General features: G+C 42.3%; 7 protein-coding genes across 16 annotated transcripts in view; 5 read left to right on the top strand and 2 right to left on the bottom strand.

The window, feature by feature from the left end:
• Positions 1–5,178: 5,178 nt before the first annotated feature.
• ube2v1 (ubiquitin-conjugating enzyme E2 variant 1) lies at positions 5,179–11,240 on the bottom strand. Its single transcript, XM_070958833.1, has 4 exons — positions 11,126–11,240; positions 9,334–9,479; positions 7,495–7,620; positions 5,179–6,496 (listed from the first exon to the last, which is right to left on the bottom strand). The coding sequence occupies exons 1-4, from the start codon at positions 11,145–11,147 to the stop codon at positions 6,350–6,352; spliced, it is 441 nt and encodes a 146-aa protein (XP_070814934.1). The 5' UTR covers positions 11,148–11,240; the 3' UTR covers positions 5,179–6,349.
• Positions 11,241–16,918: 5,678 nt separating this feature from the next.
• On the top strand, positions 16,919–128,821 carry plxnb1b (plexin b1b). Of its 3 annotated transcripts, XM_070958631.1 has the most exons (39): positions 16,919–17,284; positions 40,976–41,046; positions 84,779–84,866; positions 86,796–87,963; positions 92,203–92,385; positions 99,113–99,241; positions 99,492–99,592; positions 103,203–103,335; positions 106,360–106,516; positions 108,048–108,156; positions 110,264–110,372; positions 112,351–113,301; positions 114,782–114,916; positions 115,022–115,144; positions 115,339–115,432; positions 115,631–115,797; positions 115,939–116,090; positions 116,347–116,452; positions 116,682–116,818; positions 117,176–117,352; positions 117,462–117,696; positions 117,794–118,036; positions 118,549–118,728; positions 118,958–119,106; positions 120,375–120,475; positions 120,855–121,072; positions 121,165–121,343; positions 121,427–121,493; positions 122,052–122,198; positions 122,314–122,479; positions 122,862–122,965; positions 123,072–123,156; positions 123,457–123,623; positions 124,202–124,362; positions 124,553–124,700; positions 124,898–124,962; positions 125,075–125,150; positions 125,233–125,307; positions 126,213–128,821. In XM_070958631.1, the coding sequence occupies exons 4-39, from the start codon at positions 86,806–86,808 to the stop codon at positions 126,315–126,317; spliced, it is 6,792 nt and encodes a 2,263-aa protein (XP_070814732.1). In that variant the 5' UTR covers positions 16,919–17,284; positions 40,976–41,046; positions 84,779–84,866; positions 86,796–86,805; the 3' UTR covers positions 126,318–128,821. The 3 variants fall into 3 exon arrangements, with proteins under 3 accessions (XP_070814732.1, XP_070814735.1, XP_070814734.1); XM_070958634.1 differs by lacking the exon at positions 112,351–113,301; XM_070958633.1 differs by lacking the exons at positions 16,919–17,284; positions 40,976–41,046 and adding an exon at positions 58,155–58,229.
• Positions 128,822–129,322: 501 nt separating this feature from the next.
• LOC139329233 (probable peptidyl-tRNA hydrolase 2) lies at positions 129,323–135,317 on the top strand. 2 transcript variants are annotated; one of them, XM_070959424.1, is made up of 7 exons: positions 129,323–129,562; positions 130,365–130,478; positions 130,831–130,902; positions 131,014–131,088; positions 132,796–132,893; positions 133,645–133,759; positions 133,946–135,317. In XM_070959424.1, the coding sequence occupies exons 2-7, from the start codon at positions 130,371–130,373 to the stop codon at positions 134,030–134,032; spliced, it is 555 nt and encodes a 184-aa protein (XP_070815525.1). In that variant the 5' UTR covers positions 129,323–129,562; positions 130,365–130,370; the 3' UTR covers positions 134,033–135,317. The 2 variants fall into 2 exon arrangements, with proteins under 2 accessions (XP_070815525.1, XP_070815527.1); XM_070959426.1 differs by having other exon boundaries at positions 129,334–129,469.
• Positions 135,318–137,306: 1,989 nt separating this feature from the next.
• On the top strand, positions 137,307–170,257 carry setd5 (SET domain containing 5). 5 transcript variants are annotated; one of them, XM_070958460.1, is made up of 25 exons: positions 137,307–137,742; positions 154,145–154,404; positions 156,533–156,635; positions 157,064–157,296; positions 157,818–157,876; positions 157,978–158,165; positions 158,345–158,383; positions 158,481–158,771; positions 159,034–159,182; positions 159,314–159,431; positions 159,520–159,629; positions 159,962–160,211; positions 160,560–160,643; positions 160,755–160,916; positions 161,003–161,365; positions 161,466–161,726; positions 161,912–162,029; positions 162,275–162,504; positions 162,800–162,856; positions 162,971–163,456; positions 163,875–163,967; positions 166,209–166,489; positions 166,643–166,764; positions 166,875–166,963; positions 167,555–170,257. In XM_070958460.1, the coding sequence occupies exons 2-25, from the start codon at positions 154,334–154,336 to the stop codon at positions 168,125–168,127; spliced, it is 4,530 nt and encodes a 1,509-aa protein (XP_070814561.1). In that variant the 5' UTR covers positions 137,307–137,742; positions 154,145–154,333; the 3' UTR covers positions 168,128–170,257. The 5 variants fall into 5 exon arrangements, with proteins under 5 accessions (XP_070814561.1, XP_070814564.1, XP_070814559.1 ...); XM_070958458.1 differs by having other exon boundaries at positions 137,328–137,742; positions 157,034–157,296; XM_070958463.1 differs by lacking the exon at positions 163,875–163,967.
• Positions 170,258–180,825: 10,568 nt separating this feature from the next.
• On the bottom strand, positions 180,826–219,090 carry lhfpl4a (LHFPL tetraspan subfamily member 4a). 3 transcript variants are annotated; one of them, XM_070959838.1, is made up of 5 exons: positions 217,895–219,090; positions 188,615–188,851; positions 186,484–186,500; positions 184,150–184,182; positions 180,827–181,381 (listed from the first exon to the last, which is right to left on the bottom strand). In XM_070959838.1, exons 1-5 carry the CDS (start codon positions 218,298–218,300, stop codon positions 181,328–181,330), a joined length of 747 nt encoding a protein of 248 aa, XP_070815939.1. In that variant the 5' UTR covers positions 218,301–219,090; the 3' UTR covers positions 180,827–181,327. The 3 variants fall into 3 exon arrangements, with proteins under 3 accessions (XP_070815940.1, XP_070815939.1, XP_070815938.1); XM_070959839.1 differs by lacking the exon at positions 184,150–184,182 and having other exon boundaries at positions 180,826–181,381; positions 217,895–219,074; XM_070959837.1 differs by lacking the exons at positions 180,827–181,381; positions 184,150–184,182 and having other exon boundaries at positions 186,247–186,500; positions 217,895–219,074.
• A 6,245-nt stretch (positions 219,091–225,335) lies between these two features.
• mtmr14 (myotubularin related protein 14) lies at positions 225,336–252,165 on the top strand. Its single transcript, XM_070959836.1, has 19 exons — positions 225,336–226,174; positions 227,220–227,368; positions 228,892–229,000; positions 230,667–230,742; positions 234,970–235,030; positions 235,330–235,452; positions 236,059–236,132; positions 237,053–237,123; positions 237,217–237,291; positions 237,825–237,891; positions 239,216–239,301; positions 239,784–239,860; positions 241,190–241,226; positions 242,584–242,654; positions 242,892–242,950; positions 244,082–244,214; positions 245,247–245,423; positions 246,570–246,776; positions 248,543–252,165. The coding sequence occupies exons 1-19, from the start codon at positions 226,040–226,042 to the stop codon at positions 248,721–248,723; spliced, it is 1,968 nt and encodes a 655-aa protein (XP_070815937.1). The 5' UTR covers positions 225,336–226,039; the 3' UTR covers positions 248,724–252,165.
• Positions 252,166–254,384: 2,219 nt separating this feature from the next.
• The window catches only part of LOC139329489 (copine-9-like), a 183,627-nt gene continuing 181,125 nt past the window's right edge, over positions 254,385–256,886 (top strand). Inside the window, exon 1 of the mRNA XM_070959834.1 lies at positions 254,385–254,663. Coding sequence (XP_070815935.1) covers positions 254,587–254,663 — 77 coding nt within the window. The 5' untranslated portion in view covers positions 254,385–254,586. The remainder of the gene's footprint in view (positions 254,664–256,886) is intronic.

The raw sequence follows: 256,886 nt of genomic DNA, 5'->3' as shown, positions 1-256,886 counted from the left end.
TTATCATCCGCTGAGCAGGTTAGGCTGGGTTGACAGCCTGTCACTGGCATTTATGGCATAACCGGTGTTACTGGAGGATTTGTGAAGAAACACACCTACACCACTGTTAAAGACGCCCAATGTTTTAATAGACTGACAGCAACGCAAGAAGTAAAACGACATTTGTTGGACTGCTATGTTCACACATGGGTATCGTTCTTTAATTTTACATGTTCAAAATGTGTAAAATTCAAAGTGTGTCAAAAGTCATAATAAAACCAATAAAGTGATCAAAAGTAAGATTGTACTTGATTGTTACTGTAGTTAGTGCGAGGTTACACAAAGATCCCAACTGTCATGGATGCTTACTTAAATTTGAACTACAAATAGACAAATGGTGACCATATATTCATCAGAATTATTTTCTGTGGCGCATCATGTATGAATCTGTATATAAATGATCTTGCTTTAATTCAAAAGCAGCATTTTTATTTCATCCCATTAATGTGGGTATTAAAATCATGTGCTCACCATAAAAAATGAAAATCAACACTGAGGAAAAATCTGTCTCATTTAGCTAATTGGCACACTCAGCATGGGTCTGTGTTTGTGTGTGTGTGTGGGGGGGGGGGGCAGAGAGAGAGAGAGAGAGAGAGAGAGAGAGAGAGTGAGAGAGAGAGAGAGAGAGAGAGAGAGAGAGAGAGAGAGAGAGAGAGAGAGAGTGAGAGAGAGAGAGAGAGAGAGAGAGAGAGAGAGAGTGAGAGAGAGAGAGAGTGAGAGAGAGAGAGAGAGAGAGAGAGAGAGAGAGTGAAGAGAGAGAGAGAGAGAGAGAGAGAGAGAGAGAGAGAGAGTGAAAGAGAGAGAGAGAGAGAGAGAGAGAGAGAGTGAGAGAGAGAGAGAGAGTGAAAGAGAGAGAGAGAGAGAGTGAAAGAGAGAGAGAGAGAGTGGTATTGACCCTGTGAGCAGATGGGCTCCTCCACACTGCTCTGCTCAGTCCTGAACACACACCAGGTCGCACAGTAGAATGGATGTGGGAGTGTATGTGTCAGCGGCCATCTGACACCTCCCACAACTGGTCTATACCCCACCCCCCGTGCTTTACATGTGAATGTAGCAAATGGAGTGCAATCCAGCCAACACAGTTAATTGAGATGGCGTGTGAATGCAGATTTTCATGTGATAATCAGGAATGTTGAAGGCAAAACATGCAGGTATGCCTAATTTTACATTTCAGGCATTCAACAAATGCTCTTACAATAAATACAGCGCCAAGTCTGGTCCATTCACTAAACATTACAAGGAACTCGTTTAGTGTAAAGGTCACAGCATGAAAAGGAAAGAAACCCTCTCTTAGATCATCTTAAACAGTTTCACTTAACCTTCCTTGTCTACCTCTGCTTCACTCAGTTGATATCATAAATTACCTGCAGAATGGGTCTGAGCTTGAAGGTGGGGGTAAGAGCAGAGGGGAAAAATGAAATGAAACCTGTCATGTGGTTGCACTGACTTCTGGTCAAAGGAAAAACTGGTGTATCTGCCTCTTCACTGTAAGTTTCCCTCTGACTCATGACTGAACTGTTGAACACTGGGGCCTTGTCCGTTATCCATTTGTCCATGGATGTAAGTAAAGAGAGATTCACAGCCATCATGAAATACTGGCCAAGAAACACTAGATGCATCATCTGCATTATTTTACAGTAACATAATAATAATGTTATGTTTTCTTGTGGAAACAAGTTAACAAGTTAATGGAATCATTTCTGTAGTTTCTTTTCGTGAGAGCAAGATCTGTTTGGGCAAATGACACTGATGGCCTGTCCAGGGTGAACCCCGGCTGCAGCCCCTGCAACCCCAAAAATGATAAGCAGGTATACACTATGGGTGGATGGACTGATGGATGGAACAAGACCCATATTTTGTATTTAGAAGTTGTCAAATGTAAACAAAGCTATATACATCTATACTGTATTGGTAAAGAGACATTACATTGTGGGAACGAGATCTCTGTGCATGTGCATGTGCATGTGCATGTGCATGTGCATGTGCATGTGCATGTGCATGTGCATGTGCATGTGCATGTGCATGTGCAGAGCAGGTTGTTATTCTGAAGGAACAAGATATTTCAGGACAAAGATCAATTTATGTGAAAATAGGTCACCATTTTGAGGGAACAATATGATAATAGATGTTAAACTGTGGGATCCATACACTTAAATCTCTACACACTTAAATATGCAGTGTAAGTGTGTAGAGATTTAAGTGTAGTGTGTAGTGTTACATATTGGGTAACCAGGGTGTTATTCTGAGGGAACAAGATGTATTGTAGGAGCAAGATCTCTGTGAATGTAGATGTGTTGTATGTTTCAACAGAAAAAGTCAAGCTTTTTAATGCAGGTTTGCATCTTTTGAGACTTGAGGGGCTCTTTATTCTTGATAGCATCAAAGCATTTTGGGTAGATAAATTCTTTATTGCCTGTGCAATTCTGTGGAAATGATCAGGAAAACACAGGAATGACAATTTTCATATCAATTCCTCAATGAGGCTCTGAATACTCCTAAATTCTAATGTAACTCAGTAAAAGCTGGGTGGTTTTTCCGGGGACAGAGGGGAAAAACTGGTTGCTTCGCTTTTATAAATCAGCTTGTTAGTTCTTTGTACACAGAGTAGATGATTGTTCACATACAATTGTGCTGATTGAGTGGCACACCATGTTGTCTTCTCTTTCACTCTTGGGCCGACGGAGAGCTTGTCCATCACAGCAGATACGATTAGAGTGATTGAAGGCTTGTCCATTTATTTTTGTCTATTCCTCCCACACACTGGCCGAGCTGACGAGCTGACATTAGGGCTGTTAGAAGGATGGGATGTAGAACTCTGACAGGGTTCCCTTCTAAGGTGGTCCCAGTCAGCCTGGACGTCACATCAATCTGACAAAAAAGATAAAAGTTTTAAGATACTGGTCATCATAGTTCTGTAGCTCAATTGCTTCATTGAATCAGATTTTTAAAGGACAGTAGAGTCAATCTAACTGTATCAAGAACTTCTCTTCGTCTCTTGGTCTTTTGTTCTTGAATCAAATCTCCACTATTTAACTCACTTTAGAATCGATGAGGCACCATCCATTGTCAGATGAATTCTTTTGCCTCAGGCGTTCAGGAGTTTCTTTAGTTGTAAACAGCATTGCACCTAGCTGATTTTGTGTCTTCAGAAGTCATAAGGAGCTTCTGTGTATGCTGTATAAGGGACTGAAGGGCACCCAGCTGTATCACCCACTGTGATTGATTCACCAGTCTTTTCTCCCCCAACCTCAGGTCACATGCCACTTTTTGTCCTGGTTGCCTGCAGCAGAGAAGATGCAAATAGAAGTGAGAGCAGCTGTTGAATAGGGATGCTGTCTGGTTTGACTTAGAGAAGCATCTTGGTGTCAGCCCACTAAGACGGACGAGAAGGGCTGTGTGCCGGGCACACCGGCCTCCAGCTAAGCTCCAAAACTTACTTTTACCATCGATGCCTTTCCAAATGTGACGGATGAGACTGTATTGTTCTGCTGTAACATGAATGTGCAAAATACAGTTCAGAAACCTGTACAAGACATGTAGGCTTAATGCAGAGGCTTGACAGAAGCATGAGGGATAGTTGCTATAGCTTTGCCAACATGAGAAATCTCACCGCTCTTTGGTATGGATTAGGTTTCCAGACACCTTATTGTCTGTTTAGAATAAACAGAGTATCTTAGCATCATGGGCACCAAGGTTTGTGTTTATTTACTCATCATTCTGTATATAAAATGACTGCTATGAAGCGTTTTTCAGAAACAAACACTTGGCCCAGCAGAGCTGAAAGGTGGCGTGGTGCTGGGAACTCCACAGATTTTCTGCGTTATGTCAGGATAGTTGCCATGAGGAGCACACTTCAGCCTGGTACAACATCCTCTGTGGCTGTGAAGCTTTGTCATATCATTTCATATCTGAAAAAAGCATTAAATGCCAACATTACAAACAGAGGGGCAGAATTTAAAAGATGTCAGCATATGCCTGGCAGGAGTGTCCATTATGCTATTCACTGCATTGTGGGAAACACAGTGTCCAGTATTTCTGACCTGGACAATTACATACATGCAATCACCCGCCATGCAAATTGGTGAAATTTGTCCTCTGCCTTTAACCCATCCTGGTCATCCTGGTCGTCCTTCCTCCGCGGCAGACCAAGAGCGGTGGGCTGCCATCCGACCGGACCCCGGGGACCCAATCTTTTTCGTCACCATTGGTCAGGTGGTGATCTTCTTGCATGTTTTTAGTGGGGGTATTTTTATGGAGGATACCCCAGGACAACATGCAAAGTCCACACAGAAAGGCCCCTTTTTCCTCAAGCAGCAGGCACTGAAGACATGGTGGAGGACACGCCCCCAGCGCCCACAGCAGGATTCGAACCGGGACCTTCCAGCTGTGAGGCAACAGTGTCACCACTTGTTCCACCGTTCCACCGAACAGGTTTTTGTCCTCTATTGTCACTCCTCCTTTTCATACAGGCCATTAAAAACAATCCCCTCCTAACACACTGATAATGTTGGTGATAGGGGACAATGTCCAGTCCTCTTATGCACAACTCTTTGAGTCTAACTGAAACCAATATGAGGACTCAGCAGTCTGAGCTAGTCAAATGGAGATACTCCAAAGTGTCTTCAGTACAACTGAAGCAGACCTATCATTTCAAAGGTGACCTACTCAGGTTGACTGATGATTACTTTTATTTGTCATGAGAAAGCAAAAAAAATGAAAGTGCTTACCATGCAAGGTAGCTATACTTTACTAAGAACAGGAAGAACATAATAATCATTGTGAGGGGAAAAAAAAAAAAACTATTACCATTAAAATCCATTGTAGGTGCCATAATTTAACTCACCAATGGCACTTTGTAAACAAGACTCCCAACCTTTAACTGCCACATTGCAAGTAGCCTATACAGTGGGCAAAAATATACTGAGAAGATACATTTTTGATGGAAAGCACTTTCATCGATGACCAACAGTCAAGAAACAGGGTATTAAAAGGTTTGGCGCTTCTAATTTATGAATGACTTAAGTTGTAAGTCTGCTACAGGAAGTCACCAATTGCTTTTCTGTTTGTTTTCAAGTTGTATTTCCATATCTCTGGAAAACAGAGTGCTGAAATTTGCCTTAGAGAATCATGACACAAAGGTGTGCAAAAGTAATAACGTTTAATTCAAATAAAACCATGCAACAGGTAACCATCACCCTGATTAGATTCAACCTATTATAAAATAAACATCCAAAGCCGTACATTGCGTTAAGTGGGCATTCACTGTATGAGAGAAGAGACGACTCCATGGAGTATACAAAGGTCAGCCCAGAGACTAAAGAACCAAAACAAGGACCCAAAAACAGCAAACAAAAAAATCACAGCTCCTCCTGCTCTGCACAGGCCACAGTACAGTGGTGATCCTGAAAAGGTGCTAAGCACACAGACTATGTTCTCTGAAGAGAGAAAGTACAAGGATCTGTAGCCCCCCCCCCACTGGCTGCTAATAATCAATCACTATCACAAAGCGCTATGAACCATATGGCACACAGAAGACAAGTCTGAGAACATGAGTGATGAGCCAGCAGTGCCCCGTTGATACATATGTCGCTGAATGTCTAGTAGCAGTATTTTTCATGTACCAGACATGCACTTGTTTCAGGAAGGCCCGTCAAATTCACATCGTTGGGATTGTGGAAGCTGGGGAATTTGAGGATATGATGGCCTGGGAAACCAAGCAAAGCATTGTGTGGGGTACCATTCAGCATACTGCAAGATGTTGAGGTTTCAAAAAAAAAAAAATCAGATGATCTGAACAGTTCAATCAGGGTTACAGAAGTAAATTTGTTTTGAAGAGTAGCAAGTTGATTCAGATCCCTCACTACAATACCAGAACAGGGACGGCCAACTCTTGTGAAGAATCCAGCGCACACACCCATAATTGGTACACTCAATCAGGTCATTTGTTACTTTACAATCTGGATGTAGAACACAAAGATAAGAAAAAATAACATCAGTTAAGATGGACAGTATTCTTGTTTTGTAACGTCTGGTCTGCGCTTTGAACTTTAATGGATGACTGGGCACTGGGTGAGGAGGTCAGGTTCACCTGCACATCCCTCCCTCTGTCCAATGGGAGGAACGAAGTGGGACGAGAGAGTCTTGGATTACATGATGGTTGTGTAGTCTGAAAGTGGTAGAGCCAGTGTTAAGTGTTTAGGATGCTGTGTGTGTGTGTGTGTGTGTGTGTGTGTGTGTGTGTGTGTGTGTGTGTGTGTGTGTGTGTGTGTGTGTGTGTGGATGATACGGAGGGACAGCAGCAGCAGGGGCCTCAGTTGCTATACACCTGGCCTTCGGGCGGCTGGGACAGCCTGTTGTTCTCTTTCATCATCATGTGCTGTCTCAGCTCCTGCAGCACCATCCGGATGTTGTAGGAGTTTTTCCACCTGGACAGCACTGCCACCGCCTTTATGTCCACCTGGAAGGGGAGGAGGACGGGGGAAGAACGGGGGGATCTTTTTATCATGTCTGGCAATAAGGTTAAATATGTAGAATGCCGCTTTAGGCTAAAGGAGTATGTTGGCACAAATGGTGTAATTAAATTATTGTCAGAGCTTTAAAAATCAAAATCCAAACTAAAAAAAAAAAAAAAGATTTTTATAGGCTAAGTGTCCTAACTGGTCAGGTTTGGAGAAATTCCTAAAACTAAGGAGTCTGCCCGTCCTAGACTTACACTGCTGAGCTTTTGGTCTAAAAGCAATTCCCAAGGAAAGGCTAAAACTAGCTCCTGAGCCTGAGAACATTTTTAGGACGTCCAGAGGACTCCTCAGTCTCAGAGACCTGCTTGTAATCAGTCAGCGGCTGCACGTAATGCACTTGCTAGTGTTCGTGTTTTGAAAAAATACACCTAGAATGAAATTTTGAAAGCACATTTTGGTGGTGGGGTTAATAAGACTCTGAACAGCTCACTAACAATCCAAAGCAAATCCAGCGATACCAGAGACAATGATTTACACAGCTCTTCACTCCTCCATCAAACCAAAAAATTAAGTACACTGATTTCAATGCCATGGAAGTATTACTGGTAAAATAGTGACTTTACATGGAATCACCCCGTCAAAAAGATGTAGATTTGTTTGGGCAAGTGGAAAAAAAAGTCAATATTGTACTTTCATGGCACTACTGTATATGGATGAATATTTGATTTAACAGTCACTGACACACACCAGTCACTGTAGACACAGTGAGTCAGTTCAGTCATAAACATGAAGTCTTCACATAGCAACAGGGTCAACTCCACCTCTTTTCTTAGCTCTCGAATTCTTTCAGTTCCTTTCTAAAAGTTGCTCTCAGCAGCTTTGTGGAAAGATGTTCAGAGGAAACTCTTAGCTCAGGTTTTTTTGGAATCATTCAGGAGGACTCGAAAATAAAATACTTTGGAAATACAGCCCCTGAATCTCCAATTTGGATACTCACCACACCGTTTGAACTCTGTACGCCAGTCAGGTTGATCTTGTTCACAAAGCGCACAAGAGGGGGATGTTCTGGGTATCTGAGTCCACATTCGATTTTCAGACTGTATATCCTGCCATCATAGACAGTCTGCAAAGAAAGAAAGGACGGCAGGGTAGCTCAAAGTGTGACAGACAAGGAAATGTGTTGGTGTGTGGTGTTCAGCAATTTGACAGTGCATTCTTGACCTTGGAACAGCTGCAGACAAAACAGTCTCAACTCAACATTCTTTTACTTGCTGGTTCTGAAGCTTTTGATCATATCATAGAAAATCACCAAACATCTACAGTTTAGTGATAAAGGAGCAAACAATGGCTCAGAAACCGAGGACATCTTATCAATGATGAAACATTAATGGACGGTGTGGTTAGGTGAAGAGATGTACAGACATGTAATGAAGCTGAACGAAGCCTCGACTCTGATTACGGCTGCTTACAGCAGCTCCGTGCTGCTCTGTGTCTGCACACAACTACAGTAATCCTTTTGCTGGACCAGTGTGTCTTTTTCAGTCAGTTTGTGACAGGGAGGCTGAAAACTGTAATGCCTGTGTGAACAGCACAGAAAAGGCTGAGTGCATTGAGAAGCAGATGCTGGTCCCTGGAAACAGACATACCTGCTCTTGTCACCTTGGGGTCTCACACTCTAACTTACTACCATTGCAACCAGTCTGCCAACATCTTTGCATGCTTGTAAATTTGTTTCTATACTACAGTGGTAAAGGTTGCTACTTCAAGTGTTGCAAAAACACACGCTAACTGGTGCATGCATGCACCTCTCTTTACTTCTTAAACCACACAAGAAGTGCTTCACCATCTTAACTCTCTAGAGGGGAGGCAGAAATGAAAGTGCCACCAAAGGAAACACAACCACCCACGATGTTGGCTCTTCCATCTCAAATCTTCTTGCACACTGCAACAGATACACAACCTAAAACATATGCTGCTCATCAGAGTGCAATGACTAGTCTGAAATGTCTATTTCAAGAACAGAACACTACTACTACTTACTTTGCATTTATAATGTAGCTATTGGGGCAGAGTGTTTTGGTTGGACAATAGTTTCATTCTAAAAACATGCACCCAAGGCCTGAGAAAATAGTGGCCAAGTAGTGTTTGATTATTCCTTCTAAAAAAACACATAGGTTTGAACCATCTTGTGAATTATGTCCATTAAAGGGAAAATTAATACAAGAGACATACGTATATACTTTCAACATAAACATGTCTTTTAAATGATCTACATACTTAGACATTACAATTATTTGCATGTTTCAGCTTGACCTACATTACATTTTCCATCAATGACTGACATGTTGATAGTTTCCAATCGGGTTCCAGTCCAGCTGTCCTGGAAGATTTCAATGTCCCTTACATATGGCAGACAGATATTACCTGATAACAGACCAAACTTTCCTTTTTTATGTGTCTACAAGTGTCCAATGGAGACAACAGTTTTTGAAGTTTTCCAGGATTGAGCAAGAGTGCTGCAGCTGGCAATCACAAAACAGGCTGCAATGTAATGCCTCTGGGCATTTGTGTGCAGCCCTCGTGCTGAATTTTAACACAGTTGAGATACCCAGGCCGTGACTGGCTTGAAATGGAGTAAGACGAGTAAACTGCACCCAATGTTTTCTATTTTTCAACTTTGTACAATCCAAAACTGTATTAGATGCGCCCTTTTGTCTTACCGGCACATTTGTTCAAAGCAAATGTTTCAATCCAATGCAATGCTCGAAGCCTACTGGTCAACTGAAGAAGAGCAGTATGATGTATCAAAGTGCTGGAGGCCCTGGGGGTGGCTCACCTTGGCGGGGCCGATGATCATGCCATTCCAGTGAGTTAGCGTCATGTCATCATCATCTGCAAGGCCCCAGCTCACTGTACCATCGCCACCTCCCTTCTGGCCTTCATCCAGTTCCTCCAGCAGCCGAAAGCTGCGGGGAATTACAACTGCACAAACACAGAGAAAAAAACAATTAAATGATGTTCTGATCACACACTGGGAGAAAATTCAGTCTAATCACACTCAATCATTTTTTTGAACAGAAGCCCCAGACAAAAACCTAGGCTGAGCTAAAAGAGACTGGTTCTAATTTTAAAACGTACACATATTACAATATCACTAAATTTAAGATATATACTTTCAAATTTGCTAAATCTGTCAGTGATTCCTTCTGTAACATGGCATCATCTAGCAACCTCCAAATCATAACAAAATGACTGAGTTTTACATTAATGTTGGAGGGCAAAATCTGGATGTTATATAGGTGACTCCATTTTTGAACTCTAATTTATGACTCTTCTTATGACCTGCTGCAGGTCTGGTGACTAACTGCATCAGGTGTAATCAGTGGTAGAATCTCAGTCTTGAACGGCTGCTTGCAACACACCTGTTCTTCAAGATTTTATGGAAGTGCACAGGAATAATCTGACTAGGTTTCATTATTGAATAATGAAAATAACGGTGTTTACTGCTGGCAAATAACTGTAAACACTGAATGCAACTGCAGAAGCAAGGAAGTCAAAGCATTTTTTAATAAGTTTGTACACAAGGCTCATTTTATTTAAATGCAGCATGGCCCTGCACGTACCTGCCTGGTCACTGCAGGTACATTTAAATGGAGAGAACTTTTCTACAGCTGTGAGATCTGATTTACAACACATGAAGGACCAAGCATCTGAATCACAGTTGCCTGCATGTCTCTTAAAACACCCTCAGCAATGCTGACTGTCAACTGTGGATGGCCAAAAGAAGCTGTGACATCCTGACCAAACGGGTGTAAAGCTCAGTGCTATTAAGTGGAACTTATACCATCAAACGGTTGTGAGTATGTCAATAGGCGTATCTCATGAGCCTTCATTTAGAAAAGCAGGGTGATCGTAAGCCAGGTATCATTTTAATAGTTTATCCTTCACGCCATCGGATGAAGTTATTATCTTTGGTGTCGCCACCAAAGAAACGACATGGCGTGGTTAGCTGTTTAAGGAGTTGCCCCACTTCACTATAAAACGTTATACCATTGAGGACAGATATCCTCATTAAATAAGCAGTGAGACCATGTTTCAAGCTGTCAAACGGAACGTGAATAAAATAGCTTGCGTTCAGTTTTTACTGACGAGCTTGTTTTGCGCATTTCCAGCGGAATGTCAGGACTCTCCAGCGGCTGAACAGGGCTGTGCTGCCAGCTAACGTCAGCGAAACAAACAACTTATCTTCCCATCAGGCGAGTCACGGGCGTCACCGCCTTCCTAACAAAGTAATCCATCGAAACCCTAGACAAATGTGGTCTGTGGTGTACAATCAATGAGACTGTGGACTTTTCTTAGACCAGCAGGCTTCATAATGGTCCATCAATGTTGTTGGAGATGGCCGATTGCTGCTCAAAGACTGTGGGCCAGCTTAGCTAGCCAATGAGCTAGCTAACAGCGTTAATGGCAGAGCCTTCTTTCACACAGAGTCCAAAGTTATAGATAAAAACCCACTGCAGCTGGGCTCTTTCAAACTGTAAACCTATTGCGCAGTTAATATGATATGTTGGAAATTACACATCACAAGCAAAATCAACGGAAAAACACTGTCTGAACTGTCGGCTTACCTGATCCGGCGGGGGCCGCCATCTTTGTCACTGCTTTGCGGAAGCGCGCACGTACGATGTTCACAGGCGCGTGTCCGTCGTCAGAAAAAAGGCATTCTTATCCTAAATTAGTTTTGTTTTGTTTTTTCAATACTTAATACTTTGACTTCTTTGCTTCATGATATTGGTCCATTTATTTTTTAAGAGCAGCGTTCCTCATTCACTGTCCCTCTCCTTATCCACTGTGACAGCAAACTATATGAAGACTCGGAGCAGCTGTTGGTGTCGCCTTTGCTGGGAATTGTTCTTAAAGCTAATAGTCGGGTAGTCGGGTTCAGGAAAGGGAGAACATAGCAGAAACTCAAATGGACGTGTTACCACAGATTCCTACAATGCTAAATATGGTTGTAACAACCAACGAGAAAATAAGTGTTCTTCCTCAGTGTGGGCACGGACGCACTGACGGCGGTGCGGGTTCGCCGCCTACTGGACCACACGAACAGTGTCAGAAGGGTTTTAATCCCTGACATGGATCAAGAGTCAGCTGCTCATAATAACACTGAAACAGGCTTCGCTTGCTGTAAATTTTCCTTGTGTTTACACTGATAAGAAAAAAAAATGTGAACCTATCCTTAACAACAAATGAAAAAAAAAACTGTAGCTATATATACACACAGAGACACACACAGAGGCACATAGCAATGACCAAAGTAAGAGAAAAGACAAAACAAACAAACAAACAAAAAAAACAGGTGAAACATGAAATAGTCAAGTTTACATTCAAAAACTGGGCTGGGCTCTTTCTGAGATCTTCTGCCAACTTCACTGTCATTAGTGCTGAGCTCCAAGTTGTTCTGATCGCGCAGGTCACCACCTCATCAGACTTTATTTACATTTTTGGAGTTATCCTTCTAACAAGCAAACAAATTTGTGGATCAAGACGTAATATAATTTCCATTAAAAAGATTCCAATTAAATCAGATGCTGATTTTTCCCTAAAAAACTACATTGCAGACATTAGAGAGGTTCTTTAACATTAAGAGAAAGAACACCAAAGTCTTTTTCCTGTTCTTTTTGGATTATTTTATTAGCAGTCTGTTCTGACTGATAATTTTCAGTACTTTTTTCATGTGAATTCACAGAAAAATGGCAGTGTGTTTGCCGATCAGGGGACTGCAGTGACTTCCATGTCGGCGACATCACATGCAGCCTATTGATTACCCTGATTAAGTGTCAAATAAACACACAATTAAATAGATAATGAAAAAATAAATAGATAAATTCTAGTGGACTCAGTAGAATGCCAATCTCTGCCAGGTGTGTCTGGGGACATGTGGGTGGGGACCAGGGAGCGCAGGGTGGGCTGTTTGTCCAGTGTGTAGCCATGCATGAGAGGATATTGGAATGAAGACAATATGCAGCAGGTTCAAAAACACCAGAGATGAAAAATGTCAGTTTCAAAATGAAAATGACAATAAAATCTATCGCCAACACGAATGTGACCACCACGACCAGAGACAAGAGTCCAAACAGAAGCACTTGGTGATCACTGGCGACCCCTGCTGACCAGAGGAGTGACAAGTCAGCAGTCAATGACAGCATGAAACAAAACAGTCAATCAGATAATTTTTTCAAAAATAGTAACTCACCACAAAGAGGTCCTTGAGCATACAGTTATAAATGTGCACAAAAACATACTAGGCTGATGGCCCACTAGACTGCAAGATTTGCAGCAGATAAATAGGTTACAAATACAGACACACACACACACGCACACTTGACCAAAAGCATGATCCTCCTCAGGCTTATGCCTGGCTGAAATAATAAGCTGTTCAGCTGCACTAAATTTAGAAATATCTGCCATACTGTTGCAGGCACTTTTCTTCTCAGGGGTGCTGCTAGAAATGCCCCTGACAAAAACAGCTCTGGCAAAATGATATCTACAGTATACACCCTGCCATGTTTTTAGTAGCCTTTAATAATTCGGCCCCTCTAAAGGGAGACTGGGGCTAAATCAAATAAAAACTTAAGCTGTGGATAACCATGAAAACTTCAAATATAAATACTGAGTCATTGCATGTACATTTTTCCCCAAAATATCCCCCATCAACCTTCAGTGATGGAAGAATATAAAGAGTAAAGCTTATGAGAGATGTTTGATACACAGCTGAGTTTGTCTTGATTCCCATCAGTGATTTTTTAAAATGCATTAGAGCTGAGACCGGAGAGCCTGTCACTGTGTTTGGGGTCTGTGATAATGAACATACTGAGAGGGGGAGGTTGCCCTCTGACCCTCTCCTACCGACACCTCCCCCAGCCATCCATCCTCCACAGCCAGCCTCCCACCCTCCTTCCCCCATCCCAGCCAGCCCGCCCGCCCAGCTCCTCTCTCCTCTCTAAAGACAAGTTGGTTCTCAGAATGACGAGACCAAGATCTGTGTGTGTGTGTGTGTGTGTGTGTGTGTGTGTGCAGGAACTTTGGGATGAATGGCTCAGTGTTTCTCACAGGGACATGAATACAGTGTGTTGCTCCTGACGGACAGGCATGCTCATTCACACTCTGCTTTTTCACTTTTCAAACTCACTTCTATGTCCGCCTGCTATGAATACAGGCCTGTGCTGAGAAACGTACACACAAATCCACACAAATAGCCCCACAGTCTGAGGGTCCCCTAGAATTCCTGGATATGACGGTAATATCAGCTTTAAAAAATGGGTCTAACCCACATACAATGTTTTGTACATAGCTTGTGGTTTTAAGTGTTAATTCTGACATGGTCCAAACTGTCTCCATCCTGCTGTATTAATAGCTAAAAAAAAATAAATAAAAAAAAGCTCATAGTGTTAGTTCACTGGCATAATTCCTACTCTGACACTAACCTGTCAGTCAAGCAGTGTGTCTGCTAATGGTAACTTCATTTACCTTAGCTTTTCTGACAATGGGACTTTTAGGAGATTCTGCTGATGGTTTTGTAGTCTTTATTCCACTTGTTTTAGGTTCTCTGGTGTGCACCAAACTAGAAATAGAAAGAAATCTTTTAATGTGTGTCAGACAATGTTTCCCAAAAGAGTCCCATCCAAACGCAGGCACTGAGTTTAGAACAAGAATTATTAAAACTGTCATGTACTTGCAATATATTGAATCATCAGTCACCAGATTGCCACCCAATGAGACTCCAGTGGGTGATTTTGTAGCGACATGTCAGACAGCACAGTCTGCCACCACCATCAAATGAGAGATCTTATGTCTTTTGCAAGAATGATCTCTGCATTTGAGTTCCACAGACTGGGAGAATCAATGCCAAGGAGCACTAAAACTTTTCTCAGGGCTCAGGGTGGAGTAACAGCTCACTGAAGAGCAATTAGGACATAAGAAAAAGCTGGTCTCTGCATGTCCTGCATGAAATTTCAGTTGGGTGCTATCTCTGTCTTGAAAAATAGCCATACTTGTCTCCCTACAACAATACCATGAAAAGACTGCTCCAGAGGTAAAGGAGGCGAAGAACTGAATTATACTCTCAACTAATGGACTGACAAATAACTGCAAAACTGTCTTGAATGCTTCATGCCAAAAACAAACCAGCAGTTTTGTGAACAAACATCTTTTAATTATTATGTTGTTTTCTCTCACTTCTCACCTGTCTGTATGTAGCCTACAAATAGAAATTTCTTTATCAGTAAGCCTTACCTATACTGAGACAGCATCTTTTTTATTAGTAATATATAAAATTTAGATGTATACATCATGTAAAAGATCACTTCATAAACACAGACACTACCTCATATGATGCATATAAATATCTATGATGTGTTCAGTTATTCAGGACAAACTGTGTTATATTTGGACTTCAATATGTGCTGATATGTACAGTATGTATACATAGCAGGTAGTGCGCATGCCTCACAGCAAGAAGGTTGCCGGTTCGATCCCCGGGCGGGGCCCTTCTTCCCGTGCTTGCTTGGGTTCTCTACTCTGGCTTCCCACAGACCAAAAACATGCTCATTAGGTGAATTGGTGACTGTAAAATTGCCCTTAGGTGTGAATGGTTTGCATGTTGCCCTGCAATCGGCTGGGTGTACCCCGCCTCTCGCCCGTCGAAGCTGGAATAGGCTCCAGCCCCCCCGCAACCCCGGAAGAGATAGACGGTATCGAAAATGGATGGATGGATGGATAAGAGCAGTGTAGATCAAACTGTTATTGCCGTGTCTTGTCAGAGGGGCTTGGTTTTTAAGGAGTGGCATGGTGAGAGGGGTTGAGTGATCTTTAAAATGAGTGTAGCTTATCTAGCTTCAGTCCTCATTACAGGAGAATTAAGAGAGGAGGGATTAAAAGTTTCTTTTCACAAGTGGGGACAGATAAAGAGGAGCGAGAGCGGGAGAGAGACCCTCCTTAAAGATGACTGCAGGGGGTGTTGTGATCTCTGTGTGGTCTCCATTGATATGCATGTGATGTCTCAGAGCGCGATATGTCCTCTGTAAATGGAGTACCGTACCCTGAGCAACATCACTGAGCACAGGAAACATTCACAGCTTCGATTCCAGTCATACCAACTCAAGGCTAAATGAATAGTTGTTTTATCATAGCTGAAGACTGGTGTTTGAATATAGCAATGAAATCACTGAATTTTTTCATCTCTTTCATTTCCTTGTATTATCTGACTTAACAGTTTATAGAGATTAGAATCTGAAAAGTAGTTGTCTTTAAAATGGGGACATGCAAGTCAGGGGTCCTTGTGAGAGATGTTAGTGTCAGACAAACTTAAATTAATTCATTTATATCATAGCTTTCATCCTTTAAAGTAGTATCAGCTTCATTTCTATAAATAAATGCTATTGTTGTTCTGTGGTTTAGCAGAAAACTGTGAGCTTGTTAATTGAGATGGCGGTCTGTGAAGTGAGCAAGCCATGCCAGCTGTGTGGGATGCATGTCTCCAGGTGGCCAGAAGGGGTCTGCCGTGCACCAGTCATTTCTCTGGCAGCAAACGCTGCCTTCAAGTCTGGGGGAAATAATGCACTAATGGTTCATCGCAGCACACATTGGCAACAGCACAGTGGAATCCGAAATATGACAGGATTTAGGGAAACGCTATGATTACCAACCTGAGCCATCAGTGACCCTGTATACTATATCCTTTTATAGTCTATCAAGCGATATGAGAGCTGAGAGAGCTAAAACTCTGATGAGCCCCATTCCCTGGACAGCGTTCACCTGCTGCTGTTCAGGATACAGTTTAGTTTTTCTCTGCGAATAGCCTGCTCGCTTTATTAGACCCGGTATAGTAATTTTAGTTAATCAATTCAGCGTGATAAAGTCGATCAAAGTTTCGCATCGCCCCTTGGGATACTGTTGTTCTGGTTTGGTGGTCACTTCTTGATTGAGAACCAATACATCCATTGCAAAAACATCCATTTCTTTATGTATGAACAGTGGGGTTGTATCTTAAACCGTTGCATTTATTTTCACACACTTTTCGCTGAAAAACGATGATCAACGTTTATTTGCACGCTCCGTTACTACACTTTGCATGAGGATGTCAAATACAACACAGTTTCCATGGTATTTCTATGGAAAGTAAATCTTGATCAACTTATTTAAATCTGTTATGCGACCAAAACCGAGTATCACAAATTAGACTTTTTTTTAAAAGCGTAGGCATACTGTGAGCCGGCTTTATCGTCTAGCTTGGTTGTGGAAAATACGAGGTGCACTGGAAGGCAGCGTGATATCGCCCTTTGCCAAACCCCCTTTTACTTCTGCGGAGAGCTGGGCGCTGAACGCAGCATCATATCATTCCCACAACTGCTCACCGGGCGACTACATGTGGGCGAAGAAACCTGCTGAGTGAAGCCAAGCAGAGGAAAGAGACTAAACTAAGCAGCACTTTCTCCTGCATGGAATAACCGCACTGATTTATTGTTTGTAACTAAAGCGATAGGTGTGCAAACTGGTGAAAGTTGGATGCCTGAGAGGGAATTTGCAAGTCTGGACTGAACGACAATGGAATTTTAGGTCTAGTAACCTCGTGAAACAACGTTATGAGTGTCGGCTGATTTGTCGGCCTAGACAAGCACCGGCCGCGGACAAATTGGATACAGTCAGTGAAGCCAGAGGAAACTTCGCTGTGAGAGAAGTAAAGAGGCGCTTTGAACAAGTGATTGAAGAGTCGTACTCAGGACGAGGTGAGTGGCACTCTGGGCAGTGTAGTCCGCCTCTGCTGAACCATCTACTCTTATTTATCTAAGTTAAAATTATAACTGCGTATGTTTTCCCACTTGTGTTTCCCTCTAAATGGCCGAGCTTCTGTGTTGTGTGAAGCAGTTTCAGTGAAGTCGTAACGTTACTGGAAGAACTTTTCTCTTTGAACATCTCTGTATCCGTGGTTTAACCCGTGTCCACTTTTTCATTCAGGCTTTTGGTCATTAACCATTTTAGCCACGGTAGCTAACGAAGTTAGCCGCTAAAGCGCACTGACTGGTCAACAGTGTGCTTATCTGGTGTGCGCCGTCTATCCAATATACATCCTACAGGCGTCGTCGGTGCGAGTCTCTACGCTACCACAAAAGTTCATTTTTTTGTAGGAGGTGTGACCGCCATTTAACGGTAATTAAAGGCGAAGTGCGAGTGTTCCCGCAGCCGGTGTTCCTCGTTCTTTGAAGCAGGGATATTTCTTCACTTTGCTTTGACTTTTTCTCTGCACCAAAAACTGTTTAATTTTACACCAGAGTACTCAGACTTCTTGGCTGTAACACCTACCATGATTTACTATGTAGAGGATTGTGTTATTAACATGTCAGCCATGTCTAAAAAAAGTCGTTTTTAATCAATGTGTGTTGTTATTTCTGTGTCGCGTGTGCTGAGTTTGTCAGACAAGCCTGATAATAGTGCTTTTCCACACACATGATAAAAGCAGAACAGGTCATCAGTGGTATTCAGCTCATGGATCATACAGTGGGACTCAGAACATCAGTTGATGGCGAAGACAATGCATCAGATAACTTTATCACACCTCCAGACTTCTTTGTTTGAGCAAGTTTCATCTGAACAAAGTGCTGTATTGCAATCAAGAATAGTTATTCTTCCATTGATGCATCACGCAAAAATGATCAAACATGCCGCCGTCATACACATTAATTTGCATGAAGTGCAGAAAGCCAGTGTCTGTGAAAACAAGCAATCAGAAATCAGCAGGAGAGATTCGTGCTGTGGTTAGTAACATACTGGTTAAGGTCAAAGGTCAGATGCAGGTCTTTGTGTGATTTTCTCAGCACACTAACTTGTACAATATTAATTGTGCTTACTAATGACACTTGGGGTTGCAAGTGTTGGGCTGACAGTCGATCAGAGCGGCTGCCAGTGAGAGTGTGTGACCTCTGTGTTTTTGTCCCATGGGTGATGGTCTCCTTTCACAGTTTAGTGGCTTCCTAAACGATGGCCATCTGCTCCCATTGCCTCATAACAGAATTGATGGCTTAGTATAAGCCCGGAAATGAGATGGAATATCCCCTCCTGATGATGATGATGATGATGATGATGATTGCTCATTTATTTTAGATTGTCGGTAGCAGTGCCTGTGCCTGCTAGTTGCCATGCACCCTCACAATTGGAAACTCATTTTCAGATTTTTTTTTTTTTTTTTTTTTAAATTTGCTTCTGTGTTCTGTGATAAAACACGACACTTAATGCCACATATATATATATATATATATATTTATATTTATCTTGATATAGTTAGTTAGGAATCAAGTTCTTTTTGTAGCTGCATTGAAGTCGAGAGTCCTTTGGAGCATTTTGAATGTTGTGTTGGACTGTGTTGTATTGAGTTTTCAAGTTCTAAAACAAAGTGAAGCCCAGTCAAAGCTGTGGTTCCTGTCAAGCTTGTGAGGGTGTGCAATTAGTAAAGATGTGTAAGTGGGGTCTCAATGGCTGTTTATGGGCAGAACTAGTAGCCGGCACGTTCTTGTACTTGCACCTGGATAAAGTCAGACACCAGGACCCAGAGCTGTCTGGACTAGTATAAAGACCTTTGGCCCTGTGTATAAATACCATCATTATGGTGTACACGTTTGACCTTTTAAAGGCTTGACCTCAGATAAAAAAAAAAAGAAAAAAAAAACCCAAAAGGGTGCCAGATAAGTGAATATACATATTTGTTGTTTCCATCATTTCACTTTATAAAACCTGCAGGAAAAAAACCTTCCTGACATTTCAAGGAAAATGGTGATAATGATGAGTAAGGAAGAATTTCAGTGCCACTTGTTTATATTCTTCTGCTGTGTTGTACCAGTGGTCAGACTTGAGATGAAGACATTAAAAGATATCACCACATTTTTTGATTTCTAAATCCTGAACTAAATAGATTTCTTGTATGGAAATAATTTCACTTAACTGATATGTAAGCATCTTTACTGATGTCAGGACTTACAGAGAGGGTTTGTAACTGCAGAGGTGGTAAAGCACCTCTCCAATAAACAAGATTCACCTCACAAATTCTGTTGCAGTCAAGGTGCCAAAGGTCAAAAGGTGAAGGGGGGTTGGGTGTTGACTGCTGTTGTTTTCTGTGTCTGGCAGCTGGAGGGACTGCAGGGAGCACGTGGTGTCGAAACCCTTCATTACCCTGTTTCCAATTAACCAAATGTCTTTAATGCAGACTGAACCACTCAACCTGTGTCGTCAGCCAAAATGAGGTTGCAGGGGCAAACATTGTTTGAGAGAATAAGGGAACGCTCCTGTGTTTTGTCTTGTTGAGCATCCGTTGTGGCACGTATGCTTTAATTATGGTGATGAACAGGTGGGGAGACGTCAGGGATGGACAAGGCTTTGATAAACTGCGGTTGGCTGGTGATGGCACAAGCTCTTCTACGTGGGCCTTGATGAAATAACTGCAGTGCACAGCCAGGACAGTGGTGTCACTGCAAGGTGCCAAGTCAGATCTGATACAGAGAATAGTAAGGGTCAGGTTATGCTCAAACTGAATTACTTTGTAAGACTTGTTGTCTGACCTTGTGTTAATCGCTGTTCTGAACGGCCTCACTAGAAGGGACTGAGAGCAGGGACAGGGCCTTGTTTAAATATTGGGGTAACTTTGCATAGTTTCTGGAGGACATCGATAGCGTTGCACTTGGTTGTGAAAAGTGTTAAATAGTTGTGTAAATGAACAAAGGGAGCTTAATGGAGAACAACCAACCCTCACTTCTTTCTCACCTCTGTACAGCTGACCAGTCAGAGAGGCAAAGGAGCATGAATGTCGGAATGGTGGTTTTGGAAAATTGCAGAAATAGTCAGATCCAGCACCCTAATTCTGATGTCGGAAAGGTGTGTGTGTGTGTGTGTGTGTGTGTGTGTGTGTGTGGTGTGGGGGGTTTCTAAAGCTATTCAACCAGCACCTGACAAGCAGTGCTGATGAGGCATACTGGCAGCTTAAACCTCCTTTGACTGTGATAAACTTAATTCTAACTGTATTATGAAAAGAAAATCCACATTCTTGAAAAGTGAAGACGTTAGTATGCTTCTGATAAAATTCTTGTCCGATCATCAAGCAGCGTCCGATGCTCTCTTCCACCACATCTTTCTGATTTCAGATTTGCATCCCATAGTTTTAGCAACATTCTGAAACATAGAATCTGACAAGCATGCCTACTTTTCACAGTGACTAGCCAAGTGTGTAGAGGTGTAAAAGTATGGAATGTCTGTCAAGCTCTTTTTTCCTTCTTTACTTGACCACTTAAGTGACTTGTGCGCACAGACTTGAATGCTTTTGAGGAGAGACTGAAACAAAGTGTGCAACTTATCCTGTGTTAGCAGTTTTGGAGTTTTTCCTCTTGCCCTGACGTGAGCTTTCTTGCCCCACTTTAAATGCGGACAGTTGTAACAGCTATAAATACAAGGTCCAAAGACATTTCAGATGGACTAGTTTGTTCCACCTTTTAAGCGTAATCAAACCTTCACACCTAAGAATAATAGAATCTCAATTCATTCCATGTTCTTAATGGATTTGTACGGACCACAAAGCAACAGAGGGAAGTCAGCTAACAGGAAATTTATGGAGTGCATGTTCTCTGCAACCAGTTGTTATCTTGCCCATAGGAGAGCATGACCATCTCAAAGGGGATCAACGTACAAGTTATATAGAAGGGCAGCTGAGACTCAACGTGTGAACGCTCGGCTTGCCCGGTAGGGGTTGTGGGCTCTAGAGTTGGGCAGTATCCAAATTTTGATACCGTCAAACCTTCCCCACATTTTCCCGGGGTATACGGTATTACCATGACTAATTAAAAATCACTTTGCAGGGCAGCGTGACATGCGCGCAGTTCAAACGGTCAATGCTCAAGCTAAGAAGCACTAATCCTAACTTGTAACATACGAGAATGACGTGGAGAAACTCAGCTAAAAGCCTCTACCAAGCATTGGCATCCGAACAAACATAATTCACACCCCAAGAAATTATATGAGCATGTAAAACGAAAACACGAAAATAGTGCACGTCAAAGGTACAGCATCTGCTGATTTCACCACTCAACGCAAACCACACAAGCCTGGTATCATATGAAAGCAGAGTCTGATGATCACGAAGATGTCTGCCTCCACATTGTGCGACAAAAACTTGGTGAGCTAGCAACCAAAGAGCAGCAGAAAAAAACTTTGCTAAATGTCTTACCTTTGCTGTTTTGTAGTCAAAAGTGATATTTATGGTGTAAGATCGCTGTCAAAAAGACGTGTCCATAATTTAAGTTTCGTATTTGTAAAGTTAACAATTTGTGCGTCAAAAGTTGTTTTACACTAAATTCTGCTGTCATATATGTGAGTCTGTAAAATTGGGTTCGGGTTACGATTGTTTTTATATGAGTATGAGTTGTTTATATTGTATGAATATGACAACTCACTTTTCTACGACTATGAAGTCTTCACTGTGAATATGAATTCAAGTTTACGGGTACAACTTGTGCTGAAATGACGTCACTGAGGTCACAGTCAAGTCGCAGGGGAAAGTAATCGATCAGCGATTCCTCCAACTGTGCATGCGCAGCAGTTGGTTTCACCGCTCCGTCTCATGAATGAGCAGAGCGCTCACAGAGGACTCTGCTGAGCTGCCCGAAGTGTTATTTTACTGTTTTATTTGCATTTCGTCCTTTTATGAGAGCTAAGGACAATAGCAAGCAGAAAAAGGCTGAAAAAGCGTTTTCAGCAGAGGAGTTTCTCCGTCTGCTTGGACGAGATAATGATACTCTGCCCAGATGCCCCTAAATGAGCGCCTGGACACACCTGTATTAAAACATATAACAGGGGTTCCCAAACTTTTCCATGCCATGGCCCCCCAAACAGCATTAGCTTCTGGCCGGGGACCCCCTTTGCAAACCCACCAACAATGCTACAAAATATGTAAAGAAACATCAACTTTTAGAATGATTTTCTTACTTTTGTTCACTATTCAATAATTACTACATTTGTTTAGCTTAAGAATATTAACGAACATGTTTTCAACATTGTATTATATTCCCACTAAATAATAAACTTTTCAACAAACTGTTGACAGATAAGAACAGAACAAAAGAAATCAAACCTCTCTCAATTTTGTGTGTTCACTATTCAATAATTATTACATTTGTTTAGCATAAGAATATTATTAACATGTTTTGCTTTTTAACTTTTTTCCTTAACTTCCCTCCAATTTTCTGAGGCCCCCCTAGTGCCCCCTGGCTGCCCCCCAGGGGGCCCCGGCCCCCACTTTGAAAACCACTGGCATATAAAACTGCTCAGGTTCATTTTTTAGCATGTACTTTTGTACAGTCACCTTTTTCTCGAGTAAAAATTCAACCAGATACATTGAACGGAGTGGACTCCATTTTTGTTATGACGATGCTGCAATTATGTTAGCCCCCTGTAGACCTATATGCGCAGCATTTTTTATGTAATGAAACTGATACCGTTGCTATTTTTAGATACCTCGGGATACCTTATTACCAGATTACCGCCCAACCCTAGTGGGCTCCTCCACTCCCATGGCCAGATTAAATACTCAATTTAATTATGTCACTGAGCATTAACTCAGTAACCTTATCAGAGTGGTCTGGCTGTTTAATGGGGCTTTGTGAGCCAACAGATGCACCAAGATTAGGGACAATATGCTGGTAGTGCAAACCCTGAGCGAAGGGATAAATGACGGGCACGGAATCTGATATGAGATGCCCCTCCTACTAGATACCACCACCACACTGTAGCACCTCAAGATAGCAGACATTAAATATAGCCTCAGCCAAGGACAGTATGGTATGCATATCTCACAGTGTTAGTGTAGTGAGGAAAATGATTTAACGCATCATTAAATCAAATTGCTAGTTTCATGCTAGTTGTATACTGTACACTTGTTCTGTGCTGTAGTGAAGTTCCACAACATATTCAAGCAGTGATTATGCACGTTTGTACATGCAAACGATGAGATGAAAGTAAAAAGCCACCTTGGGGGGGAGGTTGTGATTTTGTTATTTTGCATATTGATGTCGAGTTTCAGGCTGATTAAAGAAATCCCCTGAAGTCACAGCAGCATGAATATATGATGGTTTCCTGTCTTTCTGCTGCTGGGCAGGCCTGTGTGAGGAGTGCTGCTGTGCCTGGAGACGCAGACTTGACTGGCTGCCCTCTCCAGTTACTGTTAGTTGCATTTGGGCTCACTCACATCTCTCTGCATATTGCTTACGGTGAACATTACAACTTTAAGCCCTAAGCTGGACAGGATGAAGTGCCTGTCTTTCCGTGGGTGTTCATTACATGAATCAGCAAAGCCCTCTTTTTTTCCCTTTTTTTGTTGGCGGAGGATTTTCTTTGATAACAAGAGCAGTGATAACACTCTCAGGATTCTCTGAGGATTTAATTAGACAGGGTAGCCTGTTCATTATGCAGATATGTAAATGGAGACCCAGATACATGCAGTGCTGTGGATTGTAAAATAGATTCAAGTGTTGAAATCCCTTTGAAGCAGCAAGTGAAGTGCTCTGTAAGAGTGTGAATTATTAACTCATCAGGGTACACTGCACGCTTCCACCACATGCAGCTCAGTGTGTGTGTGTGTGTGTGGGCGCACTACAATTGTTCCGTCATGAATGAAGCTGGTGTGTTTGCCTAAGGTCAGTGTTGAACCAGGAGTACACGTGATGAGGTGGTTTACCTGAGCACAGTCTGCCTCCTGAGCTTGAACTGCACTGACGGAGAAGTACAACAGAACGCTTTTACTCTCTAGTATCACTGTCATTCATGATGCGTGAAGGGATTAGTATGTCAAACATTGAACTGAACATGAATTGAAATGAAGAACTCCATTTAGAGTTATGAATCAAAACTCAAGTTGGTATACTGGACATTTTTTTAGTCCTTTTTGTTGCTGTTAGTGTTAAGGCAGCATTAGGGTGGGTTAGGGTTAGGGTTAGGGTGTCATTGAGGAGTTTGGCTCATTTTGAGAAAAGGTTTGGTAGAAAGACGCGCGGCTCCTCTATCCTCACTACTCTCATCTACCAGAAGGCGTGATCTGATCTGTGTCTCATATCCTCCTTACAGGCTCACTCCCTCCCAGATCCCTCTACAACATCCATACATCACTCTCTCTTGTAAAACCCAAACAATTTCATCCTATCCTTTCTGTCCACAATTCAGCGCTCCTAACTCAGTGCTGTCTGCAGGTGTCATTTTCTCAGTATTCCCCTGTGGCTGCATTCATGCATACCTGTTCTCCCGTATCATTTCTCATCTTTCTGTGCAGCTGAAGCAGCCGTCTGTAGAAGGCCCTCAGAGGAAGAGGCCTGGCTAGTGAGATAGGGTGACATGGATGAGAAGGGCTTTGTCACTGCACATGCAATGAGAAGGCGAGACCTCCACCTGGGGTGGGTGAGGGTGGAGGGAGCACTGAAATACACCAACATACACTCCTTTGTTCTTCTGTACTTATGAGGTCCTCCACTTGAGGTCATGAATTCCTCTACTCTCAAAGTAAGCATTAATCCTCTCTACTGCCTTAAAGCATAGCCTAATCTAATTCTCATCCTGATGGACCCTAATTTTAGACCGAGGTCAGTGCAGACAAAAGATTAGACAAAGGGCTTGTGTTATCATTTTTCTTTCAGCGCAGGTCTTGCTGCTGTTCAGCAGGCTTTATGTGTGTGCCAGAATGATCGAATGAACAGAGAAAGAATCAAAACCGGGCAAAGATCTGATGGGAGTTTATCGGGGCACATCTGATGAGAGAATAAGTCGATACAAAGTTTGGCTAAGCATTCAGCTGCCACTTTTCAATTTTCATTCTGTAACTTGGCTCTGTGAACACAGGCTGCCACAAGTATTTAGGTTCAACACATCAGTCCATATTGTGGCAGTCTTATTACTGATATATAATATAAACATCAATTTCAGTGTCTCGTATGTGTAAACCCTAGATGAACACAACAGGTTCTAACCTGTCCCTCAGGCATTGCTCAGTGTTGTACTTAGTAATACAGAACATGGAGCAAAGAGATCATTTAAAACATTTCATCACATCATTTTTAATTGCACTGATCATCATGGGCTCATGAAAGCTAATAGCATAGGAGTATTTGAGGTTTGTTTTTAACCCCCTGGTTTTCAGCCCTACCCCCCACAGCCCTGCTTTAATAGTGATTTAGGATTGGATTGGGTTGGAGTGGAGTAGAGGAGTAAAGTGAATCGCTGGAAGTAATGCTGAGGGCACCACTATTAAAGCAGCTCTGTAAGCAGTTCACAATTGACAATACCTCCTTGTAATTCCACAAACATGGAAGAGTTTGGATGTTGCAAAATGCTTTTTTCTTTGACTTGATTTTGATTTTGATGGCACCCTTTGATATTCAAATAGAGATGGGATGAGCCCCTTTGATGAGAAATGTACATTACCATGAGCTGTGGCCTAATTTTGGCCAGCTACACTTCATCATAACTATTGTTTTACTGCACTGGGTGCTAGGCGAGTGAATTTTAGTGTCTATGGGACAGACCACAATGATAGGAGCTGATACTCATTTGTTTTTACATTTACACTGGCTGGGTTGATGTGCCCAACAGTGTTTTGAACTTCGAGTCACTTCATATTGTTTCTCTTTCCTCCACTGTGCAGCTTGTGAGCCTTTGCTTTTCTGTAAGCTTGTTTCATCTGGGTTTTGCATCCCCATTTGTGTCAGACGCTCAGAAGACTTTTATTTTCCAACCACTGACTCATTCTGAACGGCCTCTTCTGATTACAGTCTGGACTGTTTCGTTTGACCAGCAAGAGTTGTCCATTTTCTAAAGTAGCTTTTCTGCTGGTTGATAGAGACACCGTAGTGAAAATGGTGATTACTGTTGTTTTTGTTGTAGATGTGATTGATGTGATGTGAGAACACAGCTGCTCGACCAGTCATAACCAACAGTTCTGCCAGCAGCCCCTGAAAGTAGCTGGAACTTGTGTGTAGTATCACCCTCAGAGCAGTGCCCAAATGTAGTTCCTCGAACCCGTCCTCAAAACGGACGGAGAACTGTGGAAACAAAAGCAGAACCAGCGACAATGGCGACATGTTTTGTAATGTGTCATTAAGATCCTCCAGTGGAAAAGGACTGGTTGGCAGCATGGCACAGCACCACACTGGAAAATGGCAACATGAGAAAAGCTGCCAATAGCTCCACCCCACAAAAACATCCTCGCTCCACAGTCTAAAACTCCTACTAGTTCTCACAGCTTTAGAGGCACGTGAACACACCACACACATGCATGCTCACACACATTTTTCATTCACTTCGGGCTGCACACGCCTTAGTTTTTGTAGAACTGATCCAGAATATGTAAACAACTTGGCAGTAGACAAAATAAACGGGGGTTTGATGGTTTCTGCTTTTGCATTTTCTGTTGCCGTATGCACCTGCACACTCTGCACAGATGATGGGAGATCCTCATTTGCATGTTTTTTTTCTACGCGTTGGTGGAAGAATTTTGCTTGCGCACACTGTTTGCTGTGCTTGTGCTTTGCTGCTTTGGAAGGGGTGGTCTGCAGGTCTTGCACCCTCTTCTTCTCTCTGCAGGGGGGAAACAGGGAAAGTGGCCCTGCCTCCTTTGTTCCTTTTGTTGAAGAGGAGGCTGAAAAGACCAGCCAACCAGAGAGGGGGATTGTGAGGAAAAAGTGGGGGTTAGAGAGGTGAAGGCGTACCTCGAGGAGAGAGGGCGAAGAGGGGAGAGGCAGAGGAGGATGTGAGCGTGTCTCCTCCCCTGTCTGTCAGTTGGAAAACAGCTGGTGTTTACTGCAGACTCCTTCTCTGTCTCCTCAGAGGAAGGGCAGGTGAGTGGGTGTGGCTGAGGAGGAGTGTCCACCATCTGGAGGATAACGTCAAGCATTCAGGCTTCAGCATCCAAACAACTCCTTTGAAAATAAACTTTGAGAAGTTAGCTTGAGTCAGTCAAACATTTGTTTGGAACATGTTCATTTTTAAACTGAGTCTGATAATCTGTGTGAAATTGCTTTTACTCTGGCTGAATTGTTCTTTGCATTGCATGGCTGCAGTCAGACAGGTGGCCATTCATTGTGGCTTATGATTTGAAATGAAGGAACTTAGACGTGTGCGTGAAATTAAATATCATTTGCATGACGTCAGGCAGCTAGCAATGGTTTTTGACTCCAGAGGCAACAATACAAGAGGCATCTGCTGTGGTGACACTAGCCGGGCTTTTTCCTCACTTTGTGCTGTGTGTGTGTGTGTGTGTGTGTGTGTGTGTGTGTGTGTGTGTGTGTGTGTGTGTGTGTGTGTGTGTGTGTGTGTGTGTGTGTGTGTGTGTGTGTGTGTGTGTGTGGGTGTGTGGTGGTGGTGGGGGCTTTTCGTTGCACGCAGGCAAGCGTGAAAAGCAGCATTTTGAAATACCGACAGCCGACTGTTGCCAAGTGGCAACCATGAAAGCTCTTGGAGAACAGTGAGTGCTCAGTTTCCCCAGAAACGCCCTTTTTCTCAAGACAACTCCCTCTAAATCGACTCACCCCCCACCCCTAAACTCCCTTTAAACGCCTTGGGGGGAGGGACCCTCTGTCCTGGGAAAAGGGGGGTTTCTATGGAAAGCCAAAGACGAATGTTGGACAGGCGTGTTAAAAGTTCAGGACCTTGGCCGGCTGCTGGTGGACTCCACTAGTCCCGAACAATGTTCTGGGATGTCTGAAATTACCTAGCTGTAGGTATGCAAGCTGAATATCTGTTGGTTGAAAAGAAGCTCTGCCCTTTGAAATGATACATTGAGCTTTAAAATGGTCTCATTAGCAATGGTCATAAATTTTAGTGGGTCATGTAAAAAGCAAGTAAAAGCAAAAAAATCAGAATCACCTGAGTTTGGAATTACAACAGTTAAAAGCCTTTAGCTGTGCATGTTTCAGATCGGTTTATTAAGCACTGCAGTGATTTAAATGCTCACCTAATGCATTTCATACTTTACATTTCAAAAGTGCTCAAGTTACAGAGCTCAAAGTCATATAAATGAACTAAAATCTTCAGGTAAAGCACAGGGTTCATGCAAAGTCTTAAGAGTTCTGAAAACTTTAACCATTGTGTAGTCAAGGTTAGCAATATGCTTGAATTAGAATATACTCCTTGAAAAATGCTTGATTTTCAACAGAATCACTCTTGTAAAGCAAAACTCGTTTAATATTTGAAATGTGATTGTTTCCTGGTGTTGAAATCAGAAAGTATTAAATAATCATGATCAAAGCATAGTCAGAGCTAATATGAACAGCTGGCTGAATAAACAAAGGGACAATAATGTCCATTGACTGATGTGTGTATAACAGATGTCTGTAAACATGTTTAGCAGTTACATTTACAGTAACAATTTACATGTGATGATAAAGTCTGGAAATGTTTGGAAAGTGCTCGAACTTTAAAAAGCTGTACCAACCCTGAACATTTTCACTTCCATCCAGTAATGATAACCAGGAGATGCTGTTGTGAGAACTTGAAAATGCTAGTAAGTGGACCTTGAGTTAAGACATGTTTAATTAAATGCATTCAGCTTACATCGGTATGAAATGGAGAAAAGCAGTGAGTTTTCACATCCAAGAAGACACAACCAGTAAGTCTTGGGATTTTTAACGTGATGCAGAGTCACTACAGTTGTCTTCATATGTTTCTCTGATCATTGCTGTTGCTAGCAGGAGCTATTGGTAACCTTATGTTATCACATTAACGTGTCACTTACTGGTCATACAGACAGTAGACATGTTGCCTCAGAGGAGCAGTATTTTTATAACCTGCCTATCATACGTCTTCTTACCATGACACTTCCTGTTGGTTCACACTGCCACAGGGGTCAGAGGTCGCAGGGCTCTGTATTCCTTGCTATGACACCATCCTCCCCCAGCAGGACTTTTTTCCTCCCTCAAGCTTCCAGCAGCACAGAGGTGCTCAGACTCATGTTGAAATGTTTGTATGAATATGTGACTGCATCTGTGTGTTTGGGCATTTGTGTGTGAATGTGAACGCCCTGTGGGCCACAGTGTTTCCTGGCAACCTTTGCCACTTGCTGGTAAGCTGAGCTGCGACACAGTGTTGCAGTGTACAGGCTGCTCTGTTGCCCTCACTGGGTTGGATTTACAAGGCTATGATTTAGGCATTCCTTAAGCCGATCTAAAATTTTGGTTGCATTTCTCATTTACTGTACTGTAATCCCGTGGAATAAAAACAGAAACACACTGTGCGATTAACTCACAGTCCAGAATATATGTTGTGTGTCTGCACATGCTGCTGGGCTTGTGTTGGTGTAATGTAATAGCTCAGCTTACAACATACTAGACTTATGTGTGTATACCAATGGACATTGAGACAGCTTTCATAAGTAACACTCTCTTCGTGTTATTAATGGAGAGCTTAAGGGTGTTTTCTTGCTTACTAGGAATAATCTTTTCCACTCGCTCCACCTCAGTAGCCTTAATCTGGCTGCAAATGAACCAGGCCTCTGTTTTCAGGGTTATGGAGCACTCTGAGGGGGGTTTGTGAGTGTGTGTATGTGTGTGTGTGTTGGTTTGTTTTTCACCCCACCTCCCAAGTTCATATAACTCAAACAGCAGGTCAGTACTGACATTTGTAGTTGAGCCATTAGGGCAAATACCCAAGAAAGTGTGTCCACATCAAACTGTTGCAAACTCTCTGCTGCTTCACTTTGTAAAACAATGTTATGGCTATTAGTCTCCACGACGGCGTGCTGTTTGGTTTCCCTCTCTGTCTTTCTCTGTGGGAACTTGTAGCATAGACTAACATATGGAGTAGCTGGAGATGTAAATGTTAGTTGTATTTTTGTTCACATTTTCTTTCTGTTACTTTGATTCTCAATTGTGTCCGTTTGCTGCTGTTTGTTGATGCTGCGCTGCAGTTTCCCACAAAGATGTTTGAAATAATGTTGTGGACATTAATATGTTAGTAAAACCAAACATTGTGCATGTGTTCTAGGCAGGTTCCAAAATTAACTTTTGGTCTATCTGCCAGTGGTGGTAAACTAATAAAAAATATTTTTCAGCCGGCCTTAAAATTGCACACGGTACTATGTCCTTAAAACACTTTAATTACTTATTGAATAACAATACAAGGAGTTCGCCTGCTATGAGCAGGTCCTGTTTATCGAGTACATGTTTTGGGCATTGCTGTCGTAAAGAAAGCAATCCCTCTTCCACCCCTCATCCTTGAAGCACCACTTCTTGGTAAATTTTCTCTTAACCTCCACCGTGCTCTTTATTTTTCCTTTCAGGTTGATGTTAGCACAAGCTTCCTCTGTGGCAGCTAGATAAAATAAGCTTATAGCAACGGCAGACAGCGAGGGTCAGTCAAAGAGTTACGATACTATCAGTTATTGACGGTCATATGTTTCATGCTGCCACCAGTGAGCAGAGTCGATACAAACGAAACATAGTCAATAAGCATTGTAGTGGAGTGTGTCTATTTCAGCAACCCTCCAATGACGGCTGACCTAATTTATTCACCAAATTAGATTTTTACCCACATTTGACGAGTATACATATCAAATAATAAAAACTTGATTGACTCAATACATTTTGTGTTATTAAACTTTCCATGCAACTTTCCAAAGAAATTTAAAGTACTGATGTCAATATATTTGTCAGGTACAGTGATGCAAATGGCTGTGAAACTCATCCAATGTGAACACAGCACAGCCTGGCACAAATACATGACTTTTCTTTGAAAATTATGGGCGGAACAGAAAAACCAACCACTTTATTAGCTACAGTCCAGCATTTAAGCTTGACCTTTATTTGATCTATTTTTCTTTTTTCAAACGTTTTTCTCCTCCTGTGCTGTTTTGTTCTCAGATACTCAGACCGTCTTCCATTAACATTCCTTCCTTTGAAATGTCAACACAACTCAAGTCCTGGGACCTACAGGGATCCTGCTGATAAAACAGGACCCCCTCAGGCTGGTAGAGATCCACATTGGACTGTTGTGACCACAGTATATTGATAAGGTGTGAACGAAACACTTTTGTGGATGTAGACAGGGAGCAGAATGTCCCCTTTTAATAATTCCAGTGTTTTAACCTGAGTCAGCAGATAGTTCAATGATTCACTGGCCAAGATAAGAATTATTATAATGGAATTTGCTATTATTTGTCTGCATTTCCTTTGGTTATTGCAGACATTTGGGAACAGTAAAGGGTTTAGTGATACATAAATCAGCAGGGCTAATAAAACTGTGTCTACAGGCGAACTCGACCAGTGGAAACCAAACGCATGCTGCTGCAATAAAATTAAAAATATCATTATTATTGGCTGAAATAAACATAAAACAAAGTTTTACATTGCTAAAATCTGCCCAACCTGGCTTCCCATCATTTAGTTTGTCTTCATGTAGACAATGAGCAGGGCAGTGAAGTGTTGGTGGTTTACCTCATGCGTTACTCAGCAGGAGTGATGATCAGTGAGGGCATCTGTAAACGTTTTATAGCACAAACTGCCCCTCCTATTCGGACATTATTACTGTGTTTTACAGAAACGCATTACACGTTGTTTCCACTGGAGTAGCTCAGGCTCATTGTTACAGTAAGTATCATGTGCATGCACATTCACTTTTTTGAGAATGAGCTAATCTTATGGTCATCTGCACATTTCCTACTGTTGTTATCTTGGTTTCGTACACAGCAGACATATTGGAATAAGGTGTGGAATGATGCTTTAACATTAATGTGTAAGTGATACATCTTATAAGTACCTGGGTGTTCATCTGAACAGCAAACTAGACTGGACTCATAACACCACTGCACTTTATAAAAAAGGACCGAGCAGACTCTATCTGCTCAGGAGGCTGAGGTCTTTTGGGGTGCAGGGGGCACTCCTGAAGACCTTCTATGACTCTGTTGTGGCCTCTGCCTTGTTCTATGGAGTAGTCTGCTGGGGGGGCAGCATCACAGCAGCTGACAGGAAGAGGCTGGACAAACTCATCAGGAAGGCCAGCTCTGTCCAGGGATGTCCTCTGGAACAGGTGGAGGAGCTGTCCTCCATGACAGACAATGACTCCCACCCCCTCCAACACACACTCACTGCACTGAGGAGCTCCATCAGTGACAGGATGCTACATCCAAAGTGTGTGAAGGAGCGGTATCGCAGTTCATTCCTTCCTGCAGCCGTCAGACTGCACAACAGAAACTGCTCAAAGTAATCAGTGCTATAACCTGTGCAATAATCAGTGCATAACAATCTGTAAATACTATTTACAATTTCTTAGGATGACGTTATTCTTTTATCCCACTCTTGTATATATACTTGTTTTGAATTTGCATTGCACTTGTTCAAAACTCTATCCACTTTATTGGTGCTGCTGTAAATTGGAATTTCCCCTCGTGGGACTAATAAAGGTATATTGAATTGAATTGAATACGACATACATGACTTCTTGTTCGACACTTTGCAAACTGTAAGTAGTGTTTTTGCAGATCCTCAAAGGCCCTGCACTCCCCCACAGGTGCTTTGAGTTATTAGATGAAACCTCTGCTCAGGTTGAAGGTACTGTAGGCTGAGCCATGCTGGAATGTCATTTCCAGTCAAGCAAACAGTTTGTGCACTCCCACATAGTTTTGAGAACACTTATTAGCCTTAATAAGAAATTCTGATCTCTTCAGTTGAGAAATCACCTAGAAATGTACCTTAATCTTAGAGTTCTTACACCAAGACCTTACACTAAGACCTTGTCTTATCACAAATGGGTGTCATGGGAGACATAATGTTTATGGAGTTGAACGTAGCAGAACAGGTAGGAACATATGTAAGCTGTTAAACTTCCCCTCTCGCCATAGCTTCTCTGAATCTATAACTTGTATACAAATCCTAGGACTGCCTACTTCAAACACCTATCAATCTACAACTTCTTGGCTGATATATGCAGAAATCCTAAACTTTTGTTTTTTGGGTATTGAACAGGTGTGATGTTATGCTGTGAGCACATAGTTGCACAAGACTTTCCAAAACCAGTTTGTACCCAAACTCTGGTCCTTTTCTCTGAAACTCATTTAGTGTTATCATATGTGTACTTTTTTTTTTAGATATCCATTTGATACCTTGATCACAAACATTCTGAGGAGCTCACATAATTAGCAGGTGTATGTCTTCAGCACAGATGTTCCAGTGGGATCCAGCCAGAGTGGACTTCAGTAGCCTGGACACAGTGTCAGGACGTCCACGTGCAATAAGGCACTCAGATGAAAAACACACACACACACACACACTGCGCCATCCAGGCACCTGAGCAGATGGTTTCAGTGCAGCTCATCCCCTGCATCAGAGGGCGACCCAAAATATGTTAAGCTGCAAGTCCAAAACAAAATCACTATCGACCACACTGTCATGCCGAGAGAACGTGGGAGATCTTTGGGACTGAAGCACAGCTGCAGTCACTCCCCACAGACATCATCTCAGATGTCATATTACCTCTCAATGTGTGATGATATGAGGCAGGGGGAAACCACATAGAAAGCTTTCCATCTTCATCATGCTAATTTCCTTTTTTCCAAGTAAGCTGTTGAATTAATCAGACAGTTCAGCCATGGAGTCGTACCAATCAGCATTCCAAATGTTTATCTGACAATATAACTCTCTAAAAATCTTCACGAATGTGACCTGTGCTTCAGACTGGGATGTTCAACAGAAATGTCCCCCCCCAGGAACTCCCCCCTTATTGATTACACATGTTCAGTCTGCTGCTTATTGACCGTGGACAGCCAACTGATTACTATAACGACCCCATGACCTGATATCCTGCATAGTGGAAAGCAATGAAAAAGCAATGGCCTCATTTAGAAGTCGTACTCGTTAATGTTTCTTCACTCTAATCTCCTGAATATTTGCTTTTCAAATCTTTTAATGGAAACTGATGCAGAAATCCTGAGCTTTAAGGAGCGGAATTCTTCTGTCTCATATGTTTTGATGCTTTGAATTTAATCTCTCTGATGTTATGGGTTGCTGTTTTGGAAAAACTCTTACTAGCAGTGTTTGGTTTGGTGGTGACCCGCAGAGTCTTCTGCTTTGTGTTATTTTCAGAATGGGAAGAATTAGGGGAAAGAGCTTCATCCATTGATTGCCATCTCCCAAAATGCAATGGAAGACTTCCAACGTGCTTGTTGTTGTCATGTTTGGTCTTGTACTGGCTTTAGGGATGGGTGGTCTTTTGTGCAGTTTTTATATGCCTAATTTATTTAACCTGCTGATGTAGTGTGTGGGTTACTAATTCATTTTTGAGTTAATCAAATCTTTCAATCTTCTCTTCAAAGTGGGCCATGTCACATTTCATCATTAAAATTGACAAAATGTGCTTCTGGGGGGCATCCCCCAGGACTGCTCTCTCACCTGTCTTACGCTGAACCTGTTTGTGTGCCAGTTTTATTGAGATCCTTTTAAACCAAAATGCTTTCATGGTTGGGTGACAGCATAATGTTGGTGACAGTGTTGTGGTGGCTGCCACCACTGATTGAATGTAGTGGAAATACTGCATGTACATGATGTGATTTTCTTCCCATAATTTGAAAGAAATGAAAATGAAACAACCATGCCCTGTAGTGAATTAGGCGTCAGCCTGGCTGTGTGTTACAAAATCAGACAGATTAAGATGCAAGTCATCTCTGGGCGGATTTACAGAACAGGAACAGTTTTATAATTTCAGTAATGTAATATAATCATATCATTTCAAGCAGGAAAACCTTTTTGGCCTTTGCAATGAGCGGTGTTTTGTAAAAGTCACTGACACTGCTCTGTCAAACTGATTTGTCCTGATTTTGTGGAAGGGGTCTGGACAAGATGCTGTGGGCTTCAGAGTTTGGCACAGTGTCAGTGGGGGATATCCTCATTGACTGCCCCTGGGCCTCTGCTGTTGCTGCATATCCAACTTGTTATCCAGCGCCTTTTGAATGCAAAAGAACAAGTTCACACTTGATTCCTTGCCCTACTTCTTCTAATTTCAAGAGGAATTTTTGCAACACAGCGTTTGGTGCTGCAGGTGAATATTTGGCTGGATGCTGTTGATGATTTAAGTATGACAAACTGATTGTTGGTGTCTGGGGGCCACGCAAACCTGCTCTAAATCAGACTGACTCAGAGCACTGTTGTAGTCTTTGACTTTGTGTGTGCTTGGGAGATGTGTGAAAGTGCCTGACAGGCGTGGCAGGGACACACCAGGTGACTGAGCCTGGGGAGAGGGGGGCAGTGCAACCACGAGGCAGAGAGGATGGAAACAGGGGTGACAGCCAGGAAGAATGTGACTCTTTCCACTGATGCGCTCTTCATACAAGAGAGGCTTGTTCAGCCCTCATTTAAGTTCTTTATATGAGATTGGTGTCACAGGTTAATTTCTTCTCATTCTTCTGCATAAACATTCAATTGCAGGTTTAGCTCAGCTTTTCACAAACTTTCTGTCTATGGCCCACCCAAACATGTTTCCATCTTCCTGTCTTTCTTTAAGTGACTGTTAAATGTTTAACCTCAATAACATTAAATTAAACTCCCATGTGTAATGACAAAGCCTGCTCATTTAAACCAAATATTGGTCACTGGCAGCAAGGATGTCACAAAGCCAGTTCAGATGGTGTGCGGTGACCCATTCAGGTCAGGCAATGCAGGATTAACCCGTGCCACTGTGTCAGTGTGAAAGGGCCGTGAGTGTTACCACGTTACAAAACGTCGGGATTTTAAAGTAAAAAAAAATAAAATAAAATAAATAAAAATAAGATAAAGATGCTCAGGACAGGTAACTTTTAAAGCAATGTTCAGTTTTCTCATAGCTTGGGTCTTAGTTGGCAGTGGCATGGTCCAACACTGTGGTTTACGATCAAATATCTGCAAAACTAATGATGGTCCTGTCAACTTCAGCTGGACTTTGGACGTTCTAATTAGCAAATGTTGTCATGATGAAAGCATGTTGACATTGTTATGGTGTCAGTTGCCATGTAGCTTGAAGCACCGCCTCGCAGGGCTTCTAGCATGGATGAGACACCCATCATTTCCATCAGTAATAATAACATTGTTCTCATTAAGTTACTTGCTGAGTTTTGGAAACACAGCTACATTGTCAAAAGAAGTAAAGATACATTATAATCAGACAAAGCATCCATCATAGCTAGCACATCAACATACTGGTGCAACTTTTATCTAAATTTACTGCAGTTGGTTGCAGTGAGGAATTATTGCTGACATTTTCTCTGAGCTAATTTTTTGTTTTGCCTCCAAGTCAAGTAGTTAAGATAATCTGAGTAATCTGTTTTGCCTTGTTGGGCTTCATTATAGCGATGTCACCATGTTCCCAGATCTGAGCAATTACTATGGTGAGTTAAGGATTATTATAACCAACATCATAAAAACAGCAAAAATAAAATCAAAGTGTAATAAGCTACGACTGTCCATTCAGGGATTACATATTTTCACTGACAATGAGTCAGACTGTGAAATCCCTGTGTGAAATGAAGGTGTATTGAAGAAAATGGCTTGCAACAGGATTTAGCCATTAAATTCAGCTTAAGTTTATATTTATATTATAATCAACACATTTGAAGCGTTGTTCCTGTAAGGAATGTTTGTCACATATTATAAAAACTCACCGCTGTAGTGAAAGCTTGAGGCTGATGACCCCTGTGTGTGTTTCCCCCACTGACTTAAAAAAATCAATCATGGCTAATACGGGTTGGGGGCATTGGAACACATGCCATATGTTGTTTTCAGATTACGATGATGAGCTTATCCTTTTTTGCATTCCATTAGAAAACATGGTACAGTAAATGAATGAATTGGCCGTAGAGGCAGCACACTGCTAGTCGAGTTTAGTGTGAGAACACAATTAGACTTAATGACCGAGCTGTCGCTGCAAAACGCTCATCCTCTATCTCATCTCATTAAGGCTTAGAGATAGATGCTCAGTCTCTCATTAATTCACTCTAAAGTTTAAAGATTAATCCTTGTGCTTACTCTCCCAAAGAAGATTTCTGCTGTTTGGGTTCATTGACAGATTTACCTCTGGCTCGCAGGAATTCAACCACAACACTATTTCAGTTTCAGTTTGACACCAAGCCTACCTTTTCTCCCTTATTTCTGGTGGAATTTGTTGGTATAACCTTTGTTCGTTCTGAGGTTGAATGACCAGATGTGGGTTCAGGGATGAAGCAAGATGGCATCAACCCTGTGCCAACAAGCCTGAGAGGGCAGGGCAGGAGTTGTATTTAGACCCTGTGTATATTTTCCAAGGAACAGAGGGGAAAAAGCTGAAACTTCTGGCATTTAATTACAGAGCGCCCGTGGCCAAAGGCATACTGTCAATGGTAGTTTTAAGCCTGACAGCTTAACAACCTCAGGAATGGTGGCACTGTTGGTTTTGGTGACGCTGTGTCATTTCCTCCTGTGAAGAGCCGGCTTTTTTGATGTGTTCGGGATATGTATGTGTCCCAGCTCCACTGAACAGACAAAATGAAAAAGCCAGTTAAAAAATAAAACATTATGGTGCTTTCACGTGTACCAAAATTCGCCACCATTGCCAAGTCAACAGTGAAGGCTCAGACTAATTTTAGGACTTTATAATGCCTGGAAATGGCCTCTTTTTGAAGTCTGTTTTCTCATGAGAACCCTTTCTGTGACAGTTTTAGTTGCTTTGGGGGACGTGTCTCCTGTTTACAGAAAATATGCCCCCTGCCTCTGCTGTGCTGCAGCAGTGATATTTTTCTTTCCCATGTTAATCTGACCTGATTTGAGTTCAGTCCGCTCCCTCTTGGCTCTGTCAAAAGTAGTGGTAGATTAATCGTCCGACTAATTAATCATGCCGATATCTGGCATTTTGGGATGACCCGCATTGTCCAATGCCTTTGACTACGAGGCCAATTGAACAGAAAATGGCAGCTGACACATTTTTTATTTTCAAATGTTTTTCTGCATTCATGCGAATGATAAATGAGCATTAAATAAATGTTCATTGGGACCAAAAACAAAGAGATGCTGCTGGGTGCTACAGTGTGCACTTTGTTATTTCTTCTTTATGTTTTGTTTGTTTGTTTGTTTGTTTTTTCTCTCAGAACCTAGGAGGTGCTGCAGTCTGTGGGTAATTGCACTAAAACTTTATTTTTCATTCACAAGGTCTTTTTTTTCTTTTTACAATTACAGTTACAGTTTTTTTGATAACCTGTCAACATTAACAAATATGTGCACTGCAGATCAGTTCAAGCAAGCAGAGACAATGCAGACAATAATAAAAATGTTAAATCAATATTCAGATGCAAAGAAGCAGCAACATATCGGCATTATATAGAAGCCCCAGGCAGCCTGCTCTTGGCGTTGGCCACTGGAAAAACCTGTATCAGTTGACCACTAGTCAAAAGGTCTTTGTGTATTTGCCGCAGTGGGCTTGTTTTAGAGGACTCATGAGTGTGATGTTCCTCCATGTAGAGTTTGTGGGGTTGGGGGTGGATGGGGATGTGCCCGCCTTTTTTGGCCGGCGATCACTGGTTTTGGCAAGGGTGAGCGAACATACCATGTCACCAGTTGAGTCACTGTACATTTCCTAACAATAGAAAGCCTGGCTGAAATTGGCACAGTCCCTTTTCATGACTACAAAGAGCGCCATTAAGGCTTAAATGCATCCGGACTCAAGTTGACCCTTAACAGGAGAGAGTGTGCCTGGCTGTGGTGTGAGTGCTCTTACATAAGGTTTCTTCATTTGGCCTGGCATCAAAAGAGCTATTGGCTGGAGGACATGGCTTCACTGCCTCTAGTCTCTGAAAGCTCAACGTGTCTACTAACATTGTCAAAGCTGCTCTAGGCTCTGTGATAACTCATCTGCACTCTGTTTGCTCAACCTGATGAAGCATTGTGTGATACAAGTCAGTGTTAATCCTTGAATAGGAAACTCACTGAGGGGAGCAAACATTAGAGCAAAGGCCGCAAACTGCTCTCTGCACTTTCATCTTCAAACTTGTCTTCACGCAGCTCAGCTTTAGGCCTCACCCGCACAGTCTGGGTCAAAGATATATGGCAACAGTGTATGAGTTAGTCAGTGTGTTGCATCTGAGCCAGCTTCTCACCTGAGGGAACTGCCAAAAAACAAGACCCAACGCGCCCTGGCCTGAGGGCAGAGGTAGGAGCTATGGAATCAGCTGGCAGTGATAAAGACCTTAACAGCTGAAAACTGCTTTTTTTTTTTTCTTTTTTTTTTTTTACAACATTGAGGGTGGATTGGAAAATCTCCAGGTTTGACCAAACTTCATCCAAGTTAAGACAGCATTCCTTGACAATGACTATCATTTGGATCGCCTGTGGTAAGGCAGTGATGCTGACTTTACAGCTTCAGGACATCTGTGGTGAAGGACAAGTGTAGAGTGAGACTTTATTAGGGCTGCAAGAGCCGAGAAGGATCCTGGTTTAATTTCATTTCATCTGTTTTTCAGAATAAGGCCCAAGCAGCTTGGTTGTTAGAGCTTGGTTATATAAAGTACAGTAGTTCAGTAGAATTCAGTGTCATTGTGGTCAACATTGTGTGGTTTGAAAGTAGTCCAGACTACAGCAGTCACTTTTTGTTTGTTATTTGAGCTGCCATTTGAAAGTGGCAAAAGTGAAATAGTCAGTCTGTAATAATCTTGATCCAAATTCAATATTCAGGCTACTGTCCTACAGGCACTCTGATGTCGGTAAACTACACAATTACTGGTGTAAACCGGAAATGGAGGAAAAAGAGCAAGCCATGAACAATCATGTCACCAAACTATCTGAGAGATTGGGAAGGATTGTTTTTTGACAGCCAAATCAATTTAAGACTAATTTCATACAAAATGTGGTTTGAATGTGTGGCATTAAACTATATGACTGACTCCAGTATTGGTTTTCTAATACACACTAGTTCATTTTTAGAGGATAGGCATTCCTTGTTATATTTTAAACCTCAATGAGAAACCATACATTTTTCAGTGTTTTTGTTGGTGTTTCTGAACGTAATCATCCCTCACAGCCTTAAATATGTGTTACAAAGTGCTATAGAGAGATCATATTTCATGTTGTGCCAGGCTCTCCTCTCTGTGGCAGCCATTTGTCTGCGTTTTAAAAGGTGACTTTTGTGGCTGTTCTTGCCTCGCCATGTTCAAGGTCTTTGTTGTTGAACTGAACAATAGCTGTTTTGTTTGGGCCCTCACCTGCATAGCATGAATTAAGAAGACATGGCAGGCGTTACAAATGGTTTAAGCTCACTTTGTAGAGGGGATTTCTCCAGCCACTGACTCATGCTATCATCATCTGTTTCCACATTAATGTTCCTCAAAGAACGTTTGTGTTGTACTTTATGTCATGCTTTTGACTTTTAGGGAAGAAAGCTGTAAAAATGCTCTCTGGATTTTCTAACTGCTTGTCCTGCTCCAGGTTTTGACAAATCCTCATGGGAGCCATGGAAGGATTGAAAGTGGCAGGAAAAGTACAGTGAACTTCCACAGGTAGGAAACTAGCTTTGTCCTCCTGCATGTGCAATTATTATTCCTAGCCAAATAAATGTTCTGTCATTATAAGGTGATTTTCCTTTTGGGCCGTTGCTGATGTTGTACATCAAAATAGCCAGATGCATCGAGTGGGCAATCACTTAAGCTTTTTTAACTATTTCCTTCAATTCATCTGAATTACACAATGGCTCATGGGATTTCAGTTTCCTCCTCCTGCGGTGTCAAGTCCACTTCCCCTCAAACCGCATCCCACCACACTCTACAGCTATTTAAAGTGTCAGCGGCTGCTCCCAATTACTCCTCCCCACGCCAAACCAGAAGTTCAGGCCACGCAAACGCAGGCCTCCCCGCTGCGACTTTTATCTGTTTGTTTTCATATTTCCCTTCCCTCTGTCAGCCCTCCTCCCTTGTGTTCTTACTGTTTTTGCCTTTGCCAAGGATTGTGTTTTTCTTCCAGCTGACCTTGGTTGCATAAACTAACGCCTGACTACCCTTCTTTGATTCTCCTCTCTGTCCGAACCCTCCTCCTCCCTGTCCCACCACTCTGCCAGCCTCCTATCCTCTCTGCGCTCCCACAAAGCCCAGTGTTTTGATTACATTGTGAAATTGGAGCCAGGACTATTTATTCCCAGGCTGGGGTAGTGTGGAGGACCTGGTTGCAGGATAAGCCAGAGAGGGGGAAGCCAGGAAGCTGTTGTGGTTGAATCAGGCGGATGGTGTTGGTGGGTGAACTGTTTATGTGTTCTCATAACCTCTCTTTGTAGGCTGTACATCCAGCCAGCTGTTTCAAATAAGCAGAACGCCCAGGGTCAGATCTCACTGTCAGCAGCTTCTGTACATTACCCAAACCCCATCATTCAGCTTTGGCCATCACAGGGTGGCAGATTGGCCCAGTGGTTTCGAACGCCATCCAATTGTCCTTCAGCTGAAGGACCAAGGCTGAGGCCATTTTTTGGGAAGCATATACCCTACTGATGTGCTATAGAGACTGATGCCAACTTGCTTTCGGAGCTTTAAAGCAGGGATAATGTGCCATGTGCACATTCAGTGACAACATTGGCTGCATAATCATGTTCACAGAGGTGGGAAGGTGTCCACAGAGTGCTACCCAAACCTTTGTACCCAAACCCCTATCAGCTCCACTGAAGTGCTTCAACATTGCATACATGCAGTTTGTCTTCACCTTTGACCTCTGAGATAATGGAGGGTTGCAGGACAATACAGGGAATTCCTGTATAAGCATGCATAGTGTCCCTTATTCCCCCATTTTCATCTCAATGTTGGTCTTTGCTTTAAGTTTGTGAATTATAGTTTAAAACAGTTGTCTCTGGAATTTCCTTCTGACTGAATGAAAAGCGATTCCCAATGAAGGGTACATTTTGCAGATTGCTCATTATTGACTTAGCCTTGCTCAGAAATAATTTCAACAGAAGGCTGTAGACTAGATGATTAACAGTTCTTTGTTTGACAAGTATTGCATGTGTCCACAGCCTGATATATCAGTGCCACAGAGCACAGGGGAGTCAATGAGCCACAACATTGCAGTGAGTGACTTGTTCCTTCCTTACCATGAGCTGTAGTTTATTTTCACTCAGTCCCATATATACCATCCTACTGCCCTAAATACTCACTGGAGCACCAAATGTGGATGTTTTGTTGTGCATTTACTCATTAGAGTAACGTGCCGAGCAGTTTTAGGAAAATTTTTTGTTTAAGGAAAACATAGTCATTGCTTGTTTCTAAAGATTTATTTCTTCAGTAGGAACGAATGCTCTTTGGGCTGACTGTCACAGGTTATGGAAGTCAGGCAGTATTGAGAGACAGACAGACAGGTTGTTGTTTTTTGTCTATGTTGACAATAGAAAAATCTGGAATACTGTCAGCCCATCCTTAAATGTGAACTCTCCTACATGTGACTGAATAAATCCAACACTCATTGCTCCTTCAATGGTCCTTTCTTCCAGTTATCGAACTGGAACGACGCGGTGGCTGTTTGTTCTCAGTTTTCCTAAAATTTCTTTCATACCATTCTACCAGTGAAATGTTTGCTGACTCCAGTATATTTCTGACTGGGCTCAACCAATTTTCTCAGCTTTAATTGTGTAGCAGAAATAAAGATGCACTGATTTGGTACTTGGGTCCATTTTGGCGTAGATACAGATCTCATTAAATAGGGTCAGCCAGATGTAATGAATCCACATTAAATGTGGTTCCTTCATCACCATTGCAAATTTGTGACAACACACACTTTCAAAACCTTAACACATGTTAACATTAACATGTGTTGGTATATGAGCAAGTCAGTCATGATGTGCGTTACCTCACATATTGCATATGATCAGCTCCACACAGTGAGGTTCAGGGTTTAGCTACTAAGAGAAAAAGTGGGATTAGAAATTCCAGACAAGAATCTGATGCAGTCTGGCCAAGTACTAATTTGTCATGTATAAAACTTTGCACCATTTCTCTTACAGTCAGACTGCTACAACTAGCACCTCCTTAACTGGCACTCGTGTCTTATAACCAGCATTTCTGTAAAAGGACATGTCTCTGTCTTTAATCTGCTGATCAGTGCGCGTGTGCGCGCGCACACACACACACACACACACACACACACACACACACACACACACACACACACACACACACACAAATAAAAGGGATACTCCATTAAAAACATGTCTCTGCCTCTTTCACTGTATTAACAATGTGAGGGAACATAACATAACAAAGAAAAGATGATGAAAAAACAGTAATCATTGTCTCCAAATCAGAATGAAAATGAGGTACAGGCCTATATGTGTTATGGAAGAAGTAATTTGCCCCACAGTGTAGGTTAATTAGTGAATGTAATGTGATTCATTCTTCGGCATCTTGGCAGCAAACCCAAAGTATTTTATATAAATACAATAGTCAGTGTACCATGGGGGATGTCTACCAAGTACATTTAGATACAGCAGCAACAGACACACATGCTGATGTGGCACATAGCCGAGAAGGCTTTCCTTCTACATCAAAACCAGCTGAGCTTGTGTTGCAGTATGAAGTGTGGTGATTGTGTTAGCTGTGGCTATGTGAGATGACAAAATAATGTGTAAAAAGCAGACCGTCTCACAGAATTAAATACTCCAGCATTGCTCCAGCGTGTAGCTACTTTAGCCACAAAACGTACTAACGTTAAATTCAGCAGGCTAACTAGCAAAATAAACAGTAAAGCAATGTAAGAATGCGAGGAAAATATTACATAGTAGATGTAACGCCGCTTCTATGAGTGTGTGCGTAACCCTCTACCTGCATGTTATCATAGCCACAGCACATTTGTAACATGTTAAAACTTTTATTACGTAACGATGGTATTGCAAAATCCATGTGCCAGAATGTGACACCAGTGTACTGCCCAGTCCCAACACACACACACACACACACACACACACACACACACACACACACACACACACACACACACACACACACACACACTCACTCCAACAGGACAACAGGACACAGACATGCAAAACATTCAAATATGCAAGCCCCCACGCTCACCTATATGCACACTCTTGTGCACACACGTTTGAAGTTTAATCATGCATGTTACTGTCGCCATGAGTGAATTACTGGTTCACTATTGTTCTCAGAAAATAAATCATGACCCACCGCAACACACACGTGCACACACACATAGCTACGGCCAACCGGAGATGAGCAGCCGAGCATTAGATTACAGGGAAATGATCAACCAGGGTAGACAGGAAATGCTGCAGGAGAGTGAACTGTGTATTTGGCCAATGTGCTTGTGTGTGTGTGTGTTTCATGGTGTGTGTGCTTCCTTACCAAGTACAGTCTCATACCAAAAACAACCAGACCATGTAAGCATATCCTTTTTTAATACATGTCTTGGTTTGATAGAACACAAAGCATATCATTAACAGGTTGGCTGCTTCTACATACAAAGTGAAATATTATAGTATGAAAGAAAGCGGTGAAGATAAACTGCACTCAGAATCCCTGAAACCACACTGAAACCAACCGTTTCTGAGCTGATTTAAGAAACGGATACTCAAAGCAGGTTGAGACTTGCAAATGGTTTTTCTGTTTGGCTTCATCCAGGCATGATTTATTTTGGACTGAGGCACAGGGCTGGTTCTCATTCAGAAGTTTCATGTAAGGATTTCAGTACTGATACCTAACTTATTTTACTGAACATTAACATGTTTTTCTGCGCCATCGTGTCACACAACGACAGGCCAACTTCTTCTCAAATGCATCAGTTTTAAGGTCTTAACACTTACAACAGTACTAAAACTGTGCGTAAATAAAATACTTTTTAACGTGAAAAAGCAGGATTGAAATCAGGAAATATCTGATAAAAATATCAAGTAAAAAAACAGTCTGTTTAAGCATCCAATGCCAGCTTTTGACAAACTGGGGCATTTGAAGCATCGTCATTTGCAAGGAAATTAGAACCTGGCCTGTCAAAACTTCCCATCCAGCCCACAGAATTTGAATTAATTCAGAAGATGTACACGTCTAACGTTACACATCAGTGGAAGAGGTGCTGTCTGTCCTGAGAGTGATCATCGATGTGTATATATACATATATACGCACATTCACGTGTGCACACACACACAAACACCTACACACACACCTACACACACGCACACATACACATATATACATTGAATTTTGTTTTTGTTGACAGCCCTACTCACATTGCAGTACTAATCAAAACTTGTGCTGGATGTATCTTCTGTGGCATTATCTTTGGTAACTGAGTGGACTAACATGAATTCGGCTTTACACCACAAGGCCATGGGCTTTGCACCACAGTCTTTCCATTGGCCCATTGCAGTAATCCATTGTACTCAGCAGTACACTATGCCAGGCCCCTCCACCAGCACACAGTTTGTATGTTTTGCCGGTCACCATCTCAGTTCACCAAATGATTTGAGGTCTGTTTGAAAAGCTCCTGACGATATTCCCATACATGCTGGTTTGATTGCAACAAAGACCTGCGTTAACAGCCATTCCCACAAAGAAATTTGGTTCACCTGTGGCATGCTGTGGCTCTGGAACAAAGAGCTCTTCTGTCTGCACTGTGACCAAGTGCGACTGCATATCTGCTGCAGGTCTTTCAGAACCAGTGGCCTGGCCTGCCCTGCACAGACCTTAGGTGGGAGGGAGAGATAGGGGGGCTGCAGATTAGTGTGCTTATAAGCGTATCAGACATCTTAACTAACATTAGGCGGTTTGATAAAGAATTTGGAGTGATACCAAATAAATCTGCTTAAATGGGCCCATGCTGAGTCCACAGATTAACTGAAGTCACGGACTTCTTCAGAGGACTCTGCATGACTGCTGAGCCATAGCCCCTGAAATACAGCTCGGTACGTCTGGCTTGGAGCTGAGGCTTGTCACTTCCTGTTCATTGTGCTTTGCACAGTAATTGGTGATGTGTGTGAATATTGGGTTACTTGCTGGTTTGTGCAGGTACTCCTTTGCCATGTGTATGGTTTGGGTGAAAAAGATTTGCACCGTTTTGTCTACACAGACTCTGAAGAAGCTGCTGTGTAGAAATCAGAGCAGGATGAGACAGCTTCTGCTCCATGAGGTGTGTCTGCTGCTCCAAAGGAAGTAGACACAACAAAGTGGAAATGTCTTCTCAGACTGATGTTAAATGATGTTTCCAGCAACTGTCAGTGTACTGTCAGCATCAAGAGTGTGACTCAAAGCAAGGTGAGACCTGCCAATGACGACAGTGATGACGATAACCTCACACTAGTGCAATAGTCACTGGTAGTTGAGAGCACCTTTCCCAAAAAGTCTTTTTCCTGTTGGGAAGAAGATGTTGGTTTGTGTGTGAAAGACCTACCTTTGCTTTGACTGAGGTGAATCAGCAGGTGGAAGTGATTCTTTATTTTTAAGGTTGTCACTTTATCCACGGCCTGCTGTTGTCGGGCTTTGCTCACTTTGTTTTGGAAGATCAACAAGTGCAGCAGAGGTTGACCCTGTTCTCTGAAATTGACTTATTCTTGGAAAATTAAAATTAGAACCTTTCTGAATAAGCTGGAAAGACCATTTAAGTCACATAAGTTTTGTAACACTGGGTTGCTGGTTGTTGTACATCAGTGGGCCTCTCACTCGTCTGTGGATTAATGAATGCTGCTTTTCAGGCTTCCTGTAGAAATGTCTACATTTTCAGCTGTGGACATGACAGGGTGTGGTGCAACTACTGCAAACTGCTCTGTTGCCACATGGCAAAATGGTGCTGCTGACCCAGACGATGATGGTTGGCCTTGTTCTAAACGGACATGTTACACTCTGTCACCCATCTGATGAAACAGATCATAGTACAAATGAAAAGCACGGGAGGATTAACAAATGGACTGTCTGTGTAGCCTCTTGAGGAGGTGAAAGCAACAACAACAAATAGCAGTATTTCCCTCCAGAGGTGACCACATGGGATGTAATGACTTGTAATCGGCACTTTAGTGAGTTTAAGCCTGTCAGTAGTGCATCCATTATCACTTGGTGTATGTGTTGTGCGTGTTCTTGAAGGATGTGGTCATCTGAGAAAGTGGCTGCTAATCATAAATCCATTCCCCAGAGGGCTGTAAATCACTGGCAGGCCATTTGTTCCCTGGGACTAAATGTTCCTGATGGCAAAGATGCTGGCTTTTGTAAGAGCAATGTCCGTGTCCAGTTTGCCCGCCACACATTACTAGAGCAGGTATCTTGTTAAAGCTCTGAGTAGTGTGTTTTGTCAGTCCTCTCTTGCGGCCCTCCCAGTGTTTTTTCCTTTCAGAGGCAAACTTCCTTACTGTAGAGTATTTTTTTGAAAGTCTTTTTCTTTGTTTCTCCTCTGTCTCTTTGACGGTGCATGAAAGCATTAAACAAGTGATATAATGCCAGGCGCAATCGACCCTGCTTATCTCCGCACCCGGAGTGAGACAAGGTGACTTTCCTGGAGTGAGGCAGCTGGAGCACTCGTCGCAAGCAGAAAAAAATAATCAAATCATGTCATTTAGTTGTCCTCATGTCTTCTTTTTTTTGGACTGCATTTTTGTCTCAGGAGCCTCATGAACTACGCCTGAACTTCACATGACTTCCACGAACAAGTCAGAGGCACAGAGAGTGGGGGCCACTCACTCATTTCACTGATTGTGTCCTTTTTTAATTTAAACTCACCTACATTCATCTTGGGCTTCCCGGACGAGCAGAGCAGGGTGCAGAATCTCAATCACTGCTTGACCATTTCCATGACATTCACTCACTGACTCTGCCTTTTTAGCAGCCTGAAGCTTTTTTCCATTTAGTTCCATATCTAATTCTAATGCCCCCCTCCTTGAAGATGCTCAGGCCTTACGGATATTAGACCCGAGCGGGGTCGAGTGCTTTTACCGGCTGGTGAACTGCTTTTGATGTTGGAATCCTGCACTGTCAAAAGTGGGGGAGGCTGTGAAAAGGTGAAAAAAGTGGGTCATCCACGGGTTTCCCTTCCATAATATGCCTGGTCCTGAAAGGAAAATGCTGAAACAAGGAGGTTTGGAGTGGAAGAGCTTAACCTCCGCAGTTGGTTTTGTTGAAGATAACTTGAAAAACTTGAATCTCTGTGATCCAATTTGTGCATGCTAATTTGTTAAAGCCAATGAGGAAAAAAAAAAGACAAAAACAACAAAAAAACACTTCTGCATGAAATGTTTTTAGATTCAGCTCTAATTAGGTATTCTTAGCTGGGCCCTGTATCACACTCTGCTTTTTGCTATTCAAATGTATTAAAATGAGGGGATATGCAGCTCTGTTGTGGTTTTGTGGTTTGGATTAAATTTGCTTGGTCGTTACTGAGATTTTGGCTTTACAGCTCTGTGCTTTGTTTTGTCCATAATATGTAAAACATTTAAGGGTTTCTTCATGAAAAAGGTGTGCTGAAAGTGCTAGATAGGATAGCTTCATCAGATTTCCAGAGGATGCGATGGAGTCATGGTGAGCATCTCTTATTTTTCTCTGCTTCTCAATAATCCCCATCCTCCACCTCATCCCTCACCCTCACCTCTCTAAACCATCCTCTTCCCCTGTTCTCCCTCCCCCCTCCATCCATCCAAGACAGACTAAATTAATAGATTGGCTGAGAAATAGCAAAGACCCAGAGAGACAGAACACTAAATTAGATGGTGAGAGAGACAAAGACAAGCAATACAGGGAAGAGCGACAAGGAAATGGAACAGAGGCTTGTGGGATAGAGTGAAGAGAAATAATGTATTGAAGGAGACAAGATTAAAGATTAAAGATGGAGGCCAGATGATACCCAGAGGTACAGTTAAACACACATGAAACTGATCAATAAGGTATGGGAGAGGACCTGACCCAGTGAAACACAAACACAGCTCAGGAGATGAAAGGACAATACACACCCCATTTTGCACCCTCCCCCCGCCTCACTGCATACTTACACACAGACACAATCAGTGGTCTCTGGGGGGCAAGGCAGCTGACAAATTGGAACTATCCTGTCGGTATGCTTTTGCTTCAGACCACTGACCAATTAAGCTTTGAACAGAGAAAACCAAGCATGGAAAAGCTGCTGACTGGCCAAAATGACCAGGCTTCTCATAGCTGTCTGAAAGTAATGAAATGAATTGTGGGAGATCACTGAACAAAAACATGTATTTATAGAAACACTATTAATGGTGAGTGTTAATAACAGAGCCATGTCATCACATACAAGCGAAATGACAGAGGTGCACTCTGTGTGTGTGTGTGTGTGTGTGTGTGTGTGTGTGTGTTGCATTCGGACGGCATGGATTTCTGAATGTTCCCCTCTTGTATACACTTGATGCTTGCTATTAGTGTTTTTTTCTTTTTTCTTTTTCTGTATTGATGTTGATGTTAAGGACTGGACTGAGTGAATGGAGCTGTGTCTTAATCCAATGGGTTAAGAGGAGCTTTTCCCCTTATGAAAGTAACACCAGCAACCAATGAGAATTTGGTTGAACAAAAGCATATTGACCAACTGACCAGGAGGTGTCTGTCCTGCACATTATCTCTCTGTCGATGTTGACTGGAGGGACATTTTGGCTCAGAGACCACTCCCAGTGCAAGACTTCCAACAAACAGGACATCCCAGATGAGGTTGGGAGCATGAAGTGGCAATTAGATGGGTATGTGGACCCTCTCAGCAGGGGGGTGCAGAGTCTCTTTAATGACCTTATCAGTGTGCAGATTCTCAAAACTCATGAGAATGGGATGGCCAATTGTATAGTGTGTGCACAGGGCCTAAAGGAAGCCGACTGGCAGGGCAGATTGATTGTGGAGTGGCTCTTCTTTGATTGTAGTTGTGGAGCTTGGAGAACTGGCCCAACCAGAGAGGACTTACTGCTGCGAAGAGGAATTAATGAAGACATTTGGGAATTGGAGCTGTAGTGTGGCTGTGCTAACATGTTGATTAGATATGTGTGTGTTGTCTATGTGTTAGTGTGTAATTACTGGTCTCTAGTTTACTGCCAGCCTGTGCATCTGTTACCTGACTCCTTCAAAGGCCACAGATCCAAAGGAGTGGCCGAACAGCAGCCTGTGAAACCCAATACACTTTGTATCCTCATCTGCTGTTTACTAGTTGAGCAAACACATCCACAGCACAGCATGAGGAGTCACATAAAATCCAAACTCACTGACACTGATGCTGAAGCTGAAGCTCTACTATAGCTGTCAACCGCCTCAGTGTAAACAAAGTGCTGTAAAAATGGATTGAAGTTTAAACTCTCCATGAATTTACTGTGTAACATGTAATTAAATGTGGAGTGCTTCACCGGTATCACTGTTTGTTCACCATCAGTCACGGTGATGCATGGAGCTGCTGCTGCTGTGAGTCTGCCTCTATCTGAGCTGGCCAGCAGGGAGGACAGAGTAATGACTAGTATTTAGACTGCTGTCAGGCCACTGTGCTGATAACAGTGTGTGGGAGACTGTGGAAATAGACTGTCAATCCTTCAATATGACTCCCATAACCACCGCAGCTCCCAGAACTCATACACACACACACACACACACACACACACACACACACACACACACACACACACACACACACACACACACACACACGTAGACAACAGAGGGGTAAGATAAAGTACAGGGGAGTTGTTGTGGAGCTTTAAACAGGCAATCGAAATATTTTCAGTCTCTTGAGGGTTTTAGACAAAGAAGAAATAAGCATAGTTTGTCTTTGTGGTGTGGGGCTGAACCACATCAACACAATGAACTGCTACTGTGAGAAGCCAGTCACTGCTAATTAGGTCTTGCAGATTTTGGACACTGAGATTGAAAAATCCTCCCACTGATGTTCTCTGGCTGGCTATGGTTTGGTTGTGACGTTTCACTCACCAGCTTCATTGCAGAGATACAGGAGAGGTGTAATGCAGATTATAGCTCTTCACTGGTCCATGTAACTGACACCCGACCTGAGACCAGGGTCAGTCTGATTCAGGTTGGGTCCTGTTGCACTGCCCGGTCTTGGGTCTGTGTGTAGATATGTGTAAAACCTGAATTGCTCAGAGTGGACACCCTAATGTGTTGCACACAGGCCAACAGAGAGGCATTTAACATATCACATTCAACTAGATTGTCTATCTCCCTTATGTGGAAAACTTCAAATTTCAACTTCTTGGCTCAACTTGACATACTGCACTTTTTCTACTTGTACAGTCACACAGTATTACCATGCAATAGACAACTGAATGAAGTTTAAGGTACTTTGAACTTCATTTTCAGTGAGGATAACAAACAAGGAGTTTGTTTAAAACCTGTCTGCTGGTCTGTTGTTGGCACCATGCCAGTAAATGAAGCTTTAAAACATTGCCCAATAAATAATGTCCCCAAATATCAGCAATGAAAATGTTTACCACAATATTGTTAGAGCTGATTAGAACTGATTGACAAAAACAGGGTTGTCTTAAAAACCCCAGAATTTTCCGGTTTTGAAAGTTAACCAGTGAGACCGTCTTACACAAACTCTGTGTTTTCCTTTGTGATCCACAGTTAATAAGGCTTTACAGCAAATGCACCATCGGTGGCACCCCTCCAGTGGCAGCTGGTAAATCCTGTCCCAGAAAAATGTTGCCTGTATAAAATCCAGTAGAAAGCAGTATGGAAATTACAGAATTTCAAAATGAGTTGACAAGAGAAAGAATCAGTGCCAGCGATGGACTGTGTCATAAACTGTAACTTTAACAGAGCAGACGGAGACTCCCCCTGCCACTGTAGACAAGCGCAAACAGACATGTGTTTGTTAATGGTCTATGGCAGACTCAGGGTGTGGTTGTATTCAGTGGCTGAAGGCCTATTGTTGTCTGATTGTGTATTTGCAGGCCAGAAACATGCATGCACGCACGCACGCACACACCCCCCCACACACACACACCCACACCCACACCCACGACTCTGCCGAATTAATACCCTGTTGCAACCTGGAAGAGTGGAGGTGAGTGGCTCTGATCCTGTTTGCATAGAAGGAGGCGTGTGTGTGTGTGTGTGTGTGTGTGTGTGTGTGTGTGTGTGTGTGTGTGTGTGTGTGTGTGTGTGTGTGTGTGTGTGTGTGTGTGTGTGTGCGTGCGTGTGTGTGCGTGTGTGTGCGCGTGCACGTGCGTGTGTGTCAGTTGTTCCTCTTCACTGACCTGTTATGGAGCTCATCTGTGACACTGCAGGGGACTACAGTGAAGTGACACTAGTAGTCATATTGACAGTGCTTGCGTGTGTAAAAACCCATTTTGAACAATTTGTCAACTATTAAACCCACTGGTTTAAAGGGACATTAGAAGGCAGAGTCTACCAGGATGAAACTTCTTTTCCAGGTCGAATCCAACCACTCTCAGTTTAAGTTTTCTTATGAGAGGTAGACTACCAGATGTGAGCGTGAGCAGCTTTTAAGATTGAAAGCACAGGAACACACGTCCTTAAATCCTGAGGCACAGCTCCCTACAAAACACTGATTATATTCAGGCTCAAATTTGTGACGCACTCAGAATCAGAAAAGCCTTTATTGCCAAGTACGGTTTTACACATATGAGGAATTTGCTTTGGTCACTCAGAGTAAATCCCATACTGTTAGTGGGCATCTTTTTGTATGTTCTGATTGGCCATTTTTGTCCACGTGCACGTGTGCGTGCATGCGCACGCCAATATTCGTTTGCAGATCCTGGATCTTATTCTTTGCTCTTAATTCGTTTCATAATGTTTTATAGAAGTATCGGAGCGGGACTCAGTATCGGCAGATACTCAAAATCAAATGACTTAGACTTGGACTCGGGGCAAAAAAACGTGACCGGGACATCCCTAGCAGTGGGTCATCATGAAATATGCCTTGTTGAAGTTGTGAAGAGTTTCATCTCCAGAGCCAAACAGCAGAATTCAGCAGGTTTTCCTCCCTTATACTTGCTATAGTCTACCTACTGGTATTATTATTGTTAAGTAAGAGCGGTGACTTCAGGCTGAGAGACGGCTGCATCAGAGCCAAAGGAGCGCGTTTTAAAATACATTAATTAAATTTAATCATTGGTCATCGGTGGAAAAAACGGTCGATGCCGATTATCAAAAAAATGCAGAATATCGGCCGATGTCATCGGCCAGGCCGATAATTGGTCAATCCCTAGTTTTGATTGCACCACAATGGTTGGAATGAGTCATAAATCAAACTCCTGACCTGTCCCAGCTCCAAATCACCCCCCACATACACACCACCACCTCCCTTTTACAGAAATGCATCCCCTTGTCTTTACTTTGCTTTGTTTGGACTGGTTGCACTGGGAATTGGCTGGGACTGTCATTACATTCAGCTGGAGGGGTGAGGTACACCAGTGGCCCCAGCAGGTTTACCTCTATGACATCAGCACACCATGGATTTCTCCTTCAGCGGTGAGAGAGCTGTGGGGTTTACCTCCTAGGGCTGGGGAGAGGCAGCCTGTCATGACACTGAGTGGGAGGTGCATGTGTATGTGTTTGAGGTTGTGACACGCACACTGACACCTCACCCAGCTTATCAGTGCCCAGGCAGCTGTGTACCTGATGCTGTGTAATCTCATTGATCCCATTGCCAACAAAGTTGAACCAGTGCTCTGTCTTCAGCTGCCTGCATTGGTGTCAATGGGCCATCTGGATGTGGTGCTAAATGTAGGACTGATAACATTGAGGTTTTTAAAGGAACACCACAACATTTTGGAAACCATGCTTCTATGCTCTTAAACTCACAAATAATTGATAGGAGTTTTGGCTTTGTGTGTCTAGTAAGGAGATACTGGGACAATTTCAGTCTAAATAGGGAAGCTTCTCTCATGATTCCATCAACTGTGAAAAAATGACTGAATCTGCAAATACATTCTCTATGAGACCATACTAAGGCACAGCAAGCTAAATGCTAATGTCAGCATGCTAAAATGCTCACAATGACAATACTAACTGACAATACTGTAGGGCTGCAGCTATTGAATATTTTAGTAATCGAGTATTCTACCGAAAATTCCATCGATTAATCGAGTAATCGGATAAAACATATTTTTGTTTAGTTAAAGAGCAATTATAAATATACATGAGAAAATAAGACATTTCACCTAATAATGAACCACTGGTTTCCTTTTTTAGACAATCAATGTCTTTATTTTTAGATGCACATTGTTTAAAACAGCCAACAGCAATTGCATCTCAGGAAATGTGACTAGAAAAAATAAATAAATAAAACACAAATTTAAAATAACTTTCAACTTAGTGTATTCTTGTAAGTACCAAAAACAATTGGCATTAATGAAAATAGAAAAAAAATACTTTGGCTACAAGTAACAGAATTTCCAGGCAGTAACAGTCTTCTCCTTTGGGATTCTTTGTGGCATATAGGAGGCAAAAACATTTGAACTAGAACGAGTCCATGCATCAACAGTTCCACACATTTCTGTTGTGAGTGCAATATGCAGAAGAATCAAGGCAAGGGCCACACCTTGTTATCTGTCTCTCATGGCATGTGTGTGCAAACCTTTAAAGGAGCACTTTATTGCAGTGAAGGAAGGTAAGCATATCAACATGCTCAGGGCTGAGGCTTGCCCTCTTCTTTGATACAATGTTACCTGCAGCTGAAAACAGGTGCTCTGATGGCGTTGATGTGGCTGGAATACACAGCAGGGACCTTGCCAGCTCTGCCAATGTTGGATACCGTACTGGCTCCAAGTGCCATGGCTTGTACTGCGCTTTGGACCTTGACTACTTCCTCAGCAGCCAAGAACTTCAGTTTTCGAAACCTGGGATCCAGAGCAGCAGCAAGTACGGTGATGTTTGGAGATTCAGGAGTAAACTCAAGTAGTCCTTGCCATCTTTCTGTGACCTGTTCTGTTGCATGAGTCTGGAATGAACTCACAGGTGCAGTCTCAAGTTCTGGACTCTGTATGTTCTTTTTAAGTTTGTGCACAAGATGTGGAAGTGCAGAGAGTGTGACATATTGTTGTCCACTCAGAAACACTGTGGCTGATTCAAAGGGCTCAAGGACCTGGTTCAGCTCCTCAATCAGATTCCACTGTTCAGGTTTGAGGTCCAGATAATGTTTCCCTCTCTGGGTCACTGCTGGGTCGGAGAGTGTGGCAGTCACTGGCCATCTCTGTTCTTGTAGCCTGGACAACATGGCATAAGTGCTGTTCCAGCGTGTGGAGACATCTTGCACCAGCATGTTGTCCTTGCAACCCATTTGTTTCTGCTTGTCCTTCAACTTGGTGCATGCCAGTTCACTCTTTTTAAAGTGTTCGACAAGGCTTCTCGCAGCAGCAACACACTTGGAGATAGCCTGGTGGAATTTCAGTGAGCTTTGCACAACCAAGTTGAGGGTGTGCCCTGAACATCTCACTGATGCCCATCCGTGTCTTCCTTCCAAAATCTTTGCTGCTGCTACGACATTGGCACCGTTGTCGTGGACGACAGCCTTGATTTTCTTTTCTGGAATGTCAAATGTGGCAATCACCTCCTCAATCCACTCTGCAATATTTGCAGCTGTGTGTCTCTCCTCAAGGGGCATCGTCGTCAGGGAGTGGGACACCATGTTCCAGCTCTTCCTAATATAGTGGCATGTCACCCCCATATAAGCCTCCGTTGAGATGCTTGTCCAAATATCAGTAGTGAGTGCAACGCTGTCGGTCTCTTGTAGAGCCTGCTTCATCTTGGCTTTGATGACTTCATACTTTTTCTCCATCTGTTTTGTGAAGAAAGTTCTTGATGGAAGCTCGTACTTGGGATGGAAGGTTGAAACCATTGCTTTAAAACCACTATCCTCCACCATGCTTAGTGGGTGCATGTCTGTGACTATCATGTTTAAAATGCTATTTGTAAGCTCAGCTGCTTGCTCGGGGCTACATAATGGCACTTTGTAGATGAATTTGTCCATGCGAGACTGTGCTGATGTACTGAAAAAGAAGAGAAATAATAATTTGTTAATTGACATTATTAAGACTAAATGATATAATACAGTAGGTTCATGGCTGTGCATTTAAAAACCCTGAACTTACACCAGTTGACCAAATTCACTGCCTTCACTCAAAAAACTATGGATCTTACCAAGAAATTTTCTTATTTCTAACCTAAAAATGTCATTACACCTGATAACACACATCACTTAAAAGGTTAGGTGTTTTTCCCACGTGTTTCAATTGAACTTTCATTTGTGTCAAGCAAATTTTAAGTTCTAGTTAAGTTTTAAATTAAAGTTTTGATAAGATTTTGAGTTTTTGCAGTGTTCAAAATAAAATTATGATACCTGCTGTATTGGAGCACATTAGGCACCAGTGCTACTTGATGTTTTATCCATCAATGACTACTGAGCTAAAATTGACAACTACCCAGTTAGCTTTATTATGTTTTTATTTTTCACCCTCATCACTCTACAGCGCTGTGTTTTTACAGATTAAATAAAGCCTGTATGAAAGGCACGTTAGCCACGCATCGACAGTTGTCATAATTAATAGAAACCTAGCCCTCCGCAGGGCTAACGTTATGTTAGCAAGGTACAGTAACGTTAATCTCATTAATTAGCGCTACGTTAACTTAATTTTACCTTGTCTCGGGTGACGGTCCTCCGCTCTCGGAGTAAACAGGGTGCCTTCGGTGGAGATGCTGCAGCATTGAAGACGTACTGTTGTGGTATGCAAGCGCTGTCTTACAGTGAATACATGCAACGTCCATGTTTAAAACCAAACATATTCGCCGCCTCTTTCTTCTTCCTTTACGTGCGTGACGTCAGCGCGTTGTGCCGCATTAAAAGTAGTCCGGGCGAAATACCATGCTTTGAGCTGGCAAAATTAAACGATTCCTCGAGGCAGAGAAAATTCCTCGATCATTTTTTGTAATCGAGTTACTCGAATTATTCGAGGAATCGTTTCAGCCCTACAATACTGTTCACCAAAGCTACCATCTTATCTTACTGTGCGAGTATACTAACATTTAATAATTAGCCCTGAAGTTATTACACTTCATCCTGTGGGGGAACATACTGTCAGTTGAGAGTTTATTAGTTAGACCAATCTAAAACTAATGCAGTCTAATTCAACAGTCCTGCAATAAATCCTCCTTTCATGAAGATCATGGTGTTCAGTTTGTGTTGAAACTGGTGGTGAACGGACATTTTGCAGGACATAGTTTCTGTTATCTAGTCCTCATTTATGTAAATGGGGTAAAACGGGGAGGTTTTAGAATACATCCGCACTGAAAATATAGAAATTTGTGGAAAAGGTTGAAAACCAATGTTTCAGATTTCTCCTTCCATCTCCATGTATTGTCACTTCTGCTCGTTCAGTGTACTGTTTATTTGGATCTGTAGTGCTGTACAGTATATGATGTTTTTTCTCAGATACATAGATTTGTTTGATGGCACACATTTTTTACAGTGTGCAAATTTGTACCTTGTTTGGGTGTAAGATGCTGATTGGTTGCTATATAAATATCTAATTACCTCAAAAGAATCCAATTTTCACCTGTGTTTTTGCTGTGTTCTTCAAAGTCGTGACACTGATGAGGAAAATGTTGTCTTCCTTCTTCATGTGTATAAAGTGACCTCTCATCGAGCGCCACCATCTCCTGTCATCTTTGCTCAAACCTGGCAGCCGCCCTTCCTGTGAGCAGGGACTAACTTCAATCTTATCGCCGGCGGACCACAGTGGATCAGGTCAGTTTTTTTTTTGGACCAAATACTGAAATATTTGGGGTACAATCAATAAAAGAGCTTTTGCTGCTGTTCTTGGCTGCGTGCTGTTGTTTATCTACCTGTGTTGCTGCCTCCCGGCTAGATGAAACCAAAGTGCTGGCTGCTGCCTGCCTTCCAAGGTCAGGTCACTCAGACCTTGTTTAGATGTGAATGATGCTTTGGGTGAATTTAGAGCAGAGGCGGGAGTTGCTGTTATCCCCTGCCTTGCTGTATAATGAGGTGTGTGTGTGTGTGTGTGTGTGTGTGTGTGTGTGTGTGTGTGTGTGTGTGTGTGTGTGTGTGAGAGAGAGAGAGTGTGTGGAGGGTTGGTGACCCTTGTGCTTGTCTGGAGCACAATGATGAATGAGACTGTTTCTTTGCCGTCCGACAAATGTACACACATTCATATGCACTTCTATCTGTCCACTATCCTGAATGAATCTGTACATACAGAGCTTGCTTTCTGTGTCCTCCTTGAAGTATCATTTACAGCCAGACATTGCTTTTCTTCTCCCATTAATTCCTCATTGTGTCTCAGAATGCGTAGCATTTGGAAGTTTCTTGTTGCAGATGCTGGTATGATCCATGAATTTCAGTACTGATGCTAAAACGATGCTTTTTCAGTATCTTACTGCCTTTCAGTTGCTCAGATATTTTTGGGCACTTGCATGTTTTGCCTTTCTTTGAACAGAAGAAGCAAAACATCTCAAATGTATTTTCAAAAACTGATGCAAATACCTGTGCAATAAAATATATAGAAAATGAGCAAAATTGTGATTTCTGATGTGAGAATAGTAGACAGGACATGACAACCATTGCAGTGCTGACTAACTGACAGACTAACAGTTTTCACTTGGCCAGGGTATTATACCTCACTATCATTTTTTTATTTTTTGGACCAACTAAAGCACCAAGTATCAAAAAATGCCAAGAAAGTTGCCACTGAATATCTGGGTGTGTAGTCTCAGAGCACATGTGAGTCCTAAATCTGGCCAAAAGCCACATTCTGTATCCACATCCTTTCCCTGTCAACATGAAGGAGCGCTGCAGAAGCTAGCACATGTTAGGAATGAGGTTTTGGGAATGTTTGATGACATTAAAACGTTATGACGTTAAAAGATGTTTTGGAGAGAATCTGAATACTTTTTGTGGTACTGTCCATATGCTGGATACAAATGAGAACACACACGCTGTCTCTGCAGAAATCAAGTTTATTGCAGCCTTTTTGGCAAAAAATAAATAAATAAATAAATAAATGTAGCTTTGCAGCCGTGATGATTAAGGTCTGATGCAACCAGCAGTTTGGGCAGTTATAAATCAAATTTTGATTGCTTTTACAACTCCTCTGATAATGTGCAGATTCATTCTTTTCACCACTACTCTGCAAGAAGCAGCACTCACATGAATTGCTTCATGTGTCAAGTGTTAAAGTTTGATGAATCAATTTAATGACCATTAAAACCTTAAAATGTATGTGTAAGTATAAGTTGTATGTGAAAGTTTGCATGAATTGAATTGTTTAGTGGGTGTGTAGTTTAATTATGATACCCTGCTAGATGTAGCGTCCTCTGTAATGGACAGCTGTTCACTGTAGAGATCGACTGATATGAATTTTTCAGGGCTGATACCGATACCGATTATTAATAATCAAGTGAAACCGATAGCCGATGTTTAGAACCGATATTCGTTTGCAGCAAAAATTAAAATTTTGGTGTCAAAATTTAGAGTAACACACCTGGGATTAGAATGAATACAGTATACTGTTTGTTTTGTGTACACTGAAAAAAAGACCTTAACTTTCTGTAAAATAACACAAACACAAAATCTTCATTGAAATGCCTGTAAATTTAATTATTTTTAAAACAAAAAGTGCAGGGGCCTTCCAGCAACATTTCTTAAAACTCACTCGAATGAATGAATGAATGAATGAATGAATAAAGAAATAAATAAAGAAATAAATAAAAAAAATAGCTCCCTGAATTTTTGAAACATCAACAAAATAAACTGAACTGAACTGTTCTGAAATTTGGGTCTGAGTTAGTACTCCCAGTTCAGTAGCAGGAGACATGCCAGCGCCACAGTTTTCATATCTTCAAGCTTGGAAAAGCGTTTCATTACACACGTGAGTTGTAGACGCGACGGTAAATTTATTGATTGAAAATAAAACACACTGAGAATAATCTCCTCGTGCCTTCTGCCTGACTCATATCCCTGGACTTTACGAGTGACGGGCAAAAAGACGATCATTTAACACCAGTAGTTACGTTGCTGCATCATAGTGTAGTGAGAGCACGAGCGCTGAGAGAGAGGCGACTGTAAACAAACAAGGACACGTTAGCGTGCAGTACTGTTAAACTTATAGGCTAGAATCACCTCCGGTGTTGTTTAAAACGGGCTGAGACACATTAGGAGATTTATCATTCCCCCAAAGTAACAGTAACCAAAAGGGCCTATATTATTATTGTGCGTCTGGCCACAGCTATAAAGCGGTTGCAGCAGGTATAACGTAGCAGTGGGTCATCATGAAATACGTAAGGGATAATGCCCGACGAGGTGTCCATTATGAGAAATGAATGGACGACGCGGAGGCGTGAACCGGTTACTTAATTGATTGCTTAACGTTATGTTACGTGATACAAAGTATCATTTCAGAGGGCAAGTACCCCTTTTACCGCTTGTGTGTGTCCAGAGGATGATGCAAGATTTTGTTCAAAGAATCAAAGTCCACAGATGGTTTCCTAAATCATTTTTATTGCAAGAAATATTATCCACCATTCACTCTGATCATTAAATGCGTATCAAGCAAGTCTATCCTAAATCGTTTTTATAAATATTATCCACCAGTCTACTGTCTTGCTGTTGTGAAAAATAACCTGTGAAATAACATATGTTAATGTATGTTCTGAGTTTCTGTTGCCACGGTTACCAACGAGCGTTTGAGCCAGCGCAATAATTTAGAACAATCACGCTATTTGACCGGAACTTTTTTATAGGTGTCCTACAACACTTTTTAACGGACACCCTGCAGCCAATCAGAATCGAGTATTCACCCAGACCAGGGTATAAGCCTTGTTGAAGTTGTTTCATCTCCAGAGCCAAACAGCAGAATTCAGCAGGTTTTCCTCCCTTATACTTGCTATAGTCTACCTACCGGTATGTCGTTATGTCTTTTTTTTATTAAGTAAGGAGCTTCAGGTCATGTTCACTTGATTACGTCTTTTATTGCAACTTGAGGGTTTTTATTGCAACTTCGACTGACTCTGTTGCCTTGCCTCCGCTGGATCACCGGAGCAGTCGTCTGCTTCTCCGTGTCTGTATGTAGAGGCTTCAGTGTTGATTGGCTGTCACTGACTCACTTGTGCCATGTAGCCAATCAGTGAGGGCTGTGGGCGGGACTTTGTTACACAGGCAAGAATGGTGACTTCAAGTGGAGAGACGGCTGCATCAGAGCCAACGGAGCGCGTTTTAGAATACATTAATTAATTTTATCGGTTATCGGTGGAAAAAATGGCCGATGCCGATGATAGAAAAAATGCCGAAAATCGGCCGATATTATCGGCCAGGCCAATAATTGGTCGATCCCTAGTTCACTGGCTGACTGCTGCGTGATAACGTTGCGTGGTAAACCACCTAGCTAATGGGGAAACTCAAATTTTCAGACAAATGGTTGGAGGAGAATGAGTTTGAACCATGACACTCTGGAAGTAACTGTGAGGCGTACTGCTCTGTGTGTGGGATGGCAGTAAACATAGCTTCAATGGGGATTAACATTGCTAAGTGCCACATGCTAAGTGCTAGCCACAAAGCCGCTATGGTCCACTGACAGTTGGTATCTATCGTATATTTCTGTGCTACAACACTGTCCTTACCCACCCCCACTGAAGCCAGTGTGTGTGTTGCAGGGAATAAGATTGTGTGTCTAGCTGTTGCGTATTACTGAAATGACTCTTTCCAATTCACCTTGCATTAAGTTAGCCAACCAATTCATTCTTTTGTGATCTCCTAACAGCTTAATTGTGCCATCTTATAATCAATGTACAGTAAATGGTAAATGTGTTGTTAATGTAACAGGTTAGAACTTGAAGTGGCTAATATGAGGTTTAAGATATGTATTAATTGTGGGAGTACGTTTGCATAGAACCAAGAGAAGGGAGTTGTCTAGGTCCTCTGTCTATAGACATAAAAACAATAAAGATAATATAAACATTGGAAAATGAGCTTATGTAGCTAAATGGAACAAAAAGGATTTAGCAAAAAACAGGTATGTACTTCTCAAAATGAGGTGTTGAGAAAATGTTTGTTTTGGTATCTGTACTGACTGTCAAGTATCATATTGTAACTTGTACCGAAAATGTATCCAGTAATACTTAGCTCATGGTTTTCTCTATTCAGTTTTACGGGCACACTAAATTTCTGAAGGTTGCATACATCACCCATACAGATTGAATATTACATTTGACTGCAGTTGGCATGTCAGTGTTGCCAGCTGCCCTGTGAAGAGTGTTAAGGCACCTCTGTGCTCCTCGGTTCCTCAGACCTCTCATTGGATGAGTACGCAGTGAACAGATGTTAAGCAGCCATCACACAGCTGAAAATACCCACCAAAACATGATTTAACTTCTACCCTGAACACTGCAAGAACCACCAAAATCCAAACAATATCACCATGCAACAAGCAGCACACACAGTGACGTTATTGTGTGCACATTCAACCACAGCTAAAACAGGCTGCTCCACTGTGTGCTTCCAGAGCGCTTTTACATTTTTACATCCTCTATTGTCTAATGTAACAGAAATCATTTAAAGCCCATTCCTTCTGGTTCACCTTTAAAAGTGCGCTGTGCTGTGCAGATTTTTATTGTATATTCCCAGTAGGAGGTGAGGCTGGAGCTATGAGGGAAATGTTCCCTGTGTGAGCATTTAACTCTGAATGTCAAGCTGCTTCAAAGATCCTGCACTATTTATGGTGAGGGAGTGAAGAGAGAGAATAGGGGTCTCGATGAGTCATTCCTGTATCTTCAATACCGGGACTCCACACACATGCAGAGCAGAGTGAGAAATGGAGTTTAGAGGAAGGAGTTTGAAGTCAACTTAGTGATTCCAGACCCATTAGTCACCTGTTTTTCCTTGTAATTGGCAGATAAATAATGTTCACATGTAATCAGTGATTCATAAAATTGTGCAAGTCAGATTGTCTCATTGTTTACAAGAAAAAACATTGAAGGCAGTAAATCATGTGGCTGGCTGTAGGTGTGGTCATGGAGCAAAAGTAAGAAGATGTTAGGCAGAAGTTTTCATTTAAGAAAGAGTTAAGATAGAACTCATAGAAAAGTTAGTCTAAACCAGTGGTTCCCAAACTCTTGCTCATGCCTGACACATAGAGAGCAGTTCAGAGTGGATGAACAGGTCAGGCAGAGGCCCCCAGAGCACTGAGTTTTTGTCCAGTCTGGTGTTGTTGAGTTGTTTAAGCTTTTTGCAGTTATTATTTTCAGCTTCTTTTTTTGATTTGGTCGGTTGCAATGATGGTCCAACGTAATTATGATGTAGGAACAGCACCAACACAGTGATATCAGATCATGTGTCCAAACTCACACTCTCATTCCATCATTCACTGCTCTCTGTGTCGCAGGCTGTGAGTAATTCACTGTGTAGTGAGCAGTAAATGGAGATTTTGGACACTGATGAATCATCATCATTTGTGTCATCGCTGACAGGTGTCATTTTCACACACAGTGGAACCACTGCTTCTGTCTTTATTTCAACAAATCCAGAGTGAGTCATAATTGCTGGAACAGTAAAAGAGGGAACCAGGAAGGTTTTGGTGAGTTTTTTGTTTTGTTTTTGTTGCGTTCGAATGAGGTGTGTCTTATGATGATAAAATGACAGTTTCTGTAAATGGAGCCAAACACTTAGAATAACAGTCTGAGCCTGTTGGGCTCAGGCTGTGTACAATGTACAGTCAATGTACATCCACTTTTGTATCCTATAACGTGTTGTTGAATTATTCAACAGCACCTTATAGGATATCAATTGTTTCTTTTGTAATCTGTAGGTATGTGGATCTTTTCAAAGACGCTTATGTTGAAATAATATACAAATGTATGTCCCTTGTATTTGTTTTCCCTTTTATGGGCATAATGCACAAAAACAGATATTTGAGGGGTTTGAACCCATGTGCTTATTTTTTAGTAGGAATATTGGAACATTGTTTTTACAGCCCTACTGGACACTTCTTCTTTGTTGCATTTTGGGATTTTTTTAGGGTGCTCTGTAGGCACTCAGAATTCAGTCACTCCAATTAAATGACAGAGGGTAAATATGGCACAGGAGGTGATTTCAGACACATGCAGGATGTCTGCTGTGAAAAAGCTCTGTAAGGTCACACATGTTTTCCCCTGGTTGTGTGTGATCCCCCAGGACTGGCTCTACCCTCCAGTCTGAGAACCACTGTGTAAACTGATGGGCGGACAGGAGTGGCTTTCACACCTGAAGTTTGTTTCAGTGGAAGAATTTGATGCGGGATGACCCTCACCCAAAACTGTCCAATGAATGACTTACCTGTCAGGAAACAATGTCAATTACATTACCAATCAATCACAACCCACATGCATGACAGCAAGGAACAGAGCCATAATATCACTTTATGAGGAGGGGTATAGTTACTGTTCCACTCATTTTTTACCGAGGTTATGTTCAAAATGACACAACACACACAGGTTATCTGTTTTTTACTGTGAAAATTCCTGCGCCCACATGCTGACATGCACATGTGGTTCTTAGTTACGCAGTGGTTGTGTATAAATGTATTTAGTGCTTATGTAAATAACTTTCAGGGGATTCCTTTCAGATATGTGATGACACTTACTGGGGAGACAGTGACTGGAGCTCCGGAAAGCTGGGCAGTCCTCTGACAGTATGAGGGAATGACGGACAGACAAGTGTGTTGAATGGAGGATGGTGCAGTGAAGGATAACTCGTCTCTGCTCCCTTTACGCCTCCTTCCATCCCTCTGCACCTCTGCAGCCTAATAACCAGACTGACACTCGTGTCCTTCAGCACCTCATTGTAAACCTCTTGCTTGTAAAACAGGCTGAAGCGAGACAAAGTCCCAGTGATAATATCTGTCCCTCTCTCCACCACACACACACAGTCACCATCACTTGGAAAATAAATAACATTTATGCAATCTGGATTCAGACAGGAATGTGCAGAGCTCGTACCTATTTTTCTTTTTAATGAGCATCTCCTTCCCTAGACGGTCCTCTGTGTGTCTGTTCTGTCAGACTAGCACGCTTTGCTCCAGCCAGCAGCAGCTTCATACGGGTGTGTTCACCAAGGGTGGCCCAAACCATGATGGCAAGTCCATCTTCAGGGTGGTCTGCTGTGGCAGAACAGGTTTGTTGTTAGAGATTACTCATAGCTTCAGACAGTGTTACGCTTCTTAGGCTGTATTACACTGAAAGGTAACTCGCTGTACTGTAGTTGTCATGGTGTTACATAAGGTTATGTGACGCATTATGGCCTACAAACATGCGCACACACACATATACACACACACCAAAACAGCCTTCCTTTCAAGGCATTTACTAACAACATGGACTTGTACAAATACATAGAAATGCATCCACGTGAATTTCCTCCTCTCACATGCACACACATCGTCTACCCTCCCCCACCATATTTCCAGAAATGTGAAGTACATTTGCATTGTGAGCAGCTTGTAAAAATCCCTCTCCTGAGCTCCATAATTGGCTGTTAGGCTGTGGTCTGTTGTCCCGTCCTGGAGCACTAAAGCCAGAGTGAAGCAGCAGCAACTCCACACAGCGATGCTCACCTCCAAGAGGAATCTGTGGCATTTAACAGAGCCTGGTGAAGAGCGGTGGCCAGCTGTGGAGGTCAACTGTTTGTTTAAAAGCAACGACAAGAAAAGTTTGAATGACTGTAAACCTTGTTTAGTTTCTGGAAGATAGAAAAATATTCTTTCTGGAACCAAGTTACATTATTTTAAAAAGAAGGAAGCACACAGATCTGATAAATCCTCCCTGAGCTTTTTGCCTTTCTTTGCTCAGCTCTCTAGGAAATAGACTTCCAATTATCGATTTTTGATGGTGTTGCTCTTAATGAGGATCACTAACAAGAGCAAGTGGAGTTATTCTTTTGCTCAACAAATCTGTTCACAAATAATTCGTTTTATATGGTCGAACCCTCCAGCGATGTGCACTGTGTGAGTGCTTGATTCTGTGTTTGCCTTGGTCATCAACCTGTGTATCATCCCCATTATCTGACTCACAGCTGTGGAAATGCCTGAGGCTCTTTATGGTTTCATGGCTTGTCAAAACTGTGGAGTGGCTGGCAGCACTTCTGCTTTCCAGCTTCGATAGGAGAGTGACTTTTTTATTCTGATGCTGTGTTGGAGAAGCTCATTTAGTTGTTACTGCACTCCAGACTCTTTTGCAGTCACAAACTGTTTTATGACTTCATTCTCACCTTTGCATGTTCTACAAGAAGCGTGGCTCCATAAGCAACACACACCCAAATGTTTTATTGAGGCAACACTATGGAAAAGTAGCATTAGCCGCATGGGACCACAAAGGGGCTCTTTGTGTAGTGGTGTGTTTTACACACACACACACACACACACACACACACACACACACACACACACACACACACAGCATTTTCAGGGAGGACCAGACAACACAGCAGCCACACTAACATTTACCCTTCACCCTCTCTGCACTGCCCTTGTTATTGCCCAGACAGGCACAGAAAGGATCCTTTATATATATATACCCGTGTGTGTGTGTGTGTGTGTGTGTGTGTGTGTGTGTGTGTGTGTGTGTGTGTGTGTGTGTGTGTGTGTGTGTGTGTGTGTGTGTGTGTGTGTGTGTGTGTGTGTGTGTGTGTGTGTGTGTGTGTGTGTGTGTGTGTGTGTGTGTGTGTGTGTAGGTCTGAATTACCCCTTCATGAGAGCATGCTATCATGCAAAATCTCCTCTGCTGGCCTTCAAGAACACTGCCTTTAATATTATCCTAAGATTGCAACAGCTAGCACTTTACCTGCTGCTCAGAAAAAGCCCAGTGTTGTGAGAAAAGAGGATTATGGTACTAGTTTCAAGAGAGACAGAGAGAGGGTGTATTGTGCCTGAGTGCTTGGAGGTGAGTGCCATGTCAGTCGGAAATGAATTTTCAGTACAGTTGCTCAATGTTTCAAAGGACTGTGTGAGGCTGCAGTAAGCCTTAACTGAGCTCTTTTTCACAGCAGCACGGCTCATCTCGGTTCCACAACCTGAACTTTTCTTCATTGTGTAGAGCAACAGAATTCAGGTCTGTGCCCAAATTGTTCATTCACAATCTTAAATTTATCGTCATCTGACTCCTTGGTGCCTGAGTTGCTGGTCTACAATCTCCATAGTTATTCAGAAGAGCAGTAGTCATTTTTGGAAATATGGGTTCCATTTTTCTCTGGATGTAATTGAAGTATTTTCAGGCATGGAGAGGGCCGGCCCTGAATCCCAATAGATTCTCACAGGAATTCAGTTGTTACAGTGTTATAGATTGGCCAACAGGTCTGTTTAGCTGTTAAGTTGCAACACTGAAAGTTAGTCAAGTGTTCTTATATTCTGGCTTGAGTGTCTCATGATAGTACCACACTGTGTTAACTAGGGATCGACCAATTATCGGCCTGGCCAATAATATCGGCCGATTTTCGGCATTTTTTCGATGATCAGTATCGGCTGTTTTTTCCACCGATAACCGATAAAATTAATTAACGTATTTTAAAACGCGCTCCTTTGGCTCTGATGCAGCCGTCTCTCCCCCCGAAGTCACCACTCTTGGCTGTGTAACAATGTCCCGCCCACAGCCCTCACTGATTGGCTATATGGCACAAGTGAGTCATTGACAGCCAATCGACACTGAAGCCTCTACTCTAGACAGAGTCAGTCGAAGTTGCAATAAAAACCCTCCTCTTTGATGAAGTTTTAAAAACACCACAACCTTATGATCAATTTCAGTGATAACATGCAAACCCAGTTGAAATTTCAAATTTCATAAATAGTGTCACACACCAAAAAAAAAAAAGACGTAACCAAATGAACATGACCTGAAGCTCCTTCCTCAACAATAATAAAAAAAGACATAACTACATACCGGTAGGTAGACTAAGGGTATAAGGGTGGAAAACCTGCAGAATTCCGCTGTTTGGCTCTGGAGATGAAACTGTTCACAAATTCAACAAGGCGTATTTCATGATGACCCACCACTACGTTATACCTGCCGCAACCGTTTTATAGCTGGGCACAGACGCACAATAATAATATAGGCCCTTTCGGTTACTGTTACTTTGTGGGAATAATAAATCTCCTAACGTGTCTCAGCCCGTGGGGCGGCTCCTGGTTTATCAATAAACAATACCAGAGGTTATTATAGCCGATAAGTTTAACAGTACTGCACGCTAACATGTCCTTGTTTGTTTACAGTCGCCTCTCCCTCAGCACTCACGCTCTCACTACACTATGATGCAGCAACGTAACTACTGGTGTTAAATGATCGTCTTTTTGCCCGTCACTCGTAAAGTCCAGGGATATGAGTCAGGCAGAGAGCACGAGGAGATTATTCTCAGTGTGTTTTATTTTCAATCAATAAATTTACTGTGTACAACTCACGTGTGTAATGAAGCCTTTATTGTTTGCATTTACAGTTGCGAAGTGCCTTATTCTTATTTATGTAATACGACATACAGTATAAGCGCAAGAGTTTACATCTAGCCTACTGTTCTGACATTCAGAATATGCCTTTATTACTCTACATAGATATAAATAAATATAATAATAAATAAGGAACTATAGGTGAAAAACTCTAGGAACTCCTGAAAGTTTAGCTTTTATGTAAAAATTGAATCTGAAAAGTAACTACTAAAGCTATCAAATGTAGTGAGCCAAGGTTCCTGCCACCCTCTTTATTGGTTTGCTCTTCATCATTAAGGGAAAGGAATCATTAATCATCACTTTTTATTTTAAAATAATTAAACTTAAAGGCATTTCAATTAAAATTTTGTGTTTGTGTTATTTTACAAAAAGTTAAGATCTTTTTTTTCATTGTACACAAAACAAACAAACAGTCTACTGTATTCATTCTAGTCCCAGGTGTGTTAATATAAATTTTGACACCAAAATTTTCATTTTTATTGCAAATGAATATCAGTTCTAAATATCGGCTATCGGTTCCGCTTGATTATTAATAATCGGTATCAGTATTGGCCCTGAAAAATCCGTATCGGTCGATCTCTAGTGTTGACCACTAGCATTTCTTCAAAGCTTAGACGAGGAGAAATCGCCAACGCTACAGATGCGTTCACATTGACTCTGATGTAAATGCTTGAACTTTCTTTCTTTAATTTTGTCAATTTGTGCAAATTATTCTTTTCCTAAATTTGTGTCTGAATCCATATCATTGCTTTGACTTGTATGCAGTCGTGTTGCCTCTATAATTTGTTTTCATAGAGCCTGAACATACTGTTCATACTCGAATCATTTAGTGTTGTGCTTCCATAAAGTTAGGGGACTCGAAAAAGACAGATTTTTAAAAGAATGGTCAAAGTGAAATCCTGTCTTTCACTCTCTAGCGTATGCAATGCTCCAAAAACAATGAATCCTGCTTTTCCCATAATGCAACTCCAGGCATCTTCCAGCTGTCAGCTTTTTGTGGTTGCTTCATAAATATTAATGCCAGAGTGACAGGCTGTATATTGCATGATAAAAGGAGATTCTCGGGTGTCTGGAGTTCGGTTTCAATGTATTTCAGTGTAGTATTTTATATGAAACCAAATTTTGGAAAAAAAAAAAAAATTGCCTTTATGAACAAATGGCAGACTGATGAATATGCAGTCATAACAATTCAGCCTACGTTTAGCAGCAGACAGTGGATAATCCCAGATAATTGTCAAACTGAAATTTTCCCGTGGAGCAACATAAAAAAATGTCCATGATAATTAAACCACTGAATAAGTTGAAATGGACCAGACTCCAGTAATGCTGCAAGAAGAGATAATCCCTGACACACAGCCTTCTCTCTCTTTGACCTCACTCGCTCACAAATTTATCTCTTTCATCCAGTATTATGTTGCCTGCATTTTGGTGTGTTCGTGGTGTTAAGCCTTTTTTCTTTTTTGCTTAATGTCTTGTTGGAAAATCCCCAAATGGTCTCCACATTTGGAAAGAGGACAAGATTCTGTTTTTAGTCTGTAAAAGTAAAGAAAACAATGAGAAAATGCCACGATGATTCAGTCATAAAGCCCAGTTTGCTTGATTTCCACCTCAATCCTATATTTGTATTTTCACTTTAAGTGAAATGTAAATCGACTTATCAGCAAGCAGAACTTGACAGGATCTAAGCACCATGCCTCCTGGAATGAACTGCATTGCCACATAATAGCCAAGTCTTCATGTATTTTGACTTCAAAAAATTGGCACAGATTAGAACAGACAAAATGGATAAAGTCCTTTATCAAGGTATGTGTGATTTTTTTATTGCAATGATGATATATTGCTGGAAAATCAATCAGGACACTGTTTACGAATACAATAACTGGAAACACCAACTCTTTGCTACTCCAGCAAATGAAAACAAAGACAAATACATCATTGTATCCTGGCATGGGCGTACAGTTATTCAGTGTTTCTGTGTTCACCCAAGTGTTCACAGTAGTACAGGCCAAACCAGCTATGCTAGCCCATTAGCTTAAGACTTTGCAAGGCTAATTTTGTAACAGGCTAATCACTGAAACAAGTCTTAATTAACATTATAGTGCTACCAATACATTCGGCATTGACTAGTCAGTACAATATCATGATGTACAGAGAGAATTTGAGTTATTGTGCTACATTAACTTTGTAGCAGTAATTTTAGAATTGACATTGTCAGTGACTTCTGCACTAGCTAACTACTACTACTGACTACCATAATGATGGCAGCAGAAACACATGGCAGAGAATGAGCGGAAAGAGAAGGAAACAAATTTAAAAAACAAATCCAATTTCAAAATAAAGGTCTCAACTAGTGCTGTCAGACGATTAAAAAAATTAATCTAATTAATTACAGGATTTGTAATTAATTAATCTAATTAATCTCATTTTAATCTCATATCTGCTAAAGGTCCCCAAATAAAGAATTTGAATTCTAGGACATTACAATTCACTGACATTCACATTACAGCTGGTGAATTCTTTTCATCACTGTAGTCCTCGACAGTAGCTGGAAATTAGAGTCAGATGACGCTATCTGAAACGCCTCTTTTAGGCCCTCGTCTTCCACGATTGAAATCGGCCTGCAATCAGCAGCAACCCACTTTGCGATTGAGTTTGTCAGTTTTTCTGTCGTGGCTTTGCTCATTTGTTTTCCTAACTCAGCAAGTGTGGGTTGGCGGAGTGAGCTCACGGTAGCACTAGCGGCACTAGCAGCAACTACATGCTTAGCGTTTAAATGATAATTCAGGCTGGAGCTGCTACGGTGATAGGAAAACTCTTTTTTACACAAGGTACAAATCACTGCGCTCTTGTTAATAGTCCCGTCTTTGTTCTTTTTATAAATAAACTTGCCGTTCAAAGGTCCAAGTAGGCTTGCCTCGCTCTCCGGTGTCGCATCCATGTCTGTTGTCACCCTGCTTTTGACTAGTGGCGCAGGTAGGATGCGACCTGCCACTGCAGCCTACGGGTCACTCAAAGGGCCAAATTTAAAATGCTTGCGCATTGACTTGCCACTCATGATTAATTGCGTTAATTTTTATAGCGCGTTAATTTGCAGCGTAATTAATTAATCTAATTAACGTGTTAAACTGACAGCCCTAGTCTCAACATCATTGTGTAAATGTGCAGAATTCACACCATAACATCAAATAAATATTTTGATTCTGTGACAGGGCGGGGGATAATTTTTTGGAACACAGTGGGTGGGGAAACATTATTATTATTGTTGAACGTTTACCATGTTCACCATCTCAATCAAGCATGTTAGCAGGCTAATATTTACTAAGTAGGACAAAATCCATGAGTGAAAACTTTGAGTTGCTGGTTGTGGGACAGGAAAAGACACCTGGATTTATCCTCTTTGCACCATGGCTATCTTTCGACATGTCAGTAATTGTCAAGACCAAAAGCCAGAAATGTCAGCATGCTGGTGTGGTCAGAGACAAAGTCAGAGGATCACCAACATCATCAGGATGTATCGTCTGGGAACCGTGAATGTCAGACACTGCCATTTCTGCAGCTGTGTAGCTAGCAGGGCTAAAAAGCACTAAAATGCCATCTACAATGTGTGTGTTCAGGTTGGTATGCTGATGTCAGATGATAAAATTACATAAAATTATGGCACAATTAGACAAGACCTACAGGTTTGCATGATTTTGTCACATGAATGCTATTTTTTCTTTGCAGCTATTTTTCATATCGTATACAGACATCCAGAGAGGATGTGCCATATTCAGATACAGCTGGCGCTGTGAGCTTGCAGGATTTCACAAAGCAAGGTTTTGTAAAAACCTAAAAGAGCCAGGGATTAAGCTCAGTTGAAGAGCTGTAAGACTAAAACACTGAGGCAGGATTGTTAAAAATGAGGTGAGAGAGTTTGGATTGGTGTGTGGAGTGTCAGCTTGAGATCCCCCCACACAGCAAGAGACAGGAAGTGAAGTTTTAACGTTGATGTTACTGGGGATACTGCCTTCCTCTCTGTTGCTAGGAAACTTTGACCAATCACACTCCATTTTGCAGCTGCTCTATTGGTTCAATTCTCAAAGTTAGCATTGTGCAACTGACACGGAATCCTGTACTGCAAGGCCAAGTAGCATTAACAAGCTGTCAAGGCCTGAGGGGTGTGTGTCTGGTCCTCTCTCCTGTGACTTAAGTCATGAATATGGAGCAGCTTCTGGCTTTGTTCAGTCACTCACACACAGCATCAAACACAAGATAAGACTGTCAGAGTGAGAGTGTGCCTTCAGAGCAGGTTATAGCAGCTAAATTACAAGCCCTGAACCAGCACTTTATCTGGTGAGGCATTAAGAAACGCAGGTGGAGGCGAACCAGGGCTGGCTGGAGGACCTGGTAGGTGTGTGTAGACTAAGTGCTCATTGTAAAATCAGAGTTTAGGGTTTCAAATTAGAGGTAAGACGAGGATCAAGTTTACATTGAAAGAATACATAGTTTTATTTTTGTTTACAACAGGGTCTTATTTCCATAGTGCATCATTCCTGTCAGTTATATAACAAAACCCTGTGTAATTCTATACCTTAACTGCTGACATATGAGAACAACATCACTGCTGACAGACAGACAGACAGACAGACAGACAGACAGACAGTAACCACCTCGCTATTGGAACTATTGGCTCTTTACATTTACCTGATTTCTGAGCAGTCATGTCAACAAGAAACCTGCTCTCTGTAACCAGGTTAAGGGATGACAGAAACCCAGTGTGCACAGCTGGAGTTCTGCTGGATAAACCAGATTTCTAGCCATGTGTATGTGTCAATCATTTTACTAACAGGAAATGACATACAGGTCCCAAGTTTGACCATATTTCATAGTGTGCTGCTATGGAGGTCTGTTGTATCCATCCATTAGATGTAGATTTTTTTTGTAGGAACTTTCTGTACATTTTGTAGTTTGTTTTTTGTTACAATTGGTGTGCATTCACTGACTGAAATGTGAATTTGCTAACAGTCTGTCTGGTTGTCAGCCTGCTCATGTTGCTTGCCTAAAGGCCTCAGTATGCTTCAAACGTGTTTGTCAAATCAGTGTCGTGTGTTGTGCCCAACAGAGTGACACCATGAATGCCTTCGAGTAGAGACTGTCTGGACGTGTGTGCTGTTATCCCAATTTCTACAATTCATTGCGTCGAGACTACTAATGCACACAAAAAGATACAGAATTCTTGAGGAAAGGTCAGGGAGGCAGTGCGAGGCACCCATGAGGAGGCTGTGACAGCAGGCTTTTCTGGCCTACTTTCCAGTCTGACCATTTGGTACAGGTTGCCGTCAGATATGGTCACATGACGTGTTTTAGGAACAAGTTTGTTTAACATATTCTGATTCTGGCCTGAAAGTCTGTTTTACTGTTGACATACTGTTAGTGGTTTTATGTATGGGCGTTCAGAAAGTGGCATCTTATATGAATAGAAATAGGCATCAGGGACTTGCTGAATAATTTAGGCAAACGTTGTACTCATACTTTGGCTTCAGTGCTTTTCACCCATTAACCATCACAGCTCAGCATCTTGTGAAAGTTTCTGCTTTCTCATTCCTGCTTACCATGTTATCATTCAAGTGTTCACTTGTAAGTGCTATATTTCCAGCCCCCCTGCAACCCCGAAAGGGATAGGCAGTATAGAAGATGGATGATTGGATGGATGTTGAGACGGCAGCAGCTCCCCTTGCAGTGCCTATAGGCCCATTGCTGTTGCTGGGCTGTGACACTTGGTGATGAAAATGAGTGGACAAGAAAAAATAGCTCTTGTCCGTACTTTTCCTCTCTGTCAGAGGAGTTTCTGCATTCTTTCTGATCATGTGTGCATAGTTCCCTCCGCCTTAATCAGTATGTCAAAACACAAGCTATAATTTGCCTGTGAAGGCATTGCCTCATGAAAACACAAATGCACACACACACACACACACACACACACACACACACACACACACACACACACACACACACACACATTGACTCGCACATATTTTTTTTGCCTTCCCAGCGCCTTAGTGCTAGACGGTGACTTTGTACTGTTTATATGAGCTTGATTACTACTGATATCACAGTTCAGTGGAGCAGAAGCACAGACTGTAGCTTCTGTTTACATCTAAGAGTCATAAAGTCCAAATCATCATTTTTCATGTCGTTCCAAGTATTTGTTAACTGGGCTGCGAGGCCTTTTCTGATTGAAGCATTATCACATGCTCCAGTTTTTTCCAGGGAGATATGTCATGTATTGATTTATATGATATGTGGCTGGAAATAATGCTAAGGAATTTACAATATCTGTGAAGCTAATTGTTGTAGATCAGTATAGCTTTTCAAACAACAATACCTGGAGGAGAAAACAACTTCAACCTAGATTTTTCACTCTGGTTTTTTGTTGCAGTGCATTAAAATGTGTTGTCTCTCTGCGGTCAGAGGACAGTGTTGGCACACTTTACAGATGAGGGTTGTCTGGTGGTGAGGACAGATTTTCTCCCACTAACTGAAAGTGAAGGAATGAACAGCAAAGAGCTGCAGAGCTGTCTATAGCATATACCTGCCAGCTTGTCCTTGATGGCCCCTCAACGCACACACAGCCAGTGGGCACTGGATGGCCGACAGTGAGGAAACACACTGGGTCCATCAAGGCCGGTAGCCACATGCTGGTGTTCATAACTGGCAAAGTATCATCTATGGGCAGGGCCGGAGCTGTCGGGACACAGCAGACGAATGTCAAAGGTTGAGTTTTGCTAATTTGCTTCAGGATGAATGCTGTCCTGCCCACCGGAGCTCCTGGTGGAACAGCAGAGCTATTCACTGCAATGACTTCCCCGATTTTCATCAGGTACTGAGTTCCTGAGGCCCCATCTGGTGACATGCTGAGTGCCTCCTGCTGGAGGAGGAGGAAAGCTTATTTTCATAGAGCTTTACAGTTTATTATCTTATCAATATGATGTGTCCCTCTCTCTTTTTTCAAGTCCTTCTCTCTAATGTTTCTTGTTAACCTCTATTAGATGATCCTTCCTCTCCTCAGAGCTTTTATGGCTGTCTAATAACCCTCTCACCTGGTCAAATGTCTCCTCCTGCTGTCTGTGGGAGTGGTGGTTGTCATCTTTGAACTCTCTGTCCTGTTGAATAAGTCAGACTGTTAAGCAGTTAAATACAGTCTCCAAGAGTGTGTCTCAGTGTTAAGTTGGTAATGATAACCTGTGTGTGTGGGTCTCTGTGTGTCCCCACCCTTCTATTCTGTGTAAATGTGACTGTCCCGTTGGACAGCTGCCATCCACAGTGACTGCCCTGAACACTGGAATTATACACTAGGATTCCACAAACACACACACGCATGTGCATGTGCGCGCACACACACACACACGCCCACTGTGGTGTAGAGGTTACACCATGCACATGCTTTGCACCTATGACCAGTAAAATAAATTAATTGTTTTAAAGTGACTCTTTAAATAGATTTCAGGCCCTGAGACAATAAAATGTCTTGTTTACTGCACATTTCACTGTAAACAGGGTCTTGTTTTGGCAAGAACGTCTAAAATGTATGCTTCAGAGAGTAAAAACATGAAGTAAAAAAAATTAGAAGAAATTCAAAAGAGCTGCTTGTTTTGTTGCACATCAGCCAAATACCCTCAGAGTCAGTATAAGTGAACATAAGCAGACACTGCAGAGGATTTAAGCTGCAGAAAGTTGTTTTTTTCATGTGCTTTTCAGATTAACCTAAATACAGTAAACACTTTGTTTTCTCAATGTGTTTGTTCACATCTGTATGTTAGAAAAACCTATAACCTCAGTGTGTGTCCACTGCACTCCCTCTTACTATTCTGAACACGGTTTCCGTTACAGGTAAGGCTATGTGGTATAATAGGATTAACCTCTACAATCTGGATATTCAGCCCTGACGCTTCTCCATCAGCAGATGTTTTTGTTCCAGCTGCAGTTATAGCATGAAATGGAAAAGCACAATAGCACTGCTGTAATGTGACAGTATTTCTAATGCAACAGCACCCAATCAGTATGAAACTCTCTCCACCAAAATCACGTTTTTTTTTTTTCTCTTTTTGTGTGGGTGGAGGGGGGCTGTCCCTGGCCAGTAGTGAACATGGAATGTTGTAGGTCAATTTCCCAGCCTGTTTGGTTTTGTAATACAGACATTTCAAAATGTCGTATCATAATCTAACTCTCATATTTACTGGGGATGTGTGGAGAGAACAGTGTCAGAGAGCCAGCGTACAGGATGTGTATTAACGTTATATTTACACTATTTTGAGTGTGTGTCCTGCTCTGTGGTGAGTTGTACCTCAACCTGTCTCATCACCGTCGCAGTCTGAGCTGTTTTGATGCTTACAGGCTTCAGTGTGGAGTAGATGAATGTACCACAAACACTTTGTCTCAAAGCCAAATAATATCACAGTGGAAGGAGTAAGTTTTAACTTACCCCAAAGCATTATTGCTTCTCTGCTTCATTGCACTCAAAAGTTATTGCTTGCACCAATGTAGATACTTTATGATGTGTGCGCTGCCAGCCGCACCTGTCTGTATCTGAGTTACGATCCAGATAAAGTCTGCAGACTTTTAATAGCTTCCTGTGTGGCAGCTGTGACTGTTTATGATAGCACTGATGACTCGCTATTTGCTCTCATTTCTGCCCCTTAACATCTAATTCCACCACAGACATGCTCCTTTATCATGTTGACATGACTCAAAGGACTATTGCAGTGTGATTGGAGATGTTGCTCATTTCCTGTCTATTTTTTTTTCTTCTCTTCTGCTGCCAGTAAAAAGGAGGCACTAATTTAAAGTGTAATTGGGATTGTGTTTAAATAGTAATATCTTTATTTTTCCTTTTGTTTGACAGAGCTGGTAGAAACATCATTTTGGTCTGTCTCTTGACGTGAATGATGTGGCAGGAGGCAGATCTTAATGTAACCAAAGAGTTGGAGCTTAGCTATTAACTAGGTGTAACTTCATTTTGAAGGTGACGCTGGAAAACAATTGAGAAGAAATAAGATGTTAAGATTAGAGTGGCTTAGTTAGCAGCTTTGCAAAATGCAATCATTAGAGTCGGTAGAGTTACTGCAATCATTGTCTTGCATTTTCTCACTGAGTTAAAAGTCTGCAGTCTTATTTTCTGTTTCTGTTTTGAATGAAAGTCAGTGAGTGACAGATGTGTGAAGTATCTTTGATTATGCCAAAATTCTATATATATCTTAAAAAAAAACCTGTCACGGTCAACATGAACAGATTCAATGGGAGCCAGAAGCTCACATCGTGCCTGAATAGTCATTTTAAGGCTGACATCCCATCTGACCTCAGCCCAGTGAACAGCAGCCTTTACACAGAGAGCAACTCTGATTCATGATGAGGAAAAAGGAAGCTCATGTACACATTTGTTCAAAGCTATTGAGTTCCACCCAAATGTAGAGATGATCCCTGAGACCCGGATGTCCGTCCTGTCTTGTATCCAGACTCAACCTCTGTCACCCCAGGGAAGATTTCTTCAGGGCCATAAAGTTTAACAACCATGGGAACTTCCTTTACTCACCCAGCTCCTCTGCAGCGACAAGTGGCTCTCCTCTGACCACTGAAACATGTCCAGAAAAGCCCACTGCCATGTCATTGAGGGACTACATCCCTTAAAAGGGCCTAATCAGGGAAACGGAGGGACTTTTATGTCTTAATTTCTGGAAGGACGTTTTCCGGAAGAGAGCGCAGGGCGATGATTCCCCCCCCCCCCCCCCCTTCTCTCTGTGAAGTTCATCAGCCAAGGAGGAATGTGTTCTTTGAGATGGGCAGCAATTGTTGGGGGTTTCTCTATAAATAACTCCTTGTCAGCCAGCCAGCTGGGCTGTCCAGCTCCAGCGCAAGTAGGCAGACCAGTGGAGTGACTGAGAGGGAAAGAAAGCACCACAGCTCTGACACAGGACAGTAACCATTGCTACTTCTGCATATGCTTATTAAGACACTGAATAAATGGCCAGAAATGACTCTGATTATTGGTTACAAACCATGTGACAATGTGTCAGCAACCAGTTTTTATTCTCGCATTTTTATTTCACACCATATAAGAAGTGGAAATCTCACACTTTATAATAAACAGCTGTGGGTTCAGTGTGCAGCTAAAAAATCTCCGGAAGCAATGTTGGCAGCATGCAGCAGGCTGAGTGATACGGCCGCTCTGATGTTATGACTGAGTCTGTTATTAATAGTTACTAGACAGAGCTACTGGCAGGATGGGAGAAACTGTAGCGGCAGTAAAAGCTTTGCTACACCACCCAAAGGAAGACTGATTTGTGGCATTTATAAGTTATGTATTTTTAATGTTTCTAATCAGAAGCAAAATATTACAACCAGTAGCACAGGGAGGCTGTGACGGAACAGACATGTTGCAAGTGTTCCTGGTAAACACAAGTGTAATTTGTTTCACTGTGGTACGTTCAAATGAAACCCATTAACACAAGAGGGTGTATCTCAGCTGTCTACGTGAATATCCTGAGCATCATTGTTCTCAGTGATTTTCAAATGTTAGGTGAGTGACGGTGGGAGAGCTTCTTTCATAGATATGAAACTCCCACAGTCACCAAATCTCTAACAAAGAATGAGCAGGTATGTTTGAAAAGATATAGGTCAAAAATGTGAGCATCTGTACGAAAAAACATAAGGTGAGAAGTTAACTATGACTCTCATGGTGCATTTTAGTGCAAAACATCCATTCGCTGAGTGTCACCTTCTGTTGTGTGTTCCAATAACTGCAAGCTGAAGCCAATGCTGCGTTCATGTCCTATCAGTTTGACCGTACTGATGAGCAGCTGAGTTCAAAAACATTACTTCATGTCTGTTGTATCTTGGACATCTCTCAGTTTACTTCATTGGCTCAAATGTGTTGACATGAACTGACAGTGACAGTTGCTGTCATTCTATATTCCAGACCCAATTCAGTTGCTGCCTGGCATACAAAGTCACATTTTGAAACAACTGTACAACACGCATTTCTGATTTTTGTCATGAATGTGTATCTGCACAGCACTTATTTGCAGCTAATTCTTTTAACACACACCTATAGCATTGTTGCATTATTCAGGAGACCCTGTGCTTTTAGGTTGAACATTGAGAACTACTCTTAAACTTTTGGAGTCTGATATGTTCAGTCTCTGGGAGTCCAGAGAGACAACAGTGAACATTTGCAGAGCCCCAGTGTCCTTCCTGCTAGGTGTTAGGAAGTAGCGCTAATGGTTTACACAGCTTGTATATCACAGTAGTAACAGTTGTGTTGTGGAGAAGCAGGAGGAGGATGTTGACGGCCAGTGTTTGTGTAATTGAACACCGTGGGCTCTCACAGCCACTAAAGCATCCTTTGTAAACACTGTTTGTTGATGTAAAGGCAATGACTGATTGCAGATGGCTGCATTCACCCAAGGCCTCGCTGAGTCCCACTATTCCTCCACATGTGTGTGTCTGGGCATTTTGGAGTGTGTTTATTTGTTTAAAGTGTACAGAGGAGGACTTGTCATTAAAGGCGTGTGTGTGTTTATGCTTTATTTCCCCTCCCCCTTGTTCTGCAAATGAGCGGGTGTTGAATGGAGCATTATGGGTAGGCACTATAATTAATGCCCCCCCATTTTCTCTCTCTCTCTCTCTCTCTCTCTCTCTCTCTCTCTCTCTCTCTCTCTCTGGCTTATTATCATTAGTCACATTCCATCAGTTCCCAGTGAGCACTGAGGCTTGTGAGCTCTTGTTTGTGAGATTTCCCTCGTCGTTTCCCCCTTCTCTGTCTCACCCCCTTCTTCCCCTTTCGCCATTGTCTTCCTGTAACCCCGTTTCTGTCTGCTAATGTCACTCTGCCAGCTTTTTGCACTTCAAATATCCTCTGTACCCCTCCCTGCTGTTGTCCTTCTCTGTCGTCTCCAGAATGTAGGATAGCTGAATTGAAAATTAAGGCTGGACTCAATGAAGTGGATGATGGTTCAATTGAATGTGCCTCTCAGGAATGCTTCGTTGTGTTGTGGGGTCTTTGGCTGCTGCTCAGGCTCTTGTCCAGTTCATTTGTGGTGGGTTGGGGTTGGTAGACTTTGGTTAGTCCTAGGGGGATCCTACCCTGATGGTCCTGTCAACTTGATGTGGGCTCCACAGCTACCTGTCCTCTGAAAAATACATTGGTACAAGTTAAGAATGTATTTACGCTTATTTTCGCCTTTAGAAACCTGGTTCAGTCTCAAAGCTCTTTTGAAACCATCCTCCCATGGTCCATCAGTCTGGCATGGCCCTGTCTTCTTCAACATGAGACAATGACTACGTTTACATGCAGTCAGTATTCGGGTTATGGTCAATATTCCAGTTTCTGAATTCGGAATAACCTGTTTACATGTGTGAGCAAACAGGGGTAATCAATTGGGATATCCCGATCAAAACAGCAACGCACGGACAACGTGTCTACAGTGTTGGGGTGTGAAGAACACCAGTCACCACCACTATTGCATTCATGAGAAGGCAAGCATTTACAAATCCTTTTCAACCTATATTCAGTTGAATACATCACAAAGACAGTTTTGGTGGAGGCATATTGCTGCTGCTGTCCAGTAGGAACATTTCATATTCCAGGTGATAACAACGCCACTGCACTAAAAATTTCATTGAGCTTAGTGTCCGACACCTTCCAAGAGAACTGTATTGCAGTTTGCTGAGGAAAATGACACAATCCAAGCCAACTACAGGTCACAACAAATTCACACTTTTTTGTTTGTAAAGCAGTAGGTTGACTACTGATGGCAGCAGTTCATTACTGGTATTATTCATAGCATGATAAAGTGGCACTGAGTAGGTTGGACTGAACTGTTTCTTCATATGTAATAAAGTGCCATTTATCTTGAAATGTGTCATGACCAATTTATCACCTCTGTTTGTTGTGCATCCTTCATATACTAAACACGCTCTTTGTCAAACTGTCGTGACCTGTTTTAGCTGGAATACATGCTCTATATCTGAACATAACATACATATGAACTGAGTTAAGATACTTGTCTGCAGACAGGGTGGAGTCCATTACCTAAAAGTAAAGGGCAAATAAAGCATTTACAGGCAACATTTCCGCCTCTCTCCTCTCATCAAACTGATACCTTTTGGCTTGCTGGAGTCACATACAAAAAAAACTTCCACTCGAGGTGAAATGTGATTTTTAACGTGAGAGAATTCAATCAAGAGTCCATTCCCTTGTTCTCGTATGTCTCAAACTCTGAATGAAGTTGGGTGTGATTGGATTATTCACTGAAGGGAAGGGAAACCTCTTCCAAATGAGCTTGTGCCAGAGTGGTGGCAGCCCGGTTTACTGTAGTTTTCAGCTATTTGATTTGTAGCTTTTAACAAATAGCAAATTATGATAGATGAGGATCTGACTGGGCTGTTACTCTTGGATGAATGGAGTGACAGTCTCCACAGTTTGAGAGTTATTGGAGAAGACAACCCTGTGCTCAAATTTACATTGTTACCCAAGATGGAGTAACATACATCCAATCTCCAGAAACCACAGGCGAGAATAGGAAACAGGAGAAGCACTGTATTTCTTGAACTACTGCTTCTACAAGTTAACATGCCAGTTAGTGCTGTGTGATATTACGATATATGTCGTAGTGCGACAGAAAAATGTCTACCGTACGATATAATCCTCTATTGTTTATATCGTAATTTTAACATGTGGGCTGTGGTTAGCTCGGCGAATGTAACTGTAGCAACGCTCCTGCTTTGTGGTAGCAGTTTACGTCACCTGCAAGAACTCTGTTACGGCACCGCTAACGTTTTCAGCCATGCATGCGAGACATAACATAGCAGCATAGCAGAGATGGGGAGCACAGTAGACGCTGAACCAACAGAACCCAAAGAGGAATTGGTGCCGAAAAGAGGGAGTGGAAACTCCATTGTTTGGCACTGGTTTGGATTTAAAAAGGCGGACACCGACCAAAAAAACAGTCATCTGCAAAACATGCCGCCAACAAGTCGTCACTAGCGACTCGAACACGTCTAATCTTTTCTATCACTTAAAGACACGGCATGAAGAACAGTACAGAGACAGCGTTAAAATGCAACAAACTACTAAAGTTAACCCACAAAGTGATGAAACTGATTGCACTACCAGATATTTTTGAATATTTGTCCATTTGATATTTGTGTTTTATTTATTTTATTTTTAATTGTTTTTTTAATTGTCTAGTAACAAAACAGAAAGTAACAAAAAGAGGGACTCTGGCACTAAAAAGACTTTTTATTGTTTTTTAATTGTCTTGTCCCTTTATATATAAAATATGTGTTTTATAAATAAAAGTAGAAAGATCAGAGGAATTGGCATTTATTTCATGTGTGTGTATATATATATATAATTTTAAGTAAAAATACTATATTGGGATATATAGTGTTATCGGGATATAAAATTACCTATATCGGCATATAAATTTTTGTCCATATCGCACAGCACTAATGCCAGTCATTCCTGTCTCTGCTCCATTAGCCTCCGGACCAGTGCTTTCAGGATTATCTGCACAGTGCTGTAAAGCTCCTTTCCACCAAAGTTGTGACATGCGGACTGCAGAGTTTAGCCACCGAGGTGCAGCTTCCGAACAAGTTATTGAAAACTTGCTCTTCCACCCCCAGGGGTCAGAGGAGAAAGACTGTTTTTTGGTTTAGATTTGATGATTTTGGGGTCAGTCACAGGCAGCAATCAGTCTGCTTGACCTCTGTGCCTCTGCTAGTATTGGAACTGGAGGTAGTTCTACATGAGCATGCCATCGAGTGGAAACAGATAACAATGATCAGAATTATTGCACTCTTGTAAATAGTTTTTGTGTCCTTTCTTTTCAACTTTGGCCTGTTGCCAGGTTTTTACCCCCATTCCCACACACAAGAGATTGCAACCAACAAAGCAAGCTTTCTAATGCTTCTAGTGTGGCACGGAAAAAGGTGTGTGTGTTTGTATGCGTGTGTGTGCGCATGTGTGTGCTTGCGTGCACTGGATGAGGATCGGTCCATTCAGTGAGGTGAATAGTGTCTTTTTCAGTCTGTCTCTGTCTTTTTTCCCCAACCTCCCCTTTGGTTAAGCCCGCTGGAGAGCCGCCTGAACTTGTAAGAGATAATCCTGCTTCTGTGCCAGTGATGGAGAGTTGGGAGGCAATGGAGGAGGAGAGGTGGATTGAAAGAAGAGGGAGATTATGAGCAGGAAAATGGAGGATATACTATATATGGAGTGAAAATGAGAACTGAGTGCAGTTTAGCAGTGGTAACTGGAGACATGACGATATTTGACATATCAAGTGTGAAACCACAGATTCAGGTGCACAATTAAGGGAACTGTACCACTCTCAAGGTTCTCATGCCATCTTCTTTTACCTCAGAGCAACTTGTTTTTTTGGCAGGGACTATGAAGCTAAAGGGTTTTGTACCTTGTATCCTAGCAATGAGGGAGGATTGTATACTGGGACAGCGTGTGTGGCACTGAAAGCCCTCTTGGACTGACACTACTTGACTTGGCCTCTGCTGAGGGCTTTTTTACTTGCAAAAACGGATGTAGCCAGTCAGACATAGGTCTGACAGGAATTTCAATGGGTATGAGCTTCCCACGGCTTTTAGTGGACTGCAGTGATGCCAAAAAATACAAGGTGTTTGAACGTCAGAGTCTGTGTTTGTAGCCGACACGCAGGCTTGTGGTTGTGGTAATGTTCTTAGGGGTGAGGTTTGTCATACGTGCATTCGTGTTCATAAATCACTCTGGGTGTTGTATGGAGTATACTGATGTGTCTTCTCTTCCTTTGTGTTGCAGGTTGTGTCCAAAGGATGTGTTTTTAAACCCGAGCTGCTGGAAGGTCAAGAGGTGACATGCCTCTATAAGACACCGCTGGAAACAAATGGTGAGGAGCCACTGTCTGCTGGAGTCATTCTAGGGTTTTTTTTAACTGTTAGTCATGGATTCTGCAATAGAAACAATTGTTAATCTTATCAAACACTTCACAGTTTTATTAGTTGGCCTTCCACGTTAATCTGCAGAGAAATCAGACTTCTGCATAAACATCAAAAGTACCAGTTTGAACCCTGTTGGCGTGGGGGGGGGGTTACTGGTGATTGGGCAGCACCTGAGAAGCTTATTATGCGTATGCAACCGATCGGACCACTTTGGGTGGCCAGAATTGTGTCATGGTGCACTCGCCCCACCTCCCTTGGTGGCATCCCTGGCCACACTTAATTATTTAACACATATATCACACTAACCTCCGTGATTGCTGGAACTGCTTCTCTTTCGTGTTTGATGTCAGTTGGTAGTAATAAGGGTTGCTATTCAGTAGCATCAGATGATGCTATCTGGCTTTCCAAGTTTGGGTCAGTCATGAGTGTCCTGAGTGCAACTGAATCTTTCCAAGAGTCAGTTTTGAAAAGAGCTGACCACTGAGAGCATTAATTTCTTCCACATTCATTGGTCCTTGCAGCTCATCCAGCCTATGTTTCGCGCCGTAATGACTCCTGAGGTTGGCCTTTTTCATCACTGCAGATGTGCTCCTGCAAACTAACTTAGACACACTGGTGTGCCTTTTACTTCAACCAAAAAAAATAATCTTTTGTGCATTCCTCTTGAAAACACTTGTTTGTTACTTTTGTTTTGATGACAGTCGCCATGATGTACTGACATGGTATCAACTGCTACGTGTGTTGTGTAACATTTCATGTTATTTTCTTTATCGCTGAAAAAAAGTAATTTCTCTTTTTCATTTATGAATTGCCTCACGGGCCGGATCAAAAGGTCTCATGGACCATATACAGCCCATCCATCCATCCATTTTCTATACCACCTATCCCTTTCGGGGTTGCAGGGGGGCTGGAGCCTATCCCAGCTGTCAATGGGCGAGAGGCGGGGTACACCCTGGACCGGTCGCCAGTCGATCGCAGGGCCCATATACAGCCTGAAGGCTGAAAGTTCTCTGCCCCTGCTCTACGTGGATCCATCATTTGGGTTTTATACTGTCACACTTTAGGATATTTATCAATCCTGCTTTGTCTGAAGCTTGTATTTTTATCTTTTTATTGCTCTTCTATTTATTTTATTCTACTTCACACTTCATTGTATTTCCTCTTTTTTTAAATTTTTTTACTCTATACCACATTTAACATTTGTTAATGTTAAGCTATCTTACATTGTTATCTCTATTATCTGTTTTGTTTGCAAGAAATGTTTTACATCTTGACACCATTGTAAGAGCCTACCCCCTCAATGGCATTTTATGGTAAAATAAAGGTTGATGATTACTCAGTGCCATTATTAAACCAGGTGGTATCAGATGGATATCACCTGGGTATTGAGTGCAACAAATGCTTGTTTCAGCCCCTGTAGTGTGTCGTAGTAGATAACAACCAACGCAGCAGGGAGGGGTCTTATCCCAGCATTAGCTAACTTGTTGCAGCAGTTATAGGAATGCAGCACATGTACTGTACAGTAGGTAACAGCCTCACATACTGATAACCTACAGAACCTCAGTTCAGAAACAGTATTCTGTTGTTAGGGTGTGACTGATGAATCCCACCACTTTTCTTGCTCTGTAGCCTGGTAGTGGTCCATGGCTCCTTGCTTGGGAACCACTGTTCGAGGGGGTCTGTGCTGAAGAACAGTTTTAATATGCAGCAATTTGCTTGTAAAATGTATCCATAAGGGTTTCTAGAACTAAATGTGGAGATGGGGATCCATGGCTTGTATGTGTTTGGAGGTCTGTGACATGAAAACATTTGACAGCTCCTGTTCTAGTGAATATAGACACACTTTCTAACACTGTGTCCTGTCTTCTTTCCACCAGCTCTGCTGCCATGCCTCCGGGGATGGTGCGTCATCTTTCAGTGTTAGCAGTCCGAACACTGCTTTCTGTCCTGCTGCTAACCCTCGGATGGCCCTTCACCTCATTACTTTGTGGCGCTGTTCAAGGATTGCACTCGTCTTTGAGTCTTTACCCCACCTTTGTCCGCAATGATACTCTGTTTGAGCACTTAGCCCTGCATCCTGACCCAAGTGTCAGTCGTGTCTATGTTGGTGCCCGAGATCGCCTGTTCCAGCTGGATCAATTCCTGCAACTTGAACTGCAGGATGACACTGGACCTGTAACCGACAGCCGGGAGTGCTTGCCTCCTGTAACTGAGAGCAACTGCCCTCAGGCTAGGGTCACCAGCAACCATAATAAGCTCCTGCTGGTTGACCCATATTCCATGGAGCTTATTACCTGCGGAAGTGTCAACCAAGGAATTTGCCAGAAACGTAGCCTGGATTCTGTGGATGTGGTACTTTTCTCTACAGAGAGGCCGGTGGATACTCAATATGTAGCAGCTAACCACCCCAACGTTAGCACTGTGGGACTTGTGGTTCGCTCGCATCCGGATAGGCAACCAGTACTGTTTGTGGGGCGGGGTTACACCAGCAGCCACCCACCTATTTCCACAAGAAACCTTGCCCAGGAACCCGTCTTTTCTTACGAGGAGACTGCCAAGTTGGCTGTGGCCGGCCGTCTTTCAGAATACGACCATCATTTTGTAGCGTCATTCGTCCACCGTCAACATGTATATTTCCTCTTCTATAGGCGGGACCTAAAGTCACAGTCACGAGAGTACCGCACCTATGTCTCTCGTGTTTGTTTGGATGACCAGGCCTATTACTCCTATGTGGAAGTACCCTTGACATGCCGTTCCAGGGCAGGAAAAATTTACAACCTCTTGCAAGCTGTCCAGCTTGGCCTCAACAAGGACGGTGTAGTGAGTCCAGCCTCAGAAACTCTTCTTGGTGTCTTCTCCACTCGTTTGGCCTCATCAACTCAGCCCAGTGAGGACTCAGCCCTCTGCATGTTCAGCCTGGAAGATGTGGACGGCAGGATTAACTACACCAGAGATCTGTGCTACACACAGATGGGTAAAGAAGCAGGACTGGAAGCAGCCTACATTGAGTATGAAGTCAAATCCAACTGTGCCAACCTGCCAGAGGTAAGTTCAACAGGTTGCTTGTCATGTAGTTATCAATCAGTGCTGTCACCTTAAAAAAAATGAAAGCGTGAACAAATAAGCACCAATACATAAGAGGTTCAGATCTGTTAGAGTGCAATCCATGCAGCCTTATCCAAAACTATGTCATGATGCCTTTGCTGCAAGTAGGGCTGGGCGATAAAAACGATAGCGATATGTCTCGCGATAGACACGTCATCAATATCAATAAAAAATGCGTTTGATAAAACATTCGATAACTTTTTTTTCTTCGGCAGAAGATACCTGAGGTTGCGAAGCAAGGTTGGTTGCATGAACAAAGGCACTCGCTCTCAGGTAACTGAGCAACGTAGGGAGTAATCGCTGATCAGTGAGAGAGACATGCTAACACGCCAATCATGTAACATTATCAAGTTCGGTTGCGCCATCGCGTAGTTTGATGCTTTGCGAGGAGTGAGATGAGAAATGGAAAGCGCTGCAGCAAGCAAAGAAATTGTCGATAAAACAGGGAAAGTCAGCTCGCCAGTATGGAGTTTTTTGGATTTTATAAGTCGGACCGTAGTCAGACCACTGTGGTCTGTAACCTATGCAAGACTTTCGTCCCCACCAAGACCGGTAAAACCACAAACTTGTTTAACCACCTTAGCTGCGCTCACTCTTTGGAGCGCAGCCGTATTCGCCAATGTTCAACAACATCTACAACCGCAGCACCACTGCACAAACAGCTGACCACCATGCAGAGGTATCTGCTTCAGTGCCTGATGACAAATCATCTAAAAGGCACGAAGACATAACGGAGGCAGCGGCATATCATATAGCTAAAGACATGCTTCACTGAGCACTGACGAGAAGCCAGGTTATAAACATCTCTTACATGTACTTTTTTTTAAAAAAAAAACACACTTGCAATAAAAATATAATTGAATAGTTCATGTTTGTTTAGAGTAAGAAGAGTGACTAAAGTTGTTCATATGTCTAGGCTGGTTTTATAATTCAGTCAAGTCTACCTCAGTTTCAGCTATGTTTCCAAAACACTGCACATATCTGAAAACATTTTATTCAGCAGAAGGTGAATCAGCTTGTGAACTTCCTGCACTAAACCTGCAGGAAAAAAGTTCTCAGGTTTCTCTCGGTTTACATTTTTACACTTTTTTTACATTTATTATTTGAGTGTTTTCCATGGTTGTGTTGACATTTCCTTTCCTTTCTGCCTTGATAGCTGAGGGGATTATAATCAGAGGAAGGTTCAATTTAAAATAAAAATGTTTAAATTGAATGTATTTTTCTTCCGGTCCTTATTTTAAATAGGTCATAAAAAATATCAATAATTATCGATATCGACCAATATAAAACACTTATATCGCAATAGAGTTTTCAGCCATATTGCCCAGCCCTAGCTGCAAGGTTGTTCCATTTTTAACAGGTAGCAAACAGCTGCTATACTTACCTGCAATCTTTACACCATAACTTCCTGATTTCAACATTTCTTCAGGGCATTGTTTTGCAGAGGTGGTAAAGTACTGTGACCCTAACACAATATATATGAGATCAATTCAGTCAATCAGCCTAAACAATCGCCAGACAATAAGATCAAGATTTAATTTCATTTAGGTGGCTTTTGTTTCAGGTTAGATGGCCTACATCCACTATATATAAAACTATAAAACTCTGCAAGAAAATTATTTTAGATGATCCATTCAGAGCTGCTTGCTAGTTACATCCACACTGTGTAACAAAGAGGACAATACCCTGACACTGATATGGCAACAGAGCATGCAGTGGGTCAGAGTGCTTTTTGTGACTGAGATTCACTTGAGTGAGGGACTTATCACCACTTTCTCCAGCAAACCACACAGTGGTCAATATACTGAACCAGATAGCAGTTATACTGCTCCACTCCCACATGCCACTATGTGCAATTATATGTTTGTGTGACAGAGTGTCACTGAAAGCAGCATACATGCTAAGAATAACCTTGCGTTGAATGGCCTTGCATTGTACATTGGTCAGTGCTATCATGTATTGGAGTATATTTTCTTTGTCCAAATGAAAATGTTCGCATAAACATAAGGCAGAGAGGAACGCAGTGAAATCACTAAATAACTCAGTATACTTGACATTCTCCTTCTTGTTTTCATTGTTATTGTCATTACAGAAGAACATACTGTCTGGCCTTTTTTTCTTTTATAGAGAAGTAATGTTTTTTCTGTGACAGCAATACTGAATAAAAGCTTTCATCTGCCAAAGCTGGTGCCATGCATCTGAAGCTGTCCAGGGCTATCCTATTGCAGCAAAGTGACCTTTGTATCAGAGAGGATGAAATTAGATTTGACATTTTTCTAACAGACAAATTCAGTGCTGCGGAGGAGGGATTGAATTAGAGTGGTCCTCTAATAACACCAACTCTGGAGATTCTGACTTTATGTGTTGTGTGTGTGTGTGTGTGTGTCTACGTGAACATTGCATTTGGACGGACATTGTAGACTAGTTTGACATCCTCCTCTATTATCACTTCCTCCTGTGTTGAGGACGTAGAGCAGCACTGACCCCTCAACCTGCAACAGTGTAATTTAATAGAATTGCTGGCCAGGGAGGGATTGATCGGTGGTATTAGCTCTACTTAGTGGGGTGGGGTTGAGGGTAATGTTTAACAAGCCCTGACAAGGACGGATGAAGAAACACCAGACATAGGTGAGCTTCTGAAGGAGGAAAAGAATAAGACATTGAGGGATACATACACAGTGGAGAAGGATTTTAGGTGAAAGAAAAGGAAATAGGTGGGCTAGGAAGTGGAACGGGACAGAAATGAATGTACAGCAGGACAAAGGGGAATCAGCGCACACAATATGGCTAGAAGAGAACAGTGACGGGAGATTTGGAGCTGAAAAGAGATTTACAGTGTCATTAAGATGTCAAATCTCAATTGGATCCCAGTGCACAAACAACACCAAAGCAGCTTCATCCCTGTTCAGTCTTTGCCAGGACAGTCTATCTGCATCAGGGATGGACTCTCACGCAAGGTCTAAGCTTTGGGGAACATGATTTGTAACTAATGATCAGGATTTAGGACTCCAGGCATTAGTAGCCGTAATGCAACTATCAATCTTTTTTTGTTATCTTACTCCCTTGCAGTTATTGCTGCCCTCTGTGCTTATGGCTAAATGTCTAGATGATAGCAGTCTGCACAGTGCTCGTCAGCATGTGTCATTACAGTGTAATCAGCGGCTGCCATCAGCCAGGCAGTAAGTGACATGCCAGCCTTTGAGCTTCCAGGCCATGTTCCTAGTCTGGGCATCATAACTTCATAACTATTTCAGTTGTCATAATATAGTTTGGGGCTATTCTTAGCATACAGTCATCCTTCCTTGTTTTTCTCTAATGGTTGGGTTCTCATGATGTGGACAGAACAGACTGTCTAAACTGAACTTCACTCCCTGTGGTTAACTTAACCCTCAGGCACTCCTTTAATCAATACTCACTGAGACCTATACATAGCTATTTGGACACTGTTCAGCGTGTTATTAGAACCAAGTTTAAAGTTGGACAGTTTGGTGCAGTGGTGAAATCAGGACAATATTTCAGTGGTACTGGAGTTGGATTGTGTGATAAAAGTTCAGCAGTGCTGGTATATCAGCAGTGTTTTTTTTATGAGCATGCCAAATAAGGGGTTCATTCATAACAACACACTAGCCAACTACATGCAGTCCATCAAAACAAGTACCCTTCAACGGGCAGAGCTCTCAGGTTCATTGCCTCTACTTCCTAAGATTACCAATGATGCAGCAATGACCCCACTTTCAAATGTTCTCAGTGAAAAATAAATTGCCTAGAACAAAAAACAACAACCATCCCGCCAGAGCAAAGACTCCCTCCTGCCAAACTGTGGAAGCAAAAACAAATGGTCTTTGAGCTTTAAAGCACAGAGTGTAGAAGTCACTGGAATCCAGTGATAGTTTGTTCCCAAACCCCAGCCCCTCCACAATAAATCCTGCTGGGATTTTAGTTACCACAATAGAACACTGCTGCTTTATTTTTGGTAACTGGCTGACTTGCTGAGAAATGAATAACAGATACTTTGAAGGGTTTCTTTTTGCACAAAACACAGTATCCTTTACATTTCACCTGCTATATATATGCAATATGATGTGATGATTCATTTTTTAGTCAAATCTTCATGTTATCTGAAGATGACATTTGAGAATCTCACACACTGATTGGTCTCTCCTGTGTCCCCTCTATTAGAACACTCTAGATGCTTATCCCTGCGGCTCTGACCACACCCCCAGCCCGATGGCCAGCAGGATGGCCGTAGAAGCAGAGACTATATTGGACAGCCCGTCTGCCCGTCTCACTGCGGTGGCTGTCAGTGTAAGGGCAGGACATACCATTGCCTTCCTGGGAGACTCCAAAGGGAACCTGCACAAGGTAACACGGTGTCACAGATTTTCAGACATGCACAGACAGGTTGTCAGTTTGCAAGGTGGTGTGTTTCTGCACACACTGAAATCACTACCAAGGTTTACTTTGTTTATGTGACATGATGTTATGCAGGGATTGTGCTATTATTGCTGGAAATATGAAGTAATAGTCTGGCATACTCAACAACTTGTGTCATTATTTTCAGTTCAGACCATATTTGGGTAAAGTGTGCTTGGTATTTCTCATATAACTGTAATGTCTGTCCCTGTACAGACATGGCAGTCAACCCAGCAGACATCCAGTTCAACCTTTCTCTGTTCACCTTCAGACACCAGCTCTCTATTGTTCTAGGTCCAAAATAGTCTCAGTGTTTAGAGGCAGATAGGCTTAACCCAGCAGTCCAGAAATAATCTCAGGAGCAGAATCCTGGTACATCCAGAGTTAAGTTTCCATCTTGTTAAAGGAATGCGCTGAGATTTTGGCAGATTGTCCCATTGTACCAACTCCACTCCTCCAGTACATGATGAGAACACCAAGCACATCAGTGTGTGCCTGGTAAATAGTGCCTTTTTAAAAACATGGTTTTATCATATGGCACAGAAATTCCTAAGTTTTAAAACTGCATGTCATTAAGTCATTATAGTTGATGTAGCATGGTTTTATTTTTAGAACTTTTGAGGTCAGCATCTACATATTGGTCTGCTTATTCATTTCCAACAATCTTACCAGCTTGTAGAATAGTGAATGTTGTAATGTAGGTAATATCTTGTTCTTTACATCGCTCATGTTTACAGATGTGCCGCAAAAAAGTAGACTGGCAGACTTTTCTTAATGTCTTGACTGGTTCCAAACAACTGCTCTAAATACTGTTATTGATGTAAATTAGGTTTATTTGATTTAGCTGCATATAAATGAACATTACAGTGTTCTGCTTTAGAGCTGTGTCAGTGGCAAGGAGGAGCTGAGGGCCCTGTGCCCACTTTGCCTGGTCGGTAGTTCAGGATTGGTTTTTCTTTTTCTCACTGTTGAAAAAGTGCTTGTGATAAACTAGATTGTATTGTAATGTATTGTTTGACTTGACTGACTTATTAAGAATACTTGGCTTATTTCTGACAGATTCAGGGAACAAGGCTGGTGGAATAAGATTGTGGGCAGATCTTTTAAATATGTCACTATAATAAGTTATTCAACACGTTCCACTCATCATAGAGATTCATTTATTTGCATACTTCTCCTTGAGGTGTTTTATCCCTACTCAGGTACACGTAGTTTCATCCAGTGTAATCCAACACAACAGAATAAAAAAAATTCAACCTTTTTAAAGCATATTCAGATTTTGTTGCTTGTTTTATTAACTGTTAAGTCATTTTGGAGGCTGTTGTTTGTGGTGGTTGAATTCTATTAGAGTATACTGGAAGGTGTTTGTAATATTTGGTCCATCCCCAATTATAGCAGTGAGAGTGGACTTTATGCAGTATTTCTATTTTTTGGCTCAACACTGGGATGGAAAACAGGAAGCAGTAAATTAGAATATTTCCTTGTATAACAGAAGCGCAGGCTGCTTTAAAGGGGATTTCCCTGCTGCCAGTGGGGGGCACTCAATAGAAATTTTGTAACTTTCAGTTACAGTGGCCGCATCACGTGAAGCTCTTCTGAAGCGGCATCCTCAACAGGCTGTCAGTTTGATTTCCAAGGTGTCACAGAGGTCACGACGGGGTCATGTATGGCAGTCTCTCCGTGGGTTCAGATGGAGGTTAGGGTGAAGCTCGTTAAACAAGAAGACACAAGAGATGTCCTGTTGTGGCTACCAACCAAAAACAAGCAAAGGGGATAACTGCAATTGAATAGAACATGTCAGCTGAATGTGTGTATAAAAACAGTTTAAAAAGATGTTGGGCCTTTTGAAACACTACTGCACTTATTCTATATATTTATTTTGATTATTGATAACATTGAACACTGCACTGAGCTGGAGCAGAGAGCTTGGATGGAGGCCCCTTGATATCGGGAGTTTACAGATCGTGAGCTTGCCTCCACACAGTTGGCTCTTTGTCTCTTTTTTTTTTTTCAATGGTGGCTTGTGGTTAAGGCAGGCAGAAGTAGCACAATGAAGGCCATTAACGTATTTTTACACAGTTACGTCACATGGGGCCAGCTAAACCCTGAGGCGCACATCACGGTGACCAGATAACTTAGCTCCATACTTGTGTTGTGCACTGTCATCATTGACTGGCAGACACATGCACTTCCTAACAGAGAGACTCATTCAGAATTATGTAGAGATCGGTCATAACAGCAGACAGTGTCAGTGTCAATGTCACTGTCATTAATGGATACATTGTCAGTCTGTGTCCTGACTGCCACCACCAACAGTGAACATTTAAATTAAACTTTGCTCGCACCCTTAGCTGTTCATCAGATGTGCTCTGTGTGTCAAAGGGATTGTCCAGCTGAAGAATGTCAGTTTGATTCTTAGGTCACTGTGCAGAAAACCAAGTGAATAAACCATTGAAGAAGCAAAAACAGACTTTTAAACATCCAGTCACTTGCTTTATGTCCCTCATGTGAAGCAGAGGAAATGTTGTTGTTCCTCTGTTTTCATGCATTTATTATTTATAGTCTATCACTCTGGTGGCATCATAATTATAGTTTGAAAAGAAATTTTAGAAAATTGAAATTTGGGACAAAAAATAAAGTATTTAATAAATGTATATTCGGTATATTTACTATATACTGTATATTTTTGAAGTTTGGCCTTGGTCACAATACTAAGATTAAGCGAAAACTGTTTCTTAAAACTGCTAAATCTAACTGAATGAAACTTAAGAAATCACTTCAGACCACATTTTAAGTCTGCTGTCATTTGATTTTTTACCTCTGCGGTGGCATGAAAGTGCAGATGTTATTACATGAATCATTTTGATGAGAAATAACATCGCACGGTTTTACACACCGGAACCATGATGACTGTAGGATCTTCAGCATGTCCACAAACATGGCTCTTGGCAGCATGTTTGAGCAGCTGTATTCATATTTGGAGGTCTGCATGTCTCACACACTACAGCCCCAGATGTGAACCTTAATGCCCCTGACTAAGAGGGGGCTACAAAACAATAATACACTCATTATTAAATCAGTCATAATGAAAAATACAAAATGCCACCATGTCAAACTATTATCTGATTAGATCTAGTTGATAGTGGGTTGAGGAGATTTGGAGCAGCTCGATTGTTGCCAGAGGACTTTCCTGCTTATCCTACAAATAAGTTACACTGCTGTAAATGTGATTTCAATGGAGACATAATTGAATTTTTGGATATGTAATGCAGAGCATTCATTCATGAAGAAACAGAGTTTCATCTAGGTCATTTATTTCCCTGCATTATCTAGAATCCATGGATGAGCTGTCTTGGCTCTAGCTGTGAGGCGTGACAGTGTCTACAGATGACACATATGCCATCGTTTGACACTGTCTGCGTTTTAGGTGAAAATGGGCTCCCTGCTTTAGTTGTGTGATCACTCCAGACACTCTGCACTTTCCCTCCCAGCTGATTCCTGCAGCTCTCCTCTTTAGATTGGAGCTCATCTGTGATGTATTGTGCTCTCAATAAATCATGGAGCTTCCTGTCTGTCCGTCCGTCCGTCCGTCCGTCCGTCCGTCCGTCCGTCCGTCCGTCCGTCCGTCCAGTCTTAACTTCTTCTTCTTCTTTGTTTTTATCTGTCATCTGTACTGGCTTTCATACACTATATTGAAATAAACTATATGGCCAGAAGTATGTGGATGCTCAAACTTTCTAAACTCACATGATGTATGAGTTGAACATGTGGATTCCATAACCATGGACATTACTGTGCTGCTGTAACAGCCTCCACTCTTCAGGCTTGCAGCAGGGGTTTGCTCCCATTCAGCCACAAGAGCCTTCATGAGGTCTAACCGTGATGCTGGACGATCAGGCTTGGCATGATGGAACAGGAACGGCCTTCCTCGAACTATTGCCAGAACATCGGAAGTGCACTATTGTGTAGAAAATTCTATGTTGGGTGGACAGATGTGTTTACACAACAGCTTCATTTGCCCATTTTGTTAGTTCTTAATTACATTGTAAATTAATTCATTTAGAAAACAGAATTTTTGCAAAGCAGTAGTATCATCTGATCTGATGACAAATACAATTCTACTGTAAATCAGTAAGTCATAATACAACACTATTGCCCAAAAGAAGCAGTCCAAACAGCTGGAACCATTAAGAAAAAAACTACACAGAGGATCGTTGCTAAACTAAATCATTGTGTTTGTGTGTCAATTTTTATCAATTTTAAATGAATGTAGTTTTCCTGCTACAAACTTGTTCTTTTAAACTCTTCATGCAAATTGAGTGGAGGTCATCTGAATGACTCTGTCACTGTAACCTAATCTTATGTAATGAGTGTGACGTGTTGACCCCCTCCCAGTGTTGTTGACCTCCTGGTAGATAAACATGGTGCGTTGCGATAAACATTGGCTAATTGCAGCTGCTGGGAATAAGAAGAACTTAATGAAGTTAAGCTGGTGTTCTGGACAAAGGAGCCAGTGTGATTTTAAGGCAAGTGGAATTGCTGAAACTGCAGCACTCTTTCAAACTGCTGCAGGAACATGCAGATACTGAACAGTCAGGATTCCATCTCTAAATGTTTTTGTTGAGGTTAGCTCAGCGTGTAATGGTGGAAGAAAGCAGGGTTTGTGCAGCAAGCATGCAATGGCTGCACTGCCGCTTCCAGTCTGACTTTCCCACTCATCCTTTTACATCTTTGTGTTTGTGTTGAATTTATTTCCTGTATTTTGTTGTTGTTTGACAAATTTTGCTAAACATCTGTCCTTCCGTCAAAAACCTTGAAATAATCATCTCCCTCACTAACAGAAGGGACCCCTAGTGTGGATTCCTTGCTTTTCGTTTACTTGTTTGAATAGAGGAGTGTCATTTACTTGCTTGTGTGTACTCATCTTTTTTGTCGTTTCAGTAATTTGCTGCAGTCTTGATGGACAGGTATTGAAGCCTGGACAGTCTGTCTTTAAGGTGCTGTGGGATCAAAGAGTGTCAGCCTGCATAGCTGACCTCAAATTCTCCAAATACCTGGAGGTTGGGATTAACCTGGCATCAGGGGTACATCCTGCAACATCACAGGCTAGATTTGGGAATCCACACTTCCTCTTGACCTGTGCTGGATTTTCCCATTAGGGTGATTGCTGTCTTTGTTCCAGCAGAGTTCCCCTCACTGTGGAACATCTCACTAATGACATTAGATTAAATGAAGCTGATGTTCAGGCTCCTGTAAATAACATCTAGTTGGTCAGGCTGCCCTTTCATATTAACTCACACTTGAGCCGCTCTGGACTTCTAATAGGCAGCACAACATCAGACTGGTCATGGAGGCCTCCTAGTATTAGACTGTTGGTAGAGTCTCTTCCTTCTGTCAGACCCATCTTTGTCTCACCGTCCTGTGGTGCCGGATTTGTAATCTGTAATCCATTGTCTCTCCCCTAACCTACCTACCGCCAACCTAAACCTAAAATAAACCAAGAAACGAATAACAGAACTACCGGCAACCTCCAGCCCCAACTAACACAACAAAACCCCAGCACCTAAACAAGCATGGGGGAGACCAACCCTGCTTGGGGAAAAGAAGAACAGAAGAGGAACAAAAGAAAACCTCTCACCACCTGTGCAGGTGTCTGTGCCATGTGCCACCCATCCCTACACTCCCTGTCCCTCTTATCCCCTCCTCCTCTCTCTACCTGAGTGCCAGTTGCCCTCAGATGCACAGCAGAGGGGGGGGGGGGGTGACTGCACGTAACATGGTTGTTTGTCAAAGCACAGCTGTGTGTTGCCATCAACTACGTGGATTTGTTTTTTTATGCTGTCAGTCCTTTGTTGTATCATTCTGTGGGGCAGACCTCCTAAACTTGACATACTGTATTTCCTTTATCAGTGTTGATGCCTAAGTTAAGAAATAAGGTGTTGGGAAGTACTACTGCATATATGGAAAAAGGAGGATAAAGCCTTCATTGTCTCCAGAGTGAGCTGTATGAAGTCTGATAAATGTCCTCAAGTGATGTCACTTGAGTCAATGTAATTCTGAAGATCACGAGTTTACAAATGCGGAAAATCTGGAGGTGTGGAGCTACAGAGAAGTGAGCTTGCAAGACCTCTGCAGCCCACTGCTTGCCTGTTCTTTAAGTGAGCGCCTTGAGGTTACATTAGCTGCATAAATGCACACTGATATCAGAATGTCTGCGGCTGAATTGCGTTCTGTGCAATATAGGTGCCAGGTTTTAACAAGGAAGAAGAAAAAAGACATGTCTGCTTCTGCTGCATCAGTTTCTGATCCTTTTTGTTGAAACGGTCCATTGTTAGTCCGTCATTTTAGGAGTGTGATGCTAAATCTGTAGAGAACTCTTTTAGAGTTCCACTGAACAGCTTCTTGCAATTTTTTTCTCAAATTAAACAAATTAAAACTTTGATCCCTACCTTAAAGTTCATTCTTGATATCGGAAATAGTAGTTTGACATAACAATTCCAACTCAAGGTCCACTTACTAACTTTTAAAAGCTTATTGTAGCCTGTGTAGTTATGTTCTTTGAAATATGCCATAACAGTGAAAGTTGCAAGAATGTTTGAAACGAAGGCTTTATAGAAGCAGAGTCTGTTAAATTCTTACATAATCACCACATTCATGTTTGTGTGCATTTCCTCAGGTGTTCTTGGGGCCAAATGGTGAGGTAGAGGAGTACTCTGTCATCTCCATTCAGCAGAATGCAGCTCTCAGTTCAGACCTCATCCTGGACCAGAAAGAGGAACATCTCTTCATCATGACTCATAACATGGTATTTCATGTTCTGCTGTTGTCATAATGAAGCTAAAGAGAAATCATTTAGAGAGATCATTTAGTTTTTTCTGCCCCAGTTCTCCCTTCTGGTAAGTCACCTGGTCGTTTGGATTATTCTAATGACCATATTTTCATTTTGCTTTGTTCCCCTGGAATATGTGGGCCACCTATTCTTTTTAATCAGATTTCTGGGAGCTTAGTGTGCATGGTTTGCACGACTGAACATGATTGTGTTGTCCTGGTTCCAGCTGCAGAAAAGGCCGGTGGCTGAATGCCAGCAGCACCCAGACTGCCACTCCTGTCTGCTGGCCCACGACCCCTACTGTGGCTGGTGTGTCCTGGAGGGAAGGTGAGATAAACCCCAGCAGTCAGCTGCAGCCCTGGATGTGTCCTAATCTAGCATCTGAGAAAGTGCGGCTGAAATTGAACTTATTGAAAATTAAAGATTATGGTGGAAAATAATTTTCTTAATCTAAACAAGAGAGAGAGAACCAGTGCTGAAAGGATTAATTGGTTACTGTTCATTAGTCCATTGAGCAGCTGGCTGATCAACATATAATGAATCTCTGACCATTTTCACATTTGGTCATCATTTATTAAGAAACAAGACTGTGATGCTGTACACAGACACACCTGTGCTTTGAACTAAATGAGTAAGTAACAGCCAATCGACACTGATGCCTCTACATACAGCGCCACAGACAAGGAGAAGCAGACAACTGCTCCGGTTATCCAGTAGAGATAAGGCGACAGTCAGTCGAAGTGGCAATAAAAAACCCTCTATGATGAAGTTTTAAAAACACCACAACCTTATGATTAATTTCAGTGACAACATGCAAACCCAGAGTTGACATTTCACCGACCTACTTGTCTAATCACATCAAGCATACGACTTAGCAAGATAAATAGTGTCATGCACAAAAAAAAAAAAAGACGTAACCAAGTGAACATGACCTGAGGCTCCTTACTTAACAATAATAAAAAAAGACATAACGACATACCGGTAGGTAGACTATAGCAAGTATAAGGGTGGAAAACCTGCAGAATTCCGCTGTTTGGCTCTGGAGATGAAACTGTTCACAACTTCAACAAGGCGTATTTCATGATGACCCACCGCTACGTTATACCTGCCGCAACCGTTTTATAGCTGGGCACAGACGCACAATAATAATATAGGCCCTTTCGGTTACTGTTACTTTGTGGGAATAATAAATCTCCTAACGTGTCTCAGCCCGTGGGGCAGCTCCTGGTTTATCAATAAACAATACCAGAGGTTATTATAGCCGATAAGTTTAACAGTACTGCACGCTAACATGTCTTTGTTTGTTTACAGTCGCCTCTCCCTCAGCGCTCGTGCTCTCACTACACTATGATGCAGCAACGTAACTACTGGTGTTAAATGATCGTCTTTTTGCCCGTCACTCGTAAAGTCCAGGGATATGAGTCAGGCAGAGAGCACGAGGAGATTATTCTCAGTGTGTTTTATTTTCAATCAATAAATTTACCGTCGCGTCTACTCACGTGTGTAATGAAACGCTTTTCCAAGCTTGAAGATATGAAAACCGTGGTGCTGGCATGTCTCCTGCTACTGAACTGGGAGTACTAACACAGACCCAAATTTCAGAACAGTTCAGTTCAGTTTATATTGTTGATGTTTCAAAAATTCAGGGAGCTATTTTATTTATTTATTTATTTATTTATTTATTTGAGTGAGTTTTAAGAAATGCTGCTGGAAGGCCCCTGCACTTTTTGTTTTAAAAATAATGAAACTTAAAGGCATTTCAATTACGATTTTGTATTTTTGTTGTTTTTGTTTTGTTATTTTACAAAAAGTGAAAGTCTTTTTTCAGTGTAAACAAACAAACAACCAGTATACTTTATTCATTCTAATCCCAGGTGTGTTACTCTAAATTTTGACACCAAAATTTTCATTTTTGCTGAAAACGAATATCGGTTCTAAATATCGGCTATCGGTTTCACTTGATTATTAATAATCGGTATTGGCCCTGAAAAATCCATATCAGTCGATCTCTAATGTGGTCATAAATCAAAGTATTGGACAAATTGAAATTTTGACCTGATAGTGGTACTGGATGAAAATCAGGGAGCACCAAAGTCATTACCATTCATCTTGATCTCTCATCACATAAATAGGTGGACCAAGGTTCTTGTCCATCCAGTGGTTGTCTGGATCAAAGCGGTGGATCAGCTGATGCTGTGTGCCTAGAAATACGAATCCTTTTCGGGTTGGAGCAATCATTTGATGTTTTCAGTACAGTCTCATTCAAAAACATGTTTAGATTTATTGTTAGCTGGGGCATGATCAGCATTTGTCTGTATAATTTGAAAAGGATAATTTCTCACTTCAAATAATCCCAAACACGCTTTGACAGAAAAAGTTCTGAATAACAATAACCATACTGTCAAAACCAGCAACTAAGCCACTGTGGCCTCAAGTAACAATGAAATGATAATGCTAAATGTGTGAATCGACTCAGTGATGTTGTTAAAAATATAAGAAGTAATATAACTTAATTACATTTTATTACTTTTATTACTTTTCTAACAAATGTTTTCAACTGGCCAATAAAGCTACAAAATCCCCAAATCATTAACCAGGCAGCATAAACCTCACAGCAGTACTGACTGAATCTGAATGAAGTCAGTGCATGTCAGATCTCACAGAGGCTACCAGCATCACTATTCAAGGAGGACTGATGTTAGCCAGGACCTTCTGTCAAAGGGTTCTTAAATCGAGGTGCAGCTGTGCAAAAGTCGTCTGTTAGCCACAGCAGGCAGCAATTAATTTGCCGTGAATGGAGATTAATCATAAATATGTAGCCTACTGGATGGGCATGGAACAAAATCTAGAGCTAAATTGTGTGAAGGTGGGATGGGAGGTACTTTACTTTATGTGACTGATTGTGAGGACATTGCCTTGCCTGTAGGTAAAAAGCCTCACTCTGGCCAGCACCCTTTCTGTCAATGTGTATTGATTTGTAGATGAGAGGTGGTGCAAAGTTAAACAAGAGAACCTAACAAGGCTCAAAATTTGACTTGATGCTGGCCAATGAGTGGAGTCTGTGTAGCTATAGAGAAAGCTTTTGTCCCAGTGGTTACAGATATGCTAAAAGAAGACATCCCTGCAGGGTGAAGAGATGCAATGCAACAGAACAAATGGTAAATTCTACATATAGATTTTTTACCAATCTAATCAGATGAAACCCTGTGTAATCACCAACATTTTGGTTAGTAATGTAGTTTTTCCTCAGTAACTGCAAGGGATTACAATTACATTTATTTGTAATTTAACAATGTAATGCTGTTCTGTGTAACTAGTTACTCCCTAACACTGGTCATACCAGACCAAGTCAAGCTTTGGTGTGTTAAGATATGTGCTGGTGTTTTTATTGTTTATGAATTTGACTATTAATTTTTAATGTAATCTTTTGGAGGAAAGAAAGGGAAACGCTCTACTTGAATGGCATTTAATGCACTCTCATCTTAAGTTGGATGTTATAAGAAGCCGTACTGCCTGCTTATTATTCTTTAGTTGCTCATGTGAGAATTCTGAAATGCAGTTGCATTAATGGGCTGTTCATGTTGCTGTGAAATGTTTCAAAGAATTCCACTGAAAAACAAAGTTCAGTGCTGACGTGTAAAGAATCAGCAGACAAGAAAACTGCTGGCACCCTCGTTAGTCTCTGAAGTGTGTGTGTGCCATCCATCGAATCTGACTGTGGTCTGGTGGGATTGTGTTTGAGTCTGATGAAAGAGATCTACCTCTCCATCCCATCTGTCTCCTCCCCTCTCCTCACTGCTCTGCCTCCCCACCTGGCCTCCCACCTCCCTCTCACCACCAATTAAAGGTGGAGAGGTAGAGAGCCTAACTGTAGCTCAGAACAAAGTTAAGATAGTGTTCATGACGTAACAGTGCAGCCTTGGTGTTTTCCCTGCAGGTGTGTGTTGCAATCGGAGTGTTCTCGTGGGAAGCAGCCAGGTCAGTGGTTGTGGAGCTTTGACATGGAGCAGCAGTGTCTTGCTGTCCAGGACCTCAACCCCTCCAATGTCAGCAGGGAGGAGACCAGGACGGTAAGTGTGCAGTGCAGTTACGTAAAGTGGGCCAGCAAAGGGGCAAAACTATGGTGTAAGATCGCTGTCAAAAAGAAGTGTCCATAATATAAGTTTCGTATTTGTAAAGTTAACAATTTGTGTGTCGTAAAAATTGTTTTACACTAAATTCTGCTGTCATATACGTGAGTCTGTGAAATTGGGTTCGGGTTACGATTGTTTTTATATGAGTATGAGTCTAAAAGCTGTGAGTGCAAAGTCTTGAGAATACAACTAATTTTTCTACGACTACGAAGTCTTCACTGTGAATACGAATTCAAGTTTACGGGTACAACTCGAAAAGTGCTGAAATGACGTCACTGAGGTCACAGTCAAGTCGCAGGGGAAAGTAATCGATCAGCAATTCCTCCAACTGTGCATGCCCCAGACGCAAACATGCAGGGCAATGCTGCCAGCCCCGGAGCGACTTCACTGGTAATGTCAATAATAACGTGCATAGCTATTATTGATTTCATAAAATCGAACCATTTTATACAATACACATTTCTTGGACTCACATACTTATTGCTTTAGCTTGCAAGCTAAAGATATTTACATGCCGATGAAGCTAGCTTAGTGCTATCGTTACTGGGTGCTATCATTCATAATTTTCGACCAGAGCATTAACAATCAAGCCAGTTTTGGGATGAATTAACGTGAACCAGTAACTTTGTGTAAAGTTAACACGGAAAGAGGGAGAAGGTTGATATGGAGAAATAAACCCGGACATGATGAATCATCCTGCTTATTGCACGGTTTACGAGTGAAATTATAAATTTGAGACAATAAGTTACTGGTTCACATTAACTCATCCCAAATCTGGCTTGATTGTTAATGCTCTGGTCGAAAATTATGAGGACAGTGCATTTTTGGGGGGGTAACGTTATATGTTTCATATTATACTGTTTAGTGCTGCACCCCTCCCCCCTCCAACAGGGGAAACACCATGAAGCTCTGGCCCACATACCACCTCGCTCTAACTCATCCCAGCATTGCTTATCAGCGGAGCTGAGGGATTTACTGTACGCTGGCTGGGGGTACTGTGGGTGTGTGTGATATGTGAGTGTGTGAAGTGTCAGGGCGCCAGAAGGAGATAGGGATCAGAGTCCTGTCCTGGTGCAGGAGAAAAGCAAAAACGGCATCAGTCTTCTCTGTGGAAGATGGTGCCTGTCGATAGCATCAGAGCAAAAATATGTACAAAACACTCACTGTGTTACATCACAGGAGAGGACAAATGTCTCCACATGTCTAAATACACTGTGTGGGTGCACGTTAGACCAGTTGGAATCAGATACGTTTCTCAGAAACTATAACATGACTAGCTGAAAAGGTTTGTGGTCATCTGGTTTTAAGGGCAGTTGACACCACAGCGTCTGATAGTGGAAGACCTTTGTCTCAATCCTCCTAGAATATACTCTGGAGACTGACCACCTATCAGATACCATCAGTGTGCAAGACGCAGGTGAAGCAAAAAATGTTATAAATGAATCAGATAACAAACCAAGGGTTACATTTCCTCATACTACATCTACCATGTCACCTAAACATGGCAGATGATTGAATGATTGAATATCAGCTCTGAAGTAATCTGCAAACAAAGGGTCCGTGTTTTTATTAATTTTGCTTAGAGCTGGGGGTCCAAAGAGTTCACAAAGCTTTGCAGTAAAGCTGAAAGGATTAGTCGATTTAATCAGTAAGCCAATCGACAGAAAAATAACGGTCAAAGATTTTGATAATTGATTCATTTTAAGGTAATTTTTCATGCATGAAAAGCAAATCTTTCCAGTTCAAGGTTCTCAGTTGTGAGAATGTTCTGCTCTCCTTTTCTGATGAGATAATAAACTGAACATCTTTGAGTTTTGGGGCAGTAGTTTGATTCATATTTGATGACTTGGCCTTAAGTAAATTATTTAGACATTTGTCACTACTGCCTGAACTTTTATGGTTGTTGATGATAGAGAAGCCGATGGGCCTCTTTCTTTATCCACTAATGCTTCTTATATGTGTGGGATGAACATAAACACAAGAGAAGGTGTATTGATATGAATGAGAAGTTGTCAGTGGCTGCTCTTTGTGTTTGGCTGTGTAGGGGAATACACGTCACTCCCTGATCTTTATACTGAGGCTCCTCAGGTGGAGTGGGTGCAGTAGGAACCTCAGCCCAGTTAATAACTGATTCATGAAACAGCAATGAATTAGCCTTTGTTGTTTATGTACCCTGTGCATGGTAACATCACTGAAGGAGCTCAGTAACCATACATGTATTTATGTATTTAGCAGGCTTATTTCTTCCATGACAAGCAGCCGTGTCCATGCACATGACCTACAGTACGTGCCTTTACCTGTACTTGTGAGTGGCACCAAAATAAAAGCAGAATTGTCAAATTCTGACTAAAACAAGAGCAATTTTTGAATCTCTGTTACTCTCAACAAGTGTTCTTCACTGTTCCATTTCAACAGTGAGTTTTGATTTTCCTTTGCAGTAACGTGTGTGGTGACAGCTCACACGGAGTGAGAAGTTTGTTTGTTTGGAATGAAGAGAACCTCAGCCTTTCTGTAGCAGTACTGAAACGAACAAGTGCCCACACAAAGAGCTTCTCTATATGACATAAAAGACATTCTAAAAATGCCCAGCTATTCATTTAAGTCAGAAACTAGTGGATCAGAGAATCAGGAAACAAGTGACAAGTGAGTAGTTACCATGATCACTAATAACCACCATCACTGAGCACACAGTCCCCAAAACACCACTTACGCACACTTTGTGGACAGAAAATCCAAAGATTCACATCACTGTAGAGCTCATACTGTTTGAGTGAGCTGCGGGGCAGAAGCACTGCATGAATGAAGACAGGTGGAGCCAAAATACAAATAAAGTGTACAAACAGATATCAGATTAAGTCTAACCTGCACATGCTGCATTGATATAGTGATTTTCGAAGCGTGTGATCAGTGGGCGACCTGCTCCGCTCTGTCTGAAATGATTAATATTTCGTCTTTCCTCAGGTGTCTCTGTCAGTGCCAGGACTTCCAGTGTTAGAGAAAGACGAGTCCTACTCCTGCGTCTTCCAGGACAGCCACAGTCCTGCTGTTGTCACTGAAGGTGGGGTCACTTGCCATTCTCCTGACACCGGCCGAGTACCCATGGTGTCTCCAGGACAGGGTGAGTGTTTGACCCCCACAACTGACTGTTTGTTGCTTTTGGAGAGCTGGAGTTTAATTAATTATTGGTTTGAATTTTTCAATTTTGGAACTGGAGGATTTGACTGCATCCTGTAATGAAATGAATCTTTGAGCATGTGTGTCTGTATGTGTGTGTTAGCATGACAGACATACCATACATGTATGCAGTTCAATCCCTGTGTCCATGGATCTAGGCTAACCCAATCCACTTTTTGTAAACCGGCTTACACAGCAGGGACTAATCTGTATTTTTAAGCACACAAGTCCTCATAAATCTAGTTCATCTAGTGATTCTGTGCTTCGATATGTGCTTTGGTTTTCCTAGGTTTAGGTGATTATTTAGTGCACTCAGAGCAGCTTGTTTGTTGCAGTAAGTCAGTGGCAATGATTAAAGGGGCTTGTAAATAAAAATTGAAGCCTCGACAGAGGTCACACTCACCCAAACATTCACATGATTTGTGTGTGTGTGTGTGTGTGTGTGTGTGTGTGTGTGTGTGTGTGTGTGTGTGTGTGTGTGTGTGTGTGTCAGACACTCACACACACACACACACACACACACACACACACACACACACACACACTGGTTCCCATGCCTGCATTCCTGAAACTTGCAGCTTGTTGTAGTTCTCAGGGTACAGGGCTCAGGCAGAATCAGCCTGGGGGGTTTACTGAGATATGGACACACAGGCTGTATTTAAGGATCTAGCTGTGGCTTCCCTTTACTTTAAGAGGGTTAGTGCCGGAGCTCACTTAATAAATGTCAGAGTTTAAAGTTGAGGATCAGATTCTCACCTGCCTGCTGCATGTTGAACAAAACTTCTTACATGGACACATTATACAGCTTCGGCTCCGGACTGTCGACAAGTCCAAAATATATTCAGACTGTGTTGTTCTCATCTGCCAGTAAATGTTATATGTAAAAGAAAATAAAGTAAATAATAATAAAACTGTTCAAATCCATGTTGTCCTCTCAGCCTAAATCACAACGTCGCTGCAATGAAGATTCTAATTCTAATGACATTATTGAGTATAGTGTTAGTGTAACTGATAGAAATGATAGTCAAAACTATGGCAGCAAGACCCAAATGATAGTATTCCATCATTTTCTATCATGTGTCCCCATGCAGCGCCGGTTCATGCAGTTTTAGCTCAGGACAGCGTAACACTGTCCCTGTTCCGTGCTGAGCATGTGTGTGATCGTAGGTTCACCTCAGAGCCTTGAGCCCTGCTGTGTTTATGTCTGCTGTCTCTGGGCTGAGGATTCAGGGTGCACATGGGTTAGATTAGGCCTCTGTGCTTTGGCTGTCTGGACCAGACCTTCTCCCACATCCTCTCACTGTGTTTTGAGAAGCATTGTACTCATCCCTTTCTCATGCTTTGCTGAAACAGAGACAATAATCCTGGCCAAATATTTTCAGAGGCCTGCCCGCTCGGCTCTGCGCTCAGGTGAAACACCATGTTGTTTTCAGATCTTCCTCATGCTGTCTTTCTGTCTTATTTGTTCCCCTCAGACTTTGTCACAGTCACCTTGTCTCTTCGCTTTGGCGACGTCACCGTCACAGCGAGGGAATTCACCTTCTACGACTGTACGGCTGTTAAGCAGCTGTCGGGGAGCATGCCGTAAGTCACCACTGATGATTTATCAGCTCTGCTGTCCTGTCTCCTCCTGATCTGCTCCTCTTACTGCACATCTTATTATCAAGTCTTATCTCAGTCAGAGACCGTTGTTTCCCATTTTGTACCCTGTTCACTCTTTGTCCCTGCATCAGTTCACCTTCACCGGTCTGTCTTACTTTTCCATTTCTTCTCACTCCCTCTCCTGGGTTAATTCTTCTCTCTTGTTACCCCATACTTTAAATACTCCCATATACTTTATCTTGTCATTCTTTCCACACCTGCCTCCTGCCCTTCACTCTCTCTCAGCAGTCATTCCATCTCATTATGCTCGTCACATGGCTCAACAACAACAAACACATACAAAGTGTCAGTAGTTGTAATAGAGGACCTGAAACAGAAAATATGAATGCAGCTGCTGACAACATGCCATTAGAGCAGCGCTGCACTGTGACAGAGATACAGACAAAATGCTGTTAGATGCTAAAAAACCTCTTTGAAAAGCAAAGTGGTCCATAGATCAGCCTGTGGAGCAGATGTGATCTGGACCACAGAAGTGCACAGCAGGTGATGTCACACTGTTAGCTCAACAGTGGATGTTCACCTGCGCAGCAGCCTGCAGAAAGACCCTGAGGCAGCTGAGAGCTTTCCAGCAACTCCTGAACTAATCTGTTGCTATACCCACACAGCAATAAAAGCATAAATATTAAAAAATATATTAAACCTCTCAGTAAATTGGCACGCCATGATGATGATAGTATGGTGAACGGAATGTGAACGTTGCATTACAAGTTTTAGTTAAACAAGGGTCTTCCTTGGGACGACAGGCAGACTACAATATCTGCATGACTGCTGTTACATGCCTGGTCCACTCAAGAATTCTGTTCATACCTGTTGATAAGTAGGACAAAACTGGTGAATGCCACAAATTCTCTTGAAACTCTTGTACATGCCACTGAAGAACAAACCTGTTCATACAAGTGATTCTAGCTTAGTTGAAACTTCTTTATATAATTGTCATGTAAAGTCAGACACCAATAAGCCATTTTCAGAAGCATTTACCCAAATGTGTTTATGTGATACTGATAGATCTCATGCTCTGTCATGAAGTACAGCCACAGATTTGCTAACATTTTGACTTTACCAGCATTTACCAGAGTTAATAAACAGACGCTGTCACACATCAGTTAGTTGTTAGTACGTGTCTTAAAAAAATAAAACACAAGCACTTTGTCACCAAGCAAAAGTGTTGCTCTACACTTTGTGGCCTGATCATATGTCCATGTTGCTGTCACATTCTGCTCTGCAGAGCTTCTCTCTCTTTTCTCTGCTTTAAGCGAATCATTTCTGTCAGTGGAACGTAGCTAGACTACTTGAAAACACTGAGCAGCAGCCTAGCTGTTTGCCACCTAGCTGACACTAACTTTCATCATAAAAGTGCACCAGATAGTACATCTTATTGGTTCAGACAGATTTTCAACAGGATTATTTACTCCCAGCCAAACTAAAAATAGTTCTGTTTACAGCACAGTTCATGGTGACCTGGGTCCTCTGGTGGTGAGGACAGTACACAGTATACTTCCATTAGCAGAAAGTCCAGAGGAAGGAAAGCTTTGTTTTGATGAATTCAAGACACTTAATAATAATGAGCTCTAATCAGATTAGCTGAAAGCGCTCTGCCTTCTGAAGATCATTGCATCAAATGTTTGCTTGGTATCCTCCCTGATCTCCTTCACTGTGTTTCCAGACATGCTCACTCTATCAGCCTCTCTCTCCCTCTGTCCGTGGCAGCTCTTCCCACCGCACTGATAAGAAACTGAGGCTCAATTCAATTAAATCACTGACCTTTCTTACCACTGGGACCAGACTGGCAACAATTGGATTAGTCTGTGTGATACAAGCTCCAGAAGCTGTCCCTCTCCCGTCTCCCACTTGTAGATAAAAAGCCCATACTGCTTCTATTAGACCTCTCTCCACTTTCTCCTCATAGCTCCTCACCCTGCCTCACTGTTGTCCTCTGCCTCTGCTTTTTCTGTCACCCTGCGGTAAGTCCTGCCACAGGGGCTATTATTTCATCTCTCTAATCTGAGCATCCTCCTCTTTCTGTGTGCAGTTGTCGTGGTTGTGTTTTGAGCCGATGGGGCTGTAACTGGTGCGTCCACCAGCACCTGTGCACCCACAAGCCCACCTGTGAGGAGGGGGTGATCATCTACAACCAACATGTAAGTTACTCAACAGAAGACGTCAGATTGCACAGCACACAGTGAGATGTCAGATACAGACTCAGACACATGTGACAGAGAGCATTTGCGCTCTTAGTATTCAAGTTCTCTCTGTACTCTAAATGAGAAGGTTGTCCTGTGGGGTTTTGTCCTAAACTATAAGTTTTATATGTTGACATGAAAGAGACTTGACAAGTTGCTCGTTTCACGACTGCACTGGATAAGGCAAACAGATTGTAACGGATTCTGAATGAAACTTTTAGGGATGGATTCTCCAGTCCTCTTCTTACCCTTTAAATGATTTAGACATCCAGATTAACTCAAATATAAAACACATTTGTGGATTTCACTGAGAAGGCAGCCAACTGTTTTTTAATGGTTACATAAATAACACTAGCTCTAAGCTCTTAAGTCAGTCTCTCTGAGCTGTTTTTACAGTCTGACACTGGCACAGATATTGAGAACAAACACCTTCAGCTGTGCTGCCCACTTTCTACAAACAGTCTAGAAATAATCAGAGTTGCAAATATTCAGGGGCAGGTTTTTTTTGTTTGTTTTTTTTATTACTGAAACACGTATGTATTCTGGAGACCTAACGATCATGTGAATGAATTTCCCTCTTCAGAAATCATTTACAAAGCTAATTTTGTTTGAATAAAAATGTAAACATTAATAAACAAAACAAAACAAAAATGTTACATTAAGGGCCGTCCACACCAAGAACGAATACTATCACAAGATCTAGAAATATGTTATTTTAAAAAGTCAAAATCCATCCAAATTTTCACAATCGATATGGTGGATGATACTGCGGAGATACTCATCATTGAGGTTAAATAAAACTCACCCTAACCCATCTTTATAAAGAAAGCTATCAAGAAGAAGGACGTCTGGGATGCAATTGTGCTCACCCTCAGTCTCAGTGATAATGTCTTATTATTAACAGACATGAGGAGACTTGGCTATTGTGGTATACAACTTAAACATTTATATGGCGTTAATTAGGCTGCCATCTTCAGATCTTCAGTAACACACAAGACAAACAAACATTCACACTCACACCTAGGGGCAATTTTAGAGTCACCAATTAACCTAATGAGCATGTTTTTGGTCTGTGGGAGGAAGCCGGAGTAGCTGGAGAGAACCCACGCATGCACGGGAAGAACATGCAAACTTCACACAGAAAGGCCGGGGATTGAACCGGCAACCTTCTTGCTTTGAGGCACGCACACTAGCTGCTTCGCCACCGTGCAGCCACTGAATGCAAATCATTCCACACAAAACATTTGCATTTCATTTTGCAGGCACATTGCTGCCACCTGAAGATAAGAGGAACGCTGTCAAACAGTTTTAGTTGGACTATGTCACATCACCCACACACACACACACGCACGTGACAGCGAAACCAAACGGGATCCACTCGTAAACAACTGCTCCATAGCACTGCTAGAAGTCGAAACACCACGGGATTCATTTCAGGTGGCAGAGAGCAAGCAATGAGTAAAACATCAATTACGTCTGTTAACACACACTTCTCCTCTTCAGTCAACTGCTGCACAGCACAGTCACTCATTTCAGCTCCAAAATAAACCAGGCACCACACAGGAAAAACCTCTGTTTCTGGTTTAGTTCTGGTATTTTCTCAAACTAAAAGCTCTTTCATGTGTTGGTCTGAAGTCATAATTCTGAACGTGGTAAGTGCAGATGAATGGTCTACAGTTTTCCCATGAAGAAATGTGTTTTTTCCATGCATTCATCAGTACCATAACTGTTTTGTTTTACTCATATGTCAGCACAAACCTGCATTATTGTAACAATTATCATGTGTGATAAACAACAATAACACAGTAACAACAGGTTATGTGTTTAACATCATGTTTAAGTTTAGTTATGGTTATTTCCATTTTCCTTTGTCCATTAGTTTTTTATTTCTGTCTCACCCTGTCCTCGTGTCTTCCCCGCCTCCTCCCTCCCCCAGTTTAAACTCCCCACCTCAGCTCCTCCCACAACCAAACCCATTAAAGTCATTACGACTCCCACCACCTCAACGGCTGCCCTGACAACCACCACCATGACAACCGCCACAACTACACCATCAACAACAACTATCGCTACGACAACAACCACAGCCCCTGTCACGGTAGCAACCACTCAGGAGCCAACCACTACGACTCCACCCACAACCACCAGGAGCCCTGAGCCAACCACCCCACCCACCACCTTGCTCCCTCAGCCTGCTACTTCCCTGCCATCCACCACACCAGCACCCACTACACCTCCACCCCCAGAGGTCACCACCAGGAAGGAAGAGGAGAGTGAGGCAGGAGAGCTTATTGTTATCACCCAAAGTGACACCAAAGGTGCCATGGCTACACCCAGTGTCGACACGGGAGCCAGGGATTTGGAGCCCATCACCATGGCTGATGGTCTAAGTGGAGATCTGGACCCTGTGATGCCTTTGATCATCCCGCCCCATGAACCGGACTCCTCCCCCCTGGAGGTGGTGACAGAATTGCCCCCCAGCGACACCCAGGAAGCTGAAGGAGCTTTAAGCCTGGCAGAGCCTCCCACCCTGGCCTCATCTGGCTTCCCGCTGCCTACGCCCTTCCCTATGGGCAAACCGGACGACTCTGAGCACTCCCTCTACCTGGACCTGACCCAGACTCCCACTGCTGTGCCCACACAGGACTCCCAGACTGAGGCAGGAAGCCCAGGCACCGAGCCTGAGGTTCTCCTCTGGACAAAAGAAGACACAGACGTCCATCCTGAGAGTGCCGTCCTGCCAGAAAATGACACAGCCACATTTTCAGCTGCAACTGTTTTGTCAGGTGATGGTGAGGTGGACCATGCCCCCCCATCCTACCCCCACCTGCTGGATACTGACTCAGAGCTGGACTACCAGTATGATCCAGCCGACGCCTTCCTCCCGGTGAGTTCAGCCGCCTCCCTCCTCCTGCTCCTCCTTCTTCCCCCTCCTCTTCCTCCTCTTCTTCTTCAGCATCCTCCCAAAGCTTCCAGCTCCTGACTGGACTCTGAACTCCTGCTGTAGGATCAAAGCTCAGACAGGCTTCCCTGTCTGCCCCTGTTTTCCCTGCTCTTCCTCTGCTGTCTTACACCTGTGTTATTTTATCGTTTTACTTTTGCTTTATTCACTGATCCTGAGAAAAACAGCTGCTTCAGTGTGGGCTACAGTTTCTTTTGTTTAAACATATTTCACATTTCCTGATTTTTTTATTTATTTATTTTTTTTCCGCACTTACAGCTCAGTATTACTTTTAAACACTCACTTTGAGCAGTAGTTTTTCTTTGAGGATACTGTGTGTGTTTGTGTGTGACATACAGTATTTCTCACACTGGGTCATATTCTTGTCAGTGCACACAGTCGAGCTGAGCATCTTAAGAAAAATAGAGAATTATGATGTTTCTAATCAATGTTTGGATTGTTTTGCATAAGTGTCTGTTATGTCTGATATGTGCCAAGCATCATCACAAACCTATCCTGTGTCCACATGAATAGAATCAGATAAATAAGTTAACCAGACAGTTAGAATAAAACCAACTTGGAAATAAACTTGGCTAGTGTGTAGTGGACAAATAGAGACACCTGAAGACATGACATTAGTGGTCAGTTGACATTACTCAGTGATATTCAGATGGAATCAGATATTCCATTAGTGCCATTTTTTGGCAACAGTTGCGTTGTTGTTTAATTATGATAATAATTAGTAGTAAATGAATGCTTTTACGTCAGACGGGACTCTCACATCAAGGTTTTAAGCATTTATTTTAACAGGACATATTTTAGTTTGGTGGTGTTGCTCTGCTCCTGTGCTGCTCAAACACACCTGACGCAGACTGTCCTCTGGGATCACAGCCCCCCCGACAGCGCCTGAGTAGCAGTGTAGCAGTGAGGATGCAGAGCTCAGCATTCGTGGATGCCGACTAATAAGCCTCCGGGTTATTTATATGGGCTAATGAGAGTGTGATAGTGGACATAATTGGATCATGTGACTATAAAAATAAATTCTGTGCCTGTCTGAACAACTGAGGTTGATGCTGACATCAATATTTGAGAGTTTAAGAAATCTGATAACAGTATTTCTGTCAGGCTCTGATTTCTGTAGCTCATTTTGTAGTGGTTGTAACAGGGCCTGCACAGTTATAATACAGTTTAAAAAAAGGACTGACTGACTGTACTTTTAGCACAATGTTTTGGAATAAAAGAAACAAGGTGTCAAGAAGAAGTTTTAATGTCAGCAGTGAATGGTAAGCTGGATCTGCAGTGACTGTGCTGCCTCACCAGATCATAATGAAATATTGTGTGTGCGCGTGCATGTCGACATAACCAGAGTGAGGAGGAGAAGGCGTGTGTTTATATTTTGTGTGTGTGTATGTGTATTGGGCAACAGGGGGATGAGGGCTCCTTCGTCAGCTGGGGCTCCTCAGCTTGTCCCTGTGTGGAGAAGGTCCAGGGTTCATCACTGCTCCCTGTCAGAGTGGAGAGGAAGATCACCTTATTGGCCCACAACCTGCACCTCTATCAGGTACACCACACACACACACGATCATTCACACACACACTCAGCCTGAACACATATCTATTTGCCAGGCTGGTGAACTCCTCACCAAACACACGTTTTTGTGTTCAGGACACAGAGCTGGACTATGAGTGTGTGTTGGTCATCGAAGGACAGACAGTGGTGGTGGACGCCTACGTGGAGACCGATGAGACCAATCCATCAAACTTTGACATCACCTGTCAACTACACCAGGTCTGATAATGCACAGTCACTCTTCATTAACATGTAACAAGCTGCTGTCCAGGCAGGAATGTACGCATCTGAATCACAGTGTAGAGCTTAGATCCAGTAATAGTAATTAGAGAGGCAGGATTTAACTGACTGATAGTCTGACTGTGAAACAAATAGCTGTTTCAATGACACTATTGTTTGTATTATTTGTCCAGTACACATATTCTGCTCTTGTGGAAGAATACAATGCCATGGTATACGTGAAGAGGAGGGACACCTTCCATGTGGACAGCTCTCCTGATCTGTATGGTGAGGTCAAAGTTCATTTTTTAAGAGTCAGATTACAGTGTACCATGTTGGATTTTATTATTTTCTTGCTGATTTTTTGCTCTCAACATACAGTTATTGTTCCCTGATGGTGCTTTCTCCAAAGACCCAACGCTAACTCAACAAGGCTCAGTGTCAACACGCTTTAACACTGACCGATGCTGTCTGTTCTGCCCTCAGTGACTCTGTACAACTGCTCTGTGGGCCACTCTGACTGCAGCCGCTGCCATACAGCTGACCACAAGTATGGCTGTGTGTGGTGTGGTGGTGCTCACGCCAGCTGCTTGTATTCAGACACCTGCAGTGAACCTGTACAGCAAACCTGTCCTGCCCCAGTCATCCACTCTGTGAGTGCTGACCTTTCACCTCCTCACTTACCTCTTTACTGTGGGAGACACAACATTTGAGATGCTTATAGTCAGTTTTTCAAAATTGAAACTAAAATTAACTGGTGCTTATAAAGAATGAGATGCTTTTCCTTCCCTCAGATTGAGCCACTCTCTGGCCTGTTGGAAGGCAGCACCATGGTGACCATCTCAGGCTCTAACTTAGGCCAGAAGGCTGAAGACATTCTTCACTCTGTGTCAGTAGCCGGGGTTCCCTGCACTGTTATCCCCAGTCTCTACGAGGTTTCCTCCAGGTACAGACAAACTGCCGCCGGGGTGGACGGTTCACAAGTTTAGTGTCTTTACTTTAATGTTTTGATCAGTATTTGATTAGATCTTTTGTGGATTGAGCAGATTTCTCAAAACTCACGACAACAAAAGCATGTGGGTCCTTGCAAAAGTGTCATTCACTTTTTTATCAGCTTTATTAAACATTGCCAGGGTTCATGGACAATTCTATTTTATTAAGAATAACTATAGTTAGTGATAAGAGTGATGTCTGTCTTCCAGGATTGTGTGCAGGACCAAAGCCAGTGGAGGAGAGAAAGTGGACCATGTCTCTGTTAAAGTGAGCGGAGGAGAGTTTGGTGTGTCCAGCCAGACATTCAGCTACCAGGTACATTTGATTATATTTAGTTGCAGTTGATCAGATTTCCTTGACTTGTCTGTGAAAGATGTGTTGTTGCAGTAGCAAATGGCTAAAAACAGCAACACTTCAACCATAGAATGACCAGACATGTGAAGATTGGCAGCTTTACTGCCAGTCTTCCAAATGTGTTTTCAGTGTCCCTATGTGATCCTGAGGTTGATACAGTTCTAACCGCCACCTTCTTCCACCCTCTCAGGACCCATTCGTGATGGGGGTGTCTCCTGAAAGGGGGCCAAAAGCTGGAGGAACATCCCTGACAATCACTGGCAGAAACCTGCTGACAGGACGTCCCTCTGACCTCACCATCACTGTGGGAGGGGTGCCCTGTAACATGTAAGGCTCTCTCTCTCTCTCTCTCTCTCTCTCTCTCTCTCTCTTTCTCACACACACACACACACACACACACACACACACACACACACACCCCTGCATGCACACACACTGACCTGATTTACTGGGTGATGGTGTGTTGTTGAGTCAAAGTTAGCTTTAATGGAGAAACTGTTATTGCTGCTCTTTCTCTCTCAGTCACCGCAAAGACTTCTTCATTTAACGTTCCCTCTGTCAGTCTGACCTTTGACCTCCTTATGCCAGAGGGGCAAAAAGACAATTTCACTCTAGGGTCAGTGAAATATCACATCATTTATTAATCAGTCTGTCCTGTGTGCCCTCTCCTCCTCCTCTCCTCAGTGTGTCGGAGGTGCAGAGCTCCAGTGTTCAGTGTGTGACAGGCAGCAGTAATAAGACAGGAGTTCACCGGGTCACCCTGCATTACGGCAGCAGCCAGCGTCACCTCCACACTTCAGAATACCACTACACCCACAACCCCAACATCACCCACGCCGCACCAGCAAAGAGCTTCCTGGAGTGAGTCTGACAATCTGACCTTCATCTCTGAACCTTCACCTCTTGTTCCGGTCCTAAAAAGTTCTTAGGTGTGTAAGTGCCGTGAAATGTAAGTTTTCTGTCTGTTTAGTGGTGGTCGGCTGATCTACGTGTCAGGCCACAACCTGGATGTGGTGCAGGAGCCCCGGATGGTGGTGACTGTCTCTCCATTCGAGTCAATCAGCCAGAATAAAAGGAGGAAGCGAAGGAGGAGGAAGAGGAGGAGTGGAGAGCAGGGGGAGGGCAGGGAGAAGACTTTGGCAAGGCCGGCGAGGATGGTCCCTGACCCTGTCTGTCCTGGGGACCCACTCTGTTCTGTCAAACAGGTCTGTGAGTGTGTGTGTGTTGGTTTGTGATTTTTAAACTAAAAGCAAGTTGCTTCCTTGACTAAACGTCTTTTCTACACCCTCCCTGTCTCATCAGTTCATGGAGCGCTGTGAGGTGAACTCCTCTTCCCTGATCCTGTGTCGCTCTCCTATGGTGGACTCCTCTGTCTGGGGGTCAAAGGTCACTGTGGAGTTTCTGCTGGATAACCTGCACTTTGACTTCAGCAGTCTGAACCCCCAGACCTTCAGCTATGAACCCAACCCTGTCCTGCGGCCCCTGAACCAGCAGGACCCTGTAAAGGCCTACCGCTACAACCCTGGCAGCTTCATCCAGCTGGAGGTCAGAGGAGAGGCAGTGATAGACAGGCAGCTCTGGAAGTTGTGGGGAAGGGAAGCAATTATGTTGATGACAATTTTGTCTAATGTTACAGCCCTCCATTGTTATATTTCCAATTGTAAAGGCCCAGTCAGTCTAACAGGTAACAAAAACAGCTGATTTTGGAAAATGTGAATTTCCTTTTAAGAACTAAACTCAGCGCCGCAGTGTCTGAGTTGTTTTAACCAGTCTACACTGGGCTTTGTCAGTCTCAGGCAGACTTTGGCCAGTGTGCTTTGAGCTGAATGCTAACAAATGCACGCTAACAGTCCTGTCCTGTCGCAGTCCTTTCAAAGTTCTTTCAAAGTTCCATCAGCCTGCTAACATGCAAACCGTAGCATCTTCACATTGGTTTTTGTCATCGTGGTAGAAGAACATAATATAACATTACAGAATATTTGCCAAAAAAAACCAGAAGAACTGATAGTGAAAGCAGATAGAGATAAGCTAAAGGTTCCATCTGCATATGTTCTCAGGGAGAAAACCTGGACCTAGCCATCACTAAGGACGAGGTGGTAGTGTTGGTTGGGGAGGGCGTGTGTGCTGTTAAGACCCTGACCAGAAACCATCTGTACTGCGAGCCACCACCTCAGCAGCCTGCACCGGTACCCAACGGCAAGAAGCGAGAGGGCTCCGACAATCTGCCTGAATTCACTGTGAGTGCTCACTTTAAACCACAGAGGGTTTTAAGCATTTGGCTGGGATTGTGTGAGCACCTGACAAGAACACTGCTGTGAGTAAAGAGTGTGTGTGTGTGTGTGTGTGTGTGTGTGTGTGTGTGTGTGTGTGTGTGTGTGTGTGTGTGTGTGTGTGTGTGTGTGTGTGTGTGTGTGTGTGTGTGTGTGTGTGTGTGTGTGTGTGTGTGTGTGTGTGTGTGTGTTTCAGGTCCAAATGGGCAACCTGAACTTCTCCCTGGGTAAGGTTCAGTATGACAACCTCAGCCTGTCCACCTTCCCCCTGGAGGCTCAGATTGGAGTTGGGGTCGGGGCATCCATAGTAGCCCTCATTGTCCTCATCATCGTGCTCATATACAGGTCAGTGGGTGGACCATGTGTGTTTGTGTGTGTGTTTACTGTGTAGTTGAGTGTAGAGAAACAAAAATGACACAGGAATTGGATCAATTTGAAGGAAGTTAAAGGTACCCTGTAGAGTTTTGACCACTGGTGGTGAGTATTGAGAACTGAATAGGGCTTGGTAATAAACATCAAAACTGAGTAACAACTGCATTGTAATTCGAAGTCCCTGTCAGACATGCCCTTCATGAGCTCGATTCCAACCTGTGGCCATTTGCTGCATATTGTCCGCTCTCTCTTTCCCTCTCTAATACAGGCCAAAATAAGCCCCAAAATAAAAAATAAAGGCTGAAGCAGCACTAGGTTATTATGCACAGAGAGAATGCACTTCTCATTCTGTCTACTTATGACTGCTGTGATACATTTATTATTTAATCATCATCCTTAATGCACACCAAAAACATTTGAATAAAACATGAAAACTGTGAATGAGCTAGTGTTAAGTTGTTAAGATTCCTCTCGTGTTAGAGCAGATGTAAAAAAACATGTTTTCCTCTCACAGTGTGTGGCAGAGGAGGTGAAGCCCTTGTACGGTGATAATCATCAGACCAGCAACAATCACGCCCAATATCTTGTCTTTTCAAGATGAAGCCACCAATGGTGCACATTCCGTGTCTGAACAGGGCTCAATATTAGCATTAAGAGTCATACAGCACTCAGCAAGCTGACTCTGTAGTGTCAGTGGCAGCAATGTTTTTGTAAACTTTGCTAGCATTAGCTAACATCAGCCACGATAAGCATCCAGTGTAATCCAGTGTTAGTTGTCTGTGCATCCATGGGCACACTGCAAACAGGAACTGCTTATTTGGCTACTAATGGTGCCACTTTGCCAAACTGTAAGTAAGTATAGGCCAAAAAACAACTGCCCACAGCTAATTGACTCCATGGAAACATGATTCCTTGTAACATCTCCCAGAGCATTATGGGACTGCAGCTTTGGTTTTTAGTTTTTGTCTTTTTTGAAAAGTGGCACATTGAGAGCTGCAGAATCAGATGAGGATAGCCATCTTTGGGTGTTACCAAATCAGGCAGTGTTTCCATTTTCTGACCCAGCATGACCCCACAATTAACCCTGATCCTTACTGGTGGGGGGTTGTTGGGTCAAATTACTTGAGTCAATCTTCTCACAGTTTTGTTGGATTGCCACTAATCCAGTGTGAAACTGGTGTTACTTCTCTCTCCTCTATCCCACCTGACCTTCTGCTCCTGTCTTTGTCGGTGTCTGTCAGGAGAAAGAGTAAGCAGGCCTTGAGAGACTACAAGAAGGTCCAGATCCAACTGGAGAACCTGGAAACCAGCGTGAGAGACCGGTGCAAGAAAGAGTTCACAGGTAAGAGTGTGAAGGGAGTGAAGTAACGTGACAAAGGAGAGCAGGAAAGAGAGGAAGGAGGTTGACAGAAGAGAGCCAGAAACGGAAGAACAGGGTTTATTTTAGTTTGTGGAGGCCGACGGGTTCACTCTGTTTTCATACTGGATTTACGAAATGATCCCATTACATCACACCTCCTGGATGAAGTGTTCCTCACGTTACACATGGCTGCAGCAGAGGGCTTAAGATTTGTCTGCCAACACTGACCAGTGTCAGTCTTTACCAGCTCCAACCTGAACACAGTTCCCAGCATGCATTTTGAATATAATATTAGCGGAAGATGAAGAGCTTGCAGCTTCACCTCCTGATCTCTCACCCCTCCTCCTCCACCCTGACTCAGACCTGATGACAGAGATGATGGACATGTCCAGCGACCTCGTGGGCTCTGGTATCCCTTTCCTTGACTATCGGATGTATGCTGAGCGCATTTTCTTCCCTGGCCACCGGGAGTCTCCACTGAGGCGAGACCTAGATGTTCAGGAGTGTCGCCGGCAGACGGTGGAGCAGGGTCTGGTGCAGCTGTCCAACCTTCTCAACAGTAAACTCTTCCTCACCAAGGTAGTCATCACTGTCATAAGCAAAGAGAGGCTTTAAGACAGAACTTGCATTTTGAGCAGAGGGATCATTTGCCACTCTTTTCTTCCTCTCAGTTCATTCACACTCTGGAGAGCCAGCGGACTTTCTCTCCCAGAGACAGAGCCTACGTGGCCTCCCTGCTGACGGTGGCGCTGCACGGCAAGCTGGAGTATTTCACTGACATCCTCAAAACTCTCCTCAACGACCTGGTGGAGCAGTATGTGGCCAAGAACCCCAAACTGATGCTGCGACGGTATGGAAAGTGAGAGTGTGCTGATGAGCTCAAGTGTTTTAAAGTTGTTTAGCAGTGATTCAAACTGTGTTTTTTCTCTGCAGAACAGAGACGGTGGTGGAGAAGCTGCTGACTAACTGGATGTCTATCTGCCTCTATGCTTTCCTCAGGGTCAGTTAAGACATGAGTCCATATGTCTGCTACCACTGCACTGCAAAGTGTAATTTCAGTCAGATGTTTGCAAATAGAAGGGACATGGTGATAAAAATCAGGGGGAAGTCTTTGAATAAGATACAAATGTACTGCTCTGTTGGCTTTGAGAAAAACACGTTCAAGTGTAACTCCTTTTTGTGATCAACTTTTTATTAGATCACATTTCACAGTGCAATACAATACACAAGTGTATTTACACAGCTGATTGACACCAGTGACACAGGCCTTTAATGTCATTCTGCTGGAAGCTTCAGGAAATAGCTGAAGAATATCTGGTGAAAATATGAAATCCAGCTTTTCCTCAGTTTGAGTTTACAGTTTGAGCTGCAAACATTTCAGCCTCAACAAAGTGGCGTGTCAGTGATCTGAACGTACTGGTCTTTATGTCCATGTCATTTGAGTCCTTCATTGTCTCCTGCAGAGTGTGTTAGGCCAATGCTAATTGATTGTGTGTGTGTGTGTGTGTGTGTGTGTGTGTGTGTGTGTGTGTGTGTGTGTGTGTGTGTGTGTGTGTAGGACTCAGCGGGGGAGTCTCTCTACATGCTGTTCAGGGCCATAAAGCACCAGGTAGATAAAGGACCGGTGGATGCTGTGACTGGCAAAGCCAAGTACACGCTCAATGACAACCGCCTCCTGCGAGAGGACGTGGAGTACAAGACCCTGGTGAGAAGAGCTCTGAATTTCAGCAACATTATTGTTTGCATCAAATGAGGGAATCCCAGACTCCCACCATGGCCTTCAGGCCTTCTCTCACCCCTCCTTTTTTCTTCTCTTGCAGACTCTGAATGTTTTGGTGCAGGGTGGAGGAGTGAACGAGACCCAACCACTGCCCTCCAAAGTGCTGGACTGTGATACCATCACACAGGTGAAAGAGAAACTGCTCGATCAGGTGTACAAGGGCACCTCCTTCTCCCACCGACCCCACGCCGACTCATTGGACCTGGGTGAGAATCTATAACACAGCTGATACTCAGAGCAGAGTTTTTTATGAAATCCATTTGAGCCTTTTTGCTGTTGACACTTAAACCTGCTGCTGTAAAGTGAGAGAAATTACTAATGGGTACGCTTCAAGACATTTGTTGCATTTGTTGAGCTGTGGTGCCCCCTACAGCAAGACAACAAGAACTGCAAGAGAAGTTCATAAGTGGTCTTTCATCAAAGTTATAATGGCTTTAAAATGACAACATCTGCATGTGCATGCACATGTTCCATTGTAAATCTACTTTTGTAAGTAACTGCACCAACAGGCATGTGTGAACACACACAAACACACTTTGATGGGTTACACACACTGTGCTGACCGTCTGTCTGGTGTCTCTTGTTCAGAGTGGAGGTCTGGTGTTGCCGGTCATCTCATCCTGTCAGATGAGGACTTGACGTCTGTGGTTCAGGGCAGCTGGAAACGCCTCAACACTCTGCAGCACTACAAGGTCAGAGTTCACGCTCTCCCTTCACAGGAGATGTTTTACCCACTGAAGGTAAAATGGTGGTTTGTGGTCTAATAATGCTGACTGCATATTTTGTGTTGTTCTTCAGGTCCCAGACGGTGCAACAGTAGCATTGGTTCCTCGTCACACCAAACACATTCACCATGACAACCATGACTATGTGGCAGGAGAGAGTGAGTTGATAAGACTATAGTTTTGCTAGTCAGTCCCTCCACAAAATGACTCTGGAGTCTAAACCTGGATTTTACGGCCCAGGCTTTGAAAAGCTGGAGTGCGTTAGGGTGTTATTCAGCCCAGGAAACAGGAAGGTCCCTTCAAGTCCTTTAAACAATAAAAAACAAAAGTACATAGTGAAAACGAGCTGAAAGTAGTCTTTTCATAGCAGTGTAGTATGGTAGTATTTCTTATTCAGATTTTTTCATTACCTAATGTTTTTATATTTAACGTAGATCTATCTATAAATATTCCCGCAGAGACTCCAATGCTGGAGGATGCAGATGAGGGTGGAGTGAGGCTGTGGCATCTGGTGAAAGCCAGCGAGGAGCCAGAGCTCCCCAAACACCGCAGAGGCAGCCTGAGGGAGAGAGAGAGGGCCAAGGCCATCCCTGAGATCTACCTGACCCGCCTGCTGTCCATGAAGGTACACACACACACACACACACACACACACACACACACACACACACACACACACACTCACTCACTCAAAGTGAGTTGACAGCTGTCAAGACAGTTTTTGGGTCAGTTTTTTTTTACATGTTGCAAAAATGGTCCAAACACCTGCAACTTCAACACCCAACCAAGAGCGGATCAAATGTTTTCAGTGTGCAATTACAATGATTATATAAGTACATGATAATGTAAGTACAAGTACATAAGAGTACATGTGAAAATGAATTGTACAAGAGGTTTTTTTTGGTTTTGTTTTTTAAACAAGCATCACTATGTAGTTATTTATACAACCAATACAGAACATTTTCAAGGGCTAAACTATGTTTCCATATCAAAATATTTCATGAAGTTTGATCAGAATTTTCTGTTTCTATTCAGCTGAGTGAATTTGGATAAGAATAATTAATAGGGGAATCCAGCTGCAAAGGTCACTTGTATCCAAATGCAGATAAAGAGCCTCCCCCACTGGCTGCAGGAACCCACAGTCACATACACTAGACTCCTTCCTGTAATATGTTCATGTCCTTCCTCCCTCATCTTCTGTAGGGGACGTTGCAGAAGTTTGTGGACGATCTGTTCACAGTGATCCTCAGTACCAGTCGTCCTGTCCCATTGGCTGTCAAATACTTCTTTGACCTGCTAGACGACCAGGCGGGACAACATGGCATCTCTGACCCAGAGACGATACACATTTGGAAGACCAACAGGTACATTGTAGACTGGAGCTGTGTGGTCACATGCCAGGATGAGGATGCACTGACCAAGAATACGAAGGGTTAAAAGGATTTTGTCCAAAAAGATATTTGAGCTGCTTCACCTAACTACCAAACACTGCTTTTGGATCTTGAAACAGTACGTCAGTGTTTTAGAATTCTCGTGTCTGCTCTTTTTCTCCAGTCTGCCTCTACGTTTCTGGATCAATATTGTGAAGAACCCTCAGTTTATCTTTGACATCCAGGCCTCAGATCACGTGGATGCAGTGCTCTCTGTCATCGCCCAGACCTTCATGGACTCCTGTACCATTGCTGAGCACAAGCTGGGACGGGTGAGGGAACACGTACAAGCAACTTGTGCATTGGAATTAAAAAAAAACAAAAAAAAAAAAACGTTCAGACTCTAAATGTTGTGTCAGTTGCTGGTAAGTCAGGTGGTGGCTTTTGCAGCAGTCACAAATGGATCTGTAGTAATCTCCTGTCCTTCCTTCTGTCTTTGGTTCTCATTCTCTCCTTTCTTTCTGAGCAGGACTCTCCCATCAACAAGCTGCTGTATGCCAGAGACATCCCACGCTACAAACAGATGGTAGAAAGGTGGGCTCAGATTTATTCAAGCTGGTTAAAACTTAATTGAAACACTGCTTATTAAAGCAGTGTTTAATGTCAGTCACGCATATGAACTTGACTGTAATATTCATTGTTGTAGGTACTATGCTGACATCAGACAGACCATCTCAGCCAGTGACCAGGAAATGAACTCTGCTCTGGCTGAACTGTCCAGGGTGAGTACCGCCACACTTCAGAGCCCACAGTAATGAACATACAGAACACAGATGCAGACTAATCTGATGGTTTGCATTTCAGAACTACTCTGGAGAGCTAAACTACCTGGTCGCACTGCACGAGCTGTACAAGTACATCAACAAATACTACGATCAGGTGCGTTGACCACTCCGTCTCACTCAACAGTAGAGGTGTAACATTATATCATGGCACAATGTATAGATGTGAGGAGTTGAAAATGCATCGCAAAAGACTCATTTGTTTTTACGCTAAATTACACAAAATTCTGTGAAATATCAGAAGTCATAACTTCTGCTTGAAAACACCTGAAAATGTAGATACCGAAGATCCTCATGAAACCTCTAAAATAGAGTACTGGTTTTGTACATCTTCATCAAATCATTAAAAAAGTTAATTTAGAATATCAAATAGCTGAATTCTCTTCACTATTTTACATGTTTTTTTATGTAGGCCCTGTTAAGAGACCTGAACTAATAGCAAAGTTCATTCATTCATTTCAAAGATGATAAAATGACAGTAATATTAAATACCAGCCTGTTTTACAAGTGCATAGGTGGAGGATGCTGGAGGGCAGTGAAAATCAGGGAAACATAAATGCAACAAATGTAGAAGATGAGCTGACCTCCTGGTTGAAGCTAAACCTGTGACTGAGCAGTGAATAAATGGATGAATACACCACCCTCTGAAATTAAATTTGGTCAAGCAAACAGCCATGAGGTGTTCTATCACACTTCCACAGAAGCATTGACATGGCTGACTCTGAGACAAAACAGTCAATTTGATTTTTATAGCCCAAAATCACAAATCACTCACAAACCTTTGCAACACACAACACCCTCTATCATTAGATCCTCATTTGGCTGAATAGGAAATACAACTTCTACTTTTTGTTTGGAAAACTGGTCATTTAGGAGTTTGTATTTTTCACTTTTCAGAACATTTCTGCTTACAAGAATGATGCATCTAATTTTTGTATTTGTCCTCTGTCTTGTCTGCCTCGGTCTCCATCCACCTCTGTGCCGTCATCCTCTTCTCATCAGATCATCACAGCGCTGGAGGAGGACACCACGGCCCAGAAAATGCAGCTCGGCTACAGACTGCAGCAGATTGCAGCCGCCGTGGAGAACAAAGTCACTGACTTGTGACGGGACACACTCACCACAGCCACGGCAAACAGTGTGTGAGGAGTGGGAGGTGAATAAAGAGACTTGCACCCTGCAGGTTGAACTGAAAAGCAGGAGAGCAACAGACCGACAAATGGCAAGATAGTACAGCCTTCCTTTCAGGACGAGGGTTGAGGAGCTGCGAGTTTTTGAAGAAACTTTGTTCCACACAAAGGATCAGAAGATTCAGGTTAGCATTGAAGTCTGGTGTTGGATAAGGATGCGTTGGTGACAGCACATGGACACCAGACAAACCTGGACAAAGAATGGAGGTGTGTGAAGGACACCAGTCAGGCCTGCTGTCCCTCCAGTAACTATATGAAGAGACGTTTAGATAAGAAATGGGGTGTTTGATCCCTCCAGAACGTGTGCTGGACCGCACAGCTCTTGTGTAAAAGAAACCAGCTGGTCCACAGTCACCTGATCTGATCTGATAGAACTGATAAAAGGGGAATTTTATGCCAGTGTTTTCCCTCTGGAGTGAATTTCACAAAGTGGTACCTCTTATGCCTTGTGTGCTTGTCGCTGCTGTATAGTCAGAAGTAATTCCTTTGTGTGTGTACAGTGATTTATGTATGTGTGTGTACAGTTATTCATACTGCCCTGGTTGTTCACGCTACATCTTGTATTTTCATATTTCTGGTTTCTGGTACAAAGTATTGAAGTAAATGGTAATTATATTTTAGATGTTAAAGTCAGCAGTATTGAAACAGTGAACTCAGCATGAAGACTTTTTTCTCTGAAATAGAAATAGAAATGACCCGCTTTACTTAAAGCAAACTGCTGAGAGTTTAATAAGTCACTGCCACTCCCTACCTCAGCCTGCTGTGCTGTGTCAAACACTCTTCTTTTCTGTAATGTTGTTGACCCAACACCAACACTACTGTGTACAGTTCAACCAGCTACAACAACCAGTACAGCAGCACAGATCTGCCCGCATGCACATGCACAGTAACACCTGCTGGATTTCTCATTTGTAGTAGCGCGCGCGCGCGCGCACACACACACACACACACACACACACACACACACACACACACACACAGATACAGACAACCATACCATTTCAGACACTTCTAGTTCATTATCATGCATTCTGTCTGTCCTTTGTGTGAAATTAGAACCTGCTCATTGGAGCATTTTAAGGTACTTAAACCCCGACTGAGTCACAGTTTACTGTTTTTGTTTCTTGCTTTTTATTCTTATTCATGTGGATGTGTCTATAGTGTACAAGTCACTGGAAAGATGTTAGAGGAAAAACAAAACTCCTTCCATAAAGAAACTCATATTAGTCAAGTTAGTGGGCACAGCAATGTTTTATTGTGTCGGTCAGTCATATTTTTATTTTGTGCATTTTTAACATTCCTTTTAGCTTTTGAACTGTGTAATAAATCATGCTTCACCGTGTTCCACTCCAAGCTGAGGTCATGGTATGTGTTGAAACGTTTCGGTCGTGGCGTCGTGTTTGGTATACAGTTCTACAGTTCTTGTATTGAGCACAGGGTGGCGTTGCTTCATGTGCTGACGGTCTGTATGGCATTTTGTTTTGTCCAGTTGATACAGGCTTTGTATTGATTATACTACTATTGGTTCAGTAGGTATAGTTGATCTCATCACACTGTTCTGCTTTCAGTTTGAGCACAGAGATCTTATTATACATGAGCTAATATTTGCTTTTCTTATTTAAATGGAAAATGACTGAGATGGCTTGGGGGGGGGGGGGGGGGGGGTGTAGGGCATATGGTTGGGCAATAATTGATGCCAGTCTTGTGTCAAAAGCCTTCGAATAATGTTTCCTATAATACTGCCCTTTGTGGTTGGGGTTCGGGCTTCATTTAGGTTCATGTTTAGGTGATGCTCAGGCATCGCAGAGATCACTGATCGGGATCAGGTGAACGCAAGACCCAAATCAGCCCTGACACAAAACTGGCAGTACCAACTGCAGAATATGTGCACATTTTCACAAAAACTTCTCAATATCACATTATATCTGTAAGACAACAAGACTGAGAACCTGCCAACGTTGATGCCGAATTGTCTGTCAATACACTAGTCAGTGCAATAGACCCAGTTTAGTCTGCACTTAAGAAGTAATAACATGCATTAACCAAACCAGTGCTTGTGAAAAAAAAAAGATCTTTTCACTGTCATTTGCCCCCAACTGCCATTCTACATTACTTAGCACACACAAGCAACCAATGACTCATATGAATGGATGATCTGCTCTGTCATACACTGTCAGTTCAGATGGGGATGAAAGCTCCGTGATGATAAAGACAAGCTATCTGAGGGAAACTGTAACTGTTATTAGGCTGTATAAATTTGGCAATGTAGAGCAGGCTCTGCAAGGAGCAGTTTTAAGGATGTTTCTTATTTTGTGTGTTAATATCATTGTACATACTGATCTTTAAAATGTAACTGTAGTGATTTAACCTGTTTAATAAGAGAAGGTGTAACTTCTCACAGACGCTGGTGTAATAAAGTATTCTTAAAATGATCTGTTTTCACTTTCTGTAAAAACATAATGTGAATATTGATTCCCTCAAGATGTCCGTAAGTGAGTTCATTAGGGCTTGATATCTGACCGCTGTAACCCATAGTGTCAGTTATTCAGGGCCTATTTGTCTGGAGCGATGTGCATTCGAGTGGCCGGAGTTACCGTTGAGAGGAGGCCGCTGAGATGTGGTCAATAGTCAATACCTGTTTAACGAATATCTACTGTTTCTTACTCGTTAACCACGGACCTTTGCACACAGTCTGCCATTGCTCAGCTGCAACAAAATAAAAAGAAGCACAGTAGCCTACATCCTAGCCTGGTTAAAAATATTAGAGGGGATTGAGAGTCAGTCGGGTCAACAAATGGCACAATTCTGTAATAACGTCGTTATGAAAATATTTGCTTTAGTACAGGGTGAGTTTTCACCTGCCGCGTTCGTGCTTACGTTCATGATAGTGGCGATTAGGCTGCATGTCCATTGTGCGCGCGCATGCTGTCACCACATAATTAATATGACCAGAAATCCTGTAACACCACACCGATCTGATTCGACAAGAATTAGCATCCTGCGCCAACAAACACAAGGGTCTACGATGGAGTGAATCTGAAGACTGTACCGTCTGGAATCCCACTGAATGTAATTCCATATTCTAACACAAACTGTGAAGTCTCAGGCGAAAATTGAAGACTCCGTCATTGTTCCTGCTGTGGAGCTAGCTGCGCAAAACAGGTAACTATAGGCAACTTGCTGGACTGATGCTAGACCAGCTAGCGGTAGCGGGAATGCTAATGTTAGCTAGCTTTGTGATAGCAGCTGTTCAGCAAGATAGGTTGCATTAATTAACTGTCGGGTTGGCATTCACGTTAAGCATCTTTGTGCAATTTGTGAGATGTTGAAATGCCTCAGCTGTCAAAACGAAAGCTAACTTTGCTCGTGTTAGCTGCAGTGTTTCCGATGCTAATTTGAATGGTGTGTACGTTAACGTATTTGACGAGCTAACAACTGTCACCGACGTACAACTAGCGGTTAGCTACATTAACGTTGTCTGTTGACAGCTATCTAGCAGCTTACGCATGACTTGTTTTGTTCCACCTTTTCGCTGTCTGGTAGGTAAGCGTTGTTTTTAGTTATCTTAATGTTCCCTGTTTGGATATGAAGAAAGCGTCAAATCACAGTTCATTTAATTTTTAATAAGACCTTGTTTGGAAAAGCACGTTAACGTACGACATGTTACGAAATGGTACAGTTCAATTAGGGTTAAAGCCCATTGTGACCGCTTGTGATGATTGTTGATGTGATGATTCTTGATGCTACAGCTTTATTTCGTGCAATTCAAGGCCTCGGGCCTATCAGCCGCTCGTGTTTTTGCTATGAATAAAATGAGAAGAATATTGAACACGGGCATTGATATTTTTGCGGACATGAGTTACATGTTAGTCTCATGTGGTAAATTTTGCCCACAATCCTAACGTAATTTCATGTGGGTGACTTCTGTGCAGGATGCTCATATTTGCTGTTTTCCTTATTGCAGTCAAGAATGGAGCCATCAGAGCAGTCAGGCCCAGATTCAGGCTCTCAGGATGTCAACCCAGTGTTTCTGCAGCAGCTCAGAGAGCTGGATATCCCAGAGGAGGCAGCCAAACAGGTGGGACAGTACACTCAGGGTGGGCTGCTGGTATCTGAATGTTGGCCACATCCACTGTATGACTGGGAATGTTGCATTTTTCTGTGGCGACTTGGCAGTAAACCGTACTGTTAGTGTCACCTATTCATTCAGGACTTGCATAATTAATTGAGATTATATCTAATAGCTCAAAACTACCAAAAAATGAATATCCCAAATAATAATTAACAATTATAAACCAACCTATTAAATATGAGGTTTGATTGATAAAGGTATTGCTTAGTTTATATTTGTCAGTCGAAATTATGACATGGCCAAACTATAATTCACTGTTTTGTTCTAAGACCATTTTCATTGTTTCTCACCACTTCAGGCACTTCTGCACACTCGGAATGTGTCTGCCGAGGAGGCGGCCATGTACTACTTCAACAAGCTGGAGAATGAGGTGCCCATAAGATAGCCTTAGTCACCACAGGTACACCTTGGTACATTAGACCTTGTGGAGTTTGTCCAAAGCCAAATCTCAGTGTCTCTTTTTGTCTGCTCTGACCCTCAGGAGGAGGGAGATGATGACCTCATGTTCAAGATGGTGTTTGTGGTGAACATGGACCTTGCCATGGGTGTTGGAAAGGTGAGTCCAGTGGTGCCAGTGCAGACTATGGGATTTGTGCTGTGTTCAGATACACATTGCATCCTTAACTAAGTGTTTTCATGATATTTAGCAATGACCTAGTTGTAGTTCGGTCTCCACTGACAACTGAGGAAGAACTTTTTAGCCAAGCTAACTTTTAAGTTTGATTTTTAATATTTGATAACAGTGATGTAAAGCTGTGGCTGTATGTGTTCTGTTATTTCACAAAGCCTGTCTTTAATTTGCATAAGTATGGAATTTTCCAGGTTCCTCCAATAGCACTCACCAGGTCGAGTAGTTTATGCTCACAACTGTTACACTGAAAGAGGGATTGTAGTGATCTCATGTAAATGTAGTTTTTAGGTTGATTTTGCATTCTAACAAGGGTTGGGTGATATGAAAGTTTATATCATAGTATTTTGTTTGTTTTTAACAGTGATGGTATATATCACAGCATTGCAAAAAATATGAAGGATACTCCACTCAAAACATGATTGTACCTCTTTTCTCTCTATTGGAAATGGAAGGAGACATATATTTTGAAAGAAAAAAGGATTTAATAAACAGATTTGGTTTTTGGCTCCAAATAGGGCTTAAAATGAGGTCTGACCCTACATGTGTGCTACTTTGAGAGAAGTAGCCTGCCCTGTAATGTAGGTTTATTAGAGAATGTAATGTGATTCATTCTCAGGGATCGACAATGGGTAGGATTATGCATCTCAGCAGCATTTATTTGGCAGAAGACCAAAGTAAAGTATATTATATAAATACAACAGTCAGTGTACCATGGGGCATGTCAATCAAGTACATTTACATATGGCAGCAACAGATACACATACTGACGCAGCATGCAGCAGAGAGGCTTTCCTGTGACAACAAAGCCAGCTGAGCTTGTGTTACAGTATGAAGTGTGGTGATAACGTTAGCTCGGGCTATGTGAGATGACACAAACACTTGAAAAAGAAGTTTCCCATGTCTAAGTTACTTCGCTGGTTATTTAAATGGATTCAAATAACACTTAACATTTACACAGTTTCTCTTGACTGTCCCTCAATATTAAATACTCCAACAATGCTCCAGCATGTGGGTGCATAATAGATGCTACTAGCTGCTTTAACCACAGAACGTGCTAATGTCAAATTCAACAGACTAACTAGCAAAATAAACACTAAAGCAACATAAGAATTCCAAGAGTTACAGGTTCTAAGTTTGAAGTTGAGCTTCAATTTTGAAGTTAATCATGTTTGTATTGGCCATTGAAGCAGTCTGAAGCAAAATGATTAGTGCACATATATAGCCAGAGAGATTTCCAGTTGTTGTTGTTGTTGTTGTTGTTGTTGTCGTTGTTGTTGTTGTTGTTGTTGTTGTTGTTGTGGGGTTATTTCCATGAAGTTTACTGGGTCCTCACTTCCTCGGATGGTGGGAGTAGATGAAGACATTGGTGTTGGTTCTTGCATTCAACCACAGATACATTGATGTGTGTTGCTAGTATTGTTACCTTCCAAATTTTCGTGTTATAGGAGTCAGCTTTATAGTGAGGAAAATAGTTACTGGATGTAACTCTAGTTCTGATTAGTGCGTAGCCCTCGACCTGCTTGTTAACAGTGAAGCATTTTAACATGTTAACCAATGTAATGCCCACCCCTATTTTTCACCCTGGAAACATAATCAGATTTGTAGGCGTGACAATGCTGTGTGTTTGTGCAGGTGGCAGCCCAGGTTGGCCATGCTGCTGTGGGTTTGTACCAGGCTCTGCAAGAGAAGAACAGCTGGAGGGAGATGGCCTGGAAGTGGGACCACAGTGGGTAAGGCCTCTATAGTATATTAGTAGAGAAGAAATGCACTGAATAGCCATGCATGTGTTAGGATTAATTTTTGATCATGTCAGTTAATTTGCAAAGCCTTAAAATGAATTTACTGGTTTACGCTGCACAAATTTCAATGTTATGTCAGTTTTTGTTAATTCACTCTAAGTAACCACGTATTTAACAAGTAATAAAGCAAAGCATTAGAGTTGCAAGGAAGTAACTTTACAATTTAGAAATATTATCTGTACAATCTTAAAAAAACTTGACAGTCCCATTGCATCAACTTTTAATCTTGTGCAGTATCGTAGGGTTAGCTGTTTTTTCCTAAGCTACCATGGCAAAAATATGGAAATAATAAAAACTCTGATATCTTGCACATCGCAGTTTTCATTTCAGAAGGACCAAGCATGCTCTAGTGCTTCTAGTTGCAGAAATCCAAAATTTTACTTGAGTAATGCTCCAATTTCTGAAGTGTTCACAAGTAATGCTTGTTACCCTTTTTTTTTTTTTTTTTTTTGGATCTTTCAAATGTGTCTGTGCTGCTTTTGCTTTTTTCTTTACCAGTTGTTCAGGCATTGCTTGATTTGTAAAACCGATCAGCTCAGTTAAGCGTTTAATCAGACATTGAACATTTTTTAGATACTATTTTTATATATCTAGTGCCAGCATTTATAACATTGCTGAACAATTAAGTCTATTCTACTAAACAGTAAGAATGAAAAAGCACATTTGTATGGTGTTGATACAGAGCCAAGAAGGTGGTGGTCCAGGGCACCAACGTGGCTCATCTACTGGAGCTGCAGGCCCTAGCCATGAGCCTCAGCCTGCCCACTTACCTGGTCCAGGATGCAGGGCTGACCCAGGTGAGGATAGAGGCCATTTTCAAAGATGTTTTGTGTGTAAATGTATTTTGGAGACCCAGTAGTCATTCCCAAAATATTGTCACATTATACTTGGTCAGTACAATTTATTTTGTCAATGTGGTACAGTGCCTCGCTATGAAAACGTGAGAATTGGAGCACTGAACCAACGCCTCTTGTTATTGTCAGGTGGAAGCTGGGTCCCGCACTGTCCTGGCCATCATGGGTGAGGAGGAGATGGTGAACAATGTCACTGGGAGTCTGAAGCTGCTCTGAGGAGCTCAAACCCACAATGGGAGAGGCATGGCTCTGCAGTGCCACTGAGCAACCAGCAGAGGGCAGCATTTCCCAACAGCAGGGAGAGTCTTGGCATGCAAGAGTGTAACAACCTTTTAAAAAGACCTAAAGAACAGGGGGAATGTCCTAACACCAGAAAACAAACACTCTCAGCCATTTGTTTCCCTTTCATTCTTAGTCGCCGCTTAGTCGGCCGTTGAGAGCAGGAGGGGTGAGAGACCGGTTCTTCACAGGCGAATGAGACGAAGGCACTCTTTGTGGTGACCTTTCCCTTTTTTGAACAGGCCACCTCCTTAGAGGAGTTTTGTTAGAATCTTAATCAGTTTTCAAACACATGTAGTCTGTTGTTCAGTTTCTCATATGGCAAAGTCAAATTCCATTTTTTGGTGGTTGACCAATATTGTATTTATGCTTATTCAAGGGGCTGTGTACTGTAGCCTTATACATGATAATGATTACACCCATAGCAGATGTAGTATTTCCTGTTGGACCCACTACTCCTGAGTGAAGGATAACTTACCAATTGATAACATGTGAACACTCATTTTTGATGTTAAAATTACTTTGTGTCTGTATGCAACTGTTCTCCCAAAGATCCCTATCCTGTAGACTCAGTAACATCACTTCTTATTGATAAATGGCTATATTTTGTATACATATGCCTGTTAAGGCCATATACTGTATAATCTGTGGTGTGCCATCTTAAACAGTATGCACAGTTACTGGACTTTATTGTATTTTTTCTTTCAGCAAAAGGAAAGAAATATTAAGTCATAATTTTTGGATTTATTGGTAGAATTTGATGAGATTTGAGCTCGGCCTAACTTTATGCACTCTGACTGCTATTGTGGATTGTTTACAATAATGAAGTTGATTAATTTACAGCTTGAAAGAAAGCAGATGATTGTGTGTATGACCGTTGTTACAGACATGGTGAATAGTCTTGCACACTAATAATAATACACAAAGAATTATGTGAGCTGCTGTTTGTCTATGTTCTAACAAATATTTGTGACCGTGAGCTGCCACTCCCGGAACTCTTAGTTTAATGTCAAAGATTTTATTTGTAACAAATCTTGAAAGAAAAAAAGACAATGTGACGCATGCAACATGAAATGCATATTTGAAGAAACCCTTGGAATCCCAAAGTCATGTCAATTTTAGTAACATGTCCACACTTGGATACCTCCTGTGTTATACAGTCATTTGTGTGAGTATTTCAGACTATGGAGACAATAAAAAATGCCTCCAGATGAAGTCACAAGCAGCCTGAATCATGTTTTTACGTTGCAGACTCGAACATACAGACTATGCATATGAAAAGGTTTGCTGGGGCTGTGGCAGTGAAAGCAGTGTGGGGGAGGGGTGAGCGCAGCCATGTTGCAGTGCGTGGTGAGGACTGGCCATATGACATTGCTTTTTCACCGCAGTCACAATGGCAGTATTGTTAAAATATGGCCACTGCCTGCCAAGGCAGTCCGGACTGTAAATTGTCCTTCAATTATTAACCTCATGACGTTCTCTTGGATATGATTCTCTTTGCCGCGTTTACACTGCAGCAACCAGAGAAGACACAACAAAAAGGACAAGAAAGTGGAAAGTGCGTTATTTCAAGAAAACCGATATATGACGTGTCTGACGTTGACATTTTAAGTAACGTCAAACAAATCACTTTTCTAAAGCGTTATCGCTTGCTGCGGGGCGTAGGTGTTAGCTTTTATATAATTCACCGACTGTTGAAAGGATACATTTTGTTCCTGACTTAGGTACAGTATGTTGTCACCCACGTAGAATGCATGGCAAAGTATACATATTGATTATTGCCTTATTTGTGTAATGGTGGCTATGACATTGACTCCATAACATACTACTGTTCAGACAGTCAGTATGCGTAGGGTTCACGTGAAGGAACAGACTACAGTTGTGCCACTGATCGAACATACGTTTCAACATGGAGCCTGGTGTTTCCGTATCTTCTGACTGCTTTGTTCGGCCTTAACCGTCACTTCATCACATACGCAAATGTATCAGATACCACTATGTTCCGTAAACCTGTTTTATGAAGCTCTAAGTCTGAACTTTATAGTGCCAAGGGCCGCATTGTCACAATTTTATGATTCTGCTGTCTAATTTCATCGCTCGTCAGACCTCTGCAACAAATGACGTTGACGTTTATCACCACAGCCAATCAAAGTCGACCTCCAAGTCTCATGACATGACATGAAACCAATCGCGTCATTGTGACTGTTTGGTTATACATAATAATCAAAATATCAAAAGTATACTCTATTTACTTGTATCTGTTGAAAATAATGTCTCCGTTTGCCGTTGTTTGTAAATCCAGTGTGTAGTATGCTCGGGCAATGACGCTACAATATTCAGCAAGGACTGCGTCGTAATTTTCTTTTTGAAATGCTCACATGAATAAAGCTCGTTTTTTCGCGCGTTCCTCTGGCACAACTCCCAGGTGAGTTACTTTTATTGAGCCGCTGCTGATAGAGGTACTTTCGTTGTGTCGGTCACTTTTTCTGTGACTGCCGAAGTGTGGGAAGAGACTGATTTAGGCAGCGGGAACAAAAGTAGGAGGAGGGACCAGCATTAAGTAGATGCAACCCAGGAGCACTGGTCAATTTCCCTGTCCAACCCCTTACCAGATGCTACCAGAGCGACACCTCATACTCCATTCATCTGACATACCGGTAGGTGGGGCTGACCCAGTGGGCTAACCCTGCCTTTGGTGTCCCTGGAACTGGGCCCCAGAGACCCCGTGTAGCTAACGTTTGCTACTATGTATTGGTATGGAAGGTCCTTCCGCGATAGATTGATGAATGTAACCCTCAAATAAAAAACATTAATCCCACTAACGAATTGAAATTAATTCCATGGCATTTCAATTTAGTAACGACCATTTCCCGAAACTTTGAAGGTACAGATCCTCTGATGGGTGTCAAATTGTCTCCCGATTCCCGCAACTCTCTTGCTCTCTTCCATGTACGCCACCACTACACACATATCATAATGGAACTGAATTTTCGCACCCCTCCTCAAAGCAGTGCCCGCCCCGTCTTACGTAGTTGACGGAAAAAAATAATTGACGTTGTAATTTACCAAACACTTACATGTATATCTCGTGTGTAACATGACTGGCACATTGCTGCCGAATCATTGGTGAGAGGCGGGATATCGCAACAAGGGCCGCCCAAGGAGAGAGCCCCTGCATGGTCGCCAGGGAAACCCCGTGGCGTGGTTGTGTGTCAGCTTCGCTGGGACCCGCGGTCGATGCCGGTGAGGAGGGGGATGGGCGCCTCGGCGAATGTAAGGACCCGAGACAGAATCAGAGCCCTGTATCACATACAGCAGCATATACCCCATTATAAATAGGGACTGTAAATATTCAATACACTAAAATAAATGGATTTATCCACCGGGGATCTATGATAGAGACTCAATGGATGCAGTGCACCTGAACAGGACAGGGAATTTAACTTTCCGCCTATGCGTTGGAGACACTGAGAAGTTTGTTTCTTACCCCTGGAGAGGGAGCTACTCTTAAGGGCAAAGGATACAGGAGAATCCGAGGCCGAGCTACAGGCCTACTGGTCTGGTTGGATTTGATGTTGGGATACTCTAAGGACTTCCTACTGTACTTCAGTTTGCTTTGCTTGTACAAGTTTGGAATGCCTCTGTAGGTGAGTACTTTATATCTATGCTCAATATCACCCTCTATAAATGCAGGCAGTAACTTACATATATCAAGTCACGTACTAACCATGTTTTCAGTCAACCAAACATAGCAATGAAGCTAACCAACTTAGCTAGCTAACTAGTGAGCGTCCACTTAAGTTTATTAGAACAAGTTGGTTGTTCCCACTATCTTTCCACTTTGAAACGGCTTCCTTGCCTGGCTAAAAAGCTTCCCATATTGATGGTCTGCCTTGCAGGGCTGCTCTTGGCTGTGTCTGGACTGATCTTTCATGGCTTTTTGATCCACTCCTCGTGTTGTTTGTGATAGCGAGCTTTTTAGTCTGGGTATCCACCACATTACTTGTTTTGTAATAGCCAATGTTAAAACAATAACCACGTCCGTAAAGCCCCTGAGAACGTTCTGCAAGTTTTCAGGAGTTTGGCTCGTGTAACGTTTAGTCCATGAAGGCACCCCCCTCAGTTCAGGTTTTTCTCAGTTTCCATGCCAGGGATGAACCCGTCACACTTAGCAATTGTTGGAACGTTAACGTTACATTAATAATCAGAGGAAGGAAGGAAGTTTTGCTACAAGCCAACATAGCTACAAAGGGGTGTCGTTTTGAAGCATTAACAAATAAATCTTGTTTTGTAGAGCAAGTTTCGATCATGTTTCTAGAGAACATACCCTAACGTTACACAGTCAAAACAACATCAGCAGCACATTACAGGTACTTTACTCGAGTTTGTTGCACTGCTGTTATGATCTTAAATTGAGAGTAGAGCAGACCTGCACCCCAGCTATTGAGCTAGGAAGTTCAGAATCAGACCGCGTAAGGTAACATGCAAACTTGTTTTATTAGAATCAGCAACAATTTTTGCATTGTTTATTTGACAACCATGTGTTAAATGTTGTTCGGGGACCATGAAACTGTCGAATTTTTGGAAAGTTGTCCATGACTCAACTTGCAATTTGATCATTAGTGGCGATTCATGTTAGCTAAGCAACCAGCTGCTGTGTTGGTGGACGTTAGCAGACAAGCCATAGGCAACAATTGCTATACTAGCCTTTTAGCTAACTTTTTGGATGTTTTCCAGTTGATTGTGTCCTTATTTTGAACCAGTACTTAACGGCACACACGCTGTAAACCTTTCGTTATGTATACACCTGAAGACGTATTCGCATACCGAAGGCATTGTTCTCTGTGGATCTCTGGACTAATATGTTTAGTTTTGTGAAAAATATAGTGGCTGCATCATGGTGGTGTTTGGCTACATCATGTTAATGCGTTTGTCTTTGGCAACATTCCTAACTTCGCTCAGGCGTGTGACTCAAGCTGAAAGCTCGGTTGTGTTTTCTCTATTTGAGCTTGTTATGCTTTTTTCCCTGATCTGTTGGGTAGTGACTTGGCTGTTCTTCACCTCCCCCACCTACCAACCCCCAGCCTCGGTGGCGGTTAAGAGAAATGGGTGGCATTTTAGTGGGGAGCTCTTGTTTCCTTTTTTAGCCTCCATTTTTTATTTCAACGTGTGACTAAGTGCGAGTATCATTGCTGAGCCGGAATGTAGCAATCACAAGTTTCGATCAAGTTCGACACCAAGTATTTGCTATGTTTTTAAATACCATTACGCTGTTTGGTAATTTACATTTTCTCTTGGTTGTGATAAAAGCTACACTTGCATTTACACCTCAATTGCTTTAGGAATTAAACCTGGTCCCAGGATTAAGCTCCCGTACCGTGTGTGTCCAGTGTACTTGATTATGATTTATAGGTAAAATTAAAGACACTGTATAGTGTGAGCCGGCGACAACCTCAGTTCGCAAGTGAGGTAAGGTAATGTCAGAGATATTAAATAGCACCTTTCCTCTCGTGCAGTGTTTTTGTTTTGTTTTTCCGAGGGTTTTAATTTTTTAGGACCCCGCGTTTCCCGAGCACTAATGGCTGCCCTAACCGTCGCCTGAGTAGCTTTGCTCCTCTTAGCTGCACCACGTAGGCTGGCATTGTACTGCGCCTGGAGCCTGGAGCAGCGGACACAGCAAGCAGCGAGAACGAAGACGCTGTTTAGCCTTAACAAATATGGTTAGGTTAATTAATGCCCGTCCGCGTGTGTGACCACCTACCTGCAGTAATATTTGTGTCTGACGTGTCCTGTGTTCATGTGGCCATACTTCAGCCACATTACTCTTTCGTCTTTAAAGGACTATATTTAATGCTTATGTATCACCAGAATTTGCTGTCAAAGTGGACCCGTCAGTCATATTTGGTGGTCAAAAATCCACGTAATGAATCCATTTGAAATGTATGTGGGAACACCCCCCCTCCAGACGACCTTGCTTCATGAGTATAAAGATTACACTCGTGCCCTGCTGGGGGTATTCGACCAGCGCCAAGTATTTGGATTGATCCTGATGCCTGTTGGAAGCCACATTGCAGTGTGCTGTTTTCATTGGTTGCAGCTGACATTTTCTGAATATGTTTCACATCTTTTAATAGACTGTGTGGGCTGCAGCTTACAAACCTGGCCACTCAGAATCATTGGAAACACGAACCCCCCAACACCCCCTCTGACCCTGGCGTGCCTTCTTAACTCAACCTGCCACCCTGGGAAAGCATGCCATGCTGTTTTGCTGCTTGTTGCTGTTCTATCGTAAACTGGCCCGCCATGTTGGTTTTCCAGGCCTCTCAAGTAGATTATGCTTCAGATTGTTTTAGAGTGAGATACATGTGTTCGGGGTGTTGAGTTACAACAATTGGTGAAAGAGGACTGCCTTCAAGAGTAGCACTGTACTTGTAGTTGTGTGGATCTGTCTACAGGATGTGGACCTGTCTTTCCCAATATGGGCCTCTGAAACATTGGAGATCTAAGGAATGTGCAGACATTCAAGGTTAGCCTGGCCAAGTTTTCTGTTTACAAAGGAAATAAAGTTTGTCCCCCTCATTCACGTTAACAGAGTGGGTAAAAACCAAGAAATGTGATTGGTGGGTGATGTGCCTTTGAATATATATACGTAATAGGGGAGCTCAATGTTCTTATGAGTCTAGGTCATACACCATACATAATGTAATCCCTGGTTTGTATGTGTGCTTGTACAAGGGAGAGTGAAGCAGGATGTTGGCCTGTGTCCAAAAGAAGACAGGATTCTGTCTTGGTGCAGACGGTTGGAGAAGAGAAAGAGAGGGAGCAGAGGGTGTTGCTGTGAGGAATAGGAATGGGGGGGGGGACCCTGTCTTTTTAGCTTTTCATTTGCATGCTGATGACACTCTGTATCATTACATGGAGGGCAGGTGTAGCTATTGATATGTTAATAAGGTTTCATGTGTGTTCTGCTTATGTGACCAAGTCAACTGAGCCAGTGTTGTGGCTCTAGTCCTCTGCAGATGTAGAAAGATTAAATTCATATAAGTGAGAAGCAGTCATGTACATTTTCTTTATTGTGGTTTGACTGCGCTACATTTTAGTAGTGTGTAGCAAGGGCTGTTTCTCTTGTTTCTTAAAGGTAAGTCTATTCCTGAGTCTTATATACAAATGAAAATGCTAAGGTGTGATGAGTAGTCACACCAAAATGTATATCACTTTATTTTCTGAGCATGTAAAAAGTGACAGTGTAGTGCACTTTTTTGTTGTTGTTTTTTTCAACCTCCTAGATTGCTTTCCTGTTTTCTTCTGTTGTGCGAGAGACCAACTTGGGATACCATGTACCTTTCTCTTTCGTGTCAGAGACAGACAGACGGACAGACAGAAGCACCAATCCATCTACCTTCCCCTCTCTGTAGCTTCCCCACTGCAGCAGCTGTGTGTGTTGTGTGGCTTGCTGTCTTGCACAACGGGGTTAAAAACAAGTTGCTCTGACGCCTGCCTCATTGATGCATTCCTATTGGTGCAGGAGCTCTGGAGCTGCTCCAATGGGGCGCAGCATTTCCTCGGCGCTGAGGGAGCAGTGTTGCAGAGGGCTGTGCTGGTTAATTCTGTTTCGTGCCGAGAAGCAATGCTTCTTGGGAGAATAATGGAGGAGGAGGAGGAGGAGGAGGAGGAGGAGGAGGAGACTGGGGGAAAAACAAGGCTGAAAGGGGGGTGAGGCAGGCAGGCAATCTACGTAATCATCTCTCTCTCTCTCTCTCTCTCTCTCTCTCTCTCTCTCTCTCTCTCTCTCTCTCTCTCTCTCTCTCTCTCTCTCTCATTTTATTGCACCCTTATGTTTTGTCCTTCATTTCCTTTTCTTTCTCTCACTGTCACGCTGCCTGTCTTGCTTTCTTCTGATACTCGGATGACTGTATAGCAGGAAAATGGCTCACCAATATTGAGAGTTTCGGTCTCTCCACCGCCATTTTAGGCTTTACTCACCACATTAACCCTCCTCTCTTTTTCCGTTCCCACCCTTTCCCCTGGTCCTATCTCTCTCTCTCTCTCTCTCTCTCTATTTTCCATGTAACTAAGTGGGACAATAACGCAGACCAAATAATGGTAGATTAAAATACCCAAATGCTTGGTGTGAGGTGAAACCAAGATTGCAAGATCCACAAGCACATTTCCAAGTGTGTTTGCTCAGAGGGTGTTGTCAGGCGGGGAGAGGGAGCAAATAAGGATCAGGGCAGGAGAAAAACAACCAAGGGAGCCTTTGCACCAAAGTCAAGCCACTCGACACCAACCTGCTCACAGCTGCCCTGTTTTCTAATGCACAGTAGCAGTGCTAAAAACAAAAGAGGAAACGAATGGCTGGTGCCAGGTTTTTCCTGTTCATGAGTGCCTTGCTCTGTCACTTTGAGCAAATGGCTCCTGTTGAGACGAGTGAGGTGTGTATGTTTTAGTTTTCTTTTTTGTCAACAGACTTTATCCATTGCCATTCCCTCATTCTTTTAAAATAGATTAGGTCTTGAACTTTGAACCTAGATTTGTTCTCACTACGGCTTGGCAGTTGTTTTATTCAAATGCATGCCCCTCACACACTCTTCCCAGAATTTTGGTGGCATTTTTCAAGACATTTTAGGTCTTTTGTATTAATTTCATGAGCTTAAAACAGTAAGAGTGGGTTAGTTAAAGCCCCACAGCAGGTCATAATGGCTGTCTGTCCTCTGTGGGGCTTTTTTCATTGAGTGACACCTTACATTCTTGTCATTGGCTGGTCTCACATATGTGTTGTGCTACAAATGTTATTGCGAAGTGAAGCCAGGGCAAGCCCTCATGTCACTCTGAATAAGACTGTCGGCCAAAAGAGGAAATGGAAATGTCATGTAAATGTGTTTGTCATGCAGTGAGATCATGTGATGAGAGACAGAGGGCGTCTCTGGTTTATGTTATGCCAGAGCATGAGCTTGTCTAACAACAAGATGGCTGTTTTGGGCTTCATGCCTCTGCTAGACCACTGCTTGGAAAACGTTCCTCCCCACATTTTGGAGTAGACATGGCTCACAGGACATACTGCCACTATGAAGACTGAGTGTTCTTCTGTCTAAAGCTTTTGAAATATAACATCTCAATCAGATGCTCGACAAACATATGAAGACCCCATTTACACCTGGTATTAAAATATGATCTGTATCCAGACACATTATGTGGATGTGGAAAAAGGGCTGTTAATGCAAGGTGTAAATGTGTCATGATTGAAATGTGATCTGCCTAACCACATTGGAGGTAGTTTGGCTGGCATTGTGTCCGGACCTTAGGTAAGTTCAAATGTAATCATCAAACATGCAGGCACTTGTAGGCCACACAACATGTAGATATTTGTTTCTAGCCAACACAAAATATAGGTTGTTCAAATTTAGAAAGGATCAAGAAAGAAGGCTGAAAGACACATGCCTCTAATTAGTGATTATACAACATTCAACAGAGCTGTGTGAAAAATGAAAGCTGCATGGTTGGGAAATGAGTGATATACAGTAAGAAATAACTATGTGTGTGACAGTGTGTGCTGCACTCATCTTTGCAGCTGGTCTGCTGTTAGTAAGGCATATCATTTATCCAGTCACAGAGTAGCCTACACACTGCAACACACTAGGACAAACAGACACAATAGTTTTCATACAAAGAAAGGAATAATGATGTATTACATTTTCTGAATCTGAATTTACTAGAGGGGCCAAATGAAGAATTTTTATTAAACAGCCTTTCACAAAGGTAATAAAGTTTTCCTTAACTTTACAATTCACAAACCTCTGATTTTTTTTTTTTTTTTTTGATTTTTTTTTTTTGAGAGTGTCTGGGGCTGATTTGCTGCCACCTCAAATTACTCATGTGCAGGTTTTTCTCTGGAGGACAGAGATCTGATCTCAATGAGGATAATGGGAATGCAAAAATAACACGTCTAAAAACAAAGGCAAGGTTGAATTGTTTATTATTCAGATAACATCTGGATACAGATTGTGTTTAAATGCCAGGTATAAATGGGGTAAAAGATTTTTGGTTTGGTTAGACTTCAGTACCTCTGTTGTTTCATTTCCTTTTAGGTTTGCTGCTGTCTTTGTTAGGCGTTAATGATAAATGTTAGTTATTTTCGTAGAAGGAGCCTGTTCTGCTTGACTTAAGAGGGAAAAGGAACCAGAAGCAGGGCAGAAAGAGGTAGTCAAGCCCAAAAAAGCTGTGTTTTTATGCAGTCCTTTCTTTTTTCCTCCTCTACATTACTGAGCCTCAAACAGACAGTGACTGGGTTGTTTGCCCTGAAACAGATGATTGATTTTGTGTCATGCTGGCCCTGCTGTTGACCCCCCTCTCCCCCACCCTTCTCATAGCACCTACTTGGCCTTTGTTCTCCATTGTGTCTGTCATCCCCACGCTGGTCCCGGTCCATTCAGGCAGCTGGACATTGCTGTGTTAATGGCGGACCACACTGCGCTCCCAGGGCGCTTGACCACTCAGCATGACAACAGTCACATCACTGCAATAGTTGAAGCATTATCTAGTGATGATGCAACGCAGCCATAGGCCCTCTGAAATACACTACACATTTCTTACTGTGGTGCCAGATGTTTGCATCATTTCTTCATATGTCATTCCTTTACCCCTCCAGCTTGCGCAGACTAAGCTTTGTTGTTACATTTTTGTGCAGTTGCCTGAACAGTTGGTTGGTACCTTACTCTGATCACAGCTTGCTCGAGAAGTGCTTTCAGCTGGCTCTGCAGCCGCCATATATGTGTCAGGCTGCTCTCATGCTTTGTAATTGTGGTAAAGGCCTATGATTGTGCAGCTTTAGTGAGAAATGGTTTGTCCCATTACATCACGTAATTGTTTTATTTAGCCTGGCTCAGAATTTCACAAAGACAACAGCACAATTTGAATAAGACAGTGATTGAGGCACTGTTGTAATCACACTGTGTCTTTGCTGCGTGGGAGCTTGCACTTCTAGTTATTTTTGTCTGTCATTTTTTCTCCTTGGTTATGCTCAGACTGTTACGTCACTGTTACTGTGGAAGTCATTGTAAATCATATTAGAATGTACAAATTAACAACATAAAGATGTGTACTAAAGGCCACCTTTTCCCATTATCTCACTACGGTCTTGTTATCCAGCTGTATGTTTGTGTGTATGTGCTCGTGCGTGTGTATGTGTGTGTTTTTAACCTCTTTGTTTGTGATATTGTAAATGGTTTTGGGTGAGTGTGAAATAAGATCTACAATGAGCGTTGCTTTCCCTCTGGCCACATATCCAGTTTGTCTTAAAGCCAGGCCCTATTGATTTGCTTGTTCTTCATCTTCAATTTCCTCCTGCTGTAGCTCAGAGAGTGCAGCTCGACCTGCACATTGCTGGGGAAAGGCAGATATTCATATCCTGCCTTGTACAACAAGCATGTGTGCGGGGGCAGACTGAGGGGGCTGGTGTAATCTCACTGGAGTGGATGTGTTGTGGAGGTTTGGCAAGACACAGGTGGACATTGTGCGAGCATGGACATGCTGTTCAAACCCAAGGTTTTTATATATGTTCATCTTTGCATATGTATAACCCTCCAAGCAGTTGTCTTGAACCTGTATCTGGGAAAGTCATGGTGGATAGACCAGTTTGCAGTGTTTGGCATTGTCACCCTGCCATTAAACAATAAGATAACTTGTCAGTTATTAAATGTGTTGTCCAAAATTGTATCGGCGTATTAGAACATACATAGACAAAAGACATTGCAGGTGAATATTTTTTAAATAAAAATATGTATCTTATTTATTTGCTGTCTGTTCATCCTTGCTTTTTTCCCTTTGTGTCTGATATACAAGATGAAATACCTTTACTTAGATGAGTAAACCCCCCAAAACTGCACCATTATATTAAACGAAGGAAAATGTTGTCATGGGCGTCCAGTGGTATGAATTAAGGACATTGAACAATGAGTTTCTTGCTCAACTGCTGCAATATTATAGGGGGTGTTTAATGTATTTAATGCTACCTGAATTTGAAACATTTAATTAACTTATGAGTGAATACTCAAAATAACAAGATCAGATACTTTGTTACAATGTCTCTTTTGGTCAGTAGGTGTAGGTTCCATCCTGTAAATTGTCAAATGACCAAATATCAATATATACACTGAATTCCACACTGTAATTAGACTATTGTAGTTGTGGATCCTGGACATATTTGTGCAGTCAGCTGTTTCCCTTTGTTTCCAGTCTTTATGGCAAGCTAAGCTAACCCCTTGCTGAAATTTCATGAACAGATGTGAGAGCGGTATTGATCCTCTCATCTAATTCTTGAGAGTAAGTGGAGAAAGCTATTTCTCCAAAATGTTGAACTATGTTTTTAAGGTGTAGGAGAGTGCAGACAAAGGCAGCATATCTGTCTTAATGGCCAGCCAGTGATGGAAGTTACCGAATGACAAGTTGCCTCAGGCGTTTTTTTCCTTCGTCAATCCTGTTACCTTACTTTGAGGTTTCCCCTTGGGGACCAAACTGCCTCTGTGAGCTTAACTGTGAATGAGTGTGTTCATCTACATGGTCCCATTTCATTTGTTCTTTCAGCTTCATAGGAGTGTCTGTAGATTCAGCAGAATTTCTTGACCAAGCGTAAGAAGTTTGTATGTGTGTGCAGTACGACATCAGAAGTTCAATTCTGTTGCAGCCTGCAGCAGGTTTCCTTTTCTACACACCGTGAGCCTGTGTGTAAAATCACAAATTGGCACTGTTCAGTAAGTCTTTTGTAAGTAATCACAATGACACTGAAGATGTAGAATTCTGTTTACTGAACAACCACAATTTTCACAGTAATGACGAACTGCAGGTAATTTACATCTGACAATATAAGATGGTAATCGAATAGTATCTGACTCATGACTGAATTGTACAGGCCACTTAGAGCCCCAAATCTTTGAGGTCCCTGTTGAGTTTTTAAGCTTCAAAAAAATGATAGCATACTAAGAAGCAGGTCTGGATGTTGTGGCCAAAATCCTCTATCACAGCATATGTATGTAATTTTATATCACAGTAACGGTATCACAGTGTAGACATTGTTATGTAAACTCAATTAAGAAATTGTTAACCATACCGTACCATCTGTCATCACATTTGATTATTTACTTCTTTTATTTGGAGCTTTCATACAAACAAAAACAACAGCCTCATATGAGGCAGCACTGTAGTTTAAAAACAAAAGACAAGAAGTACTAAAACGAACATTCTTTCATTATCTCCACCATCTGTTGATGACATGTCTTGAGAACATGGTAAGAAGTCCTACAGTTCAAATCACGTGACTTTGCGTGGCAGTTGGTTTGCTACGTCGTGCTGCTGCCCCAATTATATAGCAGACACCAGAGCCCTTTTCGCATATGAACTCTGGATAATGTTTGGAGAATCAGGTCTGTATGTTGTCCAGAGTTGTCCTTTAAAACTTATAGCACATTTGTCCATGTCAGATGCCTTCTCACCTACGGGAAATACTCTGTTTGGAGTCGGTGAGGGGTGGCACCTGGGTAGAGCGTGCAGAAGGAGGAGGGTTCTTCTGTAACAATGACTGTTTTTGCATTGACATCAATACTACAGGTATTTGGATGTACCAGCAACGACAAGAGTAGAAAGCAATCTACAGGAATGCGGAAAAGAGTATGAAGTAGCTACACTTTGAGCAATGTCATCAACACGCCCCCTAGCTCTCTGTGTATCAGGGCAGCAATGCATACTGTAAACTGCAAATAAGTCTATGGTGGAGACGGTATTGCCAAATCTGTACTAGTGGACACATTTCTGCCATCACGTGGAATATACTTCCATATCACCCAGCCCTACTTAAAAGTTTTGCAGGGAGATTCTGACTGACTGATCGATCACTTGCTAACAGTCAATCTGAAAATGAAGCAATGTGACCTATAGAAAGAGTACAAGCTTTCTTTCTTGACTTCGCCATCCTCACTATCACACCCACCACACTTTTAGTCTGTAGTTTTACCAAATCACAGACGTTAATTAGCGAATGCTAAATTAGCCTCCAACAGTGACAGTTTAGGCCAGTAACTCTTCCCAATTTATTAAACAACAAGCTGTGGCACATTAATAATTTCGGTCTTTGCAATTTGAATGTTGCACTCGTTAGAATTCTAATGTTAAATATATGAACTAACCACAATATGTTGTTACACGCGGGTCCAGACAGTAATCTGAGCAGCATTGTAAGATTGAAATTTTGCACACTTGTGAATCATTAGCATCATCTTGTGCCACAGACAAGGTTTAGGCAATATGTTGAAAATATTCCAGCCGGCCACTGTTAGGCCAACAACCAGTGACTGTATATATTTGCAGGTTTGTGTCAACATAACATTTTTTTCTTGCTGTGTGGGAAATTGCTGCCATGATATGATTTTGTTTATAATTTTGGAAATAAATGAAAACTTAATTAATACAAAATAAAATAATTACAATAAACTCCAAAGTTATAGGATTAAGAACATTTTTGGCAGGCGTCACAATTCCAATTTGAATTGTTTTTGAGTCTTGGTTGTTGTTCTTATATTTTAATCATTTATAGTGAAATATTCACATTTTGCTAATAAGTCACCTAATATGTCCAAATAGATATAATACAAACCCTTATCTCATATAAATGTATAAAAAGACTGATGATGAGAATTTTCATCTGTTTTCTTTATCTGACATAAGTTGGCTTAAATTAGTATCAGGACAGTCATGTCGTCTTAAAATAATAACATATTGGGATATATCAAATTCAACATGCAAAGTAACACCTGTAAAATGTAAATCCCTGTTGGTTGGTTTTGGCCTTTCTTTCTGGCATTTTCTGCTGTTCGAACAGTTCAGAACCTGCTGCAAGACAAGCTGGATGTATCACGTGACAAATACATGTATGAAACACTGAGTGGAAAGAGGATTTCCTTTGGCTAACTTTTTTTGGCTAACAAGTAACAGCAGTTCTACTTCTGTTGCTGATGATTGGGGGCTCCAGAAGAGACTTGAAGGGATGACCTATATATAATGAGTACTTTTATTAAGTGATGTCTGCTCACAGACCTCAGTTGTGGCTAATGATTTGAATATGTTAAAAAAACAAAGAATCTTTTGGATTCAGAATTTTGTAAGTACTGTTTTCTTGACTGGGAAAATCATTTGAAGTCTGACAATTTTAGATCTCTGTGGGCATAGTATCTGGTGAAAATAATTACACGTGAAAGTATTCTGGTTCTATACACTGTTTTCCCCGTTGCTTCATTGATGTTTGCCCTTACTCTCACTCCTCTCTCGAAATTTTCAAGTCCACCGTAGTGAATTAAGGGTTTGCTTTGACCAAACTAGACTTGGTGGTGATTGTTGGAACAGTGAAAGATGAACTAAGACGGTTTTCCCAAGTTTTGTTTTTTATTTTTGCTGGCTTTCACGAGAGTGACATAGCAGCGCTTTCTGGTGGAACAAAAAGGATCTTCAACAAAAAGGAAACCCATTTTCGTCGTTCATGGTTGCTAAGATTGCTCAAACAAAGAAACCACGAGGAGCTTTTATTGAGCACCAAATGTTGTTGTTCATAAAGGTGAAAAATGCAAGAAATTGACTGAAAAACTTCAGAAAACATGGCTTACTAACTGTCTGTGGTCGGCAGGAGCCGAGTTGACTAGTGGTGGAAATGGTGTAACATTAGCTATTGTTTGAAAAACGGTTTCACATAAGACAGCTGAATGTAAATAACATACCGTGCCTTGTCTCGAGGTGATCCATGTCTTTAGTGGTGTTTGACCTACCTTTACCAGTGGTTAGCCTGGCAAACAACCGTAATGTAAACATCATTCAGCACCACAGTGCTGAATGTTTGCTGCTAGGTTAATCCACATTAAGTTGTCATTAACAGTTTCACCTAAGACAGGTGAATGTAAATAACATACCTTGTCTTGTTTCGAGGTTGTGGACCCAGCCACTAACAAAAAAGTTGCCTCCGTACTTTTGTATGCTGTCATTTGTTTTCTAGAGTAGAGCGATGTCTGAATGAACAGGCAGTTGTATTTACTGCCTCGGTAGCAGCAAAACTTTCAGTTGAGTTGAAAAATCTCTCCGCTTCATGATGTAAGGGTCACATCCAGCATATGTTCTGATTTTCTGTTTGTACCTTTCTCTCATAATTTCATCTTAACTAGCCTAGTAAGAACTTTCCTTCATCTCATCCATTGCAGTTTTCCTTACGGCCCTCAGTCTGAATTTTGAAAATAGCTCAGCCCTGCCCTGTATGGAACATGGAACAATGCCACTTTTGAGTAATGACCCACACTGGTTGTCTTTAAGAGATGCTAACAGACATTTTGTACTTGTGCGACACTTTTGTGGCCTATGCTACAAAATTTTCAACCTCTGCAGCACCAATTCTATGTGCAAATGCAGTTAAGGTGCAGCCCTAATGCGATGGGCACTGCACTGCACTGTGGGAACTTTTAAGGCCACTGTATGGTGGATAATCTTTACCCATGTGATTTGAATACTTGAATAACATTTTTGAAATTTGGTGCTGGTGTAGGTAATACATACAAAGTGATTTTGACACAGCCCACATCACATGTTTGTTTTCTCGTTTTTTAGCTTCTCTCTGTCACTTAGCTGCTATTGGTCAAGCACCCTGGCAACAGTTGTTTTGTGATTAATATTTGAATTTAAACTACATTCATGTGTAAAGACGTGTTTTCATGTTGGCCTAATTACATTTACTAAAATTCATAGTTGTAAATCAATGTAGTACTATATATGTATTGTTCTATTGAGTCCATGGGGGGGCTACACTGGTTCTGTAGGCACTGTATCTGCATGTGCATGATGTGTCTCTCTTTGTTCCATCGGTGTGTTATTCAGAGCTTACAAAACTTGATGTGCTGAGCTCTGTTCACCCAAGGTGTGGTATTTTGTGCGTTTATGCCTTTGAAGTGCTGTGCATATGCTCTGGATTTGATTCTCCCTCTCGCTATGATACACTAGAGACACAATTGGATATTAAAGTATGATCAAATAGCTTATTTCAGCACTGTACAATGCACGTATGCCAGTGCTTAACAATGTCGGAACTCTAGTGTATTTGGGGGGGGAGTTATGTGAGGTGATGAGAGATTGTTGTTTTTTTGTTTGTTTGTTTGTTTGTTTGTTGGGGGGGGGGGTCCTCCTTTGCTGTTCATTTTGTGTGTCCTTCCCCCCTTGGACTTGTCTCCAAAATGGCCTCTGTTCTAGTGGAAGTGAAAAGACTTTGTTGAGCCGGCTGGTAATTTGAGCCCAGTATTCATGGCCAGAGGAACGAACAAGGAAGGGAGGGAGGTGGAAGGGGAGGAGGAGGAGGAGGAGGAGGAGGGAGGTAAAGAAAGGCTTTCCTTCTTCGTATGGAATTTACCTCCCTAGTTCACCGTCTGGTTCTTTTGGAAGAGGCCCAAATAGTTACTCCCTTTGTGAGTTAGGTTGGAGCAATGTGGCTATTTTTGCTAGGCAGCGATCATCCACAGGGATAATAAACAGCCAGTGGTTTTTGAAAAGGCTCTGGATGGGGCACCATGGGATCCACTCCATGCCATCATGTCTAAGTATGTTACAAATTTGTGTTAACCCTTCATGCCCCCTTTCATGCTGTTCTCTTCTCAATATATTTAATGAGTCATGCTGAAAGAGGAATAATTCTTGAACAGCCAAAATCTATCATTCATTACCTGTGTCTGTATATCCTCACCTGTATGTCTCTTCTCATCGAGGCCATTTGAGTTGTAGCAGAGTGTTCTGTGTTTTTAACCAAAAGCTAGCTGACATTTCTTGTTGCTACCTACCAGTGTGAGTGTGTCTGTGTATCCAGCTGGATGGGGCTGACATTCTCCAGTAGACGGTGAGCATGGTTGGACTGACCTTGACATTATTGGAAGTCCCCAGCCTCGCTGTGGTTGCCTTGGTGCTGGAGAGCGAGGGCAGCAGTCGCCGTAGCCAGGGGACCGCTACAGAAATGTCATACATCCTGTTGCTGTGGCTCTGCTGAGGACACAGCCTATGTTTGAATGTCTGGGTTAATTTCAGTTGTGTAAATGAGGCTTTGCTTCTTCTTTTTTTTTTTGTGTGGGGGGGGGGGGGGGGGGGGGGAGAGAGAGACATATATTGTGGTGAATCTGATCAGTCTGGTGTTTATGAGGTAATGTATTTACATGTATTTGCCCAGGGGATGACCTTGCTGTAAGCCAAATCCTCCCCTCTGCGTGTGAATAGAGCTCAGGAGGACCTGCTTCTTTTTCTGCAGCCATGACTGCTGTCTCTGTCTCTGTCTCTGTCTCTGTCTCTGTCTCTGTCTCTGGCTCTGGCTCTGGCTCTGGCTCTGACTGGGTGGCTGAGTGAGTGAGTGAGCAGGCGGGAAGGGAGGAAGAGAGAGCAGTGAGAGCAGAGGAGTGTGGGTCAGTGTTTCAGCAAAGTCTAGTCACATGACAAGAGGGTCGAGCCTCATGTTCGATGACTCACCCCTCCAGGCGTCTGGGTGGAAAGCGCCTCCTGCTGGTTCCCGTTGTTAGTGCATCCCAATGGGAGACTCCGTGTAAACCAGCACTTTGAAGCCTGTGGTTGTTTTTCTGCTTTTTGAATACCCCCCCCCCCCCCCCCCTTCATGCTGGAAGCCCCTGTATGGATGAGACATAGGCCTATCGCATCATGTGTATACCAAGTCATTTTAGATGCTGACAGATGAAAGCTCTCTTCTGCATCTCACATAAAAGCCTTCATTGTCCATATGAGTCAGCAAATTTGATTCTTCATTAAGTGCGTAAGGTTGGTTTCCTGTGTAGTTTTGGGGTTATGTGGACTTGACAACCTTGTTGTGACCTTTAGTGAAGGGGCCCTGATTACATGTGACATTTTTTTAACAGGTCTTCATTTTCTATTCAAGCTGCTCTTCACTTTCCACTTGCACCTCTCCCCAAGGTGACCTACTTTGGTTGATTGGGCTTGTTGATGACACTGCTCTGTTCCTTATACATTTGCACTACAGTTTTAGTAACTAACTGTGCTGCATAACATTTACCAACCAATAAAGGTCACAAAAAAGGTAGGATTAGACAGGGTTGCCAGTGTTACAGGCGGATATTCAGCTTTTTACAAAATATGAGAGGACAGCCAATAACCCTTTCTAAAGGCAGACATTTTGATGTGTCATAACAGGAAAAGCACAGGTGTAACTGATAGTATTATTAACAACTACATTCCATTTAGTTTCATTTCAAGGTCTCAGCTTTGTTTGCTGACTCATTTGAATGGTTTACTGGTACACGTAACCAATTACAGCTGTGCTTTTCCTGCTATGACAAGTGGAAATCTCTGCCATGAAAGTGGCCTATGTTGTAATGTGATTGAAGGTTCTTACCATACTGCACAGACACAGTCTATAAAACATGTGAAATGCTGTTCCTTTACTTCATATATTTCATTAATATTTTTGAATTGCAATTTTTGTCTTACATGTAAATGCAGAATCCCTTCATGAAATATTGGTAGGGGAGGTCAAGCAGCCTTCAAAGCTCTTGAAGCTGACTGAGATTCCTATGAAAATAATCACCCATGCTTTGTTACGGTATATGTAATGGTTGTTTCAATTATTATTTTTTTTAAGGTTGACTAATATTTCTTCAAAAATCAAATAAATATAAATATATATATATAAATAAATAAATATATATATATATATATATATATATATATATATATATATATATATATATATATATATATATATATATATATATATATATATATTTTTTTTTTTTTTTTTTTTTTTAGAAAATTTGATATATTCTGTCATAACAGAACAATATCATGACTATTATCTGTCAGGGGCATCAATCCAAAATTTGTTAATGCACAGTTAACGACCAGTGAAGTGCATGCTTTTTCATAATATTACAGGAGATGCTGAGTCATGTAGCAGGCTATTCGGCAGTATCCAGATTGTGTATGTGTGTATAACTGATGGTCTCCCTGTCTGTTGGCCTCTCTCCTCAGGTCCCTCATGACCGTGAGCCGTAGGTTACGGCTCAGCGGCGCCCCACCTCTGGAGTGGTCTGTTGCTGTAGTTGGGACCCTGTGATTCCTCTCCTTACCTCTCCTCCCCCATCCCATCCTGTCCCTCCCCTCCCCTTCCCCCTCCTCCCCCCTCTTCCCCCCCTCCCACGCGTCGCTGTGCTGGACGTCATGAGCATAGTAATCGCGCTGGGAGTCACCACACCTGAAACCTCTTACTCAGATATGGCTGCTGGATCAGAGTAAGTTGTCACTACATACTGGGTGGAATTCAAATAGTTGTGCCCTCACCGTAAAGAAAACATCTGTTTATTTGCAACCTGGGTCTTATTTTAGTTGTTTTGCTTTTTGCTTATTTTACTTTCCACATGATTTGCTGGTATCTGTGCATGTGGTGGCATTGCTCACATGAAACATAGTGTCACAGGTTGTAAACAAACTTCCTGTTGAAGCTAATCATTTGCACCACCTGAAAAGCAAAAACAAAAACAAAAGTTAGAGTCAAAGAAATATAAGTTCTCTATTGTACTGAGCGACACCGGACCTTTGACGTACTCTGCATACATAGTTGTGCATGCTCACAGTTGTTTAATGCAATGGAGCTTTGTAATGAACATTTCAGGTGTATTTACTGTTGTTTTCATGTCTAAGTGCTGTAAATAATTTGGTTAAACTCAGGGTTGATTGTCCTACCACAGATTTACTTTCCATAATGAGCTGTGTTCTGGTCATGTTGCCACATCTCCAGATCTTGGCAATCAAGTTTGGGGAAAAAATGTTATCATAATCTATAGCCAAAAGTTATCAACAGCCAAATTATCCTTTCCTGTTCCATTACAGGATTGGTGTCAGTAACCTCCAGTGGTTTTTGTTGAGGTCCCAGGGATTCCCAGCTAATGAAAAATAGCTTAGTTATTCCCTTAAAAAATGTATCAGCAATGTTGTTGTGATAGGTATAGAGTAGTACAAGTCTTTTACTGAAAGCAACACCATTTGTCCATGCAACATTGCAAAACTCTCCCCTTTGTTCACATTTCTCTTTGTAGCACCTTGGATTGTGATCAGTATGCTTCCTTCCAATATCATTTCAGCGGTTTTCTGTCTTCTCTACAAAGTTTGCTGGAGAGACCCATACAGATGGGAAGTGTAGTTCACCAAAGACTAAACTTTACCAGACAGAAGTAAAGGAAATGCAGTATATGATGCTTTTGTCAGGTTAGTTGTATATGAACTCAGAACTGTTTGAAAAAGAAGCAATGCAAGTCTGACTCCCAGGGCTGGACCATGAACCAAAATACCACTACTGGCAATTCGGCTTCCCAATCAAAGCCTCCTCATAAATGTTAGTGATTACAGTCAATTTTCTGCATTACAAAGTTTACTCAGTCATTATGGGACCACAACATCATCACTTTCATTTTTATTTACCAGAGAATTTGCAAGGCTGTGAATTTTTATCTCCTAAATTCTTGTTTTCCCACTTAATTTGAAGCTATCTCTACCTGTTATGTGATAGTTTGAATAGTTTCACTGGGTGCAGTGTATAACTGGCCGCTGCAACTGTATGTTATTCCATATTGAATGAAAGAGCAAATTGTTGTTTATGATGCTATTAAAGGTTTCAGTTAACTTGTAACCATTTGCTGACTTCTGTCCATAGGCACAGCCCACCCTGAACAGCCTAGTTAGCGTCTCTGTAATTGTGATCACTTTTGATTCAGTTTTGTCCAGCCCCCTGTCTGTGTAAGGGAGGTAGACTGCTCCACATCAGGCTCCAGCTGTGTAGTGTATAAGGAAATGTCCACAGACAGCCTAAGTAAGAACAGTTGCCACTTCTCTGTAGGTAAACCTGCTTACATGACTGAGGTTATGTGGAATGCTGTTGGTCTCTCTCTCTCTCCCACCCACCCCCATTCTCAGCCCCCTTTAGCTTCCCTCAAACCTCAGTTAGAAGGACTGATTCTAACAGAACTCTAACACATTCATAACACACCTTCTCTGCTGAGATATACAAAATCTAGGAGTTTGGTTGTAACATTTTGTCATTTTGAGTCTTTTGACATCTAAGGTTGCTCCAGACTTGGAGGACCAGGGGGGAAAGACAGAGTTGTTCACTGTCTGGCCAGACCTCAGTTAAAGGGCAAAAGGAGTTGCATAATATAATGGCGGCTCACATTCCATTTCCTAAATTGCTGTTTTCCCTGGCTGGAGAGCAACTTGAGGGTCTTGGCGCCATCTAGTGACTGATGTCTTTAATTAAGACAGTTGTTTATGTAACGGTTATGGAAGAGCACAGTGGAAAGCATCTACTGGTTTGTGCATATAATTCCAGTTTTCTTTTCTTAAAATAAGTGTTTTGTTATTCTTCAGCCCTGAGTCAGTTGAAGCAAGTCCTGCCGTGAATGAGAAAAACTACAACAACCACAGCTGTGGGAGTGCACAGAGTCATGGGTATCGGGGACTACCATATGCTGTGAGTTCATACAGTTCTTTTCTAATCATCAGTTCTAATCATAGCATGTGTTATCGTACGAATTTAGTAGTACTCAGTTAATCAAAAATAAGTTCCCTACAATTATAAGCATTTTAAAAGCTAAAATAATAACTCAGTTTAATCTATCCAATCTTTCTTGTTTCTAATCTTTTCAAGTTCTGTGTTCTATTAAAATAGAACAGTAAGAGTTAAACTAAGGATTGGTGGTGCTTCTAGTTTGATGAGATACACGAATGTCTATCCTACTAGTCTTCTGTAACCGCAAACTATTTCTGTTATTAACAGCTGTACTGTTTCACATACCTGTTTTTTTGCCCTCATTTTCATTCGTCTCCATTTTCCGTTTCCCTTTTTGCCTGAACACCCGTTGTTTGAAGATGCAACAGTCTTCCGTTGTGTGTTGTCAGGATCACAACTATGGCGCGCCCCCTCCCCCCACCCCACCCGCCTCCCCGCTCTCCCAAACCATCATTCCCCGCATGGATCTCAATGGCGTGGTACGCGGCTCCCGCTATCACGAAACTACTGAGGACAACTCTGCTGACAGCGACAGCTCCTCAGAGGAGGACGGGGCTGTGGCCAGCTGGTGTCACTGCAGCCTGACGCCCGATGGCCTGCTCATCAAATGTGACAGCTGCAGGTGAGAAATGAAAAACCTGCCCAGTCTGGATCCTGGAACATAAGTTCCATCTGCTGTATCCAGTGCAAGACGTTCCAAACAGTCTTGGAAATTTGAGAAAGGACAGTGAAGTGCATCAAACCAAAGTTCCACCATTGAGAAAAGCAGTACACTTTTAAAGGCCTGATTTTTAGATATTTTCTGTTCAAATTTAATGCATAGTGTTTTTTATTTTAATAGTGCCAAACAAAATTCTGGTAGTGTGACCACACTGCAACATGGTGTGAAACCCTTCACAACTGTCATTGGTCAAAATGCAGCAAGTGTTCATGTTCTGTCCATTTGTCAGCTGCATAATCCAAATTGTGTCTCGAAACCTCAAAATCCTCAGGCTCAGTTAAATTGTTCAGTTATGTGCTTGGCCTTTTAGTCTGTTCAGCAATTTGTTGCTACAGTCTGCTGATTGGATATTGTCATGTGCTTTGCAACAACGTCCTGATTTACATTATGTGCTGATGTGTTTTATGGCCTTTTTGTTACAGGGGACTTGATAGGAGGAAAGGAGCAGAAGGCCAGCACAGAAAAACAGAAAATGTCTCAGGTACATTGTCGGTAGTAATTTGTATCGTGCAAAATTAATGATGAATGAATTAATTTCCCCATGTTAACAGATGATTCTTTAACTTTGTTTTTTTTATTTAGCTGGAGAGAGCAGTGCCACTGAGAGTGGTGATGAAGAGGTGTCACCCTCCACTATCTCCTACACCGCCACCCAGCATACACCAACTAGCATCAAACTTACTGTCAACCGGGTCAAAAGAAGTAAATCTAAAAAGCGGAAGAAGAGTACAGAAAAGGCTCGTGGAACGCCAAAGGGCAAGAAGGTCAAGGTATACAAACTGCAGAGAAGCACAGTGGAATTAGTATGAGTCAAGTTGACAGATCGAAGAAACTGATTAAAGCTAAGCCCAATGTGAAAGTTCTATTTTTTGATACAAGATTGCCACATTTTCTTTTTGATTTGAGAATATGTCCATGTATTGATCTAGGATGATTTTCTTTCTTTCAGGCTTTCAGAGAGGGTTCTCGGAAGTCCATGAGGATGAAAGTAAGATTGGAGTTAACCTGACATTTGTTAAGTTAGGTTTCACTCAGTTCTACCAACCCCAGCTGTCAAAACCTGCTTTATCTTTTCTTCTGTCTAGAACTCAATCACTGAGGCTAATGTGTTGGATGAGAACACAGCAGAGGGATGGGAGAGCAGGATCCGCCAGTGGACAGACCAGTATGAGGAGGCTCTGGCCAACCAGTACAGCGCTGATGTCCAGACACTTCTCCAGCTTCACCGCACTGCCAGCAACACTGTCTCAAAGGCCGAGAGCGGCGCCGCAACTCCTCCTTCCACCACACAGATCCACGCCTCAGTCGAGGCCATGGACACCATAAACCGTACTGAACTGGCCTGCAACAACACAGTGCTGGGCTCACAGATGCAGGTCAGCCAGAGTTCTGATCCAAACTCACAGTTGCACTTTGGGATCAAACAGTATATTGATTCATCTCACGCTACAGTGCATGCACATGCAGCAGTAACTTTCCAAAAGATGCAATTAAGCGGCAACTCGCCAATAATAATTCAGCCCTCAATAACACATTGTATAAACCATTTAACAGAATGATAAAGATCACATCAGAGCATTTTTGTGTGAATGTTTTCCTGCATTTACAAATAAACAACATGTTATTTGCTGTCAATAGCTCCAGTTGGGGCGGGTAACACGGGTTCAGAAACACAGGAAGATCCTCCGAGCAGCCAAGAATCTGGAACCTGATACACTCATCATTGAATACCGGGGAAAGGTCATGCTCAAACAACAATTTGAAGTCAACGGGCACTTCTTCAAAAAGTAAGAGATCATGTTAGATGTGTTAATGGACCACTGTGCTATCAATACATTTAGTATTTGAGTCCACACACAGCTGGATTCCAGTGTTGTTTCACCTGTATGTTGATACCATTGTCGTCATATTTTTCTAGGCCCTACCCATTTGTGTTGTTCTACTCAAAGTTTAATGATGTAGAGATGTGTGTTGATGCAAGGACCTTTGGAAATGATGCTCGTTTCATCAGGAGGTCATGTACACCCAATGCTGAGGTCAGCCCCCAAGCTTTTTTAAAATCCCAGTGCTTGCTGTTGCTTTTTTTTTTTTTTTAAACTAAGATGCATATGTTCCCTTTCCCAGGTTCGTCATATGATTGCTGAGGGTATGATCCATCTCTGTATCTATGCCATTGGTCAAATCACAAAGGACGCTGAGGTCACCATTGGATTTGACTACGAGTTCAATAGCTGGTCAGTACTGCTCATCAACCTATATCTGTCTTCCCACCTGCCTTTATACTGCCCACTAGTAAACCTCCATCCCCATAAAAGCAACACAGGTCAAATCCAAACGTCCATGCAACATTCACATCAAGTACATTAGCGGTAATGGTCCAATTCCTGACTCAAAACATACAGTAGATATTAATTCAACTTAGTTGTTATCAGGAGAGACACAGGTATTGATTTTGCTTTGGTGTACCTAAAAACTGTAGGTTGATCTTGTTGCTGCTACAGAATGTCTTCCATCCTCTGGTATTTTCTCCAGTGTAATCTTCTCCTCTTTCATACCAAATCACCAGTAATTACAAAGTGGACTGTGCCTGCCATAAGGGCAACCAGAACTGCCCGGTTCAGAAGCACAACCTGAGCCCCAGGGAGAGCTTGCTGAGTCCCCCCTCCCTACCACCCCCCTCCCCTCCGGTTGGTGCTGAGACCCGACGAAGAAAAGCCCGGAGAAGAGAGCTGGAGGGCTGCCTTGCAGGTGACAGCAACCAGACCTTGGATCAGCACCAGGAGGCCAAAGAACTGCAGGGGACAAGTGACACAGAGGTGTGTGTGTGTGTGTGTGTGTGTGTGTGTGTGTGTGTGTGTGTGTGTGTGTGTGTGTGTGTGTGTGTGTGTGTGTGTGTGTGTGTGTGTGTGTGTGTGTGTGTGTGTGTGTGTGTCTGGCTGGCTGGCTGGCTGGCTGGCTGGCTGGCTGGCTGGCTAAAATTAAGGGATCTTACAAATAAATCTGTTCAACAATCAAGTTAAACAACAAAATCTGTCTATCAGTCTTAGATGTACGGCCATCCAATATTAAAGTTCGAAAACTGGCCTTGTCCTGTTTTTAAGAAGAAAAAAACATTGCTTGTTCTTCCTGCTGGGTAAGATGTTTTCCTCATGTACTGTCATTAGGAGAGACTGCTGGACAATGTAAAGGTGGAAGAGGGAGAGGATGGAGAGGTGGATGAAAATGGGGTCGCCATCTCCAGTAAAAGAGTATGACATTTTAAATATTTTGATAATTATTGAAAAGACTGAATCTTTCAGGTAATTCTCTGACACTGCCTGTGTAACTGTGTAACTTTGTTTTTCTGCTTATTCATGCAGACAAGTAACAGTCTGGAAAGGAGGCGGAGGAGAGTTGGAGGCACAGAGATAAAAGAGGAGGGTGTGGAAACTGAGGATGGGGCAGGAACCCCCGCAGGGAACACCCCTATACCCCACAACACTGGAGTTGGGGTCAGCACACGACGCACCACCTATGTTATGGTCAGTGAGAGAAGTCAAATAGTTTCTGTATCTGTGAGTCGATCTTTGTCACATTTGTAATTAATCCTGTTTTTTATCCTCTTCAGGAAACACCATCTATTGAAGAAAAGACCTCATTACCCAACCTGCCTGCCCCAATTGCTCCTCCTAAACCTGCACGACCTACCAAGCCTCGGCCCAAAAGTCGGATTTCTCGCTACCGGTCAAGCTCATCCCAGCGTGCCCGGCGACAGCGTCAAACCCTCGCCCAGCAGGCGGCTGCAGCAATGGCAGGAACGCCATCATCAGCTGATCAGGGTGCTGCTCTGGACGAGGAGGGATCTCAGGGCCCATATGGTGCTGAACATGGCCACGGAGAGAGCAGTCTGGGCGGTCATCTCCTAGATGGAGATGGGCAGGGTCTGAACTGCATCAATAGAGGCAATTTGCGCTACCCCAAGACCAAGAAGGTTAGAGGACGTTAGATTTTGTAGAAATTATTTGTAGGATTTTGGCTATTGTAGAAGAGAGTAAAGTCCTTGCATCATTTATGTTTCTCTTTGCTCTCAGTACCTGGTGACAGAGTGGTTAAATGACAAGGTCCCTGGAGGGGAGAAGGTCCACCAAGAGGTGCCTGTTGAGCGCCCACTGCGGATAACCACTGACCCCACGGTGCTGGCCACCACCCTCAACATGCTGCCAGGCCTCTCCCATTCATCGCTCATCTGCACCACACCCAGACACTACGTCCGCTTCGGCTCCCCCTTCAACCCTGAGCGACGCCGGCCCCGCCCACTCCAAATGGATGGCACTTATGGCTGCTACAAGAAGGTAAGAAATGCAGCAAAGTGTTGTAAAAGGATGGAGTATTTGTATATAAAATGCCTGTGAATGTGGTTGTCCTTAGCAAATCCACATTGAGTGCCAGTGCTGTTACAAGCCTGTCTGCAGCTCATTCCTCGAAAGCTGAATACAGTCACATATAACACTGTTGAATTACTGTTGTTTTGATGCAGAGATGGATAAAGCAGCTGGAGGATGAGAGTTGTTCTGCCAGTGTGGAGGACGGCACAGAGTCCACCTCCTCCCAACAAAGTACCAGTAGTAGATCCACCCCCAACCCCCTGTCCAGTGGTATGTACATCATCACCTCCATCTGGATGACTCATTCAGCGCTGCAAATCGAAGAACTATAGATCAGAACTAAGCAGCTGGGTGGTACTATTAGTACAAGTACAACTTAATGTAGAGTGCTTTCTTCATGTAACTGCAGTCCAGTGTTGTTCTCATCATGTGTTTCTATACTTAAACACTGGAAGTGTATTCTTGTTTTTCACCTTAAGTGTAATTTTTCCACACTTTGTGCTTTTAAATCACAGAAATAAACGCACCATTTAAAAAGCGCCGCTTCAAGTATATGGCAGAGACAACACCAGCACCCTCAGACCATCTGCTTCGCCCACTGTCACCCATCACACCGCCGCTCCCAGAGGACTCCCTCCACCCGCTGCTCCACAACCCCTGTGGCTCCTTGCTGCCCAACGGCCTGGTCTACTCACCCATGCCCTCGCTGCCCGCCAGTCGCTGCAACACACCGCTGCAATTTGAAGTAAGAACCCAACCCCAACAACACCTAGATACACAATTTCTTACCATCCATCCATTACCATCCTGTTGCTCTACCATCTTTTTCTTTCTGACATTGCACAGAAGTGTCATATGAGCACAGTCTAGAAGGACATTCACCTCAGACAGTTTGCTTACGTTCATGAGGAATTGCTGTATGAAACATGTCCAAAATGAAAATCTTGGCTTCAGGGCTTTTTGCTACTCAAGAGGCAGATTGTCCAAATATAGTCAGTTATAGTTGTGAAGTTTCTAATAGCCTTTGCTTTTCTCTCAAGAACATATCATCCCCTGAGGCGTCTCCTGTTCACCGGCCAGAGTCCATCTCTCCTGAGGTATGCTCCTATCTCTGTGCCTCTAACTCTTCTAATGCAAACGGTTAAGTGCTATTAACTACTGATTTGTTTACTCAAAATTGTCTCTATCTAATTGTCCTCTCCCTCCGTCAGCCATGTCTTCAGACAGACTTTGACATCCCTCGGCCTCAGTTCCCAGACCTGTCACTGCCCTCCAGCTTGGAGAGCCCTGCGGGTGTGACCTCAGATGACTTTTCCCTTCCTGGAGGCCTCTCAGGCCATGATTCACAGGGCCCACCGTCTCTCGGCACCAGTTCCCTAAACCCAGTGTCCTGTCCTCCCTCAGACCTAACCCCCCAAAACAGGGAGCAGGCCTTCAGGACAGAGTTCAACCTCATATACACCTGCTCCCCCCTCAATGCAAACCTGGGAAACCCTTTGGCCACTGACCGCCGACTCTCCCAGTCAGAAGGTGGCTTCTCCCCAGCAGAGTCCTTTCACAGCTCCATAAGTGGCCAGGGACTGCTGGGAGATGTGGGCCTTGGCTCCATGTCACCATACAGCGAGCCTCATTATGGGGGAGGCTATCCAGACAGTGGCACACCTCCTCACACCAACAACCCACCACAAAAGAAGAAGGCAAGTTCTCCAAGTCTTAATGATAAGAATGTGAAAACTGTTTTGGAATTGGGTACTTTTTCAGGTAAATTTTAAGGTGTTTCATCTGTTCTTTTCAAGCACGAATGACTTTGAGTGTGGTATGTGCAAACTGAAAAGCCAAACCTCATGATGTGCTTCTCCCCTTGCTCTTTGTTTGCCCGTTGACTGTCTTAAATATATCAATTGGTCCCTTGTGTCAGGTGGTCAAGTCCAAAAGCAACAGGCTTTTAAAGAAACATATTTAACCATTTTATGTGTATATCTGAAATGATTCGACTCTGTAGCTTTGTCCCTTCCTCCCCTTCCCTCCCCCTCCTCTCCCTCAGTCTCCTTCCTCCCCCTCGTTGCTCCTTGACACTTTTTGCCAAGTCTCTCTTCCACTTTTCTTCCAAGGCAGAGGGCCAACCAGCATACCATTAGTCTGCTGACAGGGAAGCCAGATTACCAGGCTATAGCTGTAAGAAGTGAATACAAGCCAGTACAAAATATGGTGAATATTCTCCCTACAACTACATCTTTAGAAGTGTGCATGTAAATATTGTTTCTTTGCATCTGCATACAACACCCACCCATGCTCCAACAGCTCCGCCCCCTCCCCTCCTCCAAACCTACATTGAGTTATGATGCTATAGTTTTGAGCAGGAATTTTAAGTTATGCCATTTCAGTCAAGTTCATTGAAATGTGTAAAGGTTCATCCATTGCCTTCAACGTGAGAGGCCGATGGTCCATGAATCCTCATGATGGTGTTGAGATGAAGCCCATGTGTCTCTGCTCCATCTCATCCGTGGCTCTTCAAACTGTGATCCATTCAGTGCTACTAAAAGCAAGGCTAAATTCGCCAGTGTGGTTCATTGCAAAGGAAACATTCAATAATGCTAGGCACTATGGGAAAGCTCTGGGGCTCAGGGTAGATTGATGATGCTACAAATGGATGTTTCTGGGAGTTGTTTATGTAAAGATTCATCTGTCATGATCAAGCAAATATAATGTTAGATGGAGCTGACAGGTTTATGCAGCTGGTCACATCACATAGTCCTGTAAATGTAAGGGTAGAAATAAGGTGGTGCAATTGAAAAACCAGTGGTTGCTGCTAGCATTGTTGCCCTAGAACTCATCATGTCAGACAAGCCAAGCTAGACATTGAGACAGATGTCTAAATGAACGTGAGCATATGAAAATATATGAACATAAAATATCTCACATCCTGTCCTTCAGGGTACTGTACCAATATCAGCTCTCCTTATGACCTGCTTATGTCCCTCATTAATATTCTCACTGTCACTCAGATTTTCTTATTATTCAGAATTAGCTTGAAGTGACTCATGACTCCAGTTTAGCCGTAATTGGGTCAGTTGACCCATCCAGAGAGCAGAGCAAAGTCAATACAGTGTAGAACAGTTCTATTTTATTTTTGTAACTCAATCCTTTGGCTCTGTCAGTTGTAATAAGACTGTTCTTCATGCCATAATAAGCACTGCTAAGATTTTGAGATGTGGCAACAACGTTAATGGTTCCAATGGCACTGGATGCACAAGCAGTCAGATCATCACATAGGTTCTAGAATAGAACCAATAGATTAGCCAGATTATCTAAAATAAAGGTGAAACTGAAAGTGAGCATACCTCAAATGGTGCTGCAGAATCACCAAGTGACTCAAATGGATGTTTACATTGAGCGATTTGGATAATAATTACAGCATTCTTTTTGTTTTCTCTTATTTTTAAGTAAATTGTAATTAACAGTAGTTTGCCTTCAAGCAGTTGTTTGTATAGGAACAGACAACCAATCAGAGGCCCAGAGAGAAAATGTGCGGTGGCCAGCTTTCAGAGGATTTCACAAAAGACAAATCCTGAATACTGTGTATATCTGTAAAATGTAGTACAAAAAGCCATTGACAAATACAATAGGACACTCGCAGTAATGCGTCCACTGAAGACGATGTTGATATTTAGTGCTTGGTAGTAATTCCAGACCCTGACTTCTAGTCCTCATGACGACACCGCTGTCTTCTACACTCTCCCTTATATATCACAACGATGCAGGCAAGAGCCATCCATGTCAGCACCTGACTGTGCGGTCATCATCCCCCCCCCACCTCTTTCATATATCCCCCGTTCCCACAAGCCTTTTCTGTGTCATGATGACATTAAGCTGGGATGAGTGCTCTCATTCTCATTGTTAATAGTGGAGATGTGTGTATATGTTGTGTGTGTGCTCAGACTGTGAGCACCTGTTTCTGTGGATGTTGATATGAGTGTTTGTGTAGTTGTTGTTTCAGCGTGGTTGCATCATTGCGTGGTGCATTGAAAGTTGCCTGCTCTTTCGTCAAAGCTTTGGATGCTGTATGTTACTAACAGTGCATTCAGAACACACAAACTGTGGTCTGCAGTATGCTGTATTTGAGCCTTTCTCATGGCAAGAAGTAAAGGACTGGAGCAAAAACAGATGCATACAATGTCATTTTCATATAAAAGGTGATTTCCATGGTGATAAAGGTGTGTTTTTCTTTCTGTCACATTGAATAGTTGTAAATACGCTTTCCAGGTGAGTCCTCCATGGTGTGGTGCATGCGGTCTGCCCATCACTCAGTTTTGGCGAATGATGTGATTCAGTCAGCGGCCCAACATCAGTGTGAATGACAACAAGTTGTGCGTTAAACTTGTACATCAGACTGTGTGTCAGTCCTGCAACAGCAGGTATTTAACAGCACTTCTCTCTCTGCTGCTTCAGGTGTCTTTGCTGGAGTACCGTAAGAGGAAGCAGGGAAGCGGTCGCGACTCAGAGCCAGTGGGGAGCAGCTCATCTCTGGGCAACACGCCCACCCGGCCTGGCTCCCACTACATCCAGGACTCCCATCATCCCCATTCCCATCAGCAGATGCAGCCCCCTGCCTCCCCACACAGCTCCTTCTCTTCCTCAGCACACATGTCCATCCCACAGATAGAGGAGGTCAGTCCTCCAGACCACCAGGGCTCGTCGGTGCAGTGCAGACGCCAGGACAACAACCAGTGGTGAGAGGCCCACAATGCTGCTCACTAAATTTAAGACACCTTTCAGTGCATGTCACGTCAGCTGGAAGTTGTCATGTTTTAAAAGCTGTCTGATAAATTAGTGGATAGTAGAGTTGACTGGCAGATGACCTCTGGATTTGGATTTTTTCCAAGGATGGTCCCCACTACTGTTGAACGTCTAAGGGAAGGTCAGGGGGTTCTGGAGCGAGTGCTCAGAAGCATCAAGATGGAGCGGAGTTACAAGAGGAGTGATGGCCCGGCAGAGAAGGAATCTGGTATGAAGACATTATGCAGAAGAAAACGTACAGCAGTATATGTTGTTTCAACTTCCCAAATGGAATGCTTGTGTCACTGCTGGAGCTGAGAATCCTTTCTGTGTTTGCAGATACAGATCGATATGAGGTGCAGGCAGCGTCCATGGCTTCTCCCATGAAGAGTCCGCACAGATACAGTCCCTCTGTGTACTCACACCAGGTAGTCTGGACAAGCTTCCTGTATCATTTGTTCCCCAACCACCCGTGTGCAGACAGTTTGTTTGCAACAGTGATATCAGTATACAAGCTGCCTGATGACCATTTGCCTCATTTAGTTTATTTCTGCGTTGATTTGTATTGAAGATACACTCAATTTCATCGTTCAAATCTTCAGTGCATTTTGGCAGCACTTTCCTCTGGATTTGATATGCTGCCCATGATGTCAGACCAATGCTGCTTTTAAATGATATGGAAGTAATGAGCTGTTACTGACCTACAACACAGACATTTAAACATTCAGGTGCTAATTATAGAGTTATGAGTGGAAATCCTGCATTTTTCTGAAGGTCCTGTATATCCAGCCATATTTATCCATATTTAGCCCCACACCAGTAAACACAAGATAAATATGATATTATTTTATTATTCAGTTTGGGAATGAAACAAAATTAGTTAGTAGCTGCAGATACCATCTTGATTTGTCCAGTTGCATGAATGCTTATGTCATGGGAATCTCTCACAACACAGCCCTGAAATGCAGCCTCAGAAATATGTCAGTCACAAAGAGTGAATGTTTTTTGTGTGTGTTCAGTCATCAGAGAGCCACCGGCAGACAGACAGCCCTTCGTTCCTCCAGCAGACCTCCAACTCTCCATTCCGGGGTTCCTATAGTCCCTCGTCAGGCCAGAGCCTCTACCCACGCCTCCCCTCCTCTCACCCGGGACTGTCCCAGGACCATCCTCCATCCTCCTATCCCAGTCACAACCCCACCCCAACCTCCTCCTCAGACTCCAGGCTGCCAGCGGGCCCTCTACACCAGCAGAGTGGCAGCAGTAATGTGGACGGAGGCCACAGCTACAGCAACAGCCACTTAAAAGCGAGCCTTTTGAACAGCAGCAGCCTGATGGGGACTCCCACCCCAGGACCCAGGGCCCATGGGCAGACTAAAATGGACTCGGGTGCCCAGGCCCCCAGAGGGAGTCAGCAGCAGGCATCTCGCAGCCTGAAGTCAGGCAGTCCGGGCCAGACAGCGCTGCAGGCCGGCTCCAGGCTGCTGTCAGCCTCCGGACCGACACACTACCCGCAGCGAGGGACAAGCCTCAGTCAGTTCCAGCACTCCCCTCTCCAGGGACCTGGAGTAAGGACACAGTCAGGAAGCTTTTAGGACCTTGTTCAAGTGTGTGTGTATGTGTGTGAGTGAGTGTGTGCGCGTGAGTGTGTACGAAGCTGCGAACCTCCTCAACCCCTAAAGCTGCAAGGAAATGGAGTTCAGGGAGTCTGAGGAGGGGAAATGTACAGACCTAAGAGGAGCAAAGACTTCTTTACAGATTTCTCTTTTTCTTATTTTCAGTCTTTTCTTTCTTTATTTTCAGGAAAAAAAACAACAAATTATCACATTCTGCACAAAGCTAATCATTGACTTTGGACGTCATTATGGAATCAGTGGAAAAAGCGATTTGGACACATTCTAAAAAAAAAAAAAAAAAAACATGAATCACATGTAACTTGAAATTGTCCCCAGTGTTTCCTCATGTGCCAAACTGTGCAAACAGGCTCTATAGTACCGGAAAGTTTCAACTTCCACACAAATGTCTGTACAAAGTTCAAAAAAGCTCTACATGTCATCAGGGCACCCAGGTTGGATAAATGCTGAGATGCACATGTAACTGAAAGCAGGAGTTGTTTTACTTTCATTTTTTTTGGTCAGCATTACTTTTGGATTTGGCAAGTGGCCGAGTCTGTGCTGCAGTAAATACGTGTTTGATTTGGAAAGGGGGAAATAATGCAAGCAAAAGCGACATGTTGATCGTCCGTTCTAAAGATGCATTGGAGAGGCAGGGAGTAGGGGCTCTTCCTGGATACGATCATTCCATGTGATTACCAGCCTCCGTGTTCTCTCACTAAACATGAAAACAGCCCGTCTTTTGTCAAGGTTCTCCGTCTGTTCCAGTGTTCTGTTGTTTTGGGTTCTCTTCTGTTCTCTCATCCCCACTGGACTGTTTTGACTTCACATTAGGACTACTTCACTGTAGACTTCTGATATTGTACTTGAGACATACAGGTCTTATGAATCATGGTGCTGCATTCATTTTTTTTCCAATAAATTTGAAATCTAGTTATGTTCCCCACATGTGGTTGCATTCATCTTGTCATTATATCAGTTTTGTTTTTCTCCAAATTCATGCTAATCATTGAAGTGATGGGTTGCAGGAACAAAATAAGAGGCAGATAATCCAACATAATTTCGAAGTTAAAATGTTTGGTTTGACTGTTTTTATCCTGTAGAATATATACATAGATCTATATATAGATCTATCTATATATAGATCTATATATAGATCTATCTATGCATAGATCTATATATAGATCTATATATAGATATAATTTCTTTTTTTTCCCTGACCAATCCTTGCATTCCATGTGACACCAAGGAAAACTGGGGAAGGGATCTCTGAGCGAGTGTTTGGATTGTTTATAAAAACCTAGGTTAAAAAAAGCTGCTATGTTCTCCCGTGAGAGCTGCTTCCCTTTCCACAGAATGCTGTATTTTTATTTTTCCTTTTAACTCTGATCCTCATAAACTGACTTGTAAGAAAGAGACGGTTCTCCTGACCGCCGCAGTGGGACCTCAGACCAACGTTAAGCTGACAGGTGGGCAGCAGCAGGAGTTGCCCTCTCCTCCCTCTGAGACTTTTGTTTTGGACCGAATGTGGAAAACAGCCGCGTTTGTGTGGAAGACTTGATGAACCGATGTCCGGTCATAAGACTGGACCCTACCCACCACTACACCCCCTCTGCCCAGTCCACAAACAAACAGAAGGGTACTCATGTTACATGATTGTTTGACAAATTGAAAAAAATAAAGTTGTGACCCAAAATTAACCAGCACCTTAAAAATGAAAAAAATACAACCTAAAAGACACAATAGGACAATATGTATGATTATGTGTACTTGTATAGAAAGAAATGTGATATAGACTTGTATGGAGAAAATATAGTACACTGAATTTATCGCATGATATTTGTTTTTAGGGTCAGAGTGACCAACTTTGTCAGACGGTTGGAAGCTAATCATTGGGTCTGTTCCTGGATTCCTCCAAAAACCAGACACTGCATTCTCTTTTTGTTTTGTAAAGTTCATTCTGTTGGTTTGGTTTTATTTTTACACAGATCATAGTAGTAACTATTTCAATTGTTCCCCTCCACAAGGTTTAAAGAGCAAGAGATGTAATGCATTTTGATAATAAAATAATCATGATGGTAATGTATTTTGAAAACTACCATTGTGATGTCTCATTTCAGGGAGTCACTTGTATGTTTTGCACACATCACAGCAGTCTAAGCAGGGAAGATGAGGGTCCATCTGAAGAGTGTCATTCAGGGTTTACAGTGTGACTTCATTCTGTTCTGTGGCTCTCCAGTGTTTAGCTTCTTTTTGCTACTTTCCAGGATATGTTAAGAACCTGCTCACATTTCAGTGAAATTTAGTGGAAAGCTTGTGTCTGTCATTGAAACCACAATGTCTTTTCTCTCTGTTGTTTAAAGCCAAAATTAATCAGACAAAACAAAAACTCTTAAGTGTATAGTTGTGGCCGTAGAAGATGATGTGGGCTAAGCAATAAAGTGTTTTTTCCTAACTTTCTCGAACACATACACGATGCAGACCAGTTTGAGCATGCAGAATGAAGAGCTGTCACACTACTCTTCTTCAGCACCATGTTTTATTCACCAAACATTTTCAACTCAGGCCTTCATCATCCTTTCATACTTTTAACAAAATATCATTTGATGTTAATGATATTAAAGATTACAAGAAAAATATCTCTAACCGTAAGTACAGTGTATGACATTACAATCAACTTCTCATTATGTTCTCTAAAAAATGCTCCTTTTCACTTTAACCATCAGTGGGTTAAAAGGCTAAATATGCATTTTCAGTATCAGTAAATAAATTCTATATTGTGTTCATCTAATCATTCAGACATCTTTCAAAACAGTGTATTCAAATCACCTCCATCATGTAACCTTTAGTACCAAACGTATTACTAGAGCCTCAAAGTCCATCTGCGTGTGAATGTAAGACACCCATCGAAGAAGTACATTCCCAATATCTCCACAGAGATCCTGTTGGTGGAGAACAAATATAATCCAGTAGACTGCAGAAATGGCTTCGAGTCTAATTCCTCATTTCACCCTTATTGGTTCAGTGCCCACTTTAGAATTCCTCCCTTTTAATGAGTGACTTCTCCACTTCAGTCATGGGATGAAAATCACAGTGGCTTTCTTCATACACTGTTTATCAGCAATAAGATTCTGTTCTCTGTACAGGCTCATTCCTGGCCTTTGTTTTTTTTTATAATCAACTTTTGTCTCGGCCCAGTGTTCCTAATGGAGCATCAGAACTGTCTTTATCCACTAGAGGACAGCATTGAGCTACGGATGGATTCTGGAAAGAGCAGCTGTGGCTTGCTGTGGCCCAGTGTGAAATCATCACAATAGAAAGATTTAGTACTGTTGAGATGACTGTCCCTGTCTTTAATGTTAGACAGAGCATACGTACTGCAGCTTGCTCATATTTTCAGACTGTCTCTACACTGCAGAAACTCACATCATACAAATCAGCCACCTAGAGGCTATGGCTGCCTAATAGTCTTACTTTCTCTTTGGTCCATGAAGCCATATACCAATAACTAACTAGCTATTTAACTGTTAACTGTACATCGTTTAGTCAGATCTGTAAACAATTTACATTTGGATCAGGTGCATTTATTGCTGTAGCTAATTTATCTCAGTCCTCTGAATCAACAAAGACAAGATGGTTCTCACTGTCAGCGCCCTGAAAAGCATTTCCAAGGCATTTGTCGTCCACCCAAACAGTATGACACTGCAAAATCATCAGTGTTGACTCAAGCATAACACGATGCCAGTGTTTCTATCAGGGTGAGACCACTGAGCTTGGAACAGCTGCCTCTGAGCGTCAGATTACGCTCACGGACCTGAATGAGTTCCAGAAAGCATGTGGAAAAACAAATTTCCGGTGTGAGGTCTTCCCACTCTGTTTGCTTCCTCCCACAGGTGGCAGGCACACAGACACTAATTGAAGCGAGTGAGTGAACAGGTATGTTGGTGGGGAGCGGCGCTGAAGGCCACTCTGACGCCAGGTTGTCTGACTGGAGGAAAACGCACAGAGCAGATGGCTGGTCTGAGGCCTGTCAGCATGTGGAAGTCTTCATTCTCACCACTCCAGATGGCTTTTTATACACTGTCTACCAGCACAGCACTGACAGAGCCAGCAACCCACAAAGTCAGTCTGGCAGTAAAATCAGAGATTATTGGAGGATTTCATGTCTCAAAGTCCCACATAGACACACACAAACTCCTGCAGACACTGAAAAATAGTAGTACAACTTGTCACATGACACCTCCACAGGTTTGAGTTGAGTTTCCAAAGCTGCAGCCCTGTTCTGGCACCACTTTGAGTCAGGATTTACAATTTAGGATTCTTCACACAAACAATCCACACACACACACACACACACACACACACGGACTGATTATGAGACAGTTTGCAGGTTACCGATAACCCTAAAGAGCTGCTGGTGGTTGAAAACTGCAACTTTAACGCTTTGTTCACGTTGTGAGTGAGGTTGTCTTAATCTTTTTCCGCTAACCTCCATCCGGTGTGAAGCTTATTAATTGGTGGTGGCAGTTTTTTCTGCCAATCTTGCTCATTACTAATGGAAATGTGTATCTCATTCTTTCGCTGCTCAAAGTGTTTTACATCAGATTTTATATGTTTAAAAAACATGGGCAGGTTGTTCAGGCAGGCACTCCATCTTTGCCTTAACTGCACATTTAGTTTGCATTTAGAAGGGGGAGATGTTGGGCTATGTATGGAGGTGCTAGACTATTCAGAACCTCGTAAACCAGTTAAACAATTTCAAAATCAGTCAATGCAACTATTCTGATAACTGATTCATTGTTTGTCATTTTTCCCTAGATGTACACAACACGCTCTGCAGGGGGCATTAATAAATAAAAACAGAATGCAGTCAGTTGCTAATGAACTGTGTTTACTGACAGCAGTTTTACTGTTCCTGAGTCCACGTAGTAATCTCCTTAATACAGTCATGTGTTCACAAAGTGGTGAACCTCGCTCCATCCTTGCTTGTAAACGACTGAGCACCAGTTCACCTGTCAATTTCACCAGCAGGGCTACGTCACCAGCGTAAACCAGTCTGTCACACAGCGCTCCACCAGTGTATATCTGCATTTACAGAGAGACATTCTGACTTGCCATAGTACAGCAGTAACATTTCCAGTGCAGGACTTTTATTTTAATGGAGTGTTTTTCAGTGCAGTATTGGTACTTTTACTTAAGTAAAGGATCTGAATACTTCCTCCATCACTGCTAATATTTCTTTTTATGAAAACTGTCTGGCATTGCAACAGTCCAGACAAGAGAAAACCAACACATGAATCTATTTCTCTGCATCAGGAAGATTATGACATGGTCTGACATTTGCACCTGTGGCCAGATTTCTTAGGTCCAAAAATACAGACTCACTAATGCCATCACTATGCCCCAGTCTTTGTCCATGATGACACCAAGGCGTTTTACCACAGGTTCAGTCTGATTCGTCAGAGTTTTGAGTCTACTGAAAACTCCACAGGTCTGAGGTTTAATCCCTGTCCTTTGCAGTCTACATGTTGATGTATCCCTGGGCAAGATACACAACTGCAAAGTGCTCCCAGTGTGCGTGCGTGCGTGCGTGCGTGCGTGTGTGTGTGACTGTGTGAATGATTATTTCTCCTGATGAGCACGCGGGACATTACATGATAGCTTCTACCACCAGTGTGTGAATGGATGAATGTGGACTTGTGTTGTAAATCATTTTGAGTTGTCAGGTAAGACTAGGAAGTACTATAAAAATGCACTCTGTAATTCTGGATTAGAAGCTCAAAAATGTGATCATCTCTTCTCTACTTTTGACTGAGCCCTCTCATTTCCCAACAGGAAGCATCAATAACAGTCAGAGACGCTCAACCCAAGGCCACCCAACCATGCCCACATGCACTGTAATCCAGCTGAAACAGATATCTGACGAGAAAAGTTAGATTGGATTCACATCTTCAAAAAACAATCACTACTACTACTAAGAAGAATGAATCTAAATTATCGTCTCATCCTTTAGCCCTTCATAATTGGGAGAGTAAAGTGAGTACTTCATCTTGGCTGTGAAATTTGCATGTTTGATGAAAACATTTGCATGCACAGACAGTGTTTGCTCCTCATGCTGGCTCTGTAAACACTTATGTTTGTATCTGTGTGTGTGTGTGTGTGTGTGTGTGTGTGTGTGTGTGTGTGTGTGTGTGTGTGTGTGTGTGTGAACACACTCTCTGAACTCATATTTTTCTGTTGTACTGCCAAAAAATGTGAGATGAGGCTTTCAATAGGAGGAAGACATATTTAAAGACTTAGCTTTTTTCATTATTTTCTGAAAAATAAATAGAGCAAGCAGTTAACTGATTCATGTAGAAAACGAAAGGCAGAATCTTAAAATTAGGAAAATAATTGCTAGTTTTAGTCCGAGTATGGACTATTACTCAGGTATCATATTAACATCAATATTAAAGTGTTTCAAACAGCCCTTCAATAGATATGGCTATTTTTTTATTTTCAACAAAGGTAACTTTTACTGAACACCTTTTTTAAGAAAAAAAAAAAACCCTCTATGCACTGTAAGCATTACTTCGTAGCACTGTCTCGTAACACCTATGTGCAGGTGGACCAGAAAGTTGCTTTAGGACACTTACTCTTATTGCTCTCTCTGGTCTAGACCCTTGATGTATGAAAATCTCATATGTACATCACTTTGGATAAAAGCGTCTACCAAATCACCAATTGTAATTGTAGATAACAACTTTCGTTCATCACTTAGGTGTTAAAGTCTCTCTCAAACCTCACTCAGTGAGGTTTGAGAGATTATCATTACGCCTGCCATCCTTCTCCTGGTTAGTATTCCAATTAAGAAAAACAGCATGTTGTGTTTTACGGCATTGAATTATGTTGCATGTTCACTTTAGTAGCTATTCAGTTTTTGGATCCATTAGTCATTATTTGTTAGCAGGAATTCCCCAAAACAGGATGAGTGACATTTGGTAGAAAGTTAAACAAAGGAAAAGAGATGTAGAATTTGAAAGCACTGAGCCTGAGAGCTTCAGCAGAGGGGGTCCTACACAGGGTGAAAGAGCATTGTATCTGGGACAAATCTAATACATGACAGGTTCAGTCAGTCAGCTGTGGGTCGTCTGCTATGTAGTATCAAACTATCAAGGATCACTCAACATAACCAGTCTGACATTAGCATTACTATGGCTTGAGTCAGTGCAGTTGTGAATAAAGCCCTCAGTCACTTTCACCTAAAAGCCACAATAGCAGCCTTTCTAATTCAGACCTCCATCATACTGAATGTGTAACACAAGTCCGAGATCAGCGCTGTCAGATTAACATAGAGGCAGCAGCAACACACACACACACACACACACACACACACACACACACACACACACACACACACACACACACACACACACACACACACACACACACACACACACACACACACACAGGTGTCGTGTTTCACATTCTAAAAGCAGTATAATAAAAGTGGTACTCAGCAATCATCTCTTATGCACAAAGAGGAATCCAGTCTGATGCAACAGTGCTGCAACACATCCATCCTTTATGAACGTTGTAATGTTCACTTTATTTTGAAAGTGTTACAGGGAGGTGTTGATTCAACTGTGTGGTCATTTTAGAGGATGTAGTTTGGGTGATGTTGAACTGTGCTGTATACACAGACAGGACTGTCTGTTATTTTCTACCTTCACTGATATAAATGGGATGGATGAAAGCTACATTTGGTCCTGACGAAAAGTGACTTAAATATTAAATGAACATGTTTTGAAGATATTCATATGTGGGAAATCCAGACCCTGTTGTCATTTTCTCATCTTGACCTCCTTGACAATTGCTGTGTGGAGTCCCACCGGGCACGCTGGACCCTCACTGCAGGGCCACATTGGCTCTCTGAGGTCACGGCTCTCGTTTGAGTTGTGAAGACAGGCAGACAGATGACAAAATGAGGGAGTGGGAGACACAGTGGACTGCGAGGCACATCAATAAGGATCCTTGTTATTATCCCCAATCCAGCCAACAGACATGCTGCTTCACAACAGAGCACCAATCTCTTCTGACGTACCGTGCGGCCCACTGCCCCCCAGCCATCTTTTAGCTGCTCTGTCATGGTTATAAATAGCGGCGGCTAGCTAACCGATTCAGAGGTGGAGAGATTTGTGTGGTGTGTCGGGAGATGTTTCTATGAGGTTTGGGTTACATGTTAGTAATGTGTTTTCAAAAATGGCCTCTTGTCTATCTAAGCATGATGTTGGACATGGATACTGTTTCTCTGTGTTAGCACAGTACAGCTGGCAGCAGATTACTGTCAGTTTCACAGTTACAGCTGCATGTACACTGGCTGACTTTGTCAGATTACTTCGTTATCGCAAAACAATCATTTAATTGACATGTCAGTGCAGCAGTACAGGAATGTCTGCTTACCTGGTAACATTTCTACAATTTAAATCAAGTCACAATTTTACTGGTTCAGTCAGACGACAGAGGCAGAAAAAGATGTGAGTGAAAAAAACTAAATCATGAGTTTGGCTGTGCTAAAGCACAGTACAGGAGGTCACAGAGGACGGGGGGGCAGAATAACCAAACTGCCTGTCCCACTGCCGAGCAGATGTTGGCTGTGCTTAACAGTTGTCTTACTGACAAACTGAAAGAGGATGAAAAGAAGATCTGGACTTTGTTTTAGTGTTTCATTATGTATGAACTGAGTCATATGACAAATCAATAAATATGACTTTTTTTATTAAGGTAGAGTCAGTGAGGAATCAGTCTGAGAGAGAGAGAGAGAGAGAGAGAGAAGGGAGAGAGAGAGAGAGAGAGAGAGAGAGAAGGGAGAGAGAGAGAGAGAGAGAGAGAGAGAGAGAGAAGAGAGAGAGAGAGTCCTGGGGACAGGGCTTGATCAACACTGGTAGTACTGATCAGTAACAGTCGCTCTAACACCTCGTCGCCTCACAAACAGATGGGAACTCTGCTGTCTCACACAAACATAAGCTCACACACAAACCCTCCCCCATGTAACTCCACATATAGAGACACACATACTAACAAATGCAGTTGGGCAAACAGCGCATACATATGCACATACATGTCTTCATATGGGTGCGTGCGCACACACACGCGCGCACACAGTGGCTGGGTGTGTTATGTCCCCCAGGGTTCCATGTTCCAGCACTAATGTCTACTGCAGACTGTGGGAAGAGCAGGACGATGAACTGCAGGTCAGCTGCTGCTGCTGCTGCATCATTATATGTTACATCATATAATGATGTAACAAGGATGAATGGAGGCTGGCATGGAGTGACTCTGGTGTGAACTGAGACACAAATGGCAGCAGAGAAGGAGCCATTTTCATTCTGAATAATGATTGTGGTGTGGCTCAGTTCCTAAAATGTCCCACATGTCTGACATTTCTACAGAAGGCACCAACTGGAGACCTCATAAAGCAGTCATTTGGTAATTCTTCCCACATGACATCATTTTTTCAGTATATCCATATTTGGTCAGTGAGTTTGGCTAAAAGTGCACTACTACTACTACTACCACTAAATCTGATGCTAATACTACAAACAGTAAACCTTCGGTGTATTTTGTGATGCATTAAATAAATATAGATTCAATTAGTCATTATTTATATGCTAAATCATAAATGTTGGATCTAATTTTCTAATACCAATATCAAGTTAATGTAAACTGTTGTATTACATTATTATAGTGTGGTCAGCTAAGACAACACTGTTCGATCCTTCCTGAGAAACAGACATTTTGGAGGTACAGTGTAAGGTTTCCACGTGAGACTGTCATCTAACAGCTAACACTCAGTGAGGTTTGATGAAGAACTCTGTGTAAGGTGGAATGTGTGCCTGTGTTCAGTGAAACTAAAAAGGTAGAATAAAACAGGTAGAAGAATATTAAGTCAATCAATTTATTCATTTTCTTGTTAAAACAACAACAGCGATGGTGAGAGAGGGTGTATGACACTGGCTGTCATGCTGAGCTCTCCTGTGACAAACCTGCACAAACATTCCTTTTTCAATATTAAAAAACATCACAGCATCCCATAATCAGAGAAAATAACATTACAACAATAACAGAGCAATGAAAATAAAGCAATGTAAGAAAAGAAAAAGAAGAAACACATTCAAAAGCACTGAAACTGAAAGTCAGGGGTCAAATGTAAAAGTACAGTTTCTATATATTCATTTGGCACAGTTGAATAGCAGTGTAGGGTAAGAGAGTCAAATATCTGTGGGCAGATGTACAATCAAAAGGAAAAACACTGAGAGGGAGACAGCTGTCTGTATAGTGTCCTTGATGAGCTCGGTCCTGGCGTGTGATTCGCTCAGAAGGATGAACTACTACTGATGAAGCTTGAATGTCATGGTTTACACTAATGATCCCACCGACCCAAAACTACACAGTATAAGCAACAGATCCCGCCTAAAGAAATCTTTCATACAAATAAATCACACCAAATTCCATCTGTAATTCTGCACTGTGTAGTTGTCAGTGCAACAGTAGAACTGGGGTAAAACTATTACTTGTGGTGACTTTAGCTGTGAAAAAAGGCTCACGTTATTTTGTGAAATGAGCACAGACTCCACTTTTAAGTTTGGAGCATGGAATTTCCCTCTTGATCTGAACATGCCCATGTGATGTGGTTGGAAGCATGAGCTTGCGTTTTATAGTTATAGATCATTTCCAATGGTTTGGCACAGTTACATCACTGGGTGTTGCAACAGAACAATGAAACGCAGCTTTAAAATGAAGTAAGACAACCATCAGGGTTGGGTTCAGATTACTGAAACTGCTGAAAGCATTTGTCCCAAACATTAAGTGATTTGAGGATTGACACCAGAAACATCTAACGCTAATGCTCATTATGTTACAGGCACTGCACACCTGCACAGGTATTTTCAGTTGTTCTGCTCGGCTGACGTTGTTGGGGCTACATGAAGAATGATACAGATGTATGTCCCTGTTTTAAGAGGTGCAGCAGGATGGCGAGCAAGATGTCAGTCGAGCAGTGTGGACAAACCCCTACGCAGAGGTCCAATCAGGAAACATAGGTGAGAACACACAGGCTTTAAAAAACAGTTTCCATCCAAATCTAGTGTAGATTTGACCAGAGCTTCCTGAAAAAAAAATGTTGGGAGTTGGTTCATCAACATAACAACAAGCTGGTGGAGCTAATTCTCCTGTCTCACACCATTAAACCATTACAGAAGACGAGGACAAAACAAGATGAAAAGAGCTGCGGTCAAAGATCAGACTAAAAGCTGTGTTTTTGTGACGTTGTCTTTTGGTCCTGTAGAGCTCAAGAATCATGATTTATTTTTCACTTAACAATAGTTTTAAGAGATTCTGCTCATTTCACAAAATATCATGAGACCAGACTGGTTAGCTGAGAGATCTGTACTGGAAACCGGTGCAGGGGATTCTCTTTGTGAAAAGCTCTGAAGGGTCCAGATACTGTAGGCCTACCACGGAGAATTCATCCCATGGCACTCCTTCTCCTTCACCATCTCTTTCAGGTTGGTAAAAATGGATAAATAACATGGAAGAAACTTTTTGTATTGAGTAAGACATTTGCATTGTGCAGTAATGTGAATAGCCACCAGCGTTTTTCTCCTGTAATGTGAACACACCTTTACCATGAAGGTACCAGACAAGTGCAGGCGTCACAAATGCTGCCTCGCACCCTATTTGCAGCTCAGTGCTGATGGACTGAATCCACACTTGTCTGTTTTCAGCGCTCAATCTGGATGAAGAAAAGTACATTTAAAAAACTGAGGGTAAAAATTTGAGGGTAAAATAAAATGATCACATCTGGGTCAATTTCCAGCCTTTGCATTCATTGGTGCCTTCCATTCAAAATGAAAGCACGACTCTCACTCCATGGAAAGGGGTCCTGTGTGGAATCAGGGCAGGGGAGCGGCACAGTGCGTGATGCCTGTTGTCTTGATGAGTGTCTGTGCTGGGTCTGTCCTCTCATCATAGAGGCTCAGCTCTGTGCTCTTCAGCTGGTGGGCCTGGATAGTGCAGCGGGCTGCTCGTTGGACCGAACGGAGTCTGAGCCCCGCTGAGCCTGTGCAGGAAGCCTCGTCTTTGCAAGCCTGAGATAGATGCAGCATGCAGGGCCTTTCCTGGTGGCGGACGTACAAACCAAACCCAGTTGACCAGAGCAGAGCTGAACATGACCAGTGAGTTGGGGGAGAAAGCACACTTCAAAAAACAAAGAAAACTGAACATAGTGATATATGAATGAATGAAATAGCTGAGGACAGGAAGGACATTTCACAGCCTGTCAGCTTCTGTGGTTCTCAGTGCAGCATGGACTGAAGGATGACGGTGCCTCAGAATTACACACGGCTAAAAGACAAGTGAAAAGCACACATTTTGAGGATTTGACAATGAAGCAGGTTTGACTACAGCTTACAGGGATGTTTCATGTATGGGGCAGAAAAAATGCTTAAAAGAGTCTCTTTTTACCCTGTTTCCATAGAAACATCTCATTTACATACCTGTTTTATTTTTGTAGTTCCTGGGATCAGACCTTGTCATATACAAAGAGCAGTTGAAAATTGGCCTGAAAAAGACTTCAAAATTATACCGCGGCTGTACAAAATCATCTTTTTTTCCTTGTTCTTGCTTTTTTTTTTTTTTTTTAAGTTATGTCAGAAGTAGCACCTGTGTGCTTTTACATATGCACTTTATAATGTTACCTCTAAAGCTGGAAATAGCTTTTCTCCACTCGATAAAAATATGTATATTTTCATACAATACTCCCACTGCAAGCATTGTTATCATTATCATAATCCTTGTTAACAACATTATGAGACAGTAACACTGTATGTTATGAATGATTTTATCCCAGAGTTTGATCAAGCTGATGGTCATACTTCCTCTCAGGATGTATTTCTCTCCCAACAGACAGAGTTTGCCATTGTTAGGTTCTTCCATTTCAGTCCTATTTTACAAACTGCTGGGCTCTGGCCTCCAAGCCCAAGGGTTAAACCTGAAGAGCTTCAGAGAGGAGAGGAGAGGAGAGGAGAGGAGAGGAGAGGAGAGGAGAGGAGAGGAGAGGAGAGGAGAGGAGAGGCCAAGAAAGAGAGGGGTGGATGGAGGGAGGGAGGGGGAACTGGATGCGGAGGAGAGGAAGTTTGGCTCTCAGTGGAACCGCTGGACTCCAAATCTTGGATCCTTGGTGTCCCGGATTTCAATCTGAAGGAGGAACAGAGAGAGAGAGAGGAGAGACAGCATCAGGATGGCGGCAGCAACATCTTAGCAGAGAAGAAGAGTGTTTGGGGAGAAATGCACCTGGTCAGAGGAGCGAGAGAAGAGGGGATGACACAGGAGGGAAGGGCCAGCACTCATTCATGCCCTGTGTGCTTTACACTCTAATGTAAAGGAGAGCACCAGACATTTGCTTTGTATGGATTACAAATATTACAAAGAAAGAAAGACAAAGATTTGCCTGATTTCTATGATTGTTAAGATGCTACAAGCTGCTTGAAAGTCATGTGGCATTTGTTAAATGATGAATTAATCAATGCTTGGCCCCTGCGAGGCAGCGGTGGAGGAAGTAAACAGACCTTTTAAGTGAAAGTAGCAATACCACAATATAGAAGTACTCACAAGTAAAAGTGCTTCATACAAATTAAGGAAAGGTACAACAAGAATTGGCATCAAAATATACTTAAAGTACCAAAAGTAAAAGTATTCATCATGCAGGACGGCCTGCATATCACATTGGATTCTAATTATTGATGCATTGATGTGTAAATCACTTTAATGTTGAAGTTGGTGAAAGGGGAGTGTATTTTAACAAGTTTATGGTCTTTGTCTGTAGGGTAGCTTGTAAATTTCTAACCAGGGATCAATCAAGTTTTATCTTCATCTATAACATTACATCATGTTTTACTTCTTGATTATATTTTGTCTTATTAATCTGAAGTAATCTAAGTAACTTCAGCTAGTGAAGTGAAAAGTGAAAACATTTCTCTCTGAAATGTAATGGAGTAGAAGTAGAAAGCTACAGAATATGGAATACTTTAGAAAAGTGGAAGTACTTCAAAATTTGACTCAGGTTTTACAGTTCTAATTAACCTTATTTGAGTCTAGCTATGGCATCCAAATGTTTGGCTCTGGAGCCACTGAAATATGTTTGACTTGACCCAGCCATGTAATCACATCATCATCATTTATCATTGGTGATTTTGGACAGTCATCTCTGCACTTAATCTCTGGCTGCTCTGCTCCATTTGGCTGCAGATGGAAGGCAGCGAGGTGGCAGAAGGACTCTGACATATGAGTCAGAACGAGCCGGCGAGATGTGGAAAATGAAAGGGACCAAAAACAAACATAAAGAAACATACTAATGCAATGGGCTTGAAAGGTCACACCATAATCCACTTCCTGTCACATTTTCCACACTGCCTTTAGAGCTCATTATTTCAATGCAGCATTATCCTTTTTCTGTTTAATTGTATAACCTAACATGTGCAGGAGGGTCAAAGCAGAATACTTCAGTTTCATGTTGATTTGTTCTAACATGAAATCCAAAATATTTTATGCTTCAGTGATAAAATGTGAGAATTTATTACTGCATTTCGCTCTGAGAGATAAACAGAGCAGCGTACTGACAGAAACCTCAGATGAAAATAGGAGCTGCTTACTGGCATGTCAATAACAAGGTCACAACAATGACCATTTACTGTAAGTCAGCAACTCAATTAAACAAGCCGCAATCTGATTTGCTACCCTTAACCTCCATTAATACCCAGCCAGTGCTGCCTCTGACTCCTGCTTGGCTGAGAGGAGGACTTGAGGGGTTAATGACGCTGACCTGTGGTTAATGATGGTTCATCCTCCACGCAAGCCCTTTTAATGAAAATTCGATTTGCCAAAAGTGAATGAGTGAGGACAGGAAGAAGAGTTGAGGATGGGGCAGAGGGGTGGGGATGGCGAGGTGGAGAGGTTGGGGATTAGTGTGTTATTAATCTGTTTAGGATGGCCATCACTCTGGCTCCATCGCCCTGGGTGGATGCCAATTGTGTGCTAATGGCCTTGACACCACAGAAAAGTCATATAATACAGCCGGGGACACCCCCTTTGAACATGACACTTATTATATATCACCGCCAACCTTTCCTCTACCGCACAATAAGTTTTGGCCAAAATGAGGAAAAGACTTTGCTACAAAGTGCCCTGAAGAAGCTTGGAAAGGGTTAGATTGTGTGTGTGTGTGTGTGTGTGTGTGTGTGTGTGTGTGTGTGTGTGTGTGTGTGTGTGTGTGTGTGTGTGTGTGTGTGTGTGTGTGTGCGCGCGAGAGACACAAGGCTCTGACACTGCGACCGCCACAGTGGTTTCACATGAGTCAAGAGGAGCATTCTAAACTCTGCCCAGTGCTTTCCGTTCATACCTAGACGGCAGATGTATCAGTCCACGACACACTGTACACACAGCAAAGATAACATGGACTCACCTACACAACTAAAGAGCTGTAGGGGAAGCACAAGCAATAGTCAATAGCCTTCCTTCCTCTAATGCAATTAAGTATTCACTGTAAAATACACATTCCCATTAGCCCCAATTTCCACACTGTGTCTCACACCTCTGAAGACTAACATCATTAAGAAACACCAGTGAATTGCTTTTCACAACTCACACAAATGTGACCCGCTCATGAAATGGCTCCACAGACAGGTCAAACACTCTTAAACTTTTTACTGTCCCAGAGAAGATACAAATTTCAAAGTGGCACCCAAAACACCAATAACTAATTTTCCATTGCAAGGTAGCAAAGTCAACACAAAGACAAAATGATGAGAGGTAAAAAGGGGTTCACAGAGCATTTTCTTTTACAAGACAGAGGAGAGGACAGACATCAGCTTCTCACAAAGAGGTAACCAGGTGCATGCAAGGCTGGCATGCTGCAGAGCTGGATCAGAGCGTCATATAAACGAATGGGAAAAACTGGTTGGTCTTACTCCGTCCATTTGTAGAGAGGAGCCAAGATGGAGCTACAGGGAGGAAGCAGTTTTAAAGAAGGGTCATCATGGTTTGTTTCTTATTATTAATGTGTGTCTCAAGAAAGTTGACAAAGCATGTATGCTAATTTAAGCAACTCACTGTTTCACATTCACACAAGATCAAACACACACTGGGAGCTGTGTTCTTCTACGTGTGGTCCAGTACGTCTACTGGTGCAGGTGGCATTACCTTTCCTCACTGGGCCAGAGTCAAACCAACAACTTCAACATCACAATCTCACTTTCAGGAAGTCCATCTGAACACCCCTGAATTATTACCCTAGGTAGGGAAAATGCTGGTCATGGGGGGTCGTACTCAGCCTGTGAAAACCCTGTACAGCAAATCCTCCAAGTCAAATGTTTGTCTACGCCCTAAGTGTTTTCTGATATGATACCACAGAACAATTCTACATACTGACACATTTACAGCATTATTTATTTTCATTTTTGAGACATGTAAAGCATAAGAAGGCAGAAAAAAAGACTGTGGCACATTAAGAGCCCCCCCACTTCTTCCTCTTGCAGAACACGAAGAGCTCTGGATGGTTTTCCTCGTGCTGGTGCTTTGAACAATTTATTCTTCATGCACCGCGGCGCACAGCTGCTCACGTCACATTTGTGTTTGTGGGATTTTTTTGTAACTCAGTTTGCCTTGTAATTAGGCTGTTTTTTCCCTGTCCTCTCTTTCCTTGATGCTGACGTGCATGCACAGAGAGGCTGGAGGGCCTGGTGTATGCAGCAGACACACTCCTCAGTGAAAGGCCTTCCTCGACTTGACGTCTCCTCTCCACTCACAGTAGGCTTTGCTCCTTTGGGAAAGCATTGTGCCCCGGGATGTTTTCTATGCCATGCTACCGCCTTTTGTTTCCCAACTGTCTCCTTCTCTCCTTCTACCTTTCTGCCTCAGTACAGCCCTCTGGCCAGTCCTGTCCCCTGATTCAAATATATCAGTTTATCGGGGTCTTTACCAGGCCACCTGACACCAGGTAGCATCAGCTGATGGGAAACTGCACTCAGTGAACAGGAAGAGATTACTGTGATGTTTTAAATTACAACTTACTGCCTTGTTGTTGTATACACCAACCAGTCAGGTTGCAGTTTACATCCATGTCTGTCCAGTCTCAATGTAATATATGCAGTGAAGACTTTGAAGTAATTTAATTAAACCTATTACCTGCATTTTTTGGTGACACAGAAGTTAACACTATATTACCATGAGTGATTCCAGTGAATCATTTCCAGCGAGAAACATGCTGTCGTCACTTACAGGCTATTTTTACAGAGGAGTACAGAGGGCTGATACAGAGCTTCATCACATGGTGTAAAAACCTGAAGCTCAATGCCAGCAGAACCAACGAGGTTGTGGTGGACTACAATGCTTCAAATATGAATGTTGCTGCAAGAGGCGAGGGGTAGTCAGTTTGTTCCAATCTGCAACCTCTAGATGCCACACACTGGTTCGTTAAGCATGTATTTTGTACCGTCATTATAAAGTAATAGAAAAATCAAAAGAGCTCCAGAAACACTTTAGTCATAGCAACAAGATATGTTATATTCATGAATTAGTTTGTCTTCTCTGTCCGCACACATCATGCAGTTTTATGGTAATACACGAATTCCTCATTGATGCTGCAGGAAATAAACAAGATGAAGAGGACGTGCTAATCTGCAACTAGTTTGTTGGCAACTCAAAAGCCAGCTTTTGTTCCCTGGCCCTGTGTAAATCCCTTTTTATGAAATAGCTAGGTTCTTTTTATGAATTCTCATTTTTCATTTTTTTTTTTTTTTTTGCAATTTGCCCATCAAAACGCACAAAAATATAGTAGATGGAAACTGAAGGCAGTTCCTCCTCTCAGGCTGCATAAGAAATCCACAGTGTCTTTGCCTGGGGCATTACACGGTGTGGAAGCGCAGTAAGTGCTGCCTGACAGGCTCAGCTCAGGGACACAGAGCCCCACTCTCTTTTCTTTCTCATACACAAAGGCCACTGAATGCTTCTGTAGGTGTTTTGCATGTAACTCATGGATAATACAGGACTGTGTATGTGTGTAGGTACAGTGTTAACGTGTTCAGATACATGTTAACATGTTTTATTTATGCCAACATGTATATCACTATCCTTCCAACCCTCCTACCTGCCTGATCTGGACGTCTACATTTTTGCTTCCAGTGAAATGTGTACTTTCACTGGACCCACACACACTGCCATGCATTGCCGCATAATACAGACCATTCACAACCCTGTAAATACACACTGAAGCCACAACAATAACAATGACAGTGGGAACTTACCCTGGACACAGCAAAATCTGTGACAAGGAAAAGAAAAGACAAAAAGAGAAAGATTAATATTTTTCATTTACGTGGAGTCTGAATGTCCTTTTAACAATACACTGTGCACATTCACTATATACAGTTTTCCTCTGTAGTCCTCTCTGTGGGGTTTAAAACTCCACCAATATCTTTTTCAAATACCAACAAAGGTGCTCGACGATGGAGGAAAGCGAAGACACACAGATGACAACTGTGGATAAGTGATCCTACTGCATTTTACCATTCAAACTAACAACGTGGGGATTAGAGGGTGGAGTTGGGCACTGTAACAAAATATCAGCTCACCTTTAATGTCACATGCAAGTATGATAGCAGGTGTCCATACAAATGTTTGTGTATGACACCTGTTCAGGTTTATAGACTTACAGATGCAGAAGATGTTTTACACAGCGACACACAGAGGAATAAGGACAGAGAGACTGGCAAAGACACTAGGAGGGGTGGGGGTGGGGGGGAGTAGTGAGAGATAGTGAGAAAATCTGAGATGCAAACAGTGAACGAGAGACAGACAAACAGACAGAGACATAGCAGTGAGAGGAAACTACATCCTCATCCTTTTGGAATCTGACATGTAACCATGGCAACTTCCTCCACACACTCAGAGGAATTGGGGGAGTTTATTCTTGATTTCTCTTAAGGCAGCTCAACACAGTCTTCACCTCCTCTGATGATGCTGCAACATTTCTCGACACAGCAACAGTCACATACAGAAAATGCCACGACCAACATTTACTGTCATAAGTACACCAACCACACAGCTGAGGACGTCACTGTAATTACAGTGTGAGTTTCAGGCCTGCAGGGGTTAATTAGATTTGTCAGCACTAGTGAGGACATCTTCATTCACAATCATAACCAAAATAACATTGCTAAATGTCTATGCCCTCCATGAAGTTTGTGAAATGCCATTGTGTGCTCACATGAAAAATTCTTTTTCTGATCAGTTAAAATGCAAAACATGCTCATTTACTCAGGTCACACCCGAGAAGAACAAATTAATCATGCATGCAAACCAATTAATTAACATGTGTCCTCAATTTAGGATGCTAGAGCATTTTTCAATGTTTTCAATAATTTAGGATATTCAGCAACTTTAAAACTTAATTCACTTCCTGTCAACAATATGCTGAATTTGGTTCAACATTCAAACAAAAAAGCAAGCCACCAAGCAAGCAAGCAAACAAACAAACAAACAAACAAACAAACAAACAAACCAGGCTCTCTAAGTTCGCTTTTTGAGACTGATATCTGCTCTTGGCTTGGCTGAGTTGTTACCCGGCCGGTAAATGATCCTAAACTTAAATATGTGTGCTAGTACACCAGCAAGATTCTTTTAGCTGAATCAGGCTTTTGAGAAGACAAAGAAAATGAAATGAGATGTAAAGAAGAATCAAGTGAAAGAGATATTGAGGCCTGATGAGTAAAAGTTTTCAGTTGTGAGAATTTGCATTGGTCAAAAAGTAGTTGGCAGAGATTGTTGTGTACAGTATTTATTAGAACTCCTTAGCATCCTTTAATTTCCCACAATGGCTCAGTGCTTGCCTGCTGGCTCTGGTTTAAACACTTTAGTTTGCCTCCAAACTAAAATACAACAAGAAGTCACACAATAACACAAACAGACCAACCTATTAGACCAGCCATTTCTGTGTTCTGTGAGATAAAATGACTGTTTTTGTCAATGGATCTGGTAGCTTAGAACACAGCGATATGGTCACAGTTTCTAATAAAAAAAAGACATCTTATTTAATGCAACATCTCTCTAGGGATCCTTTCCATACTGTTGTCAGACACTTAGAATCTGAATCCTGAGCCTGTCAGTGGTAAAACAAGCACTTTCTGTGGATGTTCTTTGACCGATACATTTCCTCCCAAGAATTATGGCCATTGCAGCCTGATTCACAGCTGCCGGCTGAGGTGATCCACTGATCCAACCCCAAGACCTTGTGTAGCTATTAGTCATTTCACAACCAATAGGACTACAACTATGAATGCATGACAGAAACACATTACTTGGCTTCTTGGCCCTTCCTGTAGTTTCATCAAAAATGCTTAGAACTATAACAACATTTGAATAATTTCCACTTCTCACCTTTGTTGTCAGCCTTCAGCTCCTCCTGCAGGAAGTCACTCTGCCGGTTGCCGAGCACAAAGGCCAGGAAGGAGAGGATGAGGGCGTCCAGGATGCCGATGATGGCCAGGATGTAGGCCCAGCGCACTGAGCAGTTGCCCAGGGTGTACTTCCCCGTGTCCTCTCCGCACATGTCCCGGATCACCTCGGCGTCCCAGCCGTTTGGGAAAATCATACAGCCGAGCACCAGACACACGGCTGGAGGGCAGAGAGGGAAGTGTGGAGGGATGAAGGGACAACAGAAGAAGAAGGAGTTTTAGTTACTTGAGTACAGTGGCATGATGGACACGGTGGTCATATGGTCATACAGTGTAGCAGAATGTGGTTTGTGTGATAGTGGATTTTGTCAGGTAGTGTATGTAGAAACATGCAGAATGATGAGTCAAGGTGACAGGGTTATGTTCCATTGAAAAGCAGCACTGGAAGGAAAATCAATACAGGAAGCGGGTTGAGTTGTAGAGCAAAGCAAGATTGAAGGGCAGGGCAATGAAACAGGAGGGTGAGGCAGTGGGGAGAGAAAATTGGTTTAGGTGTAAAACAGCGGGTTGGGCAGAGGGTTATATGAAGTTGACAAGATGAAAGTGAGAGAAAAGAGGTGATACAGAGGAGAGAAGACAGAATATTATTTTTTCCATTTCACTCTGGGTCGTAGGTCTGTTGCGGTGGTATTTCCAGTATCTGCCTCATCACTCAATCTCTTCCCCTCTCTGCTCTCTGTTGCTCAGTACAGGCAAGTCTTTGAACTGATGGAGTGGGAAATGGAGAGATAGAACATGACAGTATGAAGGAGAGAGAGGGAGTGAAAGGCTTTGATGTGTTTTAATCACGTGTGACATACTTTCACATGCTAAAAATACATGTGATTCAAATGTGACAAATTTCCATTTGCTTTTTTGTAAGGGTAAAATACATTAAAACCTCTTCGGACCACAGACACCTGTTATGGGAATAGTTTTTCCTCATTGATTTTTTTTGGGGGGGGGGGGGGGAAATATGCTTACGCCTACTTTAGCAATCTAGCTACACTCAAAACAGGGAAACAGCTAGCCTGGCTTCATCGTAAGGTAAAAAATGCCTTCCAACACCTCTGAATCACTAATTAAACATCATGTTTGTTTGCACAGCTTCTGCTTGCTGGGAAATAACAACAGCTCTTAACACACTATAAAACCACCACTTGCCATTTAAAAATCTTTGTTAATGGATGATGTGTTGAAGGAGAACAAAATGCATATGTTGGGCTGACACATTGGTATTCTTGCCTAGGCACAAACACACATTTTGATTGTTCGTCTTTAAAGTCAGTGACTAAATTGTAGTCATTGAAGACTAGATGCAGTGGCTCCTCTGAAATATTTGCAGACACACACACACACACACACACACACACTCACACACACACACACACACACACACACACACACACACACACACACACACACACACACACACACACTCACACACACACACACACACACACACACACACACACACACACTCAAAATGTGTGTATACTGTAGGGCCTCAGTGTTTGTGCACATCTGCACAATAATGTTTTTACTCTGTTCTTCTGTGGAGAGACTGTGTGTGCAGGCTCCCATAAGGCCTGAGTGGTCCCCTGGTGTGTAGAGGGGCCAGCTGCGGCCAGGCTGGCCTTAACAGATGGGTCCCTGACCGCCTGTTTTACTGGACCACTGCTACTGTTGAGAGGCGTGCATAGACCAGATGAATCACGCTAATGTAGAGGTTCAGTGTGTGTAGGGACATATAGGACTTAAGGTTTCAGCTGATGTAAGGACAGTGAAGAAGAGGAAATCCCCACAGTCTCTGCGAGCTGCAGGCGTGCTGTGGAGTTGATGATGCACTATGGCAATGCAGAGAAGACGCTGTCTGGACTCATACGCTGTCCAAACACTGCATAGTATCCATAGACTTTGCGATACAGTAAATATTACAATACCCTGACAAGGCAGACGTGTACACCATTATTTTGTTAGAATCTGTAACCATCACTTCAATGAACCACCGCAATCAGCATGCTACTACGGTTACTTGCATCCTAATATCTGGTATGTGATCTGAACTGCATTTGAGGTGTCCTAATTTAATGCACACCTACCAGCCAATCAGATGTGATCTTGTCTGGGACACACACCACATAACTGCAATCTTCCTGGCCTACAAGCTTTGTTACAGGTCGTCGCTCTATCCCATCTCCTGGGTATACTATAAAAATAAAGGTAAAAAACTAAATAATCTTTAAAACGAGAAACAGAAAAAGATCAGAATGGAGATTGATAAATTACATGCACTATTATAATTAATACAATAACAGCTGCCTCTGCTGTGACAGTACTTTCATCTCTCTCAGTCTCATAGACAGGTCCCATTAGGACAGCCTGTCTCCATTTGTTGGTGAAGACCATGAGGTGCAGTTAAACACAGCAAAAATGCTAGTAAGTAATCTTGAGTCCATATTATTGTACAGCTTGTACTTATTCATCAAACTGCTATTACTGCTAATGATTCACACCAAAATTGGTACTCTGTAGCTGCTAAAGGCCTCACTGTGTTCACCAGCTGGTCACTGCTGCATGATGCCAGACAGGTAGCATACAGTGGGTTTATCAGAGCTTCTTCACTGAAAACAGCTGCCTGAAACAAGGCTGATGAGTGCAGACTGAACCTAAACAGTAAAGTTGTGGTGGTTTGGTGGTAACTCTCTGGGGATATGTCACTACGAGCAACAACTTTCAGTCATTTAAAAGACCAGTGTGTAAGATTTAGTGGAATCTAGTTGTGAAGTTGCAGACTGCACCCAACTGAATAGACCTTGACTCACCCTCCCTTTCCAAGCATGTAGTAGAGCCTTCAGTGGCCACGAAATTCATGAGCACCAGTGTTGGTTTGTCCATTCTGAGCTCTTGTAGAAACATGGCAGTGCAACACGGCAAACTCTGTGGAAGAAGACACACTCATTCTGAAGGTCCCTTTCTGAGGTAACAAAAAAAAATTCTGATGATTTTCAGGTTATTCTATACTAATGAAACATATGACTATTAGATTTCATTTCTGCCAATAGAGCCCAGGAAATCTTACACACTGGTGTTTTACTACATTGTGCATAAAAATATTGATTAGTGCAGTTTTATGTTGGAGGACACTAATTAAGGGCCTTGTAGTATCTTCTAATGAGAAATGAGACTCTGGATTCAAAAGCAGCGTTGTACATTCTCCCAAACAGGGAATAAAGGAGGTATGATGGCTGAACAGGCTAAACAAAAATAGAGAATGGTTGGAATAGTTTTGATTTCCAAAACTCCTTTCAGCTCTGACCCATGTGACCATCTGTGGTTTGGGTCAGTGTCACAAGCTGCTGAACATGACCCCCAGTTCTATGATGCCAGCATTATACTTTTTATCATACTTAAGTTTGAAGTGTGCAGCCTCTGTGTTTAGTGGCACACTGAAAACATGACATCCAGTTACTGCAGTGTGCTTTAGAAGTGGCCACAGCAGGTTTGACATGGTGTGAAGAGTTTGTGCGTTCCTTGTGGTTTTTCCTTTAGTCCCGCCTGGCTGACAGAAGTGAACAAGACTCAGTCTAAATAATTCATTGAGACTCGTTTAAATCTGTGTCAGGGATACTGCGAAGGTTACACCGCTCAGCAGCCCACCCTCCTTCCTGCATGTGTGTGTATGTCTGTGTCTATGTGCTCATGTATGACAGAAAAAGTGAATGTCGGATTCTCTACAAATGAGTTCACTCATGTGAGAAGTGTGTGTGTGTGTGTGTGTGTGTGTGTGTGTGTGTGTGTGTATGTGTGTGTGTGTGTGCGTGTGTGTGTGTGTATGTGCGTGTGTGTGTGTGTGTGTGTGTGTGTGTGTGTGTGTGTGTGTGTGTGTGTGTGTGTGTGTGTGTGTGTGTGTGGCCAGGATTTGTAGATCAGCACTGACTTGATCTCATTTTTGAGGCATGATACTAAGTAGTCCAACAAAGTAGTACTTTGTAGCTTCTCTTCCAGTCACTCGACGGCTCCTCACTCACTGTGGGATTTATTTCAGCCGCTCACTCTACAGTAATAGTACACTGGCAACGGTGGCCTCAGTAAGGGCTTAGGATAATCTTTATTATCTCCACTAAATGAATGCTCCATTATAAAACTCCTTAATTGGCCCTAGTTCCACATATATTTTCAATCAGCACGAACAGAATCTCAAGTTTAAAGATTCTATGTGTCATGTTTTTAGTCACTAAACCATGCGCAGATTAACAAATAGACGATTTAAAATTCTTCCTGTTGGATAAGGCACACGCTATCCTTCTGGAACATTAAGAACTGAAGCAATCTTTACCCTCACTGGGGAGGTACAGAAGGTGGACAGGGCTCAACAGGAATTATGGAAAACGTAGTTTTTCATTTTGAGAAACACTGGTTTTAATTAACGCTATTAAAGTTGCTGTTTCCTGTTTCAGGGGCTGCCTCCTTCAAAGTTGAGTGTTTCCACTGCAAAACTGTCGGCCTAGTCATCTCCAGTCCTCTGAGGGCTGCACCTTAGGTCAGGTCCCGTGAAGAAGAGGCGACACCTGCTATAAAGACTAAGTAAAATCCACTTTAGTCTCATGTTTTATTTACCAGTATTTCTATTGATGGAGCATTCAATTTGATACATTGATTTCTGTAAAGCCTAAATTCTAGAATAGAAGAAATCAGATGCATTTTTTGGTGGAAAAAAAAACAAACAAACTGATTTCTTTGTTGTGTGTTCACGTAACAGGGTTTGTGATTGGGTAAATGTGCATAAGTAATGTAAAGTTCGTGATTATAGCACCACCATCTGGTCAGTTTGGGAGCATCATCACTGCCTGGACCCACAATCAATTAATGTGAAAAAAAATTCCCGCCACCAAGTTTCTCAAGAATACATCAAGGATGGGTGCAACTCTTAACTTGCTCAGAGGATGATTTATTCAAAATAATGCTCTACTGCTGTCTCCTTCCCTTCCTCTGCAGCTGTTAGAAGTTGTGGGAAATTATACAAGACACTATATCATTGTCAGGGAACTGCACTGCACTCTCTTGAAATAACTCTTGAAAAAACAGCAAAACGTCCAGTTGTTTGCTGTGACACACTGTCTCTCATCTGTGTCAGCTCCCACATATCTACAGTGCACACATGCAAGTACGGCCAAGGCACAGTCACAGCGCATTGTGTGAGCATGCTGGAGGCAGCCAGTGTGACCTCTGGCTGCTCTCTGACTCAAAACCATTAACCACTACAAAAACGCTCCATATTGGAGAAGTTAGAATCTATGTGCATAATATCTAGCTTTGGGTGATTGGAGTGCTATGCTTTTGGAATTAAAAAAACAAAAAACAAAAACATTTTATTTGTGGTTTATTTGATTACCAATTACCAAGTATCTTAATGGGACCTGGTGGTGATAAAGCTGGGAGATGTCATAAAGGAAAAACAAAGCTTGGGGTGTTTTGTAAAAATGATGCTTCTCTGTTGTGAAAGTGAACTGTGGTTTTTGCCACACTAGCAATGGATGGGGTGTGGACAGTGCAGTCTGAACTGTGACTTGATGATGGAGCTGCATAAACAGGAGACTGAGAAATTTCTGTCTGGTCACAAGTGGTGGACCAACCAACACACTGACATTGTCAACCCGTGAGCAACACTGCTAGAATGGCTAAAAATAAGGACACTGCAGTGAACTTGAGCAGTGGATATACCTGTTTTTGTTTTTTTTTTGTTTGTTTTTTTGTTTGTTTTTATTGCAGTAGCCGTCTGGGAGCCTCCAGTCTATTTTTTTTGTCTGGAGTGCAATGGCAAATCCCATATTGATAAGATGGTGAGTACAGTATGCACACATCAGCAACTGTCCACAGCATGCACACACAGAGATCATGACGCGTGTACTGGCACAGAGACCATACTGAGGCCTTCAGGCCCCTGTGGCCTTTTAGATGCTAACCTTAGTTCAAAATGAACATTTTATCCTCATCACAGAGAACCTCTTCATCAGTGTGTTATTTTATCTCTGACACTTTTGTATTGTGGAGTGTAATAATCACTGTAACATCAAGGGGCCACTTGTATTTTAACATCATCAGAAATGAAATAATAGCTTTGATTTGTCACATTTTTCATATTTACTGTTGTGATACTGTATTGTTGCAGTCAACTGAGTGTGACTGTTCGAGTGACTGAAGCAGGAATGGATTTCCTCAGCCTCTGCTTTTGGATGTTGAAAGCTGCAAAGGAGAAGAGTACTTTGCCAAATATTTTTCACAGATGGAGCTTTTTGTTGACAAATGTTGTAGGAGGCAGTCTACACTGAGCAATATGGCTGAAAGATTTGCCAGGGTTTAGAAAATGATCAGCACTGTGTCATTCTAGAAAAGCCCTCTGAGACAGAATAAAAAAAGTCTTTGCACGCAGATGAGTTTTTCAGCATCTCCATAACAACAGGAAGACTTATGAACGCACTGATGCCTCTGTTCCCCCGACCCCTTCCAAAGTTCTTAAGCCACATGAGGAAATCCAACAGACTCACTGCACCACTGCCAGTCAGTGAGCAAGCAAGACAAACACAATTCAATGAAGTCGTGTCATTTGCACCGGCTCCTTTACTAGACCACGAGCTACAGTACAGAGAAGAAAGAAAAATACACGGACCTCAGGGGCTGCATGCTATCACTCAAAACAGGAAATAAATAGTTTGCAGAAAAACAGGAAGAAGAAAAATCTCAGCCTTGATGATTGACAACAACCCTCTCTGACAGGCTTTTTGTCTTCCTGATGGGATTTCTACAGTGCAGCTCTATGAACCACGCAGCAGCTGTGTTATTGATTTTTTCCTCCTCTTTCTCAGCTTTGAAAAGAACTGCATTTCCCAGGTGGCCTTGAGGCTTTGGCATTTCAGAGGTGTTAATTAACATTTGGTTGGACAGACTGTGAGGAGGTGGAGCAGATGACTTAAGTGATTCTGTTAATTCAAAACAACACAGTAGACAACAGACACATTCCCGCAATCTCCAACACAAACAACAGCATGAAAAAATAAATAAGTACCTTTTCATTTTTGACAGCCAATTGTGGTCACTGATCACATTCCGTGTATTCTTGCACCCTAAGATCCTTTGTGACTTGATAACTTTTCTCTTTTGATTTAAGATCTCTCTCCAAAAAATAAAAATAAAAACAGTCAGCCCAGCAAAGGACTCACACATACTAGTTATAGAACATAATGTTGTTGTTACAACCTGATTCAACAAAAGGTTGGACGCTCTGCAGTCCATGAATAAAAACTGATATCTTACTAATCCTTTTTTGACTAGCACTTCTTTTTTAAAGACAACTGAACACATGCAGTAGAAAGACAATATATTAAATGTTTGACCTCATCAACTTGATTTATATAAAAATCAGCTTATTCTGAATTTGACGCAGCAACATGTTTCAAACAAGTCGGTACAGGAGCAGCTAAAGACTGGGAAAGCTGTGGAACGCTCCAAAAACACCTGTTTGGAACATCCCACAGGTAAACAGGCTCATTGGCCACAGCTGATAGTATCACCATTGGGTATGAAAGGGGCATCCTGGAAAGACTCAGTCGTTCACAAGGATGGTTAGAGCTCTTCTCAGGTCTGTGTAGGAGTGTGCAGTATTTGATTGAAATCTTCCTCACTCGTCCAGGCATTTTGACTTGTCATAGCAAGAAGGTGAAACAAATGGAATTCCTATAAAAATGCTGTAATTCCCAGCAGTTTAGGCCAGCTTCAACCAGAATACGTAAAAACACATGAGGAAAGTATGGTGACCGATCGGTATGTGTGCAGCATCTTTAAGACCCTTTGGACTCGCTTGTTCTAATCTATCATGTACAAGATAGTTAGCTAGTGTGACCCTGTAAAGTTGCCCAGGATGTGATGTGGTTTCTGTTCATATGAAACAAAAATGCAAAAAACAATACTGCTAATATGCGCATGAATTTCTCATGTTTTTATATCTTTTATATACAAAAGATGGTGAAGAGAGTCCCTGCAATTAAGAGAATATAAGTACATGTGAGATGCTTCATTGTGATTTCATTTGACTGTCAATATCAGGGCCTTACCATTTGGCCATGTCAGCACAACATACGGACAACAGTTCACCAGATGGAAGAAAGATATGGACAGATTCAACAGAGGAGAAGCAGGTGCATTAGATGTGTGTGTGTGTGTGTGTGTGTGTAGATGTGCATGTGTGTGTGATTTGCACACATGCGTGGCTTCTCAATTAGTACAACTGTGACACATGCAGCATTGGTCGATACAACCAATTATCCCTGGACACTCCTACAACTATCAGCACAACACGACTTTAAGATGAATGAGCACACACACACACACACACACACGCACACACACACACACACACACACACACACGCACACACACACACGCACACACACACACACACACGCACACACACGCACACACACACACACACACACACACACACACAAAGATGCAGTGTAGCATATGGTCTCCTGATTTGGTAAACATTAGATGCAAGTCACAATCCTATCAAGAGCATGAAGAGGGGAGAAAGACAGAGGGGAAAACAAAGATAGAAAGCATGAGCAGATAGAGGAGGAAGAGGGATGAGGCAGGAGGAGGAGGAGGGAGCCTGCTAGATGGAAAACCAGGCTGACAGAATTAGATGAAGGATAGACGGTGAAAGAGAGAGAGACGGAGAGAGGAGAAGGCGATAAGGGTGAGAAGATGGAGGGATTCGAATGCAGGAAGGGAAGTGAGGGAGGTGGGGTTGCCTTGGCAACTGGCTGGACCTATGAGAAGGAGGGGTGGGGGTGTAAGGGGCTGGAGTAGATATAAAATATATATCCAGTTCTCAGACCCTGCTCAGATGGCGGGACAATAAACAGACATGAAGACACTGAACAGGACAGTCAGCGTGTTTTTGTGTGTTTGTTATGAGGGTGAGATGAGTCACATGAATGGGAGAAAGACCAAGGAATACACAGCAGCAGTACACACACTGACAGCCAAAACACAGTAAACAGCCAGGACAAACACACACACACACACACACACACACACACACACACACACACACACACACACACACACACACACACACACACACACACACACACACACACACACACACACACACAGTATGCCAGCACAGGCCCTGGTGTGTAGGAGAGAGTATGAGGGGGAGATATACTCACATTTAACAGCTATACAGACATTTCTAATACATGGTCACTATCCTGTAAGGTAGTCTAAGCTCTAACACAGCACAAGTGACTCTTAAGATGTCAGCTCTGGTTGATTTGGGGACTGCTGTTGTGCATTTTAATAATGAATACCTGGTCAGTTACTGTAGTAACACAATAACGTAAGAGAGCAGGCTGGCTGGGGGGTGGATGGGTAAGTCCAGCCAACAGTCAGTGTTTTTGTTTTTAAAGCATGACCACAATCATTCCCTTAATGTGATCACTTTTATTATTGTTTCCATGTCAATGGAAGTTCCTCAAGCTTAATGAATTACTTACTACTCTAACCCATGATCTTTCTCTAAACCTAACCCTGTTGTTTTGGTATGTAACCCTAATGAAACCTTTGTCACCATCTCATTCCTCAAAAAATACTCATACCCAGGTGGAAAATCCTGCTTGTGCTCTGATCCAGCAGTGCTGCAAGCTGTCCTGACCCTGTGAGGTAAAACACTTCACCATACACTTCAGTTCAATGCTACATCACAGTTTCATGAAGTCAAGTGCAGCAGACTTGAAATATTCAACCCACAGCCATCAGTGCAACAATGCCTCTCCCCATAAAACATTCAGGTTTGGAGATGGTCTTTAATTTTGTCAGAGTGAATCCAAGTCACTCTCCAGGGTGCTGATCCTGCCTTTGTCAGCAGCTATGAAGCGATCCTGAGTGCTCTCTCCTGTTCACACAAGTGGGACTACTACCAGCAGTAGTTTAGCTTGCATCACTGGCTCTTTGCTCAAGATAATAAAACTTCTCTTGTGAGTGAGAAGTCTGGTGATATTTATCTTGCTGTCAACCCCATGAAAAGACCAGTTCAACATACACATGAGCACTATTCCACAGTTCATTGTGCACACACACACACACACACACACACACACACACACACACACACACACACACACACACACACACACACACACACACACACACACACACAATGTAGCTGATTTTCACTCAGTAACACATACACCGTCCTGCTGCCCCAAATACTCACTACAGCAGCAAATGTTCGAGTAAACAAACAGTGGTTCAGTAGGAGGCATTGATGTTTGGGGTGACTGTCACAGAGAGGGTACAGTAGAGAGAAAGCACTGAGAGACAGACAAACTCAATATTGGTTTTGGGCTTTTCATGGCATTTGTTGCCTATAAAAAAAATCTAAACTACTTCCAGCCTTATGCCTGGAGTGCGTTTTCAATCTCCTGCCTCTAACAGCACTTCTGTCGTCACTGCACTCCTGGCTGGGTTTGCTCCAACCTTGCTTGTGAATGAATAAATTAAATTGGAATTTCAAATTTCTAAATAATTTAAATTTTGTATTATTGATTGATGAGTGAATGTTTTTTGCAGTTGTCACTGGTTTAGGATGCTCACATCCCTAAACTCATGATGGAAATGGATGCTGATATACTCCTTTAGTAAGAACCCTTTATATTGTTGACTCCCTGTGATGTAGTCGGTGCTGCTGTGTAGCTCCTCATGAAACAGTGAGTGCACAGAGAGATTTTCCAGCTGAACAGTCTCATTTGTGCTTTTTAAAGCCCTAATGACTGAATACTTTATCAGCGATGTACTTTTTACTCCACTGAATGTCCACAGATCTATAGCGAATGAAAAATGTGATAAAGATGTGTCATGTTACACTCGCATGGAAGACTGACCCATATTGGTGGAACATTAATGAGCCAAAGAGAAGCTGAGTCTTCGGTGTCTCACACACGCACACACACACACACACGCACGCACACACACACACATTTAGACTTAGATGGTTTCTTTATTGATCCCAATTTGGAAAATTATTTTGTTGCTGTAGCAATTAAACATACAGCAAACATGAGATGTATACACAATTATTTAAGTAGTAAGTTAAGTTAAGTAACAAAAATATAACTAAGTAAAACAAAATATAGTTAGATAATATGTATTACAATATATAATACATATTATATAATATCATAATAATATAATAAAAATACAATATATATTAACAGTATTTTACAGTGTATGTACACACACACACACACACACACACACACACACACACACACACACACACACACACACACACACTCTGCATTCATAAAGATAATCTGCCTTGCTGTTTTACAGATGTACAGAACATCAGTGGCATTATTCAGTCTTGTTATTTGTGTGGGGGTTCAGGACTAAGCATGCAGTGGAGTCAAGAAAATACAAAATGCTCTCCGAGAAGCAAGCGTCCCAAAATAGCCCATTAAATTTGTATATAGACCGTCTTTATGTAATGTTTGGATTCAGTGGGTCCAGCGAACTGTGTCTAAGGGAGCAGATAGACAGTGTGGCTTGCTCATGTATCGTCATCTGCCTTGGACCAAACACCAGATTAGAATCAACAGTCAGCATCACAAATGTCTCAGGTCACTTGAGAAAATACACAGTGAGTGCTCATTAGAGCAAAATGACTTGAGCCATCTCAGAGAAGATTCTAGCTTGCGTCATATCAGTTGTGTAATGTTGTCGTCTTGATTTGCCACTTAGTTGATTTCAGCGCCACTGCCCCATTGTTTGAGCATCGCTGTGTGTGGATGCTGATGCTGCTTTCCATTCAGGCATCTAGACAATGTTTGTTTTCGGTTGGTCTGAATTATTTTGTGTCAGTGTTGCTTTGTGTTTGGATATTATTCTGCAGTATCCAGATAATCTTGCAACAGTGTGCCATGTAATAGTTTGTGTTCCAACAATATGTGTCAAGAAAATGCTTCTTCAATCATGGGTACATACACGGCCATGCCTTTACTGTAGCCATGTGTCAGGATATTCCTGCTTTACTGTTGCTAAATGAATATTGTCTGTATGGTGGAAAAGGCTCTGCTCTTTGAGGGAGCTCTTATTCTACAGAGAATACCAATCTGTCTGAAGTGAACATATTTGAACATGAACTCTTAGTTCAATCAGCAAAAGCAGAAAAGGGGATAAGGAGGAGGCCGGGGTGTTAGAGGGAGCTGCAGCTGCAACGGTGTTGGTATGAGCGAGAGTCACCGGGTCTGGCTGTATCAAACGTGGAACTGTGCTTCCCAACTTCCATTTCTCCATTCTATTGCCCTCATTTGTGTAAATGATTCTAAGAGCCCAGGCTGTGCTCAGGTTGCTAATAAAAACAAAATGTTAACTTTGTACCCGTCTTCTATTTGTTTCAAGGACTGAAACTGTTCATGCTTTCATTTTGTTGTGTCTTGATAACGCTGATGCCCTTTTTACTCGCCTGAATCAGAAAGCTTTAGACAGGCTGCACACAGTACAAAATCAACCACAAGGCTTTAAGGTAGAACCAAGAGATTGGTCCCAGCGAGCAAAAAGTGGTCCAAAAAACGTCAAAAAGACGTGTTCTTCATACATCCAGAAGACGTCCTCAGAGAAGCCAGAGTGAAAGTTTTTTTTTACGTCTTTTCCAGACGTTGAATAGATGTTAAACTTTCAATGTTATATAGACGTCATTAAAATACGTTTTTGGTACGTAATTAATGAACGTCAAGCAGACGTTGTATAGGTAGCCAGAATGAAAGTTATTATTACGTCTTTTCGAGACGTTGAATAGATGTTTAACTTTCAATGTTATATAGACGTTATTAAAATACGTTTTCTGCATGTCATTACTAAACATCCGGCAGACGTTGTACAGGGAGCCAGAAAGAATGTTTTTACTACATCTTTCCTAAACGTTGAAAAGACGTTTTACTTTCAATGTTATATAGACATCATTAAAATACGTTTTCAGGATGTCATAAAGGTTACAGGCGTCACTAAACTAAGTTTTCAAACAGAATTGTTTAACATCATGAAGACCTCATTGAGGGTGTCAGAATGAACATTATTGCGTCTTGGACATTGTTATTTACTCATTGCAATACGTTTTAGACAATTATTGGACATCCAGAAATCCCAAATGTATGTCAACATAGCCCACATTTTCTCCGGCTCTTTTTTATTCAATTTTTTATTAGAGCTGTCAGTTTAACGCGTTAATTAGATTAATTAATTACGCTGCAAATTAACGCGCTATAAAAATTAACGCAATTAATCATGAGTGGCAAGTCAATGCGCAAGCATTTTAAATTTGGCCCTTTGAGTGACCCGTAGGCTGCAGTGGCAGGTCGCATCCTACCTGCGCCACTAGTCAAAAGCAGGGTGACAACAGACATGGATGCGACACCAGAGAGCGAGGCAAGCCTACTTGGACCTTTGAACGGCAAGTTTATTTATAAAAAGAACAAAGACGGGACTATTAACAAGAACGCAGTGATTTGTACCTTGTGTAAAAAAGAATTTTCCTATCGCCGTAGCAGCTCCAGCCTGAATTATCATTTACACGCTACATGTAAACATGTAGTTGCTGCTAGTGCCGCTAGTGCTACCGTGAGCTCACTCCGCCAGCCCACACTTGCTGAGTTAGGAAAACGAATGAGCAAAGCCACGACAGAAAAACTGACAAACTCAATCGCAAAGTGGGTTGCTGCTGATTGCAGGCCGATTTCAATCGTGGAAGACGAGGGCCTAAAAGAGGCGTTTCAGATAGCGTCATCTGAATTTTTATGAAGCACACTTCACCAATAAAAATGTGGATATCAAATCTTCTCTTCTTGGTGTATTCAATTGATTAGTCATGCACTACAATTTTGTAATGTCCTAGAATTCAAATTCTTTATTTGGGGACCTTTAGCAGATATGAGATTAAAATGCGATTAATTAGATTAATTAATTACAAATCCTGTAATTAATTAGATTAATTTTTTTAATGGTCTGACAGCACTATTTTTTTTATTTTTTTCAGGGTTTACTAGTAAGAACATCTTATCAAAATAGTATACTTCACCTGTTCAAGCTTTCTACATTGTATAACGGCTTCTTTACACTCTGGTCATTGCATTTCATGGTAGACAGTATCTGATACAACATTCTACATGGATTTTCCACAACAGACATGATTTCTGACATAATTGTTTTTAATATGACCTGTAACAAACCAGTAATACAAAAAAATGACAAAAAACAGTCATGTCATTTATCAAATAGTTCTGGTTGTCATATAGACGCCCAGATCATGGCCAACTAAAACGTCTTTTTGCGACTCATTTTGGCTGTCTGTAGACGTCCAGAACCGGGTCAGGCTGGACATACAATTCCAGTGTTATTTATCAACTTATTCTTGACGTCATGTATACGTCCAAAACATGGCCAAGCAAAACGTCCTTTTGCCACTCATTTTGGTTGTTAATAGACGTCCAGAACTGGGTCAGGGTGCACGTACAATCGCAATGTCATTTATCAACTAATTCTTGACGTCCCATACACGTCCAGATCATGGCCAAGCAGAACGTCTTTTTGCGACTCATTTTGTCTGCCTGTAGATGTCCAGAATTGGGTCAGGCTGGACGTATAATAGCGATGTCATTTATCAACTAATTCTGGATGTCGTATAGATGTCCAGATCATGGCCTGGACGGGCCGACATGATATCAACTTGTCTTGGACGTCCATGGACGTTGCCTGCTCAGTGGGGTTATACCTGTTTTAGCTTCTCTTCATTAGCTGCCTGTTCATTTTAGAATGATTTAAAAATTTTCTGTTGATGTTAAAAGCATTGCATGTGGTGTCCTCGCATTCCCATCATTGAAACTTAAGACCATTAGTATGGAGCCTCTTTTATTGAGATTCCAAGAATCTGGAAAAATGTGCCTGACTAGATCTGCTATTGTGGTCGCCTGTTTATTCCAATATTGCTTGATACTGGTATTTGTTCTTGTGTTGTGAAGCACTTTTGAAGCTTTCTTGAGAAAAGTGCTCTAGAAATAAAGTGTATGATTATTATTATTATTTAGACTGGGATAGATTTATTGGTCTGTTATTCTGTCATGGTCCATAGCTAAGATGTTGCTTTTTTGGTGCTATATGACTAGGTTTCTGTATTGCAGATGTTCCATACATTTTTCTGTCTCTGCTTCCATGCATTTATGTCTTATTGTATGTTTGGTACAAAAGATTTACTTCAGTCAGTGAGCTAAAGCCTACTGGTAACTGTCTCAATTTAAGAAGATGCAAACACTTCATGGAAATCAATACTCTGACCCGTCTGTTTCACTGTAGCAAAGTTTTCAGTTTAAAGAGACATCAACAGCCCGAGGCCTCGCTCTTTAAACCAGCATACATATCTAACAAGCTACAAAATCAATAGATATACATTAGCTTCTGATTGACAATTTGTCACTGTATGTCCTCCATATATTATCTGCCAGCATGAATCTGAGCTGAGAGGAAAGGCCTCTCCAGCCTGTCATAGAGACAGATGTTATTCTTCTACAATTGACAGCAATGTAATTAAAAAGTCATAAGTGGTTATGATCACTTATTGGGAGATGGAACAGGATAACACAATTACTGTAAGAGTGAAGTACATTAGGGAAAAGTATCTGTTACAGTTTGTTGATATGCACCTTAAAGCTGCATTAATTGCTGGCATTTGCTGGCCAATCTGTGGCAGCAGAACAAGCAGAAAAACAACATTAAAATATCATCAACATATAAATTTGATATTGCTGACTTGTTATTAAACAGCAGTCACAGAGCAACCTTAGCATTCATTTAGAGTCATGTTTCTATCCACCTGATGTATTTAAGTCCAATATTTGATCTCCAAATACCTTTAGCTGCTACATATTTGTTTTCCTTCACAGTGTTTGTCTGCATAACTTTCTCGATGAAAACAATGGTCTGTTGTTGCTGGGATCAAAAAAAATATCCTCAAAAAAAAAAAATATCCCTCCCTACACCTGATTAAAAATGCAGAGTGGGTGATAATTCTAGGTGGGTCTGTCACCTTTTACATTATGCAGAGTCATTTGGCCCTTTGTCAATGTGAAAATTGTAAGCGTTTACATTGAAATGGAAAGAGTTCTTTCCCAGTCAGATGGGCGTTACACTGTGGTCACCCCCTAACTGTGTTAAATGTACAATTGTAGTTTTGTCTCTGTCAGGTACTTGGCCTTTCTGTCTCTGTTCATATTCTTTTTAGCTCATCAACAAATCATTACTAACTAGGCCAATTTCTGCTTAGAAGTTTGTGGCCAAAAGCACAGTATCTGTGGAAAGAGAAGAGAAAGAGTGAGGATGAGACCCTGAAGAACTGCATTCTCTGAATTCTCTGAATGTAGGCTAATTAGACTCAATTAACTACAGCTGCAGGCGTGGCAGTTTCTCTCATTTTCCATATTTCTCTTTCATTCTCTCATTACCCATGTGGAGTGGGGTGAGAGTAACCATCATGTGTTAATGTAAATGGTGTGTTGCTGTGATTGTGGGCCCCTGTCTTGCATCTCAGGGGAGATGTGTTTCATTAACATTGTTTTCTGTCATTAGAAGGAAAGTATTTTGCCGGAGTGGGTTCGGTGGTTCCTCTGGAAAACAAGGAAAATAGCATATAGTGGGGTATTTTGTGACACTAAATGTGGAATTAAGTTTCTACGTACAATGTAATTATGACTTTTTTTAAATGGAGGTTCTGTCTGCCTTACAAAGTGTCACCAATATGAGAAGCACTCAGATGGTCGTGCTTCCAGTCACAACCAGACTCAGTCGAACTGCATTTTGCGGTGCACTGATAGAGCTTCCCGATGATGTGACATGTACTCCAACATTAGCCACTTTCATATCTAGATTAAAAGCTCTTCTTTGAATTGTTTTTGTGCTTGAAGCTATACATGTTAAGCCTCCATCAAAGCAACACAGTGCTCTGCTCCTTTAAATCATTTTTCTAGCTCTAGCTTGTTCCCTTCATTTGATAGTTTAGGTGTTAGTGTGGACATTTGGTCCAGTGCAGAGCAGCTGTCCCTCTGCTGTTTCTGACTGGGCGAGCGTCTGTCCTCCAGTCTGCTTGCACACTGCAGAGCTCCTTCACAAGGCCTGATGGCCAGGAGAAGCCCCAATGCAGAGCAGCACCACAGAGCTGATTAAACTATCATCTGCACCCGGCCCGAGAGCATTAGGCCGAGCTCCAGCGCCATTAGGCTGCTTCCTCATTGACACGCACGCATGCACACACGCACACACACACACACACACACACACACACACACACACACACACACACACACACACACACACACAAACATGCAGAAAAGCTATACAGTTTAGCTCCTGTCATACTCTACATGGGACACCCTTCTGTCAAACAATAATTCAGATGATTCCTGACATTTACACAAGTTAACATTAACATGTCAGAAAGGTAATTCCATGGGACATTCGTATGTGGTGCAGGACTAAACACACAGCAGCTCAGTCAATACACACTACTGGTCGTGTTCACAGGTGGAAGTTCTTGTCCATGTCTCTGCAATATTTGACATTTACTGGTTGGTTGCTTAATGCTGGCTGGTGACAGCTGGTGACATCAGGTGTCATTGAGCTGGGCTGTGAAAATATTTTAGCATGGGGCTGCAACAGGAATTTTGCAGCTGAAAAGACACAACATGTAAAGAATGCTGCATTCACATGCTCCTCAGATGGTCTCATTTCCAAAGCTGGGATGTTCTTCTGACTTTCTTGTGTCCATTAGGTTTTTTAAAGTGGTAATGTGGATACAACATGGACGCTACAAATATGTGTTGTAAACAGCAACTAAGTTGATGCAAAATGTCACAGTAATGTGATTAGTGAATTCTAAACACTCCTCATTCATGAAAAAAGTCTTTTGTTGATTGTAATATGTTACTCCCCAGCACTGCATATCAGTGGTATTAGTGTGTTATTATTAGTGCTGGTTTGTTTCAAAATTAGGACCACATTTCCCAGAAATCTGGTTATTTCCTCTCCCAAAGGTGATGCTGCTTGTTCTGCCAAATGTTTTGTCTTTATCTATACTGTAGATGTCCAGATGGTTTTCCATCAGTCTTTTTACTACTATATGAAGTAATAAAGGCTGTGACTAAATTTGAACCTGACAAACAGCAAATCCATAGTGAGCATGTATAGAACAGTCATTTATTTACTGAATTATGCAGTCCAACTTTATGGAGCAGTTCTCAGGATAGAAAATGAATAAGGGAATTATAGACAGAAAGTGTTAAGGGGCTGTATAGCCTATGTAATTGGACCCAGAGATGCAGACCTGAATACAGAGGTTGTGTGAAAACAAAACAAATTTATTAATAAAAAGGGAAACAGAAAACACACTCAACGAGCGGATAATACTAAACCAAAGACGCACTCAAAAGGAGTGGAAAACAAAAGGAGCACCGACGAAGCGGGTATGACACGAGGCACGCGTGGAAGCGGCAGGCAGGCACTGAAACAAAGAAAAACACAGCTCGCTAAAAGACTGGAGAAAATGTGGACAACAAACAAACGTAATTCTGATCAAGAGAGAGAGACTGAAGACATGTACTTACGAACCATACTACCAACAAAGACGAGGAGCTCAATGGAATAATCCGGCGACGAGGAGCTGGAAGTCCATGTCTTTAATACTCTCCCTGATGAGGGAGAGTGACTGCAGGTGAGTAGCAGTGGGAGGAGCTGGCAGCAGGTGAGGGGCTGCCCAGCCACGGATCCAGGGGTAGACAGACAGACACACACACAGGGATAAGGGAGAGGAGACACACAGGGAGAGACAAGAAGCCAGGATCGTAACAGAAAGTGTCAAACTCCAGTTAGCAATAACTTGCACACATCCCAGCATCCCTCACCTCTCCCATCACTTGTTACCTCTACTTTGTCTGGGATGTGAAGAGGAGTGAGAAAGTCTGGATGGTGTGATCTTTCAGATGATGGGTTTTGCATGGCAAGAAGAATAATTGGTCGAGGTTTAACCTCTAGGGAGAGAACTGAGGATTATAGGTATGCAGAGAAGTCTATGAGATGTGAAACCCCAGGCAGTCTTCCCTCTGATTGGAGATTAGTTCTGTATTAGCAGGGTCTCAGCAGACAGCCCTCATTATTATTGTTATTATTATTAACAATAAGAACAACAACAATAATACTCATCATCACCATCATCATGCCTTTTAGGGTCCATCACTTTTCTATCCTCTTCTACATACATTATTGCTCCCAAATCATTAGATTACTGGATGGTTTGTGTACTCATGGAGACAAAAAGACATTATGGAGACATGACATAGATATGTGCTTCAGGGTGCTTTTTAAGCCCGTCCTCACCAGAAAAACAGCCTTATAGGTGATTTTTTTCAAATAGGTTACTGTGACCCATATTTACATTTACTGTTAGGCACTGACCTCTAATTGGCTGTATGATCAGAGCAAAAATAGGAAGTCAGGTGACATAGTATAAAGAGCAAAAGTACAAGGTGGGGTGGATAGATCGCTCAAACAAAAAACTAACAGGTAGTTCGGTTTGCTAAACCAATACAAGCTGTTTTGTTGCTTAAATCTTACCAACCACCCAACTGCAGACAAGGCTATCAATGTGAGGATGGAAGTCTGCCTCCTTTGTCATCCCAGCTTGTCGCTGGTACTCTTCAATGGTGGTATGTAGTTTTGGGAGTCATTGGCAATTGACCTATTTAGTTGTTTAGGTATGAGGATGTGTAGACTTTTCACAGCTGATGTCAGTGGGAAAGGCTCATATTTCATTGATGGAGATCGAGGATTAGATCTTAGAGGAAGTTCCTTTGGAGAACCATTAGATGTAGAGACTCATGGGACTTGGGATTTTGGTGAATTTTGGTGACACACCTTAGGCAGTTCCAAGACAAGCTGGTCCATAGTGCAGCTGAACACTATCAATTAAGATCCTCACACCCCGACATGAATAAAAACAACCATATACCAATAAATGGCCATTATTGTTGTTGTTCCGATTATTATTATACAAGTGTGTATTTGCATATATATGTACACACACACACACACACACACACACACACACACACACACACACACACACACACACACACACACACACACACACACACACACACACACAGTATTTTCTAGTTATTCTCATTCATACACATCCACCTGGATCAATCATAGTGGACACAAATGTGTACTGTACCTTGCCCTTACCTACAGTAAATATGCATGATTTAAAATCTTTAGATATAACATCATTATCATTATTACTGTGACTTAACACGAGAACTCCTTTTCTTAACATAGTAATTAGTTTCATTTTATTATTCAGTTGTCAAAGCTTTTCCCTTTCTTTCCAGTTTTTGCACATTTTGGGGAATAACTGGCATGGGGTGACATGAGTGAGGGCTGGGTCCCCTCAAACTGACAGAACAACTAAAAACAGAAAACTGGCAACATCGTCAAAGCGGATGGGCTCCCTGCAGGAGCAGCTCCCTCCAACTCATGTTTTGTGCTTAATATTCAGTACTTGAAGAGTCAATGTCCTCCTAGGAGTGTAGAGTTGAAGAACAGGTTGTTGAACACTGTAATGAGACCAATAACTCTGAACCCATCCTTTCAGGTGTCAGTATGCTTCCAACAATTCCTTCAAATTGTCCATACCCTCCAGAATGACACATAGAAGTGTTTTCTCACCCAACTTTAAAAAATGCTTAATTCTCTTGATTCTCTGTGTCCTGCAACTTTCCAAAGCCAACAATCTGATGCTCCTACCTACTGCAGTGAGTGGCCAGGTGTGTTGAGGTGAGAAAGCAAGCAGAAGACAGGCTTTGAACTCCTCTCCCAGGTTCTTATTCACATTACTACTGCTGTCACTCTAGTGTCATGTTTCCTATGAATATATGAATGCCTTCATGGAGATAAAAATGCACCATTACACCCAGATTTTAAATATTAATGCATCTCACACTTTCCTGTGATGTGTGGCCATTAAAAACAGCTGTAAATGCTTTTACCTTTAGATATTGTTGGACAGCAGTTATCAAAGCAAGAATACAAGCATACTCTGGCCTTTACAGCCCTTTATGGTCTTGCTATGAGACCCTTAGGTGCTCAGAATAGCATTTGACCCTCTTTAGTCTATCAAGCATGGCTGTTACTATATAGGTCTTGTGTCTTATCTAGGTGGCACCAAAGCCCCCTCAAACACAATAAATGGATTATTATGCCACCGTGCCAACATGCCACCATCATTTCATTGGTGGCACGGTGGAACAAATGGTAACACTGTCGCTTCACAGCTAGAAGGTCCCGCGGTTCGAATCCCGCTGTGAGCGCTGGTGGCATGTCCTCCACCATGCCTTCAGTGCCTGCTGCTCGAGGAAAAAGGGGCCTTTCTGTGTGGACTTTGCATGTTGTCCTGGGGTATCCTCCATAAAAATACCCCCACTAAAAACATGCAAGAAGATCACCACCTGACCAATGGTGATGAAGAGAGTAGGGTCCCTGGGCGCCGCTGTTGGCTGGCAGCCCACCGCTCCTGGTCTGCCGCAGTGGAAGGACGACCAGGATGGGTCAAATGCGGAGGAATTCATTTCACGTGAAGCATGTAGTGTGCAACATCATGTTAACGTGATTCCTATGACTGGAGATATTGGCTATACAACTAACATTAGCCTTTTACTAGTATGTTCATCAGTTGTGTTGCGTGTTGCGTTGTGTGTGAGTCCTGTCGTTCTGTACTACTTGTAGTGCTACTGTTTTCTTTTTTTCCTTGTATTTGCAGTACATGTCTTTATGCCACTTATGTGCTGTCAAATTGGTGAATATGCTTTCTTCTGTTCTGTCTATTCGCTTGTGTAGTGTCGTTGTGGCTTACAGTAGTGGGGCGTTTTTAGAAACAGGCTTATTCACTTTCTTACATACAGAAGAACTTTGCATTTAACAAAGAACATAAAATCTTCCCTTATAATTCTGACTTTGTATTTCACGATTTTGACTTTCTCATAATTATGAGAAAAAAAAAATCTCAAAACCCCAACATGCAGATCTCCTTATCATGAGATGCAATGTGCTTCCATGCTTGCTAAGGGTTGAGAAATGAGCAGATTGATACCACTCTCATCTGTGCTTTAGGTACATAGCTTTAGCCTAAAATGTATTCATTTACATATTGTGAAAACAACATGTTTTGGTTTACATTTTATCTAAAATGCATGAACATTTACATTAAATGTAAAATAATAATGAAGTATATTGTAAAATAATTGAAATAATTCATCGGTTCTAAAAATTAATGCAGATTATTTTTTTTTTTTCATTTCAATCAAAAAATCAATTTGTTGCAAATTGTTGCAGCCCTACACACGGACACTCAAAAGTCAGAAGTCAACATAGTGTATGTGGCAGAAAGCCCAAACAGTCCAGGCAACGAAGTTTCAGGATTGGACTCAAAATCAAGGCTTAAATCAAATGATCCTGTATGCACGATGCGATAAATCAGCATGAAATTATTCGGCAGAATCACCCACTCCCCAGACTAAACCATCCAAAAAATTCAATATGGCCTCTTTCAATTAGTCACTGCTGATGACCTGTCAGATGTGCAGTACTTAAATTCTCATCCCTCAGTACCTGAAGAATCTGTTGTTGGGGAAATAAAGCTGTCTGAGCTTTTTCTGGCACCTTTGGGGCAGACAGAGAACTTGTCTGCACTGCACTATTTTGCACTGACCCAGCAAACCACCTATGGGGCCTTTCTTTTATAGATCACTGGGCTTACAGCTGAGCTCATGCCGGCATTTAAAATAGTCACAAACATGACATGATTTGCTTGCCAGTTAAGGCAAAATACAAGACAAGGAAAAGTAGCATTCATGGATGATTCCCTACTTTTGAGCTATCTCAGCATGAAGGGAAGCTTTCTGGAACACTGAAGCCATTAATTCAGGAAGTAAGATCATGTTTCCCTATGCTTCATTTACACCAACATAAGAGCTATTTTTTCTTCCTCGTAATCTATGTAGTACTTGAGCATACGTCTAATGCAGAAACAGACAGTGTTTTTCCCACAGCACAAGAAACACTGTTAAAAATCATGAACAAATGTGACAAAATTTCTAAGAATTTGTTAATGTTTTCAGATAAGTGCAAAAAAAAAAAAAGCAACACAAGTGTGTTCTCAGTTTCACACCTCTGAGGCTACGGCTGATACTCAATGTGTCAATGGGAATCACCAGCAGGTCTGGGTAAGCTGTGAAGATGGAACGAGGGAAGACTCACTCATGTGGGATGAAATGAGGAGGAACAGGGTTGGGAAATGACAGAGGGACAGGTTTGGGGATTCAAGTAAAGAAATAAAGAAAATGTAGGCGAGGATGGGGAAAGAAGGAAAGTCCACTCTGAATGAACAGAAGGAATCCCATTTGAAATCTTGCTACATGTTACATCAATTTCCTCAAGGCAATGTCAAATGAAACCTTTGTGTTTGTGGCAGCCAGGAGTCAAAAGTCACCAGTGCTAATGAAGGTTAGGTAAGGACTTCTGATGGAGAAGACACCCAAATCGTCTCTATTTGCTACTGATAGAGGCTTAAACATTTGGGAGCTACAATCAACACTTTGTAATTTTACTTTAAACCTGCATTCACTGATTCTGTCAGCCACCTGTGGGCAGTGCAACAAGTTGTTAACTCAAGATTAACATGAAATCACCAAAGAAATTAATAAGTAATTTTTAATAAGAAATAATGAGTCAACAAATAGTTGCTTATTTACACATCCAGCAGGCATGGCATCATGTCAGTCCAAAAACACCAAAAAAACAAAAAACAAAACAAAACAAAACAAAACAAAACAAAACAAAACAAAACAAAACAAAACAAAAAACGCTGCTCCTTAGCTGGTAACAATGTTCACCAGCTATTTGCCAGCTTTGTCTGTGTGCTGTTGCAGGTAGTGCACAGCGGATTTAACAGAGCTTTTTCACTGCAAACAGCTGCCTGCTGCTGCTGGAAATGACACTGATAAGAGTGGTGAGAATGAACCAAAACAGCAAAGCTGAAAACCAAAGCAGGGCTGAAATAAAGCACTCTGCAGCACAGAGGAGAACTGCAGAGCTGTGTCATTCTCTGCAGGCTCATTAATGTGAACATAGCCGTTGCAAAGGGGTATGTGTGGCTGTACGCCTCACACCTCTTTAGAGACTTTTTGTTTTTTACTATCTGTCTGATATTAATCCTTCCTGGACTGAGGTCACCGGTCCTGACCAGTGTTCCCTCCAAAGCAAACCTTGAACAAATTAAACAAAATGTGGTAGTTCGACAACATGTTTGAATTCAGTTTTAATCTGAATAAATTAAAACAGAAGATATTTGCAGAGGCAGAGCATGTCCAAATCTCATAACAAAAACACACAGGACCTATTATAAGAGGCAAGGATACTCAGAGATGTGTACTGTGTAACTCCAAAAGAAACAACCTCAGCACTTCAAAGCCTGCGCTTTCTCAAAAGCATCAGACAAACATTTCACAACTGTGAGATTGCACTCAGAAATCTTCTGACTGTGGCGTCGGGAGAGCGCAGCTTTCCCAAGTTGAAAGAAATCAAGAACTATTTGTGTACATTGGTGCCTCAGGATGGACTGTGTGAGCTTGCTGTTCTATCCATTGAAAAGGATGAATTACACAGATCTCACTGCTGAGTTTGCTGCCAAGAAAGCAGGAAAAGTGACTTTCATGTAATTCATTCCATTTAGCCTATGGTGAGTCCATCTCATTTATTTACACAACATGACAGGATTGCTAAGAGTGCTGCCATACTAAGTTGTGCCAACAGCCCAAACTTTTTAAGAGTTGTTATTTTCTTTGACTTTAAACAATGAAAATGTGACTGCTGTAAATATTGCTGTTGGGTGTGTTAATGCTGTTTAAGGTTGTGCATCCTGCTATTTAGCTGTCCGTAAAGATCTGGCTCAGCTAGTCATCTCACCCATTGTTCCCATATTTGTCTTTGAAGGTTGTTTTTTTTCTTGTAGTCTAAAACTAACCACGTGTCGAACACAAAATCCTGCACTTTGTATGACCACCTTCCACCCCAACCAACTCCCAGCACAAGTCAAGAACATAGCACTTCCTGGACTGAAATAGACACTGCCAATAAACAGAGAGCAATTTTGCTTCTTTTAAAAGCATTTAAACCAGAATCTCTAAGAGGCATTTTGTCTTTACAGCATGCTGGCAGATTGCTTTAGAGAAACACAAACTACTATTCGCCAAGTATCATCCACAACTATAATGTTGTCAAACTGGGACCACTACAACTGAGGCTTCTGGCAATAAACTCCAACTCCCTTGAGGCTTTGCAAATGTTCAGGAGGATACGCTGAGTTTTTACTGATGAGACGGGCACCACTGTACTTATTGATGCACTGTTCCTAACCCTGTACCTAATCTAACCTTACCTAACCCGTAACCCTATCCTCAGTCTGCACCCTAAAATTTAATGATTTACATTAAGGGGACCTGCATTTTGTCCCCATAAGGGAGGTCAGTCCCCACAATGTGACTGTGTAAACAGATTTTTGTCCCCACAATGTGATAAATACCTGCCCACACACACACACACACACACACACACACACACACACACACACACACACACACACACACACACACACACACACACACACACACACGTTTACTGTTCTAGGTTTTCACTGAGAATAAAATGATGCCATATTAGTTTCTGTTGACAGTTTTCAAATGGCAAGTGATTTAGGGAGTAAATGCAGAGATTCCCCAGAAATGCTGAATTACTTTTATGGAAATCATTATTAATATGGAAACAAAAAATTATTTCATAGATGTGCACTTAAAACTCACTTCAGTGTGTGTAAATCTAGAAAAACAGACTGATGGGTCATGATCAGTCCCTTACATGCAGGTTTCCAAACAATGTCATCACATGCAAAAATACAAAGTACCAGGGGGTTAGAAAACAAACCAAAATGACTGAGTGCTTATGGCAAGATCAACAAGACGAGTACATTTTTGTGCCTTAAATGACACAAATTGCAAAATAATGGGTGGAAATTGTTCATTATCTCATGACAGCAATCTGCAGGTAAACTCAGATTGCAGAATTAGCTTTAAGCACTTGCGATCTTGTTAGAATTACAGATTTTATGTGGTGCAAAGTACTGAAGGTGGTGGATAGTTTTAAATGGAACTATTGAGGAAGAAATGCCTGTTTTAAGGCATCAGCTCACACTGCTATTGTGTGTTTATGGCTGTTAGATGATTAGCGCGCATGTTTTTCATACGCTGTGATCAAAGCTTTGGTGATCAGTTTGACGTGTTTAGAGTTTCAGTGTGCGATGGCTGACAGCTGATAGAGGTGCAGAGTGATGTCTTCAGGTAGAAAATGCATCACGTCATTTTCAGGAGTTCAGGTGTTTACATTGTTTTTTATGAAGCCAGTTTTTCTTATGAGGCCTGCTTACACTGCACTCACCTGATGTGTGTTTTTACACTAATATAACATCTGGCATGCTGCCAGGAAACAGCTGAACTTTCATACTGCTGATATTATCAATATAACATACAGAATGAGGGAGATTCTGTGCTCTTAACTTGTAAAGTAGCAATTTTAGTCTATGCTAACAAAAGTTAAGGATACGTTTTATTTGGTTTTAATCCATACTGCTGGTTGATGTTTTGGCTCACTTAGGCTACAGTTGATCACTTCCTGTCAAGCTAACTTTGTGTAAAGTCTTGGTTAGCATTATTATTGCTACTGGTTGCTGTTTTTAATTCAAATTCAGAGTGTCATGTTTGTTGGACAGCGCTAACAGGCTAAGACGCACGTGGTAAAAAAATGTGAAAGTGCAAGAACAAGTGCTGCATACAAATTGACCTTTTAACAGTGTTTTGACTGGTGACCAAGTGACTTTTGTTACTCAGTCCTGAAAATGTCCATAATTAAGCATGACACTGTGGCAGCATGTTTGCTCCCCATTCTCCATTCTTGTATGGAAGTGGGAAGTCTATTCTGTTGTCCATTGGACGATTGTCATTTATTTTTGATTTCTCTCTTACTTCCCCTCTCCTCCAGTTCTTCATTTCTTTACCTGCCCATGGCACTCTTTATTTTCTTGCCTCTCTCATACAGACAGAGAGAGCCACAGAGTGCTGGAAAAAGTCGATGCTTTCTAAAGGTCCAGAGTCTAGCGCCACCAACCCAGCCCCGGCTCCAGCTGCCTTGTGGGAAGGAATAATCTAGCCATCAATACCTCCTCCCAGATAATGTCAGCCCTTCCAAACCAATGCACGATTAACCCTCCCTCCACACACACACACACACACACACACACACACACACACACACACACACACACACACACACACACACACACACACACACACACAACTGTATACCCTGTCAGTGAGAACACTGGAGTACTGATTTGTGAATAATCTTGCTGAGTACAGAGAGAAAATTCAGCTCAAATGCATTATCAAACCTCATCTTTAGCACAGTGAAACTCATCTCCCACCTGCTCTGACCATTCGGCACCATTTTAAACACGTTTGAGACCAGTTTTATCCGCATCACGTCTAGTTAATTAGCGGATTGTGTGATTAGGAATTCGCCAGGGGATTCTTTGATGTCGACTGAGCTTGTGGGAAACACTTGTAGTCTCCACCTGAACTGATACAATCTGTTCAACACTCAGTGATGAGAGAACACACACTCATATGCATGCGCGCACGCACACACGCGCGCGCACACACGCACACACACACACACACACACACACACACACACACACACACACACACACACACACACACACACACACACACACACACACACACACATTCATTTCCTGAAGACTTACCTTAACCCGAAGCATAAACACTACTTGCATAATCCAAACCCTGACCTTAGCCTTAACCTAAACCTAACCTTACCCTAATCTTAAACTAAGTCTTCACCCTCAACTTTAATGACATCTATTTTGGGGACTTGCGCTTTGTCCCCAAAAGGCAAGCAAGCCTACATGAATCTGTCACAAGTAATTGTAAACAGATAGCATGTCTTGATCTGTGGAGTGGAAGATAACAGGTCCAAAGTGAGGGTTTAAGAACTGAAAATCTTTCTGTTTAAAAAGCTCGCTCCATTCCATAGCTGTTGACATTGAGTCGTCATTCCAATGTCTCTAATCTCCTCAGCTGTGTCTCTCTGACAGCCCATTGCACCTCCTAATACAATTACATACACAATACAGCCTTTACATGGAGTTTGTTTCAGTTTTTGCACAGATGAATGAATGCACTGCATGGAGATACATTACTGGAATGCATGTGCAGATCATGCATAATTCAGGCTAATCTGGTAGGCAGATATGGCAGCCAAAATAGAAACTGTGATCTTTGATGCAATGCTGCTGAAGGCATTTCATTATCATAATTCCATACAATTACACATTATCTCAACCAGCTGGATGAAAAAGAACAGACAGTGTCAGAATGATGGGTTTTTTGGGGAAGACCCGGGGTCTGCCAACAAGAAAACAAAACCTCTGTTGGCAAAATGTCTGGTGACACAGTGAAATAATGCCTGAAGACTAAGATACGACTTTTTTCAGTTTGCTAAAAACCTGCAGGTCACCAAACTCTCAAAGGATACACCTGAATGTCTCACATGGTTTCCAGATATATTTTTGGGGACTTTTCTCTGCGCTTTTCTCACCATAAAGAGCAAGATCACATTTCAGATCACTTCTAAGCTACAGGGAGCACCCGTTCGCTCCCATCACACAGGATGATCGAACGAGGTGCGATACTGATGAGGGAGCAGTCTCTCGTGTAGTGTTCGTGCGCAGAATGAGCGATGCGCCCATCCTGAGGATCTTGGCAATGGTGACATTTTTGACAAAGAGATAAGGTGTAGCCTAACACAAGAGAGATGTGATGTGCACACTGATGCTACGCCGCTAAAGGTGTCCCCCACAAAAAAGCGTTGGGAGGACCCTCCATCCACCCACATATTCCTGCCAAAAACACAACCAAGTGTCTTCCATCCTTACCGCATAGCAGCTGCATCCAGGCGCACGTCTTGTAGACCGTGGCGGTGTTGCAGAAGAAGAAGAGGGCGAAGCATCCGATGCAGCTGAGGATGAGCACCATGGACATCAGCACGAAGAAAGAGGCCGCCTTGAAGGCTCCCGACGGGATGGAGCTGAAGTCGGAGAAGCTGCCCTGGCACAAGAGCTCACGGTTGGAGTTCCCGTTGCCCACGCAGTAGTGGAACAAGCCGAAGTAGCCGGCTTGGGGGGTGTTGACGCTGTCGCCGATCCAGTAGGGCTGAATGAAGACCACCACGTTGATGATGGACAAGCAGATGGTGAAAATTGCCCACAGGACTCCGATGGCCCTGGAGTTGCGCATGTAGTTGTCATGGTAAATTTTGGAGGCTTCTTGCGAAGGCAGCATTTTTCTCTCCCACCCCCCCAACCCCCTCAAACAGCAGCGTCAACCTGGTTTCCCTATTCTCTTGCTCCTCTATCCGCAGGTACAAAGGATGAAATGAAGTTATATTAAAAAATAAATAAATAAAAATCCCCCGCAACAAATGTCCAACGGTCCAGTAGCTGATCCCCTTTCTTCCCCTGAAGCCCAGTCAAGCAGCAGATCTAGACCTTGCTCTTTTTGGATTAGTCTCACATCCAAATGCCCCCCACCCCCTCCTCCCTCCCCTCAGATCAGTCAGTCAATTCAGTGGCGAAGCGTGATTCAACTGACGGGAAAAGCCTCCCCTCTCCTCCGCTCCTCTCAGCGCGTAAAGACACAGCGGAGCCGACAGCCAATCTCACGGAGCCAAACACAGCGGCCAGTGATGGACGGGATGAGCAGCATTGTCTTGTCCAGCACTTCACCTCCGCCTGGCCCGCTCTGCTGTGCATTCAGACCCAAAAGGCTTCAAAGAAGATACGAGATGCACCGGTCGAGGTTCCCCGAGATGATGATCAATCCTCCGCCACTGAACAGAGATGCAAAAGAAATGAACGAAGACACCGCTACAGCCTCTGACATGCTTCACTCAAGAGGAAAACTTGACAAAGATGGAGCACTTGACATGACGAAAGTCCGAGTGTGCATGAAAAATATCAATCACTCCTCCAACACAGCAAACACCGACAACCCCATGACTGTGGTTTTGGATGCTGAGACTCTCTCACTCTCCGGGTATCTCTCCCTCCCCCCATCCCTGTCCTCTCGGTGTGCGTCCTCCACTCGCTCTCTCCGTGCGCGCAACCGAGGAACGTCGACGACATGTGGATGATTTTTGATAATACAGAAATTTGAAAACCCACCTCCCTCGCAGACACCCTCTCCATTTACGACCACACACGAACACACATATCTGATCAAATATCTGTCAAAGAGAGCAGAGTTCAGAAAGACAGAGCTGGGCTGTGCAATAATCAGATCAGGGAGACCTCCAGGAACTTTCCGTTAGTCAAGACTGAATGAACTGCGTTCTCTTCTACGGCTAATTTGATTTATTGGGAAATTGACTGGAAATGTCCAAACTAAATATCAACTGAGGAAGAGGGGAGCTGAGTCAGCGTCTGTTTCAGCTGGTATTGTGCTTACATGCTCCATACTCCTAAACGAGTGTGTTTGATCTAATCACCACACAGCAACACTGAGGATGCGATCAGATCCACTGGGATTATATTTGTGCAAATACCGACCACACATAAAGTTATTGGTAAAATTGAATTGAGTTCAATACAGCACCAACATTATACTAGTTTAAACATACCCAAAATAAAATATGTTATGGTTCTGAACGTTTACTCCAGCTCTTTAACGTGCTCATCACTCTTTGTTAATTGTGTTTGTCTTCTATTGTCATATGCATATTCTTACACATTCTGCAACCAACAACACATTTTGTTGTGCAACCCTGGGCCAAAATCACCACATCAGTTTGAGTAAGAAACCAAGTGTTCTCATAATCAGCTACATTCTTTCAGCCATGGTACAACTCACAGGTCTGAGTGCTGCAGTAGTCCTTTACCTCATGCTCCCTTAGATTAAAATCACAATCAGTTCCATGTGCTGGGGTGTGCAGATATGAGATTTGGGAAAATGGAGCATTGATATCAGATCTGTACCAGCAGATACCCTGAAATGAGGTATCACATTCAGTGCACAGAGAGAAAAAGTAGGACCCCTGATTCCTGCATATGAATACTGTAGACAGTGCACACAGTAGACAGTACAAAGAATAGGTGACAGCTAACTTCCCCCAAAGCAGGTTAATCCTGCCATGTCAGCTGTAACTGGGTAACATTTTCATTACATTGTATAATTGTTGAATATTTAGATTTATTTTTATAAGGATGTTACGGAATCTCGAGGCAAGAAACACGGCCAGGACCCAGAATGCAGAGACCAATGTCACAGTTTATTTGACAAAGTCCAAACAAAAACAACGAAAATCTCCACAAGGTGGGAAAAATGGGGCAATGCAGGCTGTAAAAAGGCAAACTGAGAAAATGCAAAAACTGCAAGACCAAAAGGGTCACTATCCAAAACACACAATCACCAATACTGGGAATTACTCTTACAATCTAGAAATGAAAAATCACCTTAGCAGGGAAAAAACGACACAATAACTAATGACAGGAAAAAACTTGAGAATCACAGGAGCTGGGAGCACGGAAGAATTCAAGACAGCGTGGCGAGATGCACGTGAGCAGACCAAGAAATCCTCCGGCACTGAGCAGGTGGAAGAGCTGGCTGAAGTAGCCAACGGCTGATGAGCTGATGCTGCTCAGGTGTGTCTCCAAAAGTGGCCAGGAGATCGACCCCGCCCGAAAAAATGCAGGCAGGGCAAGAAACAAAAACAATGCACCAAATCCCAAATTGAGGCCACAACAGTACCCCCCCCCCCCCCCCCCCCCCCCCCCCCCCCGAATGCCACCTGGCGTTTTACCTGGGTTCAGTGAGTAAAAATCTGCAGTTTTGAATCTAAAATGAGGGAACACGAGATCCAGGTATTGAATACCTCAACCTCGCCTGCGGACATCCAAGATACAATCCACCGTGTAGGCGGGGTGGCCATCGATGATGCAGGGAGGGGGTGGCGGCAGCACTGGTGGCTGGAGGGGACTGTTGGTGACCGGCTTGAGGAGGGAAACATGAAACACCGGGTGAACTTTGAGGGAGGCAGGGAGCCGAAGTCGGACCGCACTGGGGTTAATGATTCGTTCGATGGGATAAGCACTGATGAAGCGGGGGCTAGTTTGCGAGACTCCGTCTGGAGGGGGAGGTCCCGATAAGACAGCCAGACTTGCTGACCCACCTGGTAGTCTGGAGCAGGGGTGCACCAAGGGTCCGTCGGTTACGCTCTGCCGTCCTGCCCAGAGCTGCCCGTGCCTCCTGCCAAACTCGCTGGACTCTGCGGAACTGGGCCTGGACCGATGGTACCGCTGCGTCAGACTCCTGATTGGGGAATAATGGTGGTTGGAAGCCCAAAGTCACCATGAATGAGGACATATCTGTGGCGGGGCTGACCAACCTGTTGTGAGCATATTCCACCCAGGGGAGGTGGGTGGACCAGGAGGCGGGGAGACGAGAGGCGACGCAGTGTAAGGAGGTCTCCAGATCCTGATTCGCCCGCTCGGTCTGACCATTTGATTGGGGATGATAGCCTGAGGTGAGGCTGGCTGAAAGCAAAAAGCCTTCCAGATCTGCGAGGTGAACTGTGGGCCCCTGTCTGAAACAATGTCCATGGGGATCCCGTGGAGCTTGAAAACATGTAGCACCAGCAAGTTAGCGGTCTGCAAAGCAGTGGGGAGTTTGGGGAGGGGGACAAAATGAACCGCCTTGGAGAACCGGTCAACAATTGTCAGGATTGTGTCATTACCCTCCGAGAGCGGCAAGCCCGTGACGAAATCCACGGCGATGTGGGACCAGGGGCATGGAGGGATAGGCAAAGGGCGCAGGAGACCCGCAGGAGCCTGGTGAGAAGATTTGCTGCGGGCACAGACAGAGCAGGAGGCGATGAAGGCTCAAACATCCTTGGCCATGGACGGCTGCTGGACCAATGAGAGTGTCCGGTGGACCCCTGGGTGGCAGGCGATCTGGGAGGCATGGCCCCAGAGGAGAACTGCAGACCTGACAGGAGGCGGCACAAACAGCCGCCCAGGAGGACATCCATCCGACGCTGGGTGGTCTTTTAGTGCGTCGAGGACCTTCTGCTCCACCCGCCACCGGACCGCCCCCACCACGCACATGGGGGGGGGGGATCGTCCCCTTGTCATTTTCCCCTTCTCCGGAACAAACTGCAAAGAGAGGGCGTTGGGTTTCAGGTTCCGAGAGCCCGGACGGTAGGTGAGGGTAAAGTTGAAACGTCCCAGGAAGAGAGCCCAACGAGCCTGCCGGGAGTTCAATCTCTTTGCAGAGCGGAGGTACGACAGATTTTTATGGTCTGTCCAAACAATGAACGGCTGAGCCACACCCTCCAACCAGTGCCACCACTCTTGTAAAGCCAGAACTACTGCCAGCAGCTCCTGGTTCCCCACATTATAGTTTCGTTCCGCTGGCGAGAGGCGGTGAGAGAAGAAGGCGCAGGAATGCAGCTTCTGGTCCGCAGGGAGGCACTGGGAGAGAACAGCCCCCACTCCTGAATCTGACCTGTCCACCTCCACCACGAACTGCCACTTGGGATCTGAATGGGTGAGAACAGGAACATCAGTAAACAGGTTTTTTAAATGATCAAAGGCAACTTGAGCATCGGGGGACCACGTGAAAGGGAGCTAGCTGGAAGTAAGTCTCGTGAGGGGGGCTGCTATTTGACTGTGGTCATGGATGAAGTGCCTATAAAAATTGGCGAAACCCAAAAAGCATTGTAGTTGTTTACGGTTAACTCGAACCGGCCACTCCTTGACTGCCTCAATTTTGGAGGGGTCGGCTTGGAGCTGCCCCTTCTCAACCACAAACCCCAGGAAGTTGACTGTGGTGACATGGAATTCACATTTTTCCGCGTTTACAAAAAGCTTGTTTTCGAACAACCTCCTCAAGACTTCCCTCACATGGCCGACATGCTTGTCCTGAGACCGAGAAAAAATAAGAATATCGTCTAGATAAACAAAATCATTCTTATTAAGCAAATCTCTCAAGATGTCATTAACTAGACACTGGAAAACTGCGGGGGCGTTGGTTAAACCAACCGGCATTACCAAATACTCAAAGTGGCCAAGGTGAGTATTAAAAGCTGTCTTCCACTCGTCACCCTCCCGTATTCTGACCAGGTGGTAGGCGTTGCGTGGGTCAAACACTGTTGCTTTGTGGAGAGGGCTGAAAGCAGAGTCAATCAGTGGCAACGTGTACTTGTTTTTAATAGTGATAGCATTTAACCCAGTATAGTCAATGTATGGGCGCAGAGTCTTGTCTTTCTTTTCTGCAAAGAAGAATCCCACACCCACAGAAGAAGAGGAGGGTCTAATTAAACCCACATTCAGTCATTCAGTATTCAGTCGTTTATGTATGAATCCATCGCGTCTTTTTCGGGTTTAGTTAGGTTGTATTGTCTCCTCGCGGGAACAAAGGAGGGAAAGAAAATGCTTAGATAACATGCTCAGTTTTTTTCATTCTAAATCTAATATATTTTGCACTGCAAAATGTAAAAGGGAATATTAAAAAAAGATTGTGGTAAATAGCATGTAGATCTTAGGTCTTGAAATTGGTTCACACTTGGTTGAACATATGATATGTGAAAGCAGTATGGAGTGCTCATGTCTGCCATCATAACAGCACATTAAATATTCATTAGCTGTGTGGCTGAATGACCAATCTTTACACTGACCACTAGATTTGGCTTTTCCAATCTCATGTATAAATTAATGTCACTACAAGATTACATCCCCAATACAATAAAGCTGCCCTCTGACACTAATGACATAGATTATTCCAATATTACTGTCCTACGACTTCAGACATAATTTAAACTAAATAGGGTATGTCAGGTTGGACTGTCCCAGATTTAATCTATTCTTGAGAAGAAATTGCTTCTGAAGTCATCATACTTTCATTTTAATTTTTCACTTAAAAAAATCCAGATTTTTCCAGATTATCATATTCTTTCTAGAACTTTAATCTTTACAAATCACTGTAAGTTCTTATGCTAAACTCTTAAAAGAAATTATAGCAGTGTACTTGACTTAAATCTGACTATGCTGTTGATTCCACTAATATAATTGGAGATCTGCTATCAGTTAACAGTTCACTTGAGTAACGTGGGCGGCTCAGCCGTGCACTCCACCGGAGAAATCTACAATTTTGTTGAATTTCAAGGTAGCTAAGTTATTAAATATTTTAATTTGTGAGCTATGATTTCATTATTCGCTACTGCATTTTGGCAGGCCATATCTGGCATCTGCAGTGGTGAAACTCATTGTAGGCTAATGCTGATGTTCTGTGAATACTAGCTAACATTCATAAAACTAAGGTAACAAGGTAAAATCTTTATGGTCATACGCTTGATATTAGAGCCCTAACACCTCATTGAAAGTTGTGCCTGAATTGTCTGACTTCACTTTTAAACTTAAACGCTAATTTAATATGCAGAATAAGAGTTCCACATATAGGCTAGGTTTTGAATAAGTAGAGGAATGCAAGGATTAAGGTAGATTTTGTCTCTGGTTCTGCTGCATCAATTCTGATCCTTTTTTCAAATTGTCTGTTGTAAGTCTGAAATTGTTACTAGAGTTCAAAGCCTGTGCAGTATTCTCTTAATGATGTTAACAAGGTCAAAATAATAATTATTATTAATTAATAATAATTAAATAAACTCTAATCTGGCTCATTGTCTCAACAGTCACGAACAACTAGTGCAGTCTATTCGTTTCACATTATTACCACTACCATCATAAACAATACCAATACAATATCAAAAATATGCATTTATGCACTAAGTGAAAATTTAAAAATACCCTCCAGACATGTTTTAAGACATACTAAAATATGTCATGTATTTTACTTCACAGAAGAGTTCAATTACCTAGTTACATTTTCTGAAAAGCATGTCTACTTCTTCTCCCTCACTGGAAAAATCTAAAATCTATGAATATGCAAAATTGTTTTAAAAGTTTAACAGGCTGCTCCACTGTCTTCACTTCAAGTCTTCACTCGGTGAAAGTACCCAGGAGGTCTCAAATTTCCACATGACACTTGAACAAGTATCACACTGGACCATGATGTCTCTTAAGTACACATCTAAACTGAGATTAACAGTGCGCAAGGCAATCTGCACCATAGCACATCAATTTGAATCCTCATGAGAATATAACAGTTCCTTGTCTGGATGTTCTGGTTGCTTTTCCATTATTGCATTAAATAATTCTTTCTTGAAAGGATTTTCTAAGTAAACAACTGCGAACCGTCCAAAACATCAGAGCTCGCCCCTACCGACAACAGACGTCATTTAAAGGGGAAGGTGGCTGTCACGTGGCCATGACAACTTCCTGTTTACTGCCCGATGTATCTTCAGACTGTAGTACACAGATTGCAACACCACTCTGCACTGCTGGGGCTTTCGTCCATAATAGCGTATGCAGCAGTGAGACCCAGCAGCCACAGGACTGACTTCTTTATAACTTTCATCCTTTTATCATCATGGTCGTGGTTTCTCAGGATACATGAAGACGTGACATTGAGGAAACGTGAGCAGGCCGGGGAGGATCCTGGAGATTTCCTGACTCCAGCTGTTCGGAGTTCAGTTAGGTGGTGCTGCGGGTCGGGCATCTCTTCACCTGCGGTCAGAAACGCAAACCAAACAGTGGTGATGTGGAGGACTACAAAAGTCTGACATTGTCTCAAATGAGTATACCAGGAGTTGGGTTAGTTGAGAAGACCAACCTACGCCACGGAAGCTGAACTAGCCTGTTAGCTAGTGCTAAGTCCGTAGCATCCCCGCCGTGCTGTGAGTGGCTGGCTGTGCGGGCTGGCTACAGACTTGTGTTCGGAGAGTGGAGCAGCTCGCCGGTGCCCTGAATTCAGGAAGAGTCCCCGGCTCTGGCCCCCTCAAGCGGGCAGTCAGGAAGAAGCTGGCTGGGAAGGGATGGCCTGGTCGGTCTTCCCGTTCCAACGGACAAGGCTCTGCGGTGTTTGAAGGAGGTCGAGTTCGGCTAGAGGCCACCACCGCGAGTCGTGGCGCTATGATGGCCGCCTCCCCCTCCGCGGCCGGCGGCTTCACGGCCATCGGTCTGTCGGTCAGAAAGAGCGAGGAAATAGCGGATTTGATAGATTTGTTTTCCAAGATGCAGTACAGAGCAAAGGAAGTCACTCCGCGGGTAAGATTTGGCGTCAGTATTCGATGTTCTATAGCTACTTTACAATCTCCCATTATTTTGTGTGTGATAAGCCGAACTGCCTTGCGGAATTAAGGAATTAAAGTGACCTTGTTCACCAGCCAAGCAGCATATACTGTAGGTAGTGATGCATGACCCCTGACCAACCTTAAGGATGAACTGCTCAGTTCGGCATGTATGTGATCCACCAAGCTGGACTTAATTTGGAGAATGGGCAGTGTTGTTATGGATAGACACAGCTCTACCTCAGACCAGGGGTTATTTTGATGCATGTCTGTGTTGTCTGTGTAGCCCCTCTCCTGTGCTCGCGTCCTTCATTCATATCTCAAATGGATGAGATTTTGTTGAAAAACTGCATAGCTAAGTGCATTTAACATTTACCCAACAGAATATAGTTTTTCTGATGACCGTCAATGCCACACATGAATGGTGTTAAACCTCACACTCAGTAGAGTGACTCTGAATATGTATGAGATATTCCCTCCACTGGTAGATATGGGAGTTTGCATCTAAGTTTGCCATCTGCCACAGAACATCTGGATCTGCTTGTACAGTATGTGTTAATTACTTTTAGGGGGTTTTAATAGATCCGTGACTGATTTATATTTGTGGATATACCTTCTGTATAAAAACCTAGACATGTGTGATTGATCAGTGTCTAATATAATAATGCAAACTACAGCCCTGTTTCAAGGACTTTTAAATGATAATATATTTTTCAAAAATAATAAAATTTCTTAGTTCCAGCATTTGATATGTTGTCTTTGTGTTATAGTCAATTAAATGTGTGTTTTGCAAATCATCACATTTTATTTGTATTTACATTTTACACAGTGTGCAAACTTTTTTGGAAACAGGCTTGTACAGGGGTGAGACTGGACTCTGTGGCCAGACCTTGCAATATCAAGTTTAGCAAACCATTTAGTTTGATGTTTGAAGGACCCTTTCCCAAAGTCTGTCATTTTCCAGATTAAAGATTAGGTTCTTTTAAACCACGAGAATAACTTTTGTTTTTGTTTCCCCTCAGGTGGAGCTGATAGAGAAGCGTTGTCTGGAGTTATTCGCCAGAGATTACAAGTACAGCATCATCCACAACTCCAATGGAGAAGTGTGCGGCCATTATCCCCGGCAGATCGTTTTCCTGGAGTATGAATGCACGGATGTTGAGAGAGACAGGTATCTCTCCACCATCATTTTCAGATACAAAGTCCAGTCCACTCAGTTACCAATTACCCCTGTGTTTGTTTGTGTCACTCCTCTAATCCTGCACACCTTACTGTAGTGCAGGGAGCAAAGGTCAGCCTCCATCTCCAGCCCCTCTGATCATATCAAGACAGCAGAAGGGTAAAATGACTGTTCTGTCACATGAGGACACATTGTTGCCAGAAATAGGAAATATGAAGTGATTCAATAAATCCCTATTTTTCACTGCTGATTAATACAGTTCAACTGTTTTCCACTGTTGTGCTGGAAATGGATGAATGGATGAGCTGCAGACTTTCATATTCTTAATGAAAAGGCCTCCCTGTCTGGCAAATCCCTCATGTGCACAGAATATGTTTCCTCACAGCATAATGCTTCCATTTCATAGTCTGCCCTGCAATTTCCCATGATTCAAAATAATAAACTGGGAATTTCAGTTATTCAAAGTAGGACCAGAGTTGGCAATAAACTCATTCACAATGTGGTTTCTAGGCATTATTATGTGTAGTGACATGGAGTATGTAGTAGTGTTGAAACAATTGACAAATCTAATTGACAAAAATAAGTTTTTAATCAAAATGAAAACTCAGTTGAGAAACTGTGTATGAATAAAATGCACAGAGGGGAAAAGCTGTTGCTGTTTGTCTTATCCAGTGAATTAGATACCTGAAAGAACAGGCTTTACCACTTTGATGCAAAAACAATAAAAGCATTTAAACTGCAACAAATCGTCAGTCCACAGAAAATTATACTGCAGCTATTTTGATAATCGATTAATTGGTTCAGTCATTTTCCAAGAAATCTCTGGTTTCAGCTTCTCAAATGTACTGTGTGTAATGTAATGTATTTATTTTGATCTTGTCAGACAACTTCCCGACCATGAAATGATGATCTGCTGGGCTGTCCCACTCCTCACCAGATCATGGCTGTTTTGTTGTTTGTCAACTCAAACGGGTACAAAGAAGAATACATTTAGCTGTTTTCATGTAGTTCACGTGTTTCCTGTTATAGACATAACTACAAAAATAACCTGGACACACTAATGTGGACACACACTGTCTTCACACACAAATCGCCATTGAAAGTTTAGACAGCTTAATGCAGACGTTGTCTCAGTCAGAGAAAACCCTTCCTGCTTATTACCATTTCACTCTTGATCACATTAGATGTTCATGAGGCCTGTTGAATGTACGCTGTAACATATTTAACCCTTTAGATAATCACTCCAGTGTTTGTGCTTTCAGACCCAGAACAGCAGCAGACAGGCAGTCTCTATCAGTGAACGGCTGAATGTTCTGCTTAACTGTAACTTACATGTCAGAGAATCAGACCAATCCAGTGTGAGCAGTGATGGGTTGTTTCAGCTGACTCTGCAGTGCAGCAATGCTGACAGCGATGTCAAGTGCTTCATAATTGCATTATCTGTATGACTGTTTAATTAAATTGAAAGATGAAATAGAATGACCGATGGATAACATGGCGGTCTGTGTGTGCAGGTTTGAGAGCACAGTGCAGATCAGTAAGCTGCAGGACCTGGTGAACCGGAGCAAGCTGGCTCGCTGCAGAGGGAGGTTCGTCTGTCCTGTCATCCTCTACAATGGCAAGGTACTGCTGCTCACCTGGAAGATAGGTTCAGCTTTCCCTCAACAAGCTGACAGATTCCAAGGCGTTGTGTTCAAGTTCTCTCTTCAATTGCAGTGTCCCCTGTTCTGTCTTCACTGTGAACAAATAACAGCAAAACAATAATAATATTTAGACGACCGATGAAATAATGCAGACAACTCCAGAGCCCGATATGACATCAGATCCATGTGGTTTAGGCTGCATTGACAACAGCATTTGTTTGCACTGATGGAGTGTCAACACACCTAAGGAATCACACTTGTGCCTCATGCACCACAGACCTGAACACCCTGTGAATCACAGCAGCAGGTGTGTGTGAGGCAGAGAGAGGTTTAGGGATCTGTGCAAACAAGCAACAGTGGAGCGTCTGCATTGCCTCCGACATTACATCTTGTGTACCAGTCTGGTTTGTTTGTTCTCCAGTTACAAAAATGAAATCAATGCCAGTCATGCAAATAGCCTTTTTCTTTGTCAGTTGGTTAAAACTCTTGGCAAAAAATTCAGTCAAATTTACATTTCAACATTACATTTCACAGTTTCACAGACATTGGGAAGACACCCTCTCCTGACATGGGAGTGATTAACAATGGTGTTGATGGCAAGACCATCAACACCATTAATGCTCATTTAACTACAAATGCATGGGTGCTTGAGTTGCCTGAACAATGAAACCTTGCTGTGACTGCTGCAAAAATGGGAAATTAAAATACATCATTTTGTCCGAGTTCCTCTCAAATAAAACATAGCCTAGTTGAAATCTAAAGGTGAGTGTGTTTGTTATGAAACTGTAGTCAAAGACTGTAGCAGCACGACACCTTTGTGATAAAACACAGTAACAGGGACAGAACCAGGGCTGGTCATGGAGCTAAAATAAATACTTCCAAGTGTCACTGCCTCTGAGAATCAAATGAGCAGACTTTCTGTGACCAGCACTACCTCTTTTCTGTATGTTTAGGTTGGACAGGTGACACGATTATTAATAACTGCATTTCCTCTGCGTGATACAACTCCACTCGCTTTTGTTTCCAGGTACTTCTCTCGAACAGCAGCACACTGAAGCTCAACTTCCTGAAAAGCTGCAGCCTTTATTCACTGGGAAACTGTAACCTACAAACCATTGATAAAATGAGAGCCTCACTGCTAACCGTTTCCTCTGCTGTACTCACATTCACCATCACGTTCTCATTTGCTCCACCACACACACACAAAGGAGCTATACTGCCTTTATTGAAAGGATATCTCAGAGTAGGTATACACCCCCTTTAAATATCAGCTCAGCTCACTTATATGGGTTGAGTGAGAAAGGAAAGTGGCAGTTGTTGGCAGCTTCACTATTTAAAAAATGCTGGGTTTGTCTGGGATGTCCTGTCATCCTGTACCGTGTGAGAGATGACTTTAGTGACTATATCCCCTAACCAATGAGTGGCCTGCAGTGTTTTCACATTATTGACTCAGCTCTCTTGGAATCTTGTCTGAGATGATATGAAAAAAGGCTCTGCTGCCAGGTATTTTGCACAATGGAAAAAGAAAAAAGAATGTGCAGAGTTGAGTTGAGCTGAGCTACAGCTGAAAAGGCCTAAAAGATTGTAACTTTACGGGATGATACGAGCAGTAAAACAACACTGATCCTGATTGTTCCTCGTTACAGCATATATGCCGGTCGTCCACTCTGGCAGGATGGGGGGAACTGTACGGACGCACGGGCTACAACTACATCTTCTCAGGTACAACACAGACACACAGACACACACACAACTTTAATTTAGCCTAAACAGGGGAAGTTGTGGCTGACTCGTCTTCCATGGGAGGAGGTTTCAGTTCCATGTGTGCTCTCTGACCTGTGAATAGTTGCAGCAGTTGTCAGACAGCTGTCAAACATTTCCTATTGGGACTTGCTGTTCCTCTAAATGGCCGGAGGTTAGCTTTATTCTGAATCACCAAGTCATCAGTATAAAGAAACGTGCCTGTCCAGCTCATACTATATTGAATGAATAATGAAAAAATTATATAATGACATAATAATAATGACAAAATTATAAAAACACCAGTAAGGCACTACTATTTGACAGATCGACCACAGTATGTTAGACTGGGTGATAGTGTCTCCAGGACTTTGGTGAGCAACACTGGGGCCCTGCAGGGAACGGTGTTATCCCCGTTCCTCTTTACCCTGTATGCTGCTGACTTTGCCTACAAGTCGTGTCACATTCAGAAATATTTTGATGATACAACAGTTGTGGCATGTGTGAAAGGGGAGGATGAAGTAAGTGGTACAATAATGTATAATAATAATAATCTGTGCAATAACTGAACTGAACATGTGAAACAATCTGTGCAATAATCTGTGCAATATTTCGGTACATAAAAGTCTGTCGGTACATAACAGTCTGTAAATACTATTTACATTTTTTTTAGGGTGAAGTTTCTCTTTCTATCCCACCCTTTTATATATAGTTGCTGTGTTAACTTGCATGCACTTGTTGTCTTTTAACATTCTATTCACTTTATTGATGCTGCTGTGAAATTGGAAATTTCGCCTCGAGGGACGAATAAAGGAATATTGAATTGAATTGAAGGGGAATACAGGGGATTCATCAATGCATTCACTGACTGGAGTAAGAGGAATGGTCTTATTTTGAATACATCAAAGACCAAGGAGATGATTGTGGACTTGGGCAGGAAGAAACTCCCCTGTCTGCATGTCACAATTGATGGACAGGTCATTGAGGTTGTTCACTCTTACAGATATCTAGGAGTGCACCTTGACAGCAAACTGGACTGGTCCGTGCACTCGAGTGCGCTGTACAAAAAAGATCAGAAGAGATTTTTCTTTCTAAACAAACCTAAGTCCTTTGACGTATGTAATGAAATGCTGCACGTTTTTTACGAGTCTGTGGTTGCTAGTGTTCTCCTCTGTGGTGCTGCCTGTCGGGGGAACAGGCTGACTGTTAGAGACAGTAACAGGCTGGATAAGCTGATCAGTAGGTGTGCCTCTGTCATGGGCGGGAGGGTGGAATCAGTGGGATCCATGGTGGAAAGGAGGATGAGGAGGATGGTGCACGCCATCCTCAGTAACAAGAGTCATCCTCTTCATGAGACTCTGGAAGCTCAGAGAAACAGCCACAGCAACAGGCTCCTCTCCCTACGCTGTTTAACTGCGAGGTTCAGGAGATCAGTCATTCCTGCTGCCATAAGACTGTATAACAGCTCCTGTTTAACTGTTGCATATCATTAATTGATAAATTTATGATCTTATTTAATATTTTATCGATAATGTGTGTTTCTATCTATTTTTATCTGTTCATATGTGCTGCTGGACACCCAAATTTCCCCTCATGGGGATAAATAAAGTATCTATCTATCTATCTATCTATCTATCTATCTATCTATCTATCTATCTATCTATCTATCTATCTATCTATCTATCTATCTATCTATCTATCTATCTATCTATCTATCTAGTTTTTACGGTATGGTTATTTTAAAACATTTCCTAACTGAATTACTCCACTGTGATATAAATCGTTGCCATGATATAAAATGACATACACTGTGAGAAGATTTTGGCCATATTGCACACCCCTTTTGGTTAATGTGCTGGTTATTTTCTCAATCGATTAGTCATTTGGTTTATGAAACAGACCAAAAGATGAAGTCAGAAAACAATGAAAAATGCCAGTCAGGATATTCTAGAGCAAAAGGTCAGATTGTTAGATGTTTTGTTCAACCAACTGTCCAAAACCTCAGAATATTTAGGAACCATCAAACATTTGGCTATTTGCTGGAAAAACAACCGAAATGATTAATCAGTTACCAAAATAGCTGTAAGGTAGTTCCAACTAAACTGCTGATTTTATTTGTCTGCCTGCTCATGCTTCTGAGTGAGTTAAAGTGGTAATCTGGAAGAGTCATTGTTTGGTAGTTTTGGGGACACCTGTAGTTACTGAGGGTAACAGTGAATGCAGCTCAGCACTACAGGTCACATGGTTCTTGGGGGCAACAAAACAAACTAATGTTGTATTAATAAAGAAGTCAGGCAGTAATTAGTCTTGGTCCATCATTCTGTGAGCAACAGTGATCTGATTTTATGCTGCACACAGCATAAGTCTGCAAACAGCAGAGCACAGTGAAAGAAGTTGTTTACCTCGCTGAGAAGTTGAAGGTTTGCAGCCTGCAGCTCTTCTAACAGCTCACTGTGGCTGCTCCTTCATGCTCCATTACCCCCTGAAATATTTCACACTGATCCACTGTCAGAAATGCAGGAAATGACCATCTTGTTTTGTAGATGATTGTTTTGCTGGATGATGGTGGTAACTCATTGACACATTTGCATTGTGTTTCACCAGTTCAGTGCTTTTAATGTGAAGATGCAGCAGTAGGAAATGATCAGTTTGCATTAGCATTGTTTTGTGGGAATGTCAAGATCAATTCCCAGTTCATAATACTGCACATATATAAATAATGCAATACTTTTATCAGTAATAGGAGGTATTGTGTTCATTCATTTGAGGCTAGCTTGTGGCTTAACAGTCATTCAATTCAATGAAAGTCTTCAAGATTCTAGCTTTGCTTGTTGCAGTGTCAATTGGTTATAAACTGAAATTATCCTCTAAATCAGTGGATCCCAAGTGGATTTTGACAACCATACAATATTATTGCAGTATACAACTAAAACATAAGCCTCTTGTCTGTAGTCTGTGTCAGGAGGAGGAATATTGTGGTGGATGTGTGTATTTCCAGGTCAGAGTTTCCTCCTGAGGTGCTGGTCTTGGTGGAGCTTTGTTGGGATCTGTGGTGGACTTCTGAGTACTGTTTCTTTTTGTGGTTGTGAACTGAATTGGACTGAACTGTTTTGGGGTTGTGGAGAAAACAAAACAGAGGCTTTGCCAAGTGGTTTGACCACTTGGATCATGTGATGAGTCTGTCACACACACAAATGATTCTTCTTGCTTCTTATATGTGAACACTCCAAAGAGAAGTCCAGCTTCTTGTGCTCAGGTTGCACCGGTCTGAAGCTGTGACGATCTGTGGCCAGAACGGGTACAAACCCTCCCTGAACTTCTCATATGGCCCAAACAAACTATTAGCAAAAGAAGTTATGTGGGGAAGCTTGCATACCCAGTTTGCTGACTGGGCTTTTACATTACCGCCATTCATTTGGCAAATGCCTTCATCCAAAGCACTTACAATAAGTGCATTCAACCTCCATGAGAACAAGAGCTAAATGCCATCAGAAAGTGCATCCTTCCCAAACAAACAGCTGGGAGTGTGCTGAGTCAATCTTGCTGTGTCAGCTGCCCTGTCTGTATTTATTATGACAAACACAAAAGTCCTTCAGATGAGTTGCTGGGAGTGCGAGCGGCTTATGCAGATCTACTGAAGATGATTAATATATTCCAATTGATCAGAAGGTGTGCTGAGTTACACCTTTACTTAAACGGAGAAATCGTTCCCACGAATCCAAGGGTGATGATGTGTCAGCGGTTTTTCAATTTCTGGCACATTGTGCTTGGTTTATCTGTCAGTGTTAAAATGAAACATGATTAGCTTGGTGTAGTAGTTGGTATGTTATCATCATCCATCAGTTACAAGCATGGTGTTGGCCTATGACCTGTCTGCAGTTCAACCTATTTTCATCACAAAAACCTTTTGGAATGTAGTCAAATGTAGAACACATCCCAGAGCCTCACATATACTGAACAGATGTTGATATTCAAGAGTTCGTAACAATATATCAGCCAGTAACAGTTTGGTCAACATAAATGTATTATATAAACATATGTTTTTGATAAGGGTCCCTTAAACGTACGTAGCTCTTAAAGAATGATTGAGATAAATAGTGAGGGGCAATAAATTCTAGGATAAGTGTAAAATTATTTTGTAAATACAATTACTGTAAGTTTGAGTCATTATCCTCACTGAAGTTATTCATCTTGTACACTTTTTTCCAGGGGGCAGTGATGACACGTGGACCGAGTCTGAGGAGGTTCCAGAGGACGACAGTGCAGTCAGGTAATCACATCACTTGAATTAGATAAGTGTACAATGAACCTCAGACACTGGTCTGTCTGTGAGCTAAGTTGACATGTGGCACTAATCACTTGTGACAGGATTAAAACAACAACGAATGACCTCAATGTTAAAAGTTATGTACTGTCTACGTTACTGTCTGAAAGACTACCTCTAAACTTCTCATCTAGGTAAAACATCTGCCTCGACAAAGACATTTTTTGTCAGTCTCTCTCTTTGAATTTTCCTTCTCCTCCCCTGCCTCCCTCACGCTCTGTCTCTCCCTCCTTCCCTCTGCTCAGGAACGGGGACTCCCAGCTCTTTGACAAGGTTCGAGGCCACGACATTAAGCTGCTACGTTACCTCTCGGTTCGCTACATCTGTGACCTGATGGTGGAGAACAAGAAGGTTAAGTTTGGCCTGAAGTAAGGAACAGCATGGACTAGTTCATTCACACTCTGGCTGTTATTTAGGTCATCTTTTCCTCTGGACTTAGTAGGTAGAAACCTTACGGGAGGCATCTGAATATTGACTCATTGTGTTCATTATTTGCTTCAGATTTTTGCAGATTCTACAATGAATTGAGTTTGAGTGTATTCAGTGTGCTCATGATTATGTCAGAGTTGGGCAGGCTTGAGACTTTATTTTCCAGCTCAGTGTATATACAGTAGAGCTCAGCAATCGCTGTCACATCATTCTGGTATTTTAAGGACTAATTCACTGAACTTGATGGGCAGTAGCCAATTTTGCTGTGTCACAGCAGTTTAAAGATAGATGTTTCATGAAATAACTTCAGTACAATGTATTACTTTCAATTCAGGAACACACACTAACAATCAAGGGTGGGTTGTAGTCAGTGTGTCACAAAATGTTAAATAAAGCCCAACTTATGTAGCAAAATATACACTGATACTGCTGGAGCTGTGATGAGCCGTAAAAGGCCCTCTCTGCTGTAAAAATATTGTACACGCCCATGAAGGCTCACAGTGCGTCTCATCTGGCGTTTTGTGTCTTTCTTCCTGTTTCTGCAGTGTGACATCCTCTGAGAAGGCGGACAAGGCCCAACGCTATGCAGACTTCACCTTGCTCTCTGTGCCTTACCCAGGTAAACTCCTGGCGTTAACGTGCTCATTCACTCCACTTGAGCTTCACTGGTACGCGGCCTGGGCCGATACTGTTTATCAGCAGATAACAGCTTACTGTGGATATGTAGGTATTGGTGCACTGACACTGTGGCACAGTCATGCTGCAGATCGTCCACTGGAGAGCACTGACAAGTTTACTTTTACACTGAAAGAAATCCTCCTCAGCATATACACCTTGGTCACAGTTGTTTCAAAACACAGATTTCACAAATCCTCATCATAAAGCTCTCTGAAAAATCGACCAATATACAGTATTGCTATGATTTTTAAAATACTTTAATGTCTGTATTGGTGTCGGCCTTGGGCTGTATACACTGGTTGAGTTGCCTTTTCTGTTTGTCTAACTGAGTCTTCAGGGACAGAGTTGGGCTGCGCAGTGATTTTGTGCTTACTGAACTGTAGATACATGACCCCCTGGGACTCAAAAAGACAAAAAAGATAATAGAAACCCCACTGTGGTTAATTTTCCTTGATTTAATACATGGAAAGGAATGGGTCTGTTTGAGTAAACTATGGAGGCCAATCAAATTTTGAATCTTTGTTTAATCCAGATACCTAACTTGTGTCTTGTAACAGACCCCTGTAACACAAAAAAGATGACAAATCATCTTTTAGAAGTCCATTACAAAAGAGCATATAGTAGAAAATCCCTGGCGATAACCCCTGAAAGGAAAGCAGCAGAAACGATGCATATGCACTGTTTGATCACTATAGAATCTAAATGGAGCAAAGCTGCCTGTACCTGTACCTCACACTAACCACGTATTAACAGTTTATTACTTGAATTTTGAAGATAATGATCACATTCAGTGGCTTCTTCTAAAAATCATGACCCAGTGTGCTGAAGGTGTGTGAATATATTTTTTCTTTTTTGTTTTAGGGTGTGAGTTTTTTAAGGACTATAAAGACAGAGACTACACAGCAGAGGGTCTGGTGTTCAACTGGAATCAGGTACGGAGGCTGTTGTCAGTCTGCTCTGTCTGCATTTATGCACGAGTTTGACTCTGCTGGACTAATCTGATATCACTGTGTCTCCACTGACAGGACTATGTGGATGCTCCTTTGACAATCCCTGTGTGCTTTACTCAGAACTTGAACATTGACTGGACTCAGTACCAGGTGACCGCTCCTCACACAGTTTCACTCAGCTGTACACACTGTACCAGCTGTGACTCACTGTTTCTTTGTACTATTTGTGGTGTGTCAGTGCCATCTGTCGTCCAACCTGCAAAGTGCTGTGGTCATGATCCACAACCACTTGCACTGCACACACACAGTGATAGTCATAGTGTGGTTCAAACCTCAGTGACGATGACTGTGCAGCCAAACGTGGTTCGAACCCACAGAACTTCATTTTAGAATCCAAAACGACCATATAGATAAGGCTGAATTTTGGGAAATGTGCATGAAATGACAGTGCAACCATAAAAAAAACTTAGAGATGTGGGTTTGAATATTTCATTTGGTTAAACAAAGAGCTGGAGCTGATGCAGAACACACTGCGTGATACTGAGGATGTTTCCACCTTAAAAGGGGAATGCAAAGGAAAACCTCACTATGCAAGCAGTGCATTTCTCTGTTGTATTTACTGTGTGTGTGTGTGTGTGTGTGTGTGTGTGTGTGTGTGTGTGTGTGTGTGTGTGTGTGTTCAGTCATGGGACCTGGTGGAGCAGACCCAGAACTACCTGAAGCTGCTGCTCCACATCATCAACAGTGATGGTAGGTGGTGTGTTTGAGGGAGAAGGAGTCTTGGGTTAAAATTATAATATGGCAAATAACTGCATCTAATGACTGATTTGCTTATTCTATTCTTGTACTGAATATCCATGTAGACAAATGTTACAACAAAGGCAGAGCCCAGTTGTTAGCAGGTGTCAAAGTGAGGCTTTGAAATTTTTGTTTATACAGAGAAAATCAAAATTGCCACAGTTCGTTTTCTCTAAATCAGCTAATTATATTGAATAGTTGACAATATAATATTGATCAGTATTTATGTAATTGAATAGTTCAGTTCGATGATTGCTAATAGTTTGATTCATTTTTCAAACAAAGAGTCAGTCCGGAGTCACTCTGGTTCGGCTTCTCAATGTGCAGATTTGTGCTTATCTTTGTCTTATGTAATCGTAATTTAGATTTTTTTCTGTTTTGGATTGTTGGTCACAAATAATTAACATTTTGAAGATGTCGCTGTAGGTTCAGGGAAGTTGCATTTAGCTATTTTGTGACATTTAACAGACAGAATGATTAATCAGTCAGAAACTAATCGGTTAGTTGCAGCTCTAGAAAATGGGAACATGTGGTGCTTGTTTCCCTAAATTCACCTGTTTCAAGTGTTCAGTGCTGTGGCCCAGAACAAGAGCTATGCTGATACCCCGAGGAGAGTTGCAGATACACATATTGCAGAATAGATGACTGACTGCATTAATCAGCTGCTTAGAAAGCCTGTGACACGTGACTAGGGTGCATAAATGTTTTGCCATATTCTGCCTAATCAAAATATATCATTATTAATTTGATTCCATTTTAAAGTACCTTATGTAATCAGGATGGTAACTTGTAAGTCTTTTTGTTTGAGGCCTATCACAGAGCGAGCTTTTGCAAAAGGAAGAGCAGTAAGAAAAGGAGGAAAACATACAAAGCAATTGAACCCATAAAAAAACACAATTCCCAACAAAGAACTAAAACTAACACTAAACAATTTTTTTATTTTAATATTCACCATCACAACTTCATCAAGTGATAATATGTCAGTTGCATTTACATAAATCTTACACACTGCTCCTTTAAGGATAGTTTGAAAATGGTTTTTTTAAATTTCCCACTGCACACTGAATATGCTTGTTGTTATTCACGATCTTGCTCTGCTCTCTTCCCACTTTCATCGCTCGGTATTGTTTCATCTGATTTTCTCTTCTAGTGCCCATGACGTGCTTCTCTGTTGTAAATGATAAATCCCGTCTCTTCGTAATTCACTTGTGATCCTGCACAGAGCAGTATACAGTGCTGCTGATGGTCTGGAAGGTGATGTTGTGTGTTGTTTCAGATGAGAGTGGCCTCCTGGTGCACTGCATATCAGGCTGGGACAGAACGCCTCTGTTTGTGTCGCTCCTCAGGCTCTCTCTGTGGGCAGTAAGTTCTTACTTTTTCTCCTCCTCCTGTCTTTTTAACTGCTCTATTCTTCCCTGATGTGTCTCCACATGACACCCAGTCACCAAGCAGCTCATTGTGCCCCTCCAACATTCATTAGTGACTTCAGTAATTCCACGCTGAATCCATCTGCGTGGCCCCAGCACCCATCCTCATTCATACCTCTCCACATAAAACGAATTAACCATTTAAAACACAGGCTTTAATGAGTCTCTTCTGTTTCCACTGCCTTCATTAAAAATAGAGCCCTTGTGTTATAGTTATGTTTTTTTTTTCCCTCAAGACACAGTTCATACTGGAAGCTTCTCATGAAACCACAGACCACACATATGGAGTGCTTTTCAAACAGAATAAGAAATCCAGTTTGGGTGTCCGGAACTGCTTGACGCACTGTGGATGATTGGCCCATAGTGTTTTATTTAACACGGGATGTTTGAAATGTTTGACTCATGTATTTTTCACAGGACGGTGCCGTGCACGCCAGCCTGGAGCCAGCCCAGATCCTCTATCTGACCATCGCTTACGACTGGTTCCTCTTCGGGTAAAAATACTCATCACTATCATCATTTCATGACATCTCCATGAACCATAGCTCACAGCGCATTAGCTGGTATAAATACTTTAGAGGTGCATTTGCAACTTGTCGGTGCCATCTGGCTTAAGATGCACCATGTTTGCAACACATAATTGAAAAGTGGCCGGTTAATGAAGCACTGGAATCACTGGGAGCAGTGGGAAAGGGGGGCTGGGGCAACATCGGGCAAGTAGTACAGCTCTGGCTTTGCTCTTGACCATATCTCTTATTCTCCCACTCTACACATTTTCTCTCTCTCATACACTCTGCCTCTTGAGGTTCTGCTTTCATAATTACCAGCATGATCTCTCCAATTTGAGCTCATCAGAGGCAGTCTCACATGAAGCCCCTTCACTGCCATCTAGCCCATGTAATTATACATCAGGAGGCTTGGGACACTGTGTGTGTGTGTGTGTGTGTGTGTGTGTGTGTGTGTGTGTGTGTGTGTGTGTGTGTGTGTGTGTGTGTGTGTGTGTGTGTGTGTGTGTGTGTGTGTGTGTGTGTGTGTGTGTGTGTGTGTGTGTGAGAGAGAGAGAGATCAGTGAAGAAGGAGTTGGACAAAGCAGAGAGGCAGAGGGAGCACCCAGAGGTGCTGTATCTGCTGTACTTTATCTCATCCGTCACAACAGAATCATATTTGGACTCCAGGTTATTTGTGGAGTAATCTTTCGATTTCTGCGCTCTCTAATGGACATAAACAATGTCAGCAGCACCAGAATAGCTGTAATCACTGTTACAAAGTCACTCTCAGGGGAGAATAGCAGATCCTGCACCAGTGCTCATAAGTCTCTGAACAATTGGTTTTTGAAGTCATCCGCGCATGTTCAAGGGAGAAAATCCAGAGCGAATCATGGTCCCCAGTGAAGTCCTCGACTGATGCTTTGATTGGCTGAGTTAAAGGGCCAGTTCGGCCTAGTTCCAAAAGCCTTTTCTCCCTTGCCTTAGTTGTAATTTCATATGCTGAGGTTTTATGGTTTTACTTTGTGAAACTTCCTCTGCCAACCCAATGCAAGTGAGCTGAATGGAACATTATTAATGCTCGTCAGGACACTGGAAAACGACATTTGAACAGTTGAGCAATGGCCTGGTCACTGTTGACTACTTTGCTTCAGTAGTAAGAAGCTGGAGTGAAACCGTTAACAGTGGTTAAATCATCATTTGATTTCAGTTACTTTCTCTACTTGTACACATTTCATTCAGTATTCAGATCAAAAATGTCAACTGATGCAGCTGCAGAGGATTCATTCATGTTCAAAGATTCTTTAATGCACTCCATTTTTCTGTATGTATTTCCAGTCACATGCTGCCAGATCGACTCTCCAAAGGGGAGGAGGTACGTTTTTTATTTTTACTGTGCTTCCTGTTTACTGAAAGGAGACTGACAAGAACGTGATGTTACACGCATCAACAAGTCATCATCCTGACTGATAAGTAAAATTCCTTGTGGGAAGTTTTTGAGGTTGAAACACATTTCTAGCAATCAGTCAGGTTTTGAGAAGGCAGCAGAAATGAAAAATCAGCTTGTTCAGAGCAGCTGGGTGGAGAGATTTATGATACAGCAAATGCAACGGATGGTCGAAAACTTTTAAATCCTGTGATTCAAAATGCCAAGCAAAATGATGTCATGTTTATGAACTTTACAGAAATTGCAGCTTCATCTCCAGGTTTTTGTTTGGTTGCTTTACAGGGCAGCCAGAAATATCTTGTTTCCTTAATGTTAGAAATTCTGAAATGCTGAGAGACTATAGATAATCCACACATTGCTGCAGTACTTTTGATGCCAAGATGGAGCTTGAGTTTTTTGTTATGTATTTTCCCCTCAAGCTCATCTGTTTGAGTACATGAAACACTTTATTATTATCATTGTAATTGTTGTGGCTGAGAGTGAAAGGAAGTTTTTATTGTTTTTGACTTGCATATATTGAGATGTGTATTAAGTGATGTGATGTGCCTTTGTTTGGCTGTGGTGTTGAGATAAATATGTGTTAAGGTTGTAACGACTTGTTACATTTGTACAGATATTTTGTTGTAATAGTAATCCAATACGTAGTAAAACAGAACGTGTTGTTTGCACTGTTGCACTAAATACATGTGAATTTATGCAGAAGACAAACTCACGTTAATATGTTGTATTAACTTCCAGATGTGTTTGTGAGTAGCAAGATATTTCAGCACAGAAATCCCAGATATGATCCCATTTTTCTGCTAAAAGCAATGACAAGTTTAATATTCAAATGTGATGTCTGGCTCCAAAGTTGCATGGTCACTTTTCTGAAAGAACACATTTTTCACTATCGTTGTCTTAAATAGGGAGAGTGGGCTTCGCCCCAGAAATCTAGTATCGGTCGGACTGTAAATGTCAGTGCTGACAAGCTAAAGGACTCCGCACCGTGTTTGGCATCAGCCATGTGAGCATTAAAGGGAGAAGGCTTCTTTACTCCATAGCTATTTCACATCAACAGTCAATGATCACAGAGGGAGAGATCTATCAGTGTAGCAGAGAGGCTCCTGTCGACATGTAGAGCAGTGTCAGCAGAACACTGGAACACTGTTCCTAGGCATGCTCAGCTCAGATGTTTGACCTGATGGTTTCATGTGAAAGGACAGTATGTATTAGGACACCTTGTGATGCACTGATTGATGTTTGATGGCTGTGTTTCTCTGATCACATATGTTTTTTTCTCCCTCAGATTTTCTTTTTTTGCTTCAATTTTTTGAAGCACATTGTCTCAGAGACGTTCTCTGCTGTTAAGAAACAGAGGTGTGTTTCTCACTTTTTATTATGCTTTATATACGTCTGTTCTTTCTTTCTTTCTTGGGAAATATTTCCTAGAAAGCTATAGTTAGCTCTAGTTTTCTCTTGCTGAAGTTTATAGGAAAACACTCATCCAGTAAATAACAAACATGGTGAATGAGCAAACATGGACTGTGTGAATCCAGCCTTCTTTCTCTTCTTTTGATCTCGGATCTTATTTCATCATTTTCTTTTCTCTCTTAGAAGGAAAAACTCCCACTTCAAAGACAGTGATTTCACTGTGGAAGACCTCTGCCAGTTAAGTAAGTTACTGTCTCATACATGCCTCCTTCCACACAGGCCTGCATACAGTGTACTCCTGATAGGCCTTTGATGGATAGCGTGCATGTTTTAATTAGGTTATTATCATGTTTAGAGTAGTAGTCAGCTACCGGTCTGGCAGCTGGTTGTTACCTTTCCATAAAGTCCCGACATCACCTGTGCTCTGTTATTGGCTGGTGGCCACACACCAGCTGCCCAAAGGCTGCAGCTCAGAGGCTTGCTGAACACAGCAAAGTAAAAAGAAAGTAAGAAAATCCAGAGAGAGGGCGAGTGTCTGCAGATAAATACTCCACCACACTTCTCGTGGGTCATATATGGTGATTTAGAGCAGTTACTTTTCTATACATAGTTTTTTAGGAAGTTCCGGCACAGTATACCTTTAAATATGTCATTTATTTCCTCTCAGTCCATCTTGTTATATAATCTTTAAGTCTTTCTTGGCAATGTACTTCAGCAGCACTGGGAGCTCCTGCCACTTGCCTCTGGTGTGATGCAATGAGGAATAACAAAGGTTCTGAGTGCTGCGAGCAGACGGTGCCGGGCCAGAGACAAAGCAATGAGCCTCTTGGTGATAACGCTGCGCTTTCATCTCTTTAGAAAATTGCACTGCTTGAATCCAAAACTTCTTGCATCACAAACCGCTCTGTCTGCAGACTTTTAACTTTAAGGAGAGTCTTGAGTTTATCAGTTTCACAGGTAGAAATGGCTTCTTATCATGTTTGTACCACGTTTTTGCTGTAATGATAGAAGACTATTTAGCATTCAGTGTGCTCACACTGAGCAGTGCCAGAAAGATTCTTTGATCAACGTGTTTTCCCCGGGACAGTGTGGACTGTAGATCAGACATTTAGGCATGTCGTACAAGGAAAAGCACAGGTGTAAGTTAGAACAATAACAATGTCTCAGTCACATTAAGTTTTCCAATATTTCAACATGCACAATATCAGGACCTCCTCTGGGTGGAATGCACCATTAATGTTAGTCAATATGGAGCCAGTCATGATGTCACTTCTGGGCTGGCTTCTGTAAATCAATGCAATCTCTCATTCAGCATTTCTTAGAAAAAGGTGTTTGGAGTTCAGGGCCTGAACCTGCCGTGTGTTTGGTTTCAGAGTCGAGGGATCGCGGCAGCGTCACCAGTCTGAGCAGCGACTTCTCTCTTATCACTGAGGAGGCAGGCGGCGCCTCCAGCCTCGCCAACGACAGTGTGGACCTGTTCTCCAGTCAGCCCCAGGCCGCCAGCTGGTCAGTATCTCAGATGCAAGCTCACAAAAATCAGGGATTCATTTCTTTTTAGATATTTTTTTGTTTTTTCAGAGTTGATAGATCCACATTTATCCTTCATATTTTATCGGTATGTTTGAATTTGAGTATTTCCGTGAGCACCAACCCACAGAACAACATGTACCTCAGTGTTCAGACTGAAAACAGCACTGCGTTAAAAAAGCACAAGAGGCTGTGCTGGTGGGGGCGTGCTGCTTCAGGTGCCAGTGAGACAATGAAGTATGAGCAGCAGATCCACGAGTTTGAAAAAGACTGCACAGCCATTAGTAATACTTTGAGACCATATCCTACAACATGGAAGGTTATCACAGCAGCAATCAGTGGCCCACTTAAATGGACTCACAGGTTCTGAGTCACGCTCTCTTCAGGGCTGTCACACTGTGGTGCTCCAGTGCTCTCTGATTGACTTTTTGAGCCATAACTCTGTACACCCTACTTCAGGGAACAACCCACAATGCATTGCATTGTGATGTTGAAATGGTAATGACAGTGGAATTCCACAACAACAATGAAAAGAGCAAATAATCGAAATGTGGCAGATACAAATTTTTACAGGGAGTCAATAATAAACTACATGCAGACTGAAATATTCTGTCGTCAGAAATGTCTCTCTTCACAGCACTCAGATGCTTACAGTGATGATATGGATGAGATCGCATAAAGACAGTAAGGGTTGAGTGCTCAGGGCTTGGGTGGGGCATTGGAGGTGGCCATGTTGTCCTCAGTCTCGATGATTGTGAGGTTAATAGTAGAAATACACTGTTTATGTACATAGTGTGCTACGGATGAAATCTTGAAAGACTATCTCAAAGTCAAAATAACCTTCAATCAGCACAAAGCTATTATTCTTATTTATTCAGAATTGAAGGCCAATATCAGTCATTTGGTGAAGTTGCATCCCAAGCAGTCCATGCTGCATGCAGTCCTCCTCCTCCTCCTCCTCCTCCTCCTCGTCTGTGGATGTTGATGTTGATGTATTCTTTCTCTCCTCAGGAGAAAAGGCACCACCTCCTCTCCTCAGATGGTAGTGTGGAATAAACAGAACCCTCTGGAAGAGCACCTCTACCATCCACTCAGCGAGGCCAGGTCTTCCAGCTCCTCCTCCTCCAACCAATCAGAACACGGCATCACACGCACTGGCAGCAGCCCATTGGCTGTCCCTGGAAGAAAGTGAGTCGATACAACTCCATCATCGAGTCTAGCTTGCATGTCATCTTATTTTTATTTGCACACTTGACTTCAGTGATGTAAATTTTGGATGATCACCAGTCACAGCGCTTTCTCCATTTTACCAACCAGTGTACCAACAGAGCTTGTGGCTTAAAGGTGCAGCTCATGCATGGACAGCGAAAAAGTCTCATGTTCACACTATATGTATATTGATTATTTTTTTGCTGATTAGATCAGAACTGTGTGAGAGCCTACAGCTGTGCTTGAGCCTCTGATTCTACTGTTAGCTTTGTAGAAAAGACATACACCTCGATTCTTACTGGTGCCCTCAGCAGCTCAACGCAGAGGAAGATCTCCTCTGAAGTTCTGAGCTCTTTTTCCATCCTCACTGTCAAAACATTTTAACATTTTAACATCGCTCTACCAAGCAGCAGAATAAAGTGTGTATGGGGTCAAAGTGGGTCGAGGTAAGACTGCACAAACAGATTGCGGATGTTTTTATTCCCAGACCACTTGAGGGAAAGTGTCTGTCTGCCAGTACTTTCATGATGCTGCATGTAGTGGTTTAACAGGAGTTCTCTTCTACAGTCAGTCTTAACCTTTTTATTGATGTCGACGAAAACAGATTTCCACCTTCCTGTTTTTATGCAGATTTTCAATTTGTAATTGAAAAGCCAGGAATTTGAAATTAAGAAGAAAAGGAGCAAATGTGTCAGATTCTTGACTTTTTCAGCTCGGCTGGCATGTTGAGAAGCAGAAGATGTGATAAATGTTTGTGGAAAAATGTGGAAACACAAAAAACAGCGTGTAAAATGAGTGAGGGTGTCAGGGTTGTACGTAACCACAGGTCCTAACTCTGTGACAGATGATTTAAAGCTGGCTGGGTGTGAGGGTGCTAAGTTTAGTGGAGCCTCCCATGGGTCACACGTGCTGGCAGGCATCATGTCCATTTTTTGCATTGCCTAGCGAATGAAATGAGCAATGACCAATGTCTGCCCATCTTTTCTGACAGCGGAGCCACTCTGCTTAGTGTCTGCATGTCTGTTTCATTACACAGTGAGGAAGACCTGTGAATACCTGCATGCTTGTTAACTATCTCACAGACAGGACTCTACCTCTTAAGTCTCCCTGTTCTCCGTCTCTCAGGCTAGCTGCAGACTACGCTCGGTCAGGTTCCTCCCTCTCTACAGAGTACGGGAGTTGGCAGATAGTTTCGGGTTGTGGCAGCATCCATGACCACTCTCACTTCCCTCCACCTCTGGCCTCTGCCTCCTCCACCTCATCTGCTGTGGCTGCTGCCTACGACTCCCCCCTGCCCTTCAGTTTTCAGGATGAAGGACCCAGTGGACGAATGTAAGTACTGTTGTCCCTCCAGTCAGGCTTTCTGCTGGAGCTCAATGAATGGGATCAAAAGTTTCAGTTCTGTATGTTACAGGTGGTTCAGTTCAGGTGTAGGTTTGGTGCAGAGATTTAGCACCTCCCATGTCTGGAGGAAACCTGTGCATCTATTTCCATTGTTGTTACTGATGAAACTAAGCTCACCCTGAATGGTGCAAGTGTCAGTGTTACAATCAAATTGGCAAGTTCTGTCACTGGATGATGGCTTTGCTCTCTGTGAAGCATCAGCTAGCATATACATTAACTATTACTGCAACCACTTTGACAAAGAGGAGAAGTTCAGCATTATATTTCTTTTCAAAGCATTCACTGAGCATTTGTGAATTACCATGGCTCTATTTTTATTTAGCTTTGACATTTCAGCCAACCAACATCTGAACAGATATATGAGGAATTATCATGAAGTTTGGTGCAGACATGTATGCTCCCAAGAGGGCTAATCCTTCTGACTTTAGTGACCTCCTGACTTTTCATCTGGTGTCACTGCAGATGAATGTTCCTTTTGTCTAATTCTTTACTGAAAACAGAACTTCTCTGGCATTTTATTGTGTACATAGAACAAAGTTTTTACAAAACAGTGATCAGTGAGCTGAAACAAAGCTTGCCCAATCACAGTTGGAGACTGCGTGACAGGAAAGTTAAAGACCACCGTTTGTTGCTTCTAGTTTTCTGTCATCGCCAAACATAAAGCGCAGTTGTCAGACAGTGATGATCATGATGATGACCATAAAATCATGATTTTAAGAGCAGTATAGCAGTTTGGGAACCACTGCCTGGTGAACAAGTATGTGAGCTGTGATAAACTGTTTTTACACTTGTTCAGTTGTCTGACAACAGAAACAGCACAATGTTTAAATGAGAGCAACTATATCATGAATGCAACATGCAGATCAGCAGCCTTTGCTCATTATGTGATGCGGCCCTTCTATGTGTGCAGTATCACCATATATGTTTGCCTGTACACAACAAATGAATTCTCGTGTCCAGCTCAGTACACGTCTTGGTCATTGTGCACTTCTTCCAAAAAAAAGTAAGGGAAATGTTTGTGAATGTGCTCATGTGAGAAATGAACATGCTTTAGCAGAGATGGTGTCTTGACAGAGGAACGTGCAGAGTTTGTCACTGATCTCTGCCCCCCCACTGAACCGAGCCATAGATGAGGAGGAGAATCAAGGGAGATGCATTTTCCACCGGGTTCTTCCTCTGACTCATCCTCCTGCTCTCGGCTCTCAGCAGGGGACACATTTTAATTTCTGCTTGATCTGACTGCCAAATTGAGTGTGTCCCGCCAGCATCGCTTGTAGTCGGAAAAGGCAAATAACGTCTATCCAGCTTTATTCAGAAGGAGTGAGAGGAACTGGGAAGAAGGAAGAGAGGCAGAGAGTTAGTGGTGATGTGTGTGTGTGTGTGTGTGTGTGTGTGTGTGTGTGTGTGTGTGTGTGTGTGTGCGCGCGCGCGCGCACGCACGTGTGCTCTGTGATGGTTAATTCAGGAGTACATTGTGGCCCAAGTGGGGTTGATCCAAACCACCGGCGTCACTGTTCTTCTTCTCTTCTGATTTCTTGGCAGACTTCATCTTTTTTGTTCGTTCTCTTTATTTTTACAGCATCTTTAAAATAGGATTTTGTCTCCGGAATCTTTTTCTTCCTGTCTTCTTATCTTGCTCCCTCTGGTTTCTTCTCCCTCCTTCCCTCCTTCCCTCCTTCCTGTCTCCTCTCTAGGTGTTCCTTCCCCTCTGAGCGTCAGGCCCGTCTGGAGGCGGTGCGGGAAGTCTTCCTGGCAGCCTACAGCTCCACCGTGGGCCTCAAGTCCTCTGCGCCCAGCCCCTCCGGTGCCATCTCTGGCCTGCTGGAGCAGTTTGCCCGCGGGGTTGGCCTCCGGGGCACCAATGCCATCGTTTGAACCCACTTAATGTGACTTCAGACCCTCCCTCTCTTTCCATCCATCCATCCACGGTTGATTCAACTTGTCTGGACTCAGTACAATAAAGTGCCAAACATCTCTGTTCGATTCAGGGGTGAAGCGTTACATTTTTTTTCATGAATTTCCTTTGATTTTGTTTTTAAACCTTACATACCTGGATTTATCTTTTTCTGTGCTTCTCCAGCTTTTCTGTGGACCTTCAATCTTCCATGTTGAGTTCATCTGTCACATTCAGGGAGGGAAATGGTTTCAGCCACGGTATCAAAAAGGGATAATGAAATGTAAATGGCTGAGACCATGGAGTCTGTACCTGTTACAGGCAGAATATAAAGTATTCTTCCTTCCTCTGTTGTTCTTTAATCTGTTCAGAATTTTTAAAAATCCTTGAAGAGGCCTTGTGGTGACGTCCCATGTACAGACAGTGATGTGTTTTTAGTTCTCTTGTTTCGTGCTGCTATTCTTAACTGATCCAAGCAGAGGAAAGTCCTTTTGTTCAGGCGGATTTGAAGATGAGAAACGGTGAAGACAGCATTTAATGTGCTCTTTTTGGTTCTCATTTGACACAGTAGCTTGAACTCAGAACATGTAATCAGTTTCAGAGCTGACAGCTTTGGGGTTTAGTCTCAAAGGATGAGGTTGAATTAAAAGCCTCCTTTAATACAATACTCACATGCCACGTGTATATTGAAAGAGTTATTGGCTGCTATAGTCATTTCTTGTGTCTGCACTGGAGGTGAAGCCATCCCTCTTCAGTATGACAACACTGTAGGAGTCAGGGGACAAAAATCTGCAGTCCTTATTAAGCCGAAGCTAATATGAAGCTTCAGCAGTTTGTATTTTGTCCTGCTGTTTCATCATGTTCTGTATTCTTGATTATGAATTTCTGTCTTGGCAAGATCCCTTCGGGGTTAGGGTTCACTAAACTTGAAACAAACTAGTTTTTATGCCACCTGACTACATCTAAGGCTAAAGGGTTTACACGTTGTTGGGTGAAAAAGCCTGCTGTCATAGAGTGCAGCAACATGCAGTGTTCACGCAGGGCTAAGGGGGCACGCGTTCAGACACTTTCTTGTTGAAGGCATTCATGATGTTGTGAGACAAGTTCGAATCCTGTCTGCTTTGTCACCTCTGCCCTCTGGGTCAGTTGCCAGTTCCCTGTTGCCACTGTCAGAAGTCTGACTGATGGAAGCTGTGAGTTTCATACGCTGTTCAGTGATCCAACAAGTGCTTCGATTCAAGCAAACTAGAAGCCTCGGTGTGAACTCAAATATACAAAGTAATTCATACGAAGTGTTGTTTAAAGGCAAAAGTGTCCATAGCCGTTAAGAACGGTCACACTTGAAGGCTGGGTGAAAAGCCTGCCATCATCTGTTTCTTACAGTGTAGTTGCACTCCAGAGTTCTCTCTTCACAGCCACAATGGACAGAAGGGATGACTACAGCCATCAGCACACATGTGGCATGTGAGGAAGATAGCGTTGAAGAAAATCTCATCCCATCCTTTCAATAGATAACCTTCATGTTCTGTTGTATTTTCTTCATCTTTAGAAAGTGTGGATGTGTGAACATCTGCAGGGACGGAATTCCTGAATGGCCTCATGTAGCACAGTTTTTGGACATAGTAATCCAGGAGAGGAAGTGATGACCTCTTCACCTCGCCAGTCTAATATCTCATATCCTCTACTTGAGTCCATATCCGGTCATTTCTTCTCTCTGTAGCACTGACATGGTAGCACAAGAGGCACTGAGCATTGTGGTAGCAAATCTGTGAACCGAACGCCTTTTCAGTGTTCTTTCTGGTTGGACTCCAGTGAAGTGAGGTCCATGTGATTCCGGCCAGTGCTGAGATTTCGGCCCAGCTTCTGTATTATCAGACAACTGTTCATAAATGTGCATCTTCTTTCAGTTCACACTTACACAGACATTTCTACCTGGGCTCCTCTCAGCTAGATTTACACTTTTCAGTCATGTTCTTCAGAGGGTTCAGAGATTTATTTGAAACTAGCTCGTCAGTGTTGCCAAACGGTTTGGACAGCTGCTGTACCTCAGGACCTTTTGTTGTGCCTTTTTATCTTGAGTAACACTGGATCAGATCTCTACTTCTGGTCCAGTTTCAGGTGTATTTCTGTTACTTAAATGGTTTTAGGAGCTTGGGGTGTGGGTGGCAGCTGATTGTTCATGAGAGTTTAGACTTTAGAGCATTTGCAGCATTAGCTTTGCAATAAAGCTGAAGGGGTTGCCCCTTTATCCCTCACAACTATGAAGTCTTCATTGTTCTACAGTAATATCGGGCTGTTGAGTCTTATGTACACAAGGTTGATGAGACGGGATTTGAGTCAGTGGACACATTTTCATTCACCCCCAGATTTGCGACACAAGAGATTTTGATTTCTGCTTGACTGTAGGCGAAGAGGATTTTATTGATTGAAGGAATAATTCCGCTATGAAATTTGGGAAAACATTTATTCACTTTCTTTCCCATGGTGAGATGAGAAGATTGTCACCAATGTCATGTCCCTGTGTTCAGTACAGAGCTAGAGTCAGGAAGCATTTAGCCTGGAAACAGCTAACTTAGCTCTGTTGGAAGTTAAAGAACATGCATGCTAACCTCAAAAACTCATTCATGTGTCTAGTTTGTTGAAACCAGACACAATCAGACTGTTCATCTGCTATCCCAGTAGCTCTGAGCAGCGTCTCACTGTTAACTGAGATACGTGTTGGTCAGTCCGGTGTATTTTTCAGAGTGGACATCGTCAGGCTAGCTGTTTCCCTGTTTCTAGTCTTAATGCTAGGTTAGACTGTGGTATCGATTTTCACATCTCACTCTCAGAAAGAATTCAAATTAGCACATTTTGTTTTTTTAAATTTGGTGTTCTGCCAGATTTGAAGCCAAATTCTGCTTCCTGAATTTGTTGCGTATGACCTCATGTATCAGTTCTCTGCCTGGGCTGTCAAAGTGGTTTTATTTTGTACCCCTACATGAACTGACAGTAGAACAAACTGTCCAGCTTTACTTGAGACTTCCAGGCATGGCCTCACCTCCCTGTACGGTCTTAAGCTTTTTTTTTTTTTTTTTAAGATATCTTTCCTAAAGAGATCAGTCGAGGTATCATATCATTTCTTTTTATTTTGGCATAATGTCAGCTGTCTGCTTGTAGCTGTAGTAGCCAATCACAGGGCACTTGCAAAAGCATTATTGTCATTTTCAAACTGCTGAAAATGATCATTGTAAGAAAATTGTCTCATTCTGAGTGACTTCCTCCCCAACTGTCTCGCTCAGTTTGTCACTTTTTCACTCACTGGTGTGAAATGACATCCCTCATTTTTATCTCAGTTGCATTATATAATGGTTTTATTTGTTTTACAAATTAATTTTTATTTCAGAATCTCTCATTAAAATGCTGCATTGCACTCCTCCCTAAGTTGTCTGTGTGAGGAGTTTTCTTCTTTGCACAGTTGCATTTTTAAGTAATTCTACCTTTTTGTTATTTGTGTTGGTAATCGTTGGCAGGCAGCAGGCTACAATGAAAGGTGAACTGAGCAGCAGGTGGCAATTGTGAATAAATGGAAAAAAGAGCTTATTTGGGACTATTTATTTCTTGTTGAAATGAATACATTTAATGTCAGCAGGTTTGTACTTGTGCTTCTAATTCATTATCATGCATGGTGAGATGTATTAACTATTTACACACACACTCTTCTTCCCTGAGCTGCTGAGTGGTCTTTCTTGACACAGATACAACCTCTAAGTACAGCTTGGAAGATGGGAGTTCTGTGTCTACTGTGAATGTGTGAAGCGGTTATATAACTGCATGTTTCTAATTCACACTTTGTAGTTCTGGTCAAACGCAAATAAAGCTAACTGAATTGTCTTAACAGGACAATAGGACACTGATGTCTGTTAAAGTTGGAGGTCAGGGGTCAGCCCACACAGAGGCACCTGAGCGGGCCAGATGCTTGCTGAAACCTGGCCTGAACTCAGCTTATGGTTATTTAATCAACTACATCTTCCCGCTGCCTCAGAGGTACGAACACTAAACTTTCAGCGGTTAATGAATTATTCATTCATTAAATATTTATTCTATTAATTGACTGTTGATGGGCCTAACTTGTACTTGCTGTTTATTGAATGTGGATGAACTCTTAGTTGTAATGGGCTCAGAAATGTAGGAGGGATGATTAATGCCACAAAGAAGAGACGTGACAGGTGTCAAACTGTGTCTGCCTCTGGTTTGTCCTCCTCATCATGGTTCTCCTTCTGCTTCTCCCTCTGTTTATTTTACCTCTCCATGTTCTTCAGCTTCCACTTTCCTGTGTCCTTATCTTCCTCTTCCCTCTCTTTCTCACGGCCCTCTTGTAGTTTCTTAGTGCTTTTTCTGTTCTGTTCTGCTCCTCATTTGATTTTTCTGCTTCTCCTCCCATTCCTGTTTAAGCTTCTAACACTCTGCCATCCTTGAAGATACAATGTGTAAGATAGGGCCAGAATTTTAGTTTAAAATGTTCAAAGATGAGCGAACGTTATCAGCTGAATGTGAACAAGTAACAGTTCTGACAGTGTGTGAAAGACATCTATGATGTCTACTTGCAGAGATATCTGCTGAAGTCAGCATGCTAATCAGCTAGCTCTGGCCTGTCGTGCCTGGTAACACCACTTTTACCTGAAGAGGAGATGCTACATTTCACGAGCTCTCAGCTTTTTTGAGTCGAAAAAAGAAGAAAGGAAATATTCTTCCAGCTGTTTTCCCCAATGAACAGAAAACTACAGCTGGACACAGTCTCTTTACTGAACTAAAACGAGCTTATCTATGACGTTAACTCATCTTAAAACACTGAACATTCAAACTCAACAGAAGCAAAGTAAAAATCAACAAGGCCGTCTTTGTAAACAACACTCACCAACTCTGGTTTGGTTCTCGGAGTCAGACGTGAAAACATTCTGACTCTAGATGCTGCCTCTCCGCACTGTTGACTGACCGACCTCTTGCTGCTCTCCTGGTTCTCGCCTCTCCTGTCCCGACCTGCTGTCTCCCAGTCAGAGTTCTGGTTGGAGCTGATGTAAATCACCTGTTGCCAAACTGGCCTCCTTCTGTCCCCACCCGGCCGTGTTCAGCTGGAGGCTCCTTTGCACATCTTGAACTTTGTTGTGGTGAAGCATTTGAGACTGTCGGTTGACTTTAGAGATCAACTGTTATCTTTGCATAAGATTGGATCTGCGAGAGTGTAATGTGTTGTAGAGTCCCTTATAACACACACAACACATTTAGGGGCTACATAAATAAAACTGACTTGACATGAATCACACAGTGATACCACGGAAGGTGTGAAAAGAACATTAAAAACCAAGAAGTACAATTAAAAAAAAAAAAGTTCAAAATATCGGGACGTGTAATAAACAGGTTAAGCACGCAAAAAATATTAAGAGGTTGTCTTCACCTGTTGTTGCCTCTCCTCCACCTGCTCCCTTGTGGCACTAATCACCCCCCATACTCAGACCACAAGTTGCGCCCCGGCGCAGCAGAACATGTGGAGATCTCTGCCTCCACCTGCCGATGGATGGAGAGAAATGGAAAATAAAATAGCAGCGGAGCTTCTGAATCCACGGGCTCCGGTCCCCTCCCCCCCCTCTCCCCATGAATGAAAGCCTCATCCTCAGGTATGCCCTCAACTGCGCTCCAGCGATCGTCGGCAGCAACAACTACAACTACCGAAGCCGGCCGCTTCACTCTGTCTTTGAGTCACGGGTGGATGTAACGAGCATATCATAGCCACAGGAAATTCTGTGCTGTAATATAAGAGAACTTCAAGGATTCAGAAGAAGTGATTAAAAAAAGAAACCCTCAACCATGGCGACAATCGGGGATTTCGACCCACTCAACTCCACCGTACCTGCGACAAAGATAGAAATCACCGTTTCCTGCAGGTAAGCCTCTCAAACATGTTTCCCAATGCCCACGTCATTCATCTTTTTGCATTCACATATTTACACATTTTGGATGCCTATAGGCCAGTTTAAGTCAGCATTGCCGTCATGAATTTTTTGAAGTGGTTCTGATATTCTTATGCGTAGTTTCGTGCCATTCTCTGTCCATCTTGGACTTTTCCGCGTGTTTTAATCAGTATTGCGTGGCTTTCCGAGCTTGGAGCAACTCAGTTTTCATCAGGAGGAATTTGCATGTGCTGTGGGTGTAGAAGTGCGCGGGGGCGCAGTAACCAGCAGTACCAGGATTTATTCTGAGTGCCTTGGAGAGCTCCGGAGAGCGCAACTCTGAGATCACATCAATGCGTGGATATTAAATGTGCTACCTGACAATGAAGAAAAGACACGGAGAGGTTTGAAGAGGAAGAGAACAGTCATCTCACAATTGCCTGCTAGAAGTCATTTTAAAAGCTCAGTCTAATACCAGCACATGGAAACTGTACAGCAGCACTGTGATAAGTAGAAGTTCAAATGATGATGATAGTGATGGTGATGTTTAAAAATACACAGGTTTGATAATTAAAAAAAAAAAGATTTTGAAATGTGGTCAAAGTTTCTTTGTGTCAAGGACAGAATTTCAGGATTAATGAAGATGCAGCAAAAGAAATAAAAGACATAAAGGAAAGGAGAGGAAGGGGGAGGTATGCTGGGAAGTGAACGCCTCCATCCCCATACTGAGGTACTGACTGATTCCTGTTCTAAAGTCAAAAGGCCGATGAACACAGACCTGTTATAACCCCCTACTTAAAGGCTCCTGAGGAGGCCAACAGTTACTCAGATGAATGAAGTATATTTTCAGGATAGCCATCCGGAGCCGTGTCCCACTGAAACACTTGATGATAATTTGTATTTGAAAGCTGAATACTGCAGGACAGGCCAAAGCTTTTTGGCCTTTGTGATGAGTCCGCCCCCCCCACCACTGCTCTTGCTTCTTGTGCATCAGAGATGTTCTGAAAAGAACTTCCAGTTTTGTTGTGTTTTCAGAAATGTTTGATTTCTTTTTAATTATTGATTTTAGACTTGTCTCAAGTGTTGCTGACACTATGCAGGAACGCTTTCTTTTGCCAACTTTCTATCAGAAATGAGAATTTGACCAATAAAGTTCATGTCAGTAAAAGGACAATACAACATTTGGGGTGAGACGATGACATAGTTTCATCTGGGGTCAGGAAGAGCTTAGAGTCTTCTTTCAGCTCATATACAACAAAGATTTATGCCTGGAAACCTATAAAATATTATGATGTTGGACATTGAACACTGGAAATGTTGGACATTTAAACTTGCATTCTATTTGCACAGGACATTTTTACTTTTCACTTTTGCTTTTGTTGGGGAACATGAAAAGCAAAATGTCATCTGTGCTGTGAGAGCTCACAGACTCTATTGCTGCCTGGTTCTGTGAAAGGTACATCTGAACATGGTCACAGTTTGTCTCAGACTTGCGCGGACTGTTCTCGAACAAAATCTACAACAACATTTTTGCATTTGGACTCCAGTTTGAATCAGCTTTAAATCTGTGCTTTGCATTATTTTCATATTTACAGTGGTTGAACAGGGCTATATAATAAGTACAAGATTGCTGGCTGTAACAATTTTCCTGGTGTGGGATCAATAAAGTCTTTTCTTATCAAGATATCAGAGACCAGGTCATTCTGGAGTGGTTGGATGTCTTTTAGTTCTTTGTTTTGGTGTTTGGCCAGTTTCACAGCTCTCATTAACCTCAGCTTGGTCTTTAATGCCACTTTAATGTTAAATTCTGCTTGCATTATTTTATTGTGCTCCATGTGGTAAAAAAAAGTTAATACTGCTTTTATATAAAAATAATGTGAGTGGTGCCACCACCAGGGCCCGCTGACGGTACACAAGGCACAGAGTACTAGCAGACCCGGAAATAATGGCCAGTGTGTCCCCTCAGACAAAATTATTTCCATGTCCAGGGTCATGTCTATATGCTAACAGAGCTTGAAGCTGCAGATTGTGACATGCTATTCCTGGTCCTCAGTGTCCCCGGGCCCTGCCAGTCCAGAGGGGTTAGAGAGGGGCTGTTTTAGTTCCCTGACACTGACAGAATGGGGTTGGCTCAGTGGGCCCAGAAGTATCCTCACTCAACCAGACATCAGCTGTGAATACAGGAGATACAGAGAGGGAGACAGAGAGGGAGACAGA

The sequence above is a fragment of the Chaetodon trifascialis genome, chromosome 3, assembly GCF_039877785.1.
Source record: "Chaetodon trifascialis isolate fChaTrf1 chromosome 3, fChaTrf1.hap1, whole genome shotgun sequence".
In the NCBI taxonomy this organism is placed as follows: domain Eukaryota; kingdom Metazoa; phylum Chordata; class Actinopteri; order Chaetodontiformes; family Chaetodontidae; genus Chaetodon; species Chaetodon trifascialis.
The sequence above is the reverse complement of the archived record's forward strand: the minus strand, read 5'-3'. Positions and strand labels throughout refer to the sequence as shown.

Coding starts and splice junctions, on each gene's coding strand:
- ube2v1 (XM_070958833.1), bottom strand. CDS start 11,147: ATGGCGGCCCCCGCCGGATCAG. Junction 7,621..9,333: donor TGATCATCGGCCCCGCCAAG/GTGAGCCACCCC, acceptor CTTTCTTTGCAG/ACTGTCTATGATGGCAGGAT. Junction 6,497..7,494: donor TACAGAGTTCAAACGGTGTG/GTGAGTATCCAA, acceptor CTCCCCTTCCAG/GTGGACATAAAGGCGGTGGC.
- mtmr14 (XM_070959836.1), top strand. CDS start 226,040: ATGATGGCCGCCTCCCCCTCCGCGGCCGGCGGCTTCACGGCCATCGGT. Junction 229,001..230,666: donor TCATCCTCTACAATGGCAAG/GTACTGCTGCTC, acceptor TCCTCGTTACAG/CATATATGCCGGTCGTCCAC. Junction 235,453..236,058: donor AAGGTTAAGTTTGGCCTGAA/GTAAGGAACAGC, acceptor CTGTTTCTGCAG/TGTGACATCCTCTGAGAAGG.
- setd5 (XM_070958458.1), top strand. CDS start 154,334: ATGAGCATAGTAATCGCGCTGGGAGTCACCACACCTGAAACCTCTTAC. Junction 157,877..157,977: donor AAAAACAGAAAATGTCTCAG/GTACATTGTCGG, acceptor TTTTTTATTTAG/CTGGAGAGAGCAGTGCCACT. Junction 163,457..163,874: donor ACCCACCACAAAAGAAGAAG/GCAAGTTCTCCA, acceptor CTTCCAAGGCAG/AGGGCCAACCAGCATACCAT.
- lhfpl4a (XM_070959837.1), bottom strand. CDS start 218,300: ATGCTGCCTTCGCAAGAAGCCTCCAAAATTTACCATGACAACTACATG. Junction 188,852..217,894: donor CTGGATGCAGCTGCTATGCG/GTAAGGATGGAA, acceptor TCTGCCCTCCAG/CCGTGTGTCTGGTGCTCGGC. Junction 186,501..188,614: donor GCTGAAGGCTGACAACAAAG/GTGAGAAGTGGA, acceptor TCCTTGTCACAG/ATTTTGCTGTGTCCAGGGTA.
- LOC139329233 (XM_070959424.1), top strand. CDS start 130,371: ATGGAGCCATCAGAGCAGTCAGGCCCAGATTCAGGCTCTCAGGATGTC. Junction 132,894..133,644: donor TGGAAGTGGGACCACAGTGG/GTAAGGCCTCTA, acceptor GTGTTGATACAG/AGCCAAGAAGGTGGTGGTCC. Junction 133,760..133,945: donor AGGATGCAGGGCTGACCCAG/GTGAGGATAGAG, acceptor TGTTATTGTCAG/GTGGAAGCTGGGTCCCGCAC.
- plxnb1b (XM_070958631.1), top strand. CDS start 86,806: ATGCCTCCGGGGATGGTGCGTCATCTTTCAGTGTTAGCAGTCCGAACA. Junction 92,386..99,112: donor CCAAAGGGAACCTGCACAAG/GTAACACGGTGT, acceptor GCATTTCCTCAG/GTGTTCTTGGGGCCAAATGG. Junction 113,302..114,781: donor CAGCCGACGCCTTCCTCCCG/GTGAGTTCAGCC, acceptor ATTGGGCAACAG/GGGGATGAGGGCTCCTTCGT.